The following is a 274,052-nucleotide window of genomic DNA, read 5'->3' as shown; positions in this document are numbered from 1 at the left end:
AGCTGTGCCAAGCAGCCCCCTTGCTTCCCCATCAAGGTACAGCCAGCCTTTCTCTAGCAGGGAAGAGAGGGAGAGGGTATCTGCCTTCCAGCCAGGAGATGCTGGTGGCTCCCCAGGTCCTTGGCCACAGAGGGACATCCTCCCAGAACAGGCCAAGGGGGTCAGACAGCTCTCTGTAAGGTAGCAGTGCTGGATCCCAGGGGCTGTCCCCAGATGTCAGACACAGCCCCAACCTGTCTTCCCCCCATCTCCAACCATTTACCCATCTCTCTCAATGATATGGCTTTGTTTTGGGGGTATGGTGCGAAGACAACATGGGTGATACCTGGATTATAGTACATGTGTCAATACCCCAGCAAACCCTTGCCCATTTGATGGTTCAATGCTCAGTAGTGCATGGGGCAAGGGAGTGGTGAGCATCTCCCAACAGTGGCCAAGGCATTAGCACAAGTCACATTGCAGCCTCTGCTCCGGTGAATGCTTAGTGATGTACGCGTCCACCCTGCAGCCCTGCTCTTCTGCCTTTGAAGAGGTACTGTGGCTCTGGTTGTCCCATGTACCCGTCTGTCCTGTCAAGAAAAACTGTGAATGGACAGAGCAAGCACCAAGTGTTTGCCCAACATGCATCTGAGAATGCAGGCAGGGTCACAAGTTCTGCATGACAGCTGTCAATAATGTAGATACAGACACTAGACTCCAACATGAGATAGGAAGCTTTAAAGATTGAATCTGATATTTATATATTCAGGGGGAAAAGTTTAGGTATCTTAATGGAAATTTAGGCATCTCCAGGCTTTCATGCATATTTGGGTCTTGGACTCCTAAAATAGCACCCCCACTGTCATTCTGACCCTTCCTATTTGGGATTTTTGACTGACCTCCATGCTGTCTAGCATGGGGACTGTCTTTGAAATGGATCCTGCCTGGCTTTTCTTACGGCTGTAGTATCACAGTGCCGTTTCTGCACCCCTGAACTAGTGATGACTTATTTTTTTTATCTATCTTCAGATCCCACTCAATGACCCACGAATTAAAAACACGAAAGATTGCCTTCCTTTCGCCCGCTCAGCTCCTGCTTGTACCGGCGGCACAGCAATTCAAGATCAGATCAATGCCATCACCTCCTTTCTTGATGGCAGCATGGTGTATGGCAGTGAAGTGTCTTTGGCCAACACACTGAGGAATCAGACCAGCCAGCTGGGCTTGCTGGCTGTTAACCAGAATTTCACTGATAGGGGGAAGGCATATATGCCCTTCAGCAACATGCAGAAGAGCCCATGTCTTACAGCCAACAAGGAAGCTAAAATCCCTTGCTTTCTTGCAGGTAAGTTGTGTGCTGGCACCCCTAACCCTGAAATCCAGAGCAAACAACTCCCCCAGCTCCAGTTCATTTCTTTATTTGTTTGGTTTTCTTAAGTAGAAAATGGAGCATAGCAAAACGTCACAAAAGACTGAGACAGGCTGTGCTAAGTAGGAAAAGGTCTTCACTGCATTCAAGTCTTCTTTGTGATTGTATGCATGGAGTGAAGCTGTCCCATCTGTGCTCAGCAGCTCCGGCGTAGGGCCCAGGGAGCACATGGGGCTGCTGGAGGTGACCTGGGAACCACTGCCACGATGGAACCAAGCAAATGCAGCAATAGCAGACTGGCCTGAAGGCAATGGCTTGTCTATATTTGTAATTTGGTAGCCATCTCTCTTCTGTCAGGACAGGTACAGGTGTGTTGGTGCTTGAAATGTTGAAATGTGTTGGTGCTTGAAATGTTTCCGCATGAAACATTTGCCTGGGCTGTTGCATATCAGTGTATCTGCTGCACTGTGAGAGCTTAGATCCCAGCTGGGCTGAGGATGAGGCTAGCCACAGACCAGGGTGACCTTTTAAGACATGTCCCCACCACTGAAGTCTGAGGGTGCACTGACAGCATGCCAGCCAGGACATCAGCATAGGCCTTCAGTCCATCAGGATGGCCTCCTGGTCCATTTATCCTTTGTCACACTTCTGGTATCCTCCTGTCTACTTCTTCAACGTGGAATAACTCCTTCTGTCCTGGGCACAGCGTGCCAAAGCCATGCCTCCCCTCCAGCCAAAACACCGCACAGTCACCACAACCTTCCTGTCTGCTGCCGTTTGCTATCTTCTCCTGTCCCAGCACACAGAGACAAGATAACTAACCTTCTGGAGCCTACAGCATTGCTCCCTTCTGCCTGGACCCTACTGGTGAGGACCAGGATGTTGCTAAAGCCTAAGACCCCGGGGAGGGACATTTCTGATATACCTTGTGAATCTGTGTCTCACTCCCTGTTCCTTTTCTTTTGACAAGCAGGACCTCCTGGCCAACTCCTGCTGGCTCTGGCCACCTGGACTGTCCATGACACTGCTGGAGAAAGCTTGAGGGCACAGCACATCTCATCAGCTGTGGAGCTGATTTCTGTTCCCTTGGCCCCCTACCTATCTGGCCTAAGCTCCTCTGGACATCATCCCCATGGTCCCTGGATACCATCAGGTCCTAGTTGTGGGACCAGTGGCAGAGCTCTGCTTGCTGTCATCCTCTAGCACCCTCCTTTTAAACTCCTGGTGGTTTATGGTCTCCTTCAGCCTCCCACAGCTCTCCATCTGTCCCATCCATTGTTTCACATCTTCAGCTGCTTCCGCAGTTCTGTGCAGGTCTCTCCTTGGTGAGGACCATGCAAGACCTGTGGCCAAAGGCAGATGCCCAGTGAGGAGCATAATGGGCAGGTGCATTGGGTGCTTCCCACATGGGCTCCCAGCCCCCAGGACTCGTCAGCTAGGGGCTGGAGCCATCGCTGCTCCGTAGCTGGGTAGTGTAGGGAACAGTCAGGCTGGCTCAGAAGCTCCTTTGAAAATTCAGTGTCTTATTTGTGACTTTTCCGGTCCCTGAGAACTGGGGAAATTTCACGCGTGCAGTTGCCTAACAGGGTTCAGCGATGTCCCGCTGGAGCTCTGCTGGAATCCCTGGGTGTGTGTTCTGCTTGAGGAAACCTCACAGTGCTGCTTTTGTTTCTTCTTCCGCAGCCTCTTACAGACAGCCTTTGACAGTAAATGAAAAGGGCTCTGTGCTGAATGCAAGAGCCAATCCCTCTATTTACTATGGGACTTGGAGGCTAAATACGACACATTTACTCTTCTCTGAGTGCCTCTTTATACCCTCATCACCTGCTTACTCTTGGGTTTCCTGCCCTAGATGTTTGAAGAAGGATTTTATATTTCATTGTGATGCCGTTTGTAACTTATTCCTCTACGTTGTGACTCCTTTTGCTTTTTACTTTTGCTCACCAGGGGGCTTGATTATGACAGTTATCTCACTTTGGCCCTAGCTTCAGCTGGTTTGAAGGATGCCTTCTGACTTTCAGAGCTCCCTTGGCCATTCTGACCTCCTTCTGCCCATTTCCATTTCTCTCTTGAGCTGTGAGACAGTCTCTCTGATATGAGAGCCTGCAGAACACCTGCTTTATTTAGCTTAAGTTAATGCTTCTAGCCCTTGTTTGAAAAACCCCAAAAACTTGCCCATCTCTCTGTGTTGCTGAGCGCAACCGTGGGGGCATCTTGGCTTTTGCTGCCTTGGCAGATAAATGGCTTTTCACTGGTGCTCTCCAGCTCTTGGGGCCTGGAGACCCTGGTTTCCTTCTCCTGTGTGTTTCTTACCAGTCATCTTCACAGTGCAGATACTGAGACATCTAAAAATGTCTCTGTGCATGCTTCCCAACGCGACATTTGCCTCCTTCCAGGGGGAAGCAGCCAAGCACACGCAGGTTGCTGGCAGTACAAGTCTGCTCACTTGTGGTACTCCTAGGTGATTCTCGAGCAAATGAGATGCTGGAGCTGACATGCATGCATACGCTCTTTCTGCGGGAGCACAACCGCCTGGCTAGGCAGCTGAAGAGATTAAATCCCCACTGGAATGGAGAGAAGGTCTACCAGGAGGCACGAAAGATCCTGGGTGCCATGATCCAGGTACCAGCCACCATGTTGTATGTCCTGGCTCTTCTGCCTTGTCTTGCAGTATCACAGAATGAACTTGATGGGGTTTTTACTGTGGGGTGTCCAACGGGTGTGGTATTTTGAGGTGCAAATGACCCGATTCTTTCCACCAGCTCCTTTTGCCCAAAACAAAAATCACATGGAGATACCTGAAATAACACACACAGAGGGGTCCCCCTGAATCTTTGATGTCCCTCTACTGTTAAATTTCCAAATTGCTTAATGGGTTTTAAACTGCACATCTGTGTTTGAGAAATGTGAGGACAGAGAAGTCAGAGGAGAAGCTTTTCTAGCCAGTGTTTGGTACAGGGTAAAAATGGTATTGGAGATTTGGATCAAAATTCCTCTGAGTTGTGAGTCATCCTCTCAAGAAGCCCCATGTGCTGGTGCATGCAACCAGCCATGGCATTCCTCTGTCCTCACTGCTTTGTGGCAGAGAGTCCCTTGGGACTGTGCTGCAGCACAGACTTTGCCCTAAATGAGATCCTACAGTCACAGAAAAATTTCTGTGCTTGGAAGGGACCTCTCCAGGTCTCTTGTCCAACCTCTGGTTTAGAACAGGACCAGCTTCAAAGCCAGATGAGGTTTCACAGCCAACAGAAAAAGCAGGCTCCTATGAGAGAAGACGACATGGGGTTTCCAAAGGCGGTCCTTAATCATGACTAATTGGAAACTTGTCTTCTGAGTTGGCTCAACAAACAAACAAGCAGGAATATCAAAAGGTTTAAATTTTTAGAACTGTCAGTTTAAATATAGTGCTGTTGAATAAACATGTTGGGTAAGCCAATGTGGAGAGACTCAAACAACTGCACTAAAAACATTGTCTCCATCATCATGTTTAGATGAATGGTTTCACCCTGCAATTTTCAACTAAACTGAAAACAACTGAACTGAAAGAGGACAGATTTATATTAGATATGAGGAAGAAATTCTTCACTGCGAGGGTGGTGACACGGGCACAGGCTGCCCCAAGCAGCTGTGTGTGCCCCATCCCTGGCAGGGGTCAGGGCCAGGTGGGACAGGGCTTTGGGCAAGCTGGTCTGGTGGGAGATGTTCCTGCCCATGGTGAGGGGGTTGGAACTAGGTGATCTTTGAAGTCCCTTCCAACCCAAACCATTCTACAATTCTATGAATTATTTTCACCTACTGACACAGAATCTGATTTTTTAAAAAATTATATTGTGCACCCTCCTCAATGTCCCAAAGAGACATGAGACTAGAGTTGGACATCTTTACTATGGGAGGACTAACACAGCTGCTCGTGGGTGGTGATAACATCTGTGCCAACACTGTTGACTTTTTCTTTGTCATGTGAAGCATGTAGGTGGGAGGGAGGAGTAAATTCAGTTCTACCTGGCTGATGGGGATGGCCTCTACCTATAGGACAAGGAGGATTTGGCAGGCTTTCTTCTTGCTCTGACCTGCCAAGCTGTTGAGGCAGGGAGGAGCATGTCTGGGGACACTTGAGTGCTGGATCCCAGTGCACTGGTAGAGGATGAGCGTAGGTCAGGCACAAGCAGAGTCTGTGCTTCCTGATCTTCCTGGAGCAGTTAAGTCCACTTAGCATTTTCATGGAAATCACTGCATGTCCACACAAACCTCATCACTGCTAGAGAGTGTAGAGATGACACCATGCATGGCTGGAGAAACCAGGAGCCCAGGCAGTGGCCTGCAGTGTCTGTGCCTGGAGCTGCACCACCTGTGCCATGGTACCATGGCTAGTATAGAAGATGCTTTGAACCAAAGCCATGGAGCTGAAGAAACCAAAATGTCACTCAGTGGTGCCAGAAAGGACCCTCGCTGGACTGCCAGAGCAGCTGGGTGAAGGTCTGATGAGGTGAAAGAAAGATTGGTCCTGGGGAGTCTCTCTGCTTCGCATCTGTGCTAGCAAGATCTCCTACATAACTCCCATCAAAGTAGTTCAGTGTAACAGCTCCTGTAGCTGGAGACACAAACCAGAACTTTGCTTCCAAAGAAACTGATGGCCAAGCAATTAATGACTCACACTTTCCTTGTTTCCCCCTAGATTATAACCTACAGGGACTACCTGCCTCTTCTGCTGGGAACCAGTTTCCAGGGTTTGATTCCTCGCTACCAGGGCTACAATGAGTCTGTGGATCCTCGAATATCCAATGTCTTCACTCTGGCTTTTCGTTTTGCTCATGCTTCAGTTCCCCCAACTGTTGACCGCTTAAGTCAAAGTTACAAACCCATGGGTCCCAAAATTCAACTCAGAAACGCCTTCTTTGCTGTCTGGAGGATCATTAAAGAAGGTAAAGCCTTTCTTGCACCTCTGTTTATTTCATTCAGCCTTTTTTGCCCTCTCTGGACGCACTCCTGCTTCAGCCAAACCTAAAAGTGGTTTGCATTAAATTTGTTGAGTGACCTTTACTACCAGGCAGTTTTTCCCAACGTGGCTGCAGTCAAATGTGGCTCATCTTATTATGAAGCACGCAGTCTGGTTGCTTAATTGCTGTAGACTCTGACAATTTTATTCAAAGTATTTTCTGTTTAATTCTTGAAGTGCAGGAAAATTGATTCTCTTGTATTAGAAGCTTATAGTTAAATATAAGCTGCATTCAGCTCTCCTGAGCCTCTCACACACACACTTGCCACCCTGCACTGCTCACAAGTCCCTCTGTAACCGTTGCAGGTGGTATTGACCCCTTTCTCTGGAGCCTGATGGCTAATCAAGCCAAGCTGATGACACAGCAGCAAATGGTTGTGGATGAGCTCCGGGATTGGATGTTTGAGCAGGTTGAAAGGATTGGATTTGATTTAGCTGCGCTTAACATGGAACGTAGCAGAGATCAGGTAAGTTGGCTGCGGGAGCTGAGCTTCCAAAGAAAAACAAGTGGAAATCAGACACTCCTGAGGTTGAACATGGAGAAACTTCTCCAGCCCGTGCTCAGCTGAAATTACTGCTTCCTAAACCTTTTCATAATTTCTGTACAGCCATAGGTAAGTGGATAGGAGGCGGAGCAGTGAAACCAAAGCCTGGCTGGAGCTGGAGGAGACAAGTGGAGACTTGTGACCAGAAGAACATAGGGCATTGCAAAGAGCAGAGCCAAGTGTTCAGTAACCGCGCCATTTGTATTGTTCTTCAAATGGCAAAATTGGTTAAGGACCTCCACAACAGATTTTTGGGAGCAGAACTGGGGCCAGATGTCCCCCGTGGCTTCTCCCCAGGTATCTGTAGTGGTCCAGCCCAGCCACGCATGGCTGGAAGAGCAGATCACAGCATGAGAGGAAAGCCTCATTGTAATTTCTCTATAAAGACTGTGTCCCAGAAAAAAAGCATGTCAGAACCATTCTCAGGGCTCTGCAAGGTGCAAAACCAGTGTAATGGCATTGCGAGATGGTCTTGAGAAATAGATTGTTGATAGGACTTTACAACTGGTCGTGGGTGTGTTGTTGCCGAAAAGCGCTGTTAGGCTGATGTAAGTGCCTGGAGCTGCCGTGTCGGTAACGTCCTGGGAGATGCAATAGTGCTCACCTTGAAACTGTGATGAAAAAGGTACTGGATTCACCGGTTTTAAGCCCAGACAGAGGCTTTGCAATACATCCAGGTGTGTGATCAGTCACAGGCTCTGCCTTTGCTGCAACAGAAGGCTGCGATGTTTCCATGCTGTCTCTAGGAACATTATTGTGCAGAACCTGATCTAAACCACAAATTGTGAACTTACAGCCTTGACGGCTGCTCCACTGCAGCAGAACAGACGTGTATTCCCAGTGTGAATCTGTGTTTAGCTCCTAGCGTTTGGGTCTCAGCCCAACCCCAAGTGTTACTGCACTCGGTGTTATACAACCTATGAAAGTGATGACAGTATAGCAAGATCAAAAAAGCTTCCTAATTCTTTTTCTGATAAAGCAAATTCTCAGTGTTCTTGAATTGTTTGATAGTGGTGTGATCCAGGCACCATATGCTGTGTCTTTTTTTCTGAATTCTCCCCAATTTTTAGACATCTTGCTCACAGCTCACTGCTGCAGCAGCAGCTCGTCTCTGCACCTTAACAGTTCACTGGGCTGGCAGGTAGGAGGATGCGTTAGCGCTCCACAGACCTTTCCTCTGCATAAGTGGCCATTTGATAAGACACTGAGTCACAAATTGCCCGTTGCTGGGTGCGTGCCCTTTCCACCAAGGTGCAGAATTATGCACCAGTTGCGGCCCCATGGATTTTCAGCTGTTTGCAGTACAGAAAAATGAGTCCAGCTGGCAAAGTCCACTGGCCCACTCCCACCTGAAGTAACCTGTGCTACGCAGAACTCTCTTTGCAGTGTGGGGTGGCTTGTACCTGTGGCTAGACACGGACACGAGGGAGGTCAGGTGTGGGGAAGTACTTGGCCACTGTCCTGTTGTACAACAACATCTTGTCCAGGTTCACTTCCAACAGAGGTAATATCAAAGAGTTTTGTGAAGACTTCTCTCCTGTGGCTCTGCCTGAAGGTATCTGAAGTTGTATGCTCCCTGACCTCCTTTAGGGTTCCTGGGTCCCAGTGAAGATGAGGCAGCCATTAGGTGTGCCCAGAGCCTTCATCTGAGCACCCACAGCACAGGGTTAGGGGCGGCCACAGCACACACAGGATCAAGTGCCTGCACACAGATCTCCTTTGCTACTTGAAATGTCCTGGGGACACTCCTCTGGCTCTCTGCTGCAGCTTCGGCAAGGTGTGGGTCTCCCATAGTTCCTCCATCACATCAGCAGAAGGTTGTTCTGGATAATCCCTGGCTCTGGAGCCTGTGCACAGGCACCTGCAATGCCGCTGAGTGGAACAGCAAAGCAGTGCTGGAAGGTGGTGGAGCAACTCCCACTAGCAGAGATCACTTGCAAAGACATAGCCCTTCCACAAACGGCATTGAAATGCCAGGCAGGAGGTACTGGCTGTGGAGGAGTGAAAAGTTGATGGCATTAACAGAAATAAAGAAATGTTTAGAAAGATGTTTTAAACATATAGGGACCCTATCTGTGTCCCCAGCTTTGGGAAAGAAAGGAAAAAATCTTTACAGGAGGGAGAAACATGTTACTGATCTGTCTGCTTTGATATCCAACTACTTGCAGGTTATAACTCCTGGAGACAATTCTGTGGGCTCTCGCAGCCTTCTGGATTGCAGGCACTTGCTCGAGTGTTGAAGAATCCTAATCTGGCGAAGAAGTTCATGCAGCTGTATGGGACACCAAAGAACATTGACATTTGGATTGGGGCACTTGCAGAGCCCTTTGTGAATGGAGGCAGAGTTGGGCCTCTCATGGCTTGTCTCATTGGCACCCAGTTCAGAAACATTCGTGATGGGGACAGGTAAGAGAGGAGCTGGGGATTCAAACCCCAAAGGACAGAGGGAGACAGGAATTTATGCATATTTCTTTATGCAGATTTGGAAACTGTTCTTGTTTGTTGCTTTTTTTTATTATTATTATTATTCCAGATGTTTTTTTCCCTTTCTGGTGATGTTCTTATTGCTTGTCCAGATGATGGTTGAGATCCTAGGCTAAGATCCTTTCCCAGCCAAGTGTTTTCACTTTCAGACCATTCACTGCCAATCACAAATTGTGCAGACTGGATTGCCCTTCTCCATGCTGATGGTCCTCACCCAGTGTGAACATTTGAGCTCTGCTCCTCCTGCAGACACCTGTTTTCGGGGAGGCTCATATTACTGTGTATTCAAACCTCAGCTCACTCCAGCAAAGGGAAACTATATATAAATACCTTAACCAGAAGAACAGGTACAGCTCTAAAGGTGGGAAAACCAGGATCTAGATGGATTGACTTCACCAATTAGAAAAAAAGCTGTCAGGTTTAATTAGCCTAAATAGCTTGCACTGATAGTAGATGCTCAGCATCTGCTAGTGTGGTGGCTCATGCTCTGGGTAGTTTTGAAAATTTGCCTGCAGACCAAGGGAAGTTGCTATAGGACTAACACACTGTCAGGCTTTGCAGGGAGTAAAAGAAATTAATTGTTCTCTCTTAGTTAAGTCTTAGCTCAGCCCAAGCTGCTTCCCTGGCACTGGTGGCATTCCTGTACCCTCTCTGTGGGTCTGTCTGCTTCTTCTGGGCTACTGCGCCCTGCAGAAGTTAAACATCTGTCCACCTCCCCATCTCCTGAGTTTACAATACACAGCTTTGCACCATCGCAGTGTCTTATGCACCTCTCAGGGGCCTTAGAGATGATTTTTCATTGCTTCTCCTTTCCACCCCAGTTCTGAGTTGGAACCCTGTGGTCTGGGTCATGTCCACCCATGTGGACATGTAGCAGTGTTTGGCCTTCACTTGCACCAGGATATGGGTGGCTTGGGGTTTGCTTGCCAGGCACAATAATTTGAGCAGTGTCGTGTTTGAAACATACCTGAAGTCCTCCTCTGCCTTGAAGATGCTCAGGGGGATCAGGTGCAGAAGTGAGTTACAATGCCCCATTTTAAGCTGCATTTCTGAGGCAAGGTCCTGCACTTGCTAGCAATATAGCCTGAAAATGGGATCATGACCAGTGTTTCTGGCAAACTGTTCTGCCTAGAAAGACTTACTATGAGCTCAAACCCTAGTACTGGGAGCTTAAAAACAGTCTAGTGCACATCTAGAAATCCTGTTCTTATGGCAGGATACAAGAACAGATTATTTTTTTTTTAAAGACAGTAATTACAGGGCTGGCTCCAGCATGACAATCCTGTGGACATAACCACAGCTTGCGCACAGAACAGTATGTGCAGACTTTCCTAGTTGAAAGAGGGTGCCTGTATCTCATTTGAGGGAACACAGGACAAGGCTTTGATTCTACTGCAGCTTTACTATAGGTCCATGGCAGAAAAGCAAGCTAAACTATCCAGCTGGTGAGTCAGGGCTCAATTTAAGTAATAGAAATTTAAATTTCTTCTTGGCAAAAGAAATGTGTTATTGGTGTTAGTGGGAAATACCGTTGCAGGAGTCTTGAATGTGAAGAAGCCAGAAGGCAAAAATCTCTTATCATCTTTCTCCTGCAGGTTTTGGTGGGAGAAACCAGGGGTTTTTACTCCTTTGCAGCGCTGTTCACTGGCCAAAATCTCCTTGTCACGAATAATATGTGACAACACCGACATCTCTAAAGTACCAAGACATATTTTCAAGGCTAACAGATACCCTTGTGGCTTTGTGAGCTGCAGCAAGATCCCAAAGCTGGACCTCAGAGCCTGGAAGTCAACGAGGACCAAGGAAGCTGCAGAGCAAGGTATAAGCTTCAAACAGCAGGTAGCTCCTGCCTGCAGCTGTGGGAGATAACCAGACCCTGAGGATCTGAAACAGCTGCCTAACACAGGTCTGAACATATGTGTCAGGCATGTATCTAGCACATGTGTAGATACATAGTTTCCTCAGGTCCACCGTGAGTAGTACCGCCAACATGCAGATTTTCCAGCATTGGCATTACAAGACCAAGCTAAGCACCCTGCTTTGGGATTTTTCTCATTTACAGGCCTTTTTAGTTTAGCTCTTTGCTGTTGATGCCTGTGCTTTTCTGCATGGGGAGTGATGCCCGGCTCGAGGAAGCTGGTCTTTCTGTCTAGCTGGTTGGTCTGTATTTTGCACAGCTCCGAGCAGGCTGGCAGCTCATTCTGGTCAGGCCAAAAGCAGCCCTGCGCTTGGACAGAGATCCCCACTTAATGGAAGAGATTGAGGTGTTTGATTTCTGCTAGGGAAGTTTTGCCTGTATTTACAATATTTCCCTCGGCTGCCTCAGTATTTGTAAAATTCTTGAGGTTTAATGTTTTTCTTCCAAAATACTCTCTGAAGTAGAGAGGGGAAGTAGAGGTAGGAAAGAGTGGCTCTCCCCTGGGAGCGGTAGACTGCTAACAAAACGTCATCTTTCCTTTGCTGTGACAGTCAGCCCTGCCACGCTCTCCTGTTGATATCCAGGCTGTGAGAAGGAGCAAACCTCCACTGTCAGACAACTCCACCTGCAGTCAGCTCCCACTTTCTGTGAGGGTGGTTCACCATATTCTCCACAGCGTTATCAGCTTGGAAGTGTGGCAGGGTACAAACGTAAATGCCATCCTCATGTGCTGGCAGCGTTTACATTGGATATTAGGAAAAATTTCTTTGCCAAAGAGGTTGTCAAGCATTGGAATGGGCTGCCCAAGGAGGTGGTGGAGTCACCATACCTGGAGGTGTTTAAAAAACTGCAGATGTGGCACTTAGGGCCATGGATTAGTGGTGAACTTGGCAGTGTTGGGTTAATGGTTTGACTCAGTGATCTTAAAGGTCTTTTCCAACCCAAATGATTCTATGGTGCCAGAAAAAGTGAGACCTGTAGGATCTTGCAGTCAAGGAGGGATCCCAGGAGGTCTTTAGAGCAATCAGGACTAATACCAGAGTTATCAGTCCCTCTTCTCTAGCTTAACCTGTGGAAATCAGCCACGTAAGATAACAGGGAGCTATGGTGTGTCCTGTTCTCCTTTGATAACACATTGCTTTTTATGTCCTGTAGAAGAAACACCTGGTGACTTTCAATGCTGAATGTTGAGGATTTGCCAGAAGTCCAGACTTGGGAAGCTGCTGAGATGGATTATTATTTTTTACTGTGTTTATGCTTTTACTGCCTCAAATGTTTGGGCATGATTGCTGTCATCTGCTCAGTTTAGTTTGCATGAAGTCTTTTCAGCGAGATGGATTCCAGCGGTCAAAGAACTTCATGAAAAGATGTCCCAGAGCTGTGCAAGTCACTCAATATTCAAAGCAAAGCAAAATGAGTTATCCAGAGACTGGTTCCAAATCAAACCATCTGCTGGCTTAGGCAATTGCACATACGCTGTGTTCCCGTAAGCTTTACTGTCAAAAACATGTTTTGGACCCTCCTTTCAAAATTGCCAGCCTAAACAGAAAGAGACTGGGTCATTGGAATAACTGCTTATTCTTTGTCCCGATTCTGTAAGTACAGAAAAGTACATACTTCAGTTTCCAAAGAAAAACTACTTATTTCACTGTGCCTTTAGATGAAGCAGAAATAGCTATCAGGCACCCCAAACAGACTTGCTTAAAATGCCCTGTTTTGGGTTTTGCTTGAATATGGAATGAAGAAATTGTCCACATGGAAGCAAGCTGTTTTTTCACCATTTTTTGCCCTTAGTCCAGAAAGCCTAAGGCATCATCTAGTGTGACAGAAATCCATGACAAGTTATACCTGCAGCCTGGCACGAGCCAGTGTGACTTACCCCTGGGCTGTGGAGCTGACGGGATGTGTCCTGGCAAAGATAAGAACAGTTTTAATGTACAAGAAAGTAAAAGCCAATCTGGTTTTACTCCAGCTTTGTCCCCTCAATATCTTTTCGTGAAAGGGATCAAAACCACTTTCTCCTTCCTCTGTAGTCTGCTATGTTACTGTTATCAATTAATAAACTGCAATTTTGAGCTGAGGCGAAAATGTTCCTTGCACTTTGAGCGGAGGATGGTGGTAGGTTTTGTATGGGAATATTGGAAAAGTTGATTCAAGAACCCGTGTATTTTTAATGAAAGGAGGTATTTCTTGCTGAAATCTCTGACCCATACTCCTGTGTCATGTGGCAGTATGAAGTATTCCACAGCGGAAGGGCCAGTGCAGGATGTAGTTCAAACAAACACTTGACAATAATCTCCTCCTTATCACCCCCAAAACATGTCTGCGAGATCTTTGGCGAGAAAGAAGAGACATAGACACTGACTTGTTCCAGCATTTGGCCAAGATGGAGGGGCAGTGCTGGGGATAATGCTGCAGGGTGTGTAGGTGGATAAACATAAGCCTGGGCATGTTTTGAAGGCAGAAAGCATGCAAACATGCTCTGGAGTGGGTTGAAGCCCCATGTTTCTTGAGTAAGTTCCCAGTGCTAGAACTACAAGGGAGTCAACAGATGGGTGTGAGATGCCTGACGACATGGGGGGTGTCTGTCTCTCTAGCTTTGGTTTTCTAATACTAGTTAACAAACTAACACCTGCACATCCAGCATCTGTTCAGCCCCTTGGGACAGAGGGGATCTCATTCATTATTGTTTGACTTCAGCAATTAACTTAAGGGAGAGGAACTGACCTGCTCAAAATCACGCATGATCTTTCTGGTTGCCCTAAGCACAGAGGGCCTATTTTTCCAATTTTCACCAAGCACAAGACTGAAATTTGGGAAATCTAATCTAGCCCATCAACTTGATCAAACTGCTCAATCAAGCCTATGACACACACGTGTGGCAGGATGCAACCTGTTGCAATAGAACTGCCTGGAGGGTGCCTGTCCTGGCTGGTGGAGCCACTGCAATGGGGTACGCAGCCTGCAGGAGCCAGGACGGGATCATTTGCCCTGTTCAGCCTCTGCTGCTGATTTCAGAAATGCAGCTCTCCCTCCCGGCTCTGGTGGGGCCTCTCATCCACTTTCTTTCCCACCTGCAGCCTCCCCCAGCTGTTTCAGCTCAGAGAATGGATGTCCATCTTGCTCAGGACATCCTCACAGTGATGACTACACTTCACTTGAGTGGAGGCCTGCCAAAGTGGTCAGTGGGATGGAGTGCATGATGTACAAAGAAAGGCTGAGGAAGCTGGATTTGCTCAGTCTGGAGAAGGGGAGAGGGGGTGATTTCTTTGCAGTCTTCGACTTCCTAATGACTAGCTATGAAGCCAGATGCTTCTCAGAGGCACACAGTGAAAGGATAAAGGGTGATAGACACAGGTTACAACAAGGGCAATTCCCATTAGACAAAGGAAAACATTATTCTCCGCGATAGTAGTGCAGTCTGGACACAGGGACCAGAAAGCTAGTGGGATCTCCATCCTTGGAGATTCTCCAGACTTGCCTAGGCAAGGCCCTGGGCAAGCTAATCTGGGTTTGGAGTTAACTGTGCTCTGAGTAGCTGGTTGGCTGGCAGACCTCCAGGGCTCCCATCCCATCTCAATTTTTCTGTGATTTACAGTGATAAACTGTTTTATTTTCCAGCTCACCGTTCAACTGGCTGTGCTGTGCACTGCCTCCATGGGTGCAAGTCCTATAGCACAGGCTGTTCTAGCCTGTTGCGTTACATTTCTGTCAGGGCTGTCCAGATGCCATGGAAATCTTCATGAGTCAGGATGCATTTTTTTCTAGAAACTCTTCTCCTGTCATTATGAAAATTCCCATCTATGTCTTTGCTCATAAGTAGGCATTCAAAGCTAATCTGTAAATCTTGTAAAACTGAGCAATGCATGGATTCATCATGGAGCTGCAGACAGTGCATGATATTTTCCTTGGTCTTCATGATCTATTTCTAATATATTTACCTTGGAATCTCTCTGAAGTTTTTAATATCAGTGTTAATGTTATTTAACTGAGTAGTAACTGCATGCACTAGATGAGTTCCTTTTAGTACTGTTCTCCTCCTGAAGACTGGGTGGCTGATGTGATCCTTGGCACTGAGCAGTCCCAACGCTTTGCCCTTTGATAACTTGTTCCAGTCTGTTCCAGTGGAGCTATTTGTGTCTGCAGTTTCCAATGGGAATTGCTCCCATTTCAGAATCAATTCCCCATATTTCATCCTGAAATCATTGCTTTTGCATTTAGGAGTCAACTGTGAACTTAAGCAACTCTTCTCTCTTTGTAGCGTTGCTGTATCGGCAGCAGTCCATTCTCTTTTGAGCCTTCATTTGCTTACCGCGAACAAGACCATTGTCTTCGCCTTTTCCCACTAGATTAGATCACCCTCCCTGCCTCCACCTCTCTCTTCTGGCCAATGTGTGTGGCTTAGCAGAGCTGGTGAGTAGGAGAGTCATTTAAGCTGCATGATGAGAGTTCATGATACGAGCAAGCCCCTCCTCTTCCTAAGATTCACTTGAATTGAGCCAGGCTTTGGAAAGGATGCAAAGACCCAGGGGCAAAAGGGAGTCAACTGAGCATGGATCCATTTGTCTGGAAACAGGAGCTTCAATAAAGCTGTAGCTTCTGAAAACACCTTGCAGGTTAGGCAAGATCTGACTGCTTTTGAAATGGAAGCATGGGGGATCTCGGTGCTAGGGATTCTTGCAACAGAAGAAAATTATAGCTGAGAATTTACTATCTGTGTGTTTGGAGCGTAAATGTTTTGTCAGATCTGTGCTGACTATCTCTCCATGGTGAGATGGGAATGCCATGATTTTTACTATCACTTTATGTCCTTGTCTTTTTCCATACTCTGAGAGACACTTACCAGCTGTTGAAAAGCCCAAATAATCATAAGCCTAGCTTCAGACTCCTGCATATCTGATGTCTTCTCGAGAGTGTGTCTGTTCCCAGTGCTCTGAGTGTGCAGAGTTACTTTTCTGTTCAGAACAGCTCGGCAATGCCCAGGCGATGTTGGCCACCCCTCAGCTGGGTGGTCTGTGGAGAACCGCTCCTCCATCAGCTGGCCACGACGAGGGTCTAACAGGGCCTCACGCCTCTAAATCTGCTTATGTGGGTCCTTCTCTGGCTATGCTTGGTTTCGACCATGTGGACACCACCATTTATGTTGAAGACATTTTTCTGTCTTTTCCTCAGGTTCAGGATCTTGTGTTCTATGTAGACCAGCTCTGTTAGGGTTGCTGTGCTCCTTTGGGTAAATCATCACCTTGCTACAGCTTACTACCTGTTCAGGAGTGCACTGTGTGCTGCAGGAACATCATTTCCTTACAGCCTTGATGAAAGTATGCAAAAATCGCTGTCAGTAACTTAAAATAAAGCTTTTTTGTGCTTTGTCATGAGATCCTATTTGCACATGTTCTAGGTTAGTCTTCATGTGCAGAGTTGTGTAAGATGTTCCTCTTGCACTGGGAACCTGACAACAGCAGGCTTGATTTGAAAGCTACGGCCATCCTTGGAGGACCACCACACAAAAAGCCTTTCACTGGCATTGTGTTTTAGGAGCCTCTCTCCTGGCAGGTCAGGATGAACCAGCTGCGCATCCTATCAACCTCCACCCAATTATGAAAAGCCGTAACTGATATTGGTGAGATATTAAGAAGGTTAATAAGCATTAGGGAGGTAACTGTTTGCCAGATCAGACCTTGGATACGCATGAAGAGCCATGGCAAGTCTCTGTGAACCATCTCCAGAAGGGAGCTGGTCTCTGTAGCACCGGTACAGAAGGGTCACAGAGCCTGGATCCAGCGAGCACACGTGAGGTGCTTGTCTTTTCCATGTCCTGGTGCAGGGATGGTGTGGAGGATGTGGACAAAGCTCTTTGCTTTGGCTGCTTCTCCTGTGGCTGCAGGGAAGCCTTGGGAGAGCTGAGCAGTCCCTTCTCTCCAGTTTTTCCACAAAAGAAAAGAAAGGGGCCCTGGCTAAGCCAAGGGAGCAGGGGGCACAGGGAATGCCTTCATTATCATGCTTTCCCTCAGTTTCTTCATATAATATTACTGAGGCTTGTCCATTTCACTGTTCTCGGGCCTTTGATCTTGTTCTTTAGGTTGCAGACGACAGTCAGTGTGGTTTTATGGGTCCTCACACTATTGATTTTTGAGAATCTGCAGCTCTCAGTCCTGGCTGGAATTTATTATTATTATTACTTGTTTGAGTGACAGCTGCTTCAGCAGTGTGCAGATGATGGATCATGAAACTTCGCTTTCTCAGCCTAGTCACTGTACTTACCACAAAGATCCTTTTGATGTGGTGGTTTTAGGAGCTGAAATGCCGTTGGAGCGCTCCCAGGTTATACTTGCATTTTCTTGATTTACTTCTTACCTAAGCAGATGCTGCCTAAACATGTGCCTGCCTCTGGCCATGAAAACATCAGGAGTACCTGCTCTTCCTTTGTCTTCTTGTCTAGACATGTGGCACTTTTGGCACTTTTCCCACTTTTCCCACTCTACTTGAGGAGCATCCAGTTGCTCAGCTTGCTCCTTCCAGTCCCTAGATGTTTTGGGCAGGAGCTGGCTGCTAGGATCACTGGTTTGGTCTTTCTCTCCTCCATAATGCTAATTTCTGATTTCTTGCACATCTCACAGCCAGCTCACTTGTTGGTGAGGCTCAGTGCTTGCACAGAGAGTGAGACGGTCTGTGTGCCCAACTGACCCCACTCCCTCCCATTAAAGATTTTCTTAGAAGCTCTCAGGACGTCTACACACGGAGCCTCCCTGAAGGGGGGCTGGCTCCCCGTTGCTCTACCAGCCCAGAGCCACACACCCCCCGCACACAGGCAGCCCTGCTGTTGCGTGTTTGCCAGCTGGCTCCCACCCACGGCACTGCTGGAGTGCCCTTGCTAAACCGGCTTCCCATGGTAGTTTAGCTCCGAGCAGCAAGCGCAGCCTTTCTGGAGCATCACTCCCTAATCTCGTTCCAGCTTTGCGCCACCCACATGTAGCTGACCAAGGGAATCTGAACTCTTCTCCACAACACTGGGTGCTCGTGACTCATTTACTGCTCAGTGCAACACTCCTCTGGTTGACACTGGGCTGGCAGGATGGAGCTTTTGCTCCTTCGCTACCCATTTACTTTTCTATTCATTGCATTTCTAGTTCTTTACCAGGTGAATCCTGCATTCAGATACTTCTGCAAGATGACCTTCTATAAGTTGTGGGTCTTCACCGTAAGCATTCTGGTTATTATGTTGAGTATTCCTCGTGGACGCGACGCAGAAAACATGAAGTAAGTTGTCTGTGGCTTCTTTCTGCTCGGGGCACTGACAGATTCAACTTGCACTCGTTTTGGAGGGTTCTGGGATCTGCACTGCAGTGGGGAGACACAAGTTGTGTATCAGTGTGGAAAGCTGACAGGCCCTGTAATGCAGAGGAGGGATGTAGGTTTAAGGACTGTATTGGAGTCAATAGAAAGAATAATGAATCATGGAAGGAAAGGATGTAAAAGGTGACATTAATTTGACAAACTGGGTAACTCCAACCAACTGGACGTAATGCACAGCTAAAGTAACTTGCTGTTTTCAGTAAACCTCTCCTATCTGGTCTCAGAGCTGTATTTCCCTCTTCTGTGGGGCTGATCATGCCCTTCCTAAGCTCTGGTGAGGAAGCCTCTGCAGGTGATCTTCTCTTTCTCAACTTTATTCTAACCCAGCGCCCACCTGAACAGGCACAAGACTGTTACCACGGCGGAGTGCTGGCACCTGCATTGTCACTGGTGTCTCTAGCCCGGTGACACCAGGTCCAGCAGTCTCTGAACCTTCCCCCTTGCTGCCCATCCTCCCCTCCACCAGTTCCTGCCTCTGCAGAGGGCTGCCCGCTGGGTGCACGCCTGTGGCTAGCAGCAGTGGGCATTAGTGACTTGGGGTGTGAGTTGAGAGGGGCTAGAAACTGACTCTGCTACACGTCAGCATAGTGCTTGTAGCCTTCTAAAGTGCTGCAGAGGCTGAATTTACCACTTCATTGCTGTATGCTACAGTGGGAGTTTGTATCTCCTAACTGAGCATCAGCCTTTTGCTTTAAGGAATTTTATCCAGTTCTTGACTTTTGTGCCTGACTTTTATTCTTTTCATTGTTTTCCCAGTATCTGTTAAAATATGACTCCCAGAATTGCAGTCTAATGTCACCTAGAGGCAAAATCACCTCTCTCTTCACAGCCTGGGCAACAGCAGTTAGGCACGTGTTTATTGCAGCCTGTGTTCATGATTCAGCAAGCTGGGCAGGGAAGTAGAATACAAATAGGTGCACTCTTAATTTGGGCATTATCTAATCTGGCTGATCTGCAGAATTGCTGTAGCTCTAGTTCCTAGGGCATTCGTCTAACCTGGTTTGAAGAAAACCTGCTAAATGTATTTATCTTCTCTAAAGAAATGATAAGCTGAAGAGACATACTAGTTGCTCTTCTCCAAGTCATGGGTCAAGTCTGGGACTGCAGAGAAACAGGCTGCTGTGCAGGAGCAGTCTGTGAGATGGGCGGGTTAGGAAGAATGGTGTTTGGTCCCTTTACCCAATTTCAGTGTCTCTTTGGATAATGCCTGCACCCCTTTTCCAGGTTTTTGCGCATGATGTTCCTGCCACTCAAATACATCTTTGGTCTCAAGATAGTGGTGAAGGGCAAAGAGAACCTCAGGACTAAGAAACCTTTCGTCCTCGTGTTGAATCATCAGACCTCCCTTGACATTATGGGTATGTGGCGATCCTGCCTGCTGCTCGTGGCCCCAGCTGTCTGTAGGGGAGGGGAGGATGAAAGTACCGCAGGCAGAGGGGCAGGAGTGGCAGCTACATAGTCCATTACCAGCTAGCCCCAAGCCAGGGCTGATCTCCAGGATACTAGAGCCAGGGTTGTTCTGCACAGTATTAGAGGTATTTTCAAGCTAAATCAGCTTTATCCTTTCCAAGAGAATGGGGATGAGAGTGTCAGTGGACCACAGCTGTGTCATAGCTGCTCTCATTCAGTGCCCAGCAATAGTCTTCCTTTAAGCGAGTGGTTAGTCTGGAGACCCCCAGGACCCCTTTCCCAACGTTTTTCTGATCCTATGAAGCTGGATGGGTGATGCAGGCATGGCAACTCCCAGAGCAGAGCTCTGTAGCCCAGAATCTGAAGGAAACCCCAGTGCAGGTGACAATTTGTTCTGTCCTTGTTCTCCTTTTCTAGTGATGATGGAGATCTTACCAGATCGCTGTGTGCCCATTGCGAAGAAGGAAATCCTATACATGGGCACTTTTGGCCTAGCATGCTGGCTTTCAGGAATTATTTTCATTGACCGCAAGAAAAAGGAAGAGTCTATCACAACCTTGACACAGGTGGCACACTCCCTGCACAAAGAAAAAGTGAGTGGGGAGGACTCTGGCAAGGAGGCACTGGAAAACATGAGCCTTGATGTGGCTGGAAAGGGATCTTTGGGCTGGGCACTGAGCAGAATGGATAAGAGCATCTCTGGTGGGTTCAGTGTTTTGTGTGTCCATAAAGTGCTTGAAGTGGAGGAAGAGGATGTCTCTGCACGGTCAGGAGCAGACAGATCAGTCCCAGAGGAGTACGCTTGTGCAGTGGCTTAGAATAGCAACTGGAAGTCCCTTCAGCTCAATGTCTTCTCCCTCCTGCAGGTCTGTGTCTTGCTTTTCCCTGAAGGAACTCGCAATCATGGTGGCTCCATGTTGCCCTTCAAACGTGGAGCCTTCCAGCTGGCTGTGAAAGCCCAGGTGAGAGCCACCTGCCTCCTGCCCCTTGGGGTATGGGTCGCCTGCCATGGCCCCCCAGCAGCCAGGGCTGTGTGACTCCTGGTTCCTGGCTTCCCTTTGGATCAAGTGTGCATCCAGGAGCCCATGAGCAGCTTGCAAGTTGCACAGGAGGGGGCTGTTTCTGGAATGAGTGGAAAACCTTCATGATTCAGCTTGAGGAAAAAAGTGGGGGGACCTTAACAAGAGCCCTGGACCTGCCATGGGGAGTTTCTGCTGAACAGGTCTCTGTACATTAATTTGGCAATCCATGCATTGTTGGTCTAAATACAGAGATGAAAATGCAAAACCCGACAGTGAAGACATAGAGTGATACAATTAAATGAGCTAAATATCCCATTAACCCTCTGAGAGTTTACTGTGAAGGTGACTGGGATAATTACCAGCAAGGTGCAAGATTCACCGAAGAAGAGCGGTTCTGTTTTAGGGAAGGAATGGGGAAATTTGTCGATTCATTGTAGATCACCTCCCCTCCAGGTCCCTGTTATTCCTGTAGTGATCTCTTCCTACTGCAAATTCTACAACCAGAAGGAGAAGAGATTTACAACAGGTGAGGACGGCTCAGGGTAAAGTATGGGCTGGGTGTTGGTGCAAGCCCAGACCTTGGAGGAAGCCATGAGGTGAGTGGGCAGAGGACTATGTGTGATTTGGAGATAGCACCAAGGCAACAGCAGTTTCTGTCTTCTTTGGAGGGGAGGGAATGGGAGATTTCAGGCACCACTTTTGCCTCTCCCCTTGGATTTCTCACAGCTTGCCTGGTACCTGTATAAGGGAACCTGGAAAAGCAGCAGCCCTGGGGCAGGTCCTGGCCCTGGCCCCCACACACTGTCTTTGGAGCTGCAAGTGCATGGAGAGCTGGGAAACAAAAGCAAACATGGACCTCTCAGCAAAAGCCACCCTGAGAGTGCATCTCCTCCCAGTTACCATGCTTCATCCATTTATGATGATAAAACATTCTGCTGGTCACTGATGAAATTGTATGGGGAAAAAATGGTGCAAGTCTTGGGCTTCCAAATGAAAATGCAGGAAAAAAAAGTTTCAAATTCCAACAGAGAAAAGTAACCCATCTTGTTCCTCCACTTCCTTTGCTGACACCCACCCCAACATGGGCTTCTGCCACTTCCCACCCTCCCGCGGGCCAGCCCTGCTGCCTCCTGAGGGAAGGATTTGCACCTGAAATTCTCATTCCTCCCATTGTCTGTCCTGGGTGTAGTCACTCCCAGCAGGCAGACACCTGGAAGAGACAGTCGGTGCAAATGTTAAACACTGCACCATCTGTTTCTACTAATCTTTTGCCTGCTGGGTCTGTCCTCTCTGTGGGCCACACACAAAAGCCTTTTGGCACTGGAAGGTTCCCTGAAGGCGCACCGACAGGAGCATGAGCAGGGATGCCAGCCCGCTCCCCCTTACGTGCCCCCCAAGGCAGGGCGCTGCTCTGGGAAAACAGAAGAGCACACTGCGAGGAGAACTTTGAAGCAGCGGAACCTTTTGCTTCAAGCAAGGCCAGCTCTAAAGACAGAAGAGTTTTCTCTGTGCCTTGTCCAGTTAAGTTTGGAGTAACTCCAAGGAAGGAGATTCCACAACCCTCCTGAACATTTTACGGAAGACTCTTAAGGTCTTAATGCATAAGGTTGCATGTACATTGGCCTTTATAATAATCTCAGCCTGGGAGATCGTGGTTAGCTGACCTCTAAGCCCTTGTCCAAAGCCCTGCTAAACAGGTAGGACCTTCACTGCTGATGAAAGAGCCACAGTTAGCTTTTCCCGTACCTTCCCACTTTTCCCACCTGGAAGTTTTGCCAGGGCTGATTCTGAAGATGTGCTACGCACGGCCAAGATTTCTGCACACTGAGCAGGCTGAGCCTCAGGTCAGGAGAGCTCGCCATGTCCACAGTGGCTCTGGGCATGCTGATGAGCTTCTGGAAAGCCCAGCTGTGTCCAGTGTGTGCCCACGGTCAGGCATGGAGCAAGTCTGGTACTTGCTGGATGTCTGTTACACCCCAACAGACCAACGCTTTCAGCGCAGCCCCATCATCACTCAGCTTTGTCTGTAGGACCAAGTGAAGCGTAGTAGACTGCTGAGATACCAAGCCCAGCCTGGGCTGCAAGACGTGCAGGCGGGCAGCATGCCCTCTTTTGTGAAGCTCTTCTCCACACTTCTGTTTTGCCTCCCTTGCATGGCTCTGCTTGCAACACTTCTGGATCTCATTTCCTAGCACACGTGTAAAGGCATGCAAGAAAGAAAATAACAGCCACAGCCCAGACCCTCAGGTGGATGTCTGTGCAGGCAGAGTCTTGTCTTCGCTGGCCAGAGCAAGGGTGACTGGGTGCAAGAGCAGAAGAGGATGATGACATTTCCCCAGCATATTTATATATGTATATGTACATGCATACATACATATACAGACAGATATATATATAAACTGTTTGCACCAGTCCGTTGCATAGGCACTTTGCAAGAGCAGTATGACACACCTTGGCCAAACAGGGAGTCCTGGGTGCAGTTCCTCTCATCCCAAAGCCTGTTTCTGGAACGAGGGACTCTGCTGACTTTCATATACATAGATCAGAGCACAACCAGTTTGGATGTGTTGTATAACAGACATCTCATTCTCTTTGCCATGATCTAGATATACCCAGAGGTCTTTCCACTGTGAAAACTTCCGTTTGAATCATTGGATTAGATGTATTTGGGAAGAGATTCACCTGTTTCTGTATTTATGATTTTTGTGGTCTCTGTGGATGGGAAAATCCTGGTTTGGTTTTTTGCTGTGTGCATCTGGGACATGACTGGGTTACAACACCACTGTTGGTATATGAAAGAGGTGGTTCCCTTTGTTTCTGTCTTTTTCCTTGGTTTGCATTGATCCCTCTGCTATACCTTCTCTTGCTCTTCTACAGCACCGCTGTATTTTCCTCTCCCTTTCTGACCCTCTTGCCTCACTCTTCCAGGAAAAAGCATCATCCAAATCCTGCCAGAAGTGGACACCGTCGGCCTGGGCCCAGATGATGTCCCCAAGCTCACCGAGCAGGTCCGTGACTCCATGCTCACCACCTTTCAGGGGATATCAGGAATGACTAATGGGGCTTCCCATTAGTGATCCTATCTTCCAGCTCCAGCTGCGTGTGTAGGAGCTGAGGGGAAAGGCATGGCACCTGCAGGAAGGTCTGGCAGCAGAGACAACCATGAATTACAACTTTGATGTACCAAAGACAGGCAAAAAGTCCACAGAGAAAGAAAAGCTTGTAAGTGGAGGTGGTGAAATGGTTGCCATGTTCCTTCCAGAGAACTGTGCCACCTGTGTGGACAGACACATGGTGGGTAGCTGGACATTTCTTTGCAATCATAACCCTGAGACCTTCTCTCCAGCTGGACCCCAGGCAGAGCTTGACCCTTCCTTTGATCATCACTGCATGCTTGTAATCACCTTTTCCTATACAAAACCAACAAGGTGGAGGCATATACCCCAAGCATGCGACCATCCTGCCTCGAGAAGTGGGTGTCTGGGGGTCTGAGGGCTGCCACATTCCCCTGGAAGCACACTCTGGAGAAGGCACTGTCTCCTACCTCTTTCCGTGGGGAGGACCTGGGAGGTACCTCTGCCATGAGAGGGGAAAGCCAAGGCAGCTTCGGGAGAGGGGAATTAAAGACCTGACATGTGCCTGCAGGGGCTGGTGGTTTCTTTGTTTTTCTTAGCCTTCCTTTTAAGCAAAGCATGGTCTTGTTTGCAGTGGCTGGGTAGATCTTGAAAGTGCGAGGCGAGCATGCCTGGGGACTCAGAAGCCAGAGGCAAAAGTAAAAATGTGTTGCTTAGTATCCTTGCTGTGCCCTAGTAACCTCATGGTTTGTAACACAATCTAGGTGTTTTGCAACTCAAATGCGCTCTGGGAGCTGCAGCTCCTGACTTCTGAATACTGCCTGGCTTTGCCCTGTCTTCTGTGTGTCAGAGGATGACATCTTGCCTTCCTCTGCCCAGGGTCACCACAGCCTTTCCCCACTCCCCACATGCCAGGGGCTCATGGAGCAGCACAGTTCCCAAGCTCCATGGCTTACGCGGGGCCTTGGCAGCCCCGTGGGTCCCCTGCAGCCCCCGCCGTGGGTAGGCAGCGTGGGGCACTGGGCTGAGTCGGGCATGCCTTGCTGGCATACCGCTGTGGCCAAGTGCGTAGTGCCAGTGCTGTCTGTAGCCATGGGTTCTTACCAAGCATCTCCTTCATTAATCCTCATCAGAGAGGTGCCTGCTGCACCTACAAGCTTCACTCATGACTCTACCTTAGGCTGCCACCTTCTTGCTCCCAATCCCCTCCTTCCCTTCCAGTTGTGCCAAGGAAACATGGAAACTTAACATGGATTTTACGTGTTTGGTATTCATTGACTTAATAGGGTCTTGGGAGCTATCCTACCAGCCAGGTGATTAATTTTTAGCCCCAGTGCTTGTGGTTTACATACCAGCCATCTTATGGTTTGCTTTTTTATGCTGGTATGTTTAGCTATGAACCATAGCCAAAGAAAGTTTTGGACATGTTTGACATACCAGGATTGATGGCAAACGTAGATGTGTGTATACAATGTATTTTATTACTGCTCAGCACACCCAAACGCACATGTTTGGTGTTTAATAAAACATTTAAATAAATTTAATAAAGCATTTAAATAAAAGACGTTTATAGGCTTCAAGATGCAGCTGCCATTCTCCAGGCTCTTCAAAGACTGAAATCGCACTGCTAATTAGAAACAGCCTGAGCAGTTTATGCTCTTGTGCAAAACAAGGAGATAAGGAAAGTTTTGATAAAGTTTACATGAACTTGCTAATTTCTGAGCAGGTACAAAGGATAAGGAATTTGATTTTGAAATTCAAGCACACCAGCTTCCAGATTTGACACCCATTCAGGACAGTAAGTAAAAAAATTTGTCTCGATTGTGCCTTTAGAGAGTTATAAAGCATCCAGCACCTAACCAAGCCTTGCACACCTCTAAACACTTTTTTTTTAGGACAACAGACAATAAAATGCAATCACCCTTCTATCTGAAGACTTACATTACTGGAAGCTTTCACAAATAAATTACAGAAAAAATCACAGTACAGCAAATAAACCAGCAGACATAGTCTTCAGCTCCTCTCTGGGAAATCATGTGCTGAGGTTCAGTCAACAGCAGTCAGCTGAGCCTGATGTACAGGCAGCAGTTTCCCAAGAGCAGCTCACTGCCACCGTTAGGAGTTTCCAGCGCTGGTCTGATGAGCAGGATTGGAAACTGTCAATGAAGCAGAAAAAGCTACTGAGTGGCAGAAAGTCTTTCCTGAGCACAGTATTTCTCCCTACAGTTTTATTTGACTCCATAGCTTAAGATAGGCAGTGGTGAATGGGTAATTGCATACCAGCTCATCCCTGTATCCTTGTACCTCTGAGACACTGCGGTGCCTCCAGCCCTATCAAAAGGTACCTCTGGAGACCCAGTATCAGGCATCCCTTTGGATGAGTGTTTCTGGGGCAATTTCTTGACACTCAAAAAGGTTAAACTTTCAGCAGCTGCTTTTTAACACCCTGGAATTTCACTCTCTCTAGGTTATGCAGTCACAGTGCAGCTGCCCCACAGCCTGGTGATAAAAGAGCCATGGGAAGTGGCTCAGTAAATTTAAGTGACCATAAGACTAAGTTAATAAAAGAAATCAGGAAGTCTCTATTGTTGAGAGAGAAGGTGAGCATCTGCTGGACTTGGATCCTAAAGAATGGGGTGAAGTCACTGTAATTTAGCCTTTGCATCAAGTGCAAATGACTTAACAGTGTCTCTCTCAAGTACAGTTAATCAAACTCAATACAGGAACTGCACGAGATGCTTTGTGGCCTGTGCCTTGCAGAAGGACAGAGTGGGTGATCCCCAGGTATTGTGATTCTCTGTAAATGGGTTGCCAGAAGGAAAAAATCCAATCCAGTCCATTCTGCTCATGTCATACCTGTCTTCTACAAGTCTCTGTTCTCTCCACATCATTTTCAACTGGGATAGCCCATGCCAAAAGTGTGTCACTAGGAGGACACAGCTAGTGTCCACATCTCTTACATGAAGACACTGGTTTAATGTCTTTCAAGAGTTGTAAACTCTGGCTGTGTGTGTTAAACTGCTGGTGTATCAGGCCATACAGTGTCAAAACAGTTCCAGATATACCTTAAAATGCTTTGAAGATTTAGGAAAGGCAAGGGGAGAGCAGGGGCTTGGAGCAACAGAGTAAGAGTTTGGAAGAGGCTGGCTATTTCTAATTGATTTATTCATGGACACCCTCCCTGTGAATTAAGTCTCCAGCTGCCCTGGAATAAGGTGGTTAGAGAAGGACACATTTGCAAGGGCCAGAACAGACTGGATTTTCAGGGATTTCCCATCTAGTTGAAGAGGAAGAGGCAGGCTAGTCAAGGATGATTGAGGTGATGGATTGCACAGAGACTAGGCTAACACCACCTCTGCCTCCAGCGGTGTCTGAGTGGGGCTGAATAGATGGTCAAGGTCTTTTGGGGGGCAGAGTCACTGTGATGAATTTAATTCTTTTACTTCTTTAAGCACAGAAGAGTCTGACCTTGTAGGGCATTTATGATTTGTGACAGACCTCAGACAACTGTGTACCTTTTGCGCCACTCTCAGGCTCATCTTTCCAGGGTGAGAGGTCCAGTGTGTCGATCTCATGGCAGTCAACGAAGTTCTCAGGATAACTGTTGACCTTGAACACATCCCTGGGTATCTTTTTGATACGAGTATTATCACAGATCACCATTGGCAGTGAGATGTTTCTCAGTGCATGCAACTGCTGCTGAGTGAAAACTCCTGGTTTCTCCCACCAGAATCTGCAATGATTTTTTCAGAAGGAGCTTACAGTCTCCTTGAAGGCATTTGGTGCTCGTTTCTTGCCAAGATGGGGGTCTGACTAAGGTGAGCCTCTGCCAGATCCACCTCGATTCCTCAGGCAGCAGGCACACCCCTTTGGAAAGAGGTGTCTCCAGTGCAGCCAGGTCTGGATTCTGCCACTCATCTGCAGCAGAGAGGCTGCCTCTTCCACACAGCATCACCAGGCTGCTGGGATGCAGTGACTGACCCTCCCCTTTTGTACCCTGAGAGCAAATCCCACCTCAGGCAGAGGCTGCTGCAAATCACCCACGGTCTGGAGCTCGTGCTCCTCGACCACATGGGTCTGTAGGAATGGGCTGCAGAGTCCTTCAGCAACTGGGCTGAAATCAAGGTGTGAGCTTTGCTGGGAGCACTCACTGACGTGTTGGAGATGGGCTGGGTTAGCATGTCACATGAAATGTTGGCATTTTTCCCATAATAAATGCCATGGGGAAGGTTTGCTCTCGGTTACCTACCTGTCCCCATCACGCAGGTTCCTGAATTGGGTGCCAATGATGCAGGCCAGGAGGGGTCCAACTCTGCCATGGGGAGCAAAGGGCTCTGCGATTGCTCCAATCCAGAGGTCAATATTGTCCGGTGTCCCATACAAGTCCATGAATTTCTTGGCCAGTTTGGAATTGCCTAGCACTTCAGACAATTCATCTACATTTTGAGGTTGGGAGAGCCCACAGAAGCGCCTCCAGGCATTGTAACCTGCAAAAACAGGAACAGCAGCTGATCAGCATCCATGTCTCCACACCATGTGCCTCGGCTCAGGAGCTAAACCGACCCCTTGGCCCATGAGCAGTGTCTGCTTCTTCTCATGGCATTAAAGGATCTGGAAGACATTATTGTCTAGATAGTCACCACAAATGCCATGTTTTCAAAGGTCCTTTTTATATGCACACACTAAAGTAACAATCCGGGTTGCCTTTGCATGTGACCACAGGTTCATCTCATCCTGTCGGTTAGAGCTACCCAGTGCCGAGGGTGAATGCACCAGTCCTTGCAGTTTTGGGAGGCAAAATTTCCAGGACCAAAGTCCTAGAAAAAAGCAACATTTGATTCTGCTTAACCCAAGAGCACCTCTGCTTCTCCAGTGCCTGGGGGCAATCATACCTGTGGGTGCAAGCCACTTCTGCTCAGAGCTCTGGGCTGTCTGAAGAAACAAAATAAACTCAATTGGCAGAGAACAAAGCACAGATGGTTGCTCTAGCCCAGGTGAAAGCTGAACCTGGTTGCTTGCATCTGTACCTTCTGTACCCCACATGTTCTCTCTTTGTTTCTACCCCTCTTTATTGCATTATCCAATTATAATCTTTGCTTTCCTAGCCTTGTGTCCTTGTTTTAAATCCTGCAGAAAAAGTTCTTTATAATACAGAGACTCTTTCTTCCCTGAGCTTGACTCCATCTCCATCCTTTGCCCTCAAATCAAGGCACTGTATCTTCCCACTGGTATGGAAAAAGCTTAGTACATTTGTGGAACTACTATAAACAGCAGAAGAAAGAAAGAGTATTGTTCGCAGGACGTTTGGGCTTATGTCTCTTACCTGGAAGTCCATGGTCTCTTCCCCGTTGCATGTTCAGGGCTGCTAGATCCAGACCCATTATCTCTGTCTGTTCAAAAAGGTGGTTCTGGAGCTCCTCAACAAGCAGTTGATTCTGTTTCATCAATTTTGCATGATTAGCTACCATGCCCCGGATCAGTGGGTCAATGCCACCTGCATTCATGGTAAATCAAGCAAAGACTTTTTGTACCAAGTCACAGCTTTGATAGTCCCTTCTGTGCAGCTGAAACAGCACTGCATTAGATGTCATTTCCACCCTGGGCTGTTTACCTAGCTCCGTTATTTCCATTTCAACATATCTGGTGTGGATGTACATATCTGCACAGGCCAGCAGATTAGGCCTCCCTTTAGTAACTAGATTTCTCACCCCTCCTCAATGCTCAGCCTTCCCTTCTGCAGCCCTAAGTCCACTTGTTGTCCACCAGGACCTCCAAGTCCCTTTCTGCAGAACTTCTCCTTAGCCTGCCAGTCCCCAGCAGGTACTAGATACATGGGGTTCTGCCCAAGGTTTAGGTTTTGCAAATTATTTTGTTTATAATTAGCTATTAGTTGACAGATATTTAATAAAACATTAAATGCAATGATCAAATGAATTCATGTCTGTTTGTCTGTGTCTTTTTCATAGCCATTAAGAAGACAGTATTTGTAAAACTCAGGAAAACTGGCTGCATGTGTGTTTTGGTATGTTTTCCATAATTAGTTAGACAACTCGCTTTAGAAGAAGCATTTGTCTTCCTTGGAAAAACTCATGTCTGCAGACACCAGCTGTGTAAGAGCAGGATCCCACAACTCCCTTTAGAGTCGTAAGAGAGATGGCCACCGCTAGGAAGCGTTCGCACTGTCTTAGCTCAGTTAAACTGGATGCATCACCCTCTGGCGATGCCTACTGATTACAGGGGGATATAATGCTTTAGAATGACTTAGATTTTGATTGACTAACATTTGGCACCATGAGTTTCATGCCTCCTGGAACAGCCTGAGCAGCGGCACTATTTGAGTGAATGAGCAATGCTCACACTGTCGGGTCTCATTGAACGGAGAGTTGTACAACAACCTATTTTGGTTATTTACTGACATGTTCAGAATATAAATGCAATTATCATGCCATGGCCTGAGGAAGACAACACTGAAAATCTGTGCCAAAGAAGCTACAGAACTGTATGTTCTGATGCAAAATCCTGCTTCAATGTGGCTGCTTCTGCGGGAGCTGGTGCTTGATAATGTTCAATGGCTGGAGAACAACTGTGCACACATTTTGCCTGGGTACAATGCAGAACCAGTGTTAGGCTGTGTCTGGTGACAAATCTGCAGGACTGTCCTGCTGCCCCACACTTAGCAGACCGCCAAATTGCCTGCAGCCCCATGGGTAGACACGTGATGACCACCTTCCAAGTTAAATGGCACCGTAATTTGTGTGAGGCCAGTTAAAAAAGTGGAGCTAAAGTAGTTTTTGGAGTCTAGGCTCATGTGTCTTACCAGCAGACCTCCACCTCATCCCCTGCTTCAGGACCAGACCAGCGCTGCTGGCTGCCCCACGTTCTTACCTTCCTTTATAATTCTCCACGTAGCACAAAAGGTCAAATGAAGTGGGACATGGGAGAACGAACCCAAAGGCTGAAAACTGTTGTTCAAACGGGATACAAAAGGTTGTACTGACGTATGACCAAATCGGAAAGCCAGGGAAAAAACATTTGAAACTCTAGGATCCACAGTCTCATTGTAGCCACTGTACAAAGGGATCCACTTGCTGGTTTCCTCTGCAAGCAGAAGTGGAAGGTAATCTCTGTATGTTATTATCTGAAAAAGCACAAAAGCAGAGCAAGTTGTCAGCAGCTGTAGGAGAAATGCCATCAGTCAAGTGCAGAGCATGAACACGGACTCTGTCTAGTAGCAAAGTTCATTAAGATCTTTAGAAAAAAGAGCAGCAGTAATGGCATGAGTTTAGCATAATACATTGGAATTACTAAACATAATTAAGTAATTGGTAAAATAATGGATAAAAAAGCTCTGGATATTATTGTTGTCTCAGATGGACCATCCTGATTCACAGTTTTTGACTCCCACAGATAACTCCACTGTATCTGCAATGCATGGGTTTCCCCCTTTTCCTGGAGGAAAAGCCACTGCTAAGCATGCGGATGATAAACAGCGAGCAGCGAGCAGTACCTGGTTTATGGCGATGACAATCTTCCGACTCTCTTGGTAAAGCTTTTCTCCATCCCAGTGAGGATTTAATTTCTTCAGCTCTGTAACCAGGCGGTTGTGCTCTCTTAGAAAGACAGTGTGCAGTGCAGAAAGTCCCAGGTTTTCAGTTACCCGTTTGTCACCTACAAATGAAAATATTTTAGGAATTTTGTAAATTGCTTTTTATTTCAGCAGCAGGTTGCTGTGCTAGGACAGGTGAGTGCCAGCTGATGGTCGGTGTTACTGGCAGTAGTCCTCATGGTTAAGCTTCCTAGCAGGCATCATTCATGCCAGGTATTTCTTTCCAGCACAGACAAAACATTCTCTATCCAAACCATTCAGCCAAAACCACTGAAGAAGAGGCTTTTGGCAACTTGAACTATATTACACATCGTCGTGAAGCAGCTGTAAGTGTCTCATTTCTGTGAAAAATATCATGTCTGCTTTCCTTTCATACCTCAAGGATACGATTTTCTTTTATGTCAGTGCTGTGAATGTTTGATTTGGAAAATTTGTCTCAGTTCCCCCTAGTTCTGAACACCTCTGAGAGGTCTGTGAAGGTGCCTTTGGCAGTGGTGCTGAGGGAAAACTGGAGGGGATGCAGTGAAGACCCTCTGACAGCTGGTGGAAGAAGCACTGAGCATCTCCTCACTCAGCAAGGAGCTCTTCTCCTGTGCAGGGAATGAGAAAATGACATGCAGTGGGAATACTATATTCTTATGACTGATTTCGTAAGCTTCACATCTATAATTTTTTTTTTCAGTGTTGTGCCTATGATGCTTCACTCCTATTTTAATAAGATCTGGTTTGAGTCATCAGTGTGTTTAAATTTCAGACAAACTTCTAGGCTTCTCTTCTGATGTAGGTTGCAATATTTGAAATACTAAAAATTTAGAATGTGGTACCAAGGAGAGTTAACTAAATTGATTAAGAGCATTTAATTGTTAATATTGATTGAGTTGAAAACTGAATGGTGAATTCTCGGTGGAGGGAGGAAGGAGTTACTGAGAAGTTTTAAACACTGGTGGTTATTCTATTGAAAATTTCACCTACCTTTGAAAAGACTTTTTAAAGGGAGGATGGATTTTCTGCAACTCTTTTGGGAAATCAAAACAAAATAATTTTCATGTTCAATTAAACAATTATTATTAAATTATTATTCTTTTTAAATTTGCAGAGGATCCCTTGCCCTTCACCTTACACAGTCACGTCTTGCAGCACCTCAAACAAATATAGAGACATCAGACCCCTGACCATAATGATCCTTTTTGACTTTATGGGCCACTGAAAACCATTCCACAAATACACCTTACCTGCTTTAAAACAGGGGATGTTTGCACTCTTGTTGGTGAGAACACAAACACTTTTCATTTTATTCTCAAAGGGCAATAATTCCAGCCCCGCATCAGTAAAATTCTGGTTCACAGCCATCAAACCTAGCTGGTTTGTCTGATTTCTAATACTCTTTGCCACAGAGTCTTCACTGCCGTACACCGTGCTGGCATCGAGGAAGGAGCTGACAGCATTGATCTGCTCACGGGTGAACGTCCCGGGATTGCACACTGATGCTGACTGGATGAACGGCATGCAAGAGTTTGACCTCAGCATCCGTGGGTCGTCAGGGGGAAACTAAAGCAAACAAACAAACGCAATGCCTCAGAAAGCCATGCGGTCTTACTTGTACTGTCTTAAGGTAGCATGGGTTGGATGGAATGAAAGTCAGGGTACCTTAATTGGGAAGCAAGGGGACTTGAAGGCACAGTGGGTCTCACAGTGAAGCTCCGGGTTCACTCCTGCACCGCTGGCAGGGGTCAAGTCTATGTCGTGGTTGACCCACTGGCCCCAGTGCATGAAGACAAGAGAGAGCTCTTCATCTTGAGTGATGTTCTCGTTGGCTGTGTAAGCAATTTCATTTGACACTTTTCGAACCTGCAGGAAATCAAAATGCAAATGTGTGTGACTCTCTACCATGGTGAATTTACCTCAGTATAGCACCCACCATGAGATCATGCATCTTAGATAAGCTCATAAAAGTTAATTATGGCATTAAACATGCCATGCCCCATCTTTATTAAAACAGATGTGATAAGTAACACCCTCTTGACTCCACAGTCATTCAGCCAAGCTTCATGGAAAGCCTTTTACAGCTGGAACTGATGTATGTGCACACCACCAGAAAGTCAAGAAGATAGCTGTGGAACACCCAAGCCTTATCGTTTGTGTAAACATCCTGGTGTATCTGAGCACACTGTGGTGCTGCCCGCGTCAAACCTGGGGATGCATATTTCTGAAAACGTTATGTGGTCCATGCTTTACTCAGTGAAGTATTCACAACCTTTGTGCTCTTGTCTGTCTCCAACAAAAGCATCACTCCAAGTCATAGCTAAACAAGCCTCAAATCAGCAGCTGAAATCAGAGGAAGGGATCAAGCAATGTACAGTCTCAATGTTGCCACTGTTTACATTTCTGATGGATGCAGCGTCCACTGCTGTTATCTGGACAAGAGAACAGTTCTCACCAGCGGGAGTGGAAACCCATTGTACAGCTTTCCTTCACTCGCCCCTCTGGGAACTGACACTCCATCTTCATACACCGCTGGGAGCCAGCGGGCAAACGCGTGGTTCGAGGACCCCAGATGGGAATGCCTTCTGGAGCATCACAGGAAGAAAAGCAAACACTGGTATTATTTCAGAAACAAACAGGCTTGTACAGACTAATATTTTGCAGCCCTTTAATATGTGTCTGATTAGTCTGGTAACCGAGGTGATAGCCAGAAAACACTGAGAAGTAAATAATACCAAGATTATTACTACCGAGGAAAATGAACTTTTTTTGACATTAAGATTCCTTGTGCCATTATCTGTGTTACACCTCTGTGTCTGCTGCTGCACACAAAATCAGTCTCACAGGAGGGCCATCACCTGTGATCAGGGTGGCCGTGCCTTTGCCCAGCTGAGGGCTGGAAGCTTCCAAGGATGAAGATCCTCCACCTCCCTGCAGACCATGCCAGTGCTACCCCTTCAGGAAGTTTTTCCCCATGTCCAACACAGAACCTCTCAAAATGCAATCTGCAGCTGAGCCCGCTTGTTATCTTGCCTCACACTGCTCAGAAGAATTTGAATCGGTAAACTCAGCAACATTTGTTTCAGAAGAACAATAATGCTGATTGAGCCCTAAGGACACAGAAACACAAGTTGTTTTGGGGAAACTGAATATCAGCTGCTGCTGTGCACCAGCTCTGTTTTTAAATTCTTCAATCCACAAAACCTGTGTAGTAACTGCCTACACTGAAAAAGGAGTGGTATACCCAAAATGTACAGCTGTGTGCTGTGAAAGAAGAGCGTGCCCTAGACCAATTGCCACACCATAGCTAAAGCAATTCCATCAAATATTGAGAGCCCAGTACAGCCACGGTTCTTGTTTTGATTGCTATTACTGTCCCTGCAGGCGGATTTTTGCAAAATATCCAAGTGCTAACTCACGGTGGGCATCTCAAGCTGAGCAAGATCCTTAGAAAAATGTTAACGTATGACAAAGTCCCCTTGCTTCTGAGTGCCTTGTTATCTCCCTGGCAGCCCACTAAATTAGCAAGCCCAAGGACAGCCCTACTCTCAGCCTAAAAGTCAGCATGGGCACTGCTGTCCCCAGGGAGCTGAAGGCTCTGGGTCTGAGGGTGCAGACTGACTGTAACACTAGCACCGTGAGTGTGAGCTCCCTGCACGTGTGATGCAGAGTTGTGCTATGTCTTCACATCTGGCACATCTGTTTCACGCCAGATGCACATCAGATGCAAGCCCCACTCAGACCTAGGGGCTGGAGTTAGCACACCAGGCAGCAAATCTGTGGCAGAACAGGACAACAAGCCTTGACTTCCAAATATTAGGCTAGAAATTTTGCTATCTTCTGGTAAAAAAAAAAAAAAAAAAAAAAAAAAAGATAACAAGGAAATAAATGAATAAATGTTTGATCCCAGGTTTAAACCAGAGGGAAGCTATGTGCAAAAAGCCAAAGAGCTCACATCTTCAGATTAAGGTTACACAATACACAAAGCTAGAAGATCTAATAATTAAAGTCTTAGTTACTTCCCATCCTTACGCATCAACAGTAGCCACACAGATATGATGAGAGCTGAATATTTTCATAGGAACCAACCTGTGGAAATTAGTATTATCCATGCTACGGAAGAGTGGAGGGGTGACTTCCTGGAGCCTCAAGCTGAGTGAGAGGCTGGGTGTCATAGCCCCAAAATCCGCTTTCCTCAACTTTTCACCTCTCCCCACCCCAAGAAGTCCCTTCCTTCATCCAAAGCAACATGTGGAGAACAATGGGCTCAAACCCAAAAGTTTCAAGAAATGACAAAAAAAAGAACGTTTCAATAAAGTTTTTCCTGCCAGGCATAGATAGAAAAGAAACATCTGTTACAGGCACCACTGAAAGGAGCATTTCACTCTTCTTGCCCTGTTGAAAGGTCCTTACACAAATTACCTTAAGCTGTCTACCCAGGGTCAAAGTACAGACTTGAGACTCTCCCTGTGTACACAAATCCTACCTGTTGTTACACTCCCCCGTAATGGTCCGGTAAATATCATGCTTTGGGCATTTAATGGAACGAATTTGATAGTCACAGCCAGTTTCTTTGGAAATCACCTCCTTCTGTTTTCTGTCCAGTAGGTCTGTAAGAGAAACCATGCAAAATAACATCTTCTTTTACTTTTTTATTTCAGCTTCTTATTATTCCAGATCAATGCTTGAGTCAGCTGAGTCCGAGCCGTGTATATATAACATCTGAGTTGGAACTGTTTATTTGGTGCCTAAGGCCATCTGTGGATCAGCTCTCACCTCTGCACTAGGGAAACTGGGATGGCATGGAACAACTTTCCAAGGGAACATGGGGGAGAATCATCAGCAACAACATTTTGCCCTAAACTGGGAATAAAATTACGATCACGCAGTGTATTACAACCTGGGCAGGTGGGTGTGAGGACCAGAAGTGGAAGGTGAGCTTCTGTCTCGGTGGTCAGAGCCTCCTGGCATTCAGCACATTTTGTCTCAGGTTTATCACACTTACTGTTAAGCTGTTTTTCTCATCAAACTGCCAAAGATGATGAATAAAATACCAGATGGTCTGGTCTGCCTCTGAGCATGCTTAAAGTCTATTCACCTGGGGCTGTTGTGGGGAGGGGTTTTACTACCAGCTATTTGCATCGTGGCAGAGCGGCTCTCTGTCACCTGTTGTGACAGGTTTTCTGCTCTCAGCTTTTTGTAAGACATTCTGGTCTGAACCACATTACCTGTAACATTGAATCTCCATTTCCCAGAGATATGCAGCCTTATTTTGAGGAGTTTCAAAGTAGTTTCCAAGTAATCGGCAGCACGAACTGCAGACCTGGTTCTTCCTACTGGGTCCTTTAAGTGCTTCAGGAAATCCATTGGGTTGGCAAACTTTTCCTCTAGTTTTCTCTTTAAGCTGAAGATAAAAAAGTCCCATGAAGCACCTTCTCTGCAATCAGATCTCCTCTGCCAGGTATGCTGGGTGTACTTAGACATGACAGCACTGCTGGGTCCCAGGCAGGCTCTGCTCACCTAGGACAAGCTGGCTGCTCATCAGCTTTGCACATCATCTCAGATTTTGGCAAACAAATCATTGTGATCCCCTACTTCAAGTCTGCATTATGTCCTTGTCACAATAAATCTTGTAATATGATGTGAAAAGCTAAATCAATGGAAAACTGGGTATTCAGTGACTGGATAAAATTTTACACTTAGTATGTCACAAGATATATTCTACGAAGAGAGAGACAACCTTGGTCGTTGCATCTTTTCCCAGTCCTATGGCTCTTTCTTGCACAAATGAAAAACCTTCTGCAGGTTGGGTGGAGAGAGACCCCTTCCCAAAGCATCCTGCTGCCTGGAACCAGCCTTTTGGGGCCATATCCCGGGGAGAGATACCTGGGGCCTGGCTTCCACCAAGACTTATTTGTGACAGGGTGCTCGTCTGCACAGCTGTGGTCCTTCCAAAGCAGGGCAGAACTTCGGCAGCCAGGAGAGGACTTCACACGTGTCCAGTGTGCCCGTACCAGTATGGACTGCTGAGGGGTGTGCAGGGTGGAGAGGAGGCAATGGGTTCTGAAGGGTGATGAAGGGTGGCCCTAGGACTGAGATGAGATGCTAGAATCCAACCAGACTTGGGCAAATGGATCTCTCCAGCTATGACAGGCAGAGCCCTTGAATGAAGGCATCTCCATAATAAATATGCATTGGAAAACAGAAGAAACACCATATATTTTCTTTTGTTGCTTATGATGTCGAGGCCCTCATGCAAAAAGGACTTACCTTTGTCGAGCATGTAAATATGCTGTGTCTACCAGCTGCCTCGCTTCATTAATGCTGCTCAGAAGAAATGAATCTGATAGCACCTCTGATTCCTCTACTAAAAAAGAAGAAAAAGCAGAAATTGAGGATACTTTGCAACGTACACCAGGAGCTACACTTCCCACCCATCGCTGGGTGCTGGGGTGCACTGGTTAGCTTTACACTCAGTTTCCACTGTGTGTTTGGTGCTACCTGGGCACCTTTATCTGTGTTTCTCTTGCTCATCTGCTTCATCCCATTGCTGAGGTCCTGAAAGTCACAGGATGAGAAGTGACTGTAAAAGAGTAGCTTATCGTCCATTTCATAGAATTGGCTCTGATGGCTTTGGGAGGCTTTTAGGGAGTTAATTTTCATGCTTCTTTTTGAAGCTATTCTTCCCTGTAAGAAGGGAAATGCACAGAAGCACCCAAACACAGGATCTCTGACCCAGTTTCCCCACCATAAAATAATGACCACATGCTTGGAAGACCTGTTGGTTGAATAAGCAATTTCCTTAGTCAAGTTTCTTAGGTATTAACTTCATTGTTAGTGGGTGAAGCTACAGGATATTTCAAATTTATATTGAAGCTCTATCTAATTAGGATCTCAAGAGTGAGTTTTGGCTCACACCCTTTCAAAAACAGTAGCAGCTGAAGGAGAAGCAGAAACTTACTATTTAATGAGGAATCCATTGCCCCGACTAGGCAGAGAGTGATGATAGATCCTAAGAGAGTAATTCTTGGTTTTATGCCTAGAGAGAAATGCAACATAAACCTTCTGAATGGGCAGGGCTTCAATGAAACATCAGAAGAGATTGACAGGTTTGGTTTGAATATTTCTTGCAGGATCCAGGAATAAAACACAGCAGCCCGCTGACCAGGTCTGTAAGTGGGACTCTGGCTGGCAAGGCCTCTAGGTGTTGGCAAGATGCAGGGCATGTGGCATGGGGCATCCCTGTGGCATGGGACATGCAGTAAACGGGGCTGAGTAACTGCCAAGGAGGAGATAGCCAAGTAGCGTCCACGCTTCAGTGATGGGGACTACTGGGAAGGTGCACTGGGAGAGGGCAGAGTCCTGGTGTCCTGCCTTCGGGAAGGTCCTTCTCAGATGGCTTATGTAAAGGAGGTTAAACCTCACACATCCCTCCCTGCCCTCCCGTCCTGTTACTGAGCAAGACAAGCTGCTACATCTAGCACCAGTCCTCCAGCCTTCAATCACCTCTATTAGCCTTCTTGATGCTCCCTGAAACTTGTCTCTATGCCTTTTTCGCATCAGCACTAGAAATGTGTGCTATCTGTTCCTATCAGCATCATATACAACAGCACAGTGCTTTCCCTGAAAGGAGACCTTTCACCAAAAAGTTACAAAAAGATATATTTTAAGTAATTTAGTCAACATTTTAACTGTTTAGAACAGGAAAAACAGAAAATTTGGAAAAACTATCAAACTTCTCACAGTAGGGCAGGTTATGTTACATTTACCATCTGTGGAAATTCTTCAGACATCTACACAGGGATTGAAGGCCACTTATTCCTTGTAATCTTATATTGTAGGGTATCAGTACATGAGGCAGAAAAGCTGCCTTTTCTTGCTTCTCAAAATAAATGTATTCCACATACGGGGGGGGGGGAGAAGTAAGTACAAAGGACCACCAACCTCCTAACGCTCTACTCCGTCTCCTCATCTCCTGGGGGGAACATGCCAATACACACACCAGAAATACCAAATCAGTCAAATACAGATATAAAATTAAAAAGCACTGATCTTACCTGTCATTTCTGCAGAGCTAGTAGGACTCAGGAGCAAGCCCATCCTTTATAGCACCTGGACCAGGGCAGAAATGAGCCAGGTCTGACCTGGGTGGGGACAAAAAGGGAGAAACTGGGACCAGACTGAGCCAAGAGGAAATTTCTGCTGGCTCATTGTGCTGGATTAAACAGAAAAGTGCACACTTCTCCATTCCTTCTGAGTGCATGTTGACTTCCTTTTTGGCAAACCAGTGAACAGGAATAAAGAATAAAGGCACACATATCTTTTCTGCAAATGAAAGAGATTAGGTAAAAGATGATGGTGGAATCTGGCTTTTTTTTCCCTGTTGGTTGACGTCTCTGATGGTTTGGGAAGTCAGAAATGTGTCGTTTTACCAATATGCAGTTGTGGAGTGTACTGAGGAGTATACTTTTTGTATATTTGTGTATTTGTGGAGTACACAGCATGTCTGAGTGGTGGACCTGCCAAAACCTGTATCCAGGAAAACCAAAGTCGTGTCCCATTTAAAATTGCTTAGTGAGATGGTTTGTATAATTAAAGTGTGATTTGGAAATGCATGTAAAGTAACTGCTGATCATTGTGGATGACAAAGGTTGGACAAAGAAGACATTCACGCTGAGCAAGCTCAAAATTTCTCCAGTAAGATCATATGCATAGTAATATGGACCATCACTAGGTTGTATCTGTGCAAATAAGAACAGACCAGAGCTGCCAAATGGGAGATTCTATCCTGAAGCATCTGGAAAGGAACATGTTGTTGGGCCAGCCAAGCACTTCAATGCAGATTACAACAGCTATATGGTAGGAAAAAGGGCCGTAGTTCAGTGGAGAAATGGGAAGGTCACAGACGTAATTCTTTGAACATCAGTCAGGCTGATCACAAAAGACAATGCTGAATTCTTACTGACAATCATCCACGTAAATGTCACAGGATTAGGTTTACTGTTTAAATATTTTCACAGTTCTTATTAAGCCAAGATAAATAAAAAGAATATATGAGAGAGGAGAGCTAACAAACCTGTGTCATTTTAAATCTGAAAAAAGAAAAATATTTGTGAAGGTCAGGTTTTCAGAATTTTCTGTATTTTCAGAAGCTGAAAATACAGTGTCAGTATTTCTGCCCTATAGAGAAATTCAAAACCCAAAGCAGAAGGTGGGCCCTGGTCCCAGAGGGACTCTGATCACCCTGGCAGGTGCTCTACCTGGTCCATCCAGCTTTCTGCCCACAAAATGCAGATAAGCAGAAATCCAGGTACCTGAAGGGTGGGTTTTCTATTTCTTTTGTATTTTCCATGTATCATTGCAATTGCATTAGTGCCTCAGTGACAGTCTGGTAATCCCCAGATGCCCTTGGTAGAGGGACAACCCCTGCCTTCGAGGGTGCGTGCCGTCATTTGCAGGTCGGCCCATGCTGCTCCTACAATTGGAGTCACCTGCCATGCAAATGTTGCATTAACATTACATATGTCCTACCAATTACTCAGGCCTGGGTGTAAGTGCAGTACTCAGGGCTTTCACGTGTCCACAGGCAAGCTGTCCCATGTCACCTCCAGTTAGGATTCATGGTGCTTTGGTGCAATTTTTTGACCTTCAAGAGAAACCAGGGTATCCTGCCCACCAAGGCTGGTGCTCATTCAGCAAAGCATACAAGACATCTGGGCAGCCAGGGCATTAATTATCCGTTAATTAGCCAACCAAGCAGCAGATTCCTCGATCAGCTCTTCTCTGTCTTGGGTATTTAGAAGCTACATATTTCTTCTCTTTCAGGCTCTTGGTATTACTAACATCACTTGTCGGTATCACTATTCAGGCTGCAGATCTTCACCTGTAAATCCTGGTGTAAAACCAGCAACCTGTAGATATGTGACCAGTCTGCTAAACGTGTGATTAGGTATTAGGTACAGCAACATCATTAAACTTAAGCAACACAAAAAAGAAAGATCTCATTATTACGTTCCTTATTTCCCATCCTAACAGTAAAAATCAACATCCTCACCCCTGATTTTCCTGCAAGATTTTTCAGCAACTCATTTTCATGACACAGACACATTTATGCTAGTAGAACACAGGTGTGAACCATGATGTCTCAAGGTTAACAGCAATTAAGAACTTAATTTAGGTACAACTTCAAACATACAAAGCTCCTTCTTCATCTGCCAATGGCATATTTTTCTTGTATTTCGAACTGCAGGTTTGTTTACATCCTACTGAGAACCAACAGCCGGTACAAGCCAAGCCCATCCTTGTCCAGGGCACAGTGGCATGGAAGAACCCCTGCAAGGTTACAAAACTATCCAGTGCATCTTCTGCTCCAAGAGAAGGACGAAGCTTGTAAAGGGATAGAGTAAGCAGGTTAAAACAGAAAGAAGTAAGAAGTGATCGATTTGCAGCACAGAAATTGTAGGGCAAGTAGAGAAGGAAAAGTCCCCAGCAGTTCAGGCAGTTTGTCCAGCTTTAAAAATATGAAGGCTGCAGCACCAAAAAGTAACATTAACTCCCTATGGAGAGGGCATCTGGTTCTGTGCTCGAGGCCAGATACAGCCTCTGGGCAGCAGGGAAGTTTCAGAAGATGGAGCACAGGGGAAAGCTGGTGGTAAGAATTCTCTGCACAGCCCATAGTCCAGCTTTCTGGAATAGCTCTTACGGACTGAAGGGTACGTCCAGGGTCTGGATACAGGCTTGCTGCTGGATGCTCTCTGGGAAATACGTTAGGACCCAACCCCAGAGCAGCAATGTGGGTTGAAAGCCCATGAAAAACTGAGCAGCGGTGGGCTAAGACATTATTTCCTCCTTACTTCATCATACTACAGAGCTGTAGCTCTCCCACCCAGAGCACTTTCCTTCTACCCATGGTTCGACCAATCTACCCCCATCAGCTAGCAGCTCTGGAGAAGGGGAACTGGCACACCAGGAGGGCATCACTCTCCGGCCTGGGGTGGTAACTGGTGAGGGTGGCTGAGAAACAACCCTCCCCACCCTGTAGCAGCTGCACATGTGCTTGAGGGCCCCGTGCTTATGGCAGTTAGCTCAGGCCTGACTCTTCTCTCCGTGTTGGTGTGGGAGTGACAGCAACACAAGGGATGCTCAAGAGGTGGCACCACAGGTCTTTCTAGCATCACTGAGCTGTTCGCTTCAGGGGGTTCTCCAGCTGCACGATGAGATTATTCCCTCTCTTTGAAGTCCTCCTTCATTCACCACTGAACTCACCACTCATCAACACCCAAGGCTATGGAGCCTTCTTAGTGCAGCCCCCCATCAGCCACACAAACTACTTCATAGCCACAACTAGGTACTCCGGGCAAGCGCACCGTGGCTCTGTCTGCCATGCAGAAATAGGTGAGCCCAACAAACAGACTGGACACTGCCATCGGTGAGTACAGACTGCTCTGTACCTCTTTCCAGGAAAGACACCCTTGGGGTGACCATTGGTGGCCTCCTCAGGCTCTATGTGGGACAGCCCGAGCACTCTTGCTGCCGCAGCCACCTGCAGCACTGCTGGTGGTCCCAGTGGTGGGGGGGGGCTATGCCAACTCATCAAGGTAGGGCTTTCAGACTAATTCTGCTCCAGGCAGTAGGCACAGTTCCCAGGGCAGGACAGCTGTGGAAGGCCATCTGTGACTTTCTAGCACAGTGGTAGGACCCCCCACGCCTACCAGAACAGTCAACTGCACATCCCTCCATGGAAAGAACTCAGCTTGCAAGGCCCAAACATGACTCCTGTCCTGAGCAGCAGCTAGCACACTTCTTCCCTATGAACAACAGCTCTCCTTCCCCATGGGCTGGTCTCTTATTTCCTGTCCCGTGGACCAAACTCCCTCTCCATGAAGAAAATCTTCAGCTCCTCCTCATGAACCAAACTTCTTGCTGCTCCATCCCTTAGTAAAACCCTCCTTCCATCCGTTCCACTTTTCTGTCAGACTGTGACGCCATGCTCAGACTGGAGAGTGGGAGATGGCTTCTCTGGAGATGGGGTTGGCAGGTCTAGAAAGGAGGCCTCAGCTGATGCTCATGCCAAACAGGAGGACGGTTTCTCCATTTTTCCATCTGATGTTATCTTCCTGCTCTTGAACCAGCTCCCATCTTACCTGGAAATGTGGGACAGAACACACCCATACACCAAAGCAGAAGCAGTTGTCAAACCACTAGAAAGCCACTGAGAGAATACATGACTTCAAAAGCTCCAGAGATTTATTTAAACAAAGTGAGAGTCGAAGAAGCTTTAGGTACTCACTGTAGTTTTCATTGTGCCATACCAGACAGGAGACATGGGAGTCATTCACTGCAGTGGACTCTTTTCCCTGGACTACAGCTTAATTTCTAGAGAGGCTGAATACATGAATAGATGTAAAAATCATCACAGATTCTGTGGTTTGATTCAATGACTAACCATGTGAAGGAGTGTCTGTAAGGACAGAACTTGAAGGGGTTCATTGATATTCACAATGCACAAGCAGTAGTCTCCTCTTGGTCATCATATGCCATCATATCACAACCAGTGAGATGGTTAAGCACTGTTTTATGGTCAGGACAAAGTGTTTTCAACATTACATCAGGCAATGGGACACAGCAGTGAATGGTGACCACTGTGGGCTGGTTCAGCAAAGCCAGTACTCGACCAAGGCAGTCGCTTTTTTCTGGAAGCTGGAAGATTAAAAAGTGAAAACTTGCAAGTAGAAGCAGAGCCTGAACATTTCTTTGAGGAAGAGTAAGTTCTGCCTCGTGAAAGACCTTGTGGTTTTTTATATTGCATAATATGAAAAGTGCCATTTATTACAGGGAAAGAGCTGTAAGTTCTCTTTTGAACTCAGACTTTCCTATAAACACATCCTGTTCTTTCTACTAGGCAAGATTGTTTTGTCTGCAAATACCACAAGAATTGTAGATGAAAATAGGTGCTCACTGCCAATGACACAAGATTAGACAAGAAAAAAGGTCAACAAAGAAAGACGAACTGTGAGAAATACTGTGGGAATTCTGGCCAGTGCAATGACAGTCTGAGTCCAGCCCAGCTGCAAGAACCAGTTGGGGCATTCGGTCTCCTCTGGTCTCCAGACCCTTCTGTCTGGGACCTTGGAGCTCTCCAGTGCTGCACGTGGAGTCATGCACTTCATTCTCAAGAAAGAAGCAACAATATATTTTATTGATATAAGACAGTGAGTTAACAAAATTCAATGGTAAATGTGACAGTGATTTAACAAGATTCAGTGGCAAGATATGCTTGAGTATTTACCTCATAGAGGACAGGGTCGGACAAAATTGTCAGGGAGACCCTCTTGTTGAGTCCTGAGGTTCAGGACACCCTTGTGCTCTGAACTCCTTCACAGGGAGCAGTCTAGATGCAGCTGGCCACTCCTAGTCCCAAACTTGGTCAGCAGTTTATGTCTAAAGGATGATATATGCACAGTCAATCCTTTATATCACTTAGCTAAGATTTCAAAGCTTCAGTGCTCTTATTCCCAATTCACTTACTGAGTATCTGACATGATAAGGGTTCTCTAATCCTCAAGGGATAACCTTGAAAGGCATCCCTACTCAAGTTGTGCAGCTTGCTATCATGTAGGAGAGCTCAATGCACCCCGTGCTGTCCACTATTTACAGGGTAAGATAACTGACTCATAGTCATATTTGCATACTGACTACAGATGTTAGCTTCTTCCAAACTTGCCTTGAGTCGGACCATGGTTAGCGCTGTGGTTAGGTGGGCATGTTGCTTAGATTAGCCCTTGGCTGTTGTGTTGTTATCTGTCTCCCCCAAATCCATCTGGAGTCAGGTGCAGCCATCAGGACCAGACACGTCCATTAGGACTGCCGCTGGTGGTTATCACTTGAGCAGGGTTACAGGAAATAAAGCTCAGGTTGTCGGGGCGAGCACAGTGTCACATCCAGATCATGTATTTTGCCCTCCTTAACCCCTTCAGTCCTCTCTTTCAGGCTCTGGTCCCCTCCAAGGTCCTCTGTTAGGGTACCACTGCTCTCCAGGTCCCTCTGCTACTGCTCTGGTCCTCTCCAGGTCCCTCCACTGGGTTTCTGGACCCCCTCGTCCTTTCCATACGCACTGTGGACCCCTGCAGACCCCTCCTTTGGGGCTCTGGTAATGTGCAGGTCTACCTGCTCTGGCTTGGTCCCTCTGGGTTCCTCTGCCATCTGAAGGATGTTCAAATCCTTACGCTGAAATGAAACCTCACCTCAACAGACCTCTTTGGATATCAAATGCACAGTACTTCATCCTCAAAAGCAGTAAGGAGAAAGAGCTCACTGCACACCATAGACCTCAGCTTCAGTAACTGTGCCCACCAGGATGCTAGTGGCTTTCCAGCTCTGGAGGGTCTCCACTCTTGTGCCATACCCTGACCTGAACTCCACAGGCCCACTAGGAGATTCAGGGAATGTATCTCACGGCCCCAAACATGAACATGGCACATAGAGGAGGGGGAAGGAAACTGGGATAAATGAAAGGGATGAATTTAAGCTTCACCTTTCTCCTGAGTGTCTCCATAATTGTCCAAAGACAGTATTCCCCCCACTTACCCATTTTATCACATTTTCTGGCCTTGCTCTACGCACTCTTTCATCTGTCCAGTGATGGAGCCAGTTTGAGCACCTGGTTTCCAACGCATGGATGCATCTGAGCGGGTGGCCACCAGTGTCTGGGCATCCATCCACGCCTGTGGGACTGTGCCAAGCCTGACTCAGTGTCAGGACTATGCTCCTCCCTGGCCAGTGGAGGAGGGAAATCAAACCACCCAGCAAAGCAGAGGCCAGGGAGGGGGGCAGTACAGACAGACCCTCTTTGGGGCTCAGAGCTGAGCATGGAGGAGCAGTTCCTACAAGGTGAGGTTTCCAGCCGAACTTCTCCCTGCTTATCCCCATGGGAGAGTGGTAGGGTGCCAGTGACACTTGCACAGCTCTTGGCATAACTCTGGGAAGCCAGAGAGGGCTTTGCATATTTCAGGACGAGGTCGCAGAGCCAGCTCCCACCCAAACCAGGGACAGGCAAGTGTTTCTAGGACTGTCCTCAGATAGGATATTTGTGCTCCAAAGGAGAGGCCAAGGTCACCACCAGACCTTGCTCAGCAAGGATTTCCTCTTGACAGTCAGTCACCTTTTCTTCTTTTCTCCAGTTCGCCTCTTCCAAAAGCCAAAAGGCAGGCAGCAACCAGGTGAAACCCACACAAGTCTGCAATGTCACCCTGCCAGCTACAGGACAAGCGCTGCCTGCTCTGTGTGACACACTGCCTCAGCCAGCGAAGGCTGGACCTCTTTTCACAGAGGCAAATGTATGTGTCCTGGGGGAAGAGGGGGGAGACTGGGATGTTCCCAGACCAGCAAAGGAGGTTGGGAATGGTTGTCCAGGGGCAAGTTTCCTGTTGGATACGAGGAGATGAGATGGGAGATGAAGCTCCCACCACATCCATTTCCCATGTCACCACCACTGGTTTTGTGATTGATGCCTAGTTCCCTTTCCCAGCACCGCTGGGATGCTGATTCCCATATCAGCCTCAGCTCTGTGCAGGGCAGGTGGCAGCAGGGACAGCAGCACCCGTGCTGGGTATGCAGTGGGGACCAGGATGGCAGAACCCACGTGCAGGGTGAGATCAGGTCCTCGTCTGTCCCCTGGGGCAGAGTGACAACCACGGGCTCCTCCAAAGACTGTGCAAGCTGCTGTGATGGCCGAGCGGTGAAGGCGTTGGACTTGAAATCCAATGGGGTTTCCCTGCGCAGGTTCAAGTCCTGCTCACAGCGGGAGCTTTTACTGGCAGCCCGCACCCTCCTGTCCCCAGGACAGACCTGGCACTGTCCCCCGGCCCAGGGACCCCCTTACCTTTAGGAGAGGGCCCAGAGCCCTGCACCTCTCCTTGTCACAAGAACTCCTGCGGTAGCATGCCCGCCCCACACAGCATGGTCACCCTGCTCCCTACAGCCATGGCTGCCCTCCTGGGGTATTTTTCTGCTGGGGGGCACAGCCTGATGGCATTGAGGGGACAGGAGGCTGGTGTCACCCCCCAAAACTCCAATCCTGACCCAGCCCCATGCACTGGGTGTGGGAGCTCCCGACCACCACACTGCACCCCCGGAGCTGCTCAAGGGCAGCGCAGCCACCCAGGAAAAGGCTGAGACCTGCAGTGGTTGCAGGACCCCCTTCCCTGGCTGGGAATCGAACCCAGGCCGCGGCAGTGAGAGTGCCGAATCCTGACCACTAGACCACCAGGGACGACATGGTGGTGCTTGTGGACCTGGTGATTGTCACCAACCAAGCCCTGACAGGACAGGGCACTTTCTTGGGCCCCTCAGCCCAAGAAGATGACCAGGTGGGGGGGATGCCACAGCCTTTCCAGGGGACTTTGCAAGGATATCTGCTGCTTTCCAGAGCTGTGTCATTGGGAAGACTATCTGCAAGAGGACCCCATCCCTGCCAGACCTGGGAAGCAGTGGGTGGCTATGCCAGGACTCTGCTCACCGCCAAAGGCAGATTTGGGGAAGGCAGTGATGGCCAATGGTTCAATAAAAGACTTGGCAGTCCTCTGGGAGTTCACCAGGGAGGTTCAGTCCTGCTGATGGTGGAGCACGGACCCCATTTGTGCTGCTGTACATTGCCAGGCTCTCGTGACACACATTGCACTGGGCACAGGTGATCCAGTTCCATGGACACAACAACGCTGACTCCCAGTGCACAGCCAGGATTTCCCTGTAGTCACCTCAGGAGAAGCAGGACAGAGCAGGTACAGGCTGATGGTTGCCAGCGGAGCCCTCCCTGTTCGGGGGAAACAGGGGTCTGAGACCTTGTGCTGGCAGAGGGAGTGTGTCTGGAGTCCCTGGTCCTACTGGTTTTACAGTGATGTTTGCATCTTGTTTTCCTAAGGGAAAATAGCCAGTTGGGGCCATCTTTTGAGACTTCATCTGGAGCTGCAAAGGGCAGGTGATCCCAGTTTCCAGAGGGTCTTTCTGAGGGGGCAGAGACTTTGCCTTTGCCCTGCAGAAGGAAGCGGCCCTCGTTAGCAGCGTGCAGGGTGGTTGTGCTGCCGGAGGGGCTGGGTGGCAGCAATGCACTGGTGTTGCCTGGGCATCCTGCCACAGTGATCCCCCCACCCTTGTCCTGCCTGCTACATATAGCCTGGGTCCTTGGCCCCATACATTTCACTTAAGAAAATAAGATGTAAGAATACATTTCACTTAATAAAAAATTGTATTAAAAAAAAAATAAAAAAGAAGCTAAGTCAGGCTGGGTCAAAAACAAAAGCAGAGTTCTCCTCTACCACCTACACTTGCCTCCTAGAAAGGAGGCTTTCTGCTGAATAGAAAGATGGAGAGGGGATTGAAATGTGCCCCCCGCCCCCCCCGTGCTGCAGGTGTTTGCTACCAGCATGGGCAGCACAACAGGGCACTGCAGAGCCCTGCACCCCTGCCCAGGGCAAAGAGCCCCAGGGAGGGCCCAGGGCTCATGACAGTACAAGTGTCACCTGCCCCTGCAGCACCCAGCACAGCGGGGTTCAGGCCTGAGGGGACCGAGCAGTGACACGGGATGGCACCCGGGGGGTGCCCCTGTGCAGGAGCCCTGCCTGCCCCAGGCTGCGCGCAGGGAACGGAGCCCCAGCCCTGCACTTGGGGGGCAGGAGAAAGCACTGCAGGGCTTCTCAGCAGGTGGATGAGCCACGACTGAGGTGGACGTGAACGAAAAGGCTCCAGGAACATTTCCCACAGAAGACAGCAGAGGGCCCGGTGCTCCTTGGATGGTCGTGTGTGGTTGGGAGGGGAAGTAAATGGACAGAGAGAAAAATATCTCTGACTTGCAGGGGCCAGTGCACGCAGTGATGAAACCACCCTGTGGCTTGTCTTCTCCCACACAGCTCCCAAAAATGGCCAGTGCAACTCCCCTTCCATCTGAAGCCAAAGCCCAGCATGGTGCCCCTTGCAACCCTTCCAAGGGATTGCAGTGGGACATGTGGCATCCAGCTCCCCTGTCCCCACGGTGCCCCCAGCTCTGCCCAGGTTTCTCTGCAATACCTGGTGGATCCCAGCCGCTGGCTGCTGCCTTGGCTACCACCTCTCCCTGAGGAGCTGCACTGCAGGGAGCAGGAGACGGCAAAGGGAGGCAGCAGGTGGCTTTGGAGCACTGCAGAGTAGGACGAGGAGGAAGGAGAGCAGGGAGGAGTGTCACCATGGAGCAAGGATGGAGCCACGATGAACGGCCTGGCATCTTTCCAACACTCTGGCATCTCTGCTGTGATGGTCAGGGCTGCAGAATACACCTCCAAACCCCTGCACAGGGCCAAACCCACCAAGTGAGGGGCAAGGCCGGGCATGTTGGGTGAGGGCAAGAGAGCACTGTGCTGGGCTGAGGCTTTCAGAAAGATATGCAGATGTCATGGTTTCAGTTGCCCCTACAAGCTCTAGCGGAGCATGAGCTCTGGCAGCCTTGCGGTTGGGGGAGCGTCAGTATATCTCTGCGGTTTCTCAGATCTCTATCTAGACCTGTCAGATATTCTGTCATAGATTGTAACAGTTCCTTCCTCTGTCAGCAGATCCGGGCACACCAAAACAGGTTCACTTGCATGTCCCATAGCAAGATGATCCCTGTCTGTGTTGGCAGACAAAGGGGAGAGGGGCGACTGCCACCCCACAAACTGCAACAAGGAAGCGATGCAGCCCAGGAGCTGTGCTGGAGCCCAGGAGTGTGCAGGGGCGTGGGGCAAGGCAGGTGGTTGGGATATAAAAACTTACTTTCTACAGGCAGTCCTCCCTCAAAAGAGAAGTCCCAGACCCAGGGTCAGCCTTGGGGCAGCAGGGACAGGTCAAGGCTCAGTAGAAAATGCAATTGCTGTTGTAGCAAGGAGATGAGGCTGAGACACATGGCCTTGCTTTACACTCCTACATGGGTATGGGGCATGAGCAACACATACACAAACTAGCCAGAGCAATAGGCTAATTGCAATGCTGGGATACATGCAATACAGGAGTAGCAATGAATAATCACTCTCCCCACCTCTGAGAGTGGGATGTCCCTTGGCAAATTCCAGCTGAGATTTTTGTCCCTTACAAAGCCCAAGTACTAGCTAGCATGCTGCTGTGCTGCCCCGAAATGCCACCATCACGTGTTTGTGAAAATCTCATGGTGTCAGTCACTTGGTTCAGTCCCTGCTCCTTCACATGCTTTGGAAGGCAGGAGTCCTCAGGGTCCCCAGGACACCACCACACCCAGCCCCATGAGGGTGACTCCTGGGAGAATGAGCTGGGAAAGCCAGGGACCATTCCCCACCACCTCCTGTGGGGACGTTGCGGTGAAGAGGACACTGTGGGGAGACAGCTCCAATACACCCAGGCACAAGGAGGTCTCCAAGAGCCCCATGCAGACCCATGTGGTGTGTGTAGTGGGGGAAGGAGAGTGGGAGCAGAGCAGCACTGCATTACTGGGACTGTGGGGCAGCGAGGAAATCCCAGGGAAATGAGCCCGTGGTGCCTCGTGAACAGCAGTTGTCGCTGGGAGCCAGGCATGAAAATACCCAGAGAAACCACAGGCTGTGAGCTGGCAAATTTGGTGCCTGTTGCAGAAAAAAGGGAGCTGGAAAAAGGGGAAATGCTCCCTGGGCGGGTATCCTAGGGAGCCCATCGCCTCATGGCAAGGGCAGCACTGGGGTCTCTGGGCAGACCACAACATGAGCCCCGTGACTGTGAGTGTGCACAAGGGCATGGGGCTACGCATTTGCACGAGAGCTGGTCTCTCACATCCCCAGCCAGGGGAACCCCCCACTCTGCCTTCTCCATCCCACCTTGTACGAAACCCTTGCTGGCACTTGTGTTTCTCCCTTGGCTCTGGGAGAAAACAGTATTTGTAGAGTCAGACCTTCAGTCGGGCTTCTCAGGCAAGCCCTCCCCTTACTGGCTGATGCTGGGGTGTGTTAGGAGGGGTTTGGAGGTCCCGAGCTCCATAGTGGAAGTACAACTTTTGTTTGTTGAAGTTGAGGACTTTGTGTTCTATGGTGCTAAGACTGCCAGCCCAGACCTACAAGCAGTCTCTAGGGTGCTGGTGATCCTTGCTGCCTGCACAGGCAGTAGAGCTCAGACCGTGCCTGCTGCCCATGCTGCCCACGTTGCCCCCCTGCATCCACCCTGTCCATGTCCCAGACCCAGTCACAGCAGCAAGGACCCCCCCTGGACCTGCACTGTCCCCAAACTGTTTTGAGGGTTGAGGGTCTGAGCACCTTTGTCCTCAATGTCTGGGTCGTTGAAAAGGAGACCGAGCTGAGGTCCTCCTGGTCCTTTGAGAAGGATGCTGAGAGGAATTTGATGACTATTGGTGTCATGATGGTGAATCTAAGCGTGAACCTGCACCTCAAGAGTGGTTTCATATCCTGTCTTGGTCAGCATAGCCTTCATGGGTGCAGACTCGCTCAGCCTTACCTCACCTCACACAAAGGCTATTCTGGTATTTCCTAGACCTGTTACTTCCCTTTTTCTGTTGGTTTTTTTTTTTGCTGTTGGTTTTTGGTTGGTTTTTTTTTTGGTGAGGCAAAGGTGCCGTGACATCATCTCCATTAAGTTTTGGAAACTCCAAGTCTTTGCCTTGAAATCGGACTGGTGTGGCTGTCCACCCTACCTATAAAAAGCAAGAACTGGGCTTGCACCCTGCATCAGACAGAGGAGGAATCTGCTCTGGTCCTGCCTCTGCCCTTGCAGCTCATCTCTGCCCATAATGAACGCCTCCACAGTGTGCCTCTCCATCATCCTTGTTGCTGCCCTCTTTTCTCAGGCCTCTCCTGCTCCATGTGAGTACAGCATGTTTCTCTGCTCTCTTGTGGTGGACTTTTGCTCTGACTGGCAGTAATTTTGAAGCAGAGCTGGAAGAAGTTAGCTGCAAAGGTTGGAAGCCTGTGTGAGTTCTGCTTTCTTGGGACTAATCTTCCTTTCTAGCATCCTTTTATCTTCAAGATGAGTTTTAATGGTAAGTATCAAAGTTTTCAGGATTCATCTCCCCTGATTTTGTTGCTGGGCTTTAAGAGTGGCCCCAGGGTGACTGAAGGAGTTTTTATCATTGGATGTGATTGCAAAACATGTAACAAGCAATCCTAGCAACGATTTTAATTAAGCTTTGGTGTTTACAGCAATTTCTTGCTAACTTTCTGGGGAAAGAGGAAGAGAAGAGGGCTCCACAGCTGATTAAGGGGATGATTGCCCATGCTCTCGGCTGGGGAATGTGCAGTTCATTGAGTGACAGACTCATGCTGGTTTTCATGATCTCTTCCAGTTGGGGCTGACACAACTGTGTGTTGCTTCAGCTACACCTTACGAAAGCTGCCCCAGAGTCATGTGAAGGATTATTTCTACACCAGCAGCAAGTGCTCACAGCCAGCAGTTGTGTAAGTACCAGCTCCTGCACTGGGCTCTGAGGAAAGGCTTTGCCAGCCTTTGGGTTCTTCACTTCATGTCCAGTGGGGCCAAGAGCATGGTGCTGTGAGCAACCATACCTGGAGCAAGGGAAGGGGACAGCTACCACAGGTCCCATGTGCAGCAGATGAACACTCATCCTTCCCAGCTGAAAAATAAGTGGTCTCCTTGGTCTCCTTGAACCACCCTAGTGCTGGGAATAAAGTGCATGGGGGTCTCTGTGTGGCCAGCAGGACCCCCCAAAGGTGATGAGTACAATGCACATAATGTGCCACCTGCAAGACTTGCACCTGATGGGCAAGCCACCCACGCGCTGCTTCCAGGGTCACCTCTGCACTGAACATGGCCAGGAACCTCTAAGCATGGGGAGGGTCTCCCAGGGGACCTTGATCTCTCCCTGCCCTCTGGGTTCCAGCAGTCTCTGCAGCCCCCTAATGCTTGGGGGTTTGTGGGAGGGAAGCCTGGAGGGGAGGTGACCTCCTTGGGACCTAGCCCTGACCACAGGGCATGTGCCCGAGGTGACCCGAGGCCCTCATGTCCCTGTCCCCCTCGGGAACTGTAACACCTCCCTGCCTGACTTGACAGGTTCATCACCAGGAAGGACCGGGAGGTCTGTGCTAACCCTGATGCCAAGTGGGTGAAGGAATACGTGAACGCCCTGGAGCTGCAGTGAGTTCTGGGAGCTGAGAGGTCTATGCCCTGGAGAAGTCCTGTGATACCATCCAGCAGTCTTGGCACAGACCTAGAAATCCTGCTGCTGAGCACCAGGACCTGCTGAGCCACCTTGGGAACCCTGAAGTTCCTTTTGTCTTGCAAATATGTCATGTATCCATGATAACTTAGCCACCCATATGGGCAGCTGTGATGCTGGGGACCTCCTGGCCTTGCAGACCCATCTTGGAATGGCCTGCTGTGTGACATGTGGCTAAACTGTCCCCTCCTTGTGCCTACACTGCTAGAATGGGAAGGGGGTTTTATCCCCAGGGCTATTTGTGGGAAGCGGTGTGTCAGGATTAAGTGCGGGTGCTGTTGTGCAAACCCAGCTGACCTCCCAGCCAGCTGCTCTGCCTGAGATCTGTGTCGCGAGCGAAGGAAGTGGTATGCTGGTTACTTACAGGCTGCTCATTGTGGAACCACATCGTTCAGCCTTGTCCTCAAAACTCTGTCTCTTGCTGGTGCCAAAGAATAAAGATTTTTTTCTCTCTGTGTCAGCTCTGGAAGAGGTTGTTCCCCTCCCGCCTGGGAAAACAGGGCTGATGGGACCCCACTACAACCATTTTGCAAGAGGCAGAGGAAGAACTCCAAGTTCTGCGTTGGAAATGCCTCGGCCCTCTTAGTCCTTTAAACCTTCCCTTCTGCACCTTCCTTCTGCAGCTCCCTGCTCCCGGCACTGCAGCAGCAGCCCCATCACCACCCCAGCACCCCCCAGGGCTGCTCCCTCCCAGCCTCTGCACTGCTGTGGGGCCAGACCTCTGCCCCAGCCCTTTCCCCCCGTCATATTAGTAGCCAAAGGCAGGAGCTGGTGGAGCTGGATCCCCGGGATTTGCCACTGTGGCTTTGGCAAAGGGATGTCTGGAAATCAGCAGGTAGGGGTACAGCGACATCTCTGCAGTGGGCTGGAAGGAGGGTGGCTCAGGAACTGGCCAGCCAGGACCACGTCCCCAGCACAGGCTCTTCTGGGAACGAAGCCTGAGCTGTGCTCGGCTCTGGGTACTCTGTTAGTGTGTTACTGCAAAGGACAGGCACCAATTATCTGCTGGTCATCAGCTGCTTTGGGAAGGAAACCTGAATTTCCTTTAAAAAATCACAAGAGATCTTTTGCACCAAGTAAAATCGACGAAAGCACTTTATCAGCTTATGGTTTGCATTTAAAACTAGCTGATATCTTTGTGGGCAGAGAATGAAACTGCTGGGTGTGACCTTCTTGCCACTGAAGCTGTGCTGGCAGGACGTGGGGACCTTTGCTCGCTGGCCTGTCTCCATCAGAGCTGTCTGAAGCAAAAGCTCAGAAATTTTTGTATTGTCCCTTGGCTGAGAGTACCCCTACCTGGCATCTTGTGCATGTCAGCTCTTCACCTCCCAGGACATCTTCCATCACAAAATGAGCCATTCATCACCCCTGGGAGTAATTTCTCAGGTCCCCCTCACTGCTAGCAACAAATGAACCCCCATAACTAGAGGCAAGCAAATCTGTGAGTTATAGTGTCTGTAAAACACCCCCAAGCCCACTGGTGCCACAGGGTTCATGTTGTTGAATGTTGAACACGCAAGTGTTCAGGTTGTCTCCTTTTCTCTCGTTGCTCATCACCACCTCTCCACAGGTCTCCCTGTTTATTAACCAGCATTTCCTATTGCAGTTCCTTATTAACTGTCTCAAAGTCTCTGTTTCTGGCAGGAGCCAAGGCCACAGCTCTCACCTGCTGCTCCTGGGGCTCTCTGCAGACAGGGACGATTCCCAGGAGCAGCTGACTGTGTGGGTGCAGAGTAGGTGCAGAGGCCTCGCAGAGCCCAAGGGCACAGGGGAGGGTCTCAGTGCCCAGGATGAGGGTTCTCATAGAGGAGGGGGCTCCCCTAGCCATGAAGCCAGGGTCAGAAAGGGGCCTTTGCAGCTCTGGTGGACCCTGCTCTGCCAAGCTGAGCTGGCAGAGCATCCTTGCAGTGAGAGCAGGCAGTGGAGAGAGCCCTGAGGCGTCTGTGCACCAAGAGCTGGTACCATAACCTGAACAGATCTTGTCTGTGAATCCTAGCAGGGCACACGCCTGCATGCTGCCCGGGTGCTGAGAGATGGAGGGGTCCCAGGGATGGAGGAAGTCCCACATCCTTGGTGATGGAGCACAGGGCAGCACAGCCCCAGGCAGAAGAGGGTGGCTGTCCTTGGGGATGGGGAGGAAAGGTGTAGGGGAGTGGAGGTGGGTGATGAGGGCTGGGTGCAGGGCACCCTGAGGTGAAGAGGTCAGCAGGGCATCAAGAAAATGCAGAAAGAAAAGAGGCAGGAAGTTGGGAGGCTGGGAGCAGAGGACAGGGGCAAAGGAGGGAGAGGGACAATGCAGCAAAGGAAGGTAGCGCGGTGCTTAGGGATGGGAAGAGCCTTGTGGGGTCAGTGGGATTTACAGGCACAGGGGCTGAGGCCCCGGGGTGCTGCCCCACATCTCACCCTGACAGCAGCCTTGCAGAGTGAACAAAAGGCCTGGCAGGAGGAGACGGGGGACGGTGTGGTCCACAGGGAGCCAGGGCCCAGCTCCATCCCAAACTGGGGGTCACAGCAGGCTCCTGGCTGGTTCCCCACACCTTCCCCTGTGCATCCAGGGCTCTGGGCTGTGGACAGCAGGATTTGTTGTCCCAGAAGGACCACTCTGCTGGGGGTGGGTGGGAAGGGGTAGCCTTCATCATCAGGGAGGATGTTCATCGATATCCAAGCTCAGCAATGGAGACAGGCATTATGAGCAGAAAGCTTTACCCCTTAAAGACAGCGTGAAACCACGTCTACAGAATAAGGTTGAAAATTGCTAATATGCAGCAGCACACCTGAAATGCCCCTTCCCTCAAGGCAGAAGAGAGATGACCCTGAGTAGCTCTCAAAGGAGCCCAAATGCTCTGCAGGCTGGGCAGGCAGCTCAGCGGGAGGGGAGAGGTACAAGGTTCTGTTCTGCATCCCTGCAAAGCAGCTGTGGCACAGCCCACTGGGACAGGAGGCAAGGGGGACCCTGCGGCACAGCCCGGCAGAGGAGGGAAGCAGGGGAGGGGTATAAAATCAGACAGGTCTCCCTGAGAGTAATCAAACAGTGCTCGTGGCGGTTTGCTTTCATACAATGGCTCCTTGAGCACTTCACAGAAAGCTTTTAAGCATTGCTATCCCTCGCTTACAGATGGGGGAACTGAGGCACAGTGCCTTTGTAGAGCCAGGCTGGGCAAGGTGGGCTGATGGGACCCAGACTCCCTGTTGGGGCCACACGTTCCACTTCCCTGCCCACAGGACTGTGACAAGCAGGAGGCAAAGCAGTCCACTACATCAAAATCATTCCTTTGCAAGAAGAGTGAAAGAAGCTGGGACTGGCCCTGGGCTCCCTGGGGCCAGAGCTGGAGCTCTGGAGGACCAGGCAGGGGTGGCCATCTCAGTGTGCCCCCAAAATGCTCAAAAGTGCCTTCACCCAGCTGGCATCAGGGTCAGCACAGGCCTGATGTTCCTTCCTGGTGATGAAGGTGGGAAGTGGGGAGGACCAGGAAACCTTTGTGGTGGGGAAGGGATGCACCACCACGGAGCTATACTGAGTCACACCAGGGCTGGGGAATGTCCTTTTTGCGACCGTTGTCTGGTGTGGAGGCATCCAGCCAAGGGCAGCTGCTGAGAAACCAGAGAAGGACCCTGGGCCAGACTCCTGGCTCTGCCTCAACTCACTGCTGGCTCCCGCAGGCAGGGAGGAGGACCAGGATACCCCTGGATCATGGGGTCCAGCAGAGTCAACCTGCCAGTCCCATGGGAGCAGCTGGCCTTGGCTTTTGTCCACCTCTGTCAGCACATGAGAAGCCTGATGGCTGGGTGGTGGTCACCTTCCAGCAGACAATTGGGGAACTGAACTCTTCTCTTGCCTCTCTGCTGGACTCTCATTCCTTCAGTTCAGATCTGGCTGGTGGACCACTTGGCCTTGCTGAGTCCTGACTTGTGTCTTGAGACCCAATACATGGCTCCATAATCGTTTGTGCCCATGTCCCACTTGCAGCCATCCCAACTCGCGCCCCATTTTGCAGCACAGATGCCCCTGGAGAGGGGCAGGGACCCCAACTTTCTTTCTGACCCCCCTAATGGGGGTTGTTCCTCACTTTGCCACCTGTAAAACAAAGGGAAGGGTTCAGCTATGCTGCAGGGGCAAAACAGCCACCAGCAAACCTGCTGCAGTCATTCCCAGGATGCAGCTTTGCATGGGAACACGAATAGGAGGTAGCAGGTCTGAAGGGTAAAAGCACAGGGCTGGGCACAGCTGGCCCATCAGAACCGTGCTCAGCACTCCTTTGCTTCTGCACATGGAGAAGAAATGCTTCCAACAGCATGGTCACCCAGAGCTGGCCCTCTGGCCACAGAGGCACACAGATTTCTGTGCAGCAGGCAAGAAAGGGCTGGCACTGCCCCAAGCCTCAAGACAGGACCATCAAGAGCAGCTGATGCATCCCCTGGATTCAGCAGTACCTCTCCCCACGGCAGCTCTCCTGCTTGTCCAGGTGTCCCCTCCTGGCTGCCCTCCCCTGCCCAGAGCTGGCAGCAGGCTGCGGGAAGGCTGCTGGCGGCACGGTTGACCCCTGGGGCCATGATTTCCCCTGTGCTCTTACCCCGGGAGCCTGGGCTGGGTGGCCACGGTCCCGTGCGGAGGGACCTGTCCGCACCGTGCCTGGCTCCTGCCAGGGCAGACGGGCTGGGCTGGGGGGAAGGGGCTCGGGGAGCGGGCTGGCTTGCTGCTGCGGCTGGAGCTGCAGAAAGGAAACCAAAACTGGGAAGGCTGGAAAGGGAAATTCCCTCGTGAGCCCGGGCTCCAGGCCAGGGACTGTCCGGAGAAGAGCCAGCTGCAGCCGAGTCCTGCAGCCTCCCCAGCCTGCCCCCCGCACCCCGGGCCTGGGGCAAACCTCAGACCCCCTGCAGCATTCTCTTTCACCGCGACATCCACCCTCCACCCCCTCGCAGCACACGGAGCCCCACATCAGGCACCAGTTTCCCTCTGCAGCACCAAACTCAGCTCCTCAGCACTAAAGGCGACAGAGCATGCAGGTGGGATGCCCTCAGGGCTAGAGGAGACCCCCAGCACCCCCTTCCCGGGGTCCTCACCTGCCCACCCATGGGCAGCAGCTCCTGCCCATCCACCCCACCACGCAGTGGCCACTCTCTGCTCCCACGTTTCATGGCACAGCTGGGAAGCCCTGCTCAGGATACGTCCCTCTGCAGATTTTTGTCTCTCCCTGACAATGGTAAGCCCTGGCTTAGAGTGGGACAAGATTTTTGCAGACATGCTGACCCACTTTGTCCCTGCTTGGACCTGATCTGACCCTCTCCACCAGCACCACACCGTGCCAGGAGAGCACAGGGACCCTGCGGGATGAGCGAGAGCCTGTGCCTTTCCTAAATCACCCTCCCAGCAGAGCGGTCAGGAGCCATCCAGAGCTGGAGCCCTCTGCATGGTCCCCCATCACCAGCACCCTCTCCTGGGACACAGAATGGTACCTGGGCTGAGCCTGCCCTTTGCTGGGATGCTACTCCTTGGATTTCCCATGAGCTTGCCTTCCTGCAGCCAGCTTTCCAGCCTGGAAAACACAAGACTAGAGGGAAATCACGAGACAACATGAAGGTGTTTTCCCAGCCTCAGGGTTGCCAAATCTGATCTATAGCTGCAGGAAGAAGATGAGACAATAACAGAAAGGCTTTTTTTGCATTAAGAAGAATGGGATGGCTGCAAAGCCAGGCCAGCTCTGGGTGACCATGCTGTTGGGAGCATTTCTTCTCCATGTGCAGAAGCAAAGGAGTGCTGAGCACGATTCCGATGGGCCAGCTGTGCCCAGCCCTGTGCTTTTACCCTTCAGACCTGCTACCTCCTATTCATGTTCCCATGCAAAGCTGCATCCTGGGAATGACTGCAGCAGGTTTGCTGGTGGCTGTTTTGCCCCTGCAGCATAGCTGAACCCTTCCCTTTGTTTTACAGGTGGCAAAGTGAGGAACAACCCCCATTAGGAGGGTCAGAAAGAAAGTTGGGGTCCCTGCCCCTCTCCAGGCAGCACTGCCGGGCTTGGCAGGACCCAGCAGCACAGGGCAGCTGGCAGGCAGAGATGCAGTGATGCCTCAGAGGAACAGACACATATGAGGAGAGGAGCTGCAGGGCTGCCAACAGCGTGCATGTGGATGCCTGTGGGCTCTGTGCTAGGAAACACTGACGCTTAGCTGAAAGAAATGGCTAGCAGGGGTGGGTATGGGCAGGAATTTGCCCTGATCTGTGCTTCAGCACCCTTGGCACAAGTGTGGATGAGCAGCTCATGAGCCCCAGGTACCTGCCAGCTCCCAGGGCAGCCTCAGCACCATGGTAGCTCCCTGCCCTCTGCTTCCTCCCATCCCACCATGAACCACTCTCCCTGCTCTCCCCCTGCAAAACCTCTGGTGGTATTTTACCTCTTAGAGTGACATGTCCTATCACCACCCTATTGCACACACAGTGTGCCCAGGGACCACTTTGGGGTGCAGCGTGTGGGCCTGGGCATAGCAAAAGAGCATATGGAACATGCTGTGGTGTGCGGAGAACATATTCTTATATGTAAAAGGCCCATACGTGTGTACAAACACATCTAATTCTTTAAAAGATGTGGGAGGCAGGGGTGTATGTGGTGGGGGAATGAGGTGTCAGAGAATGTTCATATGTCTGCAGTATGGAAATGTTATGGTTTTGCCTCAAACCATTTCCCATCACCACATGCCATACAGAGTGTGCAGATAGGATCAGGGTGAAGTTCTGTCTCTGTGTTGGTGAACACCACTCAGAGGCACATAAAAGGAAAAAAGTAAGAGATTTTGTCCAAATACTTTATTCTCCAGAATCATGATTTCACACACAAAAGCCACAGCCACCCATCATCCAACACTGAGACTCTGAGCCACCCTCTCATAAATAGCATTATTATCCACAGAAGTAATGCCTGTCCCATAGGATAACTTCTTAAATAATTTGAAATAATATAACAATAGAGATACAGTCCCATGAGCCTTTCCAGGCCACAGGCGGAGGTGCCAGGGCAGAGGGATGAGGTTGCAGACTGGTCAGTGCAAGCTGAGGGCGAGTAGCAGCACCGCAGCAGGAGGTGCCTCGCGGTGACCTTCCAGCAGTCCCCAGGGCCGCCGGCAGCTGACGTGGGCTCTTCTACCTCCTCCTGCCCTAGTGTCCTGCTCCATTGCAGGAGCTCAGGATAACACTACGCTTGCCATCTTGCTTTGCTCAGTTCTGGTCCAAGTTTTGTAGGTAACTTTGAACCCAGGTGTCACTAGGATTTGCACAGACCTGGCGGCCTTTCTTTGTGATGAACCTGTGGAACAGGGATGAGACATTAGATCTCTGCTCAGACCTGCATCCCAGGGGACCCTGGATCCCAGCTTTGGGGTGTTGCAAAAGGTTCTCCCCTGTGTGCTAAGCTGATGCTGAAACCAGGAGCTCACTTTGACTTCCCTCACTCCCATCCCTTTTCGCACACTGCCTCCTTGACTCCTGCAGGAGCATCCCTGGGAGTCCCCACAAGAGCATCCCTGGCAGTCTCTGTGTAAGTCCTTTCCCCTTGCTCTGTTCCCACAGACCCCTATGCCCACAGCCACCCTGCAGAGCTGGTCACTCTCCCACGCAGCTCCCACCATGGCTGCCCCCACATCGCCCCAGCATGTCTGCACCCAGGAGTCAGCTCTGGTACTTACACGATGGCCGGCAGGGTGCAGCTGGTGCTGGTGCTATAATAGCGCAAGATGAGCTTCTGCGGGAGCTTGCGGGATGTGTAAGAGAAGCAGCAGACTGGGAGGTCAGATCCAGCTGGAGGAGGCAAGGAGAGACCATGTGAGCACATGCTGGGCTGTGCATTGGGAGCAAACAGCCCATCAGCTCAGGGAGCCATGCTGGCAGGGAAGGGAGGGAGGAATAAGAGAATAATTAAGACTGAAATGGACATTGGGGATCATCCAGTCCAATGCCAGGAAGAGTACTGTCAGGGACTGGGGGACATTCCCACCCAGTCATTGCTCAGAGCTTTGTTTCCCACCTCCCCCAGCCCCAGGGCAGAGACTAAAGTCCCTACACTATAACCAGGAATAAGTACTCCAGGTGCAGGATGGATGGATGGATGGATAAGGGACGGATGGATGGATGAATGGATGGATGGATGGATGGGTGGATGGATGGATGGTTTTCTAATTCTGGGGTTCCTACACATAGCTGATCTCAGTGCAGAGTGGAGAGTGGTACAAATACTGAAAAATTCCCAGTTATCTGCCAGATTCAAATCTGTCTTTCCTTCATAAACAAAAAAGCAGGACTCACCTGGGCCACAGAAAGTTTGGGAGCAAGAGGCTGTGATGAGGAGAAGAGCAAAAATGGCTGGAGAGACCTTCATCTTCCCGTTGGGTGAGGGCAGTCGGCGCAGGACCAGGAGCTCTGGCAGATGCAGCTCAGACTGCAGCAGATGGATTCAGCTCCCTTTTAACAGAGAGTCCTGGAGGCAGTCAGGAGAAGCCCGAATGGAAATTCCAGAATGATGACAGAGGATGTCATGAAAATGAAATAGCCAAAGGGAATTAGGGGAAAAAAAAAGTAATCAGAAAGAATGGGATATAGTTCACATTGGAGCCAAGTATACTGAGCTCTTACTTGGCATTCATTTTCGATTTTAGCAAATCAAAAGGAAACTAAAATGTGCCAAGTGGCACGGCCACAAAGAGGAAAACTATTTATCTGAACTACAGCAGGGATTTTCCCTGTGAGTCTGTATAGCAAGACACAATGTTTGCCTAAGATTATGCAACTCTGGGGAAAAAAAATCAGGCAAGGTCCAAAGCACGCTCGTGCTGCTGTGTATAGGGTGTTTATTAAAGGTTGTTAAACTGCAGCATGTGGGGCTGAGAGGTGGCCGGACTGCGGGCTCTGCGCTACCCAAAGTGCTCTGCCTGCACCGGCTCTGCTGTGCTTGGCGTAACGTGGGCCAGCGAGGAGCTGAGGCTGGAGGCACCCCTGGAGATCGTCCAGTCCAGCCCCTGCTCAAAGTGGGCTCAGCTGGGAAGGCTGCGCAGGACCATGCCTGGATGGGCTTTGAGTATCTCCAGGGATGGACATTCCAAACCTCTCTGGGCAACTTCCTTCAGTGTTCAGTAACAAAGTTTTATCTGGTGTTTAAATAGAATTTCCAGTTGCCTCTTTTCCTGTCCCTGGCCACCACTGAGAAGAGCTGGGCTCCGTCTGCTTTGGTCCCCACAGGCAAGTTGACAAGATCTCCCTGGGCCATTTCTTCTCCAGAAGAACGGTCCCAGCTCTCTCTGCCTCTCTTCCTAGGAGAGATGCTCCTGTCCCTTCATCATCTTCATGGCCCTTCACTGGGTCCTCCCCAGTAGTTCCCTGTCCCTCTTGAACTGGGAAGCCCAGAACTGGACCCAGCACTCCAGGATTGGCCTTACCAGTGCTGAGCACAGGGGAAGGGTCACCTTCCTTGACCTGCTGGAAACACTTCTCCTCATCCAGCCTGAGAGCCTGTTGATCTCCTGTGTGGCAAGGGCACATTGCCACTCATGTCCAGTTTGGTATCCACCAGGAGCCCCAGGTCCTTTCATGCCAAGCTGCTTTCCAGCTGGTCAGCACCAGCGCATACTGGTGCCTGGAGGTGTTCCATCCCAGGGCAGGGCTTGGCACTTCTCCTTGTTGGACTTCATGAGGTTTTTGTCAGCCCATTCCTCCAGCCGGACAAAGACCCTCTGAATGGCAGCATGCCCCTCTGGTGTGTCAGCCACTCCTCCCAGCTTTGTGTCATCTGCAAACCTGCTGAGGGTGCACTCTGACACATCATCTGGGTCATCAAGATATTAAAGAGTAGTGGTCCCAGTATCGATCCCTGGGGTTCTCCACTGGCGACTGGCTTCCAGCTGGACTTGTGCCGTGGACCACAGCCCTCCAAGCCCAGCTGCTCAGCCAGTTCTCCATCCTTCTCACTGCCATTTATATCTAATCCGTACTTTATCAGTTTGCCTATGAGGATGTTACGGCAGCCTTACTGAAGCCAAAAGAAGCAACATCCACTCATCCCTCTGACCCCATCTACCTGGCCAGCCACCTCATCTCTGAAGGCTACCAGGTTGGTGAGGCGTCTAACTACTCAGTCACCTTAACAGTCACAGGCTTCCACGAAGGGATCAGAGGGCAGGATCTCACCCTTCTTTGGAGGGTCTTTGCAGGCAGGAGGGTCTTTTGCCACCTCAACCTCAATCCCTGGGGGAGCAGGGAGTTCGCTGGAAGAGGTGGTTTGCCATACCTGAGACATTTTACCATCCTGAACTGGTCCCTACAAAAGCTCCTTTGAGTACAAGATGGATTTTCTGCTGAGAAGTGAGTAGTGGAGAACCTGCCTGGCGTGGGAGAAACTTTTGAGCCTTGGCAGGTCTCCGGCTCCGGGCAGCTCCTGCTGGGGAGCAGGGCAGAGCAGCAGCTCTGCAGGGAGTGGGTGACCTGAGGCTTCCTGACATCCTGCCACAGCCTGGGGCTGCAGCTGGAGTCGAAGCCCCTTCCAGTGTAGAGATGATGCTCAAGCTCCCAGGCCTGGATCTGGATTTTCATCCCCAGAAGTACAAATCCCCTGCTTGGCTACCATGGTGCTGCAAGTGAGAGCAGTGGAGACACCGTCCTTCACAACTTGCCTCTGGCAGGGACAGAAAGAAGGTTCAGGGCCCCCGAGGTATGTGGTGACCTGCTCCTCCCCACGCTTGCCCTCCCAGGGTGGATCCCGTTTGCACTCCTGCTTCCCAACACGGCCACCCAGGCCACTGGTGCCATGGGCTGTGCCAGGCTGCAGGCTCACCCTGCAACTGGGCAGACACCAGCAGAGCGCCCAAGAATGCACTTTTACTGGGGCCAAAGACTGTGAGTTCTCACACGGGCATTGAAGGAAGTGCTGGATTCCCCCGGACTGACAGCGAGCCCTGGCAGGACCAGCTCTGCTTTCCCTGCGCAAGTCTGAGAGCTCTGGGCAGAGGTGCACAACAGAAGACGAAGCAGCTCCAGCTTTTGGTTGTCTTGCTGCAGAGCAAAACCAAATTCTGGCTTTTTGCCATGGAAATAAATCATGCAGAAACCAACAGTGGGAGTTTTATGTTCCCCTGTGCTTGCAACTCACATGCCAGAGTGTGCAGGGGGAAATGACAAATGCTGGTGGCCGGCGCCGCATTGCCGGGTGAGGAAGGTTGTGGCTGCAGAATGCAGCTTTGTGGCTAATGCCAGCCAGAGACAGCTTTGATAATGGGAACTTCACAGTTTCTGCTCTCCAGCCTGCTGCCGGCAAGCAGCGAGCCGCAGGGCTGGCGGTGCACACGGTGCTGTCCCACTTGCTGCATGGAGGTGTGATGGGGGTGTGATGTGATCTGTGTCAAGCAGCTCTGTCCTCTGTCGGGAAGCCCTGAGATGGTCCGTGGAAGGATGGGAGCCATCATTTACTGCTAACGAATTTGACGGAGCTGGAGGAGGAGGGTCTGCAAAGAGCTGCTGCAGCTGCGATCGCTTGGTTGTGTCATCAGCACAAACCCACTACGCTTACAAAACTGCCCTTTGTCAGCTGGGATGTTGTTTTCCCTGGGGTGCTGAGAAGCCACCTGGATGGGGGCTGCTCTCCCAGCCGCTTCCCTGCACTGACCCCCTGCACTGGGCTCCAGCGCCGAGCCCCCGGCTGCAAGCTCAGCTGCACACCCCCGCCAGGCTGCCCTCTGCTCCCTCACCACCCCCCGAGGCCACCTTCCATTTTCAGTTTTCTGTCTCTGTACACTGCTTTTTGCTTCTCAAACCCCGGAGCCCTCTTCTGTCACAGTCCGTGCAGATTGAGTATTTCTAAGCTGACCTCTCTCAAGCTTCCTTTATTGTTCCTGGAAATGAGCCAGTTTTAAAAGTTTAGCCTCACCCAGACGGGCATGAGACTTGTTTGGGTGCAGGCAGAGTAGAAAAAGTAAGCTAAAATTATTCAAAGAGGAAAACCGTAGGGAAGGCTGTTATGGTGGGTGCTGTCTTCATGCCCTGGGATAGGTGGTGACAAGGATTAGCCCAGAGGCTCTGGGACTCCTTCGGGCCCCCCTGAAATCCTGCCCTCACCAAGAGCCACAGGTCACAAAGCACATCCCCCCCCAGGGCAGAGGGGTGCAGGATACTTCACTCATGGGCGATGGTGGGGGTTGTCCCCAGGCTGATGTCCCCTTGTCTGCCTTCCCCTGGGGACACAGCCCACCCGTGGGGGCTGCACCATTCCAGCCCTGGCGCCGCAGCACCCTCAGAAGGAACTTGGAGCACGTGAAGGGATATGTTCCCATCCCTGTCACTCCTGCTAGCCATCTGCTCTGCTTGCCCACGAGCCCACAAGCGGGCACAAGCTCTGGGGTGTGGGGTGCTCTGTGTGGAGGAGCTGGGGGTTCGCCTGTGGCAGAGGTGCAGTGCCCTGAGGGTCACAGCCCTGTTCCTCTACTTGCAGCCTGGGGCAAGGGTGCTGCCTGGCCGAGCCTGGTTCCCCTCCTCTCCCACTCAAACCATCCCCAGCAAGTCCCTCCTGCAGCTGCACCTCACTGCGTGGTGTGGGAGGGATGCAGGATGCCGCGTGGGGAGGCTGCAGGGCCGAGGCACGCCGGTGCCAGGGCTGCCCCAGACCTCCCCTTTCCCAGGGGACACGGGTGCCAGGCAGAGCCCGTGCTGGCCCAGGCGGCCAGACAATGGCCCTTTTGATGGGCACAAACCCATCTGGGGTGGCAAAGCCTCCAACATCACAGGGTGCAGGACCTGCACTTCAGAAAGATGCTGCAGCGCTCCCTAACCTACAAACAGCCTCCACACATGGGAAGTGGTTTGCAGCCTTGCAACAAACCCAAAATAAATCATGAGGCTAGTAAACATCCGAGCCCCACTGCCGGTCTGTGCGTGTGACCACTGCAGCTGGAAAGCTCACACCTCGCTATGGAAACACAGGGTTCACACCTCCCGTGGAGTTTCCTACATCCCGTCAGTGCTGGCGGCGGCACCAACAACACACACATCCCTGCCAGCAGGTGCAGCACGTGGACACGGTGTCTTCAGAAGGTCCAAGGGCCACACATTACAGAAGTTCCTCAGCTGTGGCAGTGGCCCTGACACAAGCTTAAAGGTTAACCCTGGTCTCAGCCCCCTCCATGAGCAGAGGAGGGTCATGGTGCACCACCATCCCTGACACACTCATGGGGTGCAGCCAGCCACCCAGTGCTCTGCAGCCACCTGCAGTTGGCCCACCTAAACCCCCTGGAGAGCTTGGCTCCAGGACCACTAATGAAAATGAAAATAATCAGTTTGTGGCTTGCTTCTTTTCCTTTTTGCTTGATTACGATGAACACACAAGGCCCAGTTGGCTCATTTATAAACTGGTTTTGTTTTTCATCCCAGCAGAGCTCTGAATTTTCAGCCTCGTTTTTCTTGCTCTTCTTGGAGGACTCACCAAAGATCTGAGTGAGGTGGGCTGTCCTCCGGGGCAGAGGATGCAGCCCCAGCAGACACGTCGTCTGGTCCCCCCAGGCATTTGCAGGGTCTGAGGGATGCTGGGGGGCGCGCGTCGGGTGCGCCCCAGCCCCTGAAGCTGCAGTCGGGGTGAACCAGGAGCAGACTCAAAAATTGCTAAAACTCAAGTTTTCCCTGTTTCTTTCATTTCCTTTCATGTGAAGGATGGAGAGGGGTATGGAGCAAGGAGGCTTTTTAATTTAATTTTAATTTGCATTGACATACAGTCCAGTTAATTTTCTTTGGTTTGATTTGCTTCAAAGGAAAGGCCAGGAAAAATGAGGCATCTGTCATTAGAAAGTGATAGCATTGCTTGGGGTATTTTTTTCAGAAAATGCTCTTGCTGGAGAAAGACTGAACCTTTAACAAGAGGCGTTTTTTCTTATCAGCTACAAACATCTTCCTGGCATGACAGGATTTCAGGGAAACACAGACGGGTCTCTTGTGCAATGCAGACGGCGGTGGCCACTCGCTCACACCATCTGCCCGGTGTGGCCATGCTCTCCCCTTCACCCACCACGGTGGGGACAGATGGTTCCCAGTCACTCCCACAGGCTCAGGTTCTGCATGGAGCCAGTTCCAGGACGTGACATCATCTTAAAAATTCCAGTATTTCTCCAGAAATGTCAAGAATGGTGGGGGTAAAGTTTCTGTACACTAATGGAAAGTCACTAGCGCCTGAGCTCTGAGCAGGGCAGGCTGGAGGCTGCTGCAGGTGGAAGCGGAGCTTGTCCCAGAGGCAGTTTCTGAACACTGGACATTTTGAAGTACTTCCTTTTCTGAATGAATCCTGACTCCTCAGCACTAAAACCTGCTATAAATAGCAACTTACATCAGCCAGTCTCACCATTTTTTCAGGGTTCCCCTTTCATTCAAGATTGAGAATTTCCCTATTTCTACTATCATCAAATCTATTTTGGGCATTTGCTTTACTTAGCACTTTCTCCTGGGATTCTTGGGGGGCTTGCAGAAAAGCTCTATCGTATCCCTCTGTGTAGATCAGTGCACCACCAGCCAGGCTGCTTTGGACGGCCTGTCCTGCTGGCTCCGAGCACTGCGTGCTGGCAGCGGGGGCAAGGGTAGGGCACAGCCTGGGCCGTGAATCCTGAAACCACCTGGAGCCACGCTGGGAAAATTTCCATCTTACACCACCATTTTGCTGTGCTATGAGCCTAAATTCCCCTGAGATGCTCCAGCCCACTTTGGCAACTCTTCTGCGGCCATCTCCCCACCTCAGAGCATCTCCTAGGTTAGATGGTCCTTCGTCTGAGAGACACAGCATCCTCTCTTTCTAAAAGGTGAAAGAGCTAGAAGAAATTACTTTCTCATTTCATCATGACTTGGATGTGGGGGAGTGGGTAAGAGAACACTTTTTAGTTGCGAGTTGCAACATCCCAGGGCTCACTGATGTGCCTATAGCTTCCCACCTCTGTCCAGCCTGCAGAGCTGGCAGGGTAGGGGCTTTTGTCAGATTTCTAAGGTAAAAACAGACCCCCTGGGAAGCAAATACCCTGACTTTGGGGTTGTTTTTGCCTTTCAGCAGTAGAAAAATTTCAGCCCTTACCTGTAACACACATTATGTAGGCTAAACTGATCCTAAACTGACTCAGCTAAACTAAGAAAAAAATAATGTATTAATTAAAAAAAATAGTCTCTACCAGTACAAAATAATTTGGCATCTGCTTGCTGACGAAAACATAAAGGCATGGAGGTTTTCAGATGCCTCATTGAAAACATCTGAATAATCAGTGCGGATTTCCAACTAATTCTTCTGTTTTAACGAAACTCATTTTTTATCAGACCATTTCTGCACCATAAATGGTATTTCACCTGCCTGCGCTAGTCACACCATGTGCCTTGGGAGCAGGACAGGACCAGACGGCGGTAGGCGGCAGGTCTCAAGACATGACCCAGGAATGCTTGAAGGTACAATCACAGGGGATAGCTCAGAGGCAAAGCATGCTCTTACGTTATATTCCCTGAACAGCCAGACAGAGGAGCCAAGTAAGCTGACACAAGCTCAGAGATGATTTCTGGTCCAGCTGGTGTCCGAGTTCCCACCTCCTGCCTGGCCGGGTGCGCTGCCTACGGAGGCAGGCTCTCTTCTCATCCTCCCAGGATATCTGGGGACAACCAAGCTGACAAGGGGAGAGGGGAGTGAGGTCTGAACTGAATAGTGAGCCTGTGAGGTGCTTCTCTCCGCAAATAGCAAAGGGAAGGATGGAGAGGGGACCAAACTGGCCATGATGTGGCAAAGAAGGAGGTGATGCTCAACTTGGCAAGAGCCACATTCACTCCACAGGATAGATCTGCCCTTCCCAGCCTCGGTGAGGGGCAGGTGCACCACCACGGCTCCCAACCTACGCTGAGGGTGGGCCACCTCTGGGATTTCACCTGTGCAAGTCCAGGACCACGCTGTCTTCCAGACCCTTCTTTGCTTGCATGGAGCAGAGCAGTTAACCTGCGTGGAGCTACCCTGCCACACCTGGTGGAGGGCTGTGCACACCACATGGTGTTGGAGTGATATTTGGAAAGCACCAGGTTATTTACAGAAGGCACTTGGGTCAATAGCTGGGATCTTTAATAGAAACACAGTGAGTCAGAGCCCAGCACCACAGTAAGGGTGCAGAGGTGCTGGTGGTGCGGTTGGGTTGCTCCGCTTTACATCACAGTCCTTCCACTGACTTTCAGGCAGCATCTGCCAAGATATCACTCACCACCTAGTGATGTCTTGAAATCAATGAAATGGAGACTTTCACAGAGATGTACCTACTTCTCTGTTGAGAAGAGATGTCCTTCTAGGAACATCTCATCACAGCTGGACAGCCCTCTCCCAGAGCATCCATCACCTCCCTCCCCAGGGACAGAGAGGAGTTTGGCAGACCTCCATGGCAGTCTGTATGGCTTCTTCCCAGTGAACCATCCCTGGTCACAGCCCTTGCCCAGCCCACAGAGACCTGTGAGATCTTACTCTCTCCCATAAAGTGTGGTCATTCTTCCTTGTCTGTGGTCATTACAATTTTTTCTCTTCTCCTGAGATGAGATACTCTTTTTTTTCTGGACATCCCATTTTCTGCCCACGCCCTCACTCCCCAGTTAATCTGCTCCTCATCTTCAGAAGCAGTGTCTTGTCACCTTGCTTCTGGAGCTCCTTTTGCCTCATCTTCAGTGTCACATTGAAAGTTTCCGTACTTCTTTTGGCTCTTGGCATCTTCTTGCTTATCACTGATAGGCCTCACCTGTCAGGAGCCCTTGACATTTAACTGTCTAATCTAAATTGGTCATTTAGTGTCTCCTTATAGGACCTGGAGCGCAGGAGGCATCTCCAGGAGATCACCCCATCTCCCTTCCCTTAAATTGAGGAGGAAACTCAAGTGCTTCACCCTCTGGGACTCCACTGTAACCTGTGCTGGTGCCTGCAGTGCTGTCACAGCTGCAGGACGTGGCCTGAGTCCCTTCAAACTGTGGGAAGCACACGCAGGACATGGAGCCCACTGGTGACAGCTCCCATCTGCTGCTGCTGGGGCAGTATGGGCTGTGCAGATGCAGGAGGGAAACAGTGTATGGTAGAAGAGACCTCAGCCCCTTTTACCCTAACCAGGAAGTTGATGGCCTCATCCCACTCACGCTCTTCAGCCCACCGGCACACTCTCGCCTTCGAGCTTCTTGGGCAGGTTGGGTAATAGGGGTCTGTTGACCAATGCGGGAACCTCCGCAAGGGAACTTCTTACTAAGGGACATGCAAGAAAGAAGCAGAAATAGCAATGGTGATTGTTTCATATCCTGTGTCACTGAAGAGGCACTGAATCGAGGGGGGAGCTTCACCCTTCCGGGGCTGGGGCTGCTGCTCCACTCCACCACGAGACTGCACCACAAGCAGTCTCTTCTCTAGGGGAAATTCCATCATGCCTACGCAAGCCACTGCATGGACCTTCTCACCCTATAAATTGAGGAGCTGCTGGCTGTCTCAGCATGCGACAGAAAAGAGGCTTTTCAGCTCCACTTGCCTGCTTCAGCTCCAGCTACCACTTCTCAGCTGACATGAAGGTCCTTGTGGCTGCCCTCGCTGTTCTCATTGCCATCTTCTGCTATCAAACCTCTGCTGCACCAAGTAAGTCCTCCTCTCTAAATGGGAACAGGAAAGATGTCGCTGCTGGGACAGGGTCACTTCTGCCATCCCTTCTGCCCCCGGGTCCCTTCCAGTGTCAGACCCTCTAGCAGGTGCCCCAGGGCCATTGGGCTCTCCTGTCATGGGAGAGGCACAGCTTGAAGCACAACACGGGCTGTGTCACTGCCGGCTCAGGGTCAACCCGAAAGAGAAAGGATCAAAGGAAGAAGAAAAAGGGCCTGATCTTTTCTCTTCCTCCTCCAAGTTGTTCCGGCGCCCCAGACCCAGATCGGTGGACCCAGCTCCCTGCCCCTGCTCCCCGTCCCTTGCCACTGCTAATGACCACCTTTGCCCTTCACAGTTGGCTCCGACCCACCGACCTCCTGCTGCTTCAGCTACACCGCCCGGCAGCTGCCCCGCAGCTTCGTGGTGGAGTACTACGAGACCAACAGCCAGTGCTCCCAGCCGGCCGTTGTGTAAGTCCTCTCCTCCAGGGTGGGGGTGGGCTCTCCCTTTGGGCTGAGGATCCAGAGAGGGAAAGACCCCTTTTCAAAAGGCAGGGGGTGGAGGCTGGCCCCAGAGGACGGAAGACATGGGGGGACAAGAGGTCAAGGTGATGGTCTGTGGGCTCAGCGCCGGTCCTGCTCCACTGCTTTGCAAAGGAACTGGTGGCTGCTTGATGCGATGGGCACAGCATGCGGCATGGCCGACTTCTGCTGGTCCTCAGGAAAGGCTGGGTTTGGGGCAGGGCTCCTCTCCTTGCAGTGCTCTCCCGCTGAAAACTTACCTCTCCGCACCCCACAGGTTTGTCACGAAGAAGGGCCGCGAGGTCTGTGCCAACCCCGACCAGGAGTGGGTCCAGCAGTACATGAACGAGCTGGAGCTGAACTGAGGTCCCGGGCAGACCCTGCGCCCCGTGTCCCCTGGCTGCCGGGACAAGCGAGCCACAGCCACCTGCGGGCGCTGTCAGAAATACTTCAATGTCACTTAAAGCTAGCTGAGAAATTGAAAATGTTCCAGATCCTGACTTCAGTGTTTTGCTATTTAATTTTTTATAGGGGAGCGTTCAGGTGCAATAACTCCATTCCAGACAAATAAGAATTTTAATTAATAGATATATTTTTTTATGTGAAGACTCATGCTCAGTTTATATTTTCTGTATTTAATTGCTTGTATTTTCAATGTAATATTTAATTCAAATTTTGAGAAATAAATATTTTTGTAAGAACTTTCTGTCTTTGCATCTATTCCAGTTCTTTGTGATTACAATTGCTGAAATTTTAATAGTGACATGTTCTTTTTCCATTTTCTATGCTGCCACACCCCCCACAAGCTTTCCCTATCAAACATCCTGTTTTGCAAAATAAGAGAAAAATCACAAAGAGTAGGTGTGACAAGGGCACAGATTACATTCAGGTAGCTTGGCTCACTCTTTTTAGAAGGTATTTAATCACTACTCATTATGACTACTGGCAGCTAGTTAAATTCCATCTCTGGCCCCATTATAGTCAATTAAAATGTTACCTTTAGGGGCTGAAATTTAACATGCTGGCTGTTTCAAGGAAAGTTTTCTGAGAGCTGTAGCTAAAATGAATCAGCTATTCCCAAAGCTGAGGGTGGAAAAAATATGTTTCACTACAAGATTTTTAGAACCATTTCATTAAACTCTCATTTAGCTGGGACATGAGTCCCTCGTATGAGAAAAGGTGTTTTTTCTCCACGCCTCCAAAACCTGCCCATCTCAGGAGATGCCGGTCCAGAGATGCAGAGTCCCCCTGCAATCATCCTGCCAGACCCCAAGGCAGGATCTGCCCCTGCAAGGAGACCTCTCCCCTGCAGCCCTGGGGCTGGTCTCCCACCGGAGCTGAAGGAGATGGAGCCACAACACTGAGAGCACTTAGGCTGCTCGCATCAGCTCTGAGCAGGCGCTGTCAGCTGAAGAATGAGGGTTTGGGTTCCTCCTGCCTGGACCTCTGGTGCCTATAGGGCAGCCCAACAAAAAAGGCTTAGATCAGAGACTCGCCTGCACACAGCTCACCCACACCAATCACACACTGAATCGGGGAGGACAACCACGAACATCATTGAGACACCAGGGAGCAGAGCAGGAAGGGGGCTCCTGGGGAGGGGTGAAGACAAGCAGTCACAGGGTAGAGGCTGGGTGGGAGCCGTGCAGCAAGAGGAGCCTCAGTGGGGGCTGGAAGGGACCAGGGGGTGTGGATGTGTTTGCGTTATGTTGGTTATGTCAGGAACCTCATCACTTCAGGAACTGCATCCCCCAGCTCCTCGGCCCACAGGGCGGTGTGCACCCAGCAGTCATCCTGCTGAAACACTGACTGCACCCAGCTCAAAATAGCATCTGGGGAGGAGGAGGATAGCACGGAGAGGTGTGCCAGCGAGCAGAACCAGAGCCCCCTTCCCCGAGATGCTGCTGGGAGGGAGCCCATGGCTGGGAGGTGCAGGTGGGCATCACCATGGAGGTGGCTGTGCCTCCATGACAAGGAGCTGCTCCTGCACGCGAGGGTGGTGGCTTTGGTCACAGGCCTGCCTCCCCAGACACTGCATGCCCCAGGGATGGCTGCAGGAGTGGGGCTTATAGTGGCCGTGCTGGAGGTGAGGCCACCTTGGCTGTTGGGTACCAGCCAGCCCCATACCTGAGCGCTGGAGACCAGCAGCTTCACCCTGGGGACTGAGACTGGCACAAAGCTGACCGCCCAGAGCTGCCCTCGCTCCAGGGAACAGCAGGGGACAGGAGGGGGGAGACATGTGATGGGGTCATCCCAAAATGGCTTAAGCCTTCATAGTCCCTCTTGGACATAAGCCCCACCTGCCCCCGTGGCACTGGGAGCAGTGACACAGCCTTGGGGTTTCTTGTCAAAGGACACACAAGCACAGGGTCACCCAGGGAGCACCATCCAGCCCGTGCACCACTGGAGCCTGTGGCAAACAACCCCACGCACCGAGGTCCTTAACAACCCAGGTCACATCCAAGCCACCCACAGCAGACACCTACCCTGGGTACCTCAGCTAACTCCTCACCGCTATTCTGGGAGCCTGCAGGGAGTCCGGAATTGCTCATGTCTTTCTTGATCTTACACCCACCTACGTGTGACAGCTCAGAGGAGCCCTCAAAGTGCACGCAAGGAATACAGTATGCTTGTTAATCCACACCCCCGGGCACAGGGGTGTGAACAAAGCCTGCACCAGAAAGGCAAAGGCAGCCAGCAGTTTTTGGCAAGCTGACAGCTGCCTCCAAGCCTGCAGGCAGAGGTGTGTGCATGGAGAAGGCATCCCTGGCCATCTTCAGAGCCACCACGTTTTTCAGAGGAGGAGGAGTGCAAGAAGATAGCCCGGAGCAGGGACTGGCAGGCAGGGGCTGCGGTACCCATGCTGCCATCAGCTCAGATCTGCGCCCGGGGATTACCCCGTCCAGAGCAGGGGATGTATTTGCCATATACAATGATGCAGCTCTTTGGGGCTGGCCTTGCTGCTAGAGCTGAGTGATGCAAGGAAACCCTCACACCATGCAGCCTGCGGAGGACCCCCAGGATGCCCTGGCGCTCATGCAAGGGTCTCGGGGGCTAATCATGATGTTCATCCCTCTGAAAAACAGCCTGGGGGGTGCTCGGGGAGCCCCCACTGTGGGCAGGGTGGGTGAATGCAAGAAGCAGAGGGCACTAAGCCTGAGGCAGCACATGAGAAAAGGGAGGCTGGGACCCAAGAGGAGGGTGGTTTGCCGGGGGTTTCCTCTGGATTCAGACCAAGACAAGGGCAGTGGTGTCAAGGGTTTCAGAATTTGTGAACTCCTAAAAAAGAGACTCATCCTGAAACTAGTGTGTGGTATTTACTGAATAATTTGTTCAATGTATATAAAAGTAAATATTTGTAATTAAAACCCTGGGTAAGTCTAGCTGTGAACAAAAGTAACATCATTCCTCTGATAAGAATAACATCATTATTATAATGTACATGCACATGCACATTTGTAGTTTATGTCACCCTGGGGTGTCCATAGGCATTCTGAGGTATCAGGACAGCCAGGGGAGCTGGTGGTCGGGGTCTGGCATTGCACAGGAGGAAAAGCTGTGCTGATAGAGGTACAGAGTGACGGCACTCAGAGTTCATGGTCTGACGGCTTTTACATCTCCAGTTTTTCAGAGAGGAATGAGACAGCCTGAAGGCAAAATGCCTGTGTGCTCAAAAGTGCCAGCGCTGTGCCTTCCTCACCATCCCAGGGATGTGTGGCTGCTGCAGGGAGGGAAGGCTCAGTCCTCCACCCAAAACAGCTCTTCCCAGAGACACCGAGACACCAAATGTCTTCCAGAGGCACCAAGATGGGGGAGCATACCTCTTAGGGGGTGGGCAGCATCCAAAAAGGGCGTGTAAAAGTGGATGGGTTTGCATGCTGCATACAAAAGCACTGTTTTCCTAAGGCAGCGATATATCCCAGACTTCCAGGGCTGAGGAAGGCACAGAAGTATTATGCTGGAAATGGTGCCTGGCTACCACCTTCCCTGTAACAGCCAACAGAAGGCAAAATGAAGTAGCAATGAAGACCCGAAAGAGCATTTCTGCTCAGTTCTTAGAAAGACACAAAGTGACTGCTCACATCCCCCTAAGATGATGAAGTGTTTTCCACTGAACTAGAAGAGAAAGAAAAATGTTAACATGTGTTGAGAAAGCACATTTCTACAACTGCAAGCCTGTCAATTCTGCTGCAGAGAATCTTAACAGGGGACACAGTCAGCGCCTCTGGGTGACCCAGCTGCCGCAAGGCCACATCCTCTGCGACATTAATGTACTGATGGCTCAGAAAAACAGCTCCCTGATCACCCAACCCCAACCTATGGCTGTTCTGCCAGATGTTGTGTCCCGAGGGATTACTCCCTTCAGTAAAACCAGACACCTTGAGCAGACCCATCCTGCAACCTACTGCAGGAAGAGACTGTTCCAACCCAAAACGTCCCTGCAGAATGTATGTACAGGCATGTGTATATGCCCATCTTCCTTCAGTGTATGGAAATCAAATGGAAATGGTGTGACTATGATTACCTGGCACATACCGATCAGCCTCCTTGGTAATAAATACACTTGCGATGTCGTGTGAGGGTGTCCTGGTTCCAGCTGGGACAGAGTTGATTTTCTTCTTAGCAGCTGGTGCAGTGCTGTGTTTTGGATCTGGGGTGAGGACCATGCTGAGGGCACGCTGATGGTTCGGGTTGTTGCTGGGTGATGTTTACACTTGGTGCAGGATTTCTCTGTTCCTTGGGCCCTGCCAGCAAGAGGGCTGGGGGGGCACGGGGAATCGGGAGGGGACACAGCTGGGACAACTGACCTGAACTAGCCAAAGTGATATTCCATGCCATATACCGACATGCTGAGTATATAAACTGGGGGAAGAACAAGGCAGGGGAGGACATCCAGCATTATGGTGTTTGTCTTCCTGAGTAACCATTACGCGTGATGGAGTCCAGCTTTCCTGGCGATGGCCGAACACCTGCCTGCCCATGGGAAGTGGTGAATGAATTCCTTGCTTTGCTTTCCTTGCATGCGTGGCTTTTGTTTTACCTATTATATTGTTCTTATCTCAACCCTGGAGCTTTACATTCCTTTCCAATTCTCCTCCCCATCCCTCTGGGTGAGGGGCAGTGAGAGCAGCTGCATGGGGCTTGGTTGCTGGCCGAGGTTAAACCACGAGAGAGGGTCACCAGCTTGCTTGGAGCTGAGGAGCTGCAGCCCTTGCAGGACGACCCACGTGCTCAGGCTGGACCACTCTGTGCCTTGCAGCCATCCCTCCTGGCTGGGGAGGGTGGTCTGAGCAGGACCTGGTCCTTGCTGGGCAGGATCTGTGTGGAGACCAGAGCCGGGCAATAAACGTGTTTCCACCGAGGATAGGGGCAGGCTTGACTCTTCATGATCTAAACAAAACACCTGCTTATAAAGAGCTTTAGAAATAGATTTAAGCCAGCAGGGAGCTCTAAAAGGCGGGTCCCAGTGCCCTGGCTTTTCTCTAGCTGCCCATTGCCAACCAGTCCAGGCATCTCAGAGGGGACTGGTATCTGCCCCGAGCAGTTTTTTAGTTGCAGGTGATGCAAAGAGTCCAACAGATGGAAAATTTTATAGCCTATTCAAGGGCAATTTCATGTCTTCAACCTTTACCCTCCTTCCTGGGAAAGGCAGATTCATAACTTCTAGGAATGGTTTGGATGCTGCATCAGGGTGAGTTCACATCCTTTCTGCTCATTCATTTCTTCACCCTATTTGCAAGATCTCCAAACTGTTGCACTTCCTCTCGCCTCTTCTGTAAACACTTTGTCCCTCCAGCGCTGCAGCAAGTGCTACTCATCTTGCCATGGTCAGATTGCTCTGGCTTTCTGGACAGTTTCCATCCCACCAGCTCCTCCTGCCACTGGTTCAGTGACATTTAGACTGGTCCCTTCCCAGCGGTCACCCTACACAACAGGTTTCCCTGGCTGTCCTCACCACTCCTCCCCCACCCCCAACTGCTTCTGCTTCCAGCCCTCTGTCAAGACCTCAAAGTTCATGTCCTTTCTTACCTTCTCAGGCTCCGTAAACTCCCTCTGTAAGATCTCCACGGAGGTCACTGAGCTGCAGAGATCACCGAGACCCACTGCCCTTCTCCCTCCTGGCACATGGCGAAGCTGCGACTGGGCTCTTTCAGCTGCCCTCTTCTCTCTGCCCTGCAGCTTCCAGAAGAAAGAGCCTGCAGCTGAAGGGAGGGGGTGGGAATCCCCAAAACGCAGCCCAGGAACTGCTGTCTCAGGTCCAGCATCATTTTTCACTATAAGACTCCTAAAGCACTATCCAGGACACCCCCGGAGAAACTGTTGCTGAGCTTTTAAGACTGTGCTTTATCAAATTTCATTTTATTTGAATTGAATCAGTCTTTAAATTAAGCAGCTTCACTATTTTTGCCTGAAGGACACACTCCACAGCCACTCCAGCTGGCAGTCCCTGGCTGCTGGCATCTCCTCCACGCCGTCTGCCCCCAGGGCAGTGTCTCCTGCCTCCTGGCACTTTGGTTTAGATGAGCAGGACTGGCTGATGCCACAGCTGAGCTTAAGGACCTGAGAGTTTTTCCTCCGCCAACACTGTGGCAGGCTGCTTGAGGCAAGAGGCCAGGGCAGCAACATAGCCTGGAGGGGAAGGGATGTCCCAGCGGATGGAGAAACCAAAGGTGACCTTTGGAGACATCAGCAGAGGCTGGGTTATTATTCTTTCTCTGGGTTCTGCAGCCCCCAAAGTGCCCCCATCCTGGGGTGGGCAACACACTGCTTCCCACACTTGGAGATTTCCCACCCAGAGGGCTTGTGCAGGGAGGCAGAGGGACTGGAGCTACCAGACCTGGAGGTAATCTCCCTGCCAGGGGACAAGAGAGAGCAGCCCGGGGACCACCCACACCCATCAGACACCCTCCGGCCCTTGCCCCAGGACCCAGCACCACGGGGCTGAAGCAAGGCTACAGAGGCAGCTGCTGCTACCGAATCCCTGCCTGGCGGGTGCTGGGTTCGCTGCGGTGCCCCACCGATGCCACAGCGGGATGTCTCGGGGACCCTCTCTGGGCCGGAGAGAACCAGGTCCAGCAGCACCATTTGCCCTCTGAGACACTGTGGATTAGCTGGAGCTAACGACACACCACAGCCACACTGCTAACTGCACAAGGCTCCCCAAATCAATGTTTTATTGCCTTGTTCCACTACAATTCACACCAAAATCAGCACTATGCAGCAGGCTGCATGTGTACAGCCGACGAGATGAGCAGCAGTACAGTGGCGGGCAGTGGGCTCCCCTGTCCCTGCGGGAGGGTTATGGCACATCCCTGCTGCAGAGTGCCCTTCACAGCACAGGCATGGCACACAGTGGGTGTCACATGTGGCGGGTCACCCCCAGCAGCCAGGAGCACACGGGAACCCTGCCAGGACTTTCACCAAGGCACACAGACATTTCCCCGGTGCTGCCCTGCTCACAGGAGGAGCTGGTTGGGCTCCCAGTCTCTGCCCACCAGTGAGAAGCCAGGGCAGCTGCTGTCACAGGATGATGCACCCAGTCCCCTGCGTGTCCCTGACCCAGGAGATCACCAAGGGCTCTGCATTTCTGCCCCCCAGAAAGGCACCCAGGAAAAAGAGAGGCCGGAGGTTCCCCGAAAACTTGTCAGTGAAGGTGTAAATGTGGGAGCGGTCGCTCACATTGTAAAAGGAGATTTCTCCTGCCTCGTAGTCCAGGAAGATCCCGATGCGCCGGGGTCTCACACTCAGGGCCAGAGGGGAGACAGGTGAGGTGAGGGCCTCATAGTTGCCCCCATTTTGCAGATGCAGCACCCAGTAGCCGTTGTTTGGGGAGAAGAGGACGTTGCCTTTCCTGCTGGCAGACTCCCTGCATAGCCCCAAGCCCCACTCGGGCTTGTCTCCCACCTGCACCTCCCAGTAGCAGCGGCCTGAGAAGAAGACTTGGCTCCCCAGCACCACCGGAGCAGTACTGAACCTCTTGGGGTTGTCGAAGAGGGACAGAAGCAGTTTCTTGCTCCCGCGCCGCACACTCTTGCGGTCCTCGGACAGGGTGAGCTCAGGGTGCGCCGTCTCAGGGTCCAGAGTCACGTCCACTGGAGCGAAAGGAAGGTGGAAGGACAGACAGGGCTTCAGGGGTCTGCAGGCACAGACATCAGCCTGTGACCTGGATGCTGGGCTTCCATGTTTTCCTGCCTCCCACATTTATTTGCTTGTACCTGTGGTTTTGCACAGCTCCCAGTGCTGCCTGGCAGCAGGAAAATGCAATACAGAAAATCATGCTAACTATAAACCACATCAAAACAGTTGCCATCTGGCTGCAGAGCAGGAGCAGAATGAGGGGCAGCTCTGCAGCCCCTGGCACCGCTTCAGAAACAACCAACGCTGAAAGCAAGAGATCATGGGCAACATGGAGCCTGAAATTCCCAAGTGACCTCCTAGGCTTCGGGGTTACCTCACAACCCATTGAAGACCAGCAGGAGGAAGGTCTCCCCACCAATGAAACCAGCCTGAACTCAGTACACAAACTGGGGCCAGCTGGACAGTTTGCTGGAAAAAAACTCCCCGTGCCCGAGGGTATGGGGAGGGATGACCTGAGCCCAGATGTGCCAGAAGCTGGCACGAAAGCAGCCCCCTTACCTTTGAACTTCTTCAGCATGTCCCTCATGCTCAGGCAGTGCTCGGGGATGCTGTAGTTTTCCCTCAGGGTCACAGGCACAGCCTTGAGGGACTGGAACTTTACCCCCTCGCACCTGAAAGGAGAGCGATGCCCATGGGCTGTACGCAGAGCCCACAGCATGGCCAGGTCCTGCTGGGCAGGGGTTGGCACCTCTCTCTGGGCTGCACTGGTGCATCTCTGCCCTTGAGCACGTTGGCCGTGCAGCGCACCAGGACAACCAATAAGACCAGCCTGGTGGGACCAGCGCTGCGTGGTGCAGGGGTGGCAGCGCCAGTCCCTGGGAAGGAAGGAGCGAGGCTGCTGGACAGCATGTCCCTCAGGAGGGGACACATCTCGCACATCATAAGGCCTGGCAAGACCTTGGCTCAGGGGCCCTAGGAGAAGAGGATGGGGTCCATTCTCCAGCATTCACTGGGCTCAGTCCCTCTTTTGGCAGCCACAGGGAGGACCAAGCCAGACACTGGGCAGAGAGGACAGGGGGTGGCAGGCATGGTGCCGACAGGTACATCGCAGAGCCTGGAGGCAGTCAAGGCGGTAGGAGAAATGAGCATGGGTACCTACCTGCTCAGGATGCTTTTCATGTCCTAGAAGGAGAAGAGAAAAACCCTCCTGGGTGTGTGGCTCCAGAGCCTCGCACCCACTGGCCAGCCTGGCCCCCACCACCTGCCCAGACAGCACAGGCACTGGGGCTGAGTGAGCGGGGCTGGTGGCACAGCCTGACCTTGAGCAGCCCGTCGGCTGGCTGCCGGGTCTTCTCCTTTATTTCCAGGACCAGCTCTTCCAGCAAGCACTTCTGCTCCACCAGCCTGGCCAGGTTTTCATTGATCAGCAGCAGAATCCGCTTCTCCTCCTCCTCCAGCTTCTGGAGCAGCAGCTTCTCCTCGTCAGCCAGCAGCCGATGCAGCTTCCCAAATTCGCTCACAATCCTCTCCCGCTCTTTCTTCACCGTCTCCTTGGGATAAGAAGATACATGTGGTGAAGAGAGGCAACATCAGCCAGGCAGCTCAGACAGAGCTGGATGTGCCAGCATCCGTGCCCAGCATCAGGCCCTGGGAAACCACCACATTTTTTTAAATAAGCACATTTATTTAAAAAAACAGCCAGAGGCTAACTGCTGTGCTTTCACCTTGCCTGAGTTTCCACTCAACATCCTCAGTTTACCAGCAGTAGGACTTTGCCTGGGGCATTTCTGCTCAGCTGGACCTCAGATGTCTGATGATGTTTTGGTGGAGCACAGGGGACGGGATGCCGCTAGGTTGCAAGGAGATGCCATCAGGTGTCAGGGTAGGTTTCTGTGAGATGTGGTACAACTTGTACCTTCAGCTAGACCCAGGCTAACCCACTACTCGGGCAGCCTGGGAAATGCTGGAAAAACCCACAGCAAGGGGAACAAACCCGGGGCTGGGGAAGGGATGGAGAGGGGGAGGCCAAGGGGACTCCCCTGGTGTCCCACGACAGCCCAGGGTGAGGAGCCGGCAGCAGTCTGCCAGTGCTTTAGGGCTTTTTTCCTCAGCCCTTAAAATTGGCACTTCCCTTGAAACCTGAAGCACCAGGAAAACACACTGCAGGTAGCTGGTACCATGAAACCTCAAAATGCAGAAGATAAACAAAACTGAACTGCATTTATTTTTCTGTTTGAGCACATGATTTCTTGGACCTGAGTCACAAAGGCTTGATAAGCCAGGATGGTCACAGCCACTTCCCACCAGAATTCGCAAGAGGTATTTTTTCCTTTTTACTAAAACAGCAGCCAGGAGGGAGCCGGGGGCAGCTGAGCCAATGCCCCAAGCCCTGACTCAGGTGGATGGGGGAGACGGACACGGCTCTCACAGCCTCAGCCCCAGCCCAGATCCCAGAGGAACAGCAGGCACAGGGCCACCCCAGAAACCCACCACCCCAAGCAGGCTGCAGCAGGCAGGCGGGGAGCTGAGCAAATAACTCGGAGAGTCCAGAGAAACCTGTTTTCCCTGCCAAAGCTGATTAATCATCAGCTCAGGGCTGAATAACTCGGTCCAGCAGTTTTGTTTCCTTTTCTGCAGGTACTTTTATTTTCCAGCTTCCAGGCCAGCTGTTTTGCTGGCGTTGGGTCTCCCCAGGACTGTCTGGAGTCGGGCAGAGGTGCAGTAATTCAGCTTTTCTTTTTCTTAATGAAAACACATCTAGTTCCTATCGCTGTGTAGCAGAGCTCACTCTATGGCTCACACCTGGCTTGTAACTCAAGTGCCTGTTGTAAAACAAAAGGCAAATAAAAACCAGCCAGCATCTATGTATTTAACCAGCACACAAGCACCCATAATTTTGGGGAAGCTGGCGTGCTGCTCTTTGCAAAGCATTTCTTTGCCAACCTTTGTAATTTTCTGTAGAGCCACGCATGGTTACTGAGCCTGGATTCCAGCACTGGTCCTACATATGACAGCAGGATGTGGGGACATGCCCAGTCCTGAAGACTAAGCCAAATTCATGGCCCCCAGACAAGATCATTCAGGGTTTTTTTTTAATTGCTGATATCTCTGAAGTTCATTCTTTAAGAATTAAGTCAGGCACCTGCCTTGCACTCCTGGGTTTTCATCCTTTCCACTGACTCACGCTTCCTCACGTCCTCCACTTCCTTTGAAAGATGCTCCAGGGATTTCTGGAGTTTGACCTGAAAAGAGAAGCCACAGGCTCAGCAGCTCGGCCCAGCTGCACCTGCCAAGCACCGAGGTTTGGCCAGGCCCCCCCTGCCTGGGACTGCTGGTGCCAGCCGGGGCGGACGGTGACCCAGTGCCAGGCGGTGCTAGCCCTGGCACCCGAACCCAGCAGCTGCTCTCTTCACTCTGCACGCAGCATTAACCCTCTCCACGCTCCTCGGGTTTTCCCCTATTTTTTTCACTGTTCAGGTTTTGGAGAGCGAAGTGGCTGCCCGCTGCAGCGCCGGGGTGCGGGGCAGCAGGTGCCACACAGTTGGGAGCATCACTGAGTACAGTGGGCACGTCCCCAACTTCTCCCGGGGGGCCATGGAGGGGTAGGTGGCCTCCCTGTGCCCGGACGGACACGGGTGAGCCCAGGTGCCTCCGCAGCCCGGGAGCCGGCGGGTCCGGCCCCATCCCTGCAATGCGGGCGGCTGTGTGAGTGCCACCTTCGCTGCCACCCTCTTCTGCTTTCCCGGCGGTGCTGGCGGGGCTCTTGGGAGAGGGGCAGTGGGGCCTGGGTGGCTGATCCCCCCGGCACCAGCGTGCCCAAGGTGCGTCAGGGCAGGGACCCCCAGCGCCCCAGCCTCCCCTACCTTGTACACCTGCACAGCCTCCTCGATGGGGTAGACGGTGTGCAGGCGGTGGTGCAGGGACTCCCGGCACACCACGCAGATGGCCTGCTCATCCTCCTCGCAGAAGAGCTTGAGGCGCTCGTTGTGCTGGGCGCAGAGCGGGGTCCCCGGCTCCGGCTCCTGCCCTGGGCCACCCCGCAGCCCCAGCTGCCGGATGCTCTCCACGATGTTGGCCAGCTGCCTGTTGGGTCGGAAGCCGCTGCGGTGGCAGGAGGCCCGGCACTGCGGGCAGGAGAAGGGCCCGTCGGCCCAGAGACCCTTGTCCTGGCAGTGCTTGGCGATGCAGCCCCGGCAGAAGTTGTGCCCGCAGTCGATGCTGACGGGCTCGCTCATGTACTCCAGGCAGATGGAGCAGATGGCCTCCTCCTGCAGCCGCTCCAGGGCACCCGCCAGCGCCATGGCGGCTCCCCGGCGGCTCGGCCGGCAAAGGCAGGGGCGGCTGCGGGAGCCTCACGGCCAGGCAGCGCCGGCAGCGCCGCACGAGCCCGAGGGCGAAGCCGGCCTCGCCGCAGCGGCCGTGGCGGCCCCGGGCTGCGGGGGAGGAGCGGGGCGGGACGGCTGCGGCCGGCGCGGGGAAGCGAAAGGGAAATGTGCCAGGAGAGGGAGCGGCCGGGGAGCGCCGGGAATAACCTGCGCCCGGGTGACCCCGGCGGGGCCGCAGCGCCCGGGCAGCCCCGGCTGTCGGCTGGGAGCAGCCCCGTCTGCAGGCAGCCTCGGCCCCCCGCCTGCCCCTGCCTGCCCCGGCTGCCTGCCCCTGCCTGCCCCTGCCTGCCCCTGCCTGCCCCTGCCTGCCCCGGCTGCCTGCCCCCCCGCCTTCCCCCCTGCCTTCCCCCCGCCTGCCCCCCGCCTGCCCCTGCCTCCCCCCCGCCTGCCCCTGCCTTCCCCCCCCTGCCTGTCCCCTGCCTGCCCCCTGCCTGCCCCGCTGCCTGCCCCCTGCCTGCCTGAAGGCACTGGCCAAGCTTGCTGAGCCCTACACCTTACCACGCTGCTGCTCACACCAAAACATGCCCCACGACACCCACCCATGGCAGAGAGCCACATGCTTGGGCATCCACCGGGGCAGTGCTCAAGCCCAGCCTGGCAGGCAAGGGGCAGGAGGCACGAGCAGCTGCCCGGCACCCTGCGGGGAGCAGGCAGGATGAGCAGTGCTCAGCCATGCTGGGGGCTGTGCAGCACAGAGGGGCTGGTGGCAGCCAGGAGCCACCCCACTGCCCCACAGACCCATCCAGTGTGAGCCTGGGCCCTCTGCCAGCTGCCACTGCCCAGCACAGCCTCCCTGAAGCATCCCAGGAGATGGCAAGAGAAGCTGCAGGTTTTGCTCCTTTTTATTATACAAAAATAACTTCAAAACAATCATATAAATTAGAATAAAAAGTTTCACTACAAATACCAAATAAATTAAAATTGCCTTCTCATAAACTTAGAGCTAAACGCTGTATTAAATAGTCTGCCAACTTCACAGGCAGTAAGAAGACAGGGACGTGTCTCAGAGGTGCCCATGAGAGCAGGTCCTTGCAGAGGTGATGCCTGGAGGGAGCAGGGCATTGCTCAGCTACTGCCTGCCTTGTCCTTGCGGTAATTCACGATGTCCTGGACCCACTTATCATCAGGATTGCCACAGACCCTCCTGCCTGCAACTGTGGTAAATCTGCAGAAGGAAATCCAGTCGAGGTGAGGAGGAGGGGAGAGGGAGAGGGAAAGAGAGGGGAAGAGGAGACCATCTGCTCCTTGCCCCCAGTGAACCTCGCCAAACCAGACAGCCCTGTAGATGCAGAACAGCCCCAGGGAAACATGGGGAGGGGGTGTTTGCGGCTTAATGTCATTACAGGTGTCCTGCTCTCTGCCACTTCAGCCACTTCATTCCCAGCTTACTCCGGCTGGGACACCATCCTGTCTCAGTACCGCTATGTGGGGATAAGGGGGGGTGACCAGAAAGAGCTCTTTTGGCTCAAATCTAATCGTGAGGTCCAGAAACTGGCTGCACGGGATGTGGGACTGGCCTTTCTCTGAGGTGTTTCCAGGTTGTTCTGCTAACGTGGGAGAGCCCAGCCTAGTGTTTTCCCCTGCCAGGACAGGGTGAGGGCTGAAGTTTCGAGGCACTGCCACCCTTCAGTGAGGCAGGGCCCCCCTGGATTCAGGTGGGAGATCTACTCACATCACAGCTGGCTGGAAGCAGTGGCTGCCCGTGTGCTCATACATCACCACACGGCTCGAGGGAAACGCTTTGGTGCTGTATTTGATGCAGCAGGGACCAGAAAAGTTGACAGAAACTGGAAGAGAAGTTAAGTTTTTAAACCAGACCAGGAAAAGTACCAGCGGAGAGAAGCACGGTCAGAAGACCAGAAGGTCCCTGCTGGAAGGGGTGCTGCTCCCGCCATGGGCTCCCACCACAGCCTCCCTTCCCACAGGAATCTGGAGTAGCAAGGTGTGCGTCTCCTTTCCCACAGCAGATGTGTGGCAGGGAGAGCTGCCGAGCATTACTAGACCTTACGCAGCAGAGCGAGGCAAGAGCTCCTCAGAGAGGAGAGCTTGGACTCACGTGGAGAAGAGGAGACCTGGCAGTAGAGGACAGCTGCAACAAGTACAGCGAGGGCGGGCGCGGAGGTCTGCATGCTGCTGTTGGGTGGAGGTGGATTGTGGGCGTCAGGAGAGAGTGTTGCAGTGCCCTGGCTGTGCCTTGCACGTCGTCCCTGCCTTCGGCCACTTTATAGAGGGAGTCGGCAAACGGGGACAGAAACGCAGTGGAAACGTTGCTGGAAGTCATGACACAGTGGAAAAAGTCCTGTGTCAGGGGTACCACAGGGCCCTGGGTGGGGAAGTGCCCAGGGCCCCAGAAAGAGTAGTGCCCTAACATGGCATGTTATATATCAAACCACAAAATGACAGAGAACAGGATATGACCTCTTTTTTCCCTTCCCCTGACCAAAGGACTCTGTAGAGAACCTAGAAGTAATGATTCAGAAAATTAGCAGATGGACTTCTTGCCTAGAGGTCACATGATGGCAAGGGATGGAGAATGACCATGGCTGCCACGCATTCGTGTTTCCTAGAACATCCGCCTCGCAGACCGGGGACAGTTCGCTTCTCCCACAGCAGCCGGAGCAGGAGAGCCCCGAGCCGGGCAGCCCAGCCCAGCAAGGCACACAGGGCCCTGTCCTCCCGCAGGAGACGGGGGCTTCCTCCACCAGCCCCAGGCCATCAAGAGGGAAGCATGCAGAGCAGAGCACAGAGCGTGGCGTCATCCCAGGTCCCGGCTCCTCTTCTGACCACGACCGTCACTTGCAGCGAGTCATTATGAAACTGGTTCTGTTGCTACATTGCAGCTTCACAAATACCAGTGACAGCCAAGATAGCACCATGTTATCCATGGACATGCGAATCAGCCATTAATGTTTACAAAGAGCTTTAGAAGCTCATGACCGTGTTAGCACAGCAAACTTGGTTGAGATGGATTATTTGGCTCCAGCAGTGTAGAACCCACACCCTCCTGACATCACTTTGTTGTTGTCCCACCAGCCACAGCCACATACAGATGAGATTTGCTGGTTTAGCTCATATTGTTTGGAACAGGAATGGTGTCACTGCGCTGGCAGAAAAACCTCTGTTGGAAATGCTACATCCCTACAGAAAGGCTCCGTGGACTTCCAGGCAAAGGCTTGCAGACGAAGCCTCAGGAGAGCAGAAGAAGAATAGGGTCTTCATGGTGCTAGTAAATGTGTCCAGGTGCCAGACAGCCACAGCTGCCATGCAAAAGCTGCATGAGCAGGCTGCCTTTTGCTATGGTCCAGTGAAGAAAGATGATCTAACTCCTCTACAAAGGAGATTACAAAATAGAAACTGCTGCCCAAAGCGGTGGCCTTCTAGGAACCCAGAGGAGGAACTAGAAGGGAAGTGAAGAGATTCCCTGGACCAGCTGAAGAAGAGCTGACTCCAGGCCTGGGGCTCCAGGGCACGATGCACACCATCACCATGTCTCAGTAGACTGAACACTTTGAAAAAGGGAGCCAGACTTGTTAGAAAGTGTGGGCTAGGTGGCATTGCAGGATTTGTTTCACACAGAGCCTTTTGTTTCACTAAAACAGTAAGCATGAGTAAAACTGAGCCAGGGCAGGACCATGCGTGGCTGCCTGGCTGCTGGGGAGCCTGTGCCAGCCTGGAGAGCGGGTGGCCAGGGAAGGTCTGCCTGCAGAGCCCTGGGACCCCAGGGCACACGCCGCAGCGAGGCTTTTGCAAAGAGGCTGCTGCAGCAGGGACAGGCGCTGCCATCACACAGCAAGGCAGTCTCCATTCAGCCCGCAACCCACGGTGCCTCTGCCAGCCATCACAGTTCAGTTCCCAGCTTTGCCTTTGCAGCCGCGAAAGCCTTGGCGTATCCATTCATTTCTCTGCATCTCTCTTCCCTCACTGACGGGATTGCTGCCATCCCAGGTCATGCTGAGGGGTTAAGCTCTCAGAGCAAGAGTGAATCAAGGCAGCCGGAATCAAGCCTGAGGCTTTACTCACCCGTGGCAGAGAAGGACTCATGGTACCTTGCTCTGAAGAGCTGAGGAAAACCCCAGGATTCATCTGGGATCCTGCCTGCTCTATAACCCTCCTTGTCCTGTGCTCCAGAGCCCATTTGGATGCTGGAAACCTTGCACCCCCGGGGGCATGAGGTCCCATCACCAGTGTCCTGGGCTGCAGTGTCCATCTGCAGTGGGGCTGGGCAGATGTCAGCCTGCTGCTGGTCCATCCCTTGAGCGGTCATGAGTGGCTCATCGTGCCTGAAGCACCTAGCTTAACCTATCAGGGAGCCTCAGGAGAGTGGCTGTCCCAGGGAGCTGCAGCACACCCAGCACAAGATGTTAGCACCAGCAGCAGCAGGGCCAGCCTGGAAGGTGTGTGTCGAGTCACAGTCCCAAATCCACACAAATCCACAGCACCTCCGCACGCCCTCCGCGCCCCCGTCCTGCGACATGTGTCCATCTGTGCTGACAGGATGCCTGGGGCAGAGACACAGCAGCTCCCTCCACCCCCATGCCCAGCTCAGCCGTGCCGTAAGCGACCCCCCTCGCCCTGCACCCACGCTTCCCCCACCTCTGGCAACTCCCGGGCTGGCTGTGGATGTGCTGCCTGAGGCAAGAGACTGACAGCTTGGGGTGCCCAAGGTAACAGACCAAGACTGACACCCCTGCCTGAGGCAACAGATGGCAGGTTGGGGCTGAGGGTGCTGGAAACAGGCTGGGAAGCAGATCTGAGGGACTGGCAGGCTGGGAAACCGCCTTGGAGAGGCAAGACTGAGATCAGACTGAGATGAGACAAGAGGAGATGCACCCGTGACCTGCTAACCTAGGTGCCATCAACGTCTACCGCTTTCATTCCCCTGCTCCTTCCATTTCGACCAGTGTGTGCAGACCCAACGTGCACACATTCCCCGTTCAGACCAATCCTAATATTCCTGTTGCACATCTCCGCACAGGGACTAGAATAAAAGTGAGAGGAGGAGAACAGACTGGGGAATGAGCTGGAGATGTCCCTGCTGATGCAGCTCACACCAACACAGCCCAGCTTGGAGCTGCTTTTAGCTGAATGTTCTGGATGTTCTTGCAATATTCAAATATGGGTTTGATGGAAATGTCAAGATTCATTCTGAAAAATCAATATTTTCTATCAGGAATATAAATGCGCCTAGACATATTCAGTGAATTATCTCTCCTTTCAGATATACCGGGCTGCATTTCCTACTTCCATTCATCGCAAAAAGAATTCTTGGAGGTTTTGACACCTCCGTTATTCCCCCTATTCACTGTTTTCCTCAACTCTGTTCCTTCCTTGAAGGAAGATTTTGTATTTCAGTCTTGGCTGATGCTTCCTGCCAAGACAAATAATGCAAATCTCTAAATATTTTGATTTCTAAAACCTCCTCCATATCATACATCCTAAATAGTAGCTATTTATGGAGTCTGTGAAACCTCTGCCTTATGGTGTGTTTCAGCTTTCGATAGAAACCACACATGGTATCTTTGGATGCATCATCAGAGCAGATTTGGCACGCAGGAGGAAGTCTTTTCTTAGCCCTGAAGGCAGCCTGCTCCACCACACTGACTCAGGCTGGAGTCATGACTCGGGAATCACGTTATCACAGCGCCCCTGGGAGCTACCAGATCACTAATGTAGGAAAGTCTGGTTTTAACTGGGAGCAAATCAGCTGGAAACAGAAACAGAATGACTGGGGGATGTCAGCGCTCACTGTGTGGTATGGCTCCAAAAAAGACAAGAAAGACCTCAGATGAAAATAGGTATTTTCCAGAGGAATTGAAACTTTCTAACATGGGAACCGAGGTCTGCAAAATGATGAGTGGCCTAGAAATAGGGACAAATAGCGGTTATCACTGTGCCTCCCAGAGCAAGAACCACAGACCATCGAATGAAGCTGGCAAGAGCCAGGTTTGAAATGAACAGAAGGAAGCAGCTCTTCATACAAGGAGCTCCTTGCCAAGGGACATGGTGATCGCAAGGAAATTTCCATGTGTCTGAGTCAGGGCTTGGATTTAAAAGCGATAATCTCAAGATTTGTAAACTGAGAATGGTTGGAGGCTGAGAATGCACTCAAGGGAGGCAGCACAAATATCTGTCTTTTTCTTCAAGGCATCTGCTGCAGCCACATCTGGAGGTACTAAGGCTGGGCGATATGGACCCTTATTCTGCATCCTCTGGGACTGTTCCTATTTGATTCCCCAGGACAACTGGTCCTACAAAACTGTACAGAGTAGCTTGCGAAATTGCACTGAAACCCTTGGGCTGAAATTTTTATATCAGTATATGCCTCCAGATGAGTATTTTTTGTAAATGTCAGCAGAAAGACACCAGCGGTTTCTAAGCACACAGCAAGGCAGAAACATTTTGCTGCAGTTTGTGCGCTTTTCCAAGAAAAATTTGGGGTGCCTAGAAAAGCCTCACTTTTGGACCAAGAGCCTGAAGAGTGGGAGGTGGCTGGCTGCCATGTCAGGATGTGGCCCTCACAGAAATTTGGCAGGACTTGCAAGGACAGATGCAGGCTGCCTTTACCAGATTACAGCCACGCACACATATATCTTTGTCTCCCTGAAGATGCCCTCAGCACTGAGCACCATCCTGCCTGGAGCTGGGCAGTGTTTGCCCAGCAGCTATAGCACTGCGTGAGTGCTTTAATTACGGCAGCTGAGGTTCAGAGAAACCAGGAGAAAAAGATTCGGGTGTCAGCTTTTGAGACATCCAGGACATTTCTGAGCACTTGGCGTTAGCTGGTGCTTTGTACTTGCAAAGTCTGCCTCCTGTTGTCTTCAGCTGGAGGTACGTGTGACGCCTGCAACAGACTGTGGGACTTCAGGTATCTAGAAGACAAAGGCAATGCTCCACGAGAGCGCCGGTAAATGGGGAGTTATGCCCATATCATAAAGGGAAAACGGGGATAGACTGGCTCTCAGGTCTACAGCCCTGCAGCCCCTGCCTCAGACACTACCCACGCTCTTCCACAGCAAGCGCAGGGTCCTGCATGCAGCCCTGCACACCCCAAGTCCTGCACATAAAAGCTTTCCTCAGCGATCCCGCTCTGGCAGCCAAAGGCTGTCTCACAACACAGAAGCCAAGCAAGCCTGCCACGTCCTACCTCGGGAGAGACCAGCTTCTCCCACCACCCGCTGCCGGCACCAGCAGCCTGGGCTTAGTGGTCGCCCCCAGGGCTGCCCTGGGCTCAGTGCAATGCAGCCAGAGCTGCTGCCCGTGCGATGGGGACGCTCTCCAGCAGATGGCAAACACTTCCCACCTCCAGACCCTGCTCCTGAGCGAGTTTCTCACCCAGGCAGCCCAAGGTCCCTGTTGGGTTCAGGTCTCCTCCTGTAGATCCATGCTCAGCTTTGCTTTTCAATTCTTAGACCAGCAGAGGCAGCTCCTGAGGCTTTAGTGCAGTGTACACACCCGCTGACGTTTTGGAGTTACAGCCCTCCTTGCAAAACCTGGGCAGGCAGGACACCTTGCCCAGGACAGAGGTGAGGGCCCCAGGCACCCTCACGCTCATCAGCTTAGCAGCCCCCTCCAAGACCCTCTCCCAGTCCCCTGCCAAGCGGCTGCTCTGCCTCCAATGCTCTCCCAGGTCAGAGCCGGCGTTCCTGTGCCAGGACTGCCCCTTCCCTTTCTGCTTGCACCCCACATAGCAGCCCAAGGGCTCTCTGGCAGCACAAGCAGCCAAGGACTCAGCAGCAGCACCGGTTTGCCCAAAGCATGACAAAAATGGGATCATAAGGTGAAACCCGGCCATATGCACGTTCCTCCTGGTGCACTGTACTGCCCCAAGTGCTCTGTGCTCTGCCAGGGACCGACCCTTCTGCTGGGGCTGGACTGCCACCCTGCACCAGAGACCCTGCTCTTCTCCCTGCACCAGGTGAACACTTTGGCTCATGCTTTTGTCCCAGGGTCAGAGCAAATAGCCCTGTTCACCAGGCCTGGAGGTTTTCCTGCAGCCAGAAATGGTTGCAGTATTGCATTTGTGGAAGGCTGGTCATGGCCACTGCCCTCCCCCTGCATGGCTTTCCAGATGTGCCCTCCAGGGACAGCTCATCCCCCCGGGCGGGCTCAGGAGATTGTGCCTTGGGGTGTCTAAAACGGCCGCTGACCGCTGACAGGGACCATTCGGGAGCTCACCTCCGGGGGAGGGTAAGAGAGCAGGATCTTTGCACAGAGCCCTGTGCCCGCCTGCTCCGGCGCAGCCAGCGGGTAACAGAGGAGGGACTGTAGCACTCTCTGTGCCTCTGTTTTCTTGCTGAAACAAGGGGGATCTGTGCTCTCTCTGAGCCCGGGCCAGGCCATGGGAGGGCAGAAGTGTTGCAGCAGCACCCTGGGACTCTCCCAGCTCTGGCTGGGGTGGGGGTGTCTGGAAAGGGAGCCTTTAGCTCCCAGCCCCTGGGAAAAGAGCATCCCTCAGCCCTGGCCAGGGCCCACAGCCCCTACAGTCCCTTGTGGCCCATCTCCCCCCTCTTCTCCCCCTTTCCTTGCACGACCTTTGGGTTGAGACAAGCTGAAAAGCAAAGTCCTGGTGGAGAGGGAGCAGCCCCCCTTTAGGGCTTCTATGGACAGGAGCCACAAAGCACCAAGCAGCAAGGGGAGGCTGCCCTACGGAGCCCTGCAACAGGGGAAGGACCAGCTCTGGTCCCCCCTGCCCAGCCTGAGCTAGTGCTTGGTGGGTGTCACACACTGCTGAGCACTATGCTGCCCGAAGGGAAGAAGACAGGGGACACACATCATCCTCTCCATGTCCCAGCAGACACCAGACCCATGGCCTCCATCCTGCAGAAGTTACTCAGGTGCAGACAGCCCAGGTAGCTACTGAAAGCAAGGAAGGTGACCACGCTCCACAGCCCAAGCCCCAGGCCTCCTGCCCCAGAAATACAAAAGCAGCTACACCTGGGTGTGTGGCGCTGGGGGAGACAGCATCTGTCCCCACAGACACCCCCATGACATGCTCTCCCATCACCCTTTGCCTCCAGACTGCAGTCCAACCTCTTGGACAGGAGCAAGAAGAGGACAGAGCACCTCAGCAGATGGCTTCCAAGAAAGAGCTGGGGCGAGAGGAGGGATGCCCAACCTGTCTTCCCTCCACCCTGCTCACTTCTAGACCTTCCCCATCATTTCCCCATGGAACCTGAGGCAAAGGAACAGCCCTGTGCCTTCCCCTCTCCCAGAGCACCTCTCAACCTGCCTAAAAACAAGGCTCCCAGTCCCACCAGCACGGAGCCCCCCAAATCCCTGCAGAGCAGCCAAGCCTGGGCGTGAGCCCCAAAGCACAACCCAGCACAGCCACTGCATGAATTGGGGTCAGCCCAGGGTGGTCTGACCAGCTGCCCATGGGCAGGATCCTGGCTCTATCCTGTTACAGCCCCTGTCTTGCAGAAGTCACGAGCAGCCAGCAGAAACAGCCCGCACTGGCCTGCAACCAGCCACCCTCCTCTGCTCCTGCCCAGGCAAGAGGAGTCTCCCAGCTGGCCAGCCCTGGTCCCAAAATGGGCACTCAGCCCTGGCCGTGGAAGAAGAGGACGTGACTGTTCTTCAGTAAGAGGGAGTAGATAACACGAGGTCTCAGTCTTGTGGTCCCTTGCTTTGGCGTCAAGGTTCGGCATCCTGGATCCAGGCCCGCATGCTGGAGAGGTGACGCAGCAGCAGGATGCTTTTAGCCAGGCAGAGGTGTGGGAGAGGTAGGCAGATCACAGGGACCTTGCTGTCCTTTGTCAGATGCTCTCCTCTGTTCTTTCTTTCCTCCATCTCTATTTGGTAATGACTTCATTTCTTCAATTATTAATCACCTCACTGCAATAGTGGCTGAATTAAACCCATTAAACTTCCTCTGGGACCAGCCCCAAGGAAAGAGGCAGCTCTCCAGAAAGTACATTAGAGAGAAGGCAGACAGGGAGTCGAGACAAGCTGGGGTGGGAGGAGATGCCCTTGCTGCACAGTGCAGGTCATTTCCCGTCAGCTGTGAATCTGATATCCAAGGCAGAGAGACAGGTAAGGTCTATCGTGCAAACAGCCTGTTCACACATCCCACTGGGCAGCTACAGGAAAGCATTTGCGTGGCAATTGGTTCTGCTGAAAAATAAGCCAGAAAAGTAAGTTGCACAAAAAGAATTACTTGCACAAGAGCTCCTGACAACCCACATCCTGAACTGTTGTTCCCAGATTGCCCCATCACCCTTAGCAGCGGCAGACAGGGTGGGTTTGCAAGCTACTCCCCACCTGAAGCAAAGACACTGATTTCGTGTGGCCTGCTGTTAAGGATCCAGCCAGGACGACCCCCACAGAGCCCACCCTGCCATCACTGGGGACTAACTGGTGTCTTTAGAGAGTTTTCAGTCTGCAGAAATACCAGTTTGTCCAAATTTTGCAGAAATGTTTAAGTTCTAGCAAAGGTCCCAGCAGGAAATTGGCCTCCAGAGTGGGACGGGATTCCTGGTTGAAACCACAGGAGCCAGACACAGTCCAGCAACTTGCCAGGATGAGAGAAAGCCAAGACCGGGCCCCAGCACAAGTCTCTGATTCTCTGATGAGCGAAGGGACCAGAGCTATGAGCCCAGGTCAAGTTATACAGAAGAGCATCTCAACCATCAGTATGCCAGCTGTTCTGGGGAAGCAAAAACCTTCTCCCACTTCTTTTTCCTTGTTTTTCAGACATCTGTAACCATTTTTCACCCCTCTGCCAATGGTAGCAGAGAAATGCCCAACCCTCGTTGCTCTGCTCTGCCAGTTGTGCCTGCAGCTGCCTCCTGCCGAGCACACCCTCCGCACAGCTCCCCTGCCACAGCCACAGCCGGGTGAGGCGGAAGGCAAAGGCGCACACAAGCTTGGAAAGGGCTGTCAGCCCCCCCCAGCCCCCCGGCAGGTGGCCCAGGGGTGCCTTCTCCCCAGTCCCCGGCAGGACTCAGATGCCCTGAACCCATCCCAGACGCAAAGTGAGGCCAGACAAATGCTGCCCAGCGGGATACCGGGAGCGCGGCCCAGCCCAGCCACTGAGAAGTGCTGGGGGCAGGCCTGGGCCTGTGATGAAGACCAGGGGAAGGGGGGCCGGGAGAGCCGGGGCCGGGGAGGGCCGGGGCGCAGGGGCCAGAAGCTCAGGGGCTCCGCATGGAGACGGCAGGGCCGCCCGCTCCGCGCTGCCCATGGCCCGTCTGCCGGCTGGGTGCAGCCGTCTCACCGCTGCGGGGCCGAGCCGGGCCCCAGCGCCTGGGGGCTGCGGGAGCCGCGCAGTCCCGGGACTGAGGGACCCCCCAGCCCTGCCCACCCGGGCTGGCTCCAGCCGCAGCTCAGGCTCGTCGGCACCGGGGCGCTCGAGCGCGGAGAGGCCCGCTTCGGGCCGGGGCTGGGCCGGGCCCCGCAGAGCCCTGCCCGGCCGGGGCCCCAGCGGCCTCGCAACCCGCCCCCGGCCTCGCAACCCGCCCCCGGCCCCGCGCCGGTCCCGGCCCCGCGGGGGAGCGCCCCGCCGCGCAAGAGCGAGTCCCGGGGCAGGACAGCAGTTGTAAGCGGCAGGCGCGCAGACCAATCAGCACAGGGCGATGGCAAGGGGGCGTGACCACGGGGCTGAGGCGGGCGGTGCCGAGAGGGCTCTCCCTGAAGGCGGGGCTCTGTCGGAGGGGCGGGAGCTGGCGTTGAGTAACGTCCGGTTGGACCAGTGAGCTTGGCGGCAGTCACATGAGCGGGCCGCCGGAGCCGGCTCGGGGCTGGACATTCCCGGGGCTTCCCCTTAAGCGGCAGCGGGGCCGGCAAATGAAAATTAAGAGGGGGGACCGCGGGCGGAGCCACAGCTGCGGAGGCAGTGCCGGTGGGGCGTGCCCACGCGTGAGTGGCCGGTGGGCGAGCCAATGGCGCGGGGCCCGGCCAGCGGAGGCGCCGGAGCGGAGCGCTGGCGAGGGCGCGGCGGGGCCGGAGCGGCGGCGGGAGCGGCGGGGCCATGGACCGTGTGAGCAGCTCCATGAAGCAGGTGTCCAACCCGCTGCCCAAGGTGTTGAGTCGGCGGGCGGGCGGCGGTGGCCTGGAGGCGGAGCGGGAGAGCTTCGAGCGTGCCCAGGTACGGGGCGGGCCGCGGGGCGGGGCGGCCGTGCGTGGTGCCGACTGAGGGGCAGGGGCTGTGGGGCGGGGCCGGAAGGCGGCGCCTGCCAGGTAGCTGGAGTCGGCCCAGGCGGGCGAGGCTGGCCCGCGTGGATTCATCCAGGTGGGCGTAGCTTGTCCGAATGGGCGGGATCATCCCAGGTGAACCACGGGGGGCGGGGCTTACCAGAGTGGGCGGGGGCAGCGCAGGTGAGCGGAGTTGGCTCAAGTGGGCGGGCCTGCGCCAGGTGGGCGGAGATTGATGTGCGGCCCCGCCCACCCGGGGATGGATGGTCCCGCCCAGGAGAGCCCCCTCCCTCCCCCCCCCCCCCCCCCCCCCCGCGGCGGGCCAGGGGTTGCCATGGCGAGCCCCGGTGGGACGCCGCTGCTGGGCCCCGGCACGCTGCCCCCCTCCTGTCGCAGCCGGGGCTGCTGGCAGGGGTCTGGGGGCTCCATCCTGCATCCCCAGGGCACGACCCCCTCTGCCTCCGTCCCCCGCAGGGGACACGGCGCTGTGCCCCCGCGGGGCCAGCTCGGGCGGGGCGCGGGGCTCCCGGGAAGGGGCAGCCCCGCGGGGAACCGGGCACGTTTTGCTCCCCACGGCACCCACAGTGCGTGGATGGGCCCTTCCCCTCTCCCCTCGCTCTGAGCCGTCCCTCGGGGTCCTGCATCGCCGGGACGCAGGGGAGGGTGGGGGCCGGGCTGGGGGGGGCAGCGGGGGTGCTTTCAGGGAAGAGGCTGGCGATCTGGGGAAGGGGCAGCGGGGGGGGGCGGCTGCAGGGGGGGTGAAGAGGCGGGGGCGGCTGCAGGAGGGGCTGGGGACCCCTCGCCCCTGCCCCCTGCCCTGCCGCGGGGGGGGAGGGGCGGTCGGCGGCTGCGGGCAGGACCTGGGTGAGACCCGGGTGGGAACGGCACGTGGTGGCGGCTCGGTAATGGGAGTAAAACCGAGGGTCGGCGCTGAGGTGCCCTTACAGCAGAGAGACCCACCGGGCTGTGGCTGGATGCAGCGGCAGCGCCGCGCCTCCCCCGGCCGAGCCACCTCCAGTCACTTACGGCACCAAAGGGGGAACCAGGACGGGTTCGCTCGGGCAATCGCCGGCCTGCTCCGTGTCACCAAACATCCCCCTGGGACCCTCGGAGCTCCCCCGGCCCCCCGAGAGCTGCTGCTCTCCAGAAGGGCAGAGCTGGGGGGCCTGGCTGGCGCAGGGGCACCCACGGCACCCAGCACCCCGGCAGCGTGTGGCCCCATCGTACTGGCTGCGTTTCACCTTCCATGCTGATCAGCAAATGGCAGAGGATGGGTTTTAGGAGCTCGGTCCCTGCCTGGCTTTTCGTTCTTTTCTGTTCAGCTCTGCGCAGTTTCCTTCCTCACTTCTTTTTTTTTTTTTTTTCCCTCATTATTTTTCATAACTTTGCAGTTTAGGGAACTTGCCAGGCACCCCTCAGATCTTCCACACATTGGTCATCCAGTTTTTACCAAACTTCTTCTTTCTAAGGTTTTTTAATAGAAACTTTGTGAGTTGGCGGGTTTTGGAGATTGGGGGTTGGGGTTTTTTTTGAAAGTGACTTTTCTTAAGAAAAGTTTAGTCTGTTAGGTGGGTTTTAAAGTTAAGATCTTACCCGTGTTTCTGCGTGTAAAGGCTCATTCCCTCCTTGCCTCCGAACCTGCCTGGCTCGTGACAGCAGCACACTCACCAGGAAGACTATTCTGGGCTAAGAGAGCCCAAACAGGCAGAAAATGGGTCAAAACTGGCCTTTAGTGAGCCTGAATAACACCTTGGGTTTGGCACCACCCTATTCCTGTGGTCTGAGACTCAGCTTGACAAACGAGAGCACCCTATGAAGCGCTGGTGGTGGTGGGACACCCTGGTAGTGGGGAGATGTGGTGGCAGGTAGCTGTCATGGTGGTGGGACGTTCTGATGGTTGGATGCTTTTATGGTGGTGAAACATTCTGATGGTTGGATGCTTTTATGGTGGTGGGACATTCTGGTGGTTGGATGCTCTTACAGTGGTGGGACATTCTGGTAGAAGGACACTTGCATGGTGGTGGGAGGCTCTGGTGGTGGGAGGCTTTCGTGGCATCACATTGCACATCAGCTCTGCCCTGACAAAGTCCATCTGTTGGCCTGGGGACAAATGGGAATGAATATCCCAGTGGCCTCTTTTCTTCTCCCATGGTTGGTCAGGCATCTCGGTTTTCCTGGTGATGCAAATTGAGAAATCTGAGGACATGCTGAAACATGGTGTCGCTGCCGTTGTGCTGCTGCGCGTCCTTGCTGCCTGCTGGGCAGGAGCTGCTCAGTGAGAACCATGGAGATCAGGCCCTCTGGTCCGGACACACACCCAAGGGCTCCCCTTTTACCACCAATGCTGACGGTTTGCACAGGAAGTTGAGCAACAGGAGCACCAGATCATGCAGTTCTGTCCCGCAGATGCATGGCTGTACAGGGCGCAGCGTTGCCGGGCAGGGGACCAGTGTGCAATGACTGTCTCCCTTTTGCTGGTGTTCCACTTGCTGTCATTCACCTCTGCTCATCACCTCAACCTTGGTAGAATAAATCTTTGGACAGAGCAAAGGTCATCAAGGGAGGAGAAAAACCACCAAAAGTGCAAATTCTGCCGTATATTGAGGTAAATGTTGGTTTATCTGAGTGTGACGTGCATCCCCTGCAAGTTCTCCTGGTTGTATTGAGGAGCATGTCCTGGAGTCAGAGCTCTGCAGTGAAGGTCCGAAGACCTCCTCTTTTAGGTTGGTGCATTGGGATCTTCCCTCCTTGGGTCTCCCTCCCCTTCTCACTGCAGTAGCCCACAGCAGACATCCTTGTGCCATGATGGTGCCAAGGAGTGAGTTTCATTCTGTGCTGTGGCTGGGCTGACAAAGACCAGATGTTCAGCAGCTGGATGAGCCAAGGTCTTGAGGGTGAAAATGGAGTCAGAAGGATGCAGAACTTCTGTGGGGCACAGAGGGTGCACGCCAGGGTGAAATGCTGGGCTGTGTTCCTTCTTCACTTGTGTTTTGGACTGCCGTGGGGAATTTCCCATTGTTCCCAGCAGGGACATGACCAGTGAGGGCAGTTGCAGGCAGAACTGCAGACTGACGGAGGTGGTGCATGGCATCCCCAAGCACCAGCTGGCCCCTGGAAAGCCGAAGGTGTGGGAAGGTCTCCTTCATGACCCAGTGTGATTCTGCTCAGCTGTGCCTACACCAGCCCCTTCCCTCTTTTGGGAAACCAAACACTGGAGAGGGGCAAAGGTGCTCAGAAAGTGAAGGTGGGGGAAGCGTTCTTGAAGTCCCAGCACCATGTGTGCTGCGCTCCAGGCCTTATTCCTGCCCCTGTGGGCAGAAGGAAAGCAGTACACTGTGATTGCATGTTGTCTTCTGGGCTGCAGAGACAACAGAACTCTGCCGTATTTCCCCCCGTCCCCATTGTGGAGAGGGACAGAAGTTTTGTGCTGGTCCCCCCCGAGCTCACATCTGCTGGGGATTCGTGCCAGGAGATGTGGTGCCGCCTGGTACCGAAGTCACGTGCCCATCAGGGTCCCTGTGCACTTGTCCACTGGGGACAGTCCTGAGGCTGATCCATCCTGATAGTGGTGAGTGTCGGGGGAAGACCCTTCTTGTTTAAAATTCCTCCAGAAAATCTAAAAACCTTGTGCTTTATCTTCTTTGACTGCAGGTTTTTTTCTGAGAAAGTCACCAAGTAGCAAAGAGAAACGTGGTCCTCTTGTGTCACCCACGACCGCCACTTTCTCTTGCATGTTTGCTTGCTGGGTTCTTAGGACTGTGCATTGCTGCTGGACCAGCAGTAAACGCAATTTGTGAGTCAGAAATTACCCTGGAAAGGCATATTTGCCACAGTGATTGCTGATCTGTCTGCATCACTGCTGCTATCATAAGGGGTCCCTGATGTGGTGCGGTAGGGTGTCAAACTCTGCAGCTCAGGGTTTCCCTGCAGGGAGATGAAGCATCCTGAATGCAGGTGATGCCACATCTCCTTAGAAAGGTTTTTAAGGTCCCGAGCATCCATGAGCCACTCCACCACCATCTCGGAGGGGCTGCAAAGCTCTTTTCCTTCCTGCTCTGCTGCTGGGGGAGCCCCCTCAAAGACCAGGTATGTAGAGACACTGCAGAAGAAGGAGAAAAATGTATCGGGCACAGTGATGTCAAATGAAACGGGCTTTTTGTTTCCCTCCCCCAGTGTTGGTTAGTAAATCCTTTCAATGTGGGAACCAAATGTTTTCACAACAAAACACAGGTTGAAAGCAGCTTTGTGCCCATCCTGGTCCTTGCAATGGGCTGTGCCACCTTCGGGCATCATTGCAGCCCAACTGCCACCATTAATGCAATTAATCCCTTTCCCCCATCATTTACATAACTGGGAATATGTCACTGTATCTGCCAGCCATAGCAGCCCTGTTGTTTTCAGACCAGACCTGGCTTGGTATGACTTGCAGTCACAGAGGAAATACCATTTTACTACTGAAAAAAACAATTTTTGTGGTTCAGATGCTGCAGCCGCCGGCAGCTTTGCCAAGAACTTCAGTTCTTACACAGGAAATGAGGCTCCTTTCAAAGCACCAGAGTGGGGCTATATATATAGCCTCTCTGAAAAGATATTTAAAGAAACATATTGACACTAGCAAGAACAGGAAAAAATAGCTCCTGGCTGCAGGGAGCGAGGGCTGAAGGCAGCTGAGCCCATCCTGGGGGAGTAGGTGATACAGGGGATTGATTCACAGCTCTTTCATCTCCAGTAAAATGAGCTTTGCGCTGCGTGAACCCCCATGCTTTCGGACTCCTGTCTTTTGATAGGAATTAGAGGTGCTCGGGATTGAATACAGCTTCAGCAGCAAAGAAATGAGTCATCTCATCTCTTTTCAGCAAGTCCCTCTTAGGAACTTATTTCTGTCCCCAGGGAAAGAAAATAGTTTGCCTTTTACCAGATTAAGGGCTGCTTTTCTCTTTAGTGCAATATGGGATTGGGTTGGTTTTTTTTTTTTTTTAATATGCAGGAATAACTGTGGTTTTTAATGGGGTGATGGACTCCAGAAGTGGCTGAGCCTCAGAAGGCCAAATAGGTTTGGTGCTGCAAGTGGGGGTGACTTCTGCCACTGAGTCCAGGGGGCTGCTGCAGGTGGGACCATGATGGTTTTGGACCCCCAAGTGACAAGGGGGGACCTTGCCCCAAATCACATCAGAGGCTGAGCAGGCAGGCAGGGATGCTGGGGGACGTTGCTGCCCAAGAACCTCTTGCCCCTTGCTCAGCATGTGCTGCCCTGATGGTTTCAAAAGGTTCTTTAAAATCTGATCTTTGAAATACAGCTGAGCATGAACAATGTGAGCCAGGTGGTGTCATTAAGTTGGCTCTGCAGTGAGGAGAGGGCTCCCACCAAGGGTGTCTTGTACTAAGGAGTGCAGGGGCTCTTGCCCTCTGAAATTCAGCTTGGTTAACTCCATCCTTCTGCAAAGCTGGGGAGAAGTAGCCAGCCAGGCAGATTATTTTTACCAAATTCCCCATCAGGGTACTGTGGACTGAGTGTGGTCCCCTCCAGCAGCACCGGCAGTGACCCCTGAGCCCAGGGAAAATGGTGGGGAAGGGCAGGTAGGATGTGGGCACCTGTCGTGAGGAGGGAGTGGCTCATCCCAGCTCTGCTCTTCCAGGGAAAAAAACCTCTGGACAGACCAAAGTGAACAGGCTGAAGCTGCAGGAGGGACAATTTTGGCTGGAGATTGAGAAACCAAGGGTGGGGAGAAGGTGCCCATTGCAGCTCCCAGCACATCATCCCACGGGTGCGGCGCGGGGCCAGGCTGAGCGTTGCCTGCTCCGGCACCATCCGGCACACAGGCACTGGGGCTGGAGCACCCGAATGCTGTGCCCGTGCTCATCCCATCGCCCACCTCCAGCTCTGTAACTCACTCACTGTTGTGGCTGGTGGAGTGGAACGGCTGCCCCAGCCTCTGTGCAGGTCCTGAGCTTGGCAGACGCTCAGCTTCTCGGGTGCGTGTATTTCTGAGCCTGAAGCTGGATGTATTTGTGGCTGAAAGCAGGCAAGAACAGGCGTAGTGGTTTAGAGCCAGAGGTCGCCATGTCTTTGCAGACTTGTTCTTGCACAAACCTGACATTTTTGTTTGGTTTTATTATTATTATTATTATTTTAATTTAATTTTTTAAATTAAATTTTAAAAATTAAATTTAAAAAATTAAGAATATCAATAGTTACATTTGAAGAAACATCCTCCGCACACAGCAGGCAGTGCTGGGCAGGCTCGTGAGGCTCAGCCCCGGTGGGCTGGGTGCTGGCGCTGGGTGCTGGCTGCAGAGAACTGACTCAAAACCTCCCTGTTCTGAAGGGATTTGGCCCCTCTGCCCTGGGGTGGCCCGTACCGGGGCAGGGGGCTGGCAGCTGGGGGGTTGCACAACAGCACGAGGGCTGGAGGAAGGGCCAGGTCTCAGCCCTAATCTCTGCCACCAGCTTGGCTGATTTATTTTGCACAGTCACCAAGTCAGAAAACTTGCCGGGGACAGGCTGTTCCCGGCTGACAGCAGCCACCAGCAGCGCAGCCTGTGCTTTAGCCCGGACGTGCGAGTCCTGGCCCACGGCTGGCTAATTACACATTGTGGGCTGGCTAATTACGCATTGTGTGCTGTTCCGGGCTAATCACGCACAGGGTAAATGGTCCTTGGTCCACATGTGAAAGGTGAAGTTACTTGCTTAAAGGCGTATACAGACATTTAATATTTTGTCATGGACAAATATTTGTGTGTCCAACACAAACTCAGAGTGGTGTGGGTTGGAAGGGACCTTCAGAGATCATCCAGTCCATCCCCCTGCCATGGGCATCTCCCACCAGACCAGGGTGCTCCAAGCCCCATCCCACCTGGCCCTGAACCCTGCCAGGGATGGATGTGGAACTGTTGGAGCAGGTCCAGAGGAGGCCACAAAAATGATCAGAGGGCTGGAGCACTTCTCCTGTGAGGACAGGCTGAGAGTTGAGATTGTGCAGCCAGGAGAAGAGATGGCTCTGGGCAGACCTTGGAGCAGCCTTTCAAAACTTAAAGGGGGCTTATAAGATGGGGGCAGGCTTTTAGGTAGAGTCTGTTGTGATGGGACAAGGGGGAATGATTTTAAAGTAAAAGAGGGGAGATGCAGACTAGATATATGGAAGAAATTTTTTACAATGGGGGTGCTGAGGCACAGGCACAGGTTGCCCAGAGAAGCTGTGGGTGCCACATCCCCAGGAACTCAAGACCAGGTAGGAGGGGGCTCTGAGCAACCTGCTCTGGTGGGAGATGCCCCTGCCCATGGCAGGGGGATTGGACTAGGTGACCTTTCAAGGTCCCCTCCAGCCCAAACTATTCTATGATTCCATGGGAGATACACAGCTTCTCTGAGCAACCTGTGCCAGTATCTCACCACCCTCATCATAAAACAGTTCTTCCTTATGTCCAGCCTAACCTATGTCCAGCCACATTCAGCTTGAAACTCCCTCTTAGCTCACAGAGCTTCCTTTTGTAACTGCAGAATTTCAGTCCCTTCTTTGGTGGGACATTTCTGCAGCTTGACAAGTCTCACGCTCATGGAGAGCATCTCATGTGGGCTGGTCGTGGTTGGCGTTGTACCACGAGGGTGGGCTTAGCCTTGGGGCTGCTGCAGGGCACAACCCTGGCCATAGCTTCCAACGTCTTCAGGCCAGCACAGAGGTGCTCCCAGGTGGCCCCAGTGCCCACCGCAGGCTTTGAGGTGCGGACGTCCATCAGCTGTGTCTTGGAGCCTGTGCCTTGCTGCAGGACTTTGTGCTCTCTCACTGATCCCTTCTTGCCCTGCCTTAGCCCACTGTGCCCGTGTGGTGCTCGGACAAGCAGATGCCATTGTGTTCTCTGTTTCCACCAACGCAAAGAGCATCAGCGCGGTGGCTGCAAAAGTTGTGTTACTGGGAAGTCAGGTAGCTGTAGAGCTCATTCAGCTTTATTCAGCTCATAGGGAGGCTACCTGGCTTTTTTTATGGCTTGGTCATGAAACTCCAGTTGTGAGGTTGGCTTGAGTTGCCCAGATCTGTCATACTTGAGTCTTGAGGTGGAGAAGACTCTTTGTCACTTGGCTGTTGAGCAAACTAACAAAACTCTGCCTGTGCCCCTCCCATCTGGGTTTTTGGTCCTGCTGCCCCAAATGCTGCATCAAAGGCTGTTGGCAGCTGGTTTCTGTTCCCTGGGGGGTCCCCGTGGTCCGGCATTCACTGCCCGGCTTTCTACCATTTCACTGCTTTGTGACCCAATTCCTGCATGGCACAGTGCAGCCCCTCAGCCACCACCGCTGTGCTGCCGGAGCTGAGGCGGCAGGCCAGGTGTGCCACCAGGGAAGGCACGTTAAATATTTACAATGCAGAAAAAAAGTGAGTTGCAGCAAACAAAAGGACCCTTTGGGAGAGAAGGCTTCTCTCGCCAGAGCAAGGCTGGAAACTTGCAGCTGATTGTTACCATTTGTCTCTTTTATTCCATGCAAGCAGCTCGGCAGTCTCTAGAGAGTGCATGGCATCACTTTTTATTTTAATTAGCAGATGCTGGCTGGAAAATAGTGGTTTCCAGTCATTGTGTTGACATGCAAGTAAGCAAGAATACAGGGTTTCATAGGTGCAAATGGTGTTGTAAGGTGCTTGTGCCAGAACATCAGAGTCACCCAGGGACTGGTCCCTTCTCCTGAGAGCCCAGAAAGGAGGTGATGGCATGAGTGCTGAGACCTCACCAGTAGACCTCACAGACCTAGTGATGTATGTCCTGAGATACAGCTCCCACCAGGCAGCGTTCCGGCAGGATAAGGCATCTGGGCGCAGGAGGGCTCTGGGTATGGTTACAAAGAGTCATTTGCTCTCCTGCACAAGCGAGATGTGGCCCGCAGCTCCCCAGCCTGCTGCTGGTGGAGGGCCCTGTTCATCCAGGTGCGGAATAAATGCAATCTCTGCCATCCACTGACTTAACACTCATCAGCATTTCTGCATCTTGGGGGGCTCGGCAGCAGGTTACACTGGTGCTGTGGACATCGTGGTTGTCCCTTTCCTCCTGAGCCATGGTTACTGTGTGCACCAAGTGTGCCGTCTTCAGGTTGCTCCTTGTGGGCCACCCAGTCCAGCTCTACAACCCTCAGAACTGCTCACAACAGAAGTCCCACACCACTAGTTAGTGTTATGCAAAGATTTTCCAAGGTCTTAAGGCAATGCTGAAGTGGAGACAGAGGAAGACTTTGACGACTTCTGGGTTGAAGAAGTCAATGTAGACTAGGAATGGCCGTACCAAAGAGATGGCTTCTTTGGCACTGAATAAGTCACTGAAGTTGTTGAAGAAGCTATCTGTGCTGGTGGAGCCGTTCCTAGTTTGGGACCTGGTGGAGACCTTGTGTTTTCCCTGCCAGAAAGGTTTTGTGCAGTTCACAAAACAGATGGGAAGGAAATGTTCTGATAGAGACAGCGAGGTCTGGCTGCTTCCACGGAGGTACATACTTGTCTGGAGAGGGCAAAGGCAAAGTGTTTCTGAGTTTCCTCAGTTTTATGGTCTCATTCTGTACCTGGAACTTGCATGGTCTGGACTGTCCTGCTGGGATGCATGGAGTGGGTGTCAGGTGAGGCTGTTAAGCCGTGCAAGAGCCAGCCTGGGGAGCGGGGAGCTGCATTTCAGCATGGCTCTTTCCTCCCCATGGTCCTGGGGGACACTTCATGCCCTGTCTCTGCTTACTGTGGTACCTGCCACAGGTGTTGGTAGATGTACCTGTGCCTCCACCCAAGCACAGAGCATCTGGTTGCTGCAGGGACCCAGGCTTGTGTTGGGGAGGGTCATGCACAGCGTGGCATGAAGGTGGACCTTTACCTCCTGTCCTCGTGCAGGAGGGGTGAGAGGTGGCGGGATGACTTGGGACACAGCACAACCAACATTTTGGTGGGTGGGATCCAGCCTGGAGTTTCTGCCATGCCCCACAGCTCTTTGTGGGCACCTTGAAGGGTGATATTAGCTGAGGAGCTGGGTTGAGCAAGACCATCTCCTGGCTTCACTCATCTCCTGGTGAGATGCTCTTGGCCTCAACAAGAGGACACACTCCTCTCTTGTTTGTCTTCCTGGCTACTGCAGTCCCACTCCAGCTCTTTTTATAGTACAGAAAGAAGTGCCTTGAGTTTCTGAGTCGTCTGGGAGGCCAAGCACACAGGGAGGAGTCGCAGCTAGAAATAGGGCTGCTCACTGCTTATGCATTCCAGTTTTATTATTTTTTTAGCTATGTCCAAGTTTGAAGAGTCCCACTGCCGCAAGCACTGAGCTGGGAACCATGTCCTGCATTTTTTCCACTCGGATTGAGTCTTCCTTCTCCTTTGCCTTATTCCCAGTGCCCTCACACCAGCTGTTGAGCCTCTACGAGATGGCTTTCCCAGGGAATGAGGTCTCTCAACCCTGCCTGTATTTTCTGTAACCCCCAGATTTCACACCTTGGCATGGCTGGTTTGGCAGAAGAGCTCCCTGTGTACCGGCAGCATTGGCCAAAGCTGCAGAAATTAATAATGCCTGGGGGGTGGATGACCGAATCAGGTATTTGCTAAAGCTGCTGGGTGGTGAGTGAAGAGCTCGGACAAAATGTTCAGTGATTTCTGCCCACTAGGAGGGAAGCGAAGCTTCGTCTGCTGCACAGACAAAATAAACAAGAGCAAAAAGGAGAGGACAATTTGTTTGACAAAATCTGTGGTTTTCAGCCCCATAAAATGAGCTGGGATTTTAGCTGTAGTGCAAAGCCAAGGGGCTGGCGCAGGCTCCATGGGCATCCCAGCGGGTCTGCTCCTCTCTCCCATGGGAGTGGGGAATAATTAACTATATCACCTCTAGACTTCGCTATTAATCCCTTAATACTTGGATACCATTTTAGGGCATGCCATGGCTGCAGTCTTCCCCTCTGAGAGTTTTTATCACACAGGCACTGGTTTGGGTCCCTGCTGCCACTTGTCTGCTGGCCTCCGTGGTGCCATGCGTGTGCAAGCATTATTCAGGCAGCTGGGCTGCATCAGCCAAGACAGGCTGACACAACACCGGTGCCTGCTGGGAGTGGGACACACTGGGGAAAAATTCATCTGAGGTCAAATCTGAACCGATCCCTTCCTCTGATCAGCCATCGTGTGGAAACAGCAATTAACCAAACTGTCCCTGTTACACCTTTTATGATTGTCCTCCCTTTTCTGCTGCCTTGACTAGCTCTGGGAACAATTGCTTTCTAGTTATCCAGCTTCACTCTCCATCAGCAGAAAAAAGAGATTTTGCATATCCTGGAAATGCTAAGAACTGCAGATTCCTATCAGAGCGGATGAAGTCTGTCAGCTCCTTTCTTCTGATGATAAGCAAATTTTGGGTATCTGATCCCAGCACCTCCAAGGGACTGTTTCTTTCCAGCTTGCAACCAGAAGTGGTGTGTTTACTGCTCGGTGAAATAACCAGCGGACGTTGTCGTTGTGAGCAGTGTGCGTAGCCATGGTGAAAGCTGCTTCTTCTTATCCTAGGTATTTCCATTTTTTCCAGCCCTAGAGGGCAAGTAGGACTGATGCTCAGCTCCTTCTGCGTCCCTGCCCCACGTAATGGCTGCAGCAGTGATTCCGGGGCTGTCCCTGCAGCCTGGATGCTCCTGTATGTGATGTCTGCTCCTCACCTGCATTTTTTTCTCCTGGTCCTGGTGTTCAGCTGCAATATGCTCTTCTCGCAGGTAGCAGCATTGTGCAGATTCTCACTAGTTGTCACCATGCAGATTTCTGTTTCTCTGTGCCTCACCGGTGAGCGCTTGGGTACGGCACCGAGCACTGGCCGTGGCAGCTGGGCTGTGTTCAGGCCTCTCTGGGTTGTTTATGATAGTATCAGTCAGTAGATTTCTAGCACAGTATTTATCCAGAAATGTAAAAAAAATTGCCCTGATTCCCTGAATGCCATGGGAACATGGAGGATTTTCTACAGACAAGCACTGGGTGCGGCTCCTGTGGTCCTCGGGCAGGTGCCTCACTCAGCCGTCCACCTTCACCCAGACCAGTCTTATTCCTGTGGCGTTTGTGTCCAGGAGGCTGGCTGTCACCCACCGGCTTTCACAGGAGCCCTTGTCCCCATGTCACACCAGTCACACGGGAGCCCTTGTCCCTGCATCACGCCAGCCAGCTCTGTCACCTTCCAACCTGCATGTTCCTTGGAGGAGGGTGCCCCAGGGCGGCGAGGACCACGGTCCCCTGTGTTGGGCTGGCCTGGCAGTGTCTGACGACTGCCGAACTGCTGAAAAAGAATGAAATTGGGTGTGTTTAGTAGGATGTTTGATTTTGAGTACTTGGAAAACTTCAGGACTTCGCTGCACCAGCCGGACCCTTTATTGCCATCTCTGGGAGAACAGGACTGAGCTGCTGCATGTGGCTCATCTGCTGGTGGGAGCGCTGCATCATGGATGGGGGGTGACCGTGACCGGCGGTTGGGGTGAGGTGCCTGCTTGCACTTCAGCTCCAGCTCAGCTGTCAGTGCATAACCAGGAGCACACAATTTGTTTCTTGGAGCTGATGCCTCATCGTGTTGGCGTCCTGTGTGCCCCTCTGCCAGCGATACATGCCCAGCGCCGTCGGGCAGCAGTAGTATTGTGTACACTACGGATGCTGTGATTTGCTTTCGAGAGCAGAGATTTCCCTCTCAGATTATATCCTCTGATTTCCTGAAACAACAGAGAGATACTGGGCCCACCCTTCCCTCTGCCCTGTTTAATTCTGGCCGGGGCATCCTCAGGGTGCAGAGCAGCTTCCCTGCCTCCTGTCCTGCACCCGGCCGGGGCTGTGCTGCCGCCTTTGTAGCCCCGGTAGTGCTGGGGACAAGCGCTGCATCCCCCTGAACCCCATCCTGCTGCGGAGGAGGCATCATCCTGCTGGTGAGGTTGCAGGAGGCCAGGACCGGGGTGCTGGGTGCCGCTTGCCCATGAGTCAGGCCCGTGTCTCAGTGGAGTCACACGTGGGTGAGCCACGGGGCACCAGTGGCTCCCAGCGCAGGGGCATCTCCTGCTGCCACCGGCGAGGCTCCCAATGGAGCTGCCTCTCGCAGTCTTGCCCCAACCAAGTGCCTGTCATCCATCTTCCCCGTCCTGCCAGGAGGCACGGTTGTGTTTTCCACACCCAGAGCTAGGTTTACACTCTCGGTTCCTCTCCAGCCACGGTGCTGCGGCTGGCAGGAGCAGGACAGCGCAACCCTTTCTTCTTGGGCTGGGTAAGCCAAAGGGTGTGTTGGCACACACCCCAGCCAGCAGTGTTTGTTTTCAAACAAGGAAAATGAGTAAAAACTAATGTTTAGATCTCGGGAAGGGATCTCACAGCCTGCGATTCTCCCGTTGGTACGCGTCAGACAGGCAGCAGTAACAAACACATGAAGCAGTTTCCTTTATAGGCTGGGAGTTTTTTCCACCTCGGGCTCCACCCTGTGTCCCAGCGGAGATCCCTGCTCAGCTTTGCCTGCTCCCCAGGCGCCTTCCACACCCCACGAGCAGGCAGCGTGCCAGATGCTCAGAGCCCAGCAAAGTCACGGATCTCCCTGCGGGGAGCATCACCTGCAGTGGGGAGCGTCCACAGGCACAGGAGAGGTGTCAAACATGGGGAGCGTGGCCTGCTGGTACTCTTAAAAGAGCTTTAAAAAGCTTTGTAAAAATTTTTTTTAAAATTAAAAATTTTAAAAATAAAAGTTCTAAGATTTTTAACATTTTAAAACATTTTAAAATAAAAAAGATTTTTAAAACAAAAATTTTAAAATTTCCTTTTTAAAAAACAAGGAAAGCTTGCACTCACGTACCAGAACAGGACTGGCTTATTTTCCAATTATACATCCATCAGAGACTGTTTCTTGTACCTCCTCAGTCCCATCCTGTTCTGCACGAGGAGCGGGCGCCCATCGCTGGGCACTACGGTTACAGCCACCAGCAGCACACACCGTGCACCAGCAGTGCACAGTGGCCTGGGCACTGGGGCTTGGGGACCACAGCCATGGCTTAACGAAGGCAGATGCTCATTTCTGAACTGCTGGGAGATCCCAGGGGATGCATGCAGAGCTCTGTCCTGCTCCAATGCAGACAGCCCTTTGTCATCTTTGGGTTAGGTCCTATGCATTTATTAAACCAGTATTTATTAATTATAAAGGTCAAACCTTCCCAGCGGCAGAGGTTTGGATGCTGAGCGTGGGCTGTTGCCTTGCTGGGAGAGAGGGGAGTAGTTTCAGCCACAGGGTATCATCCTGGCAGTAGTAGCTTGCTGTGTAAGGGGATGCTGAGCAGTGAATTAAAAATGTCATTTTTATCTGTCATTTGGACATCAGTTTGTTTGCTCCAGCATTTTCCCTCTAGACTGAACTGGGCACCTTGATGCCACTGGGTCTGCTGGGAGGGAGACCAGCCCACTGCCCCTTCCCAAGGCCACAGGCTGCAACCCACAGCTCTTCGGAGCCCATGGCATGCTGGCACTTCTGGGAAGCGGCTCTGCAGGAGACAAGGAGGTGGACAGAGGTCTCCTCAGCTGGGCTGGGGGTGAGAGAGCTGGGAAGTGACCTGCAACACCAAAGAAAGCTGAAGAACCTCTGAGAGCACTTGGGGGAGGAGGCAGCATTGCAGCAAGACGGCGTTGCCCGCTTTGTTCCAACCTCTCCCTGCAAGTGCACGGCACTTAAATATGAATATACTCAGAGCTGGAAACTTTCCCAGGGCTGTAAATATGTTGCCTATTTCCTATAAATACTTTTTCCACTGCCTGTTAGCTAGAGGCGGGCTCAGCTTCTGCAGCCCTCTGCATCTGTCCAGTGCTGCTTTGCAGGCTGCAGGCAGGGTCTGGAAAGGAAGGGGTCTGGAAGGGTCTGGCAGCATCGCCCCACAGGGAGAACATTTGCTGTGGCATTTCCCAACTTATTGCATGAGGTGATTCAATTTCAGATTAGTTTGTTCCTCATTCATTATGTGGATGTACTGAAACTGTTAACTGCTGGGAGCATCCACTCAGCCCCCTTCTCCCCCATCTTCTGCATCTGCGTGGAAATAAAGCTCAGGAGAAGGTGTGAGAAGGTCCTGGGTGGGGGGTGCAACAAGTCTTGGCTGGGCACTGAGCTGAAGCATCACACACGTGGTATTGCCACCGGGTCTGCAGGTCTGAATTCAAAGGACAAACAAAAGCAGATAATTAAAATGATTCCTCTGATAAGGCAATTTGAAGATCATTTAAGGCAGAAGTGTGGAGACTGCTGAAGGGAGGGGGCTGCGTGTGTGTGGGAGGAGGAGGAGAACAGCATCCGAGGGCAGATGCTGAAGGTATTTGGCATGGCTCAGTCTCCAGCCCCATGGGCACCAGCTGTGCTCCACATGAAACCTCCAGCTCCCCATGCATGAAGCCTCCAGAGCAGAACTTAGGGGCTTCCAAAGGAAATTGGTGGGAGCTGTGTTTTATCAATCATCTTCTGAATCCTGGGCAGCACTGATCCACATACGGAGGGCCTGCAGTGTAGAGAAGCGCAGACAAAGTTGGGGGCCAGTGACGGGGGTAAATGGCCCCATTGCTGGGGATGGGTGCTGAGGGCAGTTACCCCCGCAGCCCTCGGGAGTGGCAGAGGAGCTCTGGGCACCTGCAGCCCAGGCAGCAGCGAGGGGCAAACACGGGAGCACCGAGTGCAGTGCTGACGGCTCAGTAGCACGGCCGTGACCTTTGCTGACCCTGTTTCCTTTGGGGTGTTTTGTTTATCTCGATGGTGTCAGCATCAGGCTTACGAGAAGGAAGCGACTAACTGCAGCGGTGCATTATGCACGTGTGAAGAAAGACCAAGCCTCAGCTGCAGCCAGGAAGGGTTTCCAGATAAGCTGCTCAGACGGATGGGGCCGCAGGGGACACAGAACACATCCGCGAGTGATGAGCAAGTGGTCACATACGTATTAGCTGAGGTTAAGCATGCAGGTTTACATCCCACTGCCATAACTCACTTAGGTGGCTGCTGAAGGCTGTCTTCTTGCATTGAGGGCTTCAGGGGTGTCCTTCCCCATCTGTCAGAGGATCATTGAGCAGGCTGGGCTGGAAGGGACCTTCAGAGATCATATAGTCCAACCCCCCCTGCTGTGGGCAGGGGCATCTCCCCCCAGCCCAGGCTGCTCCCAGCCCCGTCCCACCTGGCCCTGAGCCCTGCCAGGGATGGGGCACCCACAGCCGCTCTGGGCAGCCTGTGCCCATGTCACCACCCTCGTGGTGCAACATTCCTTCCCTCTGTCCAGCCTAAACCTACTCTCTTCCAGTTCAAAGCCGCTGCAGGCCCTGGTCAAAGCCTCTCCCCATCTTTCCTGTGTGCCCCCTTGAAGCGCTGAGCGGTCGCAGGAAGATGTGCCCGGAGCCGCCTCTTCTCCAGGCTGCACAACCCCGGCTCTCCCAGCTTTTCTCCAGGGCAGAGGTGTTCCAGCCCTGGGGCCAATTTGGTGGCCTCCTGTGGACCCGCTGTACCAGGGCCACGTCTGCCTTGTGCTGGGGACCCCAGAGCTGGAGCAGCCCTGCGGGGGGCTGTGAGGAGAGCGGAGCAGAGGGGGAGCATCCCCTCCCTTGAGCTGCTGGTGATGCAGCCCAGGAGGTGCTTGACTTTCTGGGCTGCAAGTGCACATTGCTGGCTGATGTCCCATTTGTCACTCAATGATATCCTCCAGTCCTCATCAGGGTGCTCTCCATCCATCTGTCACAGCACTCTCCAAACTATCAAGCTGCAACAAGTTCTTTTACCATCTCATACCAACATACTCTTCATACAGTCCCTCTGCTGCCTTCTCCTCACCTCATCCAGGGCATATGTTGTCTCTCTTCCCTCTACTTCTTCCTCAGCTGCTCTCCCTTCACTGGCTCTCAACCTCTTCATTTACCCAGCCACACCTGCACCTTGTCTACAACAGCCAACCCACCACCCCTGAAGCCAACCCACAGTTGTGTATTATCAATGCTAATTAACCCAGCTTCAGTCTTCTACATCCCTCCCTCCCTCCCTCCCCCCACCCCAGTCTGTGCAGGTACGGGGGATTGCGCTGACCCAGGTGTAGGACCTTGCACTTGGCCCAGCTGAACTTCATGAGGTTTGCACAGACCCACTGGTCTGGCCTATCCAGGACCCTCTGGATGCCATCCCTTCCCTCCAGCATCTCAGCTGCACCAGTCAGCTCAGTGTCATCCCTTCTATGCCTTCCTTACCCCCCATGGCAGGAAAGGAAGGAGTTTCTTCTGCTCCAGTTTTGGATGGAGAATCTGCCTGAGTCCTTGAAACATCAGCAGGAGGCCAAGGATGCTGCTTATCCTGCCTCTCTCATTCCCTCTTGCATTTTCAATCCCGTCAGCTTTGGAGAGCTGCTTGCTGAGCTCCTAACCTGGGACGGGCCCTGTCCACGGGCGCTGCTTGAGCAATGTCACACGAGGCTCATGCAGCCGCTGTAACACCAATGGCTGTACATTGAACAATGAGCTAAAAATAACAAACGATCAATAACGGCAGCATGAACTCTGGCTTATTTATTAATTATTTTTTTTAGAAAATCTGTATATTGACAACACAACGAGGCAGCTTTCTGTAAAGGCAGGAGGAAAAATGGAGCCGGGCTCCCTGCCCACACCCCAGCCTGGGGCTGGCAGCGGTGCCAGCATCACCCGCGCCCGTCTGTCCCATGGGGGTTGTGCCGTCCTGCACCCTGGGAGCCCCACGCTTCCCTTCTGCCTGGGGTGATGTGGAAGGGCTGCCCTGCTCCCTAGTCCCCCGTGCTGGCCCAGCCCATGGCAAGGAGCTGGGGGAGCTCAGAACCTGCTGACATAACCCTGTCGCTGGCAGCCCCGGGCTGCCCGCTCCTGCCCGCTCTGCCTGCTCTGTGCCAGCGCACGCCTTCGGTGCGGCCGCCAGCCTTGGAGCCGTGCCCGCCTCAGACTGATCTGCTTTTTCCTCTCGCTTTCACATGCCCAGGAAACTGCGGCATTACAAGGATTTGAAAATGGCCTTGAGCTTTTTAAGCACTGCTCTGAAGCAGATATTTTTCCTAAATCAAGATTTGCAAAGGTATTTGGGCATTAGCTGGCCAGGGGGATTTCCAGAAGCATCAGAGCACCCAAACACCCTTTAAATCTGCCTCCCATGCGAGTGCAGATTTGGTACTGAAAAGCAGCTAGAACAATTTGGAGGATTTTTTTTTACATCACCAGTGTTAGTGTAAGTGTTCTCTGAAGGTGTTCCTTGCTGGTTCCCTTCTGAAAATTGCAGTGGTGTGGGATCAGCCCAGAGGGGTTTGGCTGAATTGTGGTGTCTGAGTCCAGAGAAACTCATTCCACCTTCAGCTTCTGCCAGTGCGGCTGCTCCGTCCCTCAATCCCAAGTAACCCGTGGTGTGAGTCTGGCTGTGGGGAGGGGACCTGGGGCAGGTCTTGGCTCAGTGTTGGAAGGACACAGAGCAGTGCAGTGGATCAGTCAGGACAGCTGTTCTGTGTGTTGTGTGTCACGATACTCTTAACATCCCAACTCAATGTGAAAAAAAAGCCATTGCCACAAACAGCAATAGTGAGGTGGGTTCTTCCTCTAAATCACACTATTACAAATACAACCCCGTGCCCAGCATTTGCTCTCTTCCTGTAAAAAGCAAAACTTGCACAGCCAGCGATGCTCACCCAGCTCCACGGACCAGTAACTAAACCCAGCCTAATGAGTCCTTGAGAGCGCTTCCCCTGAGCAAGTGCTTCAGATCTGGAGAGATGCCAAAAAGAGCTGAAACCTGCAAAACAGAAAATAAATAGTTGCCTAAGTGCTCAGTGGTTTTCCCAATGATCCTGCTGTTCTGTTTTATGCCTAGAGCTCTGAAAACCCCAGGATCCTGGAGATCCCATATCAGAGAGATGCTCCTGCAACATCTTGCACAGTTAAGCCATGGGGCTCTGGGGCAGGTGAGTTTAAACTGCTCCTGTACTGGAGCAGCTGGAAAAAAATGCCATTCCCTGAGGAAGACAAATTTAAGAGACTGAATCCAGGGGGTGGTTCGAGACCATGAGTCCCGTTTGGTTCGTTCCCTCAGGGAAGACTTGGGGAAATACAGAGAGATCAAGAGGGAGCAACAGATATTATTAGTCAGCCAGGAGGGAGGCGGCTGCAGGGGAAGAGGGTTTAAAAGGCTTCAGAGTATTTTTAGATGTGGTAAAATGAACAGTGGGGAGGGGGAAAGAGTCAAGGAGACCTTCTGAGAGACGTAAATGCTTCACAGAGCAGCAAATGCTTCACAGAGCAGCGTGGCCTGGGCTTTCCACTGCATCCTGCCCCAAGCATCAGCTGAGGCAGAGATTTGCTCAAACAGAAGTAGGGGATGTAAAACAATAAAAGAAAATGCCTTCTAGATCTTTACCTAACAAACCTTGTCAAGCTGGCTGTAATGACAAAAGGCCACATTTGCTGAGACATTTTAGCCCTAATTCCCTTAATTTTAGCTGGAGTCAGTTGCCAAAACAGAGTTTAAAAGCTGCTTGCGGAGCCTCCGGCAGGCTCGGGTAGATACTGAACATCTCTTCCATCTTCATCCACCATGGTCCAGACCACACACACCATCCCGGCAGCTCACGGGAGAATAATGGAGCTGCAGGAGGATGGAGGCTGTTTCCAGGGTGGTGTAAAGGGTCTTGGAGTGAAGCACTGGGTGAGATTAAATACAGCTGAGGGGGAGAGGTGGGGACTGTCCACCTCTCCTGATCATCCGGGAGGATAACGAAGGCACTCAGAGGACAGGGTGAAGCAAGGGGCTGCCTCCCCCCTGGTTCTCCAGGGAAGCAGCCCTTGCTTTGCCATCCCTGTTCCCTGCCAGGAAAGATCCCTTCCTCCCCAGGTTGGGGGGGTTGGCAGAGGCAGTGCCTTTGATGTCCTGTGGTTTTCCAGCATCCCCCCAGCTGCCTTCATTCACAGGGTGGCTCCCTCCATCCCAACTGGAGTACATCTGCTCTGGAGAGGCTTGCTGGGGCTGGTCTTCAGCAGGCACCTCCTGAGTTGCTGGGATGGGATGCAGCCCAGGATAGGGTTGCTGGGGTCTGGGGTGAAGCATCTGGGTTTGCATACCCCACTGGACGTTCTGCACATCCCCTGTTCCCGCCACAGCGCATGGAGGCGTAGAGGAAGACCCTTTACAAAGCCTTTGGTGGATTTGTGCGAGTGAGTCAAGTAGAATATCTATTTGTCTCTATAGCAGCTGAAGGAAACTGGAAGCAGAGCTGATGGTCCCGCAGCTGCCACGAGCAGCAGGTCAGCGCCTCGGCATCTTTATGGGAGGCCCTGGGAATAACCCGGGAGCGCCGTGTGGGGCAGGACCACCTCTCGTGCACCGGCACCAGTGCTTCTCCACAGCGATGTGGTGAAGCAGGGAACTCCCCTTGAGCTTGGTAAAACAAGAAGGAAATTCTTTTCACCCTGATGCATCCCTGGGTGGGATTTGTCCCAACAGGTCACGCCAGCCCCTCCTGAGCCCCAGCATGGCCATGTGCACTGGCATCCCCACTCCCCACTAACTGCTTTCAGCTTAGGAAGTGCAGCTTTGCTTGCCACCAGGGAATCTGGGATTCCGTCTGTCCCAGGAACCCTCCTGAAATTGCCTTTAAATTAATTCTCAGGTTTTCTTGTAGAGATGCATTGGCTCTTTAATTTTGCCCTCTAGCTGAAGACCCCTGCCTTGCTGCGAAGCCAGGGGGGGCTGGAGCTCTTTGCCTTTTCCCCAAGTGCTTTGTGGTGGCCTCCAAGATCTGGGCTTTGCCAGCTGGAGCAGCTCAGCCACAAGGAACCACACAGCTGCCATGGCTGTGCCGCAGCAGTTAGACACTTGCACATCCCAGCTCTGCAGCATCCGTAGGAAGCCGTCGATAATGGCAATAACCACTGTCTCTCTGAACTGGCTTTAGCACCAGCTGAGACATTGGGTTCAGGGGTGAGCTTTTGTGACAGCTTGATTTTGAAAAATAGGATTAATGATGATGAGCTGACTTAATTTGTGGGATTAAGGAGGGATGTTGGGAGCACAAAGCCTGTATACGGGAGGTGGGCAGCTTGGCATGGCTGCACACGGGTTTCTGTGGTATTACAGGGTATCACCGGTAAATATGGCTAAAGAATGGATCCTGCATGTTATTTTACAAGCTCTCTATTTCTCATGCAGGTGGCATCGTAGGAAAGGTCACATCCATCCTATGCAGGTGATGGTGGGGATTGGGTTTTGCTCCAGAGGATGCTTTTTGGTTTTGGCTATGCTTTGCAGCGTGTGCTCTTTGCATACCTACCTTAAGGTCTCTTCATTCAAATGAAGCATTAAAACCTGATGACCAAGTGCTAATTGCAGGGCTGTGGCCTCTGGAGGTTGTGACTTCTAGGTGCTGAGGTGCTCTGGGAAGTGTGGACCGCATTTGCAGGACATTCTGGGACAGCAAGGCAGCAGCTGTCATGGCGTTGGGTTCAGAGCAATGCTAAACCCAGCCAAGGGTGAATTAATTAATTCCAGGATCCCATTAAACCAGGGGCAACACCAAGCTAGGGGGATGGGCTGCACAACAAGGACCCAGGCTCCCATTTCCCATGCCAGACCACAGCTGGGAATCGCTTGCTGCGGGGCTTCACTGTGGGGAGGGCACAAATGCCAATGCTACTTCCCAGCCACGGCGCTCAGTTCTGAGTTTGTCCCCTCTGCTTTCAGGGCCTGGGCACCCTGTCGCAGGGATGCTGGGGTTGGTGCTGTGCCTCCTGTGGCCAGCACAGCAGAAACCGTTCCTGCCATGCACACATGCTGTCACACCTATCGTGATAGAGGCTGTCAAGCACTGTCATACCTAGTGTGATGGGGCAGGCAGCAGATACCCGTGATAGAGGCAGGCCTGTGATGGGGCAGGTGTCCGTGACAGGGGCAGGATCCGTGATGGGGCAGGCAGCCACAACAGTGGCAGGTACCCAGCCCAGGAGCACTGCCTCATGCTCGCTCCCAGGCTCAGAGCAGGGACCAGACTCTGCTCCTGGAGGAATTTTGGCTGCTGCTCAAAACCAGCTGATCTAGCAAATGCATCTGTCCAGCAAACAAAAGACAAGCCATGTACCTGTAGTGCTGCCGAGCAGTGCATCCACCTGCCCATCCCAGGAATCACAGCAGAGGCTTTAACAGCCACTTGAGGAAACCACGACCTGGGTCTTGGCCCTAAAAGCTGCCCCCTGCTCCCCCCCCCCCCCCCCCCCCGGCTAGGATTAATTGGGGGGGAGGGTGGGTGCAGAGCTGGGTGCTGGCAGGGCACCAGGTTGGTGGCACTCTGCGGGTCCCTGCAGGAGTGTGGGATCCCATTATTTTATTAAAATCGGCCAAGGCACCACCCCAGAGTAAGTGGCTGAGCCGTGGCCAGACTGCAGTAATCCCGGAGGATTAGCGTTCGGCCAGGGCCAGCGCCACAGGAGCATTTATTTCTTCTCCTCCACCTTGGGCCGAGGGGCAGCTGCAATGCTTCACCTCCTCCCCGCGTTGGGGTGGCTTTTAGGGACGACAGAAGAACGGTTTGGGGTTCTTTCGTGCCTCCAGTCGGAGGATGCTAAACTGCTTCTTGAGCACCGGTGGGAGCCGGGAAGAAACCAGATGCTGCTGCTGGGCGTTGGGCTGCACGGTGGCAGGGGGGCAGCGCTGCCTGGGGAGGGGGCACGGCGGGCTGGCCGTGCCGCCCCGGGTCAATTGGTTTTGTTGTTGGGAGCGGAGACTGCGACAGCTCAGTGGGCTCCTGTGCAAGGGAAACCCTGGGCAGGGCACCGGGCAGACCCTCGGGGGCAGCGTCCCCCTTGGACACAGATGTGGGGCAGACAGGGCAGGGGGTCAGGGGATGGGGCAGGCAGGAGCAGGGGTCGGGCAGGCTGCAGCATGGGGGTGCGTAGCGCCCCCCCCGCCCCCGGGCACCCCCTGCGCTGTGCCGCTGCCCCTGCACCACGCACGGGCTGCGGGCGCGTGCCGCGGCGGGGCGCTCCCGGTGGCGAGTGCCGGGTGCCCGGTGGCCCGGCCCGGCCCCCCCTCCTCGACCCCCTCCCCCTCCGCGCGGCTCCTTTGTTGTTCCGGCCGAGCGCGGAGGCCGCCCCCTCCCCCTGCCCAGCGCGGCTGTGCCGCCCCCGGCGGGAGCGCGCCCGTGCGCGGGAGCGCGCCCCCTCCCCTCCCTCCCTCCGCGCCGCCGCCGCCCGGCAGAACCTTCCAGCGCCGCCGCCCCGGTGCCGCCGCCATGGGCGCCGCGCCGCGCTGAGCCCGCATCGCGCCCGGGCCCGCCGCCATGGAGCTGGGCAAGGTGGTAAGTGCGCGGCCCTCGGGGACCCCCGCGGGGTGGCGGGGGGCTGCGCCCGGCGGGGCCCCTTCCCGGGGAGTTCGGCAGCGCGGGCGCGGAGCCGGGGGGCAGCGGGGGCAGCCGGAGCCGTGCGGCCCCTCTCGCGCTTACCGGGGGGTCTCCCCCGCGCGCGGCCGGTGCCCCCGCGCGCTGCCGCAGCCCGGGCCGGGGGCGGCGCCCACCCGCCCGTTGGACTCGCTGCGCCCCGCGGGGCTGGGCGGTGCCGCGCGCCCCCGTGTCCCCGCGTGCCCCGGCCCCGCGCGGCGGTCACGGCCCATCCGGGGCGGGGGGCGAGCTGGTCGGTGCTGGGGGAGCTCCCCGGTGCGGCGGGCAGCCCGCCTGGCCTGGCTGCCGCCGGCTCCGCTGCGGGGCCCGGGCGTCCCGGCGGGATAACGGGCGAGGGACGCTGCCGCTCGCGGGCGGCGTCGCACGAAACGGTGCCTACCGGGTTCCTACCGGGTTCCTACCGAAGCCGCCTGGGCACTGCCGGGCTCCGCGGCATCGCGGCACCGCTTGATTCCGGAGCATCCTGAGGGTGAGATGCGCCCGGGTGCTCCTGCGGGATAAACTTCCCCGGTAGGTCGGTCGCGGGATGCTGTTCCCCCGAACACACACCCGGAGGTGCGCCTCTGACATCTGCGTCCTCTGGCCTCGCTCCTGTATTTCCTTCTGTTTCGAAAAATGCCCAAATACTTGTATTTGCTGGGAAGCAGAAGTCTCTGGTCAGGACCATCAGGAACATTTTAGGAATATTTGAAGGCGGTTAGAACCTTCCTGAACCACCGACCCTGGGAAACACAGCCATCCTCCCGCTCCAGATAGAAATCGCCACTGCTGGAAGAGATTATCTTCGCATAAAATCCCCACTTAAAATTAAAATCCTGGCTAACAGGGCAGCTTGCGGGAAAGGCTCTGGCTGTGGCCGAGCCAGCTGGGCAGCGGGGCAGGAGTGATGGAGTGCCCATATCAATAATTAAAGCAAGAAGAGTAACGAGTGTTTTTCATGCGGAGGAGTGTAGGGGTCCTGGGTGGCCTCCTCTTTTTCTGCCTCTCCTTGGACCCAGCTGCCCATGATGGGGTCTCTGGTTGTGCTGTGGGGTCTCTGGTTGCAGTGGGTCTGAAGTGCCTGGCAGCAGGAGCTAAGGCCCATGCTGGCCCTTCCTGGTGCTGGCTGTGACCAAAGCACTCCCCAAGCTCTTCTGCAGCTTCAGTTGTCTTCTCTTTTGGCTGTTATTTTAGCTGGAGGCTTCAAAGGGGTCTGCATTTTACAGCGTCAGCTTCCCCGATGGTCATTGGTGAGGTTTGGGTTTTTCAGTAGCCTCACTTTTTACCAGCTGTTCTCACCAAAACCACTTTTCTTGCAGTCCTTTTCCCTCCTGACCCTCCAAAGGTTTATCTGCATATCGGAAAAGTCCATGTTGCTTAAACTGGTTTTAAAAAAGACATGTCCAGTAATTAATCTGCATAAATTGCTTATGGCACTGGAGAAGTCCAGTGGCTCAGCTCTTTGGGTGCCGGTCCCCCAACAGTGGGCAGTGATGTGTTCAGCATAGCAAGCTCTCATCTCTGGCATCGTTGGAACCAAACCCTTCCAGGCACTGGTGACCAGCCCGGTTCTCCCATCCTGGCACTGGATGGTTCACTTGAGTCCTTGGGACCCACTGTAAGTCAGTTGTGTGGTTGTCTTTGTTCTTTGCCTTTGCTTGCCTCCAAGGTAGAGGAGTGGTCAGATTCCTGCTCTAGCTCTTGTGATGAGCTTATTGTTTGAGCTCCTTATTTTCGCTGGAGGCTCTGGAGAGGCCAGGAGGAGCGGTGGGTTAAGTCCTTGCACGTGAAGCTTGTGGGCACATCATCCTGTGGATCCCAGCCCACCCTGCTGCCCTCAGGAGGAGCTGCAAGCTAGCGGGGTGGTCTGTTCAGAGACACTCAAAATGCGTATCCTCCAACTTATTTTCGTTTTTCTACCATGGTAATGGTACTGCAACTCACAAGGCAAAGGCCTTGGTGGGAGTCAGAGAGCAGCTACCATCCTCTTGTGTCTCCTTGTGGTGTGGAGACCTCTGAACATCATCACATCGCCCTTCCCTGGCCTGGCCCAGGTGGTTTCTGCCCCAGAAGCACTGCCTGTGCTGGAAAGCTCCTCTGTAACACTCTCAGCAGGCTTCACCGTGTGCCAGAGAGTGCTGATAGTGGGTAGACAAAGTGTAACATTGACCTGAAGTCATCATCCTCCCAGCCTCAGGAGAGTGGACCTGGAGGTGGTGATGCCAGGGCAGGTCTCTGCCAAGAAGAGCCTCATGGCAACGCCGTTGGCTTTCAGTGTGGCTCCTGGAGCCCGTGGCTGTCTTATCAGTGACTGGTTTGGGGTGTCCCATGTGCCGTGGCATGGCAGCGGGGCAGCAGGGCAGGGGTGTGGAGCAAGGTGTCCCCAGACACCTCCCTGAGGGCCCCCATGCTGGTGTCCCTTGGGATTCAGGGCTGTCTCTGCTGCACCTTGGTCCTCCTCCTCCTGGCATCCTAACTGGTGGCATCGACATGAGAGCCACTGTCACTGGGAGCAAACCTCAGTGGATGCAGCGAGGTTTTAGGGTTTTTGATGCTGGAGGCCAACATTGCTTTGGGGAAAATGTAGTTGTTTTTATGGCCCAAGTAAAGGGAAATCTGAGACTTGGGTTATTTTGGGGATTATTTGTCATCTGCTGGGAGCAGGAGGTGAGAAGAGCGACAGCACCTTCAGGGAGATGCTCACACAGCCCTGGTCAAGGCACTTCATCCCTGGAGCGGCTCCAGTGTGCAGCCAGCTGGGAGACGAGTGATTTCTTTCAAAACTCATGGATCCAGCAGCAGAGGCAGCCAAATAGCCCGGATTAAATGGTGGGGAGGTATTTTTAATGTCTCACTCCCTACTCAAAGGCAGCATTTATTTTGGACTGAGCAGGAAGACTGGTTTGTGCTGAGCATCCTCTTATCCTGCACATAGAAACAGATCTGTGCGTGCACGAGACGCCCAGCACCTGGCCCGCGCGGCGGCCAGCCCTGCCAGCACTGCCCTTCTGCCTTCCTTCCTCCGGCTGCGGCGGGCGCGAAGCCAGCCTTGTGCCCTGCTCCTGCCAGCCTTGTTCCCTGCTCCTGGCTCTGCAGCCATGGGCCACGGCAGCCCAGCAGAGCGGGGACCACGGCTGCCCTGGCTCAACCCAGGAGCTCTTGCCAGTCCCAGTGTCCAGCTGGCTTTGCTTCGAGACTTTGCCGGAGAAGAAGAACCTTTCCTGAGCCCCGGCTAGGCTGTGATTTGTTTTTAGCTGCTGTTGGTGAGTGATGTTTAAAGAGACATGCGCCCTCCAAAAAGCTCGTCCACGCCCCTGTGTCCTGCACATGCTCCAGGGCTGGAGCAAAACTTTGCTACGCTGGGATTTGCATTTTAATTAAGTTCATGGATATTTTTTTTTTTTTTTTGCAGGCTTGTAGTCAGGTCTCCCTGTTCACTCGCTTCCCCTGGAGCCCCTGTGTCTGCAGGGCTTGGTTGCGAGTTTTCTGGAGGTATGCTCTGTCCCAGCTCTCCATTTATAGAAAGGAATTAAGGAGAAATGAGGGAGCATTACTAAGAGGATTTGCACTGCGACTTACTCAGTTTCTCCAAATAATTTGCAATAGCTCTGGATTCTTTAATCAACACTCATTTCCTTTTGGAAATGAAAGGAGAAGCGGGAAGGCGCCGTGCAGCTCCTGAGCAGAGCTCAGCTCTTCGCCTTGAACGGGAGATTTGCAGTTCGGGGGGGTGAAAGCGGAATTTGGGGAGTTCTGGCAGGGGGATGAGGGGATGTATATGTGCATGTGAAAGAGCAAAGTGATCTCAGTGCTCAGAAAGCCTCTGTCACTCTGTCCTGGGTCACTCTACAAAGCTTGGGGCTCTTCTGTCCCTGCCTGGAGCCGGGGTGGTCACCCCAGTGCAGAGCTGTCAGTGGCTCTGCTGTGGTGTGGCATCTCCTGTGAGAGGAGCTGGGCTGAGTCAGGGGTCACGGGGGGTGGGGGGTGGGTGGGGGTGGGGGGTGTCCCAAGGGATGTGGTCCAGCTCACCCCGAGGGCTGGCAATGCTCATTGTCAGTGGGATTCCTCAAGACCCATAGGAATGGTGCTAAATTCCCCTGTCCGAGGTGTATCTAGCTGTGGACAAAAGACCTTGCGTGGGTTTCTGGGGCACCCCTGGGTGCTGCGAAGAGAGGAAAAGGTGCTCAGCAGGTCCCACTGCTCTGGGGCAGGATAGTCCCTGGTCTGTATTACCTGACTCTGCTGCACCCCAAAATGGCCTTGAGCCCTTCTGTGCTCGTGGTGGTGGGTTTTCCTTAGCGTGCTCAAGAGATGCTGGAAATGCGAATGGTGCTTGCAGCAGTAACGGCATTGCTCGCCCAGCCTCGGCAGAGCCCCCTCAGCCCAGCCCTGCCCCGGGCGCTGCCCCACTGAGGTCTGCCCCACACCTCAGCCCCGTGGCCCTGCCGGGGGGCAGCGTGGCAGTGCCACCCCCTTGCAGCTCTCGTGCAAATGGGGCCCCGCCGCCTCTGCTCTCGCTTCCCTGCCCCGTTGCACAAGAGGAAGCGCTGGGGTTTCCTTTCCCGGTGGCGGGGAAGGGTGTGGGGCTGGAGGAGGGGCCCGGCTGCCCCAGACCCACTGTGGCCCCCTGCCCTGCTCCCAGTGCTGGGGGCGGGGGACAGCAGTGGGAGAGGAGCCCTTTGGGCACCCGCATGGGTATGAGGACCGGGGGCCGACATCCCTCCATCAGCAAGAAGCTGGAGCTGGGCCAGCAGCGCTGCTAAGGACACTTGTGGCCTGACAGGGCAGAAACAGCCCTTGTAGTGTAGAAGCTCGTAATTAAATTAAAATTGAATTAGCATCAGCTGTAGGTGCTGGATGGTGTTGGGAAGCAGCACCTGTGTCTTGGAAGGTGCCCCTCCATGGCAAAGAGGTCTGATCTTTCTTTCAAGGCAGCCCCAAATTTCCCTCCTCCTTCACCCAGCGTTGCAGCCAGAACCGGTGGACAGGAGTGTATTCTACTGTCGCCCTCCCTGACCCAGCTTGTCCCTTGGAGGTGACACTTGCAGCCTTGGTCCCTCGCCACTGCCCTGCGCTCCTCTGCTTTGCCATGCGGGCGCTGCCAGAGCTGCTGGCCGGTGGGGCAGCATCTCCGGCATCTCCCAAGTGCCGGTGCCTGCTCCGGGTGGCTGCTGGGATGGGATCCCTGCCCTGCCCTGCCCTCCCAGAGGATGCAGTGGGGAAGTGGGGTGCCCACAGCACCTGCAGGGATGGAAACACAAGATCTGTCTTTTCTTCAGAAACCTTTCTGCCATCCACATGGACATCATGTGTGCTTCAAACTGAGCAGGGGACTTTGGGATGGAGGGTCTTGGAGGCCACCGCCTGGAGCCAGGGCCTGCCAGCCCCCCATCACCCTCCCACCATGTCTCCCCACTCTGGGGGGGTTGCTGGGGGCCTCTGGTTGGAAAAAACATGTCCTTGATTTACCAGGAAAAGCCAGCAGGAAAGAGCAGTTAAACTGGGAGCTCTGTTTCCATCTCTCCCAGTGGCGTGGTGCTGGTGGGAGTGGGCACGTGCCACAGCAAAGCTGCTGGCTTCGGGGAGCAGCACCCGCATCCTGCCCCTGGCCACGGGCTTCCACTTGCCAGCTCTGCCTGTGCATTCAGCTTGTTACGTGTGGTCCCAGTCCCCCCCCAGGTGGGACATGCATTTAAACAGCAGTGCTGGGGCTCCCCGCCACACCAGGGCCCATGGTGGCAGTCCTGCCTGCCTGTGCCTTCCTGGCTGTGGACTGGGATTTTGGACAGGGACAAGTTGCACCTGGAGCTGGATCTATGGCATGTGTCACCAGTGGCTATTGGGATGTGGGCATCGTGCTCCAGGCTGCCGCTGCTGCCAGAGCAGTAACTTCCTGAGGATTTTGTTGGGATTTTATTATTGCTGAATTTAATTTTATGGTTTTCATAAATGACAAGGGTCTGTGGCCCCAAGGACAGGCAGAGCTGCAGAGGTGGCTCCCACCCTTGGCCTTCCTCTGTAGGGAGCCTGCTCGCTTCCATCAGACCCCTCAGGAAGAGATGTCTGGTGGGGTCAGGTTTCTCCACCACAATACATGTCTCAGCTCTCCTTAAAACCAAGCTAAGATGCAGGTTCTAAGCTGTGTCCAGCCTACTGCTGGACCGGGATGCTTGTGTCTTGCAGCTGGCAATCTGGGTCCCCTGCCACCCCAAAATGAGCCTCTTGCTTCTTGCTGGTGACCTCTGTGGTCACCTGCATGGTCCTTACTGGTCACCTTTGTGACCTCGGTGGTCCCCAGTCAGCAGGGACCTGGTGCTGAGTGCGGTGAACAGCTGGAGACCTGCTGTGGTCCCTGGCAGAGCCAGCACCGTAGGGATGGGGCTGCAAATGCCACAGACCTGCAGGGACCAGCCCATCATAGCTGGGGCGAGCAGCAGCACTCCCACAGCAGAACTGGTTCATACTGGGGCATCAGGACCCAGCAGTTTCAGCTAAGGAGGTACTCAGCCTTGGGGTGGGGGTACTGCTGGCAGCTGTAGGTGAGACCAGAAGCTGCCTCAGCCTTCCACGCATTGTCCCTGCTCCAGCTGGCCGATGCTTTGGTGGCAGAGAGACTTTCTGGGGAGTGGGTCAGGCTCATCGCTGGGGGGTTGGGCTATGCCCAGCTGGACGTGGAGTGCCTGTGTGCCCCTCCAGCCCTGCTCGGCGCTGAGTCGTTGGGGTCGGTTGTGATGAAGCTGTAGCGGGGCTGCCTCGGAGAGGACCAGCCAGCAGGGATGCAAGAAGGATTGCAGTGAAGACAGCACTGAGATAATCCCACTGCTTTAATTGGTTTATATCAGCAATTAGCTACTTCTGGCAGTGCTGAGCCAAACGGTTTCATCCCTCAGTAGCTGGATTCACAGAGCAGGTGCCCAGCGAGTGCTTGGTGCTGCTACGAGCACATGGGAACCTGAGGAGAGGGCAGCCCGTGCCAGCATCACCGCGCTCCCACGCAGGATCAGCCGCAGCGTGCCCGCTGCTGGCACGGCTCCGCACGGGGCAGCGTGGAGTAGTGTTAGAAATCCAGCCTGGCCAAGGCTTCCAGCGGCTGCTTCTGCCTCTCCAGAGGCTACAAGGAGTGTGGCTCTGCCCAGGCTCCTCGGTGCGGGCTTCCCGAGGTGCCTGACATCTGCCTTTCCTGCGGAGAGCGGCGGAGGGCTGTGCTGGGAGAGGCTGCCTGCCCCCGCTGCCTGCCCCACAGGAGGGGTGGGCTGGCTGCCGGCAGGATCAGCACGCCAGGGGTCTCCAGGCAGTGGGGACCGGTTGTGCCGTGTCTGGATGTGCCCGTCGGCGGTGGGGTGGGGAGGTGGCAGCGGGTGCCAGCCAGGGCAGCTGCCTGTGCTGCGGGCAGCGGGTCCATCTCCTGCCCCTCTGATGCCGCAGCTGGGGCCACATCCTTTGCCGCCAGAGAGCACAGGCAGCCCCAGCCCTGCTCTGCTCCGCAGCCTGTGGTGGTCTTGCTGCCCCGCCGCCAGATCCCCGTGCCCCTAAAATGCCCCTTACACTGCAAGCGGAGTAGGAGGCACTGGCTCCTGCCCATGATCCAAGGGCAGGGGAGGGATTTGCCTTCCTTCTGCCTGTCCCACCACCCCAAGGGCAGGAGAGGGTTCTTTGTGGTCACTGCTTTTAATTGCGTCGTTGTTAGCCTGAGTAAATGAGTCCTGGCAGCAGCTGAACCTGGTGGATGCCAACTGCATCCCAGAAAGGCATCCGGCAACGGCAACGGGCAGCATCCAGCTGGCACGAGTAGGGGCTGGGGACCTGGATGAGACCCAGCCACTGGCAGGTGCCGGCAGAGCTGGGGGGGGTGGTCTCAGCGGGTGAGGGAGGACTGGGGGGGGCCCTTCAATTCCTTCCCATCTCACTCCCCCTCCACCACTTCTCTTTTGCAGACTGTCAGCATCAATAAGGCTATTAATGCCCAGGAAGTGGCTGTCAAGGAGAAACATGCCAGAAATATCCTTCCCGAAGCGGGCTGTGGGACACGCGAGCATGGGAGCGGGGCTGGGGCCACCTGGAAAAGGGGCAGCGGCAAGGTGGTGTGCAGGGAGGGGTGCTGGTGTAGCTGGGGCCACAGGCGCGGTGCTGAGAGTGGCTGGGTGGGACCCTGGGGGCTCTTGATGATGGTGGTCTTTTTTCTGGCATGGTATGGGGTCCCTGCTCCTTTGCTTGTTGGTGGGTGTCCAGCCTTGTGCCACCAGTGCTGCCACTGCTTGGGAGGGCGGGAGAGGCAGATGCCCACGGCAGTTTGTCTGCTTGGGGTGAGGATGCTTAATCCCCAAAGGTGCTTGTGGGCATGCTGCCACTAAAAGCAGATCCCAGCATCCCGGCAGGGCAGCTGGGAAGGCTTGGCAGAGGCACAGCAAAGCCCCGAGTGTGCCACGGTGCTCCCAGAGAGGTGGTGTAGGGTTGGAGGAGAGGGGACAGCGTGTGCCTGAACTTGGCAGCTCCCCGTGGTGGCCTGGCCCCCCTCAGCTCTGTGGGTACCAGCTGGCTTCGGGGTGGCCGCTTTCCATCACTGAAGGGGAGAGGAGCGTTTCCTTGACCAGCCGCCACCATGCATACTGGGCACGCACCACGAGAAGGGAGCACAGACCTTCTGGTCAGTGGTGAACCGGCTGCCGCTGTCCGGCAATGCCGTGCTCTGCTGGAAGTTCTGCCACGTCTTCCACAAACTCCTCCGGGACGGCCACTCGAACGTGAGTGTCACAGGCCCTGCTCGGCAGCTGCCCTGTGGCCAAATCCTTTTCCCAGCGGGACTGTGTGGGATGGTGGGAGATGCTGGTGTGTTGGTGTCCTTCTGGGGGTCAGTCCTGGGTGGGGGTGGATGCAGGGACCCCTCCCTGCCTTGCCACAGCCCCTCTGCACTGCAAATCCCAGTGCAGACTGCAGCATGGGTGCCGGAGGAAACCACTCTGCGTGGGGCATGGGCATCGACGCAGGAGCCACCACCAAGGATCCTGCTGTCCCATGTATATGGGGAAACTGAGGCACCCTGGGGCTGGCGTAGTGACACCACTGGCAGGCTGCAGTCAGAAAGGCATCAGGGCCTCCCATTCCTTACCCCAGTTGCCGGTTTGAAGTATGGCACACCTTTGCCTGCTGCCCACACTGCCTGCTTATTATCACTGTCATTCCTCCAGGTCCTGAAAGACTCTGTGAGATACAAGAACGAGCTGAGCGACATGAGCAGGATGTGGGTAAGCAGCCAACCCCACCAGCTGCCACAGTGGGGACACCCCAGGGGTCCCTCAGCAGTACCCAGCACGGTGGCCAGACTGGGGGGGTGGCGTTGACTTGGGGGGTGGTCTCTCCCAGGGGCAGCCAGGCTCCGAGGGCTGAGCAGATGCTCAGCCGTGGCTGACCGGTGGCTGCTGTGATCTCCCTGGACTGGGTTTGCCAGTCATGTTCGCTGTCCCCTTCCACCAGGATCAAATGCCGCCTCCCAATTTTATGGCAAAACCCAGTAAAACACCGCTCTGACAGTCAAAAGCAGCGCTGAAATCTGCAGAGATGATGAGAAGGTCCTGACCAAATCCCTTCAACATATCTGCTGCAAGCCAGCCTGCAGCCTGTGTGCCACTAGGGAGGGTTTGGCTGTGTTTTTTGGGGGGAGGTAAGGGAGGGGTCACTCATGCTGTAAGGGGAGAAGGCTTGTTCACAGCCTGCCCTGGATCTTAACAGCTTTTTGGTGTCCCCAGGGCCACCTGAGCGAGGGCTATGGACAGCTCTGCAGCATCTACCTCAAACTGCTGAGAACCAAGATGGAGTTCCACACCAAGGTGAGCATCCTCTCCCCAAGACTGCAGCGAGGGCTGGGCGCTGACGTGCTGGGGCAAAAGCAGTGGCAACACTCAGGGCAGGACAGGGACTGGCAGAGCCATCCCAGTGCTGTCCTCTCCTCTGTCCTGGCCGTTCTGCTGCCTCCATGAAACGTGCCCCAGGCTGCCGGTGTCCATCCTTGGCCCGGATCAAAGTTGGCCTGAGGACCAGTGCTTTGGGGGTGGCAGGTTTCATGGTGGACCAGGGCTCCTTGAAGGCACCGGGGCTGGGCTAGGAGTTGGGGTGCTATGAGAAACAGTAAGAGACCCCCAGTTTTTGGGGTGCATGTTCTCTCCCAGGTATCCTAGATGTGGAAGGAGGTGGAAGAGACGTGTGGGGTTCTGGAGTAGGGAGGGCTTATGGGGGCCATGCCATGCTGTGCCACACCGTCAGAGCAGCTGCTGCCCATCCCCAGCACTGCCCTGGCAAGATCCACAAGAGCTAGAGCAAGCCCTGGTGGCAGGGACAGGCAGGAGACAGCGTAGGCAGGGCAAGGGCCAGCACTGAGGTGTAAATCTGGAAAACCCTTATAGTGCAGCCTGGCTTTTCTGCATCACCATGGACATGGGGAGGGATGCCGGGAATTTGGGCTGGGGACGTGTTCCTGTTGGTGCACGAAGGAGGCTGAGCAGCAGCACCTGCTCTGAGCAGCATGCGAGCATGGAGGGTTATTTGCTGTGGTCAGCAAAGGAAATGGATGTGTATAGAAACCTGCCTTTGCTTGGGACCGAAGTTTGGATGTAAGGCTTTAGAGCTTTCTGAAATGAGGCTTTCATATGGCCAGGAAAAGTGCAGTGGAAGTGACAAGTCAGCCTGAATATTTAAGAACGGCCGTGCAGCAACGATGATCTGAGCGCTGCTGAAGCATGCACAACTTCAGTTCTCAGCAGAACTTTAAACAGAGTCACAGATTTGAGTTTCTTTATGAACACCCAGTTCATTGCAGACCATAAATCTCATGTTAGATTTATCAGGCGCGCAGGACGAGGTAGCACAGAGCAAACCCCTTGGTCCCCAGCAGCCTCGGTGCTCCCGGGACTTCTGCGTTCCTTCATCTGTCCCGTTTGATAAATGTCGCTACACACAGCATGCCGTGGGCTCGGTCCGGCCGGTCTCCCATCCTGTCCCACCCACTGCTGTCCCCAGCCTGAAAGAATCGGTGCCAGTCACCAAAATTCACATTTTCTCTCTCCCCTTTGGGCTCTTGGGCCATGTGTGCTCCTGGGCACAGGAGCATCCTGGGGAAATCCAGGTATCCATCACACATGGATTTTTTCCTCATCATCAGGAGCTTGTTTCCAGCCTCCGGAGCAGCACTGCTGTGCAGGTCCCTTCCTTGGGCTGGCCCTTGGGGAAGGGGTGCTGGCTCCAGACCTGCTCCATACGTGCCGTGCTGGCTGCCGGGGCAGTGGGGAGCACATTTACACTAAGTAACGTGGCATGCCCTGTCCCGCCTCAGGAAGCCACACACGTCGATGAAACTTCCTATTTAGGTAGAGGCTTTCTTATAGAATAGAATAGAATATACTTGTGGTGTGAAAATAACAGTGTGCTGCCAAAAGCAGGATGGAAGGTTGTGGTGGGCTTGTACCTGAGCACATCCCTGCATGGCTTTGAGCACCCTCATCCTCACGGTTACTGGCTGTGGCCGGACACCTGCGATGTTTCCTTACTTTTCGAGCCCTGCTGGAAAGAGGTGTTTTATGAAGCCAGGCTGTACCCATCACCCCAATTTGGTTTGGAGCTGTGACGTGACCTTCCCTGAAATGCCTGGGCAGCGTGAGGAGGCTTTGCCCCTTGGAGCAGATATTGGCTCCTTCCCCTCCAGCTCTCGTCGATGCTGTGCACAAGCTGGCAGCCCCATCTCCTCCCTGCTCAGCAGTTTTCTAAGCCCCAGGAGGAGTGGCTTTTCTTGCTGGGGAGAATATGGGCACTATGCACTGGGGATGCTGCAGTCAGCCAGGGCTCAGCAGACCTCGTGTTAGCCTCCTTTTGCCCCACATCACTCCCTCGGTGCTTCCAAAGAGCCACGCTGGTCTCTTGCACCAAGATCAGCAGCCCTGGTGCTCCCAGAGCTGTGGCCAGAGCAGGAGATAGTCCGAAACCCTTTCCTGACTCCTGTTTCCCCACGCAGAATCCCCGCTTCCCCGGCAATCTCCAGATGTCTGACCGGCAGCTTGACGAAGCAGGGGAGAATGACGTCAATAATTTGTGAGCACAGGGCAGGGGTGGGAGGCAGGGGAGGGGTGTGGATGCAGGCAGGGTGGTACAGCACTGCCCAGCTGCACCGGCAGCATGACCAAGCTGGGAACGGGACCTTGCACATTCCCCCCAGCCCTGCCATGGGTGCTGGGAGCAGGCAGAGCCCCTGGGCAGGGCTGGTGCATCCACACTGGAGCACCCGCTCATCCCTCTGGTGTCTGGCACAGGTTGAGGCCCAGGGGTGGCTCCGAGGATGCTCCCCAACCATCCTCATCCCTTTTTCTTAGTTTTCAGCTGACAGTGGAGATGTTTGACTACCTGGAGTGTGAGCTGAACCTCTTCCAGACAGGTAAGCCCCCATGCTGCCTTGCCGGAGGTTTGGGTGGGGGGTCGATGGGGGCTGAGCTGCACTGGGGGAAGGCTGGGAAGGATGCTGTCTAAGGGCATCACAGCTTCTCTCTTTTCTGGGCACTTCACCTGAGCTGTTATTAGCTGAAGTCCTGGCGTGCCATACTGCCTTGTGGCATCCCTCTGACAGTGCCTTGAGGCTGGTCACATCACCTCACCCCACTCCCTGCCACCTGCATGGCTTCCACCACCCAGGCTTTGGGCTCTCCCGCTCCAGCAGCCTCCCCAGGCTGAATCTCTTCTTGTCTTACTTGTGGGCTTGCAACAGGTTTCGGTTTTTATTAACAATGAACGCAAGCTGCTGCAGGTGTTTGCGGCAGTGCTGGAGCTGGGGGGGCACCCTGCCCTCCTCCTGCACAAGCAAGCAGAGGGGTAAAAACAAACCAGTCTCAGCCCTCAGGGCTGTCACACACCTCTGCACACTCGAGCAGGGTCAGGTTTAGAGTAAATTGAAGCAACTCTGGAACAAGCCTTGATCTGCTGCAGGCATCAGGCTGTGGGTGCTGGCAGGGCAGGGCTCTGTTTCAGCAGAACTGGAGCAGCACCTTCATCTTGTGCCCACGCCCTGGCACAGCAGGATGGTGCCCGTGCCGGGGAGCTCATCCGTGTGGTGCAGCCCCATCCTCAGACTGCTCGCGGGGGCTCTCACTGCTCTGCCCGTTGGAGGGGAGTTGCTGGACAGAGGGAGTTGAAGCTGCCATCTTCTCCTACCACCCTACTAGTCTGCCAGCTGCCCGAGCACACTCTGTGGGCAGGTGTCCCACGACTTGTGGGAGACCCACAAGGACAGTCGCTGGACATATCTCCAGCAGCCTGGCATCCCATGCCCCTGGCTGGCCCCAGCTCTGGCAGAAATACCTTCGTGCCCTTGTGTCATGGGGCACATCCTGGCACGAGATGCAATTCGACGTGATGTGGATGGAGGGTTGTGGGTGTGAGGTGCTGCCTGCTGCTCCTGGCTGCTCTGGGAGTGTCCCCCACCAGCACGCCTGGCGCGCCTGGATGCCAGTGGGACAGCAGCAATGGGCAGAGCACAGGGGCCGTGTGTTCTCGGGGGGCCGGGAGCAATGCCTGCGGACCCAGCTGGGGCATGGGGTGCTGGGCACCTCCAGCCCATGGTGCCCAGTTAAAGTGTTCCCAGGCCTGCATGGGGGTCCCAGGTGGGAATTTCCCTGCCCACTGATGTAAATGGCTGCGGGGCAGCGGGCTGGGTCCCCAAGGGCCAGCAGGTAACTTGCTCTGGGCAAAGGTCTGGCTCCAGGTGATGTTTGTGGACACAGCCGACAGTGTGGCACCCGGCGGTGCTGTCGGTGCCGCCGTGGCCTGATCCCATGTTCCTTCCCCGCAGTGTTCAGTTCCCTGGACATGTCGCGCTCAGTGTCGGTGACGGCCGCGGGTCAGTGCCGCCTGGCCCCGCTCATCCAGGTGATCCTGGACTGCAGCCACCTCTACGACTATACCGTCAAGCTGCTTTTCAAGCTCCACTCCTGTGAGTGTCCCCAGCGCCACTGCCTCGGGCGGGGGAGGACATGGAGGGGGGCACTGGGGGTCACCATCCGGGTCAGGATGGGATGTTCACCCCCTTTGTCTCCTTCCCAGCCTTTTTGGGGGGGCGAAGGGAGTTGCCATGGCAAGGAATGAGGAGGTGCAAGTGCTGGGGGAGCCTGCCCCGCTGAACACCCCTCAGCCACAGGGACAGTGCCCCCCAGGAGCTCTCCTGGCTTTGGGGAGGCACTGGCTGCAGAACCCATGTCCCCCAGGACCTCCAGTTGCTGTGGTGACTGCCTGAACGCCAGCTTGCTGCTTTTCCCTGTCCTGGGAGCATCTGGGGGGGGACGCCATCCACTTCTGCAGCGAGACACTGAGCCCAGCACATTCAGACCCTGGGGAGGAGGGTGGCCATCTCTGGGAAAGACCCATCCCCACGTGGCTGTCCCCCAGTGGGTTGTCCCCTGATCTGTGTTCCTTCCCAGCACAGAGGTGCCTGGTGATGTTTCTGCTTGCTGCTTCTTCCAGGTCTGCCAGCGGATACACTGCAGGGCCACCGGGATCGCTTCCTGGAGCAGTTCAGAAAGTGAGTGCCCAGACCTGGGGCGCTGACTCCCCGCTGCTGGGGATGCTCTGGGCGTGCACCCAGGGCAGAGGGGGTGCAGAGGGGTGCTGGAGCCCCCATGCCAGGGCTCAGCAGCTGTGTGATGGAGATGGCAGACATGTATGAGTCAGTCTTGCCTGGGTCTCTGAAATCCAGCCTGCTTCAACTTTCCTTTTCTTCCAGGACAGCGGCTCCGCTTGGCTAATCCACAGCTATTGAATTACCAGATAACAGCGTTGTTAATTCTAACGAGGCATTCAGCCACTGACAGCATGTCTGACCATTTAAAACCCTCAAACCTTTTAATTGCAGTTTTAAATGCAATTTGCAGCTGGCATGCTGAGATGAAAGCCTGGGCATGGGCTGAGAAGCTGAGCAGGGGGTTGCTGCTGGGGACACCCTGGGGGCGCCCCAGACTGGGTGTTGGGTGAGCAGGGTGCTCAGCACCCTTAACAGCATTTTCTGCTTGTGATGGCTCATTCAGGAAAGGGATGCATTGGTAGGAGAAGTGAGCTAGGAGACTGCAAGCAGCATGTGGAGGTGGTTTGAGATGCTGCTGCGGGAGGGAGGGTCTTCGCAAGCCCTGGGGGCGACTCACACTTATGGTGCTGGGGGCGTGGGAGAGGGAAAAGAGATTTTCCCCCTAGTTCTGTTGAATTCCCAAAAAAATGCCAGTTGCACAAAGCTGAAGGAGCTTGTTAGAAGGGGCAGCCACAGGATGAAACCTTTGGTTGTTCAAAGCTGAGGAGGGGTCCGTGAATTGCCTCGGAGAGAGCTTGGGTGCCTGGAATGCGGCTGGGTGGTGCAGTGCAGCAGAGGTGGCTTTGGGGTTGGAAAGACATCTAAAGGGCTCACAACATCTGTGTCTGTCCCAAATCAAGATACCAATGAAAGAGATTTTAAAAGCAGGAGATAAAAGGTGTAGGACGAGCAGAACCAAGTCATGGTCACCCAGTTACCTGAGACCTCGGACGTGTGATGCTGCTGGAATATTGCCAGTGCCCCAGGGCTGAGAGGTGCTGCGGTGCTGGTTCATAAAAAGGGCTCGAGGAATAGGGGAGGGAGGCAGCCCAGGGGCTGAGCCAGCTCTTGGCACAGCAGGGGAACAGCGAGTGGGATTAGGGTCTTCCGTGTGACATGGGGGAGCTGGGCGTTGGGTACATGAGAGGCCATGAGCTGCTGCAGGGTGATTTGCGGTAGGAAGTAAGGTATTTATTTCCAAAATAAATACATTTTTTATTTACAAAATAAATACATTATTTATTTACAAAATAAATACATTATTTATTTCCAAAATAAATACTGGGGGAAAATGGAACTATCCTGTGAAAAGCTGAGTGGTGCAGCTGAGGTGCTGGGGGGAAAGGGTGGCATCCAAGAGGGTCCTGGACAGGCCAGCGCAGTGGGTCCATGAGAACCTCATGAAGTTCAACCAGGCCAAGTGCAAGGTCCTGCACCTTGGTCGGGGCAATCCCGAATATCAGCACAGACTGGAGGGTGGGGGCATGGGGGGGATGGATGGAGATCACCCCAAGGAGAAGGACTGGAGGATACTCTTGAGTTGTTGAGTGACAAATGGGACATCAGCCAGCAATGTGCACTTGCAGCCCAGAAAGCCAAGCACCTGCTGGGCTGCATCACCAGCAGCTCAAGGGAGGGGATGCTCCCCCTCTGCTCCGCTCTCCTCACAGCCCCCCGCAGCGCTGCTCCAGCTCTGGGGTCCCCAGCACAAGGCAGCGGCTTTGAACTGAATGACGGTGGGGTTAGGCTGGACAGAGGGAAGGAATGTTGCACCGCGGGGGTGGTGACACGGGCACAGGCTGCCCAGAGCGGCTGTGGGTGCCCCATCCCTGGCAGGGGACGGGGCTGGGAGCAGCCTGGGCTGGGAGGAGGGGGCCCTGCCCATGGCATGATGCTATGAGATGTGAGGGCACTGGATTAGTAACTGCAGAAAGGAGAGGAGACAAATGGTTGGATTTTGTACCAGTGAGTATGTCGAGGTGATCTCCAGCGATGGTGCTGGAACCAGTCCTCTCGCTGTATTTTAAATGAGCTCAAAAAAGAGCGTGCAGTGAAGTGCCGTGGCCTCTGGTACGTGATTATTTAGGGTAGTCGGAATGAAAACTGACCACTGAGAGCGTGGGGGGAGGATGTCATGGCACTGAGGGACAGCTCAATTCAGGTCACAAACTGCAAACCAGTGCCTGTGGGAAAAACACAGGCCATGGACGTCGGCAGATAGCAGGGGTGTGCATGGGCTCTGACCACCCAGGGCAGAGACCTTGGGGTGGGTACCAAGATACCTGCTGGGGTGGCTGGGGGGGGAGGGGAGCCCCGAGTGGCACAGCCAGGCACTGCCACTCCTCCCCAGAACTGGAGATCCAAAGGGAGGTAGCCCTGCTCCTGGGGGAGATGCTGCTGTGGGAAGCTGAAGGTGATGATGCAGACGTGGCCTCCAGGCAGGAAGCCCCCGACCCGCTGATGGCTGGGGTCATCGTGGGAGCAGTGGTGGTGTTCCTCTGCTGTCCCTTTCAAGCTCTGGCTGTGGTGAGGACAGCACAGAGAGGTGGCTGTGCCTCGATGCATCCCAGTGCAGCCATTCTGCTGCGGCTCATGGATTCATAGACTCAAGTGCTTTGGTTTAAAGTGACCTTGAAGACCATCTAGTCTAACCCCTCTGCTATAGGCAGGGACATCTCCCACTAGAGCAGGTTGCTCAAGTTTCAGGTCCTTCTCCCTGCTCATCAGGTCCTGGCGTTACGGGAAAAAGTCTCCAGCAGTCAGGTTTTGCCAGAGAAGGGAGGCTGCTGATGGGATCTTCCCAGGAGCTGCTGTGGGTTTGGTGGCAGCACATACCATGTCCCCTCCGGCACAGCCCAGTGGCCCCCTCCTGGAGCCAGGCAGGGGGTTGGAGCTACCTGCATTTGCTATGGGCTGTCTGGCTTGGGTCCCTAACCATTCCTTGCCCCTTGCAGGCTGAAGGACCTCTTCTACCGCTCCAGCAACCTGCAGTACTTCAAGCGGCTGATTCAGATCCCACAGCTGCCAGAGGTGAGACCCTGTGGCCCCCAGGCCCCCATGGCCAGGAGCAGCAATGGGGCCGGTGGCACTGGGAGGGTGTCCAAAAAGGGTCACCTGCTGCCTTGCCCGGCTTCCCAGGGCTAGTGACAGCGTGGGGCTCGTGGGGCCTGAGGCTCATCCTTGCAGCCCTCTCTGGGTGGGAACCTGCGGGATGGAGGTGTCCCTCTGGCTGGGATCCCCTCGCGCACTGACCCTCAGCTCTTGCCAGGATCAGTCCCCATGGGTCCTGGCTGCATTCCCACGAGTCTGGGCATGACCACCTCAGCATCTGGGCAGGATTTTGGCCAACTGTGCCTGAAATCCTGCAGCAGTGCTGGTCCCCCAGCACCCAGCCATGCTCCCCTCCCTCCTCAGAACCCTCCCAATTTCCTGCGTGCCTCGGCGCTGTCGGAGCACATCAGCCCCGTGGTGGTCATCCCCGCTGAGGCATCCTCACCTGACAGCGAGCCCATCACAGACCTGGTGGAGATGGACACGGCCTCACAGGTGAGCCACTGTGGTGCTGCCTGTGCCCTCGGGATGTAGAGGGGATGGTGGGTGCCCTTCAGCTCTGAGACTCGGATTATTTCTCCAAAACCATGCTGCGGTGGGGCTGAGACAGTGGGGATGGCCTCAGGCACAGGGGAGCATCCCTGCAGGGGGCTTGGTGGGTGCTGGGTGTCACTTGTGAGTGCTGCTAGGTCTGAAGCCAGGCTGAATTCATCTCACAGGGCTTTTCTTAGTGGTTTGGTGCCCTCCAGTGATGGCCAGCTGGAGATACTTGGCGTACATGGCAGCTCAGCTCTGTGTGCTTGCATTAGGTCTTCACGCCCCTCTCAACCCAGGGTTGTCCTCAGGCTCTTGAGTGTTTCGGATGGGGAGGGGAGGGGGTGTGTGGCAACATGACTTTGGGGATCTTGCCCCCCCCGGAAGTTAGGAGGGGACGGAGCAGAGATGCTCCATGTTGAACATGTCCCAGCACATTCAGCGTGCTGGGAGCGGCGGCGGGGATCCAGCCCTGGTGCCCAGGCAGCAGCCCTGCCAGCACGTGGGCTGGCTTGGTGGTGCTGCGGGGCACGTGGAGGGGGGCGAGGGCTCCTTGGTGGTCGTGGGTTCACTCCAGGTCCGTGCTGCTCTCCCCGCAGAGCCTGTTTGACAATAAGTTTGATGACATCTTCGGCAGCTCTTTCAGCAGTGACCCCTTCAACTTCAACAGCCAGAACGGGATGAATAAGGATGACAAGTAAGCAGTCCTGGTGATGCCGCGGAGGCAGATGAGTTTGGACTAGGAGCTCCCTCCCCGGCACAGCACCACAGCCACCTTCCAGGCTGGTGTGACGAAGGAGCTGCGGTGGCACAGGGGATGCCTCCCCTCCCAGGATGCATCCCCATGGCACCGGCGTGGCTGGTGGCAATGACAATGTACCTGGTGTCTCTCCTTCCCAGGGAACGGTTAATTGAGCAGCTTTATGGGGAGATTGCAGCCCTGAGGGAGGAGCTGGAGAACTTCAAGGCTGAGGTGGGTGACAGCTATCCAGTGGTGTCACACAGTGAGCACTCATGCAGCACTCAGGAGCAGGATGAGACCCAGCACTCACACTGGGAATGGGGCTGGTGGGATGGTGGCTGCGTCCCCAGGTGGGCAAGGTCATGACCCTTTCTGTCCTGCCCTGTCCCTGATGGCTTCTGCATCCCTGGTGCAGCCATTCCTGCCCATACAGGGGTCTCTACGTGTGCCAGGGGGCTGTGTCCCTGCTGGGCAGGGTGGGGAGGAGGCTCACTCCCACTGCCCAGCATCCTTAGTGCTTCACCCTGCTGCATGTGCGGCTCTTGGGATGCTAGCCATTCGGTGGCCACCAGACAGTACCGGTAGGCATTGGACAGTGCCTGCTTGCCTGCCATCCTTGCAGAGCGCACGGGGCGCAGTGCAGCTGCGCGGTCGCGCCAGCGAGCTAGAGGCTGAGCTGGCTGAGCAGCAGCACCTGAAGCAGCAGGCGCAGGACGAGAGTGAGTTCCTGCGCGCAGAGCTGGAGGAGCTGAAGAAGCAGCGGGAGGACACTGAGAAGGCACAAAGGAGCCTGACAGAGATTGAAAGTGAGTGGGGAGAGCTGGCATCCAGCGTGGGGTGAGGGTGAGCCCCAGGGTGGGGGTCCTGGGCGCTCACCTCGGCATCCCTGCGTGCATGGCAGGACGGGCGCAGGCCAACGAGCAGCGCTACAGCAAGCTGAAGGAGAAGTACAGTGAGCTGGTGCAGAACCACGCTGACCTGCTGCGGAAGGTGGGCTCCCTGAAACTCCCTCGGCATCGCCTTTCCCATCCATGCCCCTGATACCGGGGGTCACTGAGCCCCCTCTCTGCCATCACCAGAATGCGGAGGTGACCAAGCAGGTGACAGCGGCCAGGCAGGCCCAGGGGGATGTGGAGCGGGAGAGGAAAGAGCTGGAGGATTCCTTCCAGCGGGTGAGCGAGCAGGCTCAGAGGAAGGTGAGTAGGGATGGGGTGGGGGGACACATGCCAGGGATGGGATGGGAGCTTGCCCATGGAACACCGTTGCCAGTAACCTCTCTTCTTGCCTGCAGTCTCAGGAGCAGGCAGAGGTGCTGGACACGCTGAAGCGGGAGCTGGCAGCCAGCAGACAGGAGCTGCAGATCCTCCAGAGCACACTGGAGTCCAGCACGCAGGTGAGAGCCCGTGGGTGGCCCCTGCCAGCCTCACCACTGCCCTGGGGCAGGCAGCCTGGGCGAAGGAGTGGCCTGCCTGCCGTCATGGTGCTTGGGCGAGGTATCACCCAGTCAGGAGGTATTAGCCATCCTTGGCCTGATAACCAACTCCCTGTCTTCTTCCTCCCCACATCTAGACAGGTTTAATGATCATATCAGGGGGTTTAACGCTCCTGGGCACAAGAGCATGCAGAGCAATGGCCAGCACAAATCGCTGGACAAAATCCCTGCAAGAGCAGCGTCAGGCAAGGCGGCCCTGCCCGCTGTAAAACCCAGGCAGGGAGCGTGCCATTGCATTGCGAGCCTTTGCATGAGCTTGCTGCTGTGCCAGAGGGTATTTCATGCCCGCAAAGCTGTGCAGGACAGCAGGGGTGTCCAGGTTTGTTGTAGAAGCCAGAAGCTGGCAGGAAAATGGAGCTGCCTGTCCCTGGGGTGGGCAGAGACTCTGCAGCAGGACAAGGGTGAGGCAGAGCTGGCTCCAGGGCTAGGAGCCAGTGCCCTTCATCTTTTCCTCCGTCGGGATGTTGACAGTCATAGCAGAAGTGATTTTTTTTTTCCACTGGTAAAGCAAAAGGGCTCCCCAGGGAGCCTCAGCTGGCCTCATGCGAGGCTGTGGGTGCTGCAAGGGTGCTGCCAGGTGGTGGGTGATGCAGAGCTCTGACTTGCATGGACTGCGATGTACCCAGCCCAAACCAGGATCCTAAATGAGTGTTCACCCTTGGCACAGCCCTGACCACTGTTTTGTGCCCACCCAGGCAGGAGCGGAGCAGAGCACCCAGATTGCTGGTCTGGAGCAGGAGAGGGACAGCCTGAGACTGGCAGCGGAGCGGCACGGGGAGGAGATGGCTGCCCTGCAGACCGAGCTGAAGCAGCTGCAGGACATGCTCAGCCGCGAGCAGGAGAGCAGCAAGATGGAGCTGGAGACGTTGCAGACCCAGCTGAGAGACAAGGTACCCTGGGGGCACCACCAGCACTGGGCATCTCCCTCCCCACTGAGCTGCAGGGCTCTGGTGGAGCTGAAGGCGGTGATGGGGAGTGGGGGTGATCCCTGGCATGGGGCGGGAGGGGCATGATGCCTGCGCTGGCTTGGCAGGAAGGTGAGGAGCAGGCACTGCAGCGGCGCCTGGCCGAGGAGCAGTTCGCCCTGCTGCAGGGCACTGCGCAGGAGGCGGAGCGGATGGTGCAGGATGCCCTCAGTCGCCTGGAGGATCCGGCTCACATCGGCTGCACCGGCTCAGCAGGTGAGTTCCCTGGTGCTTGGCAAACCTGGCGTTATCCCAGCGGCAGAGACGCAGGGACGCCCCGCGTTTGAGTCCTGCCTGCTGTCTGCCTGCAGATTGCCTCCTGTCCAGGACACTAGCGGCCTCCGAGTGTGTGGAGCGGCTGAGGGACGCACACAGCAAATACCTTTCCAACCACGCAGGTGAGAGCCAGCAGCGCTGGTGGGGGCTGGGCTGGGGGAAAGGGGCAGCACCCGCCAAGGCTGAGGCGTGTTCTGCTCTCCCGCTGCAGCTGTGGGCTCCCTGCTGCCCTGCCTGGCCCTCTTCGCCCACCTTGTCAGTGACACCCTCCTGCAGGGCAGCGCTACCTCCCACATGGCCCCCATGGAGCCTGCCGACCGTGAGTGCTGCCCGATGGCAGGGGCCAGGGCGGGCAGGGGACTGGGCGGGCAGGATGCTGGGGCAAGTAGGATGCTGGGGCAGGCAGGGGCCAGGGTGGGCAGGAGCTGGGGCAGACAGAGGTTGGGTGGCCCTGTCCCCACGTGCAGCACCCTCAGCCTCTTGTGCTGCCTGCGCAGGTCTGCTGGAGATGTGCAAGCAGTGCGGCAGCAAGGCTGTGAGCTACCTCAGTGCCCTGCAAGACCCAGGGACAGTGGAAGGCGCCGACTGCAGCCTGGTGACAACCTGCCTGAGGCAGATCAGCGCCATCGGGGAGGTGGGTGCCCCAGGAGGGCTGGTGTGACGGGGTCAGGCCACGGCGGGCACTGCCAGAGGGGCTGTGCCACCCCCGGACGGTCCCTTTCATCCTGTCCCCTCTGCAGGAGCTGCGGCCCAGAGGGCTGGACATGAAGCAGGAGGAGCTGGGTGACCTGGTGGACAAGGAGATGGCAGCAACGGCAGCGGCCATTGAAACAGCAGCTGCCCGGATTGAGGTGAGGGTTGCTGTGTGTCGCAAGGCACCCATGGGTGCCGTGCCTGCCGGGACCACTGGCTCAGTACATCCTCTCCCCCCTCCACCAGGAGATGCTGAGTAAGGCACGAGCTGGTGACACTGGGGTCAAACTGGAAGTGAATGAGAGGTGAGCAGGGGCCGGGGCACTGGAGGGGGCCAGGCAGGCAGGCTGGGGCCCAGGGCTGCAGGCAGAGTGGCTGCCCCACAGCTCTGGGGTCTCCCTGCCCCACATGTGGGGCTCAGTGGGGCTTGTCTCGCAGGATCCTGGGCTCCTGCACGGGCCTCATGCAGGCCATCCATGTCCTGGTCCTGGCCTCCAAGGACCTCCAGAGAGAGATCGTGGAGAGCGGACGGGTGAGCCACGGGCAGGGGTGCAAGCACAGCATGGGGCAGCAGGAGCTGGGCCAGCCGTGGGTCACCGCACACTTGCAGGGGACCTGCTGCTCCAAGCTTGGCCTGTTGGGGCATCAACGCTGGCTGCCAGGAGCTTCTGCCCTAGCCCCGGCGTCTCACCATGGCCATGGTCCCTGGGGTGTCACAGAGGTCCCTGATCCCCCTTCCCATGTGGGGGACCCCATGACCCCCTGGGCTCACTGTCTCCCCAGCTGCTACGCACATCCTAAATGAAACCTTGACGTACTCCATTTCCCTGAGAGCAAGGGGTTTGGGGGTCCCCAGCCCTGCCCACCCCCCTGTCCCCAAAGTGTGACCATGCCTTTCCCAATGGCAGGGTGCAGCGTCCCCCAAGGAGTTCTACGCCAAGAATTCCCGGTGGACCGAGGGTCTCATCTCCGCCTCCAAGGCGGTGGGGTGGGGTGCCACCGTCATGGTGTAAGTGCCACTGTCACCAGAGCGGGGAGAGGGTGGCAGGGTGCTGCTGTCCCCACGGGGAGGGGACTGAGGTGGTGGGAGGATGCTCCAGCCCCTCTCTGCCCTCCTGCAGCGATGCGGCCGATCTGGTGGTGCAAGGCAAGGGGACGTTCGAGGAGCTGATGGTCTGTTCCCGGGAGATCGCCGCCAGCACTGCCCAGCTGGTAGCAGCCTCCAAGGTAGGAGCCCCTCAGGACGCTGCTCCCCTAGCCATGGTTTGGGGTGACCCGGGGGCACCGTGTGGTCACCCCAAACTGCGGGGCTGGTCTTCTGCTTGCCCGGCAGCCCTAAGTGCTCACTGCCCCGGCAGGTGAAGGCTGACAAAGACAGCGCCAACCTTTGTAAGCTCCAGCAAGCCTCCCGGGGTGTCAACCAGGCCACAGCCGGCGTGGTAGCCTCCACCAAAGCTGGGAAGTCGCAGGTGGAGGAGAAAGGTAAGTGTGGGGCCGCAGGACGATAGACCTGCCCCGAAAACTCCGCTCTTTGCACGTGCCCTCTCGGGTGGCTGTGCCCCGGTGGGCTCTGCCTGCCACTGCCCCTCGCTTGCTGCCGGCGTGCGGCATGGTGGCAGACCCTGCCAGCGGCACGGAGCTGCCGGGGTGTCCGCGCTGGGGAGCAGAGCTTGAGCAGGGCTGGTGGTGATGTCCTCCGCAGACAGCATGGACTTCTCCAGCATGACACTCACCCAGATCAAGCGTCAGGAGATGGACTCGCAGGTAGGAGGTTTGCCCATGTTTTGGGGTACACGCCCACTGGTGCCTTGCTTGGGCTAACAAGGGGGAGACTGCTGGGGCTGGGGGAGAGGTGGGGGGGGCACCAAATGCAGTGGAATGGGGTACCCTGCCCAGCTGCCTGGCCCCAGGCAGCACCAGCTCCTGGGGAGACGCCAAGATGGGAAGGCTGCCATCCGTTTTCCCGGGAGCCACATGCAGGTAGTCGTCAAGCCTTCCCTGACACCATCCCCATCATGGCACAGCAGCCCTGGGCCTCCCCCTGCCCCTGTCTGCCTGCTGCCCCACAGCACCCACCTCTGCCTGGCGTGGGGCAGCCCTGGGGAGTTCCCCCTCCCGGGGTGCCCATGCGGGTTGCCCTGCCCACACCTGCCTGCGCAGGCAGCAGCCACCTGAGCTTGATCCCCCTCCCCAGGACCACTTGCCATCAGAGCACTCATGGGATGTACCTTGGTGGTCTTTGGGCTTGATACTGGGGGGATAATGGGTGTGAAGGAGGGGTGCCCAGCCCCACACAGCTCCATGCCAGCTAGGTGCTGTGCTAGGCTGCGGGTTGGCCATGGTGTGCGTGATGTCCTTCAGGTGCGGGTGCTGGAGCTGGAAAACCAGCTGCAGAAAGAGCGGCAGAAGCTGGGGGAGCTGCGCAAGAAGCACTACGAGCTGGCAGGAGTGGCAGAGGGCTGGGAGGAGGACAGTAAGTGAATCCCAGTCCTGCTCCAGGCTGGGAAGCTGCTCTGGGAGGAGTGGGACAGGATGGGGAAGCCCTGCCTGTGGGCCAGGCAGCGAGCGTGCATGGGCTTCACTCCAGCTGGCACAAGTGGAGTCTGGGGATAAGTTAGCACGTAGGCAAAGCTGTGGGGACACAACCTGTGCAAGTGCCTGTGGGACCTGCATCACTGCTGGGCAGGGTGCTCAGGTGCTGCTGAGGCTCTGCTGGCCTGTGAAGACCTGGCGGCCCAGGGGGATGGGGCAGAGGGATGCTGGGGGGCACTGCACGGATCCCCCAGCCCCTTACCTTCTCTTGCCTTCCCCAGCTGCAGAGTAGAAGCAGCGGCAGAAGCAGCCTGCAGGGGGGGGACCCCCTACAGCGGGCTGGGACCCAGCTCAGTGCAGCCTTTTGAGAAGACCTACAGTAAAGAGGTGCAGAAGCCACCCCGAAGCACACATCTTCCGCGCCCCCCGCCAAGAGCTGCCTCCAGCGCACCAGAGCTGCCTGGCAAGGCCCGGGGCCGGAGCAAGGGCTTGCCGGCCTGACGCCAGCTGCAAACCGCACGTGTATTTATTAGAGCTGCTTGGGGTTAGGGGGGTGTCTCCGGGGGGGGGGTGTCTTTAACCCTTTAGTTTTGTTTTTGCACAGATTCTCTGAACTCTTTGAGCCGGCTCTGGCTGAGCGAGAGCAGTCAGGTTTCTTTTGCCTCTCGCTGCTTCTCCAGCCTTAACCCAGTCCCTGGCTCGGTGCGAATGCCCCCCCGCCCTGCGAAGGAGCCTGCCACGGTGCCCAGGGCCCCGGGGTGCAGCTGGGTCGGGAGCCAGCTTTTGGGATGCTGCAGGGCTTGGTGCTAGGTGTGTCCCCCCTGCTTCAGCGGGGATACCGAATGCCTTTGGCCACTGCAGCATCAGGGGAGCGTTCCTGTGGGACAACCCGGCCCATGGGACCAGGGTGCCGGGAACAGTGCTGGGAGGAGGGAGTGGGGCGGGCAGTGGGGAGGGTGCTGCCATGAGCTCCTGCACCCCGTGCCTGTCCCTGGTTCCCAAAATGCCCTCACCTCCCAGAGCTGGGCTGCCCTGCCCTGACAGATCACTGTGTTCATGCCAGCAATAAACCCTCCGCAAGGTGCTGGGTGTGGGTTTGGGCCACCCTGGTGCCACCGCACAAGCCACCAGCTCCTGGGGATGGGGGGTGGCTCTAGGGCAGCAGCACAGAAGGGTTGGGAGGCAGCCAGGGTGCCCCAAAACCAGAGCACCCTGAAGCCAGAGCAAGCAGCTCCTCGTGCTTGCTTGCTCCAGGCTGGTGCCACCCCTGTGTCCTCACCACTCTCTTCAGTGCACGGAGGATTGGTGCTGGCATTCCCATGGGCAGGGGCAGCTGTGGGGCTGGCACCAGCCAGGGAACCTTTGTGCCTTGAAGCAGGGGGCTTGGAGGGCAGTGGGGGGCATCTGCCAGCTCCAGGTCCCCCAGCTCATCTTGCTGCAGCAGGAACAGTGATGTCAGACTGCAGCAGTGTCCCTGTCCCTCATGGTCATCACCATGATCCTGCCAGTGCCCCTTGCAGGGCCAGGGTGTCCTTGCCAGCCTGGCAGCATATCGCTGCCTGCACCCTGCCTTCAGGCAGCTGCCGCTTCCTTGCAGGGGAGACAGCCCAACCAGCCCCCTCGGGGTGTGCTGGGGGTGCAGGATCTGGCCTTTCTCCCTTTAGGAAGCAGTGGCATTGCCCAGAGTAGCTGGGCTGTCACCGCGTGCTTTCCCAGCGAGGTCCATTAGCCCTTGGCTGGTGCTCAGAGCAGTGGGACCCACCTGCAGCCCCCTGCCCAGCCAGGTTGGCCTCGGGGCTGCCACCCCCTAACGCGCAGCAGAGCGCAGCCATCCACCGCGTGGGGACCCAGTGTCCCCACATCCCCCAGCCAGCCCTGCTGCCAACACACCCGCTTCCTGCCCCCAACCTGCCAGGGACCCCCCAGGGCTCCCACTGCCCCCCAGGCTGTGCTGCGGTACCCGACCTGCTCCCCTCTGGATGCAATACCAACCATCCTGTTCCTGCAGGGCACAGGGAGCCCCAAAACCCTCCCCGCTCTTTTGGAGGCGGGGGTGGGTGTTCCTGCATGGGGTACCCCCAACTACCTCAGGCCTCCAGGCCGGGTTGGGGCTGGGGGGCACCGAGGGGTTTGTGGGGGCTCGGGGACAGCAGCACCACTTGGCCAAGACCACTTCTCCTCCTCTTGGTATCTTGGCTGGGTGCTGGGGGGGGGCGCAGTCCCTGGTGCTGGGGGCTGGTGATGGGGACGGCGGGGATGTCCCTCTGCTGCAGGTTGGGTTGATTATTTTTTTTTTCCCTCGTTGTATAATAATAATTACTATGTCGTGTGGTTTTTGATTTTTCAATAAAGCCTTCAGCCCAGCCCTGCCGGCTCTGGGTGGGGACCAGGGAACCTGTGTCACCATGGGGGTTCTGGGGCTCTGCAATCGTGGGTGTGCTCAGCACCCCCTAAAAAATAACTGGGGGGGTGGTGTTGGGGGTGGTGTTGGGGTGACCTGGGTGATGTCCTGGGGATGATGTCCACCTACCAGCTTGGTCCCCAGGACCACTCTGCATGTCACCTCCCGTTGCTTTGGAGGAGACCAGGACCTCAGCCCAGAGAAGCAAGGGTGGCTTTGGCCTCCCCACCACCCGTGTCCTTTCCTGAGGGGGGTGGGGGGTGGGGGGGTGACACTTCAGGGGTGTGAGGGCGTGCAGGCCACCCTGCCTTCCCTAGCTGTGCTGCAGGGTCACCCTGGCAGGGCCATGTCACGGGGCTTCTGCTGCCCCGTGGGGATGGTGCCATGCTGGTCGGGGGGGCGGGACGGGACACAATGGACAAGGGAGATGCTTGGGAATGTCCCCTCCCCGAGCATGCCACCATCCCTGCCGCGGTCCCCTGCTCTGAGAGACACGGTGGGGTGGCAGGCAGCTGGGAGCGTTCCCCTGGATATCCACGTCCCCGGGGACCCAGCAGCACAGCCCACAAGAGTGGCTTTCCCACGGTGGCCAGCGCTGCGTGGGGTGGCATGTCCCCAGCCCAGCAGGGCAGGGCGGAGACGGTGGCACCCCCCAGCCAGGGCTGTGGGACAGGGGTTGGCCACGGAGGAGCTGACCCTGCCGCCGCTGGAGACCAGGGACAGGGACTTGCCGGGCTGGGGACATGTGCCTTCGGGTGCCTGCGGTGTTTGCTCACACGTGGTCAGGGTGGGGGGATACGCGGGTGACCACAGGGGCTGGGGCTGTGGGGGACGGCGACACACGCAGAGGCTGGAGTGGTGCGGGGGGCTGCAGGGGATGGGGGGACGCGGGGGTTGGGAAACGAGGACCCTGGCTTTGGAGCGGGGATGGGGAAACAGGAACATGCGGGCAGGGGCCAGGGTGGGCGGACCCGGGGCGGGTGGGCTGGGTACCTGCATGAGGATGGGGACACCGGGGCGGGGAGCCGGGGAGGCCACGCGCGGGCGCGGAGGCGGGGCGCGGCCTGGCTCTGCCCACTCGGCCCAGGCCCCGCCCGCCGCCGGGGCAAGCTCCGCCCCGCGTCGCGCAGTGCATGCCGGGCGGGCGGGCGGCGCGGCGCGGCTGGGAGGCGATGGCGGGCTGCGGGCCGGGCGCGGGGCGCGGGGAGCGTCGGGCCGTGCTGGCCCTGGCGCTGGCACTGGCCCTGGCGCTGGCCCTGGCCTGCCTGCTGCTGCTGCGGGGCGCGCTGCTGGGCGCGGCGGCGCTGGGCGCGGCGGGGGCCTGGTGCGCGATGCGGCCCGGCCCGCCCGTGCCGCGCCCGCCCGGGAAAGCCGCCGCCAACGGGGGCCCGGTCGCTGCCTCGGGCCGGGCCGGGAGGGCCCCGCCGCGCCGCCTCGGCCTGGGGTAAGCGCGGGGGGAGCGGAGCGGGGCGGGCGGGGGGGCGGCGGGAGCCCCGCGGCCCGGTGCTGACCCCTCTGTCCCCGCAGGGTCCCGCACTGCTCGCCGCAGGCCCCGCGCCGCCGCTACCCGCTGCCGCAGGCCCGGAGCCCTGTGCCGGTCGGGCTGCCTGCCGCCCGCTGGGAGAGCTGTTCGCCCCGGAGCGCGCCCTGGGCCCGCCGGGCCGGCCCGCTGCGCAGCCCCGTCACCGTCAGGATCGCCCGGCCGGCCGCCGGCCTGGCCCGCTCCCCAGCGTAAGTACGGCGGGGGGGCCCGGCCCGCTTCGGGCTGGCCTCACGCGTGGGCAGCGCCGCCTTGGCGGGACCGGGCGGGGGGAGCCCGGTGATCCGGCTGTGCCGCCCGCAGCAGTGCCCCTGGGGCGGCGTATGGCTCCCAACCCAGCGGTGACCACTCTGTCCCCGGCGTGGTGGGGAGGGGTGGGTGATCCAGACCTGGAGAGGCTATGCGGGACAGTCCTCTCCCCTCTTCTGTGGGGGCACCTGGGGGAGGGGGGGATCTCACCCTGGGGACCCCAGCTTGCCTAATGCCTTGTCTTGCTTTGCCTCACAGCCTGGAGCAGCTGATCTCACCCGTGGCCTTCCCAGCCAACAGCAGCCTGGATCCGTGTGCAAAAGAGACTGTGCTGAATGCCATCAAGGAGAGCAGGAAGAGAGCTGTGGAGGAGGAGGAGGAGGAGGACCAGGCTTTTGGAAATGATCAGGAGAGCAAGAGAAGGTAATAAGCCAGCAAGTTCAGGTTACCACCAGTGGTTGGAAAGGTTGTAGATGGGGCTAGCGCTTCAGTGGTGACAAATGGGACATGTCCCAGAGTTCACCCAGCCCAGTGTGACCAGGAGTCCAGGTTGGAAAAGTGCTGTAGGAAGTGAACTGCAGTGAGGAAGCACACTACATCACCCAGTCCTCTGGGTTGTGTCGGAAAGTCCTCTGAGACTTCGTTTTATTCTTGAGATCAAAGGGAGGTGGTTTAGGTTTTTGTCTGGGCAAGCTCATTGGTCAAGCATGTTCCCTTGCATTGCTGGGGTTGGGAGAGCCTGGGATGTCATTCAGGGGAGCCTTGCAGGGCTCCCTGGCCAGGAAGTTGCTTCTGTCATCGCAGGGGTTTGCAGACTGGGAAAACATGGTGAGGAAATGCTGGTATCTGCTGCAGGTTCATCATCTCTATCCTTCGGTCAGCCCCAGGCTTCCAGGAGAGACAGGATCCCCGAGTCTTACAGCCCCAGCTGGAAGCTCTGCACTTCAAAAGATCTGCCTGCTTCCTTCATGCACTGTAGCTAGCAAAAGGAGGTAGAATCGTGAGGGTAAACAGAAAGGCTATCTTCTGCTTTTGTTAGTGACGCCAGTGATTTCCAGCTCTGAGCTCAAAGAAATGAGGATGCGGGAAGGATAAGGTATAAATCCTGGTACCAGGTCTGCTGGAGCCTCTCTAACTGCCTGGGCACAGCACTGCCTCACCATTCTCCCCCTCCTGTTTTTTCATCCTTCCCACCTGTGTCCATGGAGGCTGTTCACTCGTGCCTCTTCTGCCCTCCTCAGGTACCAGGGCTGCCTGCCTGGGCTTGAGCAGGGGGAACTGAGAAACTGGGGGAAGAGTGCTCTTGGGTACTACTTGGCACGTGGTACTGTGTATGCTGCTAGAGGTGGCCCAGAGAGCACAGCAGGAGAGGTGCGGGTCAACAGGGAGCCACTGGCTCCTTCGTGCCGCAGCAGGCATGCTGTCCTCTCCTCCATCACTGAATTTCCCTCTACCTTTGAACCCGTGGCTTGGCTTGGTTGAATCTGAACCCTGCAAGAGCCAAGCAGGACAACAGGATGGGTGCACAGACAGGATCAGCTCAGGGTTATAAGTTTATTCTGTTGTTTTAACATGCCAATATGCATCTGTGCCACAAAAGTCAATTCTGAAGATGTTAATGTCTGGCAAGCATGAAGAATGCTTGTAGGCAGAAAGTGCTGTGACCTTTGAGGGCAAAAAGGAGCCTGCATCAGCTGGAGAGCGCAGGATCACCTGTGCGATAGGGTAAGCGTGCTTGGAGCTCATGAGGAAGCACTTGGGCGAAAGTGACGGGCTGACTGTACACCTACAGGTGTAAGGTTTGCTTTCAGACTTCAGATCGTCTCTGACTCATTGTAGGAAGAGGGATTCAGTTTCAGACTCATACAGTCAGGGGTACTGGCTAGGAAGAGGTCAGAGATACAAGTTTTAGAGCTCAGGTCTCTTCCAGAAATGAGCTGCTGAGTCTCTCTGAAATATTTTGGCTTAGAATAATTGATTTGAGTAAAGATTTCTTTACATCAAAACTACTCTGCCCAGCAGGCAGCTGGTGGAGCTGCTGGTGCCTGGGAGGAGGCAGCTTGAGGTAAGAATCGGTGAGGACAGAATCAGGTGGGGAGAAAATCCGCAGCAGGATGTGGATGGGGGAGAACTCTGCCCCAGGTATCAGGTGGGAGGAAGAAAGCAAAGTTTGTGCTTTACCAGTGCTGAGCCTGCCTGGAAGGGGTCCTTTCCCCAGGCTGGAAGGGCAGCCCCTGTCTCTGCTGCCTCCACACTACCACAGGCTTCTGCCCTCTCTCCTGCAGGCGTCACGATAGCAGTGGAAGTGGGCAGTCAGCATTTGAGCCATTGGTAGCCAACGGTGCCCCCGCCTCTCTCATACCCAAGTAAGTGCCCTTGGGCCAAAAGCTGGGAGCTGGGAGGCAGGGGGAGGTCTAAAAGCCTGTGGGCTCTGTAAAAGGAGATTGGCTTTTGCTTGCGGAGCCCAGCTTCAAGGGAGAGCAACAGAGGCTGTGTCGTTGCTGAGACTCGTTTCCCAGTGCTGTGAGAAAGAGCGGGCTTGCATTCTTCCACCTGCCATGCATTTAAAGGACCTGTGGGCAGAGTTCTGGGTGGCTCATAAAATATTCCTTAACCTCCTACAGGCCTGGCTCTCTGAAGAGGGGCCTTGTCTCACACTGCCCAGATGACTGCTCAAACAAGAGGTCACGCACCTCTTCCATGAGCTCCCTCAACAATACATATGCTGGCGGGATCCCCAGCTCCAACCGCAACGCCATCGCCAGCTCCTACAGCTCCAGCCGGGGCCTCTCACAGGTAGGAAACATCCTGCCAAAGGCAGCGCCACAGCCCAGCCCAGAGGGGCTCCACCTTCCCCTGGGATTGCCCCATGTAACTCTAACGCTGGTCTCATAAGAGGAGAGCAATGTCACAGCTGGGTGCCTGGCAGTTGGCACTGCGGGGAGTCCCCAGCACAGCATAGCCAGGCAGTTTCATCGCCTCCTGGGTTAGGCAGGCTTGCTGGGCCAGCAGCAGCAGGCAATAATGTTGCACGTCCTTTGATGTATGCTGCTGGGGGAGCCCCCAGGTTGAGCCTTCCTGCTTGTTTTACACTGAAGCAAGAAGGAAGCTGTTTTCCCCTCCCTACTCAGCCTTGACCAGTTTGCTAGGGTGGATAGATCCAGGTGGAAAGGAAAAAAATAGCTTTGCTGCACTGACACCTTTTCAGCCAGAGTCAGTAAGTATGGGAGCCGTGCATTCCCGCTTTGACCCAGGTCCCCTCAGCAGCTGCTGAGCTATAATAAAATGCCTGTTTACATGCTGGGTTGGTCTTGCAGGTGTGACAGTGAGATGTAGCTGTGGCTAATGGGGCTCTGCATCCGTGTGGGGAAAGGTTTCATCTGGGTTATGTTGGTAGGGAAAGGTTTGCTCTGGCTGGGGTGAGTCTAAAGTTCTTGAGGTGGGATCCGTCCACTGAGCTCCTGGTGAGATGGTGGCCTGGCTCCTGCCAGAGAAGCCCCATACACATCAGGGTGTCTGAGGCAGCCAGGCAGCCTCTGCCTGTGCCACACGAAGGCAAGAACTGGCATCTGACCAGCAACGTCCTCCTCCCCATTCTCTCAGCCAGGCTGTAAGGAACCTGGAGTCCGCTAGCTCCCACAGCAGATTCACTTTCAGGTGGCCAGACTTCATGCTCTATGGAATGTGGAGGGGAGTTAAGTGGTGTTGAAGCAAGAGAGGCTTCTGGTCTCATTAGCCCCAGCCCTGAGAGACAGGATTTAATCTGTGAGCGAGCAGGAGGATGGGGGGCTGTGCTTGCTGCCAGCCCCTGTACTGAGTTACTGCTGGCCTCTCTGCATTCCAGGTGTGGAAGAGAAGTGGTGTGAGTGTGTCCCCGCTGTCCAGCCCAGCGTCCTCCCGCTCCCAGACGCCAGAGTGGCCTCTCAAGAAAGCCAGGTAACTAGTCACTTGCCTGGCGAGCACCTGCTTGTCAATGCCAGCTGGGAAGAGACCAGTTGCCTTCCCAGCCATCCCAGTGCCCCAGTCCTGCTCTCCACTGGAGCCAGGACACTCAAAGTCTATTTCTGAGATGTGACTGCTGGGTCAGCCACTGGTGGAAGCCTCTTTGCTGTGTTAATTGGCGTCCCTGCCCCCTTGTTGCACTGTGTCCCAGTGGCTGAGCTGCACCATCCCTGCTGTGCTCCCAGGCTGGGTTAGAGGTTTAAGGGCTCAGGTTGCCACAGGGGCAGTGTTCCCTTGTGGCATTGGCAGAGTCTGGGTTGCTGGATGCCGAAACACTGGGATGAGACAGGCCCTAACTTTTGCTGTCTCCTCAAAATTGGTTGATGGGAGATAAAGTAGGGTTGTATTTTAGCATCTGCCTTGGAGCACCGGCCCTTTTTCTCCTCCTTCCCAGCTCAGAGAAGGACCTGAGCTTAAGTCAGAACTAAAACCAACACAACTGCCTGCCCTGGTGACAGGGTGGGTCCAAGCTAGGGACCTGTGAAGGGCAGCGGCTCCCATCTGGGACCCCCCCAGCTGCCACCCTGAGGCTGACCTGTCCTGTGGAGGGTGCACAGGCTTGGCAGCCTGACTGAGCAGGGGAGCAGCTCCTCTGTGTGGAGATGCTTTCAGGCTGGTGCGGTGAGGACAAGGCTGTTGTCCTGAGGTCTGTTATTCGGCAGAGACAAAGAAACGCACCAGGGATGCTGGTGGGAGTCCTTGGCGTGTTTGGTCTCATCGTGCTGTCTGGCGACGGGGCCAAGTCTCGGGTTGACCCTAACTGGCTCTCTCCCACTTGCGCAGGGAGGAGGAGTTGCATCGCTCCAACACTTCCACTCCAGTGAAATCGGACAAGGAGCTGCAGACAGAGAAAGGTAAGCGTAGGTGGGCCCCAGCTCTGTGTCCGGGTTAGATGGGCCACCAGTGCAAGCAAGCAGCGGGTCCAAAGATAGCTGACATCTGTAGGTGGGATTGGTTTGTTACCTGGTAACTAGGAACGTGCTGGTCCCAAGGCAGTGGCACTTTCACTGCCCTCTGCAGCTGCCCCAAAGGGATGTCCAGCTCTTAAGCAAGGGGTGCTAACAGTGTCAGTGTGCTAGCAGGTGCCTGGGAGCTGGCTTGCAAGGGGGGACACCGGCCTCCAAGCCAGCAGGGGTCCAGGTGTCAGCCTTGGGGCAAGATCTGCTGTGGTACACAAGTAGAACCCTGATCAGATTCCAGGATGAGCTTGTTCCAATGTTTCCTCAGCTAAAATGGAGAAGAAATCCTTTGTGCCCATTGCAGATAGGTTGCCACGGCACAGCACTAGATGTGGCTCACACAGTTTGTGTGGTTTGTGGTTCAGGTAGGCAGTGTCCAAGGGCTGTCCATGCAGGGTGCAAAGAGGCTGCTGCCTTGTGGAACACCAGCAGGTTCTTGTGACTCCCCTGGGATGCACTGTGGCCAGCCACTCTTCCAGAACATCACAGCCTTGTCCTCGGCTTACAGCCACGCCCCTGGCTCTGTCCTCTGAGATGGGTCATCCAGAGAGAAGTCAGAAGGGACAACCCCCTTGGTACAAGCCAAACGCTGCCTCTACCCAGAGCTGGCCCTGACTTGTCTCCTTCTGTAGAGGTGGAAGCGCGGGTGCAGAAGAAGCAGAATTCCTTGAGCCCACCGTCCGCGCTGGGGAGCAGTGGGAAGCGCAAGCGGAAGATCCAGCTGCTGTCGTCTCGCCGGGGGGACCAGCTGGCGCTGGTACGTCGCTGTCTCGCAGCCCCTTTTGCCCTCCTCTGGCGATAGAATGTGCTCACTGCAATTTCTGCAGGGCTGGGGGGAGACTGACCTGCCTGCCCTCAGGAAGGAGGCCCCGTCCTTGGCCGAGTGGGAAGTGACGCTATCCCCAGCCCCAGTGTCTGGTGGGCTGTGCGTGATTGTGCTGCCTGCTGCCGGACCAGGTAATGGCCTGGGGAAGGCCTGCCGTGCCCTCAGCGCCAAGCCGGGGGCCAAAATGAATGGGGATCGGAGCTCCACGGTAGCGTGCTGTGGCAGATCCACCTGCTCCACGGGTCTTGCGACGGCCAGCGTTCACCACACGTTCAGAGAGGCTCTGCCGGCTTCCCTGAGAAGGAGCTAAGCTGCTGCTCTTTCTTGGCAGCCCCCGCCACCTCAGCTGGGCTACTCCATCACGTCGGAGGACCTGGATGCGGAGAAGAAGGCAGCGTTGCAGTGGTTCAACAAAGTTTTGGAGGATAAGGCTGGTAAGGGCAGACTGGGAACATGGAGGGAACAACAAGGAGTGGAAACAGAGGGTCAGGGCTCACAGGGCAGTGTGGTGTATGTGTGGCACGGGCTAGGGAAGCTCCTGGGCCAGTTCTGCCTGGTCCTCAGGTTTGGGGATGCTCCTAGTGCCTTTAGTCTCAGTAGAGCTCGTGCCCCAGTGTCCCCAGGGTGATGGGTGAGGTTTCCCAGGGCCAGAGCTGTGGGATGTCCATGCAGTTTGCCTACCAGCTGGGGAAGCTCTGCGAAGGGTTAGTCCCCTGCAGCGAGTTGCCAGTCCTGATTCTTGCTCCTTCCCTGTAGATGTGGTCCCCAGCACCACTGCAGAGACTACTACGCCCGTGTCCAGGCCACTGGCATTCACCGTGACCTCCTCGGGGCCTGCGACTGCCTCAACAGCCCCTGCCCCTGCCAGCACCAACTCGCTTCTGGACAGCCTGAAGAAGATGCAGAGCAGCCAGGCTGCACCCACGCCAGCAGGTGAGGAGAAGGAGATGGAGGAGGGCTGGCAGATCGGGACTTTGGCAGAGCAAGGCACTGCAGTGGGAGCTCCACGTTGCCTCTGTGGGAAGCAGGTGGCAAAACTCCCTGTTCAAATGCTCTGCTGGCAGTGGAGCTGGCAGGCGGGCCTTGGGGGGACAGGTTTGGGGATACTGAACCCGTGGTCCTGTTGGGAGCTACGGTAGGCGTGGAGGGCTGAGTTTGTCTGGTACGGGCAGGTGCTTCTCCGGGAGCCTTTGCAGCAGTGGTGTTGGGTGCATGGCGGAAGGGCTGTCTGTCAGCAGGTGACCCCCTGTCCCTAAATAAGCTCTCTCCCCTTTTCAGACTCCACTGGAGCCGCAGTAGTGTCCCAGACACCCTCATCGGCTGCACAGCCACCTGCTCCTGCTGTATCACTGGAGTCGAGTTCTCTGCCTGCCACCTCTGCTGACACCAAACATGTGCCCGCATTGAGTGTGCCTGCCCCTACCGCCCCCACTGCCTTGGGGGCGCAGGCCCCCAGCGGCCTGGCATCTCCTGCGTTCACGGAGCTAGGCCAGACCCCCAGCAGGACTCCCTCTTTCCCGAAGCCAAGCATCCTTTTTGGGCTGCTGAACACCCCTCCTGCCAGCCAGCCAGCAATGACTGCTGCCACTGCTGTGCCCACCACGACAGCTGCTGTGCCCACCACGACCCCAGTCTTCAAACCCATCTTTGGCGCTTTGCCGAAAAGTGAGAGCACAGCACCCTGTACTACAGCTGTCGTCTCTGCCACAGTCACTGTGCCTGCAAGCTCAGGCCCTTCCTCCACATCCTCCACCACCACTGTGTTCAAACCAATCTTTGGCAGCATCACCACAGCTTCATCTCCAGAGAAGACCTCTCCTTTCACCTTCAAACCAACACCGCAGCCAGCCTCAGCCGCAGAGCTGCCAGCAGCTTCCACGACTACCCTGGCAGGGTTCACAGGTCTCCCTAACGTCATCTTCACTACTGCAGCTACGACTGCCACCACGCAGAGTTCCTCCACAGATGCCACCATTAAACCTGTCTTCAGCTTCGGACTTGACCCGCCCACTTCCACCAGCCCCACCACCAGCCTGACTGTCACCGCTGCCACGTCCACCAGCACATCGCAGCCCTTCCTGTTCGGGGCCCCAGCCAGCTCAGCTCCCAGCACAGAAACCAGCTTTGCCACTCCAGGGCCTGTGTTCCAGTTTGGAAAGCCACCTCCAACCACAGTCACTGCCACCACCAGTGTCCCAGGAGTTCCTGCCTTTGGCCAGGCACCTGCAAACTCAACAGCTCCTACCACCACTGTGGGCTTTAGCATATTTGGGAGCACCATGCTGACTACTTCTACCCCAGCCACCACAGGTCAAGCGACGTTGATGTTTGGCTCATCTGTTTCAGCTTTTGGCAGTTCCTTCAGCACAAGTGCAAAGCCGCCACCACCATATCCCAGTGCAGCAAGCCAGCCTGCCTTCAGCGCTGGTGCTGCGGAGAGCCAGCCACCCACCAGCAAGGCTGCTACTGGTCCTGTCAGCTTTGGCCCTCCATTCAGTTTCGGACCTCCCATGGCCCAGTCTGCTGCTCAGCCGGCATTTGGTAGCAATGCTCAGCCAGCCTTTGGCACAACAAGTGCCCAGGGCTCCTTCGGCACCAGCAGCACCCAGGCAGCGTTTGGGACCACCACGTCGGTCTTCTCTTTTGGGACAGCCACCTCCACCACCTCCAGCTTTGGTTCAGCCACCCAGACCACAAGCAGCAGCACTGGCACTGCTGCCTTCGGCACCACCCCTTCTCCTTTCACCTTTGGGGCGACTGCCCAGCCGGGCCCCTCTGCCAGCGCCTTTGGGATCGGCACGCCCACCCTAAGCAGCGGCTCCCCTGCCGTGCCGTTCAGCTTCGGGGCTGGGCAGAGCGGGACAGCCCCAGCGGCAACACCATTCGGCTCTTCCCTGACGCAGAGCGCGCTGGGTGCGCAGAATCAGAGCACGCCCTTCGCCTTCGCCGTGCCCAGCACGCCCAACAAGCAACCTTCGTTCGGAGGTGAGTCGGGGCAGCGGGGCCTGCTCAGTCGGGGTGAAGGGCTGGGCTGGATTTAGGCAGCAGCTTTGCCGCCAGACTTTGCTGAGCTCCCCAGGCTCAGCAGCCATAGAGGGACTGGTGCCCGTGTTGTGCAGAGCCTTGCCATGCGAAGGAAAGGCACTTCCATCACTCTGTGTCCCCAGCCCTTGGTCGTGGAGGGAAATCTTTAAATTCTGCTCCTTGGCCCTTCTGAATGTAGCAGCTCTGTGCAAGTATTTAGCCCAGCCAGGTGCCCTGCAGAAGCCAAGGTCTTGCAAGTGCGTAAAAGCAGTCTGGAGTTTCTTGGCAAGTAGAAACTGCCAGCCAGCGGCTGCAGTCGCTTCTTGCTCTCACGGCGAGGTTTTGCGTACTGCTCTGCACCCTCACTGGGCCACCTTGCCTCCCACAGAGCTGAAACCCACATGCTGAGCAGCTGCTTGTTCTAGAAAGACGGAGGCCTTTGTTCCTCCCTGGCCTGCAAATCCTCCTGTGCAGCCTTGCTGGCAGGAGAGCCCAGGGATTGCCATGAGAGCGCAGCTTCTTGCATTAAGAGGGCTTCTCGGGTGAAGAGGCTGATCCTGGGGGACTGTGATGCTTCAGCCCCTGGAGGGAGATCAGTGCCTTGTGCAGGTGCTGCTGGCTCCTGAAGGCCAGAGTCTTTGTCCTTTGTCGACCCTGGCTCACAGTAGCTCGTTGCTTTCCAGGAACTCCTGCACCCACCTTTGGGCAAAGCACTCCTGTCCCGGGAGCAGTGGGCAGTGGAAGCAGTAGCCTTTCCTTCAGGACACCCAGCACTCCTGCCTCGGGTTTTGGAGGAGTTGGTGCTGCCTTCGGTAAGTAAGGAGTTGGTGCTTCGGCCTTGGGGGGAGCTGATGGGTCACATTGTCCCCTCAGGCTGGGGATGGTGGGAGGGCCAGGCTGTGCTCTTGGAGCCACCTCAGGTGGTGCCTGCTGGGTTCTGGAGGATGCAAAACCTTCCATTCCCCCCAGGACAGGGGTTGTACTTCCCCCCGTGCCAGCTCTGAGTGAGGCTGCAGAGACCTGAGCAATCTTTCTGCTTCCAGGTTCATCCACCCCCACCTTCTCCATCGGGGCAGGATCCAAGACGGGTGCTCGCCAGCGGCTGCAGGCACGGAGACAACACACCCGCAAAAAGTAACCTCCAGCCGCCTGCCGGGCCCCCGCCGCCAGCCTGTGTGAGGAACCCCTGCACACGCGTGGGGGACTCCGGTCTGGAGCGGGGCCAGCAGTGACAGGGCCAGGGCCCCATCTCTGACGCCAGCTGGAGACCATGCTGGGTGGCAGCAACCAGGGTGGGACGGGATAAACCAAACTCTTCTTACTTGAACAGTTCTTCAGCCAAGGCTGGAAGAACCTCTGTACATATCTGCAGCGTTTCCTCCCTCACTTTATTTTGCCATGTTTCATATGTGTAAATTTTTTCCCATTTGCTTCTTCTAGCTGTTCCCTGAGCCCTCCTCTCCAGCCCCCCCCAACAGTCAGCCCCACGGCACGGCAGCTGGCAGAGCCACACTTCCCCACTTGCAGCCCAGCTGGAGATGTGCTGTGTTCCTGCCGGCCGCAGTTCCAGGCTGCTGAGGGGATGCCATCTTCACCAGGTCCCGAAATCTTTCCCTGTTGTTTCATCCCGTGGCCTGGTGAACGTGCTCCCTCCAGAGGGCTCTGCTTCACTGCCGTCCCTGCAGAACTCGAGCCGGGGTTAGTGCCAGCCTGGTGTGGGTGTCTCAGTGCCATGGGCGACTTTCTGGAGCTGGGTGGCAACCCCCTGGCTGTGACCTAATCTCCCATCTGACCTCCAGCTGTGGGACCTCGGCTGGAGGTCTGGGCTGTGGGTCCTTCCGCCCCCCTCCCAGCTGCCGAGCAGCCCCTCCGGCCCTCGCTGCTCCCCGCTGGGCTGTGGGCTCCCCTGACCCTGCTCGCGTGAAGCCCCCTCTGTTTTGCTTTATTCGTGCTCCTGTTTCGATGCGCTCATTGAATCGAGTTTGGAGGAAGAACTGAACCGTGTGTGTGGCGGCATGTTGGTTATGCCGGATTTGCTGTTTGGAGTTTCTTTTTTTTGGAGGGCACCCGTCCCTTAGCGGAGGACTTGCCCTGGCTAATTGGGTGTTGACAGTAGCATCACTGCGTGGCTGCTCGTGCTGGGGGAGTTGTCCCTTTGTCGTTGTGACTGAAAGGCAGGCAGCCAGGGTCAGGGGGACGGGGCCTGGACCCGCAGGCATGGGGGCTCCAGCCCTGGCAGTCTCTCCCCTCCCTTCCCCTCCTGGTGCCCCTTCCCTACCTCGGGGTGCTCTGGAACTGCTAAGAGTCCAGAGCGGGTGGGTTCCCCCTACTCCCCAAATTCACATTGTTTTGTTGGGTTTTTTTTAACCTCATCCCCATCCTTTTGGGTTTTACCAGCTCTTAGGAGCTACGGTGCTGCCTCCTCTGTTCCCATCCAGCCAGGAGTGGGGCCTGTCCCCCTGCCTGGGTGCTCCCGTGGGAAGAGACTGCTGGAGCTGGGGGTCACCCAAGAGCCATCCCCTACCCTGCCCTGGGCAAGGGATGGGGTCCCCACCACTTCCAGGAGTGCTTTGCTGCCAGGTTTTTTACTCTCCGAGCCGTGTGAGTGTGTGTGTCTGCCGAAGTCTAAATTAAAAAAAAAAAAAAGAAAAAAGAAAAAAAAATCACAAATATTTAAACATTTTTTAACAAAATAAAAATTTATTTTTATATTTAAGCTAAATTGCCTTTGAATTCCTTCAAGCTTGGTTCAGTGAGGTTGCCTGACCCCGCAGTGCTGTTGGTAGTGTTTAGCTGTGCTGTCACAGCCCCGTGAGGAGCTGGCCTGTGCCCTGGCTGTGCCCGCAGGGACTGGCTGTGCTGGGGAAAGGCAGCTATGTCCCGTGGGCACTGCCACAGTGCGTCCTCCCGCCCTCTAACATCTCCTTAATTTTAAAATGTGATGTATGTGGATGTGACTAAACATTTTTTTTTTTAAATTCTTTCTCTGAGGATGAGGAGCAGGAGCTCTTTTGTGTCTTACGGTGACGAGTGGTTTTCTTGTCTGCCAGGAACAAGGCGTCTCTCCCAGCAGGCAGAAGAAGGGCAGGTGACCAGGCTCTGTGCAGCCGAGGGGACACAGCCCCTCAGAGCGGTGGCCGAGGGTGTGCAGGCTTCCCCTGCCAGCAGGTTTCTAGCCTTCCCCTGCCAGCGTGCCCGAGGGGGGCAGTGGGCTGTTAGAGCAGAGCAGGCCTGGGACAATGTGTCCTTGGGGCTTGAGGATGTGGCTGAAAAGGGCTTAGCGCACGCAACGGCTGGCCCCGGCGGTTCCTCCCTGTGCCCTGGGCAGGGTGCTGAGCCCAGAGAGCGTTGGCTCCGCAGCCCTTGCCGGTGGCACAGCACTGGACAGCAGCTCAGGGCGGGCAGCTGGGCTTTGGCCACATCAGCTCCAGCAAGACCCATGTGGCAGAGGGAGATGGGGATAAGCAGGGTACAAGACGAGGGCAGCCTGGGGAGCACGGGCTCTGAGTGCTGCCCCATCTAGGTCCCAGGTGCCCAGCCCTGCGAGGAGACGGGCTGCATCCCTGCTGGGAGAGACCCTTGCGCCTGGCCTGCCGTATGTATGTGGCCAGAGGGAGGGTGGGTTTTAACTCAAACTCAAGACTTGGATCATTCCTGGTGTGGCTGATGAGGATTTTAGTGTGAATGTGCAATTTTTTTTCTTGCTTCTTATGTCCCTGGTTTAAAATAAAAAGACTGTGTTCACACCTGCCTTGCCCATGTCCGATTCCTGGGCCTAGGCAGGGCCAGGCATTGCTGGTGCAGTACTGGGCACTGCTTTCCAGCACCCTCTGGCTTGTGTGACCTTGCTCCCTGGTCAAAGGCAGGTGCAGGGACAGGATTATTACTACTATCATTTTTTCCCCCACTTTGCCTGTGAGCAGTGGCCATTTCAGGGCAAGACTGAATGCTAAGAGTGAGGAGAAACTTTAATCTGTTTCCCACAGTCAAAGGCTTTTCTGAAACCCTGCATCGGGCTGGGGAAAGGATTTTTTCAGGTCGGGTGGAACATGGTAAAATAACACCCTTAACCCAGCTGGAGCACTCCAGCCTTGCGGGCTGTGGAAGTGCAGCTTGGGAACACTGGTACTGCCCACACACTTCCCAAGGCTGCCCCAGCCCACGTCTGGCTTTAGGGGCAAACCCTCTGGGGGGGGGGCGGGGGCTGGCCCTGGCTGAGCATTCCCCCCTCCCTGGTGGTAGGGTGGCCCAGGGGAGCAGGGTGTTACAGAATTCCCACCACAGCTGCGGCTGGCACAAAGCTTTACTTGTGTTCAGAGGCCCCGCTGTTGTTGAGGCAGTGGAGGAGTGTTCCCCACCAGCCACAGCTGGGCACTGTGCAGTCCTAAAAATGTTAGTTCACTCCTTCACCCGCTGCTTTTTCCTCTTCCTCTTCTTGGGAGCTGCTCCTGGCTCTGCTCCCTCTCCGTGCTGCGGGTTCTCTTCAGCTGCCACAGGCAGGGAGCTGTGGACAACAGCAAACAGCCTGGCTGTGCACCCAAGGCTGTGCTCACAGCTGCCTTCCCCTCCCACACCTGCTACAGCCAGGCCCTGCCACCTTCCCTCCCCCCCCGGGTGCCCTGGCAGCCCTGAGCCTGGCCATGGTCTCCCCCAGAGGCAGGCAGAGCGCCCCAGGGCCTCCTCTCACCTGGGGGCTGCAGCCCCTTCCCCGTGCCGCTCCAGGACAGCCACAAAGAAGCCGTGGGTGAGCGTGTCCGCAGGAGAGGCGCGGAGGCAGCTCTCTGCCCCAGGGAAGGCAGCGAGTCCTCGGCAGGGCCAGGAAGGGAAGGCGTTCACCAGCCTGTGACACGGGACAAGGGTCAGCGCCAAGCCCCGCAGTGTGCTGCGTTCCTCCCCTGTGCCCACCGAGACAGACACCTGAAGGCCGAGCCCCGCTCCTGCAGCACAGCGTGTACCACGTCCTCATTCTCCTCCTGGTACAGCGAGCACGTGGAGTAGACCAGGCGCTGGAGAGCTGGGAAGCTTAGGGCATGGCTCAGGACCTTGCGCTGGAAGCCGGCCAGCGCCTGCAGCCGCTCAGCACTCGGGGCAGCCTCTTCCCTTGGCACCCGGTTCACCATCCCTGCAGGGAGAGCAGCCGTTGTCCAGGGGCCCACACGCCCAGAGCCTGGCTCCAGGCAGGGTGCCCAGAGCCCCACACGTTACCTGAGCCGCTGCAGGATGGGTCGAGGAGGATACAGGTCACCTTGCTGTACTTGGGGTTCCCAGGGTCCACAGTCAGGAAGTCCTGCTGGGCCAGCTGGAAGCTGGTGACCCCAGCCCGCATCAGCATGGTGTTCATGGTGGCCAAGCGCTTGGTGTCCACGTCAAAGGCAAAGATCTGGCTGAAGGCAGAGCCCAGGGCCTGTCAGAGGCATGAACATCCTGCCCGGCCCCGGGAATGGCGGTGGCGGTGGCAGGCTGCCCCAGCAGCCCCAGGCACCAGCCGTTTGCCAGGTGGGCAGAGCCTGGGAACTGCTCCCCCAGGCAGGAGTACTGAGCAGGGCCGGTGTCAGGCGGAAAGCAGGGTCAAGGGCTGCGAAGTGATCCCCCTATGTGACTTCACATCCCCTCAGGCCCTTCCAATGGCCCAGCACCACCAGAGCCACCAGCCCACGCAAGGAGAAGCGGGCATCAGCCTGAGTTAGCGGGGCAGGGTGACAAGCTCCAGCTTTCCTGCCACCTTCTTGTGCTCTCTGTGACATCATCGGGGGGACCAGGGCCACCTGTACCCCTTCCCTCCCTGCCAGCACACCAACCTGCCCTCACCCCTTGTTTTTCAGGATGGCAGCCAGGTGGCTGGTCTTGTTCCCAGGGGCAGCACAGGCATCGATGATATGGGAGCCGGCAGCAGGGCTGAGGAGGAAGGCAGGGAGGCAGCTGGCCTGCAAAGAGGGCAAAGCCCCATGAGAGGTGCAGGCAGCAAGCACCACTGGCCCCTTCTCGGGGCACAGCTGACGCTGCAGGGTCGCAGCAGCCACAGCAACATGGGGACAAGTCCACCACCATCCACCGCTGGAAGCCTCTGCCCAGCCCACAGCCCTGTGCTGGTCCCCAGCTGCTATAGTGGTGGGTTTTACAGCCCAGCTCACAGCAATTTATCGCGCACCTACAGGCTACAGTAAAGCAAGCCCAGAGAGGAGCTCCACTGCTGCAGGCTGCATTCAGTTTCAGCTTAGACTGCAAGTGCTGTAGCAAAGCTGGCCAAAGCCCAGCCCTTGGTTTGGAGGAAGAAGCCGACCCTCCACCCATGTCAGTGGTTTTCCTGCCCCTGCAGCCTCCTGCTCCCCAGCTCCCCTACCTTGTCCTGTAGAATTATGTGCCCTGAAGTATACAGCAGGTTGTCATGGAAATCCGTTTGCGGAGGGAAAACGAGCAGCTCCGGGAGATGAAGATCCAACAAGAATTTCTTCCCAGAGAGGGCCCTCAGATCTTCCACACTGCCCACGAGGCACAGGGAGGATGAACACACAGTTCTGCTTCCCTGTGCCCACACCAGAGCCCTCCAGAGCCCAGGCTGAGACCCCCCCCTACATCCCATGCCTGCTCTCCACTTCAGTACCAGGCAGCACCCAGAGACAGAAAGTAACAGTGGGGAGTGATGGAGGCCCCAACCCAGAAACCTTAAGCACCAAGATCAAAAACCCTTCAACCCACAAGCCCTTGTCCCCAGCCCTCACTGCTCGCTGACATCCCAGATAAGGTGGGACAGCAGAAAGAAACGCTTACCTGGCTGCTTGGCCCAGGTAGGAGTAGCCCTGGCGCTTGAAGAAGTCAATCACATCATCCACACAAGTCTTCAGGGTGTTGACTCGGACATAGCGCGGTACCTGGGAGGCTGGGGGGGCCGGGCAGGTCAGACACAGCCCACCACTGCCACCCAGCACCGGGAGACCACCCGGCCCCGAGGCCCACTCACCTCCGGGGCTCGCTGCGGCCGCCGGGGCCAGGAGGTCCTCACTGCGGCTCACCTTCCGCTGCACCTTCAGGCGGGCCAGCTCGGCCTCCAGCCGGGCCCGGTGTCGGCGGGCCAGCGCCTTCCAGCGGCCCCCGCACTTCAGGCCCTTACCAAAGAGCAGGTCGTACACCAGCACCTGCGGGATAGGGGTGAGCCCGGCCCTGCCGCCGCGGGCCCCCTCGCCGGCCCCCCGGCCCCCCTTACCTTGGCCAGCTGCGGGGGCAGCTTCTTCTCGGCCTGCAGCAGCGCGGCGCCGGCCAGCAGCTTCTCCAGCACCGGGGAGTAGCGGAGGGTCTCGGACACCAGGGCGTACAGCTGCCGGACGCGCTGTGGGGCGGTCAGGGGCGGTCCGGGGACAGGGACCGAGCCCCCCACCCGCCGCCGGGGCCTCCCCGCCTGGGGCCCGGCCCCCTCGGCCTGCCCGCCTCGGGCCTCCCGGCCCCCCACCGGGCCTCCCCCCTCCGGCCTACCCGCCTACGGCCTCCCTCCCCCCGGCCCCCCCGGCCCCGTGTCCCCCGCACCGGGAAGCCGCTGTTGTACACCAGGGCCTTGATGCCGCCATCGCCGCGCTCCAGCCCCGCCAGGACGGCGGCGGCCGCGCTGTACAGCGCCATGTCCCCGCCCGGCCTCCGCCGCGTGCGCGCCGCCGCTTCCGGCGGGGGGAAGGGCCCGCCGGGGAACGCCCGCGCCAAGCGGCGGCCGGTCGGGGCCGGGCCTGGGCTCGGGAGGGCGGGCTCGGCCGGGGGGGAGCAGCGGCTGGGGTTGCAGCCGGGCGGGAGCGGCGGGGCGCCCCCCGGCCCGGGGACAGCACCGGCGGCCCGCCCGGGAGGCCCCGTGGCACCGGGTCGCGGCCGGGCCCGCAGCGCCGGCGGGCGGCTCCTCTGGACGCGTGGCGGTGGTCGCGCTGAGGTGGAACAAGGCCAGGGGCAGCCCGGCCCCGGGGGCAGGAGCTCGGCCTGGAGAGCCGCAAGCGGAGGGTAAAGGAGAGCCCAGGTCAGCCCGTGACAGCGGCGCCCCGAGCCCCGGCGCGGCGGGGCCCCTCCCGCACCGCCCGGCCTCGCGGTGGGCACCGTGGGCGCCCGTGACGCGGCATCGCCCCGTGCCTGAGCGACGACGGGCACCACGGCCCTGTGCGAGGCCGCTGTGCGCTGCCCGAGTGGCGGGGACCGTGCCCTGCGGCAGCAAACCCCGCCGTGGCGGCGGTGCGGCTGGCGCCTCGGTCTCTTGGCTGGCCCGGGCAGGTGGGGAATTCTGGTGGCAGGCGCTGGGAGCGGGCCCCGGGTGATGCCCTGCGGCTGGTGGCAGCCGCCACTCACCGGGGGGCTGTCGGGGAGCTGCTGCCGGGCTGTGTGCGGCCGCTGCCCGCCTGGCCCCGCTCCCCCACACAGCCCCGGCCCCCGCGGTCCCCCCCGCCAGCCCACGGTCCCGGTGAGGCGCTGCCGTGGGCTGCCCGCTCCCGCCAGGGCCTGACCCCGGCTGCCTGGCCGGCTGCTCTCTGCAGCGGCTCTTCCAGCTCCTGCTTTCCCCTCTCGGCAGCCCCTTGCGCTCTGCAGGGCACTGCTGCTGCCCAGCCAGCTCCGGCTGCACTCAGTTCCTCGGAGATGGGACCCGTGCCAGCCAGCAGCCAGCTCACCCAACAAACTATTTATTTAGAAGAAAGACATGCCAACAGAGACCCTGGACGCTCACGGCTCGTGCTTTTCAGGCAGGCGCTCCTTTCCACAGGGAGATCTTTGCAGGCCAGCTGTGTTTTAGGCTTTAGGGTCAGCCTGCCGGGAGGGGGATGGGGATTCAGAGGTCAAGGCTGACATTTTTTGCTCTCGGAGGAGAGCGGAAGGACCCTTCTGCGCTGCTGCAGCTTACTCTGCAGCACCACAGCCTCCACGTAGAGGACAGCCCTGCATGCAGCCTGACTGCCCTCTGCTGCAGGCCCCCCAGACTCAGCCAGAGCCATCCTGGGTCACAGCCTCATCCTGCTGGCTGGGCTACAGCTTTGTGGGTTCCTCTGGGGCAGGATGGTTGTACGGCACCCGGGGGTGCTGGCTTGCAGCAGGTGCGGGCAGGATGATGGGGGGGGAGTAGGGCCTTCGCTCGGGCCAGCACAGGTCCACGATGGGGTAGAGCTGGCCCTGGAACTCCGCGTGGAAGGTGTAGATGGGGCTGAGCTCATCGGGGTTGTCGGCATTGTAGAAGGTCAGCTCACCCTTCTCGTAGTGCAGGTAGATGCCGATGCGCTGGGGCCGGGCAGTCAGAGGCAGGGTAGCCCGCGGGGTGCTAAAGGCCTCGTAGACCTTCCCTTCCTTCAGGCCGATGAGCCACACGCCATTCTCGGGAGACTTGCTGAGCTTCCCTTTGCGGCTGACTGTGCCCTTGATGATGCCCACGCGCCAGTGGTTCCTGGTGCCCACAATCACCTCCCAGTAGTGCTGGCCGCAGGAGAAGCCCTTGCAGGTGAGGATGCAGTTGCTGGAGTCAAAACGCTTGGGGTTGCTGTCTCGGCGCTGGTAGAGCCCGCACTGCACCACCGTGTCACCCTTGAATAGCTCCAGGAGGGGATGCGCTGTCACTGGGTCCAGTTTCAGTGTCTCTGGAGCTAGAAGGAAAGCACACGGGCTCCAGGCACACTAGCAGGCAGGGGTCTGGCAGACCCCAGCTTGGACCTGAGGGCTGGCACAAGCTGGCACTGCTGAATTTCAAGCAGCTGGACTGTTAGCCAGAGCAGGCTGCTACCAGTGCGAGACATGGCAGCCGCTGCTCCAGCAGCTCTCCTGGGGGTGAGGCACACAAGCAGAGAGCAGGACAGGAGCTGGGGCAGCGTGATGCTAGCCAGGCAGCCTGCCCCGTGTGCCAGTGAGCCTGGGCACCCAGGGTGCTGCCCGTGGGGCAGGTTGGTACCTGGCAGGACACGGCGGTGCAGGCGCTTCCACACAGTCATCTTGATGTCATCTTGGTGGAAGCATGGCTTAAAGGAGACAGGACTGAAGATGCCATCACCAGGGTGCAGGCAGGGGAGCTCTGACCTGGAAAGATAGAAGCAGCTGTGACACAGGTGATGAGGACAGTGTAGGACCCCTTCTCACCTGGCTGCTGTGTATGATGGAGCCACTGCTGTCTTGCCAGCTGCTCTTGCCCTTCTGTGGGGCTGAGCGCATGGCTCTGGCTATCTATCGCAACAACAGTGTCCATGCGAGGCTGTCCCAGCAATGCTCAGATGCCCACTGGCCTAGGAACTCTAGTCTTGGTGTAGAGGCACTGCCATCGCCATTGATGCTGTTTGCTGCTGGGTTCCACCACTCACCTGAACTGGCAGGAGCCATATTTCTGGAAAACACAAGAGAAAGAGTCAGTGGCGGGAGACTGACAAAATGGCAGCTCCTCTGCACGGTCACAGCTGCATACATCTGTGCCCTGGGCTGGAGAGGCCAGGGCTCTCCTCTCCTGGGACAGCTACGGGCATTACCTCTCGTGGAGGGCAGGTTTATCCCATCAGGGGAAGCCCTGGCTGGACAGAGGGCACCTATGTGTCATTTCTTGTGTGTCCCAGCTGTGCTTGGTGAGGGTACCCACTGTCCAGGACAAGGCTCAGGGCTACAAGCAGTGGGCTGAGGGCTGGAGATCCTGGCTGACACTCACTGCCTTCACTAGTGAGCGCACTCACCCGGATGAAATCAAGCTGACTTTCATTGCTGAGTGCCTCCAAAGAGCTCTGCATCTCCTTAAGCCTCTGCAGGGCATCTGATGTCTGCTTGACCTGGGACTCAATGGAGGTGAGGAGCTGGGCTGCCTTCCCCTCGATGCTCTCCAGGAAGGTGGCCTTCTCCTCATCGATGTACTTGTGCAGCTCCTGGAACTCCTTCCGGATCACCCATTTGAAGACATCCGCCTCGTTCTGCAGGAAGACAGCAAGTGGGTGTGCAGGTCTGCCTCACACCATCCTCTTCGCCCATTTTTTAGTTTCAGAGGGGCCACCAGCAATGTCAGTGTGTCACACCAAGCTGCCCTCCACTGGTTTTCCAAATGGAAGTGCAGCTCTGTACAGCAGGCTAGATGATACCTCATCCTGCTGTCCACAGCAGCTCACCACCACAGTACCCCTGTCTTACACCTCTCCTCTCACAGATTTTGATTTCCTGATGTCCCAGCCAACTTTGTCAGGGCCTTGAAGGAGCTCTTGGGCGCCTGTGCTCCCAGGGAACAACCTGCGTCCTGGGCTAAGGGGAGAAAGTGCAGCTCCACTTTCATTTGGGTTGAGCCCTTCTAAGGAGCCCCACTGGGAAGTTTTAGCCTCAGAAGGGATGCCAGGAGGTCCCTTGGAGACATCTACTCCGTGGGAAATGGGGACACTAAATCAGGCATAAACTTGATGTGAAACCAGCGGCACTGCTCTGACTGGCAAGGCTGCTCCAAGTGGGGTCCTTTTCATCTCTTATCTCCCCACCTCCAAGGACATTCGGTCAAACCAGCTCTGACTGCTGCTCCCGCCAGGACGCTTGGAGAGGTTTACATCACCCCTTCCGAAAACAAGGCTGTGCCACCCAAGAGGGGTACGTCACCCTTCCCGAAAACAAGTCTATATTTAAGCCCCGAGTTGTGTGGAGAACACGAACCTCAGGGAACGGCATGGAAGATAAGCCCTGTCTGCTATCCCAGGGAAGGGAGAAGAGCAGGAGAGGAGTGTGGGGGTGAGCTGGGGAGAACCAGGCAGAGGTTACTCCAGAGGCTATGTAGGACACAAAGGACTCGGGGACATGTGCTCCCTTGGCATGTGGCACTCACTGCGATGCGGCTTTTGTTGTTGATGAGCTTGCTGAAGTGTTCATCCAGGTTTCTCTTGTACTGGTGGACATCGGTCAGCAGCACAGACAGCTCCTCCTGAAAAGACAGCACCTCTGTAGGAGGGACCTCTGTGGCAGCTTCTTTGGTCGCAAGCAGTGCTTGTCAGCCCCCCCAAGGAGCACATGGCCTTCAGAAGCCATGTTCTCCTAAGATTTCTCTGCACTTTTCGGGGCCTTGCCCATCCTGCTGATCTTTGGTCTCTCGATCTAGAAGATTTGGGGTTGCTAGAGGCAGGAGAGTGCTCAGAGCATGGCCCTGATCTGGATGCTGATGACCAAGTACTCTTGCCAGGAGCACCCATTCCAGACCCTCTGTATTTCACACCCCATGGCAGTTCTGCACCGGGCAAGTGGGTGGCAAGTGAGTGGCGAGCAGCCACAAGCCAGCACCAGGCCAACAGCACCCTCCTAGCACTGGTGTTGGGAGCCTGGCCAGGACAGGAGTGTTTCTGATGCCTCCTGCTCTTATCTCCCTGGTGCCAGGCACAGAGGGGATGGGTGGCCCTGGGCTTTTCCATTCCTGGGACTTTCATGTGATGCTGGGCAGGTGATGCCAGGTGTTTACTCTACCTGGCTGGGGCTGCTGTTTACCCTGCCTCCCTGCTCTCCTGTGGCACCTTGCCTCAGCCCTTATCTCCCACTCTTTTTGATGGTATTTGGAAAGAGTCTTGAAAGTCCCCACTGACATTCCCTGACCCCTGGCTCTTGCCACCACAGTGTAGTCACTGAAACTGTGAGTCCTCTCAACTGGGGACACGCTCAGCCTGAGAAATAGCCGCCCCCCAGCCCTGCCCCACATCTGGCTGTGCTATGGGACCGTGCTTCTCACACTGGCATTGTTTCCAGCTTGTCCCTTGAAGGAAAGGGGACATTTGGTCAGCAAGCACTGCAGGTGCCCTAATCCCCACCCCAGGAGCTCTGGCCAGCTCTGCCCGCCAACCTTCATCCGGCAGTATGCGGTAGAGATGGGGGTGATCTTGTGCTGGCGGTGGTTGCCAATGGTGCCACACAGCCCGCAGATCACCTCTTGGTCAGCCTCGCAGAAGAGGCTGAGGGGGTTGTGGTGTGTTGGGCAGGACTCCGGGGTGGGCTCTGCCTCGCCCCGGCTCTGCAGTGCCTCGATGACACGGGCCAGCGTGACGTTGGGGGGTGAGGCGCTGCAGTCCACTGTTTGGCGGCACACGGGGCACAGGAACTGCCCGTTCAGCTCTCTGGAGAGTGATGCCACGCAGGACTTGCAGTATGAATGCCCACACTGCAGCATCAGGGGCTCCTTGAAGACCTCAAAGCAGATGGGACAGAGTAGCTGGTCCTCCAGCTCATTGATGCTCATCCTCCGAGCCATCCTGCCACCCTCCCACACAGCAGCACAGACCTGGGCTGGGAAACACGGCTGGGAGATCCGCCCTGTTCCAAGAGCAAGGTAAGCAGAGATGAGCAAAGACGGAGCTCAGCACGTGGGGAAAGTGAAAGAGTCCACCCACCCAGAAGCACCACAGACAGCTGCAAACTCATCATTAGGCTCCATGCAAAGTCTGAGATGCTTATTTTAACCTGCAATGGGTTTGGGCTCTTGAGATGTGAGATCACACATGGCCTTGCCTCTGGATCTGCCTAAGGTATCAGAAGTCACCACCAAGCTGTTCCCATGTGGGACCTTTGCCTGGCAGCCCACTTCAGGGGAGACCTGCCTGTGTGCCAGGGCTGGGGACAAAGAGGGATTTTCTGCTGAAAAATTCCAGTACTGACCCTGGCCTGTGTGAATTCCTACAGATCTCTTTGGGTTTATCATCTCAGTCCATGGACATTCTCAGGACTGGCATTAGCTCAAGTGATGTATCTAAGCAAAAGCAGAAGGAAATCATAAAAAGTACGTCTATCTAGGAGACAGGGACAACGCTCACACAGCAAACACTGGATTTGACTGACAGGAGGGCTGAGAAGCTGAGACACAGCATGCAGGGATGCGACTGCAGCTCACCCCCTTGAAACGCAGTGGTCCCCACAGCACTCCACGCTCTGGGCTAGCACTCCCAAGAGACATGAGCCCAAATCCCAGCCTCTCCTGCCAGCCCCAGGGCTGCATGTGGCCAGCGTATTTAAGAACTCTAAGGTTTGTGCAGCATTGCTCTCCCCTGCTGTTTCTAGCCCTGTGGGATATAACTGCTGAGATCCCGGGTGAGTCAAACACATGACCTGAAGTTTGACTTCAGGTCAGAAAATAAACCTGAAGTCAAAGACATGACCTGCAGTCAAAGAAAATAAACCTGAAGTCAGAGACTCAGTAAAGGGAAAGTCAGAGACAGGGAAAGGGAAGGCTGTGACCTGAGCTCAGTTTTTATCGTACACTGCTATAGGAGCTTGGTGAATCAAGGAAAGCATGAGTGTCAGCCTGTGGCTCATCAGACACCGCAGGACCCATACAGGGGAACCAGCTTCAGCTGCTCCCTCTGCTTACCCAGAAACACCTCCCAGAGACCCACATAACAGCCTCCCCTCCTGCTTGCCACACAACTCACACGCTTCACAGCTTCCTCCTGGCACCGGCTCAGACTCTGCTTGTCCCAGCACACCAAACCCAACGGATGTCACTCGGCTTCTCTCAATCAAGCTGAAGATTTTGACCTGGCTGGAGAAGTGGATGAGGCAGGCGGTGGGACCAGCAACCCCTCGGCAGGGCAGGGAGCTGAGCCGCCTCCCTCCTGCAGCCTCAGCCCCGCTGGGGTTGTCCCTGCCTGCCAGGGGGAGGCCAGGCAGGCTCTTGACCACCTCTCCTGCTCTCAGGACACGTCACACCGCGTGAAGGGCTGCCCACCGCCCGACAGGCAGGTAGCAGGTACGGGCACACACCTCACATGACCACATGGGCGGGAGCTGGTGTTTGCATCTCAGCAGTCAGCGTCTGCAAGTCCTGCTGGGGCTTCACTCATCTGCGCTGCCCGGGACAGCAGACACTTTTTCACCAAAATGCTTTATTAACTAAAGCTCTTTTTTGGTTGAAACTTTTGTTGTTGTTGTTGCTTGGGGAAAACCTTTCATTCTTTTAGAAAAGACCTGAAGGAGACCCAAAGTGTTGTTCCTCCAGTGTCAGGCAAGGCATGCACCTGTTTTTGTCTGACTGCAAAAAATGATTCCTCATATCGTTACTCTTCGTTCACGGATGCGTTTGGCTTACGGCCACCCCGGTGGCCTCCCTCTCAGCACTGCCCAGAGCTAGCCCGGGGTGGCCTCCCTCTCAGCACTGCCCAGAGCTAGCCGGGGATGACAAAGACTTCCAGGCCAGGACCCAGCTTTGGGGCAGCCCTCCAGAGGTCACGGGGTGGGGGATGCAGGGACAGAAGGTCAAGAATTAGCCGGGGGCTCCCCCCTCTGCCTTACGCTGAGGACACTGGATCTCTGTGCCACAGGAAAGCAGGAGGGTGCAGCAGCCGCTCCCCGGCGCGGCCTGGCGGGCTGCCCCCCCGGGATGGGCCTTTCCTGCCGCCACGGCAGCACCAGAGCCGGGCTCCCCCGGGCGCGGGCCCAGGGCCCGTGGCTGCAGCGCTAGGGGTGCTACCGGCGCCCCGGGGGCAGAACGCGGCCCCGGCCCGCGAGCGGCTCCGGCCGCTGCGACCGCCCGTCCAGCCCAGCCCCCCCCCGGGAAGCGGCGCCGAGGGGCAGGCCGCTGCCGCCGGGGCCCCCCCCGCGCTCCCAGGGTGCCCCGCGGCGCGCCGCGCCGCCCCCATCGCCCATTGGCCCAGAGGCGCCGCCGTGCGGCCCTGCAGCCCGTGTCGGGCTGGGCCGCTGCTCGGAGCGTGACTGGCTGGAGGCGGCGTGCGGCGGCCGTGATTGGCCAGGGCGGCGGGGGCGGGCCGAGGCGCGGCGGGACACGGCGGGGCCCGGCGTGGGGGTTCGGCGGGGCCATGGTCGCGGCTCCCTTGCAGGCTTGGGCGCGGGGCCTGCGGGACCTGACCGGCGATGGGGGGGTGCGCAAGGCGGAGCTGCGCCCCGGCAGCGGGCCGGCCGTGCCCCCGGCTGCCTCCGCCGCAGGTATGGCCGGGGTTAGGGGTCTGTTGTGGCGGCCAGGGCCGGTGCTGCCGGGGCCCTAGCTGGGCAGCGCCCTGGCACGGGGCCTGGCCTGGCTCCCACAGCTGCCCCGGCGCTGGCTGCCCGCTGCTGCCGGCCGCCGGGCGGGCGCTCCATCGTGCAGGCCTGTGAGCTGGCAGCACCGAGCTGTAACGTCCCCTGCCCTGTGGGGACGCACCTGTGGGCTCCGTTGGCCGTCCCCTGAGCAGCTGGCTTTGTAAAGGGCAGTCGTTACATTTAATCTGTGGTTAGCAGGACTAAGAAAACCTAAACTCTTTGGAAGCATAGACTGAAGTCCGGATCTCGTGCTCACTTCTGCCATTTACATCTTGGTGTGAGGTGCTTGCTTTGGGCTGTGTGGCTGGGCCTGAAGTGTGCTGGGGGAGGTGGAGAGGACAGAACCTGCTGTAAGAGGTGAACTGAGTGTCTAATGTTGAGGCGCTTGTGGCTGGCAACTCTTAAGTGCTTTGGACTTCAGCCTGAGATCAGAACAAGAACTTGAAAGTGCTTATATTATACAGTAGTATGTCTTTCTGTTTCAGAGACTCTCTGCTTTCCTTATCAGTATTTTAGCACTTGGGATACTCTGTTTAACTTCTTGTGACTGACAGATTAAATGAAAGGGCATCTTGACCTTGAGAAAAAAAGGATTTCCAGGGCCCACCTGTGCTCACAGTACAGAAAACTTTGAAGCTGAAAGTGGTTCCTGAAGTGCAGCAGTCTGGTGCTGTGTGGAGTCAGTTAATGTGCGTTTTCTAGCAGAGTGAGAACTGGAGTTAGCATACAGCCCTCGGGAGAGTGGCAGAGTTGGAGGGGTACATTTTCCCCTTTGTTTCTCTTTCCAGGGCTCCAGCTTTGGTTAGGAAAGGCTTTGTTACATATTTCTGCAGATAACTGGGGCTTTTTAATTTCTACAGCTGAAGTTTCCAATTCTTAAAAACACAAAATCGTATCTCTTTATTAGATAGGGATCAAGGCTGTGAAGCAGTTGCTTTATCTGGTGATGTTAAAATGCAGTCAGCACCACTTGGCTACTTGGTCCAGGTTTTAGATGTGAAATACAGGGGTGGTTTGTGCTGCCTTTTCTGTTCTACAGCAGAAGGAAAAAAAAAAAAGCAGGATAAAAGTGTGGCATTGCAAAACCAGCTCACAGTGTACTCCTGATGGTGCTGTTACTGGACATGAAATCCAACTCTTACTTTTCTTTTCTCCCCATTCCTTGCTTTGGGCTGCACAGTGAAGTACTCCGGGTACCTGGAACACCGGGATGTCCCCTTCTGCACAAACGGCTACGACAGGTCTCCTGGGCTGATGAAACTTGGAAAAGGTAGGTTTTGGCCAAAAAACTTGTCCCAGGGCTCAGGGTTGTAAAGACCATCTGTTTACTGTGTGTGGTCCCACAGCAGGCTGCCTTTATAATCCGTGACAGGGGGCAGTGGACCATTGTAGTTTGAGATATGAGCTACCAAAGAATTTTTCCTCCAGGCCTTGGGAGAAATTGTTGTTTGGTGTCTGAGGGGGTTTCCATGTTTGCTAGTCTTACGACCTTCCATATTTTGTTGCGACAGACATTACGTTGCGGGGCCTGGAAATTGGCCTGCTGACAATGAAGAAGGGAGAGGTGGCAAGATTTGTCTTCACACCAGATTATGCTTACGGGTGCCAGGGCTGTCCTCCTCTCATTCCTCCAAATGCCACGGTCATGTTCGAAGTGGAGGTGCTGGACTTCCTAGATTCGGATGAATCTGACAGATTCTTTGAGTTGACTGCTGTGAGTTGCCTTAAGAAGGTTTGAGACCTAAATCTGGATGCTAAACCTTTGTTGTCTTTCCTTCCCGTTCCTGTGGGTCACACATTATGTATGTTTAGCCTAATGCAGTTATCCGGAGCCTGGGCTGCTAGCTCTGCTCTGATGCAAACACATGCCCTTTAATGCTGGCCCTGCATGCCTTGCGCTGTTTGCGCTCCCGTGTAGAGGGAGAAGGTGGGTGCTGCCTTTGTTTGCTCCTGTGTGCTGGAGCCACTGGACCGACTTCCATTTATTTTTAGCTGTACAAGAAACCTTACGGTTTCACTAGAGGGCACCAGCTTCCAGGGATTTCTCTGAAAGAACAGTAATGAGCTGTCTGTAAAAATCCTGTTCAGGCTGCAGCGTCCAAGTGCCCCTCCAGCCCCCACCCTTTGTCTCTGCTTCTTGGCTGCTTTCCCAAGTGCTCCTTCACTGTTCACTTTCCTCCTTGGTGAGTTACGCTGTTATTGTTAATCCCCCCTTTTCATGTAAAGGGCTTTGGGCTGTGGTTGTGGGTCAGTGAGTGGGGCACAGGCAGCAGCAGTGGTGGGGGAGGCCCTCCTTATTCCCTCCTGCTGCTGCACAGGCTGTTCTTTCCACACGTAGCCCTGTGAGCAAACCACACTTGTTGCAAGAGAGCTTACTCCCCTTCTTGCCGCTGGCCTGCCCCTTCTGGGTAACTGACTTCACTCTGTGAGCTGGTTCAAACTTGCAAACCCAAGACAAAACCCGTTCCTTGATTTTTATCTTTTTTTATTATTGTCAGGTTTTTTGTTTTGCTGGTTGGTGTCTCATGGGTATCAGGCTGGTCCCAGAGCTGCCCTGATGCAGCCACCCTGGGTAATGCCAAAAGCTGTTAGAGCAACGGAGCTTTCAAGCAGCTTCACCTTTTGTGTCAGCAGTAGCGTTTGTGTTAACTCTGCTCTGTGCTAAGCAGGTGAGAGAGTTGGGCAGGATTTAACAACACATTCCTGTTTTTTTCAGCTCCCCTGAAGTCCTTGTGGTCCCAGTGAGCTTTCTGACCTAGTTAGCAGCACTCTTCACCAGGAGTTACCAGCACAAGAACAGTGGCATGTTTCAGCCTGGCCAAGGGAAATGCCACGTGGTGGTGGCCTGGGTGGACACTGCAGGGGCCTTGGCAATGGCCTGGCTCCTTCCCTGTGAATAGAAGGGGACTGTGCAGGACTGTCCTGTCTGAGCTCTCTGCTTGTTTTCTTTTGTTTGAGCTGAAATTCAGGTGTTTCTTTATACAGGAGCAGCAGGATACGTTTCCGCTACAAAAGGTGTTGAAAGTGGCAGACACGGAGAGAGAGTTTGGCAACTACCTCTACCGTAAGCAGCACTTTGAGAGTGCCAAAGACAGATACAAAAGGGTATGACACCAGAAAAAAATGTGGTTTTCATTGTGAAAAACTGTGAAAGTAGTGGTTATTAAGTGCTAGCTCACCATAATAAGTACAATTTAGAGATCAAATAACTTCATCACATTGTCCAGGCATAGTCTGTTATTTATGAACAGATCTTGGACACCTGCTTTCGTGTGAGCAGCAGCGGTACATGAAGGAGAAGGGTTGGCAGAAATAGGCAGAACCCTGTTCCTTCAGGCTTGCTCCCTGTGGGCTCTGTCTGAGATGGAAGGGTACATCTCAGCAGCTGTGTAAGCCCTGAGCAGTTTGCGTGGCTGACTGCTGAGCTGGAGCCTTTCAGATCAGCTTTTGCTGGGAGACATTATAATGCAGCATAGCCTTGTATTGCAGTAGTGTGCTGATTAATGCTTTGAGAAAGAATCTGTAATCCCTTTGGTCTGGAAACAGGTATCCCTGGCACACTGGGCACTCTAACTTTATTTTTAGCCTTCCAGTTGGGAATCTCAGAATAGCTGAGGTTGGTAGGAACCTCTGAAGGTTGTCCAGTCCAGCCCCCTGCTGAAGGAAGGTCAGCCACAGAGGGACGTTGCCCAGGACTGTGTCCATTCAGGTTCTGAATATCTCCAAGGATAGAGACTCCACAGTCTCTCCAGGCAGGGAAATACTCAGTTTTTCCCAAACTGGAATGCATCTGCCTGTGTTTTGGGGTTAGTGTGGTTTTGTGAGATTTTTTTCCTCTCCCCATTCAGAGTTGCTTTTTCTTAATATTTTTGTAACAAAAGTAATTTAAATTGCCTTTCTCCCTGTAAGATTTCTCTTCCTTAAAATCTGAGTCCTGAGTGTGCGGGTTTTTTTCCCAGTTGCTTTCAAGTTTCCTGATACGTTCCTAAACCTGTATGTAGTCTTATGGTTGAGCTGGCTAGTCATGCTGGTAATGCATGTATATTTATATAATTAATATAATGCATGCAGTATATTTAGAATTTTGATTATTATTTTTAACTGATCTAGGTGAACAGAAGCATGGGTGTAGCTGTCTGATGAGACTGATTTCTCACTTGCTATAACAGATTTGTTTCGCACTAGTTCTTTTTCCCTGTCTGCTCAGGCATTCTCCATCCTTGGTCGCAGCCCTTCCAGTGAGGCAGAGCAGTGTCAGATCGATGCTTCCAGGTTGCTGGTGCTCCTGAATCTCTCACTTACTTACCTGAAACTAGAACGTCCTGCCCAAGCTTTGGCATATGGGGAAAAGGCCTTGGAAATTGATCGAAGAAACGCCAAAGCGCTGTTCAGGTGTGGCCAGGTGGGCAAAAATTAATTCCTTTGGTAGTCACATCAAGGAATACCCCAGCCTGACTGACTGTGGAGGGAACCTTCATTGAACTGAGGAGAACCACTGAAGTCTGGGCCAGGCCTCCTAAACTGCTGTGGCAGTCAAGGGAGTTCATCTGCATCTGACCTTTTGGAAAATCTGGCGCTCTCTAAATCTGTCACACAGATTTTTTTCATGGGGGATTCCTGAGCTACCTGGATCTGTCTCAGAAATGTTTGTAGTTGCACATGTTTGAGTCCTGAAGAATGACAGTGATTCTATATTTATGTTGCAACACATCTGTCTTCCTTCATCGGCAGGCTTGTCTCTGCATGACAGAATACGAAAAAGCCCGGGATTTCCTGGTCAGAGCTCAGCGTATACAGCCATTTAACCATGATATTAACAATGAGCTGAAGAAGTTGGCAAGGTGAGAGAACTCCTTTCTATCCCTGTGGAAGAGAGAGTGCTTAGACAGGCTGGAACACCCACTCAAAAAATATTTAAAATGTGTTTGGGTTTTTTTTTTTTTAAAAAAAAAACAAAACAAAATACAAAACTATTGGGTTAGTAAGTGACTTGGGAAAATGAGTGTGGAGACAGCTGACTCAAAGACTTTGCAGAAGCAGTGGTTACAGGTGATAGGTGAGAAGCTGAGAGCACCCCCTGTACAGTTTCTCTGGGGGGATGTGTGTGTTATGCTCCTTGTGAGTAGGTAGGTCAGGACAGGGAGATAGGGGCTGCTGAAATACCTCAAAACCAATGAAATGCAGTAGGCTAGCACTCAATCTGGTGATGTTCTGGTTTAATAAGTATGGTTTTCGTTCCTTTTAAAATGCATGGGTGAATTGCAGCAGCTCTTCTGCACTGCAAGTGCTTCAGTGTACAATGCTACAAATACTAATGTTCATTAAAAGGGAATTTCTTGCTGTCTTGGAGGTAGCAAGTGAGCAATCCTGAAGGCAAACTTTCCCTTTGCCTGCAGGCTGCGTACAGCACAATCCTGCCAGCTTTAGTCATGCCCTAGCCACACCAAAACATGACGAATGCTGTCTCTGCCCTCATTCTGGTCTTCCCTTTGAAACTGGCAAAAGCACCAGCTGGTTCCCAAAAGTGTGTGCTGTACTTCTGGCACTGTTCACAGACACAGAAGGCAATGCAGTCCCCAGCTTCAGAGATCACAAAGCAGCCCTTGAATATGAACCCTCTTCTTTTGTGTGTTGCTGCTAGGCATTTGCAAAAAGGTTTGTAGGCAGCAGTAACACCTCATTAGAGTAGTTGGTGCAGCTGGAAAAGCCAGTTTCGTGGCCTGAGTGCCCTTCACCAGGTAGCGTTTTGGTAGAGGGCTGTCCTTTCCCATCGGTGCCCTATGTATCCACATCATCTTTAAGTCTGTGGTAACACCAAGTCTTCAAACTTGCTGTTTTCTCTGAAGTACAAAGAACCTGAAGGCAATATTAGCTGCTGGTCTGGAAAGCTGAAATAAACCACTTCTATTCATCTTGATCTGCCTCTGGGTACATAGCTACCAAATTGCCAGGTGAGCGCAAGCATTTATAAAATAGATCTGGGTGGCTGGTTAGCTACTCTTGGAGGCTTGGTATGTGGGTAGTATCAAAGCCCAGTAGTAGAGTGCTAGAAGTCCTGATTCTAGAAGCCTCATGTGTTCCCTTAGACTTGTTTGAGATATGTTGGCAGGTGAAAGAGAAATCTTCCTAATAATGTTGAGGTTGTGCTGCCAGGAAGCAACAAGGCATCCTGCCTTCGGGGAAGCAGTGGGCAGGCTCGTTGGCTCTGACTCTGGAGACAGCAGTGTGTACAGCTAACGTGTGTCAGTAAGCTGACTATGCATTAAACCACTGTTGTCTTGGGGTTTGCTGCTTCAGTGCCAGTTAAAATTGGTGTGTTTTTTGTTCTTACTGTGACAAAGAGTGGAATTAGAATAAAATAGATGAAGACAATATTATCAGGTGTTGTTAATTTTGCCATACCTCAGTCTAGATCCTGTAATGTTGCCAAACTTCCTTGCCTGAGAAAACTCATAATGTGATCTGGCAAATGCTTCAGAAACAGAATATGAATCAAAATCTTGTTCTCAGAGGCTTTTCACTTCCTTACTGAGCACATTTATACTTTGCAAAAAGAAACGTGTGTTAATCAACAGCTACCTTTTGCTGTCTAAAACAAAACTTCAAAAAGCATCTGTTTAACAGCTGAACCAGGTTCTTGGCAGAATTCACTTCACTGGAGAAAAAAACGGGCAGAATCTAGGGTGAGGATTTTGTGGAACGAACGTCTGGTACCAGCTGTAGTTAGTGGTCTTTGTGCAAATTCTGCTGCTGGATTTGGCAGTTCTGTTGGAAGGCTTGATTTTGCATCAAATCCAGAGCAAAATGGGGTTGTTCTGGTATCTGGTATGGATCTGCGCCTCCAAGTGAGTGGCTCTTGGATTTCTTCCTGTGGGAGGCATGACAGCATGCCATCCACAGTCTGGGTGGGCATCCCTGATCTACTCGGTGTAGACAGTTGCAGCAACATCTGTCTGAGACTTAACAGAAGAGACTTGCTGTGCTGGGATTTCATTGAACTTAACGCTTTGAGGTTCTGGACACAGGGGTGCTGATGGTAGGGGCTGAGAGGGCATTAGCCATCATCACACTTGTGCTATTTCTGGTGTGTTGCCTAAAAACCTTGGGTTTGACCTTATATGGTAGCAGATGCAGGAAAGCTGGCCGTGTGGGCAGCCATTGATCCCTGGGCTGGTGCCCAAACTGAGTCACCCTCCGGCTCAGGGATTCCTCACCAGTGAGACCTCTATGCCGGTGAGGTGAGAACACAGGTGCGGAGGATGCTGTGTTTGCAGAAGCAGCCATTAAAATGGGAAGCTTTTGCCATGCAAAAGGCAGGGAATGTGATGCTGGCAGGGAAGTGAGAATGGAGGAGGAAACATCTGCCCTGTCATCCACTTAGTCCAGACACAAATCCTGGCTGCCTTCCACCCATCCTCTGCCCAGATTCTGTGTCAATGGAAGATATCCTGGAGTAGGTCACTTGGATGATGTCTCCTGCTGGGTGCTGAAGGAGCTCACACAAGAAGCGGCACAAACGAGGAGACATGAAACTAGGCCACAGGATACAGGTGGGGTTCCTCTGCGTTGTCACACGCTTGCGAAACTGGTGTAGAAAGTATCTGGCTACCAAAAGTCAAATGATCTACTTAGCTAATAGTAACCAGCAAAGCAGAGACCCAAGGTGTGGAGGTGAGGCACAGTGTTTCCAGCTCTCCTTTCCTGACATGGTAGAGAGAAGGGCTTGGAGGAGCTGCGTCTTTGCTACCAGAACACTCTTACATTAGGTTAATTTGTTTGTATAGAAAAAATAATACATGTTTTCTGGTCATGGCATGGATGGCTGGGTGGGCAGTCTGCAGCCTGTGATGCCATGCCGTGCTCTACTTTGCAGCTGCTACAAGAACTACATGGAAAAGGAGAAACAAATGTGCTGCCGAATGTTCACTCCTCTCAGTTCTTCTGACTGACTGGAAATAAAGGTAATCAAGTTGTGAAATAGGCTGAGGTTTCACAAAACCTCTGTCTTGTCTGAACTGTTTTCAGGTGGGGAGCCTGCTTCTCTTGTGCATGAGAGGATTTTGGAGGCAAAATGTAAGGGTAATGGGAGTGTGGAGGAGAAGGGGCAGGATGGTGGGGTGAAATGCGGCTACATGATCAGCTTGGGGAATCCTTCCTGCGAGGCAAGCTGGTGTGGGACACGAACCTGAAACTGGCAGTGCTTGAGTAAGTTTGGTTTTGTTGTTTCCTGTGCTGCTCATCCCAGCTATTCCTTGTCAGAATGAGGGGGAGAAATAGCTGTGTAGTCTTGTTCCTCTGACAATTAAAAGAAACAAACAAAAAACATTGTTCCTGTCAAACTTTAAGAATTGGATTTCCTTCTCCTCCTCCCCTCCAGTGTTCCTGTCTGGAGCTGTTGGAATGCCTCGCTTCAGAAAAATCTAAATATTTTATTTCTGTTTTTTTTTTTTTAAATATTAAAAAATCTGTTTGTATAGAAAATTTCAAATAGATGTTTTGGACTCTTTAAAGCCTTAAATCTTCTAGCAAAATTGATGGGTTTATAAATGCACAAAGGCTCTTTGATCATTTCTTTTTTTGTCAAAACCTTTGGGGCCGGGGGGGGGGGGGGGGGGGGGGGCGGGGAGTGTAAGGGGGAGTGGAAATCTTCACTGGTCTCTTGCCTCAGGGTAAACCCTGGGGAAAGAGCTGCGGAAATGACAGCAGCCTTCTGTCAGAAAGCATCACCAGCTCGGGGCTGTCAGTGTGCTGCCATTCTCTCTCATGCAATACCTCTTCTGCTTGTAGAAAATGCATATTGGCAGCCTTTCCATCAGCAGTGTGAGTGCAGGGTGCAGGTCTGGTATTTTAAGATCTTTTGTCTGAGCGTATTAGGAAGCTAAGGTAGTATTTGAAGAAGAGGTTTGACTGAACCGGCAGCTTCCTAAAGCAACACAACCCTCGTCTGGCTGGCCATGCCTTCCGGCTGTAGTCTGCACCCCTCTCTGAGGTCTGAGCTGGGCGTGTTGTTAAACTGCCTCAGAGTTAAATTCTTCTGCCCTGGGTTCAGGAGGGGACTGATCACATCTGTTAGCAGGTACCTACCCCCAGGCCAGTAGCTGCGGAAGGGGATTAAGACAGACAAGTGTGTGCAGGAAATCTGTGACCCAGGACTTAGCAAGGAGGCTGTGATTCTCCACTTGTTGCATTTCAGAGACTTGCAGTTTGAAAGCCTGTAGGACTTGGGTCTCGTGTCTGGTAGCACGTAGCGGTGCCTGACCTGGGCAGCTTCTTGTGTCGGTCTGTGCAGCCCTGCTTTGTGGTGGGAACTCTGAATGAATGCGGTGGGTCACCAAACCACTGCTCCCCTGGTAGGGTTCTGCAGCCTCTTGTTTCCCAAAAAGCAACTTGCAAAGATGCCGATTTCCATGCAGTTGGTGTAATGGCACATAGCGATGTCAGTAAAACAGTGTCTTCAGTTAGTGGAGGCTGAAAAGTGCCAAGGGGAAGGGAAAAAGAAATCTCTGCTGGAGGCAAGCTTAAAGATTGAGCTGAACTGTCAGCCAGAGCTTCTCCACCGATTCCTACCGATACATGTGTACAGTGCTTTCCTGGAGTTCTCCTGCCTTACACAGCTGATTAACAGCTGTCACTCAAAAAGATTTCTAACCTTCTTTGAAGTTGATTTTGGTTACAGTATTAAAAATAAACTAAGTCTTCCAGACAAACATAAATCACTGAGACCTACAGAAGAATCTACTGTTAATTCATGGCATGAAAAACCCCTTGCTGGAGGAGGCTCTTGCAGGGCAGGGCCTTGTGCTAGCTGGAGGTTGGTTTGCTGCTGCATTGTGCTTAAACTTCATTACATATTCAGAGAGGAGCAAAGCAGTTCCAGCTGTCAGAGGCACTGCTACTTAGTCAGACTTGAGGCAGAACATTCTTTGGTGTTTTCTGACAGCTTTGCACAAGTTCAGTTGAGGGCACAAACTGTGCTCGGTCAGTCTGGCAGGCCTGCTTCATCCTTTCTGTCTCAGGCACCGAGTGAGTAGGTGGCCTGTGAGTGCTGCCTGTAGCTCATGTTTAATGATCCAGTGGAATCACAACAGTTACGGAAGACTTTCCTATGTACTAGCTGGCAGGTGCTTGTTAGGCACTGACCTGACCTGTTGTCCAGTTTACGAGCTAAATGACTTGGAGCTGTAGTTGTGGCATTTTCTCCTTCCTGAAACACTGCTGCATCCATCCCCCTGCTTCAGAGCTTCCCAGGTGGGTTTGCTGTACCTTTTGGTGCGTTCTGCAGCAGCTGCTTTGTTACAGGGTGAAATGCTTAATTTCTCTGTACTTGCATAGGCCAGGGCTATGTTCTGTGTTTTGTGTAATGACACTCAAACCCAGACACACTTGAGTATCTCCATTCTGCTTGCTATTTCTGAATCCCTCTCACTGTCGAGTCCAGTCCCTCTAGTTGCCACAAAGGTTGTCTTGCTTGGAACATACTTTCTTCCTTTTTTAATGGAGTTTCAGGTCAGAATAAATCTTCTCTTTGGTGAAATGCAAGGCCACTTGTGATGCTTCCCGGAGGAATTCAGAAATACTCAAGAGGGAGAAACAGAAGCACAAAAACTTTCTTAAATCCATCCTGCTGCAGTTCTTCGCAAATGCAGTGGCTTGGGTCTCATGCTTGCCCCTATTTGAATCTGGGTTATTTGCCTGCCTCTGTATGCTCTGTGCGGTGTGGATGTGTTGAGCCAGGTTACCTGGGATGTACGTAGCTGAAAGTAGTCCTCAGTGTCCCCTAAATTTCAGGATGGATGGGCTGAGGACCACTGGCTTATTGGAGCTTTTTGCTCTTTCTTGTTTGAAAGACCCAGCAGATAAAAAAAAAAAATAATGGAATTTCTTACCGTTATATTGCTGTGGTCCTTCATGAAAAAGATCTTAATCATGAAGATCGGGGACAAGTTCCCTAGAAATGTCTGGATTCTAGTAGAGGGTCCTTGGTGATAGTTTCATCCCAGAAAGATGTCTCTGAGGGGTTTTTTAATTTATTTTTTTTTATTATGGATGGGCCAAAGTTGAAAGCTTGGCTCTAATGTGTATCTCAGTTCAATACACAGGAGAAGTGGTCTTATAGTTGAGAGCACACAGAGAAGTGTTCCAGTGAAAACAAACAATGCTGAAATTATGGCAGGAAACTATGACTCTGAGGTCAAACTTGAGATTGCTACGAATAGCAGGGTCTAGCAATTCTGAAGCCATTAATTGGTGAGAATTGGCTGCAGAGCTGGGGCTGTGTCACCAGGTAGAAGTGATTATAACTGGGCTTAAAATCAACAGCAGTTGCCAGTTAAACTGACCTAATAAGCTGAAAGAGACTTGCAAATAAACTGAGAAGTATGTGCACAAAACAGTCAAAACTCCTGCCTTGGGAAGGCTCCCGATTTTGTGTAAACAGCAACTTGCTCCTTCCCCTCCTGCTCTCCCTTATTACTGAGGAGATCTAAAATGTGCCTCCTGCTGATACTATCCCTACCCACTGCGTAAAGCTGAACAACAGAGAACTGGCAATTTCACTTCTCCTTTAGAATATGCAAATTATTGTACCTCTGAGATGTACTGCGAAGGAAATTGTTAAATGTCTGCTTTATGCTGAGCACTGCTGGAGCGAGTGGGAAGGCTTGAAGGATGAGTTAATTAAGAATTCTCCTTGCTAAGCAAAGGAAGGAGAAAAGCTTTAATAAGGTGGTTGGGTGGGTTGTTTTTTTTTGTTTTCCCTCCAGCTCTCTCCTCATTGAGCACCTTTATTTTTTTCAGAGTTCTGCAGTTCCTGCCTGCAGTAGTACCTGTAATACCTCTCTAGAAGATTTGTGGGCTCTTGTCTCTTCTAGAAACTGTCAGTGGAGAAATGACTGCACCACCTGTGCTTAGGGGTGCCGTGCCACGCGTGCTTCCTGGTCAGGTGTACTGGACATGGGTCCCTGGTTTGAACACACTGGGAGTGGCTTTGCTCAGACCAGGAGGTCTGGCCTGGGATTAGAAGTGCAAAGATGGTGTGAAATGAAAAGGAGGGAGACCCATGCGGTATCGCAGTGCCCCTCCGTGCCCGTCCTCTGAGGCGCTGGTGAAGTGATGGTTCTCCAGCCTCATCAGAGGACTGCCCTGTGGCCCAGCCCAGGGCCATCCTCTCTGAGATGCCCTAAGTGCCTAAAGCCTGGGGTTCCCCTTTATGTCCTCAAGCATGAAGCTCCCTGGCGAGGTAGGAGTGGGTTCCTGGCTGTGTTTCTCCTCAAGCTCCTGTCTGCTTGCCTGAGGCCACTCAGCACACTTGCCCTGGAAAGGACAGGATGAGCCCCTAATGAATAGCCCTGTGTGGGCTTTTATTTCTCAGAGCTTTTGCCAGCAGCTGGAAGACAAAATACGCTGCTGTTAGAAATCAGTAGAGAGTGAAAAAGATGCTGGGCTCTTTTCATTCCCACGATGGTACTTGGTTTATCATGCAGGTAGAGTTTAAAGAGAATGGTCTATGTGCAAGATCTGAATTTCTTTATGAAGAACGTTTTAGTTTTGCAGAGCATTCAGAGTTACTGGCTTTCACTTCTAGCAGCAAGGAGACACACAGTTATTTTAAGGTTTTCTCTGAAGTATCACTTGTTAAGGCTTCTTTCTCCATCCCTTGTGTGTCCGTTGTGATAAGCTATATGAAGTGTAAGTAAAAATGTTTTGTTACCTTGATGGGTAAAAAGGCAAATTGCATAAACCTGCACCCAAGTAGGTAGTGACCAAACTGATTTGTGGATGGGAGCCTGTTGCAAGTGACTGTCACCAAGATGCCTGTCACTGATACGCCTGGGATAAGGCTATAGCTTAGTTGTGCTGGTAGCTGAGGCGCACAAGTCCCCAGTGCTGCTCCTGGTCCTTGTGGCATTACAGACAGTGGTAAGAAGCTCTCCCTGGCCTCTTGCCAACCCAGGCAGAACTGGCATGCCTGGCCACCAGTCCTGCTGATCTGGGGTGCTCCAGGCTTTCTCTCTGAGCTAGCAGAAAAAAATGTGCTTATCCTATCTATTTCTCTTAGTCTTAAATCTTGGGATTTTAAAAGATCATGCTTTACACAGCATACAAAGGGCCCTTTTCCATATTTGCTGTTGTATACTTGCTCTTCTAGTTGGGTTCCTCGAAGGAATGTTGGCTATTCAGAGCTGTAACCATACCTATATGAAGAATCATGTATCCTCTTGGGCTTGGAGGACATTGCCACCTCTAAAGAGCAAAGGATGCTTTTCACTGCATGCTTACTTCAGTGACGTCTGGTCCTGAGCCAACATGCTTAATGCTGTAAATCGCTGTGTGTGGGTGTGGGCCAGGTATGGCCTGGCTGGTGTACCCATGTGTCCCACTGACACCGGGGTCAGTGTCACTGAATGTGGGTGTCCCCATGTCTCACTGCTTCAGCATGGCACTGCGCTGAAGGCTCTGCTGCTGGGATGAGGCGTCGGAGCCTGTAGCAGCATGCACAGCAGAGGGGAGCTGGAGCACAGCAGAAGGTAACTTCAACATACAGTTGGGAAGAAAAAAAGAAACAAGATGATGGTGGTGCGAACATGCCCTGGTGGCTGATTTTTTTTTTTGGAGGGGGGGGATGGGGGGCGTGGGCATGGGGAAGTGGGCTTCCATGTTGTTTTTTTGTTGTTGTTATTCCACAGTCTCCATTTTTTTCAAATGAAACTGCAAACTTTTAATGACCTGATACCCTAGGCTTCAGGTGAGATGCTGTCCTGATTACAAGAGGGTACTGATCAAGGTCTTGAGACCTGCCAGCTTTTTGCTCCAGCAGGGTGAGAAGTGAAACACAAACTTTGGAAGAGTTTAAAATGCTCTTAACTGGGCATTGTAGTAGCTGTGATGATACAGGCAGCTGAGTTTAAATAAGTGCTAATGGCCTTAAAAGTGTTCGTTGTGGTTTTGGGAAATACTCTTGTGCTTGTGAGCTGCCGAGCATTATTGACCAAGTGCAGCCCCCTAATGCAGTGTCCTTTGCGTCAGCAGCGACACAGAGCAGCTGACAGGGGGTAGGGGGCTGCATCACTGCTTGAACAGCGCCAGGGCATTGATTGCTGTGTCTACAGCGTGGCAACAGCACTTTGCAAAAAGACAACATGTATGGTTGTCAGGAGCAAGAGGCACTAATGAGGTCTTCAGATTTGGGGAATGTTGCTTTCAGAAAGGCTTTTTGCTTAAGATGCAGGGAGTGTTTTGGCACTGCTGTGAGTTGGTTTGCAGAACTGCAGAGTTATTTCCAGTAAGGGTAGACATGACCTTCATGTGTGTCTCCCACTACCCACCCTGCTTTCAGGGACCTGTTGATTTGCCAGAATGCTGAGCATTATGGACATGAAAGTTATCTGAGCTCTTGAAGGACTGGGAGCTGCGCTAAGGATCAGTTTCAGCCCAGACTTGCTGGATGAAGTCCTTTGAGTCAGAAGTGTGTGTTGAAGAGTTCATCCCTTCTTTCGCCTTCCCATAATTGTCCCTCTTGTGAGACCTCTTGCTTTCTGGACAAGTTGGTTTGTTGCTTTGTCTGGATACTGTTTTAAGGCACTTTTTTTAGAAATGCTTGGGAAAGAGCTCTGCTTTCTGTTTTTCCTTTTTGTTTTAGGTATCCTTGCCCTATCATAGATCTGAGCAGACTTGACAGATCCTTCTTCCATCACCTCAGGTTCAGGACGGTAGTGCATGTCATCAGCATTCAGGGTCTTTGGTGTTGAGACTTGTTAAAGATCTCTGGAGAATTCATCCTGCCACTGAGCTGTCTAGCATACAGGCAGTGCTTGAAACTCGCTGTGGATCCTTTGCAGAGCTGAGGATCATGACAAATTGACTTGCAAAAAAAAAAAAAAAAATCCTGAAAAAAACCCGCATAAGTACAGATCTTCAGATGGCAATGGAAGTTGCTATAGTGTGGTTATATAAATGAGGAGTAGCACATCTGCTTATTGCACCTTCATCTGGGAATCTGGACGTCTGGTGCAGCTGTGATGGGGTAGTTGGAGCCTGCTCAGTCCTTTAGACATGGGGAGTCTTGTGACTGTCTGTGTGCTTATGTGCTGCCATGGCCTGAAGATGGGCTTCACAGCCATCCTGGCCATAAAAGTGAGTCCACTTGAAGCACAAACTGCTGAACATCCCCAGACAATGTGTTGGAGAGAGAACGAGGGTATGGCTGACTGCAGAGTCACCTCCGTAGGTAGCAGATAAGTGGTACCCTAATTAGGTAATTTTCTGAAGGCATGGTGCACGCTCAGAGAAGGGCTCTCTGGGATGGTGATGTGTTATGTTCCCTCTAATAATTGTCCAGATAAAACCATGATAGCCTGGCGTTGTAAATAGCTGATTCTTCTCCTTGTATGAGGGTGGATTGCCCAGTACATCTTGTTATCAGCTAGCTGATAGCACCCTAGCTGTCACTGGACTTTCTTAGTGCCGTTCAGGAGAGCTGCAGCCTGTCAGTAAGCTCTCAGGAGGTCCACATGGTGCGTTTCAGAAGGAGCTTGTTCACTTCCCGGTAATGGTTTTTCTCCAGGCTGATATTCCAGAGTGGCTCTTCCTTTGGAACTTGACAGAGTTTGAGTGAAGAGCACTTCTTGGGCAATTGCCCTTCAAGGTTTTAGCTCCTTTGCTGATCTCTCCTCCAAATGTGTGCACATAACATCTACTTTTCCAGCACGCTTATGAGGAGCCATGGTGTAAAATGTGCTGTGTCCTTCTGACTACCAAATCAAAACTTCCCTTCCTTTCTTCTCCATGGTCAGTGAGAATCCTATTTAGCTGGGATCAGAAGTGTTGAAAAGAAGGCATTCTGCCTCCCGTAACAGACATGTGGAGGCTACATTTCACGGAACGTCCTTTAAAGGCACTTCTCTGAGCTGTAAAAGCCAAGCCAGCCTTCCAGGCTGCCCTCCGTGAAGCTGGTGACTTGATGAACTCGGCTCTCTTGAGCACCGCTCCTCTCACTGAGGGTTATCTGAGTGCTGCACTGTTGGAGCTGCCACTTCAAAGCATGGGTGTAATGAGGGCAGAACTTGCAGGAGCTACGCTTCAAGTACACGCTTCTTACTTTCCAGTTTCCTTGTGCTTTGACGAAAATTTCATCTGTTGTGTTTGGTGCCTATATGGGACTTCCCTGAAGCCCTGCAAGGGATAGAGGCAGGAAAGGGGGAGCTGGGGAAAAGGCAGCAACAGTTCTTTATGCAAGAAAGAAGCTTAAACAAATTTTAAAGCCTTAGTTAAACATTAACTGTTAATTATGGCTTTAATGCAGAGTAAAGGTGACTGTGATTATAAATGACCTGTGACCTGGCATGTTGCTTACTGTAAATTGATGATCGACTGCCTTGTCTTTCTGAAGCATGAATTAAAAGAGCTGGTACCAACAGACTTCTGTCTGAACTTCAAAGCAAGCGTGTGCCTTGCTGGTTTTTGTGGCTGAGTAGCTGCCAACCTGCTGTTAAGTGAAGGAAGCAAATACTGGAGCAAGTTCTGGTTGGAGCGCGCTGTTCTACGTGCAGGAGCAGCAAACGCTTTGAATGCGATCCAGCTCTCTGCGTCTTCAGGGCTGTGTGTTCCCCCCCTCCCCTTCTCTTTTGATTGTGTAGCCATTAGGTGGAAATGAAAGAGATGAACTGATCAAACACGCCTTGAAATGGCTTTAGGGTTTCAGTTTGAATATTTTTTTAATTAGCTCCATGTAAAGACTTTATTACTTCAAATAGCAGACATGAAACTAGAAGACTCACAGTTTGATCCTTTGTTTTTATGGTGCACAAGAAGTCTCCGTAGCTGTAGGTTTCATGCCCAGCTAGACACCCCAAACCACAACTAACAGCCGGTGGAGACATCTTGTGATTATCTTTTAAGTGTGCCTATCAGCGACACGTAAAAGGAAGTGCTGTGTGAGGATAATATTAGACTGACAAGTAGCAGAGTGGAAGTCGGTTGCATTTTAGCAGGAGCAAAGATGCTTTTCTCTAGTAACATGTAGAACACTGTAGCCCATCAAGGATAATGATTTTTTTCCACTGTTGAAACCTTTCTTTCCTTGTCTTAGTTGCTAGAAATTTATGCTGTGAACTGGGGAAATGATTTTAACATTTCTATCTCTGATTAATTTTCAAAGAGAAGAGATCATCTGAAGTGTCCTCCAGTAGTTTTCCTTCTTTAGAAACTTCTTCTCCCCTTTCTCCTGGTCAGGGGAGACACTGGAAAGCACTGCCCGACTGAAGCTGACTGTGAATATCTTGTGTTACAATGAACCTTGTTAACCCCCGCTTTTGGAAGGTTTGGCAATAAAAGGTGGCCTGTTAAATGAGACTGTAACACGGGATTTCATGAGTCTGGATGACCAGGACAGTGACTGCACTGACTTGTTACCATGACTCCTAGTTTGTACTAGCCTAGAAGTCTTCAGTTGTGTGTTTCTGGCAATCTTGAAAGTTGCTTGACTGTTTTGTGCTTTTATTATCCCAAACTTTAAACTGGGGGCAGCCCCTGAGAGAGGCACATTGTTCTGGTTCAGACTCATAGTTTTCTGGCCGGGTGGCATTTGAGTCACGGGTTTTGTGTGGCTCTGAGCATACAGACCAACTAAAACCTGGCTTCTTCAGGGTCATTGGAGGAAGATGAGTAATCTGGTCGACCTCACAGCTAACCCTGTTCTGAGCAGGAGGTTGGACTAGAAACCTACTGATGTTCCTTGCGGCCCTAATTATCCTGTGATCCTGTGGTGCCTTTCAAGGATATATAATGAATGAGGTGTGGATTTTGAGCATCATGTGATGCTTCATCATCTCATCCTTTAGTCTGTAAAGCGTCTGCTTTTCTCACAATTACTGATTTTTTTTTTTTTTTTTTTTTTTTTTGCTTTCTGGTTAGCAGTCTGTAAGCCAATACCCTCTAAGGAGCAGGCTTCCCCCTTTTGCTGCTAGTAATTTGATTTACATTTGCAGAGATTGCCACTGCAGCTGAGCCAGCTGAGCTAGCTGTAGTAGCTATCGCTGCGGAAAGAGTATCAGAGATTGGTTTGGGCTCCTGGTATTCTTGAGCTGAGAGAAGATAGGGCATCTTTTGAACGTACCTCCTTTGATCCTCAGAACTTCTGTAAGAGACAGATAATGGGTTATCTTGTGGAAAGGCTTCCAAGGATTTTTCTGGGGTTTGTTTTTTTTTTTTTCCTTCTCCCTGCTATTCATCCTATGGGTGATGGAGGGATGAGGCTGACTTTTCAGCAGTGTTTCGGTACCATCTGCACTCTGACAAATCAGGGAAATAACCCTCTGTATCAGTATTCCCCCGTGAGTATCTCAGAGATGCCAGCTGCAGCAACATTGTGAGCAGCAGGGTGTTAGAATATGGTGATGGGCATATCAGAAAGCAGCGTGAATGTGTGTGCTGAGTGCGTTCTGTCCCACGTGCTTAATGGCTTTGGGGACAAGAGAGATCCCCGCATCACAGTTGCGTGTACCACAGCTCCACTGCAGATCTTGCAGCATTAGACCAGCACTTGAAAACCAACTGACACAGCTCGGGAGGGCTGGGGAGGAGAAGGTGCTGGTTCTGTCTGTGGGTGGAGGGGCGGAGGGAAGGGTGGTTGGGAGAGGCACTGAAGGGGCAGGCCAGCTTTTGGCATCGAGGTCAGTGTGGCCATGTAGAGGTGGCGCAGGTGATCAAAGTCCTGATCAGTGACCCAGGGGGTTCCCCTTTGAAACACGGGGTCTGGGTGTGGGAGGAACAATACCACAACTCAGAAACAGTTCTGGTTTATATCCAGAGAAAACCCACCCTGTGCCTAGGTACCAGTTTCCTTCTAGTGAAGCTCTCATGACCCTCAAGAGGGGGAGGGATGGGGTGCAGGCCGCAGATGAAAGAGCCTTTGCTGGTACGGAATCTGCCACCTTCTCGGTGTGTGCCAGGGCTGCAAGACTGGTGAGGACCCAACTGCAAGTGAAGGGCGATGGGGCAGGGGGAACCGACAAAGAATAAGGTGCTGGGAGTACTTTGTGACGTATTGCCAGCGCCACAGCGGTGTGGCCAGGCCGCTGGTGGTCCTGCCCTGCAAACAGCCTGTGGGCAAGGGGGGAGGGTGGGAGTGGGTGAATACGGTGAGAAGCAATAGGAATGTCAGGTGAGGAGAACGGTGAGTCTTCTAGGAGATACAGGACTGTCTCCCAAAGGCCAAGGGTAAGTATCCAGGCACGAGGTTTCCCAGAACAGACTGGAAAAGCACAAGTGATGGGTAGCACGGATGACCCTGTATGGGATGGGAGGTGGCCTGAAGGGTGTTCTCAGGGTTTCTCTGAGGTGGACTTGCTAGTTTTGAGTTTGTCGCTTAATACTCGCTTTCCTCCAAGTCCTATGTGAGGAAATTTAATTAATTTTGTGGGGATTTCACTGCATCTGTTCCACTTGTGCTAATCCGCAGACATCTGGGTGTTTCTTTCAGGGCCACTGTGGGTGTGTGCTAGGAATGATTAACTGTTTAATGCTAAAATGGAATAATATGTATCCATTTTAATAAGGTGTGATCCCTGTGGGACGCTGACAGTGGTATTTTGTTATCCTAGGACCTTGCCAGCACATGAGCAGAGCAGTTCATGAGCAGAAAGGAGACCTACCTCTGGGCACATTGGAGATCTTGCCATCGCATCTGTGGTTTGGGAAAAGGGGCAAGAGTGCTCTCTTGTTTTGGGAGTGTGAAGTGGAGGTTCTGTGTCTATATGCAAGCTGATTTTCCTGAAGTTGGTTTTGTTTACCGTATTCTGAGGCTGTTTCCAGACAAACCAAGTCCTGCTGTAGGAGAGAGGAAGGTGTTCCCTCTCCCCGGCATGCTCTTTGAAGAAAACTCTTTCCTGACTTCCTACATCTTGCAGGTTCTGGGCTGCTTTTAGGGAATCTGTAAATGGGAGTAGGATGCCATGAAGTTTTGTATTGTTTATATGGGTTATTCTTTAAAAAATTGTTTGATATTTTTGTTCTGAGAAAAATAAACCAACCTGAGAACTAACTCTTGCAGGACTTGTGCCAACTTATTGTGCAGAAGTGATTAATGTCTCCCTTTCAGTGTAAGGAGCTGGAATTTGGAAATAGGGTCTGGTTTGTTGCTGTGTAGCTAGCTCCCTTCTTGGGTAACAGCATGTTGTGCTCTTTGTTTTGGCTGAATGTGCCTGTGAATGTTGATACTAAATTTCAAATTACTTGGGAATATCAACTTAATCCCTTACAAACATTGCTGACTCCCCTAGCTTTGATCAAGGTGGCTTCCTCTTGGAACAGAATCTGCTGTGTGTTCCCCACATGTCTCTGAACGTGCACCTTTGTGGCGTGGCTGAGATTTAATGCAAAATCAAATGCTTCTTGGTGACACGGTGGCAGATAAATGCAAAACTAGCAAGAAGCCATGGAGGAGGAGGGACCTGGTAACATCAAATTATGTTTTCACGGTATTTGTCCTGTCTGTGTTTGACTAGGATGGTTAATGTCTTCTAAACATGATTCAGTGCCTTGTTGTTGTCTTGCCGGGCAGGGAGGGTTGCCTGTGGTCACTGTGCAATCCAAGGCAGCCAATTGCCAGGAGAGAAATGTCTGAAGCGTTCTTGTTCTGCCAGCATCCTTCTGGCTTTTGGATTCCTTACTGCTACGCTCTGACAGTGTCTTAAAATAAAATGCCCTCTTGGTAGGAAGTCCCAGAGGGCTGGGGCTGAGGGTGTGGGGGTGTTAGGAAAGCTTTGGGTTGGCAGCACCTAGCAAGCACGCTTCTGGACCCTACTGCTTGTCTACTTGTTCTGGTCCTGTCTGCTTTTGGAGGAAGGATGATCTCTGAGAGGACATCAAATCCTGCTGTGCTGCTTAGCTTTAAGAGAGACCCAAAGAGTGCAGGGTTTGGGGTTTGTCATCTGTCCCATAAGAAGAATCCTCTGATCAGGTTTTTTTTCCAGAAGACTCAAGAGCCTTCCTGATGATCGGGAAAAAAAAAAAAAAAATGGAGTCACATGACACTAATTCTCTTAATCATACACTGCGATGCTTTGTCCTGATGAATAGCATGCATTGGTAACGCGCCCCTGGAAAGAAGCATTGCGTGGAAGGCTGTCGGTGAGACTTAAGTCAGCTGGGCCGGTAACCGGGATCACTCGCTCCGATTAAAAGATCACCAGCCTGGCTCTCGCTCGTCCAGCAGCTGGCTTCTTGGGCTCAGACTTCCACAGCCACTGTGGCCAGGGCTGCCCGCTGTCCTGCTGCAGGCAGCCTGCCCTGCTCGCCGTTGCCCTTTTCCAGGCAGGTATTAAGTGTCCCCCGTTCAGGGCGAGGGGAGGGGGGGTCTTGCCGAGTCCTGTTAGCTGTGTCGACACTAGATGGCAATGCCTGCCTCGGAATGCCTTGCCAAGGAAAGTGGTTCAGGGGGTTCTTTCTCATGGGCCTTAAGTCTGGTATTGGTGTTTTGCTGTACAGATTGTTCCATAACTTCGCTTGGGAGCTGATGCCTCTTCCCTACAAGACGTGGAGAACTTTGTGCTTCCTGGCTGTTGGGGTTAAGATGGGGCTGGAGACATAAACATGGCCGAGTTTTCCAGCAGGAGACAGCCGTGCCTTTCCTGAAGCTTCCTCGGCCTCGGCTCTGACGCAGGGTGCGCTGGCGTTTCTCGGGCAGCCTTTGGGTGCCTGGGTGGAGCGAGCACGGGCGGCTGGATCTGCACATGGATGCTTGGCGCATCTGTGCCCATCAACGACCTTGCAAAGGCAGGACCGTCTGCTCCCCAAACGGTGGGGACGAAAGTCATTGTGGAAATCCAAAATGTACAAACGAATGTCGGTGAGGTGGCTTGCTGTGGCACGGCAAGGAGCCCTGTGAGTCTCTGAAAGGTCTGCTCCTGTGGTCAGCTGCCCGTTGCCAGCAGTGCTCGCTGTGGGAGCCACGGCCACCCTGCCCTGAGCTGTCACCCAGCCCAGGCTGGTGACTTATATTTGACCTAGAGCCTGTCTCCAGGTCGAGGGCCAGTTTACTGCTCTATGAGAGACTTCCCATGGTTAACTAGACTTTGCTGAAGTGCATATTTCCATTTTTCTTTACCAAATAATAGCCAAAAATTACTTTCCTGATTTTGTTTTGGTTTGGGTTTTTTTAATATATATTAAAGGGAGAAATACAAACTTTCAGCCTCTGGGCAAAACCAAAGATGTGTTTGGATCTTGACTTGGCATTAAAACAGAAATGCAAGTCCTTGAGCAAAACAGACAGAAAAATCTCTACAGAGAATCATGCTTTCTGATTGTTAATCAAAAAAATGCAGGCCTTTGAGAAGTTTGCTACTGGAATTTTTATTTTTGGCCAAAATGCTTCTTCTTCCCCACCCCACCCCCTTAAATAATTTGATAAACATCTTCAGTGTGTTCCCTGGAGAAACTGTTCCAAAGGTTGGTTACAGCTCAGAAGTGGTCTTGTATTTCCAGTTTGAGTTTATCAAATGTCAACTTGCAGCTCCTGAGCTTTGCCGAGCGTTTGCTAAATTAAAATATAATCTGATATCATATGATGTTTTCCTGGCATGGGTGTTTAACCAAAACCTGGCATGATGTATACCCTCAACCCATCGATTCAGTTCTTTGGGCTGCAAGACATGATTCACACTTGACATAGATAAACCTATAACCCCGGTGTGTCACCTGGGGGTCAGGTCTCCCAGCTTGTTGGCACCCCAGCCCCACATGCTGGTGAGCCCCCAAGGGACATGATGAGGGCAACAAGACCGCACTTGGTGCCTGTGCCCGATGGTGGCAGCTGATGCAGAAACCCTGGAGAGCGTTGATGGGTCTTGATGCCCCCATGTTGTGGGCTGCGCTCTGCCGGGGGCGAGGGTAGGCTGAGATTGCTGGTGGGTAACCAAAGCATGTGGGAAGGCAGAGCTAAAGGGGTGAGGGGGTGTGGGTGTGGGCAGGAGGTGTCCAGGGCATGTGGGACCCCTTTGGTGGGGATGCTGGAAAATGCTCCAGGGTTTGGCACCTCCTGTAGGGTCTGAGCTCAGCCCTGGGGGCTGCTCACAAGTCTCTTCCCCTTGGCACTGGGTGTTGTGGTGGGAGATGCAGCGTCTGCCCCTCTAAGCCTTCATGTGACATATGGGGCAGCCGAGCCTGGGCTGGTCCCATCAGCTCAGCCTGGGTGGGTGGCTCAGCACCCTCCGGGAGCGATCCTGCTGATCCCTTGGCCAGGTGCTTGGGGGCTCCTGCCGCCTACCACATCCCCTCTGTGGGTGGCAGTGCCCTGGTGCAGACCAAAGGAGACCAAGTCACTGCAGGCAGGGACCAAGCACCCCTGTGGTGCTGGAGCCCATCGCCTCTGCCAGGCACCCACTGCCCCTGTGCAGGGACAGCCTGGGATGGGGACAGGGGACTTGCGTCTTTTCATTTCGATGGCTGGCTCTGAAAGCCAGCAGAGCAGAAACCCCTCGGTGCCGCCAGCTGCAGCCGAGCCCGACCGGGCACTGAACGCGCCGGCTGTGGCGTGCTCTGCTCCCTGCCCCCTCGTTTGTGTTGGCACGGGCCGGCGAACGAAGCCAGTTTAATTGGCAGTTGTGTTTGTGGCCAGGGTGTTATGAAAAGGTTTTCTGTCTCCCTCTGTAAGTTACCCTGAATATGTTTTCACTCTTAATATAATATTCACTTCATTATTAGCTGAAAGAGGCTCTTTTCAGAGAGGTTCGTTCCCCGCCCCCCCCCCCCCTTCTTCCAAAAATATATTAAACAACCCCTTCATGCAGTGCAGCGCTGAGGGCCGGGATTGTCTGCTGGAGGGGAAGTTGGAAACCCGACGGTAAATGGGATTTACACAGAAATTCCTTTCTTCCCCAGTGTGCTGGCGGCGCTGGCTGCAGCAGCCCAGCGGTGCCCAGCACTGCAGGTGATGGAGGAGTCATCCATTGCTCATGGGGCAGCTGGGGGTATGCTCACCTTCCCCCCTCTGGCAGAGCAGAGCCTCCCCAGGGGCTCCTGGCACCCTGGGCTGGTGTTTCGAGATACAAACCAGTCCAGCAGAGTTAGGGCAGGCCTCAGGGAGCCCGTGTGCGCTGCACTGGCTGCTTGGCTCACGCCGGTGTTTGGTGGTGAAGGTGTTTCCAGCACCTGCAAAGGTTTCAGGAGCTTGTTCTCTGTTGGGTGGGTTTTGGGGCATCGCATGCAGCTGGACCCGCCTGTGTTGCCATCTCGCTGTGCTGCTGCTCTTCTGGGCTTTGCAAAATCCATCAGGTTTTGCTTCCAGGTTTGGAAAAAACCCTGTGGGCTGCAGGAGCAGAGAGCTGCTGCTAGGGATGGTATCACACACAGAGCATCCAGCATGGCTTGGGCTCTGTGGTCCTGGGGAAACAGCTCTGCTTCCCTCTTGCCTGAGCTCGAAGGCATCCAGAGCCGGGCAAGCTCTTTCTGTAGTTGTTTGACACATTTGGGTGGTTTTGCATGGCTGCAGCCCCTGAGCCACGCAGAGGCATGGGACAGCAGCAAGCAGCCGTGTGCCCTTGCTGGGGTGTCCTCAGCCTGGCCCGGCTGGGGAGACCCTCTGGCTGGGTCAGGCTGGTGCTGCCCTTAGGTTTGTGCCTCCCCACAGCCCTGGCTCGAGGGAGCTGCCAGTTTTTGGGGCTGCCCAAAGGCAGCCGGTCACAGCAGGGGGGGTGACTGGTTGGGCTGGGGCAGAAAGGACCTGCCAGAAAGGGGCAGGTGCTTGTGCTGCTGCTGAGGGGTACTGGGATCCCTCTGGACCCCCAGATCCCTGCTCCGTCCCTCAAGGAGCTGCCATGAAAGCTTGGAGGAGCCTGGAGCACGTTTTCCTTTTCCCCAAAAGCAGCATAAATACAAATCCCCCCCTCAGCAGGGCAGGCGCCAGCGGCGGGACGCCTTCCCCTGCTCTGCTGCCACCATTCCTCGCCATCCTGTGAAACACATTAGGGCTGGTGCCATGCGCTGATGAGTATTCAAGACCTGGCCCTAACTGGGAACAATTAGCAGTTGTTGCAGCAAACGTATGTCTGTTTGCTGTGGCTCCCCGAGCCCAGCGCTGTCTGACAGCTGACACAGGCATCCCCATCCAAAGCAGAGACTGCGGCCAAGGGAGCTCCCTATGGATGATGCAGCTCTCAGTTACAGATGCTCTTGGGAGGAGTCCGGCTTGTGCAAGACTGAGCATCCCTAACCCCTCAGCCAGCCCTGCTTGTCCCTCTCCAGAGTGGTGGCCATCCCTGCTGCAGATGTGAGCAGGTCTGTGGCTTGCTCGGGTCAGGCTGTGGAGAGAGGCCACAGAAGTGCTGCTGGAGCTGGACCCAGCTGATGCTGTGCTGGACCCGTGGCACCTCTCCTCCCTCCTGAGTTCCCCTTAGGGCTCTGCCATGCAGGACTTCAAGCCACACAAGATGGTGCTCTGAGTCAATCAGATGCTGAGGACCAGTCCCTTGGCTGGGGGGACAACGGTGGGAGAGAGCACTTTGGGTGGTGGGGAGCTCGTACCCTGGTCTTTAACCTGCACCACCGTCTGTGGGGCAGCCCCCCAGCCCGGCACCCAGAGTGACTGGGGGTATGTTCCCCTACCACTGAGTGGGGCTGCCCTCACTCTCCCTGGCACTGGCAGGGAAGCGGGAGATCTCTGATGTTCCTGGACCTTTTTTCCAGCTTTTGGGAAAATGTCAAGTCAGACTTGAGCTGTTTTTCCAGGGTCTTGCTGGTCTGTTCCCACATTCCCAGACACACCTTGTGTCCAGCGTACCCCAGTGTCTTCCCTGCCTCCCCCCCACGTAAGGACCATCCTCTTGCATAAAGCCACACAGGAACCATACCTGGCAGACTGGAGGGGTCCAGAGAAGGTAGCAGAGAAAGTTGCGGAGGGACTTGGGCAGGAGGAGACTCCAAATTTACATTAAAATAGGACTTGAAGGCTAAGAGTAGGATCCTGACCCAGCTGGGGAATGGGAAGCTCTGGGTGTGCTGCGCGGCATGGCGGGGAAAGGGCAATTCCCAGCTCCGCTCCCCGCAGCGAGGCCGGAGGGCAGAGATGCTCGTGCTCCCAGGGATGCTGCGTGCTGGCAGCGCCACTCCGCACCTGGAGGTCACGTAGGCTGGAGCCATGTGCAGATGTAGGACCTGGGCCCGGAGCAGCACGGGGAAGGGTGGGTGGGGAGACCACAGGGGCTTTGCTGGCAGCGCCAGGCTTGAGCACTCTCACCCTTGGAGCTCTGGCTGCTCCATGAAACCCTCAGCGAGCTCCAGAACTGGCGCTCTGCAGCTTGGGGTGCTGCCGGCAGTGGTGAGTTGTGGCGTGGGGGGAGCAGGCAGCCCAGCTGGGGTGGGACAGGGTGTGGGGAGCTGGGCAACCCGTGGTCAGCGAGACGGTGGGGCTGAGGAGGAGGAAGGTGGCCTGCCTGCTGGGGACTGGCTTGGTTTTCCATGGCCTCACATTTTCCTACTCCACAGAATGTGCAGTGAGGGTGGAAAATGTGGCGGCCAGGAGGGGAGAGAGGGCAGGAGGGGAGGCAAGTGGTGCTGGTGGGAAGGGTTTGCTTTGCCAGGGTGTTTGGGACGTTACGCGCCTGCCAGGGCAGGGTCTGTGCTCTGCCAGACAGCGGGGGAGGGCGGGGGGGGGGGGGGGCATGGATGTGGTCCACACCAAACCCCCGTGTCTCTGGGGAGCGTACCCTCCCAGGGTGGGTCAGGGACAGGAGTTCGGTGGGAGGCAGAGCAGCACGGCCGGCAGGATGCTGCCTCGGCTTCCCAGCTCCCACCGGATGGGCTGCCAGTAGCCCCACTGGGCTCCTGCGGGCTGGGGGTGCTTGGGGGGCACCGGGGGACCCACCAGGACAGGGAGCACAGGGCTGGGCCCAGGTCTGCTGCTGCGCTCAGCTCCCTGCTGTGCATCTCAGCGAGGGGGAGCCGGGGCAGCAGCCCTTTTGCCACCTGAGACTATCCATCTTGTCATGCAGACACCCAAAATCCTGTTTGGGCACCTCCTCGCCGCTCCTGGGGCCTTTCCAGCAAACCTGGCTTTACTAGGAAGTCTGCTGGGTCTGGAGGGCTTGAACCCATCCGAGAGGGCAGCTGGCTTCTGCCCTCGGCGCTGCCAGCACGCGTTGCTGGCAGGCACAGCGGTGCCATGGGCTGCCGTGTTTCCTCGGCCGGTCTGCTGCGGACCTGAGGCATGCTTGTTTTCCAGTCCTGGATTTTGGAAGTGTCGAGGGCCGACAGGCCATGCCGGCTACGCCTGCCATCACCACCTCCCTGCCCCTCGTTCTTTGCCCATTGCACAGGGCAAAAGAATTAGGGATGGAGAGGGGGGGAAAGATAACTTGGGGTGCCCCAGGACAAGGCAGAGGGCAGGAACGCACAGGTTGAACATCAGAAGAGACAAGACGCAGCTCAGTTTCATCCTCTGCAGATGTGTAGATGGACTCCTCTTGCTGGTCTTTAACCCTTTCATTCTTCCCTCTCCTGTCCCTGTCCCCACAGCCATCTCCGCCTCTTCCCTCCTGGAGCTGTGGTCCCAGCTGGGCAGCAGCTCTCCTGCCTTCACGGTGGCCGGCAGAAGGGAGCACTTCGTGCTGGCTTGGGGGAGACCCGCCAGCACCCAGGGTGGGACTCATGGTCTGGCACCGCTCTGGGACCAGATGTCATCTCCAGATGTTGACCTCCCCAGTAACAGTGAGTGAGCCTTCACCTGCCCCGTCTCCCTCAGCAGCGCAGCACGTGCCCGGAGGGTCAGGACCATTTGCAGAGGCAGGAGAGGGACCGGCTGGGGCTGGGGCTGGGGCCGGGGCAGAGCAGAGCCCACCCCCAGCACTGCTGGAGGCACCTGGGGGGTGGATGACCCACCTCACAGACTTGGTGACACATCAAAAAAACATCTTTTCTTAGCTGAGGGCTCACGCCCAAATGGCAGGGGTTGCCAGCTGGGGTGAGAGCCTTTGCCATGGTTGCCTGACCTTTAAAGAAAGGTGGTTGGAGAGATGGGGGAGCAGAAATCCCTGAAAGATTATTTGTTTCTCATGAACTATATTTAGGCACTATTGGCAAAACCCAAAAGTGCTGAGTTCTGCTAAATAAACATGGGAGCTTTGTGTTTTTTTCCCCCAGAGGAGAACAGGATTAGTAAGTGAACGGTAAATAGTATTTTTGTTTGACATACCTGAGGGTTTCCATTCCAAGTTGCCGTCTTGAGCTCTCGATGCTGTGATGACGATGATGGACCTAAAGCAGCACTGCCCCATCCTGTGAAAATATTTTTTGGAAAAGAAAAGGAGCCAGCCAGCTTACTCACCATGGTGTGGCTTTTTTTTTTTTTTTTTTGTTGAACTTTGTGTTCTTGAGTATTTTCATAAATGTTTGCATATTTGGATGTTTTTAAACTAGAAGTAGGTCACACCAGTGCCACTCCAGTAGCAAAGTCCTTCCTCGGTGGGGTGCGTGCCCCTGGGCTCCCCACCTGCCTGCACCCACCAGTGCTGCCCTGGAGGGGCAGGGTGCCCAGGCAGCCCTGGGGAGTGGGGTGGTCCTTGGCTGGTCCGAGTGGCTCCACAAGGGATAGGGAGGAGGGCACCTCGCTTGTCTGGAGCACACTTGGGTCAGTTTGGGTTTAGTTCTTTGCTGTTTTGGATTCCCGTGCTGGTTTGGATTCCCGTGCCTGAACCCCATCTCCCCCAGGGTCCCACTGGGATTGGGTCTAGACTTCCCCGTGGAGTGTTTGCAGTGGGGTGTGGGGCTGCGAGTGGGTGCCAAGCAGGCGAGCGGTGTTTTCTGGTCACTCAGAGGTCTAAGAGCCTGTTTGATGGGCCAGGCACGATGAGGAGCAGAGTGATGGGTCAGGAAACACCTGTTTGGATGGGAAGTCCAAAGCCCGCAGGTGGTAGGAGGCAGCAGGGCACAAGGGCTCTGGGTTCATCTCAAGCAGAGGAGAAAATATCTTGCCCCGAAGTCATCAAAATTCAGTGTCCCTCAAGCTGGCTCTTGCCAGTTCATCCATCCCTTGTACAGGTAAGGCACTGGGTTAATTTGGGGCCTTATTGCAGCAGCTCATCCACAGCAGCTCTTCTCTAGAGAGGGACAAGTGGAGACTGAGATGCACAACGGTAGCACCCTGCTAAGCAGAACAGAGACATGGCTGAAGAACTTCCCCTTGGAGCTTCTCCTCTGGCCAGGTTAGAGATGATGGTCTCCTGGCGTGCTCCACATGGAGAGGAGAAGATGAGGGAGTATGCAAGGAGAAACCAGGTCAGGGAGGAGGATGCTGGTACCAGATCATTTGTCAAGAGCAAGAAGTGGCCCAGTCTTGCGTAGGAACCATGAGAAAGAGGACTGTGACCTGAACATGGGCTGATTTGGAACCTGGGAAGAGAAGAAGAAATGCAACACAGCGTTTCCCAGCGCTGATGAACTCTTCTCCTGTAACAGGGAGGAGGACAGTGAGGTGTCAGGTACAAATACTCAACCAGAGGTTGCAAAGGTGGGAGAGCAGCAGCCTGGGCTGCTCCAGCCTGCTCACCCCTCTTGGTCCAAACCTTGCTGGAGGAGCTGAAACCAACCCGACCCAAAAGCACTGGAAGTGCTGAAATTCTTCCCCAACCACCCTGATGAGTCTGCGCAGCTTGGAGGAAAGTGTCTGCATCCAGCTACCACAGCTGTGCTGAAGCTCGCAGCGGGCACAAGGAGGACTTTGACCATAGCACCGGCAGCACTTGGGGCTGGCACGAGGCCACCTGTGGTTATGGGGCACCCAAGGGAGGCGGCAGGGTGACGGTGCCTTGAGGTTGCACTGGAGAACTTCGGTTTGACTTGGCAACCGAATGGGCAGCTTGGCCCATTCAATAGTAGGTTAAAACCACTTCCAGTAAGTTCCAGTCGTCTGTGTTCCTGGGGCAACACGGCTTGGGCTCGGCTCTGCAGGGGTGTTCCTGCTTCCCAGGGGATGCTTTGGCTGTGTCCCTGCTGAGGTCCATCCTGTGAGCTCAGACCACCTTGAACCAGTGCAGAGGTGCTTGGCCCATGGCACCGTTCAGAGGGCAGAGCAGCACGTGAGCTGTGCACAGGAGCGGGCCGGGGACACAGGAGCTTTCTGCCAGGCCAGGAGCATGTGCAGCACTGGCCTTGGCGGTGGTGGGGCTTGAGGGTGCTCCCACACTTCCCAGATTGCCTGGGAGAAGGTCTCTCTTCCAGCTGAGGAGCGGTGCCGGTGGCCAGGGTCTGTGCCTGGCACAGCGAGTACCTCGCCGAGTGCTTGCAGCAGCCCTGGCACTGTGGAGCTGCCGTCCGGATGGCGTTTTCTGGGATTTCAGCTGCTCCTTGGAGACGTACAAGGGACTTGGCTCAGACCCAGGGAGCATGGATGTCCCGGGGGGCACAGCCACCGTGGGGCATCCCAGGACCCCGCTACCCCCTCCTGGGGTGCTCCCAGCCCCGGTGCCGTGGGGCTCAGCCCCAGCCCACGTCCTGCCTGGCTCCAGGCTGCCCCGTGGTTCTCCCCTTCTCCTCTGGATTGTATTTATTTATTTATACGGTGAATGTAATAAAACTCCAGCAGGAAACGGAGGCGATTCCCTGCCATTCCCCGCAAGCCAGCCCTGGGCCGGGGCGAACAAGGAGGCGCATTGTGCGGCACATACCTGCCTGCCAGCGCCGAGCTGCGCGCGGGGCCGAGGGGGAAGAAGGGGCCGTGTGTGTTGGTGCTGCGCTGGGACCCAGCACCGCGGGACGGGGTGTCCCGGGGAAGAAGTTTCACTCTGCCAGGGCCAGTGGGGCTGGGGGTGAAAGGGGTCCTGTGCTGGCTTGGTGTGTCAGCTGGGAGCACCACAAGGCATCTCCTCTGCCTGGCCTTGGGCTGCCAGGAAAGAGGGGTGGGTGCTGAGGGTCAGCTGGGGGGGCAGAAGGTCACCCCATGGCCCGGTGTGGTGGCTGTGTGACCTGCTCTACCCAGGGCTGAGCCAGCTGGGAGGGAGCTCCAGCCCCTGCCTGCCTCCGTAGGCAGCTGCTGCAAACTGCAGTGCAGCCATCAGTAGGGTTCAGAGTAAACGCCCGCTGCCAAGGCTCACCTGGGTCCTGTCATCCCCTTTAGAGGGGTCTGTAGGAGTGAACGAGGTGGCTGGGGACAGGACATGGCTCAGTTCAGCTTCCCCTTTGATGGGGAGGCTGTCCCCACGGCCAGGGACATGCATCCCAGCCCCTCCAGAAGGCTGTAAGCAGCCTGTTGTGCTGCCAGCTGCACTGGCCAGCTAAAATACCGTGGGGGAGGTGGGGGGGACTGCCCAATGTCCCCTCTCATCCCCTTGCGAGGCAGCTCCCCACCTTGCTCGCAGCTGGGGCTCCCCCAGGGCACCCCTTACCCTCCTGCCCGTCCCTGAGGCCCACAGCTGCACATGGTCCCCATGTGTGTGCGGGTCCCTTGGGCTGCCAGGGCTCCGGGGGGGATTAGGGACATGCCTGTGCCGTGTCTCCTGCCTGCTTCATGCCAACACTGCATCGTGGACCGGTGTCACAACCCAGGGACCTTGTGGCCATGGCCAGGGAGGTGGGCTGGCTGGCAGCAGGACTGTCCCTCTATGCCACCTCCCATTTGCAATGGCCGCAGAGTGCCCACAGATCCCCAGCTGCAGGGTGATGGGGTGACCAGGTTGCAGAGAGCACGCCTGGGGGTTTTGTGCCCCCCGTGTCCCTGAACCCTGGCCACGGTGCCCTTGCACCACGGGCTGGGGCTGTCACTGCAGACACATGGGGACCCAAGGCCAGGTGATGACTCAGGACACGGCATTACCCTGGTGTCACCCAGCTGCCTGCCACTGCTCCGGGATGACCAGAGGTCCCACTGGGTGGGTGGAGGTCCCACGGGGTGATGGTGGGGCGGCAGGGGGGACATCACCTTGCTCACATGCCTGCAGCACCTTCTGCTGCCCACAGCTGCGCTCAGGCGGGGAAGGCAGGCACAGGCAGTGGCTTTCGTGGCTCCTCGAGTTACCAAAACCACATGCCCAGGAGAAAGGGGTGAAAAATGCCCGGCTCCTGCAGGAAATCTCTGGAAGCCCCGTGGCAGTGGTGCTGGGGCTGCTGCCTGTGTGCGGACACATTGTGCGAGGGACAGCCGGGGGCAGGGGTGTCACCGGGGGGCACTGGGGCTTTTGGGAAGAGGTTTTCTTCCCTGGGATGGGGGGATCCCTGACCTGGATACGAGGACAGGGTGCAGGTTCCGTGGCCCCTCGGAGACCCTGCAGAGCCTTTGGCGTGGCTGGAGAGTGTGCCAGCAGGGACACTGGGAGAGCAGATGGCAGCAGGGTGAGAGAAGAAGGGAACAGTCCTGTCCTTCAGGGGACACCTGCCAGGGTTTGGGTGTCTCAGCAGCAAGTCACAGGGTGTCAGCACCTGGTTGGGGGCCAGCGGAGCCCCAGGTTGTGGGGCTGGGTTGCTCAGTGCTGCCTGCCTTGGCGGATGCCGCTGGCTCTGCCGTGCCCAGGGTGCCCTCCCAGGAGTGGGTTGCCTGCCCAGTGGCACACGTGACAGAGCCCTGTGGACCCACCAAAATACCGGCAGCTGGGTGTACAGCAAGTGGAGCTGACGATTCCCCCCTGCCGGGGTTCTGGCTGCTATAATGAATGCCAAAATCAGGGAAGAAATGGTTTTTCCCTTCTGTTGGCACTGGCTGGGACTAGGCAGGATCCAAGCCGCATGTTCACACACTTCATCCTGCCGGTGTGGGGTTCTTCCATCCATTTGTTTGGGGACTGTCCCCCGGGATCCCCATCTTTCCCCCCGCTGCTGCTTGCCCATGGCAGGGAGCCTGGCAGGTCACTCAGAGGCCGCAGGGTACAGAGCATCACTTGCCCCATGGCGTGCATGGTCTGGTGCACGTGTGTGCATCTGCATCACACAGGACTGTGCCCAGGGGGAGGAAGGGTTTGGGCTTGACGATTGCTCCCACTGGTGCACGAGAGGGTGTCCCCAGGGAGAGGGTGGCCAGCGCAGGGAGCAGCTGCCCCTCTGGCCGGGTGGGTGCCAGCCTGCAGCCCTGTGGGATGCCCAGCGTGGGATGCTCCCAGGATGGACCCCTCCACCTGCTCGCCAGCCCATCCGACCCCAGCACTGGCATCCCTTTGAAATCAAAGCCACTGGCCTTTCACACCAGCTATTCCTGTGAAATTCTTCAGGAAGGGAAAATTATCCCCCCGGATCTCTGTGGGGCTGTGCCATCACCCTCCCTCCGGGCTGGTAGAGAGACCACGGGGTGCTGCGGGGCCCAGCGTTGCCCTGGGCACAGCTGGTGGCCCGTTCTTACTACTTGGGTTTCCCTCCATGCCCCCATGTCTGCCTGCGGACCTGACGCTGGGGTGAGCTGGGACCACCGAGGCTCTGTGGGCTCAGCGGGGCAGAGCCTGCTAGGGAGGGGGAGGGGCAAGGGCAGCACAGCCGGCATGGGGTCCCTCGCCACCCCACAGCAAGTCCTGCCTGCCTCGGCTAAGGCGCGACAGAACAGCACCCACGGTCCCCTCTGCAGCTGCATCACCCTCCCGCCTAATCCATTGCCCTGCCTCTATTGCCCCATCCCCCATCCTACTGCCACATCCCCTGCCCTGTTGCACCCTCCCCATCTCCATTGCCCTCTGCCCAGATCCATCACCCCCTTCCCAGCTCCATCACTCCCTCCTCTGTTCCATCAGCCCCTCCTTGGCTCCATTGCCCCCCTCTCCAACTCCATCACCTCCTCTACTCCACTGCTCTATCCCCACCTTTACTGCCCCCTCTCCTGCTCCATCGCCCCCTTCTCTACTCCATCGTTCCCTCCCCTGCTCCATCACCCTCTCCCCAGCTCCATCGCCCCCTCCGTGGCTCCCGCTGGGGCTGTCCCCATCACTGGTGCCAAGAGGGATTCCCCCAAACCCTGTAACCCAGGAAGGACCCATCCATGGCTGGGCAAGAGGGGCATAGCTGCAGTCTCTCTTTACCCCAGGATGGTAGCGGGGGATTTTTCTCCACCCGTGGCCCTTCCTGCTCTCCTTCCCCCTCCTCTTGCTGAGGCTCTTGCACAGGTTTGCAGGCGCTGTTGACGGGAAGAAAGGAAATGGGGCAAAGCTGCTGCCAGGAACCACAGGCTCCCAGGCTCCGGCGATACAGCCCCACTCCACCGTCCTGGCCGCTTCCCGGGCAGGATTTCTGTGCAGCCTCTGTGAGCCCTTTCTTCCAGATATTGATATTGGATTCCCAGCCCAGGGCCACTTCCAAGGCTGTAAATCTGCTGTGTTGCTCTACCTGGTGTTCTTGTTTTCACTGCAAGGCTTCCAGACCTGCTGGAGATCTCGGCTTCTGTGCGTGGCTGTGATGTCCCCATCCCGGTGGTGAGCACTGTGCTGTCCCCAGAGCATCGATGTACCCCGGAGGTACAGGCAGGGGCAGGCAGGTTGCTCCCCAGCAGGCACAGGCAGTGCCGCAATGGAAGGGCAAGACTTGGCCATGGACTGGGATGCTGGTGGCATCCCCCCCCGTGCACCACTGCAGGGGGGATGAAGGTCTGGGAAGGGCTCCATGGGCTCTTTGCTGTCCCCACTGCAGGTCCCTGGGGCTTGGGCAGGGCTTGGGCACCCCATGGAGCATCCAAGGAGGGTGTTGGGGTAGGGGAGGAGCACCCCAGGGTCTGGGGCGGAGATGAGGGGTGGCCGCTCCTCTATGTTAAAAGGAGCCCCTTGACTCTGAAAATCCGTGTGTTGCTTTTGGCTGGGCTGTGTAACCTCCTGCCAAGAGCAACAGTTTTACATATTAAAGCAAAATTAAATTAAAAGACATTTATTTGTGCGTTTGCCCCCCGTTAACCCTTTGCAGCCCAGGCGGCAGGGTTGGGAGGTAGGAGGGCACCGATGGGGCTGAACTAGGATGGTGGGGTTGGCACCCCGGGGTCCCATCCAGCCCCTGCCTGTGGGCCTGGCTGTGCCCGCTGCCCGCCCGGCCCCAGCACCGGCTGCCCAGTGATGGTGCTGTTTGTTGGAGACATTTGGGTGTTTCCAAGCTTTCCTCAGCAAACAGCTCCCTTTAGGACAGCCTTGGTGGCAGGAGCTGGGCTTTAGGGTGCCCTGGAGCGGTGGCAGTCCCTCACCCCAAGCAGGACATGCATCCTGGGGCTGGGGGTGGATGGGATGAGTCACCCCAGGGACAGGTCCCAGCACCCCACGGGTATCACTGCCATCCCCACCGCGGCAGACACAGCTGTGGCTGCTAGCTCACCTGTGGGTGACAATTTGCCCCCAAACCTGTGTCCACAGCACAAAATACCCCAACCCCACCCAGTTCTTAGAGCACACAAGGAGAAGCATGGCCTTAACGCAGGGCATGAAGCCCCCTGGAGCTGGCTGCTGCTCTGTGTCATCTGGGCACGCAGGATGGTGCTTTCTGGCCCCACACCCCCAGAACTTGTGGCCAGAGCCCCCTCCGGCACCCCAAATCACCCTTTTCCCAGGGTCCCAGTGCCAGGGGAGCAGTTGCCCAGTGCTAGAGGGAAATTCCAGGGTGACAGCTTATCTCCTGCACTGTTACACCAACTGATAAGCGGCTACCCTGGAATTTCCTTATAGTGCTGAACTGGGATGTTTAAATAATGTATGGCCGGGGTGGCAGCAGGGGCGGGTGATTAGGGGCCGCGTTGACAGGTTGTTATGTTGTTACTAAAGAAATTGCAGGGCTGTGAGAATGCTTGGGAACGGCGCGGCGCCTGCCCCCCTGGCCCGTGCCCGTACCCGCCGCCAGCCCCGACAGGCACCGGTGCCGGGTGTCCCAGTGGGGCACCCCAGGGACCTTACCCCAGCTGCCCCGGGACAGCTGAGCCGCTGGTCCCCTCCCTCTGCACATGGGTGCTGGGGATGGCACAGAGCACCTTGTGCCCAGGGCCCGACGGGGGATCGGCAGCTCCCGGACACGGGACGCAGCTGGTGGCATCCTGGGAAGATGGCATGTACAGCAAAGCCCATCCCCGGGGGTGCTGCCACCCCCAGCTGGCCTGAGCGCCCTTGGGTTCTACAGCTGGGCACCCTCAGCTCCCCCTTGCCCCCGGCACAGGTGATCTGTCATCCTGCAGGTGGGACACCGGATTTTGGGGGCTGGCAGCTCCAGCTCGGCCACGCTGGCTTGTGTCACCACCCAGGAGCTGCCCTGGCCTCGCACATCACCGGTGCCACCAGGCAATGGGCACAGGGCACTGCCCAGGGACATGGCTCCCCCAGCCCACGTGCCGGGGCTGAGCCACCTCCCACGACACCCACTGTCTCATCACGGCCCCCCAGCCCCATGGGTGCCGGCCCCCTCTCTGCTCCGTGTGGGGTTTCCCAGTTCTCAGCAGCCGGACTAAAGTGGCACTTTCTGTCCCCAGGCTGGGGACCACCCCACTGGACTGCAGGCAGGAGGATTCCCAGGGGCTGCTCCCCCCCCCCCCGCCCCGTGGCCTGCCAGACCAGCTGCTGTTGTGCGACATGCCTGGCACATGCACCCCCCAGCCACACACACCGTGTGCACCATGGCCCAAGTGCACACCATGGTCCAAGTGTGCACCATGTTGCCGGTGCTCCCAGAAGTAGGTTCAGCCCGGCAGCACCCTGGTGGGCCTGGGGCGCTGGCAAGGCCACGCGTGTTCCTGTGCCCAGGTGTTGGGGTGTGTGTGCACACGCATGTGCCAGTGCACATGGCTGGCCCCACAGGTGTGCAGGGCCACAATCCGTGCTGTGCCAGGCTGCGGGTGGGTCTGTACGTGTGTGCGTGAGCGCATGTGGGCATGTACATATGTGCGCAGACATGCACATGTATGTGTGCATGTGGGACTGTGGGAGGGCATGTGCAAGTGTGTGTCTGTGCGTATGCATGTGCACATGCATGTGCCCGCTGGGTGTGTGTCAGTGTGTGTGAGGGCATGTGGTGGTGCAGGCGGTGCAGGCGGTGCAGGGGGTGCAGGGGGTGCGGAGCTGGGGTGGGGGGCTGGGGCGGGGTGCGGGTGCAGGCATGGGCTGTGATGGTGCGGGAGGGTCCGGACGTGCGCCCCACAGCCGGGGGGGCTGGGCAGGGGCAAGCCCCGGGGCCCCGTGCTGGGGTGTCCCCCGCGGGTGCCCCGCGCCGAGGTCCTGCGGGTGCTGCGGCTGCGGGTCCCGGTGGGGGTGGGGGTCCCGCTCAGACTGCGCGTCCCGATGCGGGTGCGGGTCTCGGTGGGGTCCCGCTCTGGCTGCGGGTCCCGGTGGGGGTCCCGGTAGGGTCCCGCTGCGGCTGCGCGTCCCCGCTGCGGGTCCCGACGCGGACCCCGGTGCGGAGCCGGGCGCCGGGCGGGGGTGCGTGCCCCGCGCGTGCCTGCGCGCCGGGGCGGGGGCCGGGGGCCGGTCACGCGCGCGGGCCCCGCCCCGGGAGGGGGCGTGGCCGCCGGCACCTCCCCGGGGGCGTGGCCGCGGGGCGTGGCGTGGCCGTCCCGGCCGGCGGGCGCTGCGCGGCGCGGCGCGGCCGGGGCTCGGCGGGCGCGGGGCGGCGCGGGGCGCTCGGCGGGGCCGCCGCCGCATGGCGCGCGGGGCCGGGGCCGCGGGCGGGGGGAGCTGCCCCGGCGCGGCGCCGGCGCCGCAGCAGCAGCAGCGGCGGCAGCGGGAGCGGCGGCGGCAGCGGCGGCGGCGGGCGGCCGGCCCGGGGGCGCGGGGGCGGCGGGGCCGGGCGATGGCGGCGCTGTAGCCGCGGGGCCGGGGCCGGGGCCGGCGATGGCGGCGGTGCGGCTGCGGCTGGCCCTGTCGGTGCTGTGGCAGCTGGCCGCGGCCGGGCGCGGGCTGGAGCTGGGGGGGCTGGAGGGGCCGCGGGGGCGCGCGGCGCGGTGCCAGCCCGTGGACATCCCCATGTGCCGCGGCATCGGGTACAACCTGACCCGCATGCCCAACCTGCTGGGCCACGAGAGCCAGCGCGAGGCCGCCCTGAAGCTGCACGAGTTCGCGCCGCTGGTGGAGTACGGCTGCCACGTCCACCTGCGCTTCTTCCTCTGCTCCCTCTACGCGCCCATGTGCACCGACCAGGTGAGCGCCAGCATACCCGCCTGCCGCCCCATGTGCGAGCAGGCCCGCCACAAGTGCGTCCCCATCATGGAGCAGTTCAATTTCGGCTGGCCCGAGTCGCTTGACTGCGGCAGGCTGCCCACCAAGAACGACCCCAACGCCCTCTGCATGGAGGCCCCCGAGAACGCCTCGGCCACGGAGCCCCACAAGGGTCAAGGCATGCTGCCCGTGGCCCCCCGGCCCTGGCCGCCGGGCGCTGCCGAGGGCCGCGGACCCAACAGCCTGGGGGCCTGTGACAACCCCGAGAAGTTCCAGTACGTGGAGAAGAGCCTCTCCTGCGCGCCCAGGTGCTCCCCCGGTGTGGACGTCTACTGGTCCCGGGAGGACAAGGACTTTGCCTTCATCTGGATGGCCGTCTGGTCCACCCTCTGCTTCGTCTCCACCGCCTTCACCGTCCTCACCTTCCTGCTCGATCCCCACCGCTTCCAGTACCCTGAGAGGCCAATCATCTTCCTCTCCATGTGCTACAATGTCTACTCTGTGGCCTTCATCATCCGCTCGGTGGCAGGGGCCGAGAACATTGCCTGCGACCGGGAGAATGGCGAGCTCTACATCATCCAGGAGGGGCTGGAGAGCACGGGCTGTACCATTGTCTTCCTCATCCTCTACTACTTTGGCATGGCCAGCTCGCTCTGGTGGGTCATCCTCACCCTCACCTGGTTCCTGGCCGCTGGGAAGAAGTGGGGACACGAGGCCATTGAGGCCCACAGCAGTTACTTCCACATGGCTGCCTGGGGCATCCCGGCCATGAAGACCATTGTCATCCTCACCATGCGGAAGGTGGCAGGGGATGAGCTCACAGGGCTGTGCTACGTGGGGAGCATGGACGTCAGCGCCCTGACCGGCTTCGTCCTCATCCCCCTCTCCTGCTACCTGGTCATTGGCACCTCCTTCATCCTCACAGGCTTCGTCGCCCTCTTCCACATCCGGAAGATCATGAAGACGGGTGGCACCAACACGGAGAAGCTGGAGAAACTGATGGTGAAGATCGGAGTCTTCTCTATCCTCTACACCGTCCCGGCCACCTGTGTCATCGTCTGCTACTTCTATGAGCGGCTGAACATGGATTACTGGAACCTCAGGGCCCTGGAGCGCGGCTGCCTGCACCTCCCCGGCCGGCGCGCTGCCAACTGCTCCTTGGAGGCCTCGGTGCCCACCGTGGCCGTCTTTATGCTAAAGATTTTCATGTCGCTGGTGGTGGGCATCACCAGTGGCGTGTGGGTGTGGAGCTCCAAGACGCTGCAGACCTGGCAGAGCCTGTGCAACAGAAAGCTGGGCGTGAGGACGAGGGGCAAGCCCTGCAGCGGGGTGAGCTGTGGCGGGGTGCACTGCCACTACAAAGCCCCCACAGTCATGCTGCACATGACCAAGACAGACCCGTATCTGGACAACCCGACGCACGTCTAGAGCGGGGGTTGCCCCCTCCCTGGGGACAGCATGCCGGGGGAAGCCGGCCTCACGGGTAAGGGGCGAGGGGATGCTCATGGAGGTGAGGGCAGAGGCTGAGTGGCAGTGGGAGGGGGCACGCACACTGGTTTGGGGTGGTGAGGCCCGCGGGACCCCCCTGGCACCGCTCGACCCTGACAAGTAGCTGCTTTTTCCTAGAGGTTGTTTTGTTGTTGCTGTTGCCAAATCCAGTGACTCTTCTAATGCTTTCTTTTGGGAGGGGGGCGGGGGGGTGGCGGGGATGGGGCAGGGAGGGGAATAATCCAATTCGTGTTTATTTAATTCTGTAATTTATTTTAGATTATTTTTTTTTTAATCATTAGCTGCGAGGAATGGAAAAAACAATAAACCCCTGGATGTGTTATTTCAACCGAGCCTGGTGCTGTTTGAAGGAGTTCGAGGGGGTCAAGAGCAGCCCCATGGGAGCCCCCCCAGCTCGGCGGGTTGGGGCCGTGGTCCCCATGGCGCGTGTGTGGCGGTCCTGGGGGCTCTCGTGCTGGCAGAAAGGAGCGTGCCGTGCCGGGGTGCCTCCGGTGGGAGCATGGCACCGGGGGAGGCTCCCAGTGTCCAGCTCCCCTGTGGCTTCCCCGAGGCCGGTTCTGGCACCCGCTGCCTCCTGGCCGAGGAGGAGGGTTTTCCTGCGCTGTCACGTAACGAATCATGTTTTCCACTCCACGCTCTGTAGGTGATTTGTGTCGGTGCCATCGGCTGCTGGGGCCTCGGTGCCAGGGCGAGGGGGCCTCGGCGCTCCGGCACTGGGGCACGGCACCAGGGCACGGCAGGCCAGGAGCCAGGGTGATGGGCTGGGGACAAGGGACCTCGGGGCACAGAGGGCTCAGCTTTGATGTCCCACACAGAAGCCTGAGGTGCGGGTAATGGAAACTTCTGGGCAGCTTTATTTATCCCCTGCTCCAGTTACAATCCCAGCTTGCCTTCCCCATTGTCCGGAGGGAAATTCAAGCCTCAGCTGGTGTTGCCGGGGCTGGTGGGGGGAGCCAGGACTGTCCTCTCCACGCTGGGCAGCAGCGGTGGGTGTCCCTGGGCTGGGTGGCTCTGCCGGGGGCTCGGCAGTGGGGGCTGCTGCCCACCCTGCCCTGAGACACCTCGGCTCGGGGGAGCCAGCTCGTCCCTGGAGGGTTTGAGGGGCTGGTTTGCCCACTGCCCCACGGGACGTGCAGGGGGCTCCCAGTGCCGGGGAGGAGTGAGAGATGGGCTTTGCCCCACGGTGGGCAGGGCGCTGTAGCAGGGACACAGGCTCAGACTTGTCCATCACCTAATTGCCTGCTAATTAGTCAGCATGCAGGCTGGGACAGTGCTGGGCCCCAGTGAGGGTCTCAGGGGCCCTGTCCCTCTCCACTAGGGAGCAATAAGCCAGCGAGGGACCTGCCTTTGATCACCCAAATTAGCACCTGCTGCCTGCCCACACCAACAGCCCTTGGCCCTTGCCCCAGCAAAGCCCTTGTAGCGCAGAGCCCCGTGTCAGGGCTGCAGCCAAAGGAGGTGCAAGACCCCCCCACCCCGAGCCGGAGGTGGCGGCAGGGGCTGGGTGCAGTGGCCCCTCGCCTGCAGCCGCACTGCGCTGGGGCTTTGTGCTGCCATGATTGATGTGAAGCGCCTTTCATCCACCCCCCACGCCTGGGGGTCCGGGATGGCGGGAGAAGTGACTGATCTGAGAAAAGCCTTGGCCTCCCCCCGGAGCCAGCCCGGCAGCTGAGGTGCGAAGGAGCCCACGGTGGTGGCGGTGGGATGCTGTGGGGCTCGCGCCTGATTTGGGGTGCTGGGGGGCAGGCATGGCCCTGGCTGGGCCGGTGGGCACCCAGCCCCTTCCCCAGGCTGGTGGTGGTGCCAGGGCAGGGACCCCACTGGGCTCCCACCGCTGGGGGGGCTGCAGCCACACGGGTTCCCCCCAGCTGCCACGGGAGGATTTGTTTGGGCAGGTAAAAGGGCAGTGACCTGGGGCGAGGGAGTCAATATTGGCTGGGGACGGGCTCCAAAGTCCAGCCCGGGGAGCCGGGCACGGCGCGGCGAGGGGGCTGCCCGGGGAGGGGGTGCAGGGCTGCTCGCTGTGCTGGACCCCCGCCCCGCGGCGCTGAGTCCGGAGCCAGCTCGGTGCCCCATCGGCTCGCAGGCCAGAGCCCTGGCGGGGTGGCGGTGCTGGGGCACCCGGTGGGGACCGCCTGCCCTTGAGCACCCCGGCACCTGCCAAGCAGCTCCGGCCTCAAGCGCTCGCCCAGATAACCGGCCCCACCAGGCCCCAGCTATCGGCTGTGGGGCGGCCGCCGGCGCCGGACCACCACCCACTATCAGCCCCGGCAGCCCGGCTGGCTCCAGCAGAGCCAGCACCGAGCTGCTGGGCATGGCTGGCCCCACTGGGGAGGTGGCTTGTCCACAGCGACTGCCCCGAAGCAGAGCTGCCCTTTGGAAGGGCTCTGTGCCAGGGGACACCAGCTGTCCCCTTGTCACAGCTGCTTTCAACCCTGTGCCGGGAGGCTCAGCCTTCCCCTGTATCCCCCGGCCCCAAGACCATCCCTGCATCCCCTCTCCATCCTACATGGAGCAGCCCCTAAGGCAGCCAAGCACAGGCTACGGCAGGGCCGGGGCAGCTGTGGAAGCCCCTCTGCAAGGGGCAGGCCGGGCTCAGCGTTGTCCCCTCCCTGCAGGAGAAGCCCCCCAGTTCGGGCACCACTGCCACGGCTGCCCATGCCCAGTGCTAGCAGGAGGGGCAGCTAGCGAGGGCCGGCACTGGGCGAGAGCGGGCTCAGAGCACCCCAAGGTCCAGCTGAGCATGGAGAGGTCACGCCTGGTGCCCTCCACACTCACTGAGCTGTGGACATGACACCCCCCCCCCCCGCCCCCACAAAGTTTCCAGTAGCAGCAGAAGGGAAGCTGCTGTACTCTGGGAACATGCTAAAAATCCCAGGCTGTTAATCGGTTAACAATAATTAAGCCTTGAAGAAGCCAAGGGGGGACCAAGCTCAAGGCTCCTTGCCTGCTGCACCCCTGCGCCTCCTCCTGAGGCCATGCTGGAGCCCCAGAGAGCAGGGGTGCCCCACGGGGGCTTGGTGGTGGCCAGCCTCCACGAGGTGGTGGGTACAGCTGGACGGGTGCCTCCCCCTGCCCACAGTGCCAGGGGGCAGCAGGGCCACAGCTGCCTGCCAGCCCCACGCTCGCGCCTGCCAGGTGTGGGGACGGTATTTATAGCCCCTGCCCAGGACACTAATGCCATGCAGGGGCTGCTATAAAAAGCAAGTCTCCAAAAAGGTCTTGGAGCAGACGCTGGTGTGAGGTCTCCACGCTGGGGCCTGGAAACATCCCAGCCTGAGTCACACTCTGATTCACCCAGGTCCTGCTGCATGCCCAGCAAACCAACCAGCTCTTGCGGATAGGGGATGAGGCTTCTCTAGGGAAAGCAGCATCTGTCGCCAAGAGCTTCGAGCCCTGAAACCCGTCAAGGGATTTCCTCTGTCCAGCAGAGCTAGACCTGGCTGGAAGGCTCCCAGCTCAGCTCCTGAGCAAGGAGTATGATGAACGCACCCAAGAAACCATCAACCTCCTCGCAGTGCAGCACTGGTTCACCACCTCCCCAGCCCATCCTGCCTTTGAAGCTCACCATGTCAGAGCACCCAGCACATCCCCGTTAGGCTGCGGGGAGCAGGGTGGTGGGCTGGGAGCTGTGCCTTCAGACGCTGCAGGAACGGTCCTTGCTAATCTCTGAGCTGCAGCCAACAAAGCTGTGGTTGCAAAACACACATTAACAAAACAAGGGAAGCAGTTTTGATGGCTGTTCAGCCAGGCAATGCTGGGGTGAAAAAAAGGAGACATTTCAGCTTCCCCCCCCCCAGTATTCCCTTCAGGCGAGCTACCCAGTGCCACCCTCCCCGCTGTAGCAGGAGGACCAGTCAACCCCAGGACTGCTCCTGCATCCTTGGTGACCTCCTCCTGCCCAGGGGCAGAAGAGCACAGCCCCACAATGGACAGGGCCAGCTCGGAGCACACACGCCCGCACCGGCACGGTGCCTCCTGCCCGGCACAGCTCGGGGAAAGGGCAGCACGGCTGCAGCAGCAAGGCACAACCCAGCTGCCATACTGGGAACAAAGGCAGGCCCAGGGGGTGGTACAGCCAGACCTCAGTAGGAGGCTTAAAAGATGGTTCTTTGGAGTCGTTAGCTGACCTGACCCAGACTCGCTGTTGCCTTTGCCTCGACCCCTTGGCCCTGTGGCTCCGTTTCCCTTCAGAAGGCAGCAATGTCATGTCTGACAGGGGCTCTGGGGAAGGCAGAGGCGAGACGTCGCAGACAGTACCACACGAACACTGGGTGCCCACAAAGGACTCGCTGCAAGCCAGTTTTACAAACACAAGTACATAATGTTTATTTTTAACTTTCCAATTTATTACAAGTACAGCCCTTAGCAGAAACCCCCTCCCCCCCAAATGACATTTATTTTAAAAAAACCTTACAGTTCCAAAGGTTTCACCATGTAGGACCTGCAGAAAATGTTCTCTATGAACAGGACAAAACAAAGCCTCTGAAGGGGACGTGCGAAATACAAATGTCAGTGCTATTCTGTGGGGCAGGGGCTGAGGCTGGGGAGAGGTGAAGAGGGAAGTGGCTGGAAACCTGCCTAGTCTCTGCAGCCATCAACAGTCCAGAACTGAAACAAATACCTGTTAAAAAAATCCTAGAAAGTTCATAAAACTAGGCTGCAATTTTTCATCAATAATTCTTTTCTTCTCAAATCACAGGACCTGCAACATTGGCTTTTACTTTTCTGTTACAAAACCAGTATAAAGCAGCCCTGTGGCTGGTTTGTTCCAAATTGGACTTGTATAATAAAAAGTTTGAGCCCTGATTGTATGATCAAAACCTGTCATGACAGAGAGGGAAAGGCGATGAAAAAACACTGACTTTTCTCTAAGAAAAAGGCGTCTCTTGGGCGGCAGGACCTGCTGCTGGGGCTGCGGCAGAGCAGCCTCCCAGCAGGATCAGGCTGGTCAGCCAGTGCAGGACGGTCCTCGCAGTGCTGGGGGAGTGCGAGGGAGGTGAGCTAGGGAAGGTATTACTATAAAACATGGTGAGAGCGTGGCTAGAGAGGGACTGGGAGACCCCCCCCACCAACAATTCCCCCGATGTAACTCCAGCTACTGGTAGGAAAATTAATTTTTAAGAGGGGGAAAATATAAAGCAAACACAATTTCATATAAACTGTACATGTGCCAAAGCAAGACAACAGTATCTTACAGGTGTTCTTTGTACAAGATCACAGCTAGAAACAAGCCACTTTTAACTAGAAAATTAATTTAAAAAGTTACACAGAACATGTTTCTGCTGCTCCCCTTGCCCTGGAGCTCCCTACAGGGTGTGCAGAAAACCACGCTCTCTGGTATGCTTCTGGCACTCGGTTCATCCAAGGGGCTACGTGATTGTGTGCTGTTCAAGGTGAGCAGGGAAGCCATCTGCCTCCTCTTTGCCGTGTACATGTGAAGATCTGAGCTCAGAAGAACCCTCTTTGGAGCGCAACCTCCAGAGATTGCTCGCCGAGAAGAGAGAGAGGGAAAAAGCAAGAGCACCTCGAAGCCAATTGTGTTAGGATGCTGGTGAAAGCTGTATCTCCATAAATGTAAGTGCTTGCTTGCCCTATGCAGCCCTTCAACTGGGGGCTCAAAATTAACACCATATAAATATATACATACAAGAACTAGCAGCCCATTGGCCTGATCACACCCAGCCCTTCGGTGAAGCAATATGATCCCTCCCCGCGCCAGCTCAAGGCTGGTTTCACATCACAGGCCGCAGATGGCAGAGGTGGCAGAGGTCCCACCACGCTCCGGCGCTGGCTGCTTGCAGAGGGGAGGAAGCAGCTCGTCCCAAGGAAGCTGACAGCGCCTGAGCTGGCACAGGCTTTGTGCTCCCCTGCCCAGCCCTGCCCCTTGCCCTCCCACCTTCCCCTCCTAGCAGGACAGGCTCCTGAAGAGCTCTGTGGCCTTTGCAGGAAGCAGCAAGTCATCTCCGCTCAGTCAATGGATGACCAAATACTTGAGGAAACTGCAGAAAAATTAAAACTAGGACGGGCCCAAGGAAAAGGCTGGATTAATAGAGAAATGCCTGCTGCTTCCCAGCTCCCTCCAGACAACCGATCCTGCTGCATGGCAGCACCAGACGGCCTGCTCCAGCTCTGGCTCTCCCCCTAGTCTCCCCATCCCTCATTTCTTCCTTTTCCGACCCCGGGAATGTTCAAGGGGCTCTGACTCACTGTCCCCTTCCTGCTCCTCCAGTCCCTGGCACCTGGCAGAGAGCTTCTGGCATTTCCTGCGTGCATACGTGTAGCCAGGCAGGTGTTTGTGCACCATGTCAATCAAACACTGTTCCGTCTTCTCCAGGCAGGACAGTACGTGACTCCCATTCTGGTTGTAGCGCTCAGCGTTGGAGAACACCTGCTTGATGTCGGAGAGGAACTCCTGCACCGAGCGGTAATTGCCACAAGAGCACTTGCTCTGCATAGTCTGGAAGTCCATAGGGTTGCTGATGACCTCAAAGTAATCTTCAGCTTCCTCCGTGGTCACTGGCTCCCTGCCGAACGAAGAGCCACAAAGACAGGAGGAAAATGACGGCCCCAGCCACACGCAGTGCAGAGCTGTAGAGGAGCAAGAATCACCCCCACCCCCTTCGCTCAAGCAGCAGCCCTGACCCGCACCCCCACGGCGCCATAACAAGCCCAAGCAGCACCTCAACAGTGCTACAGTCACGTCAGCCCTGCGGTGGCCGCGGCATGATGACGGGAAGGACAGCAGCTTGTCCTTCTGCCCAGAGAGCTGGTCCAGGCACGGGGACTGACATGTGGCAGGTATGGCTGCCTCCTCTCAGTCACTAGAGTGCCCTGCAAATCCTGGGGGCTGCAGAAAGCACCCACCCCACCCTCCCCCTCTTCGGTCCAGAGCCTATCGCCCTGTTACACCACCTCAGAAGGGCCCCACGTCTTCAGTCCAGCAGAGGACTGAGAGAGCATGGTGGTTTCTTCTGGAGCAGCTTCACTGCCTTCCTTCCCATCCATAACTTGCTTTTGAAACCCCATTCTTGCAGCCAGCGAGTGGATGCGGCAGGACTGCAGCACGGCCAACCCACACCTACACACTGCCTGCAGACAGTCCTGCGCCCACGGAGAAGGCTGCCACCTGCCCTCACCTGAAGGGCCAGCTAAAGCGGTACTTGATCAGCTTGCTGAGGATTTCCTCACACTTCTGCAACTCAAGGCTTTGGCGACGTGCCGTCTTCTTTGTTTGAAGGACCTGCCCACACAATGGATGCTGTTAAAAAACAGGGAACCACTACGGGCTTTAGTGTTCAGCAAACAGTTTTGAGGCCAAAGCAGCTAGTTCTTAGCAGAGCTTCTTTTCAATCCTCCTGCATACAAGCCAGTGTCTTAACGATTGGGGATATGTCGTACTGCTGCACAAAGTTCTAATCGTTCAAATGCAGTCATCTTCCACAATAATCAAGAGGCAAACCGCTCTGCTGCAGGACCTCTGATGGTAACAGCCAAGACAGACAGTGGCAGCTTGAGTTACAGAACAGGAGCCCCATCCAGAAGCTCTGGTGGGAATAACTCACAAGCAGCCCGTCTTTTCTCTGAGGGCAGCAAGCTTTTTCAAGACAGTTTCAAAGACAATATGGTCAAAACAAGCAGCCAAAGAATAAACGAGTGAATCGGAGAGCATAAATTCCCTCCCCCCCCCTTCTCCGAGCCCCCGGCAGACAGCATGCAAGAGGCAGAGGGAGAAAGCACTTGTGCTGCCGTACTGACACTGCAGAGCCAACCGTGCCGTTTTAAATACCAAAGAGCAGCTGATGCCTCGAGCACTGCTGTCCCGTACACAGGCTGAACACAAGGTCAGCCATTTGTCCTGGGATCCGCAGCAGGTCAGCCACCAGTACAGGGACATCCCCTCAGCTCGCAAGGCATCACTGCTTAGGGTACGTCAGATGATGGGAAGGCTCCGCAACACGGGGAACTATTCCTGACCCAGCTTTGCTCTCTTCCCAGGAAAAATGGTAAACGAAAATCTCCTCTTCCCCAAGTCAGTGTTTTGTCAGAGCCCCTGACCCAGTTCCAGTAAGATTTTCTCCACTTGAATATCCCTCTAGGCTGGCTGTGGTAGCCCATGCTTGCTGGTTTGGTTGCCCTCCAATCTGTAACGCAGACCAGCTAAAAGGACACTGCAGATCCACCAGCCAGCCCACCCACAACCAGCATAAGTAGCAGGGAGCCCAAAGATCACAATCAAGACCCCTCAAGAAGAGTGACAGGATATACCAGCACTACTAGTGCCAGTCAGCGGACAGATGGCAGATCTAGCAGAGGCTTGTGACGTGGCCCACAGCGCTAGAGTATCCTCACGTATCCCCTGTGGCGTGTCCCTCCCCAGGACAAACAGCACAGCACACTGCAGCGCCACCCCGCCTAGCGCGCACACATGCACAAAACTGCTCTGTTCAGGAGCATACAGTTTTATTTTTTGAATGTCAAGTGAAACCTAAACCAGCCAAATTATGTCCTGGAGGTTGGGGAGTGACCATACGGACAACAACTGTCAGAAAACAGCCAAGGCTGGGGAGCAAGGGTCCAACATTGCTGGCATTCTCTGACCATCCAGGACCCCCTCAGTCCTCCCACCTCTCTGCAGAGACATATGGATACTATTTAAAACCCTTTAACAAGCTGCAGGCTGCCTGCTACTCAAGGGGGACAATGTGTGAAAGCGGCTGGGGAAAGATGCCTGGCATATCTGCTCCATTTGTACTGGGCCCTTAAGGATATGCCTCCTTTGTTAACCCGCCCCCAGCCCAGCCCGGGTTTCACAATATGATTCAGAGTATTTCTCTGGGAAGGGGAGGGAAGGAAGCATGACACCCATTTCGTTTATAACTCATGATGTGAGCAGCCTCCGGGGAGCAATTTGGCTCTTACCAGCTCATCAATGTCTGCGCCGTTGACAGGTGCAGCCCGCTGCCGGGGTCCCCTGGCAGGGTGCAGTGACTGCTTCTTCCTTTGGTGCCTTCCCTGCCTCGAGGAGTACATGGCTGTGCTCTGCTTGCCCCGGGCTGCCTTCCTGGGTCTCACTGAAACACATAAATCATGAACTCAGAGGAATGGGTTAACCTGGAAGCAGATCACAAGCCCTTTGCCCAGCCACTACGCACCAGGCAGAGACTGGCTCACAGTACAGAGGAGCTAGTGAACCCACGGACGACTGCAACAGCCCAGCTTCGTCAGCCCGTGCTCACTCAACACATGCTCATGTCAGCTGTGCTTGATACCATTTCCAGATGAGATAAGTGGGTAATCGCCTCCCGTCCAAAAAGAGGCCATTGCTGTCTGGCAACAGCCCTCTACTAAAGGGTGGTCACACACACCAGCCAACGGCACTGGCAGATTGTCAGCTCCAAGGGAGACCTAGGAGCTTCCAGCTTCTCTGCCGCAGGTAAGGCTGGCCCAGGGCTGCAACAGCAAGCCCCTCTGCCTGCAGGGCCAAGTGCCAAGAGTGATGCATGAAGACTCGAGGGAGGGCAGGGGAAGTAATGCAAGGACAACTGTCTCAAACATAACTGCAACATCCCTTCTGAAAGCACCAGGAGCAGAAACTTGCAGTTTCCCCTGTTTCCGGCTCCTCACTGGTTCGGGGAGGGACGCTTTACCAAGCATTTACAAGTGACCCACAAAGTGGGATAAGCCAGTTGCTAAGCCCCCCCTGAAAAGTGAACCTTGTGCAGGGGAAGTGTCGAGTTACTGCAGTCAGAAGCTGCTCCATGTGCAAGTGGGAAACAATGGAATTTTATTCCTCAGGACCAGGGCTGCTGCATTATATCCCACAGAAAGGCCCCTGCCTGTTTGTTAGTCTGCCTGTCAGACCTTCACACTGATAAAAATGCAAGTGTGCTGACACACTCCCTTGTCTTAAGTTTCTTTCATGACTCCTCTGTATCAGGAGAATGTGTTGGTGTTCCCCAGCCAAGCTCCTTCCATCTGGTCACAAGTGCTTGAGCAAGCCGTATCCAGGGGGCTGTAGCATTTCATCTGTGGCCTCTAATGCAGCCCTGTCCAATAAATCATCTTGCCGGGCCCCCCACATGAGGAACGTGCGTTAGGGCAGTGGGACGTCTGCCTGCTGTCGCTCTGCTTGTGTCTCAAGCGTGTGGCACGTGTTAAATGTCTGACAATCCAACATTCTAGGTTATATGCCTCAGGATAAACACCATGAGGATTAATAGGACTTCTCTATTAAAACAAAAAGTTTTCCACAGTGACCTTTCCATGTTAATGCTCTTTCAAGCCAGGGGTTGCATTTAGCACTTTATTTTTAGTGACTGTAGCCCTCTTTTGCTATTGTTTGGAAACCTTGGCTCAGCTCCTGACTTGGCTGTGCAACATAGGCTGAACACACTCCAAGTGTGGACATGGATACACCGCAGAACAACAAGCAGTGTACATAGCCAGGGTATCAGTGAACATCCCTGAAACCAGAATAAAGCAAGGGAATCAAGACTGATAGATCTGGATGGAAACCCTCGAAAGAACATGGGATAATCCTTTGGGTCTCAGTCTCCAGATTCCACCATCTACCCTGGTTAAGACAAATTGAAGTTAATTTTATGTCAGTCACGGGCATTTTGACAGAAAGCAAATGCTGGCAGTGTGCCATTTCAAGACCGACCTTCAGTGCATCAAGTTGCCCAAATGAGGGAGAGTCGAATTCCCCTAAAAACAAAGTGGATACATACACTAAAAAGTGGTTAAGTGGAGAAGCAGTCAGCGAGGAGTCTAGAAAATGCTCTTTTATTCCACACAGCTGCCCAGGAATGCACCAGTTATGCATCCCAAGTAGTCTCTGTATGCAATCAAAGGGTGCTGGCGGTCCAGGCCACGCTACACCTCAAGTACTGTGCCTTACCACAGGAACTGGGCAGAGGAAGCACTGGTCTTGCTATTTGAAAATGCCTCCTTGCCACATCACTAGAAATTCTGCACTTAAGAGGTTGTGAGCTGATGGAAAGGGAAAAAGGAAAGGGGGCTGTGATTAAAGCTCCATAAGCATCTATTAACAGCATCCAGTTTACCAACAAACCCTGTGGGCGCAGAGACCGCCGGTACCAGTAACTGATAATGCTGTTGCCCCGCTGCAGCCTCTGCTGACCACCTCACAGCACTCTTAACAGTCTTGGCAGCGTCCCCAGGGGAGTGACAGGGCAGCAAGTGATAGCTCACTGCAGTTTCAATCTCTGCAAGCACTGACCCCATCACAGAGAGACAAGAGTTCACTCCAGCTCCCCAGGTAATGTACAGCACCACCAGAGCCTTCCCCTGTGACATCTCCCGCTGTTTCCAAGTAAGATCCTGTTCTGTGTGAGGACAAGCACAAGTTCCAAATAGGATGGACACTGAAGGCAAAGTCTTAGTATTTTACTGTACTTTCCTGCATGGTTAAAGCCTTACATTTCAGTCCAGCAACTTCATAATCTTCTTCCTCTTCCTCTTCCTCCTCAGCATCTGGTTCATCAGAAGCTTCCTCGCCTTCTTCATCCTCATCTTCATCAGAATCCTCTGCATAGTTCCTAGAGTAAGGCAGGTGAACACATCTGTTGTACCAGACCCTGGGCCCTCTGTACTGTTTGTTCACAGGCAGAGACCTGCTGACCACCTCAATGTAAAATAAATACCCAGCCTCAGACTGAAGCAGTCTGCAGCATTTCAGAGAGTATCAAGTTGTAGCCACAGCTGAAAGGGCACTTCCCAGGCTACCGTCTGAACATCTGGGCTGAAAATCCCCAACAGCTGAATCTGTGTATTTTTTGCTGTTCTAGGCACCTTGACCACATAACGGATTTTAGGATTGTGACTGCTGTACAATTACTCCTCCCCAAGAGGATATGCTGCTCTTTTACCCAGGTCTGCAGGCCTGGCCTAAGGAGTTGCAGGAGGGGGGCTTTTTTTGTTTCTGCAGGAGTATTTTACCCATTACCTCCTTCCACTGTCATGCCACTTGGATGTGCACTATAGGAAACAGAGCTCATTTAGTATTATTTGTGAGCAGAGCACCAGGCTTCTCATGTGCTGATACCAGAAGCCACAGAGACTCCCTGCCCAGGACAGTTCTGACTTCTCGCATGTGTCTGTTGAAGCATTCAAACCATTACAAAACCAGGAAAACAAAACAGCATGCACAGGCAAAAGGGGACAAAGGCAAAGCTGTTGTGAGAGTCTCAATCCTCTCGAGAAAGAGGATCTTGAGCAGTAAAAGGAGCAAGCTCCCACAGTACAGGCAGGGCAAAAGTGCTTCCAGGCTGAAATTTTTTTCCTACCTCAGCTCGAAAGACAAGAACAGAAAGCAGATAAGACAGGTGTTACCCCACCTGATGGCTCTCGTCCAGGAGCCAAGCAGCTTGCAGGTGACTCTGCCACATCAAAGTAACTATGATCTCAGGCTAGAACAGCTGCATTGAAGCCCTGTCATTTTTGTACAAGCCTGATGAACCCTTATATGGTGCCCAGGGAGTAAGTAATACTTTTAAGGCCATACACCACCTGCACATTACAAGCTAGTACACCTCCTATTGTGCTGCTGCTCTGGAAGGGAGGATCTGTTGATTGCTTATGCTTCAGATGCCATTTGATAGCCTCACCTCGCTGACAAGCGGGTAGACTCAGCACAGAGTCACAATCAACGCTGGACATACATTGTAAAAATAAAAATACATTTCACATACATTTAACTTCCAGCTTGCAATTAAAAAAACCCCAAGCCATAATTCAATCCCTTGTTGTCAGGAGGCAGCTACTAATTTCTGCTGCATAGAACAACTTTTTGGTTCTTCCTCAAATCATGTTCCCTCTCTAGCCCTACAAGGACTCCTGCCTTGTTAAGGTTTATCAGGTCCAGAAAACCACGGAGTGGCATTTTGTAGCCTGATTTGTAGTAGCACAGTAGGGACTGAGTGGCAACCTGGAGTAATGCCTGCTATAACTTGACAAGAGCACAACAGTAATTTAGCCCAGTGAACTACAGAGCTGCAATGCTACCAGCTACACTCCCATGAGAAAGCAACTCAACTAGCTGCTCAGTTAAACAACAGCCCTTAGCACAGCTGATTTTGGTTGATGTTTTGTGCATGTTTTCACTGCCAAACAAGTTATTTATTAAAACTCCTGTTGTCATGGGTCAGCATAACACAGGTGTGCTCAAAGTTACAGCTTGAAAAAACGCTTTTCTATTGTTCCAGTGTCACCGAGTTAACTAAGCTAATTTCAAACCTTTTAAGTGGGCTCTGTTTCAGGCTGTTTTGGTTGTCTTGTGAAAGGGCAGCTAGAACTGTCCCTCTGTGGCAACGCAAAGGAAAGGAGGCTCACTCACCGGCCTCGTGAGCTGCGCCTGGCAGTAGAAGGCTGACAGGCTGGGCACTGCCATTCACCATCTGGTATCTCATAGAGTGCCGGTCTCAGACAAAACAGGTGGAAGGCTTTGTTACACTCGTCACACAGGATCAGCTTGTCATCTTCACCTAGGAGAGCACAACTTACTTGTTACAAGTGCCACAGCCTGGCCCAACCTGAGAAGCAGAAGCTGCTGCAGTGCTGGGAGGTCAGGACAAAGCAAAAGAAAGATGCAAAGTACCCTCTGCCAGCAGGGACCCTTCCTTCTTGTTTTCACCACTGCAGTGCACACCAGCAGCATTCAGAAACAAAAAAGTCCCTTGCCCTACAAAGATTTCATTTGTGGCAAAGGTGGAAACCTGCCAAATTGGTTCCACCCAGGCTAAATCAAGCCAAACAAAGGGAAAGAGAAATCTGCTGCAAAGATGCCCGAGAGCCTAGCAAGGAGCTATAAATGCAGCTATTCTTATTCTAGCCTCAGTGTGGTTAACCTGCACAGCATCTTCTTTCTACTTAAGGTAGCAAGCCAAAAAAGGCAATCAGTATGCAGCAGAACTAGTCTCTCTGTGCTTCTCACTGATGCAGGGAAACATGGAGATAGTCCTGAGCCAGCTATTTCATTACTAAAGAAGAAAAAAAAAAAAGTGCAGAGAGCTTGCCAGCATCTCTTTCTCCAACATACCAGTTCTTAATTTCTGTGGAACAAAAATCTGTTAGTCTCAGGTGAGCACCCTCTTGCATTTGCCTAGAATCCCCCCTCAACAGCAAATAGGACAGGTTTTGCATTGGTTTGGAATATCCCTGAGGCTCTACAGTGAAGGAGAATGTTGTACCATTTCGGCCCTTATTTCTTTGAAGAGGTGGATGGCACAGTCTTTTGGTAAACAAAAAGTAGCCCAGCATTCCCACTGAGGTCTGTCTGCCCTCATTTCCCAGTAGTGTTTCAGCAAATAGAAAGTGAGACAAAAAGCACATGATGAGGCAGAATGTACTACCAAGCTGTTTCCTCCAGGCTTCCATCCAAAAGGAGAGGTTATGGCAGAACAAATACTAGCACTCCACCACTGGTGACAACTCTTACTATCCCCTCCACCTGCAAGACTCTAAAGCCCTTCATACTGTAGTGGATACAGAGAAGGTAGCCCCTTGCCACCTGTTCAGTTACTTCCCCAGCCTTACAAAGGACAGCTACCTCCCCAGCCTCTCCTTGCTTGTTCTTTCTGTAAAAGACGGGATTAACTGACAAGGCTCAGAGGCTCAAAGACCATTCAAACTAAAAAATGAAACAGGGAATGGAGTGGCACAAGTGTTCCCAGAAGGATCTGTAGATGACTTGTGTCTAAGTGCCCTAAATATTCAGGGGACGGCAGCTCTGCAATGTTCTGCAAGACCGTGTATCAGTTTTGTAAGAATGGTTTATTGGAGTTCGGGTCAAACGCTTCTGTGAGATCAGCGCTTCTGATTAAATCCTGATGTTCAAAACTCAAAATACAGCCAAAGACAGAGTGACAGACTACAAGGGCATGTTGCCTAAGCAGGGCATGGAGAGGTGACAGCTTCCAACTGTTGCGCAGGCGTGGGGCAGGAATGCATACCTTTCTTGCGACACACTTTGCATCTGGCATTCTCTGCTGACATATCCCACTTGATACAGGCATCCAGCATCCCGAGCAGCACGTGCATACGGGAGAAGGTCTGGGCCTCACGGATTGCTGTCTTCCACTTCTCCATGGCTGAAGCAACCTGCAGACAGACCTAACAGCTTACAACGAAGCACAGGCACAGCTTGCTACAGTCTGAAGATGTTTTTATATCCTTTAGCTGGGGCCCTTAACCAAAGCTCAACTCTATATTTCTTTTCTTCTATACAGCCTCAGCAGTCCTATTTGTGGTTTATCCATAACCAGCCTCACTGGATCAGACAGTTTGTTCATAACAGTAGAGCCCTTTTGCATTTCACGGCCAGGCTGAAACAACCTATGTGAACTCCACTAAATTCCTGCTCTGAAAGTCTAACCCAAATAATCATCAGGCTAAGAAAATAAAAGGCAGAAACCTAGAACTGTAAAACACAGGATGAAAGTTCGGAGACAGCTGGCACCAGCACTGGAGCGTGGTGTGCTGGAGCGGCCTGTGCTGCCCTCCAGCGGGTACCGCAGACACCCAAGGCCACCACAACACTCGGTCCTCCCGGTCCTCCACGCTGCTCAGCTGGCAGAGGGGACCGTGACATCAGCTACAGTCAGATTTGACAGGCAAAGCACCTGGAGCCCCAAATATGAAACCAGCTGTTTTCCTGAGACAAGATGGCCTCAGTGCACGTGAAATCCCCGAATTAGCTGCAAGTGAGGGTGAAAGCATTAAACCTGAGATTTGCATGAAGGCAACTGCTGGAGTCCGCACATAGCAAGCCTCATGTGAAATCTCAAACTCAGCTCTGGAGGTTTAGAAACAACGTTGTGGCAAATCGGAAATGCACCAGAACAGAGAAGTAATCCAGAGCCACTGCATGTTCAACTCCAACGTTAATCCTTTGCTTTACAACAATGAGGTGATGGCCTAGACATGACAGGGACATAATAGGACTCAAGTTAAATGTTCTTCTACCCCAGGAGAATGAGAAAACAAACAGTGAAGTGTCAGATGGGAAAATTTAAACTCTGCAGCTGACAGCAATTTGGGAGCCAAACAAAACCCAGGATTTTTGCAGAGTTGCACATTCTCCTCTGACTGAATTTGAGGAAGCACAGCATATATTAGATGCTTGGAAAAAAAACACAAGCTATTCTAAAATGCCAGCATCCTTGCTGCCATTGCTAGTGTGGAACCTGGAACCTGAGACATTCAAGACAAACGGAAACCTGCACAGCCTACTGTGGCAGATTACACAGCACTGTGCTATTTCTTTGCAGAACATTGTTGAGGTGCTTCACATACTGTGTAATTGATTTTCCAAGTAACTGTTCCATGGGTTTTGCTGTTAACACACTGGGTAACTGCTGGGCCAAGATAAATCTGCAAAAACTGTTGGCAAGTTTTGCTTAAGATCTTTCTCCTCAAGCCTGTGGAATTTAACAGATTTTTAGCCTTGCTTCCCAAGCATCATGAGACTATGGCATTTTAGCAGTACCATTATCAAGGGAGTTCAGACTGCCAACTAGGCAAAACAGGAGACTGAAAGAAGACTGAAAACAAAAATACTGAAGGAGAAGTCCTCAGTCACATTTCAACTTCAGTGACAGAAAATGTCTGCTTTGGTAAAGGTGGACAAACCTCCAGTTCGAAAGACTCCCCAGTTGGTATCCTAAGACGACAGAAATCCCCCTGAACAGCTGAAACTGCAGTTGCTTGGTTGTGAAGCTGGTCTTTGAGGTATTGTCTGCAGGTGAACTGACACCCTAGATTTCTCCCTTGCAAACACCACTGAAAGCCAGTGGCAGTGATGGATAATATACCAGTGTTCTTCACTATGCTCAGGTGGCTGTGCTGCAATCTCATGCTGCCAAGAGGTCACATAGTCCCTCTCCTGTTCTGGGATAGTCCAGAGCGGTACTGCCACTAGAAGTGGCAACATCTGCAGAAACAGAGATACAAGACTAATTTGCAGAAACAGCCATAAGCCAGGTCTACATCGCCGCCCAGCAGTATGCTCTCTAGCTATGTAGCTGAGCCAGCAGGAACCCTCAGTATAGACAATTATGTCAGCAAACGGGTGCTTATTAAGCCATAACTTGTTTCTCACAGGGAAAATGAGACATAACCATACCACAGGACTGCAAATTCACTTGTATAGTCTGTAAGTATATTAAGTGTGTTTTTCCAGTATGGCTATGCTGTATTTTACCTGCTTTCTCTCTCAGTGCAGTTCTGGCTCTAAAAGACTTCATAATTCTTGACCCATGCAAGAGATTTGTCTTTAAAAGCCTAGTCAGTCAGTTTTTTTTCAATGGATAACTATATCTAAGATCTGGGCTGCTCCTTCAAGGTCACCTATAAGGGTTTTCTGCTTTGGCAAAAAGAAAGCTCATTGTAGATAAACTGAGGCAAAAAAAAAACCCCAACCCCCAAAAAACCCCAAAACCACACACCCAAGAAACCAACCCCAAAATCCAACAAAAGTTGAACATTGCTTGTACTACCACAAGTGTCTAGAAAGCTCTAAGCCAGATATAAGAAAGCACTGAACCACTGCACCGCGTTAAATAAATGCTCCAGAGACATCAGCACAGGACAGAAGTTAGTGCTCTGGAGGGACATCTGCATGACTGCATACTCAGACTGGCAATACTTAAATCTGTAGCCATACACCTATAAGGCTCAGTTGTATAGCTAAGTATGCAGTCACATTAGACAAATTAGGTAATATTAGGAAAAAAAAAAAACAACTTATGATTTAAAGTACAGCAATATTCAGAAATCCTACTGTTCCAGCTGGTTTACAGAGGAGAAAGTACAAATCAGGCAGCTTCAGCCACACAGAGCACTTTGTCTAACTAGGTTGCTGTAGCTGAAAATTCTGCAATTGCTAGAATGAAGCACACTACGCAAGCCTGGCCTTACTGTAACAAATAATGCCTGGTAACCATGTTATTAAGAGAGACAGCAATGGTCTAAGGCAGAATGAAGAAACTAACCAACATTAACGATCAAAATGGCTCAATTTTCAGGCAAATAAAAGCTTGGGTTTGAAACCTGATACAGCTTTAGCAATAGTAGGGAAGTGACCAGGGCTCAAATACAGAGCTCATGCTGCTAAATTACTATCCATTTAGATGTCATAGTAAATCTGATGTTACCCTTAAAGTATGCTTTACAAGTACAACCCTTATGGTTATAGCTATAAGACACATGATAGTAGGGCACGATATGGTATTGCTGTAGATGCAGGAAATGTGATGATCCAGACACTGTCTCAGACAGAACTGATTTTTACAGCTCTGTATTCTGCTGATAGCTTTTAGGATAAGGTAGCCTTCCATTCCCTTTGCACTAAGGACTCAAAGACTCAGAGTTAACAAAGTTGAAACACTCAGGACAACTGGGAAATTGAAAATTTCTAGTGTCTATCCAAATATCTTGCTAACATGGCAATGCCACAGCATAGCAAAGACTTGATGTTCAGCATACAGTGAGATGTTAAAAAAAACCAAACCACCACACAAAAAAACAAAACAAAAACCTAAACCACACCCCAGAAAACCCACACCCAGAACCAGTCAAGCATCTAGGACTTCGGTTTTTAAGTTGGCAATTTCAAATGCTTCTGTTGTTCCAATCCTGATCTTGCTAGTTCTGCTGAAATATCAATCAGGGCAGGGGACTTGGGGGGGGCAGTGGGGAAAGTCTTGTCATGAGGCACTAATGGCTCATTCAACTTAAAGAGCATAGAAACCACCCCTGCACATTATCCCTCTTAGGATGACACACTGGTACAGCTCAACTGCCTGCAGGACCCTACCAAATCCTCCACAGCCCTTCTCCATCCCATCTGAACTTTGATTTGGAAGGCTATGTACTCAGCCCCACAATACCACTTCTCTACTTCAGGCACATATGGTGTGTTTCCTCAGATGTCCAGGCAAGCTGTGTGCAATCCACAGTTTGTCATCTTCTATGGGTGTCTCCATGCATATGATGGCTAGTGTCTCTTCCTGCACAACACTGATATTTACCTGAACTTAACTCCCATAAAGGAGAGACACGCTGAGGTTTTGGTGACTGCAAGGATCAAAGGCATTAAGCCACCATCAATCCTCTCTTGACAGATACAACTCCTGTTGTGTAAAAATGCTCCATAATATGCTTTTATTAAAGTACCCAATTTATACTTGAAGGAAGTCAAACATTATTTCCTGTCCACAGAAAGAATTACTGTAATTCCTCAGCACGATTTTCATTTTGCCAATACCTTTACTCTTCAATATAGTCAGGGAACACCCGGCCGTAAAAACAACAAACCCACTGCACTCCAAACTTGGAATGAGGAGAAGCTGTTCAGGATTTAGTACCCGATGAAGCTTATTGTCCTTGCTCAAAGAGCGGTACTACGAGACTGAAACAGAGCCCTGAAGTGAGCAATACCTTAGCTTCTTCTGCCATTTTCTTGTCTTCATCTATCTCCTCAGCCTTGGCAATATAGTCCTCTCCTTGGTTCCTTCTCTTCTGCTTGGGGGCCATGAAACCTTGCAGAAACTTCTTAACAACGCCAGCCTGGAGTGCTATCACACACTCTCCAAAATCCTTCAGGCTCTCTAGTGAGTATACCTGTTAGGAAGAGCATACGATCACATAACAGTTGGATGTTACTCTGTGCTGGTTTAGGTGGGTCTGCCCTGCAAATTGATACATATGAACACTGCATTAATTATCACATCTACCGTATTTGGTTATGGAATCAGCATATTGCTGTTGGTTCTGCTAGTTCATACCTAGCTGATGATCATGCATAGCACTGTTCAGAAAAAAACATCACGCCTTCAAAAAAAACAAAGAACCCCACACGAAAAATCCCAAATCCATCATGACCAAGCACTAAACTGTTCTTCCGCTCCTTCAGTGACTTCACTTTTCCCCTCCTCTTAATACTTATGGTCTCATCTACACAGGGAAGTCTCTGCAGTGACTCCGGGTGCAGCTAAACCAGAGCTTTAACCATTCCAAGCCAATGTCACTTGGTAGGGGGAGCACGCGCTAGTCACAAGAGTGTGTACTCTATCCATATGAGGCACATTTATCCCCCCCCTAAAGACACTCAGTGCACCAGTAACACTCATCTGAGTTAGGCTGAACTAGCCAGAGCACTAAAACCGCATATTTTGGTTTACTGCACAGTAACCTCCTTGTGCTCACATACCCATGAACACCCTTTAGGTCCTGGAACAGGGATACAATCATTACCCCGAGCCTAAAGTGGTTTGAATTTATAAAAAAAAAAAACCAAAACAACCAAAAAGTATCCAACACTCCAAAATGGGAAACTGCTGTCTCAACAAGATATGCTGGCTCTGAAGAAGTTACAAAGAGTTCTGCTGATGCTCCATGAGGAAGTATACCACCAGACGAAGGAAAAAGGACAGTTTAACAGCTGCGCAGGACACCTAGCTCCAACATTATGATACACCTACACTAAAAGGACCTCAAGCCAGCATCTTCGTAACATTGAAACACTAGTTTAGAAAGAGAGGACACATGAGAAAATTGTCTGGGGAAAACAAAAGACTCAAGACCTACAGAAAGTATCAGCTTGTGCTTGATTTGCTCAGTACTACATTGCTGATTACTTACTCTTGCTTCATATTCTGGTGTCACATCAACATATCCCAGGCCTCCTTTTTGCAGCCGAGTTGCAACCTCAATTAGATCACTTCGGAGGTAGTTCAGCAGTTCCTGGTTGCCATCACAGGATTTGAGGCCCAGGTTCTGTTTCCGAGCCAAATGGATAGAGTGCACGATGTCCTGATACCTGGAAAATCAAAACCAACCTCTGAATACATGCAGGCCACAGCCCCATGAGCCGTGCAGGCACTGGAGCAACAATGCTATCCATCATGATCTCCATGCTCCACCAGTGCAGAATAGTCCTTGAAAGATGCTTGAAAGCACGTGGCAGTTCTGGCTCTGAGTGAAACAGCACTGCCTTTGTTTCCAGTTGCAAGGAGCTACTCAAAGACTGACAGAACCTCTTCACAGCTTAGAGCATTATTTAACAAGAACCTGCAGTTACTGCCTAAGAAAAACAGCAGTTTCTCATCCTTAATATCCTTCCCTCTTCAGCACAGGCATGATCAAACAAAGCACAGAATGCTGCTCCAGGAATGGAACAGCTTTGTGACAAGGATACACTTTGACTTTGAGAAGACACACTAAAAAAAAAAAAAAAAAAAAAAAAGAGCAGGCTCACTTTTTCTCCAAACGCTCCTTTAACTGGCTTTCTCTTACTCCTTGTGGGTGCAGGCAACTCAGCAGCTCATCCAAATCCCTCTGACTGTCACAAAGAAACCTGAAAGATACAACATGCACCAACATCAGCTAATGTCTTGCCACAGAGACACAATTCCTTCTTCTAAATAGTTCATTATTATTAGTGGGCAGGGATGACAAGTAACCTATAACCCAACCCCATGGTGCAAGGTGGATCACTTCCAGTAATGCTGGCATAAGCATTCTGACTCAGATTGGCCTTGTTTCAAGGTCCCCAGGTGTAGCCAATTCCAAGGGAAAAAAACCCAAACACACCACAGAACTGATTTATAGGTTTTTCCCCATTAAATTTATTAAAACATTGGCATTTGAATTTAGTCATGTACCCCAGGGATTAGATTCACTAAGTTGCAGTCCGTTTAAGTAATCTGAACGTCATTTTAGATGCACTAGAAAAGATTAACATGCTATGCACTGCATAGCATGGCAATTTAATCACTCCTTCTGCAGAGTCTTCAACTTCTTTCATTAACCCAAGTCGTCCCTAGATTAACAAAGGGTATGTCCTAGCTTATATCACAACTGCTGATGTAGATTTGTGACTGTGAAGGCTGTATCCTCTGCAAGTGCTGGAGTCTTCCTTTCCAAGCAGCTCACCTTAACTTGAAAGCTGAAATGCAGTATGTGAAAACCATATTCATTAGCTTAATTTAAACCTTTCTGCTCAAAAAGTCCTTCAGGACAGGAATCATAATCAGCAGTTAGCTGAATCTAAAAGAGGAAAAATTTTGCAGAGTTCTCTGCATAAGGAATTCTCTCTGCAGTTCCAGAGTACAATCAAGTTTTAACGCTGGGTTGTAGATTTAAACTGGCTTTAAGACAGCCCGAAATTCTGCTCTTTTCCAACTCTGTTCTAGGGTGCCATGGAGCCTCCTCACCTGACGGAGGCAGGGATTCAATTTGAACTTCAGAGCTCATTTACAGAAAATAAAACTAATCACTTATCTTCTAGAAGAGGATTGCTCCTTAGAAGAGGGAAGTGAAAGACTAGCAAAATCAACCTTACATGGAAACAACTGCAAAGGACCACTATGTGATCCTCACCAGCCACAGAGAAGACTCTGTATCTAATTTTTCTTCTTGGGCATAAGCTCAGATGAGCCAAGCAACAACTAGAGAAAGATGCTGTTCTGGCTTCTCTTGGAATAATAGTATCTGCAATGCTTATTTTTCTGGCAGAAATATTTAGTAAAGAACATATCTGAAAAGAAAATATTTCAGAGTTCTAGTATTTTCCTATTAGGGGAACAGCCTCACAATTCGCATTCAGTTAGTAAATTAATTACTCTAATAAAATACAGGATTGATTGTTTAAAAATGGAAGAAAAACAGTTTCTTGCCAGTCACCTGCTTCAGTATACTCCAACCCTGCAGAGCATCCTCACTTTGCATACTGAGATCAGATCTTTTGGCCACCACTATCCTTTGCACACCCTCCCTGAGAGAAACAGGACAGAGCAGCTCCAAATATCCTTCACTCCCTAGAGCCTAGTAAAGGCAATTTAAAAGTAGTAGTGACTAAAGCTTGGTCATGGGTTCCAACAGGCATTCACAAACCTGTTACAATATAACTTGTGTCTTTTTCCTATAGATGCCACTTACAGTGAATAATTAGTATTCCAACATTCACTGGAAGGTCTACAGACAGACTACTGCAAGGACTATCATTTTTAAGTCTACTGGACTTCTGCTAAATAAAATTTCCTCTAGAATATTTGGTATCAAATTGCTTCCAAACCCTTGGGGCAAATTTTGGGATTGGTCCAAAACCATATTTCATTATGAAGAATCTGTCACAATATGGGAATGGCATAAATTAATCTTCAAAACAGTTGCCCTGCAGAGGACTGTTTCTCAGTCATGTTGAGAAGGCTGCCTAGGTCATGATGAAACATCAGCCACTGCTGGCAATATACCACAGGATCCAGCTGGGAAAAATACCTGAGAAGACCATGCCTGAGCTTTCCTGGCTTTGCCCCATGGCTGCAAATCTAAGGGAGGAAATTCCCTATACATTTGTCTTACTGTAAAAATGAAAGGGCACTGGAAACAGCATATGGCACTTGTATTCTCCAGTGTTACGTGGCTTTGGGAAAGAAAACACAGGCTGCTGGCAAGCGTGAGAAAGCAGGTATTGTCCTTGTAAGAAAGCTAGGGTTAAGCCCTGGCACAACTTTGTTCCTGCTGAAAAAGGAAATGGGACCAGGAAGGGAGAACATCTACAAGAGGTACTTGAGCCTTCCCAATTTGCCCTGAGCAAGAACCAGGATTTCTGGGAGGGGGAACTGTTCTGCATGAGCTTGAACTCAAACATGCAAAATAAAAACACATCAAAGAGGCACCTGTGTTAGTTTGATTGGTGACACCTCGCTGCTCTATGCAGCCACAGCTCCTGGTTCTCAACTCAGCTCCATGCACTTCCTACTACCTGAAGGAACCACCTCCAACTAGGGCTCAACCAGCACAAGGCATGGAGCACAGACATGGTAAGAAAGCGCTGGCATTTTAAACAGGGAGGCAATAGGGCTATGAGCTTGTGGGTCTTGATAAGAGGGAGGGGAAGGCAATTGGTGCCCTCCTTGTGGCCTGACACAGAGCTTAACACCACAATCCAAAGTGATGGGAAAGATGCCTTTGGGAGAGTCAAGACCAGATGGAGGTCTTCAAACTGACCTGAAAGGCAGAAATCCTGACTGGGGTAAGGGCTTCCTGCATCTGTAAATAACAGCCTAAATTTTTTTTCCTTACATTCCTGGCAGCACAAGCCAGCAGAGTGGTCAGCAATAAAACCAGAAAGGACATATGGCACAAGCATCAAGTCAAAAGGAGCTCCCGTATTCACTCAGGCTGAATACTCCTACCTGTTCTCAGGCTACAGGCTGCAAGAGACAGAGGAAGGTATAAAACCTAGACTGCAGACTAGGGAATGAAGAAATCAAGAGGATAACGTCTAAAGGAGCCCAGGATCAGTACCTGCTCTGGAGGGATGGTGGAAACAGGGGAACTCCCATCTGTAGAATATAGGCGTGAGAATGGAGTCTGTCAGCACCCACTCATGGTTAACTCAAATGGTCTGCTGAGGGGACCCGCCATATCATGGTGTATTCCTAATAGATGAAGAACAATGGGAGTTACTCTGCAGAGATGCCAGTGTTTCCAAAATTCAACTGCTTTCTGACCAGGATGAGTAAGAAGTCTCCTGCGTACTATTATACTGCAAAGGTTGTGATTAACCTGTGGTTCTTGCAGGAAAGACCAGTATGTGTACAGCTCATGAAGCACTACGGTATGGACAAAAGACTTTTTCAGGGACCATGTGCCCAGAAGCTTTAAACAGGGAGATTTTTTTAAATAAGCATCAACATCAGTGAAAGTGGTACACAGTGTTAGAAGTGGGACTGGTCCATCTGTCCAGAGAAGACAGAAATAACCAAGCATTTACAATTCTGAATGAGAACAATGATTCAAACTCTGCACTTTCAGAACAGAACACTACGACCTCTTCTTTTTGTGGACAAAGTACTGAAGGCAGAAACCACTTCTGTGAGATACTGTTTCTATAGCTCTTGGTAGAGGTATGGCATCTATTTTCTTCCCTTATCAATGCCCTACCAGCTCCCATCCTCAAGCAGAAAAGGGGCAGGGCTGTGAAATACAACTATTCACAGAGTTAATTTGGTGCTCATTCCAATGTCTCATCACTCTAGAGTATAAAAGGGTAAAGCTAAAGATGTTCTATGTGCACTGTGAGGCTACTCTCAATCCCATGTTAGATGGTACTACTAGGAAAAAGAGACTAATAGCAGAGTTAAAGAACGCAAAGAAATGAAACTTTCTATGCACTACATACTAACATGAGTTACAGCCGAACAAGTCCTTGTATCCAAACAACAGGGGGTGTAGATAACCCAGGGCTTCAGTGTGGTCTCAGGGTTCCTCAGGGTGTGTAAGGACAATGGGCAAAAAGTAGCCAAGGAGGAGACACTTCCGTAACTGTCTATGCTCATGGGAGTCCTTGAGTTTGGAGAGATCAATGGCAAAGGCCACAGAGGAAAATACAGTAACACAAATATAGATTTCCTCAGAGGGAAGTTCTAGTTACTGGCTGTCCCCTGAAATACAGCTCTCAGGTGGTCAATTCTCTTTTTGTAGAAGGTTACCTGTCAGGTGACAACTGTCAGATAGGTACTTAGCAAACAGGCTCTTTGCCGTTCGAGAGCTTTAAAGGAAAGTCTTTCAGCTGAGGAAGCTTATTGCTTATCTGCAGAAATGGCTTTAGGTGGCCCTGTCAGTTAGGAGAAAGTCATGCAGACAGCACAGAAGAACACTAAGTTAGAAGAGGTTACGTTTTCTCTGAAAAGCTGCCATTGTGCTCCCTGCTTACTTTAAGGGCATGGAGGCCTGCATCTGACTCAGATCTTCCATTTGCATTGCTTTACCTCGACATCCTGACACAGTCAGCCTGCCTGGTGGAACAATGCACACAGGCATGATATTCTCAGTAAAAAAAAAAAAAATAAAAATAAAAAAAAAAATCAGCAAGTGATAGCAGTCTTTCCTAGCAGGTACCAAAAAGGACAGAAATCAAAAACATAGTGGCCTAAGAGCCAGGCAAGAAAAAAACCCCAACCAACAAATCACACTCAGTTTAATATCTTATTTCTGAGTGGCAAAAGGGCAGAGCAGGCATGCAGTGACATGTCTTCAACCTGCCTCTACAGATTTTAACATCTGCTGGTTTGAGGACTTCCTTGTATGCCAGGACAAGAACCTTTGTGCTGAACACTCCCCAGTGAACCTCTCTTCCAGCGGTTTGTCTAACTGGTGCTTTGAACAGGTACAAATTTGAAGGTCCACAGCAGCTGGTAGCAGTGAGTTACCTATTATCAGCTGCATGATCCTTAGTAGTACTTTCCTCTCTATTTCAAAACTGCTATTTGCTACTTTTATTTCCCAAACCTTTTTTCTGTATCAAAAGAAAATCCTCTTTATTTAGGAGACTTCCCCACTGTCCTCTAGCATTACTCTCCATCTCTTTGCTGAACATACAAATTAAAGAGTATTTCTGTGATTTGTTTCCTATTTCTTAGCCAATTATTCACTCATGAGAAGAGCAGCACTCTCACCCTAAGGCAGGCCCTGTAACAACAGATCTTGTGAAGCAAAATTGTTCCCTCAAGGAAAAAAAATAAATAATTTTTGCCCTTAGTTTGTACTTTGGTTTATCATTATTTCCTTCATTTAGGCTCCACCACAGTTTGTAAGTAGGCCTTCCTACTTGTAATAGCTTCCTTAATCTGATGTGAACCATACTGAGAATGCTTTGTTACTATCGCTGCCATTTTGTTTCTGAGTTTCCTCAAACCCTTTTTTCAAAGGTAAGAGGCAGCACTTGCTTTGACCATCTAGTATGGAAACTTTAAGGCAACGTCTTTGAAAGCACTTTAGGCTTTTGGCTGCCACTTTAAGCTTTTTTAATTTTAACAAGCTTCTTAATTCTTTTTATTGCGCTTTAAGAAAAAGAAAGAAAAGAAAAAAGAATACTGCATATTATGGTCACTTCATACGAAGCAGCTCTTAATAACAGAATTCAGTCCTGAGAGCGTACAGGACTGGTTCAAAGAGCTGCCTCGCCTGGGCCATGACTAGTTTCTCTGTAAAGCACTCCTGCCTTTGCAACCATCTGATCTCCCTCAGCACGTCTCTGAGTGCTGCCAAACTGATTGAGCAATTCAACACTGTAATATCAAATACTTTTTCAAGTTTGGCTTGGAACAACAAGTTACAGGGACTCTGTGTTACTTAAGTCATCTGTTTTGGCTCAATGTTGTCTTCAGTTCACAGCAATATGCACTACTAATTTAAACTAATGTTTTCCTTATATAAAGTTGTCCTACTGGAAACACATCTTGCCATCTTTGCTAAATGAAGATCAAGTATTAGAAGAGGCAGTTAAAGAGCAGAGAGGACTTTCCTGTGGACCATACTGTCTTCTACAACCTCCTGTTGAGCACCCATTCCCTAGGAAAGCCCAATTGCTTGAATTTTGGCCATATGACAAGATATGCAAAGGCCTACACTGAGAAAGGGGTGGAAATCTGCCGTGGCAATACTGGACAGAGTGGAGGCATGCACAGGAAACTCTGCTGTCTCCTATGACCTGCTAGCAAAGAAAGAGAAGGGGTAGAGCAATACAAAGAAAGAGTCTGCACTCAGTTCTGCTGGTTCAGATGAATTAAGACATTCACACATTTCAGTCTGACAGTTCCTGGTGGGGGAGCAGGAACATCTTTACTAAAGTAGTTCTAACTTGCAGCGGTGGAACTATGCTTTGGAGCTAAGGTCACAACTGGTGATGTTTATCAAAGACCAAGTAACCCCACTTTGTGGGTCAGCAGTGGAAATTCTGGAGAAAAGTCACTGCTATTAGGGGAGCTGCAAGAGCAAGTATTTTGTGACAGTTGCTTCCCAGGGTTATCTAAATAAATAAATAAATAAATAAATATGCAGAGTCCTTTGCAATCTGTTTAGTAGGTAAAGCTGTAGCCAGTATTTTCTGGCATGGGGACACTGCTTACCACATAGGGCAACAGCCTACGCAGATTTTCTTTAAAGGTAAAAGACATTGGTAGGGCAAATTATTGGAGCAGGTCACAGTCAAGCATGCTCAAAGGTAGAAATGTTTAGATTTGATTCACTTAGACACATTGGTGGCTAATTCTTGGCATTGGGAATCACTAAAAGGGGTAGCAGTCTGTCAACATGGAAGAACAGTTTGCTAAGCTATAATTATCATTAGCGACGAAAATCAGTTCCATGGTACGGTGCTATAGGAGAACAAATGGACACCACTACAGTCTGCTGTGAAGCCCAGGAAGAAGCCACTGACAAGGAGCTGGGGAATGGCTCTGCATGTCTCACATAGTTCAAGAACACACAGGATAGAGGCCTGTCTCCAAAGATCTCAGTGAAAACTTAAATTGCATGTGCTCAAGAACCCCATGTGCCACAATTCAGGTCTGCCAAGATGAACCATGAAAGAAATCCTAGACACGCTTAGCTAGGTCACTGCTTCCCTCTTTTTTTTTTTTTAAAGTAGTGCTTACCAATGCTGAAAAAAGCACACAAATTATTGTAAATTAACAGTTCTTCTGAATATAAAATATTTAAAAAGCAATACAACAAAATATCATTTTACCAGTTTAATTTATAGCGGCTTTTAAGTCTGACTGATTATAATGGTTCCACTGGCTTTTGGACTGGCTGCCCTATTAGCAATTCACTACCAGTAATTAACCAGTAACAGAGGCCTGGAGACTGCTGAACTAATCAAACTGTTAAGTACCGAAAGAGTAATAGATATATAGTAGGGTTTATCCAAAGAAATCTGTCTATGCCTAGTTTCCTCGACCTCTACGCTTAGAGTACTTTGCAGCTATAAAAACATGTGTTACCATAAGTTCTGTCCCTGCTTGGGTGCAGTGGTCTCTGCAGGAAGGGGTGCAGCACGCACAGACCGGTGAAGCTTGCTGGCTCTGCCATCAGTGGCTGTGCTCCTCCGCTTGTCTGTAAAAGAAAAGCACGAGCTCAAGTGTTTTCTCATTCATCTTCCTCCTCAGTAAGCATTTTTATTTTGCAAAAACTAATCTTTCTCCAGGTGTTTATATTCAGCATTTAGGCCAGCAATACATTTGTCAGGGAAAACTAATCCATTACTAGCTTGCTAAAGCTCACAATACATGCATTTATAGAAATACAAAACCATGTAATGGACTTAACAAAATTACTACATCATAAAGCACATACATAAAATTAAGAAAAGCGTTCCCAATATTCAAATACATTAAACTAGTTTCACTTTTTAGCTACATACTGACACAGTACTTTTAGAACTGAATGAGTTTAAATAGTTTGTATTTCTGCATCTTAGACAACAGTCTAACATGAATTTAAACCTTTGCTTATTTAAGCCTTTGCTTGTTAAGTTTCAAAAGGAATCTCCTGAAATCTTGCACACTAGCTGGGTAAACACACAGGCAGCAGTTGAGAAACTAATACAGCTGGAAGCAAGCTGGTGTACAGGAACATGACTGGTCAATATCTGAAAAAGTTCACATAAGAAAATATACCCATTGAGGGCCACTGCATGATACCACCTCCAGCTCAACAGGTCACCATGACACAGATGGCTGGAAAGTTACATTCTGGATGAAGTATCTCACTGTAGGTTTGCCCTGTTCCATTCTTTCACAGATGTCTACTCTGCCCATTGTCTAAAACAAACCACCACCAGGTGGGGGCTCTCTGATCATAGCCTCACACCGAGCATTGCTGTAGACAAGGTGCAGCGCCAGCCTACGACGTTTCAGAAGCAAGAAAATACAACGTTTCAGAAGCAAGAAAAGATCAGGACTGACACTGCAACCACAGTCAGATGATAGCATGCTCTTCTGTACCAAGAGCTATTTCCACATAGAAGTATTTCCTTCCCCACAGCCTGATTTTTGTGTATGTGCAAGTTCTGCCTGCAAGGCTCCACCATCCAGGCTCCAAGTCAACCAGGCAAAACTACAGAGGAAGCATTAGAACTTCAGCTAGTTGTTGCACCTCACCTGCCTATTCAGTACAAGGTGAATGGCAAGCTCGGAGGACGTGCCGAAACGGCCTCAATCAGCAAAGCTATAGGTATCAAGACTGTCCTGCTTGATACTATTTCACAGGTTAATCTGAGAGTCTTGCCACTGGTGGAAGCATGATGGATACCCTCACTCTGCAGCACACAACTACTTGTCCAAGAAATGTGGCACGCTGCAGCTTGGCAGGTTCAGAGTCAGCCAGAGAGGTATTAGCCCACAACTGACATGATGCAGTACACTGCAGGCAGTCTGACATCCTGCAGCAGCAGGAAGGAGATCACCATGAGCAGACATCTACTGTGTGCAGGTTTCTAGAGCTTACAGAAGGCTTAAATCAAGAGCATCCTCATGAAAACACTCAAGACTAGACAGTTTCTCTCTCACAGTCACAAATCCATTCTAACAATCACACAGCAACAAAGGAAATACCCACAATGAAACAGGCTGATCATACCTCCTGGGTTGTAGTCCCTTCTAAAATCTTCTTTTTTCTGATGGGGAAGGACGAATCTGTAGTCTATACTGTCATGTACCCAGCCTTTCTCAATGAACAAGCCAGGAACCTCATCTGAAAACAGCCAGTACCTGTAGGAAACACACATGTTAACACGTACCTGTCTCCTCTTCTGCCTAGTTACATACTCCCACTTTTATTTGCATAGAGCGGAGAAGCATCTGTGTGCTTGACTCAAAAACCTGAAAGTATGTATATCTTTATATTAGCAGTTGAGAAATAGGAAAAGCTTTTACTAGAATCCATTCTAAGAGCATTCCTGTGCAACAAACATGAAAAAAAATTAGGTTCTTGAGCACTGGATGCAAGAACTTGAAGCTCCACTGGCTAGTGGATTCTGACCTCCACAAGAAGGCCTCAAAAAGCCAGCCATGTAAACCCAGTGAAGGCCATCACACTCTACCTACACAAGCTTCTCCTCCGCTTTCCTCTACAGTTCAATACACAGGGAGTCCTCAGCACTCTCCACATCAATCACTTTTTGGGGGCTGCTGTCTGAATAAAGCTCCACCCAGAGGAAAGAGCTGGCAGCCCAGGATCATTTCCTTTCCCACCTGTTATGATTACGATCAGTGCCAACTGGGGTCCTGCGCATCACCAGCTTCGCTTTGGCAATTCCATCCTGGAAAGTTTTCTCAGCTGCAGCTTTATGCTTCCGGATTCTTTCTTCCTCTGCTTCTTTCTCCATCTTCACTGTCAGAATTAGCACAGAGAAGTATTACCTTTCTTTTATTGAACCCAGGCATTAATACTCTCTTATTTCACTACACAGTGGAGTTAAAACTGTTAACCAAAGTCACCAAAACCTTTTTTTTCTTTTTTTTTTTAGCACAGCCACCCACCTTTCAGCTTGCTTTCCACCCACCATTCTTGAAAAAAAAACTCGAAAATTATTAAGTCGTCAAGGATGAACTGCACTGAGGAAAGAGTAAAGTCTGGATAAAAATTGTCTGGAGAAATTAGTCCTCATTACTATTTTTCATTTTAGATAACAAAGTGGCATCCATTGCTGTGCAATTCCATATAACAACAGGGTCAAAGATTTAGATCTTTGCACAATATATGACAAGGACTTCTGTTCTGGCTTTCCAAGTGTTGGGAGCCGTCCAGCTGTGATGGCACTGAGGTCAGCTAATGGACACCAATATTTCCATAACTGCAGGTAAGGGGAATGCTCCCCCACAACGTTACCTACTGAAAAAACAGACTGGCACAATGGAGGCCTCTTTCAGGCACAACTGTTTCACAACAGTGACCCAGGCACATACCCTAACACCTCACAGGTGATCCCCCTTCTCTACTCCACTCTGGTGAGGGTGCAGTGCTGTGTCCAGTGCTGGGCTGCCCCTTTCCAGAGAGACTGGGAACTGCTCGGAAAGAGCCCAGCAGAGGCTACAAAGATGGTGAGGGGACTGGAGCATCTCCCTCACGAGGAAAGGCCGGGAGAGCTGGGCCTATTCAGCCTGGAGAACAGCAGACTGAGGAGGTCTTATCAATGTCCACAAACAGCTTAAGGGCAAGTGTCAGGAGGACGGGGCCAGGCTCTTTCCAGCAGTGTCCAGCAACAGGGCAAGGGGCAACGGGCACAAACTGCAACACGAGAAGTTCCATCTGAACGTGAGGAAGAGCTTCTTCACCTTGAGGGTGACAGAGCCCTGGCACAGGCTGCCCAGAGAGGCTGTGGGGTCTCCTTCCCTGGAGACAGTCACAACCTGCCTGGACATGACTCCGTGCGACCTGCTCTAGGAGAACCTGCTGTAGCAGGGCTTGGACTAGCTCATCTCCAGCAGCCCCTTCCAACCCCCACCAGTCTGATATGTGCTATGATGTGGAAGAGCATTAAAATAGAAACTTCAAGTTTCCCACTCATGACAGAAGTATTCTGGAGTTTCAGTAGCTCTCAATATCCATAGCTGTTGACAAAAAGGAGGGGAAAGAAAAATACGAAGTGGCTTAAATCCTGGCATCACAGGTTCCTTGGCAAGGGTCTTAAAGAACAGAGCATGTAATTTCACATATCTAGGTAAGAAGCAAGGCAACTTCTGACAGGAGACAACATTTAACATCAACAAGATTTATGCTTCTCATGTCTGTTCAAGAGCCTCTATTTTTGCCCATCTCTGAAGAACAGGTGTACTTTCACCAAGAACCGCCTGAACAAAAAGGAACAAGACCTCATACTGACTCACACTGGCTCTTCAGAGCCTGATCTCAATCTGACAAACACATCACCCCTTCACAACTTCCACAAATGGCTATGGGCAACATTTTTCTGTACCCTGAGAAAACTTGAGGGAAACAATAAAAAGCATGAAGAAATGAAGACTTAACTTTGCATCACAAAGGTAGGTTTGAAACAGATGGAATGAGACCATACGGAAGGGGTGAGGTGGAGTGGGGCAGGCAAAAGCGAGCATATAGTGGTCATAGGCTGGCTGCTGTCCCAGGGAGAAAGCTAACATCTTGCTAGGACTTGCCAGGGCTACTACCTACTCTTTCTCTTGCAACTACTTTCTGTATCAAGATAGGTTTGATAACAGTTGCTTAGTAAATACTCGGTAAGTCTCTGAAGTCCTGCCAATGTAATCAATCCTCACTGATTAGAGGAGACATGCTGAAGAACATACTCCTTGTGTTTGTTACACCAACACACTATATCAGCTTTTGTATAATGTACCAACTTACAGTAATTGCAGCATGGCAAAATTGTTCTGTTGAAGCCATACCTGCCAGATACAAGCAGCTACACAATCCCTACCTTACAACCTGTCCTTATGTCAAAACACCAAAATCCAAACAAGTAGCAACAGCCAGTCTCACAGTACCAAATGCCTCATGTCACCCAAATCTGACTCTTGCAAACCACAACAGCAGATGTGTACTACTGGAGGTATGCTCCTCACCTTCCACTAGGAGACAGAGGTAATATGATTCCCCCCGAATTTCTCTCCTTGACACCTTCTCAAGACTTGCTGCCATCACCTCATGGTATCACCACAAGGTACACTTCCCTCCTACTCAGCACCCTCCCCTCAAGAGCCAAGACTCCAACCAAACCAAGCCAAACTGGCAGTAAACTTCAATGCTTACAACATGGAATACCATGGGCACTCATGAGACAGGTATTTTTTCTGTCCAACTGTAAACACCAGATTAATTGCCAGAATAAGGAATAGGCAAGGAAAGAACAAAAACTGAAATTTACTCATATGCCAAAAATGTTCAAACAGGGAACAAAGACACCGAACTGAAGGGTTCCTTCCTGCATGCCATCTTCCGTTGCAATGGCAAGCTAGTCTCACTCTCCTCTCTAGCGGGCTCTGTTAGCTGTATAAGCTTCCAGCTCTCCATTCTTCTCCAGCACACTGGGGGCTATTGCTTCATGGCGCGATGAGGCAAAGAACAATTAGTAAGTGCTGCAGTAACATGGAAATGGAAGTAGCCAGACTTCTACAACTATGAAAATACAGATATTAATCATGTTACCTCAACAGGAAGTTCAGCATTGACTGCTTTTGAAGCCAAGAAAGAAGAAGAACAACAAAATATTATGCTTTCTTACACTGGCCTCTTTTTTGAGCTGAGACTAGTTTGGTAGCACTGGCTGCAATTTTGATAGGCTTAACTTGAAAGAGGTTAGTTCTCCCAGTGTTACAGATGTTTCTAGAGTGGTGAAAAAAACCTGTGACTGTGAGATACATATCTCTATATATGTAAAGGAGTAGTTGCTGACAGAACACCTACTGTGCAGTGGTTCAATATTCATATATATATACACATTAAAATCACTGCACAATAGGTGTTCTGTCAGCAACTACTCTCTTACTTCCTCCAGAGATATCAACATTACAAAAAGCAAATGCAACTGAAGTGGCATGAAAGCCAGCATGCCGAAAAAGCTGGTGTGATGGCAGGAGCACACTGGTGCAGTTCTCATTGTGGCTATCCAGAACTATTTTTCCACTGCCTGAGACCACACCAGCCCCTGAGTCTGAAGTCCTGAACAGATTAGCCCTGAGCTGCCAACCCTGCAGCCCTAACTACTGCACTATCAACATTAACCCGGATCTTTGATAATCTGAGGGTACCTTCATGCCTGGTAGCAATCGCTTAACAGGTAAAAGAAGCCCTGGATGCCTGAAATGTTGGTGTTCGTTATGTTGAAAGGAAGCAATAGGAATTCAAACCCTTAATGAAAGGCTTTATTCTTCCTTCCCTGCCAGAGACCTAGTTTTTCTTGTGGAGTCCAAAAGAATGAATTAAACTTTCTCAGCATGCAAGCAAGTAAGGGTTCTTACCTCCATCAATGTAATATTGCTTTTCTTCATATGTAACTACCACAAACTATGAAGTGAGAACGACAAGAAGTATCCCAAGGAATAGTGTCCAAACTGTAATTTTGCACTAAAATCTTACCATGAACTTGAACTTGCTGTCAAATAACTGGAACACTACAAGAATTGGGGCTAACACGCCATGCAGCTGTAGCACATTAGATATTTGGTATTTTGTTATTCTGAAGAATTAGGACAGCACTCCAGATCTTCAGCAGTTTATTGGTACTTCTGAGACTCACAGTTCTTAACAGAAGATCTGAAAAATCTATTTACTTTCAACATGAGGCATGGTTGTACCCAATCTACTTCATTAGGAGCCCCAGGGTATCCCACATGATCTACCTATTCTTGGTCTCTTTGAACACACACTTCCAGATCCGAGCCAAGGTGTGTAAGCCAGGCTCCTTGCAGGATGCTTGTCCCTCAACTGTTTCAGCAGGTAAGTAACAACCTAGATGAGCTATCCTGCCTGCTTCCATCTGCCCAGTACCCACATTTACAAGGAAAAAAAAAAAATCCCTGAAGTGTAATTCCAAAGTATTTTTCCTTTTTTATTCCATACTTCTTAGCAAAAAGCACTACTTACACAGAGGCATACAAAGTTTGATATTGAAACTCATTATTTATAAGAGGTTTGAGTGGACACTTTAACTAATTCTTTAAAGTGAGAAAATGTAAACTGAAATTTATTGCCCAAGTCGTTATCTGAAAAAAGGGCTGCTAGCATTGCTGGCCTTGCTGCCATGCATTGGCAGGTCAGCAGCAGCTGTAGGAACTAGCTTTTAGGCAGGAAATATCTGTGTACGTAACAGCCAGAAGATGTTCGGGCATAGTCAAGTTGGTTTTTTTTGTTTTGTGTCCCCAAAACTTATTTTTTGTTCTCCAACCTTCCTGGGCATGGCAGAGTTAGAAAGGTACTCAACAAAAAGATGCCAACAGATAAAAATCTAGAAGCAGTTACTGCTTTTTCTTAGCATTTCAGATTTTCAGCTGCCACAGGAACCACAGCAGCTGAATTAAACTTCTCCAGTAAGTAAATCCCACGTCATGCTTTGAAAATAAGCTGTCAGATTTGCCATTAAGTTATTCCTCTCCACAACACACACACACTACTCTTCTGGTATTGTTCTCACCTCTCATTTGTATTTCTTGTTGCTCCCTCTCTTTCTTGGCTTGGATGGCATGAAGGCGCCTGCTCTTCACAGCACTGATCATATCATCAGCTTCTATTTCTAGCCGGTGCTCTATTTTCATCATATCATTTTTTTTCTTTTCATTTCTTGCCATCAAATTCTCGTCTTTCCCATTCTCCTTGTTCTTGGCCACCATTTCTTTTCGTTTCTGTTTTTCTGCTCTTTTCTTGTCATTTTCTTCCTTCAAGATAGCCAGGCGCTCCTTCCACAGCTCAGCTGATGTCTGCTGCTTGGCCTCCACATGGTCCTGCACCGAGTACGTCATTAGAATCCGGTGGCACAGTGCTCCAAGTATCCGCAATTTCTCTTCAGGAGTCAACTCAAAGAACTCTGATGTCTCCAGTTTCTCCAGAAACTCATCCTGTACTTCATTATCCTCAAAAGTTGCTGAATCCTTGCTTTCATCTACATTATCTGAGACCTCACTTTCCTCTTGCACATCTGACTTGCGTAGGCACAGGCGAACCAACTCAGAAGCAGAATGCAAAGTAAGTGGTATTTCAGAAAGCTTCATGCCCAGCTCAGCGTAATCTTCAGCAATTTCATCCTGCAGCAGGGTCTGCAAAAGAATGACCAGTACTCGGTTCAAATAAAGGAAGCCTCCCTTTTCTGCACAAAGCGCTTCCATCAGGGAAACTGCTGTAATGGGATACTGAGCATCTGGCATCAATAACCCTGAGTAACAGCTCAGGAACTCCACCACCATGGCAACGTCCCCAAAGAGCGTATTAGGAAGTCCTTCTGGAGTATCAACCAGTTTAAAAGTAGGCAAGGTCTTCCCTTTAAGATCTTGGTCCTCATATCTTTTCTGCTTTTCCATTTTTTCCTTCATCTCCTTCTCCTTCCGCTCCTTGGCTCTTTCCTTCAGTTTCTCTTTCAGCTTCTCCCTTTTCTTCTTCATGTACTCCTTTCGCTGCTCCTCTGTCATGGTGGCCCATTTCTTCCTGTGCTCTAGAAGCTCATAACGTTTCTGTACTAACCCTCGCAAATCCTCAGGGAGACGGGCACGATCCTCATTTGAGAGTAACCTAGCTGTTTTGGAGATGATGCAAGAAAGAGCACTTTTTTTGTCTTCCCGGTCTTTATTTTCTTTGTAATAGGCAATGAGATGGAGTGCTGCAGGAGGAAGATGCTTCTGGGGTTTGCTGGAAGACCTAGGGGTGCCTCCAGAATTCCTGGAAGCCCTGGACACCTTAGCAGTACCTTTAGCCATGTCCAGTAGCGTCATTTGTTTCATTTTCATCTTAGGGGTCTTCAAGCCTTTCCTAGGAGACTTTGATTTCCCTGATGACTTCTGCCCATTCAGAACCCTTTTGCCTCTTTGCTTTTTGTCCAAGGATTTGTTGCTGCCCTTTCCCAGTTGGCTCCTCTTTGGAATGTGAAAGTTAGAACCAAGTTTAGCAGGTGACACAATTTTCATCACTTCTTCCAGCTCCTCTTTAGGACATTTTGAATTCTTAGAGTTTTTCACCTTCAGTGGCGAGCCAACAATAGATTTCTCCAAATGCACATGGCACCACAGAGTAGGGCTCAGTTGCTGGCCCAGGGATGATCCATCAGCTTTGGATTTCTTAGAAGGCTTTCTATCAGGTGATCGAGAGCTCTTCCTCTTGGTTGCAGGGTTGAGAGTCATGTACTGAAATTAAAGAAAGAATGCTTTTATGTTAATATTTAAAGGTAAAAGTTATTAGATCCTTTTCTGTCAATTATTTTTGCCTGGTTTTGATGTATTTTTCCAATGAACAAGGACTACTCAATATGTTAAGGGTAACGGGCTCCTGCAACAGCTTCCAATATTCTGCACTGTAGTCACTACATTGGTTATGAGGTCATTAGCTCATTCCTGAAAGTTCACATTTAACTTTATAAAATTAAACACCACAAAGAATTTTAAAAGTTTCCAACTACATTACACAAAACCACTTTGCTTCTACTTCAAATGTTGTGGGGAGGGGGTTTACCTGGAAAGTACTGACATTAATTTCAGCTATTCCTCTGCCTACAGATTTCTTAGTGAATCAGGTAGGTTTCAGTCCTGGACCCCACCCACCTCACCACCCAGAAGAAAACTGAAGGAGCACAGAGAGATGGGTGACAGGAGTTCAGAGTCTGACTTCTGAACTGCCTGAAAGCATCTAGAATGAAGGCGAGACAGGAGTCAGTTCTGAACTAGTGTGACTGAGTATCTGACTGTTTTTAAGCTACTGAAATAAGCTGACAGCACACTTTTAGCACAGGACAGCTTAACCCAGAGCCAAAGAGAATTATTTCAGGACTATCTCAGCATCCCAAATTCAGTGTCAGGATGTACCCAGAATAGTAATGTATTTCAAAAAGTAAAAAATAAAATGCAAGGATATAAACTTTAGGTTATGGGTAAAATCACCAGAAATCAGGGGGTGAAAATTTCAGATTCCTTAGCAATAAAAAACTGCACAGTGGTAAGCACAGCAAAAGGTGCAAGCAGAACAGACATACACAAATGTCATCAAGTTAAGACTGCCATAGGAAAATGCAGATCTTCTGGCCCATGGACATTCCCTCTTGAACATTTTAGTTTAAAGAGGCTTCACTAGTAAAAACAGAAGTTTTTACTGAAGATTGCACAATCACCAATCCAGTACCTACATAACTTCATTTCAAAAAAATTCTGTGTTGAAATCTTTGCTGAAGAGAATTACCTAAGCAAAAAGCATCCAGCATTGATATGAATCATAATAATTACAAATTCACAAATGTTAGATCTACAATTTATATTGTATAATCCAACTTATACAAAGTTATTTTGCCAGAACACTAATTCTGAATTAATAAATTATCTGGCCACATATCAAAATTTAAAACATCAACATAAAGTTTAATCACTGTGCCAAGTGGGAAACAGACTACAGAAAGTGTTACCCCAAACTCAAAGCTAAGCACTTCTGAGAGTCAAACCAAAGATGTTAGTTGTGCATTTTTCTTATACTAAGGGCATACATCCATCAGTATGCTGAATAAAAGAACGGTATACACCACCAGCAAATACTTTAATTTCTGTCAAGGCAGTGGCCCTAAACATTACAACAAGGGTGAACACAGCTCAAGTATGAAGAATTTATTTTTCCCTTTAAGCAAATTTACAAGCATCCAGAAGAGTCCATAGAAGCCTGCTAGAAAAGTGTTCTCCTCCTGATGAGGAAAAAGAGATAGAGCTAACATATATCTTCTAGTTTTAGAAGAACACTTGACAAAGACCAAGTCCATGAAAAAAAGTGAGTTTTGGTAAGTGAACAAAATAGTGCTTTCTACGCAAAGATGGATTTTGAGACAGCAGATTTCATGATATGGCATTTACTCAGTTGACAGTATATTTGGCTGGTCATTACAAAGGGCTGGGTGGGAAAAAAACCCCAAACACAACATCCCTGTGACTTGGAGTATTTCGTACAAAATTTGTGTTATCTGCCATCACTCAATCCAATGCCATAAAAGAACCAATCATCATGAAGTCAAATACACTCAGCTCTTGCATTGTAACCATGAAAAGGGCCCAATAACTGACATTACCAGGTAAGGACCATAGCTCTGCCATTTGTCTGACACCAGGAAACCACATCTTTACTTGTAGACAAGTAATACAAGCTAGTGGGGGTGGGGGGAGGGGGAAATCAAGAAAAGGCAGTTACACCTCACATTTTCAAAGCAGACCACTGTTTCAGACATTCAAGCTATGTCACCTCTCAAAGGGTCAATCTTCAAAAGAGTGGGCCTTCCTGTTCTGCATCGATGTTGATGTAAGCTTGGGTGCACCAAAACCTAACTGGCACACCGAAGCCTCTGCCAAGACTTGTTTAGGGGGGGGGGAGGGAACGGATGGGAATGCAAAGAGGCACTTACAGGAACTCTTACCTTATGTGGGTCAAGCAAGAAGTCACTAAATTTACTGGGGAGAGAGTATTTCTTCACTAACTCATCCTCCACTACCCATGGGGCATTCTCACATGTGCCAGCCCGTAGTGCATTGTGACGGATGAAGTATCTCAGGATCTCTTTGTTGGGAGGACGCTCTGTACGGGCTAAGCTATCTGCTGGTACGTTGCTGATGATCTTGGAGATAACAAACAGACTGTTAATACTTAACTTCTAACCACATTATAAATACATATCATATGGCTAAAAGTAGCAAGAATCATTGTACTGCTTCACATCCACAAACTCTTCTTTTCCAAAGCTCTGTTGTGAAGACTCAGAACAAACGAAACAGAACTTGCAGAACTGAGGCGCACAGAGATCAGTAGGAGATTCAGTTAGCCAGAAAAGTAAAACACATTATGTTGCAGATTTCTTGCCAAAGCCATTGCTTTACCTCTGACCTTCCTCCAGCTTGTACTTGCTACTAATTTAAAAGCTTTTACATATTGATGTTTATTTTGTTTTGATTTTTTTTCCTTGAGACCAGAGGAGTAACTCTACAAGCAGTACTCATTAAATTGAGGTCAGCACCGCCTCCCTTGTCAAATTAGAAAACAGATGACAAAAAGCATGCAGTGGTACTGCAGCTACACAGAGCCTCCTGAAGCACAGCTACCTATGACTCTCAGAAGCTCAGTTAGAAAAACAGCAACTTCCACTCATGATTTAACTAGCCTACCTCTGACCAAGTCTCATTAACTGCCTGACCAGAGATTAGCTAGTAACAGCAACCGCTTTAAAGCTACTGCAGCACTGTAACTCAGCATGTGGTACCAGGGAACCGTCAGGTGTTCCCACACACAAAACCCAATTATACACAGAAACCACCAGCCCAGTCAGCCTCACCGTCAGCTACAGCCACCCTGCTTCCAGTACTATGACTCCAGCAGGAAGTACCACATTGTGCTGTATAGACACACCAATAGCGATCATTTAATTAAACTTGCATATTTCTGTTCTAATAAAAAGGATTCAAGCAAAAAAATTACCTTATCTTCATTTTTCAGCTTGACATCATATTTGTGTGGCAGGAATTTAGGCGGAACCCACTTCCTTTCTTCCTTCTTCAAAGATGTGGGAAGCTTCCGAGGAGACCTACGTGCTCGATCGTCTGATAAAGCAAAGTAAGACATTAAGTGCCTTAGTATTAGAGTCCAAAAAATAATATTTAAAGAATCCAGACTATCACTGGACTGGAAACCTCACCCCTTGCCATCTCTATAGTGTTTGGTTAAACTAGAACATCATGAAAAAATCCCCGATCAGGTTTTACAAATATCCTGAAGATGCAGGCTGGGAACAGAGTCCCTACACTGTTCTGAAGTAAGAGGTAACACTTATCTTCAAGGAGTATAAAGGACCACTTGCAGTATTTAAACCCATCTCTTTACAGATGGTAAGCTGCACTACCTATGCAAAGGGAGAAAATGTCTATAAAATTTGTGCAAGGGAGACAGTAACCTGCTTAGGGTGCTTCTGCCGAGAGCCCTAGCTGTTTCTGCCATGCCATACTTGAAATAATTCTACTGCAGAAATTACGGACTCTAAATTAAAGTAACTTTTAAGATCATTTAACTTTGGTGGTCATTAAGCATTTTACAGTTATGAGCCCTACGTGTATGGGCTGGTTTAGCTGGAGATTTTAAGCATACTTATACAACCAGTCTTTTTATTCTCAAGAGAGATGTAACTGAAGGAGTAGAAAGGCATCATATCTTCTTGCCAGCTGGTGTTGAGACTGTTATTTCTAGATTAACATTTGCGAACTGAGTAATTTAAGACAAAATCCAGGCTTACTGAAGAGATTCCCCAAATGTTTTTGTTTGTGGCTATGACTCAAAGAAAACACTAAAGTAAGATAATTATTCTCACCTATCATGCTAAGTACAGGCAGAATACAAGTAGATCCTAGACCTAAGTCAGACTTTAAAATATATAGATATTTTTTTAAATTATCATATTGTAATCCCTATAGCATTTAAACTTCAGCAGCATTACAGCTTACATGGTAGAAAACCAAGTTCTGCCCCACACCTCCCCAGCCTTCCAAAATCAGCCACCTAGGGAGCAGATCACAGATGCTACAAGCTCACTGTACCGTATTTCTAAGTGAGCAGCTACTGACCACATTTCAGACAATGCAATGTAGAATCCTCTGCTCCAAGCATCACACATTATAGAAGTTTTTCTTCAAAATAAAACCCCCTGAATTTTTTAACAATGATAGCACGCATGAAAGGAGACGAACTCTCTCATTGCAAGTCAGGCCGAGACATAACTTTTGCCAGCTTTGGTTCCACATTTGTATTAAAAAAATCTTGGTAAGTTCACAAATACTGAACTACACTTTTCTGCTCAACAGCACAACTGAAGTCACATACAAGACATTTCAAGCTCTGTAAAAGATCTGCCTCAATGTCCTTCAAGCAGCTGAATGTTGTCTTTTCTGGATCTACATACAAACACAGCAAGTTTGTACGTAAAAAATAACAATGTGTTGCTTACTCCCAGCTCTGACTTTAAAGGACTCTGTTACACTGCTGCCTCTGCAACAAGCCTGTAACCACTCCCCTTTGCGATTTACTTTCTAGATTCTAGAAATAGGGATGACTACATTGAATTTTATCAAACAGCACCTGGATACCTGGGGGCAGGGAAAGAAACTATACATTCCTTCCTAAAGTTATTTTACAAAAAGCATGCTTCTTGGTTGTTGCATTGCACTGTAATAAAACTTACATTCACTACGCTACTGGAACCTCATAAAGCAGCTGTGCTGTTGTTGTCTCCTCCTATTCACCACTTACTGTGGATTTTCCAAAACAGTATTAGTTCCAAGTATGGCTCAAGCTGTAGAACCTACCTGCAGCAGTTCACCACCCATTTGCAGGAAAAACTAGCCCTTCCTCACCTCTGCAGATTTCCCAGAGTTCGCTCCCTAAGCAACTAAGAATACAAGGGCACTTCAGACTGCAAATACGATGCAACAAAACTGGGTACAAAGCCTTATTTTTAGCTTTTGAAGCACAGCAGACTCCTAACCAGAGAGGCCAAAGCTCACTCTCTGCCCCTTCTTTCCTCCAACGAAATCAGCAAGTTTTGACATAAGTATTAGTAAAAATGCAAAGGTTAACTCTGCCCCCTCGTGTGTGCAGAAAGGTACAGCTCTTACGTCACACACTGCTCTGCAAAGCCCCTGACTGTTTCTAAACGCTCACTCTTGCATAGTGACCTCAACCCACATTACCAGTGGTCAAGTATGCAAATTATTAGAAAGGAAAAAGTCAAAGTAAGTGTTGCCGAGTACCTCCAGATACTCTACAGTCTCCTGCACGTGCAATTCAGGGCCTGAACTTATTAAATGAAAGCAAGCCTTCACTAATGCTGTGGTATGCTGCATCAACACAACAAATTTTAATGGACTCTGGAATATAGATTCACTAATGAGTTTACTATAAAGCTATGTTCTATTATAACTTGGAATATAAAAGCATTAGCAATAACATCTTTTTAATAAATACACATGTACAAGGAAAAAAAGAGTAACTGAGTAACTGCTTATTGCTTTTACTGATTACGTTACGACTGCTAGCATCTTTGATTGAAAGTGTTGAGTTTCATCTTCTACAGAAAGGGTAAGACAGTCCTAGTTTACAGAGGCAACTGAACACAGGCCAGGTAACCAGCTGAGTCAGACACTGGAAAAGGTGCAGGAATCCCCAGTCCTGCAGTATCTTCCAATCTCAGAGTGCTATACCCACTATGTCAGTAAGAGCGCAGCTGAACACAGCTGGTTAGAATACTGCACACCAATAAATTAAATATTATGGTAGATTTTATAAATACCCAAGCCCAAAAATGCTACTGTAAATTTGGTAAATGAACATTTTTAAAGTAAAAGGTACTTCCCATGCCCTTTATGAGGTAGTTTGAGAGGACTACCATTGATTAACAAAACAAATTAAGAAACCCACTAAAAACCAAACAAACAAAAAAGGCATCATACATTAGTTCCTCTCAAGTCTCCAAGCACTGCTACTGTTTCAAAGGGTGAGTATAAAGCCAGATTGTTTCTACAACACTTTTTTCCTTCCTGGTTATACACAGCACTACCTTGAAATCAAAACGGCTCATAACTTTTCCCAGTGCCAATCAGAAACAGCTGACAACTACTAAGCTTGGGGCTAGCCGGGACTAGAGCTTGGTAAGACTTGTTTTCCTCTCCTGACTTCGCTAATCACTTGCTGGGCTGTTTTCTGATTTTCCTCTTCCCCATGTTAGAGGAGGTTATATATACACCTTCCCCAGATGTCAGAGCGGCTATTTACAAATGTGATCAATGATTACATTTATGTGCCTTTAAAATTAAGCTACCCAGATTAGAGCTATGCTGTGGGGTTGGGGTTTTTTTTGTTTGCTTGAAAACACTTTTTGCAATATCTTGCAAAGACTCCTCTAATTCCATTTTTAAGAAGTTACACAGGACACTAAACCAATTTTTTTTTTTCTTTTCTCTCTTTTAACAGTACCTTCTCAGTCAAGAAAAGCCCTGGACATCCACTGTTTAGTTCTGCAGCAAGGGAGAACAGATATGAAAGAGGGAACAATGTTTCAAAGCATACTTTATTTTGAACCCTTAGAAAAAAATTTGTATGTATTTTTCTGCACTAATTTTGTCTTGGCACTTGAAAATTGGAAAGGGGATAAACCAAAATTAAAAAAACAAACACCTTAGTTTTTATGTCAGCTGGGCATATGAAAGAATTAAGAGCTTGTCTCTGACTGCAGAGCAACAGGATTTAGAACCAGAGGTATTTGTTCTGAGGATGAATGCCACATTAGAACTTTATGATTCTGCATGAGGCTTTGCTGTTCCCCCCTCCTCTTTTTTTTCTAAATATACTTGTTATACCTTTTGAAGCTTATAAGTTTCATGCATAGCTTTTGGTATTACACCTTAGAACAGGGGTCCTCAAACTTTTTGAACAGGAGGTCAGCGCCCGGATGAAGTGGCAGGCAGTCATCTGCGGCTGCTTGGTTTCCCCCCCAACCCCTGGCAGGGGGTTCTGTAAATAAGGGGGCCCGGATTGAGGACCCTGGAGGGCTGTATCCGGCCCACTGGCCGTAGTTTGAGGACCCCTGTCTTAGAATGACAGCAGGTTTTCTGCTTTAAACCAGGCAAGAATAGTTGAATGCCAACAGCACTGATGCCAGAGCTGCACCACTAACAATGACCATTTCAGAATTTTTGCTACGTAACGCTGTTTAAACAACACATACAATACTGACAGCCCAGGCCCAAGACATACGTAGGTTCAAACACTCACTTCCAGGTGCTACCTACTGGCATGCTGTCCTACTACTTACTTATACATTCCCTCCTGTTTTCATCCTCCTTCAGGATAGCTTCCTTCTGATTGTCCTGGGCTGCCTGGCCGGAGTTCTCCTTGTCACTCGATGGGGAATCACAGGCTCCATCAGATTTCTTTTCTGATGCCTCTTCATCAACTTTCTCCAGGGGATGTATTTTCACAACTTTCACAGGCAACACTTTCTCCTTACCAACCTGCATGGAAGTATCAATGAAAACTGAACCCGAGCAAGTGATGTGAACTAATGAGCTTTAACACTAAGAGGAAGGAAAACAAAGCAGCTGATGACCTACTAACCACAATGTGGCAAAACACTTAATTGACATCCTCCTTCAGAGAGGCTCATGATCCCTCTCTCATGAAACAATTACACGATTTCTTTCTACTACTCCTACCTAGAAGTTCTATGCAAATTGCTAAGGAAGAGAGAACTGCCAGTCCACAAATTTTTCCAGCGTTTAATAATGCTGCTTTCTTAGACTAAGGGAAGAATGTGCATGCAAGGTGCAAGCATGCTCTCTCAGCAGCCCCAGCTGAGAGAGTATGTCCTAAACAGATTGCTAACAGAGGACATTTAAAAATTTTCCATTATTTTTAATAAGTTTAGGTTTTCTTCATTATTCCCAGTTCTGCATAGAATTTTCTCATTATTAGAGCATTGTTAGAGATTTGTAAGCAGTTGACTTCAAGCTACATTAGTTTAAGACTACTTTCCCCTGGGAAAACCTTAGGTGAAAAGATTACGAGAGATAATTTTTAACTTATTTTAACTAAATATGTATTTTTATATATTTAGATATATACATAGACCACGACACATTTAAGCAGTAAAACAAGTATCTCTACTTCCCCATGCACACAAACAGATCAGTAATTTTTCTGTTGCTATCGGTATGGGTCATACATGTGCCTCTGCTTACAGAACCATTTTGCATTCAAAAGCAAGTGCTGTCACTGAGATTCTAAAGAAAATAAATTCTCACCATCTTGCTGATAATGTAAGTGGCTAATCTATTCTTCCCATCTCCTACCTTTACATACCCAAAATTAACTCTGTGCAAAAGCACAGGATAAAATGGAAAACAGATCCTTACCTCAAAGTCACACTCTTCTCCCACTGCAAATTTGGTCATGATCTCCAGCCAAGCTGCATCCACCAACTTTTCCAAAGATACAGTGTTGTGGTGGACTATTTCCAGTACCAGTTTCTCATACCAGATGGGGAACTCCTCCTTCAAGCTGAACAAGCATGTAAGAAGTTTTCAATATTCAGGGAATAAAAGCCAAAATGCAAAGTAGCCTCCCATTTCACAATTCTGGGAACATTTAACAGCCAGAACAATGTTTGAGGCAGATGCCACATTAGCATGCAAACATCCAAGGGCTTTTTGCTGCCCATCCCCCCAACTTCCCCCCCCCCCCCCCCCCAAGTGTTAATTGGCATGACAATATAAATTGTACTTGTCCTTCCCAGAAGGAACACTATAAAGCATTCTGGAAGAGCAGCACTGATGGTGACCCCTTTCTTGCTGGTTATTACTGCCTCTCTATTAGATGTTAAATATACACCAAGACCATGCCATTATTCTGGGGCTTGTTACTTCAAGATTTGTGCTTCCAACAATAACACTACGCTGATGAACATTTAGCATTTCTTTCTCCCCAAACAGACTGCTAACACAGTAAAGAAGACAGCAGCAGGTTTGCACAATCAAATTATCTTTCTAGACCAAAATATTTTGTATGTTTCACCATATCATGATCTTCAAACTTTTTCATTCAAGGAAGAGAAAGGACTGTTACAAATTTACCTGACCAGTTTCCTAAAAGATCAGGTCAGTTAGCTGACAGGAGTACTAAGAAATATATTGCACAAAGGTTTCTGACTAAAAAGTAAAGTTCTTTTCCAGTTACTCTAAGGAGGAACAAAATACTCCATTTTTCCAGAACAGCCTGGGAAACTTTTAATCCCATTTCAAAGAAACAAGCCCAAAACCTCATTTCACAGTCTTCCCCCCCCCCCCCCCCCCCCATTTAGAGAGACTATAGCTAAACTTACTATTGAGAAATCTTGCATTTATATTTCATTTACATTTCTTAATGTTTTCAGAAGCAGTCAACTAACATAACATTTTTAACCAGAAGCAAGTGGCACTAGACCAGTGGTTTTTGAAACAGGATTATCAGTTTATGAAGCTGGCTCTGCACCCTCTGCTCAAACAACAACACTAGAGAAGAAAGATTGAAGACAGTAGTACTTCAACCTCATAGAAATTAGGACTACTAGCAAATACGTTCATTATTTGTTGCCTTTAAGGATGTGATGAATTTCTCCTTAGGCTAAGGCTATTAAGTCCTGTCAATGAACCAGAAATGTGGATTCTTCATGAAAGAAAGGCAGCAGAAAACTGCACCTCTTAGGCAGTACTGCTGACAATCTCCCCAGTTTAAACCCAGGAAAAAAACAGTCACAGAAGTCCAAGTCATCAGTTCACAGAACAGAGAAACATGCCATTTGTTTGGCATAATTCCCACATTTTGGTAATCACAAAGTTAGTTATATATGCTGGTTGAGCCAAGGACTTGCACCTTTGCAGAAAATTCACTTCTATGGCACGGGTCATGCTGGATCTCAACCAAGGATTCAGGGCCCGTGCCACATGCCAGAGGGGAGGTCAGGGAAATGGCAGCCCAGAGGAACACTGGTGGTCTGAAAAGAGTAACTACTCTTGCTTGTTTCCCTTTATTCTTTGTTGTTTCAAGTAGAGCAGATCCCCAGAATCTCCCTCCAAAGTGTTGGTGGTTTTTTTTAGTATAACAATCTATTCCAGTGCAGATCTGGAAAAAATAATTACAGCTGTGGACCTGGGTTGATGTGAAACACTTCCAACGGACCCTTTTTACTGTATTTTTACTTTAGCTCCTTCAAGATTTATTTTTTTTCCCCTCTCTGAAAAACTCCCATTACTTAAGGGGCTTTAAAATATGCCAAGTACCATATGCTGAACTATTCTGGTTCAAGTAATACCAAGATTCAGCACTAAAGTACATTATTCAACTGCACTAGTGATGGCATCAAATTTGGACTTTGTTTTGAACTCCAGAATCCCCAGATCTACTTAGAGCCAGTAAAAAGCTACTTACCTCGCCTCATAAACTAGCAATCGCATATCATTCCCAAGTCCATTCTTCTGCCCCAATGCCTAAAGACAGACACATAGCAATTTCTTCACTGGTACTCACAGCTCAGCAACTTCCTGCTCCTCCTCCCAAGCCTCTTTGTGCGTCAGCTGGCTGCTTCCTGTGCTTTTGCACGTCCATATTCGTTCGCTGTACCTCTCTAAACGTGCTTCATACTCTCTGTAGAAGTGGCAGCTCAGGAAAACAGGATTTATGCAGTGAAAAGCATAACCACAGTAGCAGAAGACAAATTCAATTAAACCCTTACTAGTGGAGTGCTCAAAGGCTGAAGATCACTACAGTACAGTTTGACCCTGTGTCTACCGTGAAGAAGCTGTGTTAAATCCGATCGGTTTTCAGACCAGGATGCACTGGAGCTTTCTGCAGCTTAAGTGCCCATCCTGTCCAGCACGGGCATACAGAAGGTGCCACACCACCATCAGCTGAACTGCACACATGGAATACATACGGCTGAACATTTTGTGGCAGTGCTAAGTTACTTTTCAGCTTTTCCACTCTTGATTCATTGGAAAACAGCACAAAATATCACAGGCACACGCAGGAGACACAGCATGGACTGCCACTAAATGCTCGACAATAACTGTTGGGAAACTACTAGTACTAATGCCTTAGGGTGGTATAAAACATTAGGTGCAAATTACCAATCTACCCAATATCCCTAATCTTTTGAGCAAAAAAAACCCAAAAGCTTTGAAACTGAAATCACTAGAAAGGCCAGTAGCTTTCCTTTGGCTTCCAACAAGAGCAACCTCCTGCATTAGCACAACATGAGGATCTTTCTCACCAGCTGCATCACCTGCTTCCCATATCACAATCAGCCTCAAGGTTAAGTTATTCTGGCCATTAGGATTAACGGGTGCACAGGCAAGTCACGGCAGTACAGACAGCATTATGAATTAGAGCATTAGCTACTCTGTTGTAAGCATCTGGGGCTGTGCTCTACCCATTCTGCCTAGGCAGTAATTAACTGTCAGTGTAAACAGATATAAGCTACTTCATACTTTCTATAGATAAAACACGTACAGGCACAATTACTAGAAAAGCTAGCACAGTGTAAACCCATACCAAATTACCCCACTGCAGCCTGCTTAAGTTGCCATATGCTTATTGATGGTAATTTAAGCGGAGAAATTATGAAAGAGGCAGGAAAAGCATCCTTCCCTTTTCCTGCAGCACACTCTCCAGCAGAAAAGTAGAGAACACAAAGCATACTTGCAACAACTACAACAGCTCAGCCCGCTACAGCACAAGTGCTAATTAGAAGAGTCTCTGTGGGAACAAGTAGATTCTCCACACTCCTGCAAAGGCAGAACCACCAGCCACAGCAAATCGCTCATCATATCCTGCATATGCTTTGTCTTTCAAGACAATTTTAGTGCAATATTTTTTTTTTTAATTTCTATTAGGAAGCCAAATTAACACTCCAGCAAAGTTTTCTTGGACATTTCTTCACAGTCCCAAGGTAAAGCGCAACAAGGTACAGAAGCTGCACTGTGGATGTTGATATACAAGTATCTTACAGCCACAGCAACTGCTGCCATGCAAGAACATAAGCCAAGAACAGAGCCATCTCCAGACAAGGCTACCACTAAGGACAGAATTCCCTCTGCCTGGAGCAGGCCTTAAAACCCAAAAAGAGAAATCCTGTGGTTCCCCAGGTTGCCCTGCTTGTGGAGTCTCATGCTCATCAGACTGCTCATCTGCTGCAAAGCCATCACCCAACTAAGTTTTGAGCCCTCTGGCCAATTCTTACCCCTCCTTGAGGTTTCAAAGATGCTTAAGTTTCCACAGAAACAAGTAGTGCTAGAGGGCAGAGGCAGGTGAGGCAGTGGCAAGGAGCAACCACAGCCTGCGGAGGAACTCATCTGCACAGCACCGCTGACCAGACCAGAAGTACTTTTTTAACAAATTTTTGTAGCAATACTGAGCTGGGAGGAATCAAACAAGAAACCTGGAGTCCTCCTTGAATTTACAGCAATTAACCACTTTAATAATGACTAAATTGCAACCATAATACTATGCCTTCCTATGCGTTTCCCACAAAAACAAGAGTTAAAACCAAATTCAGTTCTCACAGACAGGAGCCTAAACATATGAGCAACAGCAGCCTTCAGCTTCATTCAGCAGCCCCAGCTTCACTACCCACTAGGCCTTCCCTCTACACATCCAGGGACATCACCTACATACAAAGGACTCACAGCTGCCACAACACAAGTGCTAAAGGAAAGACACACTTCTTATAGTTGGACTGTATGTCCTGAACCCTTAAACAAATATTTGAGATATGGCTGGGAAATAAACTATGGTCTACTTCACTCCTACATTTATCAACTTTCTTTTCTCTCTGTGTGTGAGAACCTCCCTTTCCTTCCAGCCAGGACAACACGTAAATGCCCGTCTCCAGTTGAAAAATAATTGAAAGATAAGCTTTCTTCCCAACACCATTTCCCATGCTGACAGGAAGATCCATGAGAATTTTCGCTGATAATTTCCCCCTCCTTGTACACACCTATGAGAACAAGCTTAATCGCACCATATCAGGACACATTTTTCAGATCAACAGCAAACATAAAAGCAGCAGGTATAGCTATTTCCCTGTCCAGCTCCACTCTGCCTCTCAATTGCAATTTAGTTCCGATTACAGCTAGTCAGTTCATCTAACATTGACCCCTAGACACATTCCTTAACCAGTGCTTGAGACTCATGCCTACAGTGCCCACCCTGCCTTTTGTGCTCTGCCACAAGCTCCTAAGCCAGGTTCTGCATTGAAATCCTGGAGCCAGCACAAAGTCAAAATAAAGGAGGATGTTTTTGCAAAGTTTACTATAGCTCAAACTTTCCACTACCCATACGCTATTTGTCCTTTCCACTCAGACTGGAAACTAACCCAAGAAATCTCAGACTGTTCAGCAGGTCTGATTCAGGACTACAAGTGAGGGCTTACTGGTATGCCACAACCAACCCTTCTCTCTACACAGCTAGAGCTGCCATTGCCACAAATTCCCAACACAATAATAAATAACAAACCCTGCATACCAGTTACTTGTGAATAATCCCCAAAAAGCCATGAATAACACACAAATTAAGCAGCTGACTACCCACTGTGTGACAGTTAATACATCACATTTGTTTGCATCACACTGAAGATCACTTAATGCTGAAAGGCAGAATACTAAGTTACAATAAAAGCAAGGGACCCTTCTAAAGAAAAATGTTTAAAAGTAAACAAGCTAACTACTGCACAAGACTACTATTAAGTAGTAATACAAAACCATACAAAACCACTAACTAGAGACAGACAGCAAGCTTTTATATGGGCAGGACAGCAACACAGCTTCCCAAAACCATACACTGATGGTTGCAGGAAAGCTTTGGCTGAAAGAGTCCCCTCCTTGCCAGCCCAGACTGGTCAGTTCTCTGAACCGAGCATCTCTCTTGAGCTGTTAGTGCCGTTTTCCAAACCACAGCCGGCACGGCCCAGCACATGCTGCCACAGTCCCACACACTAACGGAAGAGATTATCTGCTCACCAGGAAACAAATCCAGTGCTTGCTAGACATCAAATGCTCAGTACATGTGCCACAGACCAGGCACAGAGATGACACCAATCAGGCAAAGACCATACCACATGTGAAGCATTTCCCTGACATCTCACACAGAGCAGGTCCTACAGGGCTCCTGCAAGAACGACTCTACCTCCAACTGCCCAGCGATCCACCCATCCCCATACCCACCCAATTAGCAAGGCTCACTCTGAAGCAGACACAAGAAGCCCAAGGCTTTGCCAGGATATGCAACGGGCTCTACACGGCATGGTTTCTCTTAAAAGGTTTTGGGGGGATTTGGCAGACAAAGGAAACCATGTAAAACTACAAAGAAATATCACACCCAAAGAAACACCTGAGCTCTGATGACGTGTCTATCTATCTGTCTACTGCCGCCAGACTTTCATAGTACATGCCCATGGGGCAGACATCTCTCCTCATATACAGTATCCCAATCTCCAGCTGCAAATCCTCACACACACATAAAAGAGAAAAAAAAAAAAAAAAAGACTTAAGAACATTTTCTGTCTTTCAAACACCTCATTTGTAGCTGTGCAGTATAAAAATCTGAATACTCTTTAGGGGAAGAGCTGATCAACAGTTTTTCAAGGTGGAAAAAGAAAAGTTCAGGAGATCATATTCTGCAAGGCCTTGGCATAAACAACATAAAGTACTGCTCTGGGTGAAGACTCCGGTACCTCCTGACACACACCCTCTGTTGGCTGTTCCCACCCACAAAAGCCATTCCTCTGCACTATGCAAGACAAACTGCAGTGACCAAAAAAAACCCAAGTCTTCCTTCAGTAACATCTCCCTTCGACGTACTGACTCATTTGCAATTTTCTGTTCCACTTTTTGCCTAGCTTATACACAGTCAACAAAGCAAGACAGAAACCCAGCATTACTTAGTTTCTCTTTTTAGCTTCATACCATCTTATCTGCCAAGATGAACTTTCTAGAACATGTTAGGCTGAACACCTCCCACAGCACCCCATGAAGTACTTTCTCCAAAAGAAGAGCATCTCTCTAGAACCTCAGTGCTTGCATTGGTTGCCTCTTTCCTTCTGACCCTGCAGCTAAGTCTCCTCTGGGGATGAAAAACCATTCATTTTCTCCCTTAATGTTAATATCATCCAAGTGTCTGCAGAAACATGCCCTCCCATCTACTCAGGGATCCACAAGAACCATACTAACAGACTGGTACTCTCAGAAGCTGTTCCATAACTCCTCTCTGCTGTTCCTAGAAGGCAGATGAACCTTACAGCCACATCCTCTTTTACAAAAGTAGTAACTAGGCTACTCTGCCTTTGATCACCGATTGCTCCTCACAGGAAAGGCAGAACAGGTCTCTGCCTGATCAGATGGATGACTGAGCTACTTTCAGTTTGCACACACCACAACAGCAGGTTTTTGAGTGCCGGATTAAATGCTTTGATTTAAAATACTGTTAAAAAGCAAGTAGCTAGCACTCTACCCAATCTCATTTTATTGGCCTAAATACATCAGCAATGCCTATCTGCACTCAGATAGCATTCGAAGAGGAAGAAGTGCCCACCTAACCATTCCTGAAGCCTTTCAGTGGCTGTTCTTCATGCTGAAGTAACAGGACACTCTTCAATATCGGGGTCCGTGTAAGTTCTGGAGTCCCTTTGTCCTGTGCATCACCTGGATCTCTGAGGTACATTCATCTCCATCTCATACATTCATTTCCATCTCACTTGCAGTCCTTAATTCCCCAGATTTTGATCATTATAACACAGACAACAAACCAGCCTCCCGCAGCAGCAGTTTGCAGGTACAGGCGCAGTCCTGCCCCTCCAGCCCCTGCGGCCGCACACCCCGTGCCTCTGCCCGCCTGGCCTGTCGCTTCCTGCAGCCCCGGGGCTGTCACACGCCGACTCTCGTGGAATCACTTTTTTTTTTTTAAGTGGTTTTCATGCGAAAGCAGCCCAGAACATACACCCAGAACGAAACCCCTGGTTCTCCACAAGAGCCTGCTTCTGTCGCTGTTCTGTCCTCCCGGTGGGAGCCCCCCGTCCCAACGCCCCCCTCCCCGCCGGGCACACCCCGCCAGCGGGCGCCGCACCCCGCAGAACCGGTCCTGCGCTCCCCGGCCGACACCGGCCCGTGCCCGCGGCGCCCGGCAGCCCCGACGGGACCCGCTTCCCCGGCCGCGCTCCCCTCGACCGGAACCGCCTTTTAAACCGCGCCAGGCCCCCGCCAGGCACTAAGCGGCGCCGGGGCCGAGCCCGGCGGCAGCTGAGCCGGGCCCCCCGCCGGAAGCCGGCGCCAGGGCGGCCGAGCGGCCCCGGTCGCCGCGCTTTGTTCCGCCCCGCCGCCCCCCGGGAGGGCCGGGGCTGCTGCAGGGGCCAGTATCGCGGCAGGGCGCTCGGCCCGGGGCCGGCGGCCGCGGCGGGTGACAGCGGCCCCACCAGAGCCCTCCCCTCCGGCGCCCCGTCCCCAGGCCAGGCGGATACTCGCGGGTGCGGAAGGCCTCCTGCGTGTGGGGGATGACGAACCGCTCCCCCGGCTCCCCCGGCGGCAGCGGCTTGGCCAGTGGGAAGGGCTTGCGGCCCAGCAGCGGCGCCATGCCGAGACGAGACGGGTTCCCGGCCGGAGCCGGCAGATCCGCACGACGACCCCGGCGGGGACCCGGGCAGGAGGATTGAAAAATGGCGGGAGATTCCCCTCCCCCTCCCGGGCGGGCGGCGAGCCCAGCCGCGCCGCGCGCACCCCAACCTGCCTCCCGCCCCGCACCGCCCGCCCCCGACGCCCCGGCATCCTACTGGCTGTCGCCGACACTGCCGGCTCCCGATTGGCTATGCCGCCCGCCCATCGCGCCGCCTCGCCCCGCCCGCCGGCGCATCAAGCTGACTTGCACCGCGCGCGAGGTGAAAGGTCACGTTATGTAAGTGGCGGGGAGCGAAGCGCCATTTTGTGGCCCCGTTACCCGCCCGCCCCCGCCCTGCGGCGGCCAATCGCGGCGCGGCCCTACCTCCCCGCCCATCCGGGTACCGCGGCGGCGCCGCGCGCCGGGCTTTGTCCTCGCGCTCCGTTCGTGCCGCCCACTGCACCTTAAAGGGGCAGGGGCGCGCGGGGCATTGTGGGGCTGTGGGGGGCTCGCGGCTGCCCGTCCGCCCCGCCCTCCCCTCGGCGAGCGCCCGGTCCGCTCGGTGCCCCCGCCGCGGTGGCTGACCCGGCCCGCCCCCCCCCCCCTCGGCCTGGGGCTGCCCTGCGTGCCGCGGGGAGGCGAAGCGGCGGCTCCGGCGGCCAGGCCTGGGGCGGGTGAGGGGGGTGTGCCGCGGCCGCCTGTGCGACCCGGGCCTGTCCCCGCGGCTCCGGCCCGCAGTGGACCGACGGCAGCCGGCACGGGGCCGGGGAGGGCTCCGGGGGACCGGCGCGGAGGCGGCTGGGGACACCTCCTGATCCCATGAGCGCGGCAGGCGCCGGGCCTGCTGCCGGTGGCGGGCGGGACGCCCGGCGTGCTGCAGCCCCAGGAGGAGAGGCCAAGCACGGAGAGTTGCTGCTTTGGTGTTTTTGTCTCTGTGTGTAGGGGATCCGTTGGGTTTTTTATAAGGAACGGTGTATACAGAGTTTTTGTGTCGTTAGTGTTTACCAGGGATTGGAGAGGCAGTAGCTCAGGCACTGCTTGGCAAAAGCAGTCAGAGCAAAAATCCAAGCGCAGCAGTGCTGCCTCCAACCCGTTCCTCAGTGACGTGGAAAGCAGACTTGTGTATTGGAGTACCCTACTGATCTGCTTTTGTGGCACTTGGGAATAGTTCTGCTTTGTATAGCCCTGCTGTGGCTGCTTTAGGGTGGAAAGAAGCAGCTGTGACAACTACTTGGAGCTGTGTGGGATAAATTCAAGTCCTCAAACTACCCATAAAGTTAGGTACAGCCGTTGTACAAGCTGGAGTATAAAAGTTACATCCTCCCATTAAGAATCGCCACTGAAAAAGTATGACTGCATAAAATGTCAATGTAGGAATTACTAGTTTACCCCAAAGGCTTCATCTAGGACTGAAGAGAGCAGGTAATAACAGCAAATGTCCCCCCTCTACCCTGCCAGCCATTGGTGAAAGCACACAGAGATGTACCTGCTCCTAGGAATTCACTAGCAGCTGGAGCTCTACCAAGCTCTGAAGTGTGGAACCTCTGTCTCCTCCAGCCAATAAAGTCTTAGTCTCTATGGCTTGGTGTTGGGCCACCTGGCTAGCCAAGCTGCTTTCTCTTAAGCATGTGGGAAAATAGGGAAAATGCATGAAAAATGTGGTAAAGTGGGGTGCAGCTTCACTGAAGGATAATCTAATTCTTTTCAAAAGTCACCTAACTTCCAGAGCAGTATGTATGAATGATGAGGTAGGTAAGAGTCTCACTACATAGAAGATGACAATTTATCAGAGGGGAAGTCAGGGTGGAGAAAAGTGCAGAAGGAACTGGTTTTAAACAACTTAACTCTGTTCACATAGTGTACAAGGTTGGGAGAGGCTGCGAGTACAGAGAAGGGTCAGGTACAGGACAATTGGGGGGGAATTTCATTCAGAAGAAAAAACAGTGCAGAGTACAAACTTGTGTACTGAAGAAGTTTCTAAGCTGAAAGTTCCTTAGCTGGAAATGCCAGGAGGAGGAAAGTCCGTGTCGCCTCTGCAGGATGACGGCACAGCTAGGGGCCATTAATGTGATCTGGCCATTACAAAGCCAAATACAGGCTGGAGATATTGGTGCAGCATTTCTGTATGGCGGTACGTGCTGCACTGCTGCTTTTGTCTCCAGAGCCCTGTTCTTGCTGCCAGGCCCGTGAGCAATGCGGTCGGGCTGGGCTGGGTACAGAGAGTAGTTCAGAGGAGCAAGAAGCCAACCTGACAGGAGGAAACTAAAACAGCGGGGCTGGAAGTTTGCCAAATGCTGCAGCATTTAGGTATGGTCAGAGGTTATGAAAGTCCCAGCCTAGGTGACCCTACCTATGTTTAAATCCAGAGGTCACACAGCTGAACACCCGAGCAGCTCCCCTGTATAATTCAGCCAAGATAACTCAACACCATCCTAGTTATCTGCACGGTTCCTCCTGCCGCAGCTGCCTGCCGAGTGCAGCAGGCGAGTGCCGCAGCCCTTGCTTGCCGCTATCATCTCTGCCTGGTCCTGCTGTCGGCTGGCTTCCTTCCTGCTGCTGTAGCTGTTGCACCGCGGCTGCCACTGCTGCACCTACTCCCTCCGTGCGCAGCAGTGGTTTTGCCCCTGATGGGTGCTGTATTTTCTCTCTGTGACCCGCTCCTGGACTGTAGCATAGGGGCTGACGAGCGTCCTGCCTGAGGACGGTTCCACGCAGAGCGCGAGGCATTACAGGCCTGAGAGCTGATCTGGAGAGAAGCCTCAGGGATTCCCCTGGAGACAAAGTGCCTGCTTCCTAACACTGCCAATTGCTTTAAAAAGAGCTGAAGCTGGGCCAAGAGAAAAATAAGTGAATTCTAAGACCTAAAAAGAGCTTTTGCTTTTTCCATTTATCTTAAATGACACAAGGACAGACTCTATATCCCTGGCTTTCAGTCCAACAGAGGCATTCCATTCTTGCATGATTTCTGCTTCTGAAGTCCTCATTTCCAAGCAGGTTACTAGAAAGAGGAGTCCTTTCCTCAGGAGGAGTGGGCAGACTTGACGTGCAGGGCAAACGCATCGCTCAGCTGTGAGCAGCTACTCTCTCTTCTGCTGTATAGGGTTGATAGCTCAGCAACTGTCATATATCAGGTACACACAGAGCACGTCCACTTGCCAGCACATCTGTGCTGCCGGAGTGGTGCAGTTAATGTTGGGTTTAAAATGTCAGGCTCCTTATCTTTTCTTTATTTAACATGCTGAGCCAGAGCTGCAATGTGATCTCACTGCCGCAGCACACGGGCTGTGGACGTTGTTGGCCTGAATGGATTTAGGAAGGTGTTTCTACACAGCTGCTGCTCTAAGATTGACTTTGGTTCTGGTTTTCCTGTCTTGTTTGGCAGCGACCCTGCGAGTCCCCCAGGAATGGGAGTGCTGGTGACTGCTGCTCTCAGCCTGCAAAGCCTGGTTTCTAATTGAAAGCTGGTTTCCATCTCAGCCAGTTTTTCAGTAGGTAAGTGTTTATCTCCAACACTTCATGTTCCAGCTGGCAGAAAATATATGATAAATACACATATGTATTCCAGACATTTTCTTCCCTAGACTTCTGCACTCTGGCCCAGCCTGGAGCCTTAACTAACCCACTGCAGTTTTCCAGAGCACCTTCCACTGGAGGCTGAGCTCCTTCCTCTGTGCTGAAGAAATGATGCTGTGCCCTGCAACACACTTTCAGGCAGAAAAGGAAATGCAGCGTGCTGAAGGGCTGTGCCCTGCTGACTCACAAGCACATCTCCTGGGTATGTATGTGCTCAGCCTCTCAGCTCAAGCAGTAAAGTTTATTTTGGGCCCATTTCCTTTCTGAGAGCAATTTCAAATTTCATAAGGCCATCAAGCCAAGTGTCCTCTCCTTTTCAAGGACAACACCACCTTGCACACATCTGTACAATAAAGTGGTGGATGGCATCTGTGCAGGGTTCAAGGAACAGCCACCCCCTCAAAGGAGCTTCAAAACCCTTGTGTTGGTAGATGTTATCACATCTCTAAGAGCCTGTGACACGTTTGCAGTCTTCTAGGTGCAAGAGTGCACCCAGCCGTTTTGCTGCATTGCAGAGTCTTCCCAGTTTCTGTTGCTGTAAAACAGTTGTTCTTCTCCTGATCCCTGCAGTGCCAGTTCCCTGCTTCCACCGCTGAAATGAAGATACACCATTTCCTGTGTGTACTCCACAGGGTATGCTTAGCAGGTGTTTTAGCTCCTCACTCACTTGAAAAAGCTTTGAAATTGCATTTTATTCCCATGTGAAATCACACTGACAGTTCTCCTGTATTTTTGGTGCACTCTGCAAAGTGACCTTCCTCAACCTCTTCACATCCCTGAAGCCAAGGCACAAGCAGAGCTTGTGGTTGTTCTTTTTCTATATTTGAGTAACCTACCAAAACACCCATTTCTTTCAAAATTTTGCTCAGTAAAATGATTCTTAGTAATCAAGAATTTTCCTTTTCCAGTTGAAGCCCTTTCACATGTACTTTCCAAGGTTACAAAACTCAAACTGTCCTCTAGGATGGTGTTTGAAATCTCTGACCCTTCTCTTAGGACAAAGGCTTATTCCTGTTATCGCAGCAGGGAGAAGAAGTCTTCTACCTGTCCACAACTTCAGTAATTCCACCGTTGCTTCTAAAATCAGCTGTGGTGGCAGAAAACCTTTTGGAGACCAGAGCCAGGAGCCCTGTAATCCTGCTGTATTGACCCAGGTATATGGGAGCTGGTACAAATTCAGACCCTACTGGCTCCAGGTCTCTGGATAACAGACTCTGCTGCTGCACCTTCCCCTGTGCCTTCTCAGCCCCAAAACTTGTGGTGCAGCGCTGCTGCTTATGCTGCTGTACTGCCACAGACAGCAATTTGCAGCATTAGTCAGGCAGAGCCCTGAGGAGCAGGGGGATCTTTGCCAGCCCTCCACTCCAACCTGGTAATGATGGGGTCCAGGCAGACACTTCAAGGAAGGAGAAGAACCCTGTCACCTGAATCCTGTCCCTCCAAGGCAGCATCAAAGTGAGTCAGTAGAATGGGGACTTGGGGGACCCATTGCTATTTATGAGCTTCTATAAATGATGTTACATGCTTCTCAGCTCAGAAGAAAGCCTTTGATAGGCAAGAAACTATTCCTACTGGTGTAACAGCTGGCAAGGGAGGGCAGAAGCCACGTGCAGCCCAGAGAATCCTTCAGCTAAAGGTATTTGGAGGCTCAGAAGTTCTCATGGAAATTATAACATCTCATTGCCCTGTTCTTGTGCTTCTCTAGAGATTCAGGGCAGCTATCACAGAGGTGGTGCTGGGCTAAACAGACCCTTGATCTGATTTAGTTCAGCTGTTCTTATGTCTGAAGGGGCCAGGCAATGACTTAAGGGAAGTGCCCTTCATTAGTAGTGTATATACACCCTCTGCCTTCCAGCTGTGCAAAAGACCCAGTGCTAGAGTGAGAGTGGACTGCTGTCTTGTGCCCATCTTCCCTTCTCTTCCCCCGTTATTCCCTCATGATCCATACTCCGCTGCACACCCCAGATGCATTGGGGTCTTCCAACTCTTCCTATCCTTCTCCACACCTGGATGCTTCTGCTTTAGCACTTACAATGCTTGCCAGACAGCTTTCACGATGGCCGTTTTCCCCTGTGAGTGGCCAGGATCAAGGATCTCCACCCCCAGATCCACCTTCCTCACGCCCACCTTCTCTGGCAAGCCCTGCTTGCTGCTCTCTTTGCTCCTCTCCCAGGGCTGCTCAGAGGCGACACCCTGAAGCAGGGTTCTGCACCAGCCTCCAGGCATCTGCTTCCCTTCTGGGCTGTATGATGGCATCCTCTGAGGCAGCAGGGGCTTGGTGGCTGTACTTCACTTCTTTCAAGACCTTTCACAGCTCAGCCTGCCTG

General features: G+C 52.8%; 15 protein-coding genes and 2 non-coding genes across 30 annotated transcripts in view; 9 read left to right on the top strand and 8 right to left on the bottom strand.

Moving 5' to 3' along the window:
- The window catches only part of LOC119142347 (eosinophil peroxidase-like), a 21,924-nt gene extending 8,553 nt beyond the window's left edge, over positions 1–13,371 (top strand). The window contains 8 exon segments of the mRNA XM_037375185.1: positions 1–36; positions 1,009–1,324; positions 3,810–3,970; positions 6,024–6,270; positions 6,651–6,811; positions 9,009–9,295; positions 10,969–11,192; positions 12,447–13,371. The exon segment at positions 1–36 is cut by the window's left edge and continues 171 nt beyond it. Coding sequence (XP_037231082.1) covers positions 1–36; positions 1,009–1,324; positions 3,810–3,970; positions 6,024–6,270; positions 6,651–6,811; positions 9,009–9,295; positions 10,969–11,192; positions 12,447–12,475 — 1,461 coding nt within the window. The 3' untranslated portion in view covers positions 12,476–13,371.
- Positions 13,372–13,442: 71 nt separating this feature from the next.
- LOC119142346 (1-acyl-sn-glycerol-3-phosphate acyltransferase alpha-like) lies at positions 13,443–24,723 on the top strand. Of its 2 annotated transcripts, XM_037375183.1 has the most exons (6): positions 13,443–18,548; positions 19,869–20,002; positions 20,472–20,647; positions 20,921–21,016; positions 21,530–21,602; positions 24,005–24,723. In XM_037375183.1, the coding sequence occupies exons 1-6, from the start codon at positions 18,364–18,366 to the stop codon at positions 24,148–24,150; spliced, it is 810 nt and encodes a 269-aa protein (XP_037231080.1). In that variant the 5' UTR covers positions 13,443–18,363; the 3' UTR covers positions 24,151–24,723. The 2 variants fall into 2 exon arrangements, with proteins under 2 accessions (XP_037231080.1, XP_037231081.1); XM_037375184.1 differs by lacking the exon at positions 21,530–21,602.
- Positions 24,724–25,705: 982 nt separating this feature from the next.
- On the bottom strand, positions 25,706–37,105 carry LOC119154136 (myeloperoxidase-like). Its single transcript, XM_037401398.1, has 10 exons — positions 36,967–37,105; positions 36,225–36,348; positions 34,194–34,323; positions 33,404–33,604; positions 32,989–33,304; positions 31,658–31,818; positions 31,036–31,288; positions 29,474–29,644; positions 28,400–28,637; positions 25,706–27,883 (listed from the first exon to the last, which is right to left on the bottom strand). The coding sequence occupies exons 1-10, from the start codon at positions 37,103–37,105 to the stop codon at positions 27,631–27,633; spliced, it is 1,986 nt and encodes a 661-aa protein (XP_037257295.1). The 3' UTR covers positions 25,706–27,630.
- Positions 37,106–47,457: 10,352 nt separating this feature from the next.
- On the top strand, positions 47,458–47,539 carry TRNAS-UGA. Its single transcript has one exon. It is a non-coding gene; the product is annotated as a tRNA-Ser (tRNA).
- Positions 47,540–47,936: 397 nt separating this feature from the next.
- On the bottom strand, positions 47,937–48,008 carry TRNAE-CUC. Its single transcript has one exon. It is a non-coding gene; the product is annotated as a tRNA-Glu (tRNA).
- Positions 48,009–52,287: 4,279 nt separating this feature from the next.
- On the top strand, positions 52,288–54,382 carry LOC119153502 (C-C motif chemokine 5-like). The gene is made up of 3 exons (XM_037400083.1): positions 52,288–52,557; positions 53,037–53,148; positions 53,762–54,382. The coding sequence occupies exons 1-3, from the start codon at positions 52,485–52,487 to the stop codon at positions 53,847–53,849; spliced, it is 273 nt and encodes a 90-aa protein (XP_037255980.1). The 5' UTR covers positions 52,288–52,484; the 3' UTR covers positions 53,850–54,382.
- Positions 54,383–61,041: 6,659 nt separating this feature from the next.
- LOC119154306 (C-C motif chemokine 4-like) lies at positions 61,042–62,308 on the bottom strand. The gene is made up of 3 exons (XM_037401688.1): positions 62,218–62,308; positions 61,602–61,713; positions 61,042–61,222 (listed from the first exon to the last, which is right to left on the bottom strand). The coding sequence occupies exons 1-3, from the start codon at positions 62,288–62,290 to the stop codon at positions 61,135–61,137; spliced, it is 273 nt and encodes a 90-aa protein (XP_037257585.1). The 5' UTR covers positions 62,291–62,308; the 3' UTR covers positions 61,042–61,134.
- A 9,098-nt stretch (positions 62,309–71,406) lies between these two features.
- LOC119153510 (C-C motif chemokine 4 homolog) lies at positions 71,407–72,701 on the top strand. Its single transcript, XM_037400095.1, has 3 exons — positions 71,407–71,542; positions 71,901–72,015; positions 72,344–72,701. Exons 1-3 carry the CDS (start codon positions 71,473–71,475, stop codon positions 72,429–72,431), a joined length of 273 nt encoding a protein of 90 aa, XP_037255992.1. The 5' UTR covers positions 71,407–71,472; the 3' UTR covers positions 72,432–72,701.
- Positions 72,702–79,224: 6,523 nt separating this feature from the next.
- On the bottom strand, positions 79,225–84,572 carry LOC119142344 (E3 ubiquitin-protein ligase TRIM39-like). Its single transcript, XM_037375180.1, has 6 exons — positions 84,009–84,572; positions 83,292–83,387; positions 81,465–81,695; positions 81,305–81,327; positions 80,704–80,816; positions 79,225–80,159 (listed from the first exon to the last, which is right to left on the bottom strand). The coding sequence occupies exons 1-6, from the start codon at positions 84,444–84,446 to the stop codon at positions 79,588–79,590; spliced, it is 1,473 nt and encodes a 490-aa protein (XP_037231077.1). The 5' UTR covers positions 84,447–84,572; the 3' UTR covers positions 79,225–79,587.
- Positions 84,573–85,436: 864 nt separating this feature from the next.
- Positions 85,437–86,706, bottom strand: LOC119142345 (C-C motif chemokine 3-like 1). The gene is made up of 3 exons (XM_037375182.1): positions 86,587–86,706; positions 86,203–86,317; positions 85,437–85,695 (listed from the first exon to the last, which is right to left on the bottom strand). Exons 1-3 carry the CDS (start codon positions 86,657–86,659, stop codon positions 85,596–85,598), a joined length of 288 nt encoding a protein of 95 aa, XP_037231079.1. The 5' UTR covers positions 86,660–86,706; the 3' UTR covers positions 85,437–85,595.
- Positions 86,707–96,418: 9,712 nt separating this feature from the next.
- HIP1 (huntingtin interacting protein 1) lies at positions 96,419–147,296 on the top strand. 4 transcript variants are annotated; one of them, XM_037375174.1, is made up of 31 exons: positions 96,421–96,615; positions 127,965–128,028; positions 128,629–128,771; positions 129,216–129,272; positions 129,774–129,854; positions 132,029–132,105; positions 132,384–132,445; positions 133,853–133,993; positions 134,521–134,578; positions 137,572–137,647; positions 138,032–138,163; positions 138,802–138,899; positions 139,103–139,175; positions 139,567–139,750; positions 139,846–139,934; positions 140,024–140,140; positions 140,236–140,337; positions 141,132–141,326; positions 141,470–141,617; positions 141,713–141,799; positions 141,889–141,996; positions 142,175–142,311; positions 142,418–142,528; positions 142,617–142,675; positions 142,809–142,902; positions 143,279–143,379; positions 143,492–143,597; positions 143,729–143,852; positions 144,073–144,134; positions 144,732–144,843; positions 145,184–147,296. In XM_037375174.1, the coding sequence occupies exons 1-31, from the start codon at positions 96,499–96,501 to the stop codon at positions 145,192–145,194; spliced, it is 3,126 nt and encodes a 1,041-aa protein (XP_037231071.1). In that variant the 5' UTR covers positions 96,421–96,498; the 3' UTR covers positions 145,195–147,296. The 4 variants fall into 4 exon arrangements, with proteins under 4 accessions (XP_037231072.1, XP_037231071.1, XP_037231073.1 ...); XM_037375176.1 differs by lacking the exon at positions 96,421–96,615 and adding an exon at positions 119,838–119,952; XM_037375175.1 differs by lacking the exon at positions 145,184–147,296 and having other exon boundaries at positions 96,419–96,615; positions 144,732–144,851.
- A 1,179-nt stretch (positions 147,297–148,475) lies between these two features.
- Positions 148,476–160,549, top strand: POM121 (POM121 transmembrane nucleoporin). Its single transcript, XM_037401377.1, has 13 exons — positions 148,476–148,747; positions 148,831–149,034; positions 149,351–149,515; positions 151,378–151,458; positions 151,717–151,888; positions 152,937–153,028; positions 153,878–153,948; positions 154,686–154,810; positions 155,211–155,313; positions 155,636–155,812; positions 156,158–157,864; positions 158,587–158,715; positions 158,947–160,549. The coding sequence occupies exons 1-13, from the start codon at positions 148,476–148,478 to the stop codon at positions 159,039–159,041; spliced, it is 3,393 nt and encodes a 1,130-aa protein (XP_037257274.1). The 3' UTR covers positions 159,042–160,549.
- A 1,301-nt stretch (positions 160,550–161,850) lies between these two features.
- NSUN5 (NOP2/Sun RNA methyltransferase 5) lies at positions 161,851–165,551 on the bottom strand. 2 transcript variants are annotated; one of them, XM_037375178.1, is made up of 10 exons: positions 165,422–165,551; positions 165,105–165,227; positions 164,862–165,036; positions 164,672–164,780; positions 164,244–164,382; positions 163,712–163,827; positions 163,109–163,287; positions 162,821–163,025; positions 162,591–162,743; positions 161,851–162,407 (listed from the first exon to the last, which is right to left on the bottom strand). In XM_037375178.1, exons 1-10 carry the CDS (start codon positions 165,512–165,514, stop codon positions 162,302–162,304), a joined length of 1,398 nt encoding a protein of 465 aa, XP_037231075.1. In that variant the 5' UTR covers positions 165,515–165,551; the 3' UTR covers positions 161,851–162,301. The 2 variants fall into 2 exon arrangements, with proteins under 2 accessions (XP_037231075.1, XP_037231076.1); XM_037375179.1 differs by having other exon boundaries at positions 162,189–162,407; positions 165,105–165,215.
- A 154-nt stretch (positions 165,552–165,705) lies between these two features.
- Positions 165,706–173,367, bottom strand: TRIM50 (tripartite motif containing 50). 3 transcript variants are annotated; one of them, XM_037375172.1, is made up of 8 exons: positions 172,586–173,367; positions 172,255–172,364; positions 170,676–171,142; positions 169,677–169,772; positions 168,559–168,789; positions 168,199–168,221; positions 167,796–167,920; positions 165,706–167,493 (listed from the first exon to the last, which is right to left on the bottom strand). In XM_037375172.1, the coding sequence occupies exons 3-8, from the start codon at positions 171,078–171,080 to the stop codon at positions 166,886–166,888; spliced, it is 1,488 nt and encodes a 495-aa protein (XP_037231069.1). In that variant the 5' UTR covers positions 171,081–171,142; positions 172,255–172,364; positions 172,586–173,367; the 3' UTR covers positions 165,706–166,885. The 3 variants fall into 3 exon arrangements, with proteins under 3 accessions (XP_037231069.1, XP_037231068.1, XP_037231070.1); XM_037375171.1 differs by having other exon boundaries at positions 172,255–173,367; XM_037375173.1 differs by having other exon boundaries at positions 170,676–173,367.
- Positions 173,368–173,637: 270 nt separating this feature from the next.
- FKBP6 (FKBP prolyl isomerase family member 6 (inactive)) lies at positions 173,638–193,831 on the top strand. Its single transcript, XM_037401355.1, has 8 exons — positions 173,638–173,764; positions 175,038–175,127; positions 175,369–175,571; positions 176,843–176,962; positions 178,065–178,259; positions 178,589–178,698; positions 181,731–181,818; positions 193,456–193,831. Exons 1-7 carry the CDS (start codon positions 173,638–173,640, stop codon positions 181,804–181,806), a joined length of 921 nt encoding a protein of 306 aa, XP_037257252.1. The 3' UTR covers positions 181,807–181,818; positions 193,456–193,831.
- Positions 193,832–211,590: 17,759 nt separating this feature from the next.
- On the top strand, positions 211,591–213,761 carry FZD9 (frizzled class receptor 9). Its single transcript, XM_037375169.1, has one exon. The coding sequence runs from the start codon at positions 211,597–211,599 to the stop codon at positions 213,346–213,348; it is 1,752 nt and encodes a 583-aa protein (XP_037231066.1). The 5' UTR covers positions 211,591–211,596; the 3' UTR covers positions 213,349–213,761.
- Positions 213,762–217,732: 3,971 nt separating this feature from the next.
- Positions 217,733–268,290, bottom strand: BAZ1B (bromodomain adjacent to zinc finger domain 1B). 7 transcript variants are annotated; one of them, XM_037375161.1, is made up of 19 exons: positions 268,019–268,289; positions 262,039–262,155; positions 259,890–260,034; positions 258,791–258,989; positions 254,413–254,534; positions 253,361–253,558; positions 249,410–251,105; positions 244,494–244,632; positions 243,880–244,010; positions 242,244–242,355; positions 234,710–234,808; positions 234,094–234,271; positions 232,891–233,073; positions 228,405–228,552; positions 226,790–226,937; positions 224,875–224,993; positions 222,352–222,503; positions 220,569–220,690; positions 217,733–219,956 (listed from the first exon to the last, which is right to left on the bottom strand). In XM_037375161.1, the coding sequence occupies exons 1-19, from the start codon at positions 268,129–268,131 to the stop codon at positions 219,590–219,592; spliced, it is 4,488 nt and encodes a 1,495-aa protein (XP_037231058.1). In that variant the 5' UTR covers positions 268,132–268,289; the 3' UTR covers positions 217,733–219,589. The 7 variants fall into 7 exon arrangements, 6 of the variants coding, with proteins under 6 accessions (XP_037231058.1, XP_037231059.1, XP_037231060.1 ...); XM_037375162.1 differs by having other exon boundaries at positions 220,569–220,672; XM_037375163.1 differs by lacking the exon at positions 232,891–233,073 and having other exon boundaries at positions 268,019–268,290.
- Positions 268,291–274,052: the final 5,762 nt, after the last annotated feature.

This window comes from Falco rusticolus, chromosome 1, assembly GCF_015220075.1.
Source record: "Falco rusticolus isolate bFalRus1 chromosome 1, bFalRus1.pri, whole genome shotgun sequence".
In the NCBI taxonomy this organism is placed as follows: Eukaryota; Metazoa; Chordata; class Aves; order Falconiformes; family Falconidae; genus Falco; species Falco rusticolus.
This window is presented reverse-complemented; position numbering and strand designations above follow the sequence as displayed.

Excerpts from the sequence above, each read along its gene's own strand:
- LOC119142346 (XM_037375183.1), top strand. The coding sequence starts at position 18,364 with ATGGAGCTTTTGCTCCTTCGCTACCCATTTACTTTTCTATTCATTGCA. Across the intron at positions 21,017-21,529 it reads AGCTGGCTGTGAAAGCCCAG|GTCCCTGTTATTCCTGTAGT; the intron begins GTGAGAGCCACC and ends CCTCCCCTCCAG. Across the intron at positions 21,603-24,004 it reads GGAGAAGAGATTTACAACAG|GAAAAAGCATCATCCAAATC; the intron begins GTGAGGACGGCT and ends TCACTCTTCCAG.
- LOC119154136 (XM_037401398.1), bottom strand. The coding sequence starts at position 37,105 with ATGGATTTCCTGAAGCACTTAAAGGACCCAGTAGGAAGAACCAGGTCT. Across the intron at positions 36,349-36,966 it reads ATGGAGATTCAATGTTACAG|ACCTACTGGACAGAAAACAG; the intron begins GTAATGTGGTTC and ends TTTCTCTTACAG. Across the intron at positions 28,638-29,473 it reads AAGAGACCATGGACTTCCAG|GTTACAATGCCTGGAGGCGC; the intron begins GTAAGAGACATA and ends CTGTTTTTGCAG.
- LOC119153502 (XM_037400083.1), top strand. The coding sequence starts at position 52,485 with ATGAACGCCTCCACAGTGTGCCTCTCCATCATCCTTGTTGCTGCCCTC. Across the intron at positions 52,558-53,036 it reads TCAGGCCTCTCCTGCTCCAT|TTGGGGCTGACACAACTGTG; the intron begins GTGAGTACAGCA and ends GATCTCTTCCAG. Across the intron at positions 53,149-53,761 it reads TGCTCACAGCCAGCAGTTGT|GTTCATCACCAGGAAGGACC; the intron begins GTAAGTACCAGC and ends CTGACTTGACAG.
- LOC119154306 (XM_037401688.1), bottom strand. The coding sequence starts at position 62,290 with ATGAAGGTCTCTCCAGCCATTTTTGCTCTTCTCCTCATCACAGCCTCT. Across the intron at positions 61,714-62,217 it reads CCAAACTTTCTGTGGCCCAG|CTGGATCTGACCTCCCAGTC; the intron begins GTGAGTCCTGCT and ends TGCCTCCTCCAG. Across the intron at positions 61,223-61,601 it reads TGCACCCTGCCGGCCATCGT|GTTCATCACAAAGAAAGGCC; the intron begins GTAAGTACCAGA and ends CCTGTTCCACAG.
- LOC119153510 (XM_037400095.1), top strand. The coding sequence starts at position 71,473 with ATGAAGGTCCTTGTGGCTGCCCTCGCTGTTCTCATTGCCATCTTCTGC. Across the intron at positions 71,543-71,900 it reads TCAAACCTCTGCTGCACCAA|TTGGCTCCGACCCACCGACC; the intron begins GTAAGTCCTCCT and ends TGCCCTTCACAG. Across the intron at positions 72,016-72,343 it reads TGCTCCCAGCCGGCCGTTGT|GTTTGTCACGAAGAAGGGCC; the intron begins GTAAGTCCTCTC and ends CGCACCCCACAG.
- LOC119142344 (XM_037375180.1), bottom strand. The coding sequence starts at position 84,446 with ATGGCGCTGGCGGGTGCCCTGGAGCGGCTGCAGGAGGAGGCCATCTGC. Across the intron at positions 83,388-84,008 it reads AGGCTGTGCAGGTGTACAAG|GTCAAACTCCAGAAATCCCT; the intron begins GTAGGGGAGGCT and ends TTCTCTTTTCAG. Across the intron at positions 80,160-80,703 it reads CATGCTGAAGAAGTTCAAAG|TGGACGTGACTCTGGACCCT; the intron begins GTAAGGGGGCTG and ends CTTTCGCTCCAG.
- LOC119142345 (XM_037375182.1), bottom strand. The coding sequence starts at position 86,659 with ATGCAGACCTCCGCGCCCGCCCTCGCTGTACTTGTTGCAGCTGTCCTC. Across the intron at positions 86,318-86,586 it reads CCAGGTCTCCTCTTCTCCAC|TTTCTGTCAACTTTTCTGGT; the intron begins GTGAGTCCAAGC and ends CTTCTCTTCCAG. Across the intron at positions 85,696-86,202 it reads TGCTTCCAGCCAGCTGTGAT|ATTTACCACAGTTGCAGGCA; the intron begins GTGAGTAGATCT and ends TTCCTTCTGCAG.
- HIP1 (XM_037375174.1), top strand. The coding sequence starts at position 96,499 with ATGGACCGTGTGAGCAGCTCCATGAAGCAGGTGTCCAACCCGCTGCCC. Across the intron at positions 139,176-139,566 it reads TGGAGAACTTCAAGGCTGAG|AGCGCACGGGGCGCAGTGCA; the intron begins GTGGGTGACAGC and ends CCATCCTTGCAG. Across the intron at positions 142,529-142,616 it reads CAGCAGCTGCCCGGATTGAG|GAGATGCTGAGTAAGGCACG; the intron begins GTGAGGGTTGCT and ends CCCCTCCACCAG.
- POM121 (XM_037401377.1), top strand. The coding sequence starts at position 148,476 with ATGGCGGGCTGCGGGCCGGGCGCGGGGCGCGGGGAGCGTCGGGCCGTG. Across the intron at positions 148,748-148,830 it reads CCGCGCCGCCTCGGCCTGGG|GGTCCCGCACTGCTCGCCGC; the intron begins GTAAGCGCGGGG and ends CTGTCCCCGCAG. Across the intron at positions 153,029-153,877 it reads TGGCCTCTCAAGAAAGCCAG|GGAGGAGGAGTTGCATCGCT; the intron begins GTAACTAGTCAC and ends CCACTTGCGCAG.
- NSUN5 (XM_037375178.1), bottom strand. The coding sequence starts at position 165,514 with ATGGCGCTGTACAGCGCGGCCGCCGCCGTCCTGGCGGGGCTGGAGCGC. Across the intron at positions 165,037-165,104 it reads TGCCCCCGCAGCTGGCCAAG|GTGCTGGTGTACGACCTGCT; the intron begins GTAAGGGGGGCC and ends CCTATCCCGCAG. Across the intron at positions 163,828-164,243 it reads ACATAATTCTACAGGACAAG|GCCAGCTGCCTCCCTGCCTT; the intron begins GTAGGGGAGCTG and ends CCCTCTTTGCAG.
- TRIM50 (XM_037375173.1), bottom strand. The coding sequence starts at position 171,080 with ATGGCTCGGAGGATGAGCATCAATGAGCTGGAGGACCAGCTACTCTGT. Across the intron at positions 168,790-169,676 it reads ACAACAAAAGCCGCATCGCA|AACGAGGCGGATGTCTTCAA; the intron begins GTGAGTGCCACA and ends GTCTTCCTGCAG. Across the intron at positions 167,921-168,198 it reads TATGGCTCCTGCCAGTTCAG|GTCAGAGCTCCCCTGCCTGC; the intron begins GTGAGTGGTGGA and ends CTATCTTTCCAG.
- FKBP6 (XM_037401355.1), top strand. The coding sequence starts at position 173,638 with ATGGTCGCGGCTCCCTTGCAGGCTTGGGCGCGGGGCCTGCGGGACCTG. Across the intron at positions 173,765-175,037 it reads CCCGGCTGCCTCCGCCGCAG|TGAAGTACTCCGGGTACCTG; the intron begins GTATGGCCGGGG and ends TGGGCTGCACAG. Across the intron at positions 175,572-176,842 it reads GATTCTTTGAGTTGACTGCT|GAGCAGCAGGATACGTTTCC; the intron begins GTGAGTTGCCTT and ends TTCTTTATACAG.
- FZD9 (XM_037375169.1), top strand. The coding sequence starts at position 211,597 with ATGGCGGCGGTGCGGCTGCGGCTGGCCCTGTCGGTGCTGTGGCAGCTG.
- BAZ1B (XM_037375161.1), bottom strand. The coding sequence starts at position 268,131 with ATGGCGCCGCTGCTGGGCCGCAAGCCCTTCCCACTGGCCAAGCCGCTG. Across the intron at positions 244,633-249,409 it reads ACAAGAAATACAAATGAGAG|TGAAGATGGAGAAAGAAGCA; the intron begins GTGAGAACAATA and ends TAATTCTGACAG. Across the intron at positions 244,011-244,493 it reads ACTGATCGTAATCATAACAG|GTACTGGCTGTTTTCAGATG; the intron begins GTGGGAAAGGAA and ends TGTTTCCTACAG.